Raw genomic sequence first — 275000 nt, 5'->3', positions numbered from 1 at the left:
GAGGAACAACGAGGCAGAGGTGGAAAGAGCGCGAGCAGGAGGCCATACGCTGTTTCAGTGTTCAGAATGCAAGAAGGTGTTTGCTCGCTCCTGTTGGCTGACCTTTCACCTGAAGTCACACGAGCGTGAGCGCGTCTTAGCCCGCAAAGAGAGAAAGCAAAGGCAGGTTCCAGGTAGCAGGATGCAGAGAAGTGTCCCACAGGGCTCGCCTGAGGTATGGACCCTGCTCTAACGCCTGTTGGCCAGGCCAGAGCTTACTGTCCCAACTGTTCATTTTCAGATTAATTAAATGGCATTTTCACAGTTGGACGACTAAAGCATGATTTATGCCTTTAGGTATTGTTACACTGTGTTCTCTGAATAAACATAAATACCATTTTTCATTTCATTTGTGTCGGTATATCAAATATAAGTCTTCAGAAACTGAATTTTCATTGTAAGATTAATTTTGTAATATTGATTTTTTGTTCCCTGTAGCCGACGAAAGAGATTACAAAGGAGGCAACTGCTGAAAACAGCAAAGTTCACGTACTAAAGAAAATCTTTGCCTGCCCATATTGCGATAAGGTTTTTGCTCGTGAAGGGTGGCTGGGCCCACATATTCGGAGTCATACTTCTAAGACACCACAAAAGAGTGGGATTTTTCCTGATAACATCATACCTGGTTCTACTCAGAGAAGGACCCGCCGTACCATCGTTTCCCAGGTTGGTTTCATGTGCTTTATTCCAGGCAATATACACCCTCCATGCATAGGTAGTCTGCACCACACAGACAACAAAATATAGTAGCCGGTACTTAGATATTGTATACATGTGATTTGTTCCCCTTACACTCTAAAAATGACTTTTTACAAGTGGTACAAGTTAGGTTTTTAGATTGGGTTCAATTATGTATTTCATGTTGTATTAATGGGTAATTAAGATTTATACTATAGCTTGCTGTTTTGAATATTATTAGAACAGTTAAGTCAGACGTTCCAGGGGCAAGTCATTATGATTCCATTGTAATTGTCTCTGATATTTTATTCAGTCCTTTCAACAGTTGGAAGAAGACACCACTGAGGTAAAGAGTGTCACGGAAGATTCAAAAAGAAAAAATGAAAATTCAGAAAAAATCAAAGAGCAACCAAAAGCAAAAAATGTTGAGCTCAACAAAAATTACACCGAATCAGAAAGAAACTCGGAAACCAAAAGAATTGGTAATGAATCTGAAAGAACCATTGACAAAACAAATAAAATCCCAGATGAATCAAAAACAATCTCCAAAGAGCCATCTGGAGGAATGGGCGGCATCAGATCAAAGAAAAGTTATCCTTGCCGACAGTGTGGCAAAGTTTATTTGCTTGCTGGTTGCCTAAAAACCCACAAGAAGATGCACAGAAGGGAGAGGATTCTGAGGTTGATGGAGGAGCAAAGGCAAATAGAGAGGAGTGCGGAGGGGCAGAGTCTCGAGGAGGAGGAGGAGGAGGAGGAGGAGGAGGAGGAGAATATTGGGGAAAGGAAACCGAAGAGGAGTAAGAGGGTTCTGGAGATTCAGCAAAAGCTGGGTAAAAGGAGGTCTACGAAGAAACAGCATTTAGACAAATCAGTATGTTTTGTTTTTTTGTTTTTTTGTTCAGATCTGAATACATTAACAGTTGAATGCTTTATTTTTCTTTTCATAAATGCTGAGTACTATAGCGCTAGAGCTGTAGTTAATAGGCTTCCATACATTTTACACCGGTCAGTTGTAAGATGTAACTTGGAGATCTCACTGTAGAGAATGTCATCTTGTTACTTCATAAATGATTATTAATGTACACTCACCACCTAATTTATTTTTTATTTTTTTAGAAACAGTTAAAAAAAATACCTTATGAGCATGTAGTTTCACTTGATTGTGTATTTGTTGTGAGTCATGTACAGTTTTGTTGTCTGTTCCCCACTCTTCATAGGTGATCAGTTTATGACCACACGACCACTCTTATCTAGAAATGTTTAGGTGGAAGGCCATTCTCAGGCAAGCAGTGACAGTGACGTGTAAAATGTGTTACTCTGCTTTGCCGGATACTCTCATACCATAGCAATACCCACCTCCATGCCGCTATCATGTCATTCTCACTGTCGTGTTGAGAATGGTCTTCTCTGGACAGTCTATTTATAAATCTTTAGAACACAACTGTACTTAGTACATTGAGTTTAGTCAACAGGTATAGGTGCTTCTATTAAAGTAGGTGTTGAGCTATGTCAAATTTTAGTATGAGTGATGTAAATGGTAAAAAGGTTTTGATTGGAAGATATGTAAGGGGGATGCTGACAGACCTGGGACTAAATCAAATGATGCACAAACCCTGAACCCCTTTACTGGGTCTAACCTAAGACAGAATGTTGACATGTTAGTCTGTTGTCTGCACTTAAAGCAGCAGTAATCATATTTGAAGTTCTTGTTGCCTTCTGCCAGACTTGCCCACCAAAGCCCCTATTACCCTTCAATCCCTTCATTACTCTTCATTGCCCATTCAAGCCTTATTCCAAAACCCCTCTATCCAGAGTATCAATACTTAGCCTACACTTCAAAGTGTGGTGGTTGCATTCCACAGTATTGATAGGCAAGGGCAACTTGTAGAGAAGATTTCTAATTTGTCAGTACAGCTGGATTATGTTGGATTTTTTTTGAATTACTCATTACAGAGCCTAAGAAAAAACACATTTTTCTTCGCTCAGAGCATCTATGTGAGTGATGGCAATCGGGATGTGAAAACAGCTTAGACTAGTAATATAATAATAATTTAAAAAAAACTTGCATCATCTTTAATGAAAAACGTTTCTAGCAAGTGCTGAGTCATACTTGGTTTAGTCCCATTGAAGTGACCCCTGGTTTCTGCATTATTAGATTAGAGGTACTGATTCATGGGATTTTTTCCTCTTCCACACTCTAAGCCACAGAAGAATGAGGACAAGCCTTCTGATGACCAGCCAGCAGAAGCCAAGAGCATAGAGGCTGCTACCAAAGCCCCTGGCCGTTGCGTTTGCAAGCACTGTGGGAAAGTCTATGCTAGGAGAAACTGGCTGAATCTGCACATCCTGGGGCACAGGAAGCAAATGCTGGCCCTGCAGCAAGACAGTGATGAGATGCAGAAAAACGACGACGAGCAGGTATTCATCACTGCAGTTACGTTGGAAGTTTCCTTCAATTTACCGGAGTTAAAATTTTTTATATTTTTGGGGGGAATCCGTTTCAGACATCACAGGGAAGTTCGTCCACTGAGGATTCTGCGGTTCAGAAAGGAAAAGATGGAGGTAAAGCGTCATTTCCCTGTCCCTTTTGTGAAAAAGCCTTCCCACGAGCGATGCGACTGATGGTGCACATGCAGATCCACTCAGGCGAGAAACCGTACCCCTACCGGCAACGTAAAGAACAATTTTACGGTGACCTGACAAGGCCCAGAGGCCCGAGTTCCGACAGCCAGGAGGTAGGAGAATTTATGATGAAACCCATGATGCCTACAAAAGACTGCATGTCAAACAGTCATGTGTGAAAAATGTTTTTTGGTTGTTTTGGGGTTTTTTTTTTTCAAAATTTGAATAAATAATTGTGGATTTGTTCAACATAAGACTGGTTATGTAAGAACACTGGTTATGTAATAGCCTCTGGTTCTTACTCAGTTATTGCTTTTAAATGTTAGGAAAAGCGCTAGTGTCTTTGTACAGAGGGGACACACGTTTTGATTTTAATTACATTTTACTGCAGTTTTATTACATAATTTAAAAATCTTCCCACAATTTGAAGCACACATTCTGTTAGAATTAATTTTAAAGAGTGTTCATGCATTTACCCTAATATGATTATCAACACACATTAACACTGAAGGTCAGTGAGCCATAACACAGATCATTTTGCCATTTTTGCTTCCTCAATAAAGGGTTGTTTTTACATGCAAATTGAGTGCCTTGACATCTCTATTTGTTCCTTTTTTACATTTTGTTTGTTTGTTTACTTAAGTCAGTTGCATGGCTTACTGTTTGTTTGTTTTTCCTACATTGTTTGTGGCCAGTAGTCTTCTCTTGTAAAGAATTACTAACTTCCAATTTTCCTTCCTGCAGCCTGCAATAGAAAACACTGATGAAAGGGAGGAGGATGAAGGAATCACAGTCACTAGGAATCAGACCTCTGCAGTGTCTCAAGACCACACAAGCACTACAGAGCCTATGGAAACCATTCAACCTCAATCAGTTTGCACTGGCAGAAAATTGAGCCTACTACCTCCACAGTCAGCTGGTGCTGCTACTACCAGCCACAGCACAACTCATTCACGAACTGATTCTAAATCAGTCAGCAATGCTATAAGCCACTTCAGTTTGCAGCCTAGAATTGTTCTAGAACCAATTACTGCTGAGCCCAAGCATTGGACTGCATCTGGAGAGGATGATTTTAGTGTAGTTAGTGCTGGAACTAGTGATGTTGAACAGCACCAAAATGTTGATGTAGCTGATGCTGCTAAAACAAATGCTATAGACTACCAAGTCAATCCTCCTCAAATTCCACTTGAAAACCTTAACACTTATGACTACCTTGACAGCCAAAATCCATTGTCTAGCATAAGCTATACTGTTCTGTCAGAGACAGATGATCCGGATATTGTTTGTGTTAAATTAGGTTCGTTTTGTAAGTCTCTTGAAAATGCATCCTTCCCTCCTACCCTGGTGAAAGGTGAGGTAGAATCGGCAGAAATAGAAGTAGAGCCAGAACTTTCAGGAACCCAAATTAACAGCCCAAGTGTGAAATCAGGTTTTACTGGGACAGTTTACTCTGTTGCCAAAAATGGCCCCCCATTCTCTGAACCTGAGAAAGGTAGCAATGATCGAGCACTGATTTCTGATAGTAATTCTACTGATATAATACTAACAACAGTTCCTGAATTTCTCTTGGCAGAGTCCAGTTCCAGTGCTATGCACCAAGAAGCTGACACAGAGCCAGTTTATATGGTCGTCTCAGATGTTGATGAGGATAATAATGATGATCGTGATGATGACTGGTTAAATGTGTCCAATGTCCTGCATGAAAAGAAAAAAAGGAAAATGTCAACAGGGAGCCAAATGCAGATTGAACAGTCAGGTCTTAAAGGTACCACCATCAGTCAGTCTTTCCAGAACCCTTCTAGCATAGAACAAGTAAATGGCCCTTTATGTAAAGACCCCCTAAACCCAGCCCTGGATAAGACTGCATTTGTGTTGGCTGGTGCAGGTGCAGGTGCAGTTGACAAGACCCCTGTCAGCTCCTCAGAAAAAGCAACTGAATCTGTAGTGTTTATACCAAATGAGACAGATGAACAGAGTGACCATTGTGGCTTACTCGCTAACAAGGATAAGTTGGTGCCCACCTCCATTCAGCAAACAGAAGAAAGCTGTACAGACCCGAAGGGGTGGTTTACTTGTGTGCCATGTGGTTTAAAACTTGACAGTGAAGGATCCCTGGCTCTGCACAAGAAGATTCACTCTCTCCCTGGACACACAGATAAGTCGTCAGTCTTCAAAAAGCTAAAGAAGAACTTCAAGAACAATGAAACAAAGATTAAGCAGCCAGTTGGTCATATGCAGGTATGCAACTTTGTCAAAGGAGAGAGTGCTATAAAGGTGGACATAGTTTTAAAATTGTACAATATCTGGCCAGGGAGAAATAGAATGTCAAGCTACTTTAGCTACTTATAAGGAATATTTCATGATCTTAATACAAGGCTTAATTAAAAATAATATTGATGCATAACTTTTTTGTATTCTTTTAAATCTTCCCCATTTGAAGACATCAGAAGTAGGTAGAGATGATTCAACAGACAACCCTGAAATCTCAGGAGAGAGAGACTCTGCAATGTTGGTAAAAGTGAGTGCAGACAAGCCGTCTGAGGGCTGCCCAGACACCGACACCAGCCAAAGCCCCAGGGTAGCCTCAAAAGCTCTGGCTGTTGGCAAAGAGCCGAAGAAGGAAAAGAAACCCTTGTACTGTCGGTTCTGTGGGAAAGCTTGTCGAAAAATAGAATTGCACCTCAAGTATGATCACTCAAGGGAGCCCGAGGTGATGGAAGCTTTGCGTTTTAGCAGAACTCCAGAAGAGAGGAAGAAGCTGTTAAGCCATCTTTGCAGTAAGGAAAAAACTGAATGTGATAACACTGATGTTGTCAGAAGTGGTAAGGCTGAAGACCTTGTTCATTGTATCTTCTGTAAAGGGTCTTACATGAGGAATCAGTTTTGGAAACATGCACTGATATGTGAAGAGAAAAAAACAAAGGAGTTAATTTTAAATGAAAATAACAGCAGTGTGTTTCAACCTAAGCCCAGATTGACACAGAAAACCTTTGAACCAGAATCTGAGAAACTCATTCAAGACAACATCTGCAACACCGTACAGCAGACCCTTCCAGAGTCATTGAATGTTCTCTTGCCTGAAACTTATCCCAGCACTACACAAAATTCCCTTACATCAAATTCTCCTGTTGCAGAAACTGCCAGTACTGTCATAAACCCAACCCCTGGTCCAGTAATGGAGGACCCACCCATTTCATATATTGGTGACAGCACAGTAAAGATGAGTATTGATTCAGAGACTTCAGACCCACCCATTCTAGATTCATTCCCCAGTGCACATATGAAGGTTTCTATTCCAGACACTGGAATCAGTATAGCAAAGAATATTAACGTGGAGCTATTGGGTCCTCCTGTTTTAGACTCTTGCCATGCTGCACCAGAAATCACTCAATTAGAATTAGAGAATCCACTACCTCTAAACATGGGTGATGGACAAGAACAGAAAAGCCCTGATTCTCAGTGTCCTCCCATTTTGGAGTCTTGCCACAGTACACCACAGGAAGTCCTTGATGGTGAATGCACATGTCCCCTCATTGACACAGGTGGGATACTAGATATAAAACAATGCACTGCAGAATTGACAAGTCTGCCTCAATTTGATGCTAGGTTCGATACTGCTGAGCAACCGCTTACTTCAGATTTTAAAAGTCCTTCCCTTCTAGACCCTAGCAACTGTGACATACATCATAATGTTGGACAACATTGTCAGAATCCCGCCTCACAAAATTTAGACTGTGTTAGAAAATGTATTTCTTCTCCAGAATCAATGGACCATCCAGACATTACCAGCAGCATTTCGGCTGCTAATAAAAAAATAGACAGGGATGCTGTACCAACTACTGACAGTGGTGATTTGCAGCAAACCTTTGACTCTGAAGCAGATGCAGAGAGGACTGCCATGCCAAAACTTGGCTGCACTGATTCTCATCTAACCCCAGATCAGGAATTGGAGATGATTGCCAGACCTGACACAGACAAAGGTCACCTTGATTTAGAATCAACAAATACTCTAGTTCCAGACTGTGTTGGCTATGAAACTGGAGACTCCATTCAAGTCTTTGAATCCAGAGAGAACATGGCTTCTGCCACAGAAACTGACAGTCCTCCAGTTTTGGATCACATTCCCAAAGAAACGCACGAAACACCTGGTCCAGAAACGGACAGAACATACAATCCTACAAAGCAAATGTTTGATTCTCAAGGTCACGTCAGAGCCAGCGTGGATGAGTTTGGTGAAGTTGCAATCCAGGACTGTGATTTTAAAATATCTCTTGATTCAGATACCACTACAACAGTAAAGAGGAAATGGGACAATCAAAGCAATGCGGTCAAGGAAGACCCAAAGAGAAGTCGTCTAAGTAACCCCTTACAGGTACACACCATAACATCATCATTGGATCTGTATTAGTAATGACTGTAGATAAGATGTGGTGTTATTGCGTGGTGCTTAACTGCTGAAGAAAATTGTGATGGCTAATAGATCACTGAACACAATCTGATGAAATATAGAGCCCTGTTAACATTTCAACATATTTGTACTTTACAGGTGGTAAATATTTTAAAGTTTTTAAACCTGGTTCAATAGCAGTACCCTGCTTCTTTAAAGTGACCAGACAGCTTTACTAAGACTGTTTTACACATCAGTTACCTAAATATCTTTCACTATATTATTGGGATTGCTGTTCTTTAGACCTCTGTGTCACAGCTGAGTCAAGTGCTGCAGTTGTTGTACAGTGCTGATCATAGAGTGGATCCTAAAATAGAAACATAAAATGGGTTTCATCTCGTTTTTTGTTTTCTAAACTTTCACAATGCTTATATTTGCTAAATAATGTAACCTTTCTCCATAGAAGACATCAGAAGAGTGTGTAGCATCGACAAGCACTGAAACTTCAGAGCAGACTGGACCACAAACATACACCTCAAATTTGACAAGTTTGGAAGACAGTGAAGGAAATGCAAAGTTATATAAAACACATTACTGCTTCTATTGCAGAAAACCTTGTGTCCGAATGACTCAACATCTCCAGTCAATGCATCCTAAAGAGCCAGATGTAGCAAAAGCCCTTAGTTACGAAAAGAACTCCAAAGAAAGAAAACAATTGCTGGATCTTCTCCGAAGCAAAGGCGATTTCTTACACAATACAGATGTGGTTAGGAGTGGAGAGGGCAGTTTGGTGCCATCTAGACAGCTTGCCACAGCTACCTCAAATGAGGATTATGTGCTTTGCATATACTGTCTTGAGTTATTCAGTAGGAGGTCTGTTGCTAATCATGTACAAAGATGCAAGCAGAAATATCCAGACAGAGCTGCAACCAGCTGCAGTGAGCTGCTTCCTATCACTGTTTCCAGATCACCAATTCCAACATCCAACACAGGCTGTACTTCAGAGAACCTGAAAAGTGCTCCAGAATCTATAAATTCCCCACTGCCAGATACCTCCTTAAGTGAAGAACTACTAAAGGCTAATCCACAGTCAGCAAATGCTCCTAATGCTGGCAGTTCATGTATAGCAGGAGATGAGGAGAATCCTCATGAAGAGTATGATGGGTCCCTGGAGGGAGACCAGTCAATCGGGTCCCTGGAGGGAGACCAGTCAGTCGGGTCCCTTTCAGAGACCGGTCACTGTGGAGCACAGCTTGATGCTAATATAGAATGTACACATTCTTCCCCTAAATATTTGGGCACAAGTGCTGAGCAAGTTGATCTAGAAAGAGGATGTGACATCACTTCAGACACCAGCCTCGTCACTGGCCAAACAGGAAGCGATGACACTCCAGATGCCAGTCAAACAGGAAGTGACTATGTACACAAGTGGTCACTGTGCAATCACACTGACACTAATATGAGTGAAGAACAGAAGACCGAAGTAGAGCAGAGCAGCCAGAGAGTATTAGAAAGGAGGAGGAGAAGCTCCCGTCCTCATATTCAGGTGAACCAGGTATTCTCAGCTATTCTCTAATGAGACGTAAAGTATTTGACTTAATAGACGCATCCATCTTCAGACATCACCTTAAGACAAGTTCATCAAATGTTGGAGTTCTTGACTATGATTGTATAGACGGGAGAAGATATCAGGTGTTGCTAGAATCGATGATTGCTTAGGGATATGAATAAAACTAAATATTGTTTGCTGTGATTATATAGACAGGCAGATGTAGATGAGTGCAAACAAGGGGGGAGCTGCATTTGCCTTGAGGGTTATTTTTTGTTGTTGTTGTTTTGTCATTTTGATCTGTTTCTGTTTCCACATGAAGCCGATGAGACTGGATGATGACTCTGATGAGGAGAGCGTGTCACACAGCACGAAAGTGCATGTGTGTGAACACTGCAACGCTACCTTCTGCAGCCCTTATCACCTGCGCAGACATGTATACACACACACAGGTCTGTACATACATTTGCAGAGTTGTAATATCTCCACACTGAAACACACAAGAAATCCTTGATACACAGTGCTTGGTATCACTTGTAGGTGAAAGACCTTACTGGTGCAGCCAGTGCAATATGGGCTTCATTCAGAAATATCGTTTTCGAAACCATAGAATGATGCACCATGGTGAGTGAGTGTAAGCCATAACTGAAGAAATGTCATTTTTCTTTGTTTGGTGTTTGTGGTGGTTTTTCTGTGCTCTGTCCCACAGTGGTAGTTCATCTAATTTCTGATTCTTAAATTAATTTCCAGGAGAGACGCAGTTAAGCCTGGACCAGGAACTAGCAAGAAGTCGCAAGAAACGATCTCTCAGTGGAGAAAAGCCAGCAAACAACGAGCTCCACCAACAGGTGTTGTATTAAGTGCTACTTTAGTTTTCTATTGAAATGTAATATGAAATCTCTTTTTCAACTGTGGAGATAGAGCTCAAAAGCAAAAAATATGCAATTGTTTCTCCTGTGTGAACCCATTCCGGATGCAGCCTTTGGATGAGCATGCTGCGATGTCACCAGAGCTGCACAATCCAGACATGGAAAGAGCTGCCTCCACAGACGGAGGTAAAAGCAGTGTTGGGTGCAGCCTGAAAAAGCAGCTCTGCGTGCTATCCAAAGATTAGGGGTTTATTTGAGGGGCAAAAAGCAGCACTCAATGATGTTTATGATGGTGAGCCCGACTGGATGTAGTCTTTTAGAGCTAGGAGCTCCACTGAGAGGAAGAAATTATTATGTATCACTTCTCAAACAGAGGCAGCTTGATCCACAGCCTCAAACTCATGAGAACTAAGACAGGGACCATCAAGTCAAACTGTATATCCAAAAGGGTGCAGCATAAGGATTATGTACACCATGTGTTATGACAAAGATTTATTTTAAAAAGACCATGAAATGTAAGAATCAAAGCCTGACTCTAAACATCACAAGTGTGAGAGCAGGACATCTACACCTCTGTCTTCTCCCAGTGAGAGATTCCCGATTGAGTAGGTTTCTGGCAAGTAGATTAGAAATGATATGGACAGAAAAATATCCATTCAATAATATAGACTCAAAATATAAAGCTGTGGTTTAACAAAGAAGGTGACACCTTTGACCTATATTTGTCTTAAGGGGTTGGTCTTTGCTAGAATTCAAATCACTGTTATTGACCCAGTCAGCCAACGCATTTGCAGTGTTTACAGTGATTTATGTTTGTGTTCTATTTCAGACCCAGAGGAACCTTCACAAAGTTACACTTGAAGTGAAGAACTAGAGTTAAAGCCCTTTATCAGTTTAATTTTCTCTGAACTGTTGCCTCAGTGAGCATTTGCAACATAGAATGGTATCAAAGGAATATTGACTATTTTTTATAAATATAGACAAATTCTTTGCTTGTTTTATTTCTTTGTAAATATTTTTTTTTACATCCAATTTTATATATTGCTTAATCTGATATTTTGATCAGAGGAACATGTTACTGAACACTGAGAAAAGGTACTTTAATTTTACTGTATTATCTAGATTATCTGACTTTCTTGCATAAGTGCAGGCTGAAAATAAAAACAAAAGTCTTATTTCAAATGTGTTTTTGTAGTGTCAGTCATTTCCTCAGCTTGTGTGAGATGAATAGTTGGAGATGTTTTAAGAAAACAATTTATTTTAATGTATAATTGAAAGGCACAACAGCACTAGATGCTGGACTGCAGTCTTAAATTTGACAATTGCACGATGTCTAAGAAATCTGTGAATTTGGTGTCAATGTACTGTGGAAATCACTGCGATGCTGCATTGTGTCCATTCAAGGCTAGTTTTAGGCACAAAGGTAATCTACACCAGACCAGTAGGGGGCAGTAGAAAGCGATTATGTACAGTTCTGTTCCGCTCTTTTATTTATATTAGTACGCAGGTGCAAATCTTTTCAGGTGGTGAAGTAATTTCACATTTTGTTTAAAGGCGAGAAAAAAATGAATAAAATCGATCGATTTAGCTCACTATTGTCAGAGCGTCTGTCGGTCGTCGTGAGAGAGATTATTGGAATGGTCGAAGATATTGTGTCTGAGTACCGAGAGGAAACTACGCGCACGAAGAAAGAGAACGAAATCCTAAAACGTCAGCTGCGGGACTTCTTTCTAATAGATGACGATACAGACGCCTTCGGTAAATCATTATACTAATGAATAACGACTGAGGTGTATGGAAAGGTCGCACAAAATATACAAAAAATGTAAAAATATGTAGCGTAACCTGCCTTGATATACCGTACTAACCTACTATCCAAAGGTTGTGTGTGTGTGTGTGTGCGCGCGCGCGCGCGTGTATATATATATATATATATATATATATATATATATATATATATATATATATATATAATATACGCGCGCACACACACTCTCTCTCTTGAACTTTCACATTCCCATATGTGTGTGTACACTGTCTCTCTTGTGCTCTTACTCTCTGTTTTAGAGGAGGGTACTACAACTCAGCAGAAGGAGGGCAGTTTGGGACAGCAGGAGCCTCTGATCAATATTACCCTGCAGAACCTGTGTCAAAAGCTGCCCGAGAGCAGAGTGCCTGCCTCGGACCATAGAGCCAAGCCCAGCAGAGAGCCTGATGATCCCTTGAGCCACAGCTCAACACAGCCCGGGAAGGAGTTGGGAAAGAGAAGACGGTCTGTGATTTGGAGGCCAGCACAGAGCAATTCTTCAGGCTCTTCTCACAGCGGTGCTGCCAGCGACCTCTCTGAGCAGGAGGACTCAGCTGAGAGTGGTGACACATGCACACCCACAGACACGGGAGCAGGAGGAAAAGGACAAAAGAGGAAGCCAGCAGAGAAGGCCAGTACGTGTGCTGGGGGTCCCCTAAAGGCCAGCACTCGTGCTGGGGGTCCCCATAAGTGCTCCAAATGTGACAAGTCCTTTACCGAACTGAAGTACCTCAAGTCCCATCATCGACTGGCCCACAGCAAGGTAATGGGCTGCAATATCTGTGGCAAGGCCTTTGCCCAGACTGTGGATCTGCAGCGGCACCTTCTCACGCACTCGGGCGAGAGGCCGCACCAGTGCGACCGCTGCCCCCGCAGCTTCGCCCAGCTGGGCAACCTCAGGAAGCATCAGCAGACCCATGAGAGCAAACAGCAGCACAAATGCCCCCACTGCAACATGGGCTTCAATGACCCGGATGCCCTGGGCCAGCATGACTGTGGCAGGGACAAGCCATTTTGCTGCAACATCTGTCGGCAGTGCTTCTCTTCTGCCAAGAGCCTGCAGGCCCACCTGCGCAAAACCCACCCCAAAGCACAAACACTAGGCAGCAAAGGCAAGAGATGAAAGAGAGGATAGGCCAATTTTTCTAATTTCAGATTAGATGTGTGCATGTTATTTTTGGATCTTTATCCAACTGATACAAATTCCTCTGAAACAAAGGACAAAATGAATGAAAACTCTACTGACAATGTTCCTCCTTAACCGTACTGGGCACCATGAAGTCAGTTTAAGGACTTTATTTTAAATACATTTGCATGTTCTTTGTAAAGGCTCTACACCTCTTTCATATTTAATTTTGAGTAAGTATTGTTTGAACTCATGCTAATATAACTACCGTAAACCCCATATGATATATCAGTTCATCAATTAAAGACAAACACTCAAGATTTCTAGTGGTCAGTGGGTGTATATTTAAGAATAATGTTTTAGACATATTCTGATTCCACAGACTGCGAATTGATGGATCCATTTGCCGACCGTAGATGTAATTTCTCCTATCCAGAGGGAGGCGGTAGAGCTCTTTTTGTTTTGTATCTATTGGTTGACCTATGTTTCACATGCACGTAACCAAACATCTTCGGCGTGGCAGAAAGTATATGCTCTGTCCGAAAACCTGGCTACCTGCAATCTAGAATATTTCTAGAGTCAAGTGTCTTTTTTGAAGAACAGTAAAATGACCAAACTAGATCGTTTAAATTCATTCCTGTCTGAACGACTATCGGCAGCAGTAAATGAGATAATATACACGGTAAGCATGACGATACAGGAATACGAGGAAGAAACGGCACGGATACGTAAAGAAAACGATTATCTGAAGGAAATGTTAAAGGTTACAGGATGCAGTATTGCAGAAATGAATCCTGGTAAGATGTATGATCTCAACGGTTAATTAAACGTTACAAGTATGCATCTCCTTTTTAGGGACATGGCTAGCTGGCTAACCCCCTTTGAGATCCGTCATAGTTGGCTAGCTAGCTAGCTAGCTAACCTATCTGGTAATTTCACGGAGACAAATGTCTGAATAATACTTGACCTGCTTTTGTTTTTTAAGGTCATAATTACTGTAATTCGATTATATTAAAGTCTCCTTTGGTAACCTAAACGTGAGGCAAGTTGCTTTCTTAAACATGTAGGCTATTCTATGCCTTACAGGTGTGGTCTCCTCCCTGTCCAGCGGACAAGATTGCAGCTCAAGCTTGGAGCAGGAGTCGGAGCTCCAGCAGGCCCACAATACGCACCTAAAAGTAGAGAAGTCTTGTATTAAAACAGAGCAGCTCTGTCACCCTACAGATTCTGACTCGGAGTCAGAAACTAGGCAGACAGGCGCATCACAGACAGACAGCACTATGGAACCTCCCCAGTCTGTCCACTGTACCACCTTGTTAAACACGCCTGCAGTTGACGGCGAGGTTATAGACTATAATTTCCCTGCAAAGATCAAAGTAGAGTCAATAAACACAGACTCACATTCACTTGACGTCACGGACAGTGTAGATGCCAGCATCCAAAGCTGGTCCCCACAAACCTGGGATCGGATTGCCGAAAACACTGACCAGAGTAGGGCCCAACAAGTCAGTCAGAGGCCATGCGGCATTGAGGTTGCACATTCTGTACCAACAGCCTCTCTGAACAGGCCAGTGGAATTTCGCGCTGCATTCAGCTATTCAAACCGAATCATATGCACCAACAGGTTACACTGTACCAGCAGACACTGTGAAATGCAGAAAAGAACCATAGCCAAATCAAGCCCTGTATGGAAGTATTTCTCACTGAAGGAGGGTGACTGTAGTAAGGCAGTTTGTCTCATGTGCAAGGCAGTAATCTCTCGGGGTGTTAAAGAGTACACCACATCGGCTCTGTTAAAACACCTCCGTATGAAACATGGCAAATGTTGATGTTCAGACTGTTCTTTTTTTTTTGTACTTGTGAATCAGTCTTTAATTTGACACCAGTATTACAAAGGCAATATCTGGAGATCTAAATATAGACAACATGCTCAATCTAGACTGCTCAAAAAAATGAAGGGAACACCATCACAGTATAACACGTGTGATTATTTAAACTTCAAGAATATCAATCTGTCCAATTAGGAAGAATAAGAGATTGTGAATTAATTTGGTTCAAATGAAAGTGACAAGTTCACTGCAGTGGCAGCAACAAGACATCCCCCAAAAGGAATGGTTTTGCAGGTGTTCGCCAACAATTACTCCCAACTTATCGTTCCTGACTGATTCTTATCTGCAGTACTGTAGTTTTGCATGAGGATGGCATGAGGGCCCAACGTCTTCTAGTAGGACCTCGCAGCCCATTGCCACACAGTCCGATTAGCATTCGCCAGAGAACATCAGAATTGGCAGGTCCACCATTGGTGCCCCATTCTCTTCACAGATTAGAACAGGTTCATGCTGAGCATGTGACCGAGTCTGGTGAAGCCATGGTTAGTCTGCCTGCAACATCATACAACATGACCTGTTTGGTGGTGGGTCTGGGGAGGCATATCCTTGCAAGCATCCACCTGATTGCCACCGGTACCCTGACTGCTGTTAGGTACTGGGATGACATCCTCAGAGCCATTGTCAGACAGTACGCTGGTACAGGACAATGCACAGCCTCATGTGGCCAGAGTATGTAGGCAGTTCCTGGATGTTGAAGGCATTGTAGCCATTGGCTGGCCCTCATGTTCCCCAGACCTGAATGTAATTGTCTGGAACATCATGTATCTGACACTGCCAAGTAGCACTACAGACTGTCCAGAAGCTCACTGATGCCCTGATCCAGGTCTGGGAGGAGATCCCCAAGGACACCGTCCGCAGTCTCTTCAGGAGCATGCCCTGGCATTGTCAGGAGTGCCGACAGGCACGTGGGGGCCATACACACTACTGAGTCACTCGAGTTGCCATGAGGAAATTCCTGCTGTTTGGATCAGTCTGTGATTTCAATATTTCACTTTTCAGTGCGAGTTTGAATCCAGCCCTCAATGGGTTGATGATTTTGGATTCCATTGATTGTCATTTTGTTCTCAACAAAGTACACAATTTATTTATTAGTAAAGGTTTTCAACTTGAATCTTTTGTTCATTGAGATCCAATGGGTGATTTGAGTGTTCCCTTAATTTTTTGAGCAGTGTAGTTTAAATTGATTAAAAACTACAATAAATCAAATGATGTGCGTGGAACCCTCTTTACCACATTCAGTTCGTTCTGGGACAATGGCACCAAACCTGCAGTCCTCGGATGGCTAAACAAATGTTCATAAAAAAGTGTAGGAATTGTGAAGTGCTGATTACTGTAAATGGGTCACTTACTCAGAAATTAGAAACAAAAAAAAATCAGCAATAGACAATACAACTAAGAAAACAGATCTCAGATAAGTTTATACTTTAAGTATTGTGGTGAAATATGGTATGGATCAGAGCTAGACAATTACAGCTCCTAAAACACTTAATGCATATGGTGCCAGAATGAGATTATTAAATGTTATGGATTAAAGATGCACTGTATTCTATGAAAAAATGTAAGCAATTTGTTTATTTTCTGCCAAATACTATTTAGCAAAGGTTTTTAAACTAAATGATTAGACTTGAACATCAATCAGTTAAATGTGATTTTAAGGTGTGTTTTGTTTTCATGGTATGAGTCTGATAAGATTTTCTTTGCCATATATTGACTGGTGTAATTAAACAAATTTCAGATATGTCTTAAGTATGCACAAAAGTTTAATAAAGTTCAGGATGTTCCTCTGTTCTTTTACCTTTCAGTTTTACTGTACTTTGGTAAGGGTAGAACATGGCAGGATTTGCTAGATCATATAAATTTACAGCTAGGTCTAGTTATGCCTAAAGGTTACCACATACTGCTCCTGGGACTGTAAAATTAATTGTTCTCCCAATTTCAGAATGGCCTTGCTGTCCTCTTTGTTACCAATACTGATTCACTTTCACCTCACTCACCAGAATACACAAACATCTGCTAGTGACTTTAGGATTACACAGACTAACCATTCATTACTTGGCTACAACTATGAGTGACGTTTGGACACATTGGAATTCAAGGATAACTTCTTATGTGAATGTCAATGAACAAATGAACCTTGGCACTGCTAACTTTTTTCCTTGTTTACTGAAATTGCACAGTGAATTCAGGTATGATTCAATATATTTTAAGATAAAATCTTCCTCATATTTGTCCCAATTTTGTTTTCAACATCTTTGAAGGTAGGGTCTCTCCGCTGTCACCAATGTAGATCTGTAGACCTGCATGCTTTTCTTTTGATAAATATTGAAACTGGTACTTCCTCTTTATAACTAGCTTGCAGATGACCGTTCTACAATACAACAATTCAGATGCCCTATATGCAGTTGTGGCATAACGTGACAGCAAATGCAGATGGACAGTGCTGTGCTCTCCTCTAAATATTGTAATAGTTATTTATTCAGGGAACTTTGACCATGGATAATGTATAGGCCAACTCAACTTGAACCTGTATTTCAGCTGTATGATTCATTTCTGTAATACTATACAGTACTTTGACCAGGTGCACATCACTTCATCACACTATACTGTGCAAATATGATAGTACTACTATAAATAACATGCATTTTAATCTTGATTTTTCATCTTAATTTACTTTCTTTTATAACAGTAAGAATAAGCTTGTATCTTGTTGCACGTTGCTACTGCTTCATTTAAGCTGCCTTTGTCATCCACTGCACCTTTGACTAATCTATTACTTGCTACTGTACTGCTGTAATAGATGTTACTTATTTCACTCCTTAATATTCTGTGATACATTGTTTTCCCTTGTATGTAGATTGTAAGATTTTAGCTGTTCTTAACAGTAGTTATAGTTTGGTTTTTTTCTACTGACATGCAACACTGAGTGACAAAACAAATTTTACTTTACCTGTATAATAACAATAAAGCTACTCTGTTCCAATTTATCTATGGAGACAGTAGGCCTGTAAAGAAGAATGCTACTACAGTGTAAGCAATGAATCTTGGTCATTGCGCAGAAAAATAAATTTGTTCTTACTATTTCTGATTAAATCAGGAAACAGGGAAAAATATTTAGTTTTCCATATGAGGCTCCCTTAGCCCTAGAAGAACGGTGCAACTGCTTTCACCTGCGGGATTCTTCCAAACCACATACTATATTCTACACATTACGTTTAATTTTATGAGTTTTTGCATTCATACATCCCGGTGAGGGGTGTAGTTCGGTTAAATTGCGTAAGTTGGCCCAAAATCTGAATTTAGTGTTATTTTTATAGATACTAGTCAATGTGTTATGCGGTTTTGGATGCAGGTGTTGCGTCAATTTTACACTGCCAGACTTTGGACGCCTACTATTGAAGAACCGCTTGACTGCACTATTGTGCACTATGAGCACGCAGCCATGTTTGTCCACGCGGAAGAGTTGTGTCACATGATCAGAAAAAAAGACTCGCGTGCGTTTCAGTAAAAAGCGGAAATGTTTAGTTTATTAGCTTAGCTATGGTGGTAGCTATCTTACTGTGTGCACCGTAAAATCTGACTGAAGCTGTGTGTTCCAGCCGCTTTTATTTTTATTAGATAGCGTTAACGTAGCTAGAGATTACCAAGAACAAAACAGACACGCCAAGTGCTATTCTGTTTAAGAAATCTAACGAAATGACAAGGCTACAAACTTTAAACCTTTTCTTGACCGAGCGTTTCATGGCGGCGCTGAATGAAATCATGGAGAAGGTTGGAGTAACTTTTCTGGAATACGAAGAAGAGATGGAGCGGACACAAAGAGAGAACGAATTTCTAAAAGGGCGCTTACAGGAGCTTGAGATGGTCCTTGCTTCAGCGGGTATATACCTGTGCTTGCTAGCTAGCTAGCTAGCTGGCTATGTTTGTATTTTAACCTACTGAACACAGAATTGTTACAAATAGCTAACGGCGCTTAATAGGGCCAGTCATTAAATATCCAAACAAATGAAACCCAATAATAATTTCAGGCAGTACTGATAAATGCTGCCCTAGTATACATTAAAACATATGCTTGCTATTTTCTTCGTTACTTTTTTTTCAATTGCAAACGTGTTTGCCTTATTTTTATGTCTACAATAAGTTTCAGTAGGTCTGGTAATTAAGATTTCTCATCTGTCTAGGTTCGGGAGTTTTGTTTTCTCCAAATTTTCCGGAACCAGGTTCACCTCCAGCACAGCAGGAAAGGAGATCCCTCCAGGAGCAACCCGAGTCCAGAGAGCTCGAATTGAACCAGAACCAGTTACTTAGAGGGCAGCATGTTAGCATAAAGACAGAAGCATCTTCACACCCTTCTCATGTACAGTCTTTCTTGGAAAGCGCACCTGAGCCTTTGGATACCAGTCAGTGCCTCGCCCAAACAGACCACGATGATGAACTTGATTTAGCCATTGTGGACGAAACGAGTAATATGAAAAGGGAGCCCACCGAAAGTACTGTACCGCAGATCTCCTCCGATGGAACGGTCCACAGCCCAGTGCTTCAGATCGTAGATTTGGAGTCGGTCAGCACTGCTGCCTGTAGCATATCTAACCCACCTATGCTAAATGATGAAATTGTGTACAGTATACCACATGAAGAAAGTGATCTGGAATTAAGTAACTCTCCAAAGGGCGATTCTAGCACATTGCAAGAATCTGTGAAGACGACAACCACCAGCTGTAATGTATTTCCAACTGCAGATCACAAAATGATCAGAGCTAATACTAGCTGCAATATGTCGGCTCTGCACACTGGGCCACAGTCAATGAAGACCATGAGCCACGCTGCCACAGGTGCCAGGGACCCGCCAAGTGCCTCGGGTAAAGCTTCAATCTCTGTTCTACATAGCCAAGCCCTTAACCAGGGGGCAGGAGTCGGAGTCGGAGCCTTGCAAGGCCGTGCCACCCTTACGTGCCCAGAGTGCGGCCGGCCGTTCCTGCACCGCTCGCAGCTAAAGGTGCACATGTACATCCACACGGGCGAGAAGCCGTACGTGTGCAAGCAGTGCGGCAAGCGCTTTAACAACGGCGGCACGCTCAGCAATCACAGCAGCGTGCACCGGCAGGTGCGCATGTATAGCTGCCCTGTGTGTCACCGCCGCTTCAAGGACACGTACACCTGCCGCAAGCACATGCGTGTGCACGCCAAAGTAGCGCACGCTGCCGTCCAGCAGGATCTTAACAGTGGAGGTTCAAGAGAAACTCTGGCAAAGCATTATTAATTTCTGTAGAACTTGGGGGGGTGTCTTTGTTGTTCTTGTTCTTTTTTTGGTGTTCGTTTTGTTTGTTTGTTTTTGTTTTTAGATAGGTCAAAATGATTTGTTGCATGAATGCTGGTAGCTCAGTAAAATCCATGGACTCATCATGTATGGTAAGAAAAATATATTGTGTGATGTAGTAAATATGATTAATATAAATGTTTGTCGTTTGTTTTTTTTGTTTTGTTGTTTTTTTGTTTTTTTGTTTTTTTGAAAAACGGGTGGTGCTGTAAAATTATAAATCAAAAGTATGCCAATTAATTTTTTACTTTTATATGCGGGCATTTACACACACTAGGGGGCAGTGTTGTACAATGTTTGCAGAAGCCCAAGCGGGGGGACTCCCAAAAATGCCTGGGTGTGTTACTGTAAATCATGCAATAGTTGCCTGCTTCTCTCTGAGATGGTAGGCAGCAGGCACAAAGGCTCGAGTTAAATCAAAATTTTGTATTACTGTAGGGTTCAGTTTTTGTTCTACTCTCCATTTTCCACTTGTTTAGACTAAAGCTGGAATCACAGAAACAGCATGTGACTTGCTGAAATAACAGTGCTGAATAACAGTATAAATGTTCTTATTAAAACAATTGTGCTAACACTATGTGACTGCAATTAAGAAGCTCACCTGCATCTAAGGGTAAAAAATACATTTGGCTTTTTGCCTACACAAAGACTTGTAGGCACCTATACTTTCTCCTCTCTGATCTTAAAGATGAAGGCTAATAGATGGGGTAGTTTGGCTAGCACAGATCATTCTGCCATGTCAATGGAAATAGAAAAAGGGTAATAATATTGATTTCCTTAAATTTTCTTTAAGGAAAGCTGTACACCTGAGGTCAATATTCCTGTTGTGATCTGAAGAACAGATTTGGAGAAAAGACACAAAGGCCTGGACCAGTGCATTCCAGATGTATTTCCAAATTGTACATAAACACTTCATATAAATGTAGTAATCACAAATCCCCAATAATACAACACTCAATAAATACCAAGAGAACACAGTGATATAAACACACTCGCACCATTGGGCATGCACATTTAAACAAATCATTCCAAATCAATCCTTTATAAATCAACATGTTAATATCACAGCATATCCATAAAACCCATAAAAATAATGGTAGCAAATGGAAATTCAAAACAGTAAGATTAGAAGCCCCAGAAAACACTGTTAGGGCTAAAAATGCTGTAAACATTGCATCATGCTACAAAACAAATGATCGGTCTTCTTCAACAGGAGAGCCAGTATTTATGAAGAGTCTCTTAAAGGCCATAAAGGAGCCTCCTATGTTGTCATGGCAATACTGTATAGTACACTGCATGGGTGACTTTGCTGCAGGCACTGGGCATGTTTTCCTCTGGGCTGTTAATGTACTGTATGTTATTGAAGCTTTGAAAGGCATAAATGCATTTTCTACTGCAGTAGGTCAAAAGGTTGAGCTACATGGCATCTAGGAAGATTAGAGGTCAATGAGATGTTACCAAAATGTGTGTAAAGCATGCAGCAATGAGAGAGAGGAGGTGGGAGGAATGTTCCATCAAGTCACCTAAAATAAAAGGCAATTGGTTACCGAGCCCTCCACTCATCCTCTAATAGCATGAGCAGGATGCATTCACGTGATGCAGACCTTATGCAGGTTTGCTGATCTTCAAATCATCCCCCCCCCCCCCAAAAAAAAATCACTGGATGTGAATACAGCATGTGGTGCACAAAGTCTGAATCTGCACAAAGTCTGAATGTGCTCGCAGTGTAATCTCCAGCATCATTGCCCTTTGCCCTATATGGCATTAAGATACCCTCCAACAAGCATATTGGGTATGTATATGCCTATCTTTTAAGTCATCAGTCTGTGTCACTTCAGCAAACCATTGTTCATTCCTGGCCAGTGCTCTGAGGGAGTTCATTGGTCAGAACATGCCAACGCTCCACCTTCTGCCCCTTGTTTCTCAGGCAGTCCATCCAATGGCGTAGAGCATCTCCTTGTGACTGACAGCTCAGGCACACACCTCCTGCCAAGCAGATTAATAGGTACGTTTTAGTCTGAATTCAGGGTTTTAACTGCTGTTCTCATTGTGTCAGTGTTATTTGCAATAACAGAGGCAAATGCTCTTCTAATCTGTTAAAATATAGCATCAATCACTTCAAAGTTGGCAATTGTTCTCAAATACTCAGCACAGCAGTGTGTCTAACAGATCAATATTGCATGCACCTGAGAGGCTTTGTCCTCACCTATAAAATCATTGGACCGGCCCAGGTCATAGTCCCATACTGTGACCTCCAGCGTCTTCCTGACCAGTTCTGAGAGAGAGATCTCATAAAAGAACTCCTGGGGGTTGGGAGTGGGGGTGAAGGAAGTACAGAGAGGAAGTAATGAAACTGAAAATTGTAAATCCACAGGTAAATGACACAGCTGGAACCTGCAGCAACATGCTGTGGAATCACTATCTCCCCGAGGAATTGATCAGATGTGACACATGCATCACTGAGTGCGCTTAGCTAGGCCTGAGGCCTCTGCGTTCCTTAGCGACTCAGAGGAGGTACTCCACAGGAATAAACCAGAGCAGCACAAGTAGCCCATGATGGTGAGGAGCATTAGCAAGAATGGAAAAGAGACGTTCAGGCTGACTGACGAAGCATAGCACCCACACAATTGTCAGAGAGACAGACAGGGAGGAGGAGAGAGCGCGAGAACATGCATGAGAAAGAGTTGGGGTGTGTGGATAGACAGAACTAGACATCTCAAGTCCACTTACTAAGGCTTTCATTTTTGTAAGAGGTTATGGCTATAAGAGGCATATCACACATGCGTACACACAAAGATTTAGCAGTGGGTTTCTCTAAGTATGGCTAGATTCATCATAAGGTCCATACCTCGTTGAATTCTGGGTTGAGGGTCTTTTTAATCACAGCTGTTTTATGTTTTGATTTCTTCTGAACATCTGGCTTCAGATATCTACAGGGGGGAGAGTGGTAGAGAGTGAGTAGGATGGAAAACAGAATATAGGAGAGTGAGAAACAAACACACAGACAACTAAAGAGATAAATAGAGGCATTATGCCACCCCACTACCACACAAACCCGCATCGATTGAAACACACAAAGCTATTGGCTTTTCGGTCTGTGTCCCCCTGGCTTCCATACAGTTTTGATTTGCATTATGTATTGCTGTTAGCTCTCACTCCCCTTCCCCAGACACACAGACACATACACACACTCTCATGATCAAAGACAAGATACTAACTGTGTAGCCTGTCTGTGTGTGTGTAAGGTAGACAGAGGGAGAATGGTATGAATGTGTGTGGGTGGGGGATCTGTGGATTCTCTTGCCATTTTGCCTGAGGAAGGAATATTTATTTCAACGCATGAGGTGGGTGAGAAGTGAAGCCATTAGAAATATGTTGCCCAAAGAAAAAAAACAAGAGGATGGCAGTGTGGTGTAGACTCCGTTTCACTAGATTACTAGCTCTTTTTCTCTCATTATCTTTCTCTCTCTTCCCTAGATATCATTGATTATGTTTCCCCGATGTTCCAGTCCCCATCTCATATGCTTTTGACAGCTTTAATAAGTACCCAATCATAAAACATATTCTTGCTTTTTCTCAATGACTAAAACAAAATACAGCAATAAGGCTTAAATACCCACGCCAAATAACTGTGCATTGCCCCACTACAGAGACATGGTGCACTCACGTTTTGACGTAGGGGTCGGAGAAGCCATTGACGTCCATCGCAGCCAGGTGTGCACAGCGCTGCACCCCAACGTACAGACCCCCGTGCCGGCCCTCTTTGTCTCCCTCTGTGGGCGGAGGCAGGAACAGGAGCGAGAGCAGAAGACGGCCGCGCTCCTCCAGACATTGCAGCTGCTCGTTCTCCCACTGCAGGGATGGGAAGAGGAAGGAAAATGATGGGAGGTAACACATGAAGGAAGAAATAGTAGGAGCGGAGAGCGGAATTATTCAGAGTGGAGAGACAGCCAAGGGGGCTCCAACTCAATCAATCACCAACATCAATAGTGACTGACCAGGTGGCCAAGATTCATCAACTATTAAAAAATCCTGACACAGAAAAGGTTCCCATTGAACAAATTAATATAGTTTATTTTATTTTATTAGACTGTAGTGACTTCTTGTTTTACTTGCTGTGTCACAACAAGGCCTCTCACATATGTGACTTCAAATCTTTAATGATTGATTTTTATTGATTTTTTTTCTTTACCTAGAATATCATCTCACAAAAAGAAACAATCTATATGCTAATAGACTGAGTATACACTTATTGCAAATGTTTCATAATGTATACAGTGCATAGTTTATAGCATGTAGTAGTGAAGTAATACTATATCATGAATGCAGTATTGTCTCCTTCACCACTTTCAGTGAAATATGGACTGTGCAGTAGGAAAGTAATGAGGAAGCTATGAGACAATCAGTCATAGTATCAGAGGTCACACCTCTAGATCAGAACTGATGGAGAAAGCGACATGCCTAAACTGTTCAGAGTCAATAGCATATTAAAGATGTGCCAGCAATTTAACTTAACACTAGGTGCTAGTGGGCCTGTAAGAAACTGAATAAGTCTGTGTGCTAGATTTGTATTCAGTACAAGCAGAGGCCTGCAGTTCTTGTTTCCAAGATACAAGATAATCAGACTTTTAAGATATGTGTGGCTCCAATCTGTTAGGAAGATCATAGGCTAAACCTTTGTGTACTAACTAACAACCTTGGGGTTTAGATTTACTGGATGGAGAGGAGGAGAGGAGATCCTGAAGTTTGTACTACTGAGGCTGGTGACTTAGGCAAGGAAGCCGGATGCATTTGAACCGTCTTTTATTCAAATCCATATCTGGGGAAGGGGAAAACAGCAAAAAGAAAGAAATACCAAAAGGAATACCAGACTACCAGAAGAAGGCTAGAAAAAACAACCCAAAAAAAACACCCCAAAAAAGCCTTCTGCTGTGTTCCTTTCTGCCCTAGCCGAGGCTTTAGTCTGATAGTATTCTTACCATTGACCTTATCTTGAATCTGTTCTCAACCTGTCTATTCTTAACACTTACCCATCTATCTTTTGTCACATGAGGATATGTATTTGATAGAGACTACAAAGCACTTTTAAGTCACTCTGGATAAGAGCATCTGCCAAATACTGTAAATGTAAAGGTAAGCATACGAGAGACCATGCAGTAGGAAAGGACACAACAAGACCTAAACCCTAACATATGGAAAGTACTAGAAAACCAGATCAGAGCAGAACAAGACAAAACATAGCTAAGAATACTACAGACGGTTGGTACAATCGTCCAAATGGGAAACATGGGAGTATATATAGAAGTCAGGGAAACAAGGAATAGCTAAATGATCTTGGGGGGTGGAACTCAGGCGAGGAAAGAAAAATGTCACAGGTGAGGCATAGTACAAATGGGTGGGTGGGGGGCGTATGGAAACCAAAACCAAAACAAGAGCACATGGTTAAGATGACAGACTAGACAGGAGAGGAGAGACAGTCTGGGAAAATCATGAAAGAAACCACCACCACCCCTTCCCCTCCAATGTGTAGCTCCTGAGGTACAAAGGTAGGCCTTGTCAAGGCTGCGTCAGGAGCCTGGGCAAAAGAGGGGCCAGGAACACAAACATAATTAGGGTTTTGGGAGCGATCACTTGAGAACAGGCGACAAACAAACAACAAACAAAACTAGACAGGATGTAGAGGAATGGGTACAATCACATGACAGGCTGAGCAGGGGACTAGACAGAAGACTGAACAATAACACCGAGGCCGATACTGAGAGGGTGAGACTGACACTAACGGGTACAGGAATATATGTGATGATCGGGATAGAAAACAAACTTAGGACAGATCAGACACAGGAGGATGAAAAATCTGGTGGTTAAGCAGGGGTTAAAACTGGGAAGTCAAGGTTGATATGACAGGGAATTGAAAGGGCAAGCAGGTAGGGAACCGAGGAACAGACTGGGAATGAACTGAGGAGATGAGCAGAGCAAGAAAAGGAATGAGGAGTGGGAAATGAGAAAGCCGGTTAGTCATGCAATAGTGCCGAATGGGACAGGTCAAATAATAGAAGTAAATGGTACTTTGCAAAATGAAACCCTCGATTGAGCCTTACCCAGTATAGTCACTCAGGGTGTTTAACATGGAGGGCAGAAAAAAAGGTTTACCAATTCAAACGGCAGAGAGTGGGTCTTCAAGAAAAGAAGACTTGCTTTTTGACAAGAGAGTTCTGTATTACTGCAATGAGCCAGCATTCTGTAACATCAAGGTTGGCGACTTATGCGAGCAAGCAGGATGCATTTGCAACAGTCTTTTATTAAAATGCATTTCTGGGGAAAGTAGAGCAGCAAAAATAAGTACAAAAGGAATGCAAAACTAAGAGTATAAGGCTATAAACAAACAATAGGTTGCAAACGATGGAAAATACACTAGGAAAGAAAAAAAAAAAGAATTAAACCCTGACATATAAAAAGTACCGGAAAAGCAGAACAGAGCAGAACAAGACAAAACATAACTAAGAACACTACAGAGTGTTGATACAATGCTGGCTAGAGACAACTGTGAAACAATAACAGCTAAATGAGCTCAAATGAGGTGGGGGGGGTGTTAACAGAACAAGTAACAGGTGAGGGGCAGTACAAATGGACTGGATAAATAAGATAGATAGTTTTCTTCAGATGGTCTGCTCTGCACACATTAGTGGTTCATATACAGGCTGTAATATTTATAAACTGAATTGAGTTGGAGGAAATTCAAGTGTTTCTTCACACACACACACACACCTACACACACATACTCGCACGTACATGGTGTGTATGTATGTTTGGGTCCCTAATATGCAAGCACTCACAAAGATGCCTCATTAAATCTCAACTAAACTGTACTCATGATGCCAATCTGCACAAACAGAGTTTAAAACATGCATGTTATTCGTAATTAGTCCCATGTCTGAGCGGGACAAGTGGAGTCAGGGAGCTGGGGCAGGAAGCGTCTGTGACCCCTGATAGCAGGATTTTTTTCTCTCACACACATTCACCACTGTTCTTTCTCTCTGAAGTGACTTTAGCTCTAGAGGTTTCTGATGAAATAAATGCTGCTGGCCAACCGATACTCTTGTTGTGCAGCCAAAGCTACCGGGATGACTTTATCCCACATCTACCTTTCTCACCCTCTTCCTGTCTTGTGATCCCTGCCTCTCTCTGTCCACATCTGGCATTCCCCCTGGCACACAGAAGGAGAGAGGATCAGTGGATAATCCTAAAACCCTCCCCTATCTCTCTCTGACCTGTTTGTTTCACCCTTTGAGTGATTTTGCCAAACAGACCTCATTGCTCCTGTGTAGGTGGCAGGTCTTAGCAGCGATCTAGTTGATACTGACTTCACCCATCTGTCATTCAGTCCAGTTCTCGTTGTCCTATGCTTTAAAATCCCTCTGTTTACTGTGTACTGTATAATGGGTACAGAGAAATTGCATAGGTGGGTGAGTGAGTGTGTGTGTGTGTTGAGGGGGTTGTATTCGTGTATGCACATGTGTATTTGTGTGTGAGAGAGAATGACTAGGCAATGGTCTAATGCCAGAGCTGTTTGGTGAGCAGTGTGAAGCTTCATTAATGGTACAGAGTAGAGGCAGACAAGAATAGGCAGCAGACTAAGGAGAGACAGAGACAGCCAGCACCTGTCATGTAAACAAAGAACACACACACTCACACACACAGCCCAGTGCCAGGACAGCAGTGCAAATCACTCTGTTGCACTCTGTAAAGAAAATTACTTTAGTTTATTTCATATAATAGATCATCAGTGTACATATCTTAAATACATATGAGTCCAATTATTCCACTTAAACAACATCTGATACAGTTGCAACAGTTCAGTTTATAATGAGTAATTAAAAGTGTCAGTTATCTTACATGCCTATTATAATTATATTTCATAATCTCACTGGAATATTGTCATTCATACATTTTTGTAGACATAACTACATATGCTATTTAAATATTGTTGCACTTAGGTTGTTCTAGGGGTGATTGCACACTTTACCTACATTATTAAATATCTTGTTAAACATCTTTCTGCTTATTAAATGTCTCAAAACAATTTTGACTTTTTGCTGCTGCATTCAACAGCGATAGATTAACGACCTTCAAATCACTAATGATAATGAGGAGGTGTAACAAGCAGGTGAATACACACAGAGAAAAAAGAGCGAAACAGACACCGAGAGGAACGTTTCATATTCAGATTTATGTGATTAGCAGACAGATGGCACAGAATCAGTCATCAGTCTCTATTAAATTGTGTGTGTGCCAGAGTCCAAATCAAGATTTTTAAATAAACAGCACTGTAGCTTTGCCTTAACCCTCTCCTGTGAATGGGTGGAATATTCTCTATTGATCCTTTGAGATCCTTACAGTCTCCCAAGTGTATATCTCTTCTTTTCCACCCACAACCTCTCTAACTCGATACCTCTAATCACTTAAATTTGTCCTTCTCTGGCTCCATCTTACACCTTCTCTGCATTAATGTGACTGTCTTTCTCTTCCTCTTTCTCTCTCTCTCTCTCTTACTTTTATGGTAGTCTGTTATTTTTGTTTTTGAACCTTCCACTATTTTACATCTCACTTGCTCACTCACGCAACCGTTTCTCTCTCTTGCTCTCCCTCTCACTTTTATCCCTCATAGCGAAGTAACAAAGCAACTTTCTGTCACTTCGATTTCTCTTCCTTTTGCGAGAGTTGCCCATCACATCATCTTTTCACATTCATCTTCCCACATTCACATCCTGTTTTCACTTCTGCCTTCACACAACCACCACCCTTTATCCATTCCTAACCCTATGCACACTCTCTCTCCCTCTCCTCCCACTGCATCTCTCTCTCTCTCTCTCTCTCTCTCTCTCCTGCTCCCCCCTTTTCCTACTTATTTTGACCAATTAATTATTTTTAGTCTTTGATGTTGCTTTTCATTCTATTCCCCTACTCTGAAAATTAAGACCTTAGAGCAAGGTTGCAAGGTGCTTCAGAAGCCTTTAGTCAGTTGATTACAGTGGAGAAGAAAGAAGAGAAAGCCACGTTAGGACTTCCTCTCTCTGTCATGGCCGGTTCTTCATCAGCTACAAACCCGACACCCCCCCTTTTCTTTTGCTTTGTTTTTCCCTCAGCCCACTCTGCCACAGGATCAATCCAGTGCTATTATTTGGCATCTCTTTACAAGGGCACCACCAGGGATTTTTGGCCCCTTGAAAAAAAATTCACATCAGGGCCCAGCACCTAATAATCTAATCATTTTTAGGGCCCCTATCAATCATAGCAATAATCACAGCTTTTCTGTCCCATACAGCACCCCTGCTTCATTATTGTGATATTTCTCTTTGCGGCATATCTGATTATCGGACCACTTTAGAGAAGGGCAATGGCAAAGGAATTTTATTCTTCATCTCAATTATTACAATACAAAATCTGCTCTTATTGAAATGCTAATTCATATAGATCCTAATGTGAACACTCTTAACAGGTATGTTAAATGCATTAGACAGCATGCAATTATTGGGTTCAAATATTTAAGCTCCATATGTATGCAAACTTTGAAATGTCAGTGCTGTCTTAATTGTGTCCTTGTCTGGGAACAGATGGATTTAATGACATATGCAGTGAAGGAGAAAAGTGAGTGAGTGAGAGAGAAAGAGAGAAAAAAGATTTGTGTAGAGTACCTCTCTAAGGTAACATGAGATCCCTCGCAATGCTGCTCCCATGGCTGTTGGAGAAGGCAACTGAGAATCCAAGAGAGAGTGGAAGATAGAGCATAAGAGATATAAAGCCTGCACAGCTCCTTGAAATGTTTATCACATTTTTTACAGGCGCAGACTCAAAGTAACTGTGTATGTATTTGTGTGTGTGTGCGTGTGTGTGTGTGTGCGTGTGCGTGTGTGTGTGTGTGTGTGTGTGTGTGTGTGCGTGTGTGTGCGTGTGTGCGTGTGTGGGGGTCTTACTGGGGGTGGATGCTCCAAGCAGGTGTAGAAACGTTTTGTCTGGTCTGGTTTTACACGCTTCAGAGCTACCCGAGACTCGCCAATAAACTCATTATGAGTCAGCTTGTCCTCATCACACACTGATAACCTGAGAGAGACAGAAAGAAAGAGAAGAGAGAGAGAATGAGGGCTTAAAAGACTAACAGAAAGGAAAGAGGGGAGGCATATGATTAGAATAAGAAGTTTGAAACAGACAGAAAAGGCGAGAGATTAGGAGAACCAAATAGCTAAAAATATGGTCCTCTTTGTGGACGTGATGAAACTGGTCCTGACAGCAATGTATATTTATGAATGGGATTAGAATATTTGCAGCACTGACAGCTATTTTTTTTAGCCTTCACCCATGCCTCATGTTCAAACGGCCGTGTGTATTTGTGGAGCTTGCACTCACACGCAGTTCTTCCCCCTCAGAGATTAATGGCTAAATGGCTTTCTCTCCTTCCTTTTCCTACCCTCCAATCTCCCACCTTGAAAAAAAATAAGCAAAAACATAAACAGAATTCTTGCTAACCCATTGCAGGCTCACAATCTTGTCATCGTGAAAGGGTTTGTGTACATCACCCCTGAACCTCAACAGGGAAATCTTATTAGTCTTCTGTGCAAATCATGAAAGGACAAAAATCGTCAATGATCAATGATCGAATATGTAATTGTATCAGATGACTTAAGGCCTTACGAGAAGGGCAGAATCCAGCTCATCACTGTTTGTTGGTGAGGTGGATTCGTTAAAAGGCGTTTTGACTGAATACTCCACCAGGAGGATCTGGAGGATCCTCTGGAGGATCTCTCAGTGAGAAATGATTTCAACTTCCACCTTCGACAGGATTTATACCATGTGCTGAGGGATGAAGGCGACATTACTGTAGGTTGGAATGAACCAAGTTTAAATCCACAACTGTAGAGGCAGTGGAAAGAGGCTGTGGCCAGAAGGCTGTTGCTGCCTGTCATGGCAGCAATTTTAGAACTTGTTTTTGGGCACCATTGGTGAGGGAAGCTGTTAAGTTGAAAAGGGAGGCACTTTCTACATAATGCTCTTGCAGAGATCTCCAGGTTCAAATGAGAAGCCAGGAGAACTGCAGTGAAGGTAGTTGCTGAGGTGAAAGCTGTCTTGGGAGTAGTTTGGAAAATGGAGAAAGACGTTTGGGTGGCCCCAAACTGGTTGATGCCTCGGGGGAAGCCTCGACATCACCCAAGCTGGTCTTAGTAAGGGTGGGAAAGTGTTGATCTCTTCTGTGGATATTATCAAGCAATGAAAGGAACACTGTGAGGAACTCCTCAACCCAGTAGACATGCCCTTATATCAAGAAGGAGTGCCTTTAAATTGCATTAGTAGAGAAAGTTACCATATGGTAGTGGAAAAGCTGTGTAGTGGCAAGGTAGCAGGAGTGAATACAATGGAGATGATAAGGCACCAGACATGGTTGAGTTGTCTAGTTAACACACCTCTTCAATGGTGCATAAAAAATGGGCACAGTACCCTCCGACTGGAAAACTGTAGTGGTGGTCGCTATATTTTAAAAAAGGGGACCAGGGAGTGTGCTCCAATTATAGTGGAAACACACTTCTCAGCCTCCCAGCAAAAGTTTTCACCAGGGGGAACTGGAGAGGAGAATCTGCTTGGTCAATGAACCAGGATACTGTAGGAAAAATGCAGTTTCTGCCAAGATCATGGCAAGTGGACCAGCTATTTTCTCTGGCACAGCTTTGTGAGGGATAATGGGAGTATGCCAACTCAGTCTGGACAAGGCATAATATTGTGTACCTTGGTGTAAATTGAGGGAAGTGATGCAGGATTATGGAGTTTTGGCAGAGTCTGCATTTTTGATATTAAGTCAGAGTCCTTCACTGTGGGTGTTGAACTCTACAGAGGGTGAGTTTGCCTTCACTCCTGTTTTTTTGTTTTCATGGACAGAATATCAAGATGGACCTCTGACACTCATTTGAGTGCTTCACAGCCAAACGTTAAGCACCTGGGGTGAAAACCAGTACCGTCAGTCTAAGGTCATTTGTCTCCCAGAAATTAGTTCAATGTCCCCTTCAGAGGAAAAAGGAAAGCTCTTTGTGGAGAAGTTAAATATCTCAGCATATTGTTCGCAAGTGAATAAAAAAGGGAGAGTGAGATTGACAAGTGGATTGGATCAGTGACAGCTGTGTTGCTGTCTCTGTATCTGTAGCTGTCTCTGGTGGTGAAGCAGGTGTTTAGTTTTAGGATGAAGCCCTTTGTTTACTGCTCAATCTCACTTATGATCACAGGGTTTTCCACAGGGTTACTGGACTGTCAGTCTCTGATATGTGCAGAGTCCTGTAATCTGGGAAGGCCTCAGAGTAGAGCCGCTGCTCTGGATGATTGAGAGGAGCCAACGTGCTGGTTTGAGGTGGATTGGACATCTCATAAAGATGCCACCTGGTTGGCTCAAACTACAGCTGTTCCACTTGAGGGAGGCCAAGAGGCAGACCCAGGACATGCTGGAGGAATTATATCTCACAGCTGGCCAGGGAGCATCTGGATATCACAGGAAGAGCTGGAATCTGTCACAGGGAATAGAAAGGTTTGGACCAATCTCCTCCGCCTGCAACCAACAGGAAAAGCAGAGAACGAAAGGTGATGATCATAATGATGATGATGAGGATGAAGATGAAAATGATAATGAAGCAGAAGAAGAAGAAGATGATGTTTTTATTGATGATGATGATGATGATGATGATGATGATGATGATGGTTTAATGCTATGTGGCGTGTTATCAAGGACACCACTTCCTGCTGAGCTGTACATGACACACACAAAAACACACACAAGTACACATTTACACATGTACATGAACCACTCTAACCTCACCAAGAAAACCAAAAAGAGAAAGATGATGATGATGATGATGCTAAAAACATGGTGAGTTATCAAGGACATCACTTCCTGCTGAGCTTTACATTTCAGACACACAAATAAACACATGCACACATATACATGTGTACACAAACACACACCCACACAAAACAACACACAGCACTCACCTATTTCACACACAAACACACACACGCACACACAAAAAGGCAGAAACATTGCCACAAACATACCCATGGAAAGTTGTGAGGGCTGCTTGTATGTGGATATTCATAGAAGGAAAGACAGTGCCTGAGACATTTTTAGCATATACTTTTGAAAGTTTCTGAAGTCACTCACATGCATGAATACAAACACACATACACACACACACACACACACACACACACACACAGACACACATTCACACCCACATTCACACACACACAGTACCTCAGAGTCTTTCTGTGCATGTCTTCTTCTGTGATTCCGATGTATGTTAGTGTTTCATTCCAAACTGGATTTAGAGAATTCCGCACAGTTTTGGTTTTTAACTTATTAGCCTGATGAGAGGCAGACAAGAAGCTCATTTATTATGTCAGCAATACAATCTGGAACAACATGGTAGGGAAGGAAAAATATATAAAGAATTTAAATTAGCAAGTAATGAATGCCATGGATCAATGGTGTGGTTTAAATTCACCCACCTTACATGCACCAGGGAGAAGATGAAGCTTGACATATGGATCTGCCAAGCCATTGAAATCCATTGGCTTCAGACCCTAAAACAAGAGAGAGGCTATTACACATTCTAATAGCTATGGATTTATAAAATAGTTATGGGATGTATTTTAATAGACAACGTCGTTTGTTCTGTATGATGTTGGGTGCATTGATAAGAAATTTTGTTGTCAGGGAAAATGTTACACACTCATTGTACATATTTAAATATTTGTATTACAACATGACAAGATGACAATGGCCGGACATTTAGATTAAGACCAATCTCTGTTTGAATCTATAAAATGACACAGTCTGATGAGTATTCTCCATTTAGAATATCATGCAGAGTACAGCAGCAGGCATTATATGTGATGCTGGAAACAAACATAGAGCCATTGCATGGCTGTGGAGAACTCTGTACCTTAGCTCTGAGGATGGTGCAGTGAAGTGAGCTAGTGGCTCTTTCATAATGCAGCTCAAACTCCAACGTCCCCAGAGCCGCTGCGTCGTGATGGAAAAATGATATCATCAAAGACATTGGCACTTCACAAATGGACTGAACTCTGAGCAAGACCTTCCAGTGTTAGAATGTCTGTTACTATTCAGAGATATAGAGGCAAAGCAACCAGAAAACATTTGACCCCTACTCCACAATCCCTTGCAAAAGTATTCCACCTCCTTAAAAGTAACACTGTGATTGCCAACAGCACAATTACAGATTAATCTAGTCAGCATTTATATTGCAAATCCATATTCTCTTAAAGTACATTTTCAAAGTTAAAATTCATAATTTGTCAGAACAGAACTTGAAAATATATATATTAAAAACTGAAAAATGCTTATCCTGTGGGAAATATTGTAGATTGAACTGGAATATGCATTTTGACATGATCATTGTATAACCTTCACCTTTTTGATGATCAATCTCTCTTGTGTTGCTTGTGCTTGGGATCATTGTTCTATTGCTGGTTTTCTGTAAAGCTGCTGTAAACAACACTATGCAAATACATTTGAATTTCCTGAATAGTGAAGTGTGTCCCAAGCTTTAGGGTTTTTAAGCAGACTGGAGCAAGTTGTCTTGCAGTATCTTTGTGTGTTTTGTACCATTTGTCCTTCAGTTTTAATAGGATGCCCAGTCCCTGCTGAGGAAACCCCACATCCACACAACATGGTGCTTCCACCTCTGGACTTCACAGGATGGTGTTTGTTATGGAATGGGCAATGGTATATTTATGTCACACAGTCTTTTGAATTTTGACAAAAGCTTCTATTATTGTCTCTTTGGAGCACAAAACCTTAAATTACATTTTAGGTGTGCCACTCTGATGTATTTTGGCAAACTCCAGATGTGCTTTGATGTGGTTTTTCTTCAGTAATAGCTTCTTTTTAGACCCCCACCCATACAAGCCTGTATGCAGAGCTTTTGATATCGTTGACTGGCACATCTTCACTCCAGGGTCAGTCACTGAACTCTAGCAACTGATCGTTGGCCTCTCTGGCTTCCTTCACAGGTTCCCATCTTGCTCTGATGTTGAATTTTGATAGATGTCTTTCTCTAGGCAGTGTCTGGGTGGTATGACGCAGCTTCCAGTTCTTCACAACTGATCCAACAGTGCTCACTGGGATATCCAAACACTTGCAGATTATTTTGTTGCTTTTTTCTTGTGCGTGACTACAAGTTTATTTCTAATTTCCTTAGAATTAATTAATTAATTCACTTTTATTCTGAAAAGTTGAACCTTATTATTTATTTACATTACAGGAAGAGTCCTCATCTTTCTTCTGTGTAAATTTTGAAGCTTCCACAGCAGTGGGTTTGAATACTATGCAAACTGAATTTTTCAGTTAGTCATTTGGGTCACAAAGTATTTTGTATCATAAAACCAACATCACTTTAATTCATTTTGAAGGTCAATCTTTTAAAGTAAAATATGACACAACACAAAATATCAATGTGTCATTTGTAATCCAGATGAACTTAATGACTTTTAAGGGGTTGAATACTTTTGCAAGGCACCATATGCAGTGAAATGAATGAATGTGGAAAAATGTGCATACATTTATATTACATATTACACATGCAGAATTAATGTGTACAATTGTAAATATGAATGTGCTGAGCTTTAATGCAATCACATTAAAGCCAATCCAAAACATGTTACAGGTTTTGAAAAATAATAATAATAATAATAATGATAATAATAATACTTGTCTACTAATCCCATAAACAAAAATAACACCTGTGTCATAATAAACCTTGAATTATATTTATATATATATATATATATATATATATATATATATATATATACACACACACACACACACACACACATACATCTTGGTTTGCTGTCTCAAATGATTCATCATACATAACCACCCACAGAACACAATGGTTTGTAATAACACACTTCGTCATGACCTAGGCTTCAGGCATTAAACTATTTTTGAAATGTCACATGGTCAAATGAGCCATGCCTGATTTTCCCTTCTACATGAATGTTAGCCACTTTGGTTTCACTTTTTATTGTCCAGCACATTTTTATTTACAATTACAATCTAAAAGATTAATGTTTTTCAAGGTTCTTCTGAGGTGTGGAAGGTCTGCCCCTGCAATTCTCTGACCATTTGGCCATGCAGTATAGCAAAGTGTGTCAACGCAGTCGGAGGAGAACATTATCAACTGAGTTCAGCACTATGTGGACACCTGAATCAATATGTCATTCCAGCCCAACATATCATCCCTCTCTGGAAATGACTATGGTAAGATTTCAGTTCATTTCACCATACAGTATCCATCCACTTTATTAGAAACACCTATAGAGAGTTACATCTGAGGGCCCCTCTGTCATCATGCCCAATTTGTTCCAGCCATCCTTTACCATTGGTCAATCCACTGAATATTTGTGGGTGGTAGACCACTCTCAACCAAGCAGAAATATTGATATGTATAAAAGCCCCACAGCAACACTGCTGTGGCTGAGGTTTTTAACCTTCTCAATGCCCACAACCTTGATGTTGAGATTTCACAAGCATGACATTGCATTATTATATTAAAATATCTGGTCAGCATTAGGCCTGTGGTCAGAAACTGACCAGTAGAATAAAGTAGAGGGTGTCAATAGATGGTTTACAATCTGTAACTGTGCACTCAAAATGTACTTGTAAGTACCTATAAAATTAACATTATGTTTACCTAATAAATGCACAGCATGTAGGTAAAGAGTGGCTAATAAGTGTACATTTCATGCTTTCTAGTATACTAATTAAGACTGTCAAAATAAGGCCAGGTTTCAGAAAAGCTACACACTGCATCTTTAAGCTTTGCTATGTCAGTGATTTGTATTACTCTCCAGTTTATTGATATTTATATAGTAAGTAAAAACCTTATATGTATAGCATAGAACCTTTGTTTTTAATAGTTGGTCACGGTACGAGAGCTGGACTTACTACAGTCGTCACTGTCCGAACTCTGGATGTCCACTGACGTATCCACACTACTTGATAATGACAAAGTCCCACCCCCTCCCCTTGCCCCTGACTGCAGCGGGGAGAGTAGTCCACTACTCCCCACTCCAGAAGCCCCACCCCCAGGGCTGTGGGCTGATAGAGAGGCAGCAGGGTTTGGCGAGATGGGTTCACCAGTTGGGGAGAGGCGGGGAAAATAGGCAGAGATCTGTCTGATTGGTCGAATAGGGCCTGGGCAGACGTCTATGGCCATGTGTTCCTGAATGGAAATGGTGAGCTTCTTTCCTTTACGCACCGTCATAGAGCTGAACAGGAGAAAGAGAGAAAGAATGACAGAAGAAGAAGCTAGACAGAGGTCTCCTATCTTGTAGCTTCTATTAGCTTATGTGTATGTCAAATGTAAATATGAAAAACCTCTGAGAGGTTAAACCACAACTTTTAATTGTGTGAATTTTTGTGATAGGTGGGCTAAACATTTCCAGGTTCAAAAGTTTTATTCATCTTATTCTTTCTGGTAAATATTTTTGTATTATCAACAGTAAAAACATCAAAAGACATGGTGTCAGTTTTCTAGACACACCTTGTCTTTGGCTAAAACAGTGCACTCTGCTGAAAATGTCGTCAAACAGGGTGATACCTTATCGAGCCGAGAAAGACGTATGAGGGTGCCTAATTGTCTTGCAACATCCTGATTTGCAGTTCTATTGATCAACTGACTGATTTATTGAATCCTTTTTGTGCTTAGTTATTTGGTATTGCACTTATAATATGCTCATTTTGAAATTCTTTCTAGGCCTCTGCATTGACTCCTGTATCTAGCATTATCTTAGTTCAGTGGTATCTTCTACTGGCTAGGACACATTATATGAGGAGTTAGCAAAGCACTTTTGTAAGATGCTTTGGATACAAGCCTCTGCTAAATGTTATAAATGTAAATGTTGCTATGATACACTGAAATAGGAAGGTAGGTGGGCCTAAGCCAGAATCTAGTTCTTTTTAGGAGTACATTAGCATTTGTTTGGAATCTATAGCGCATATAGGCTTTGGCTTTAATCTGAATTTCAGTCTAATCCACTCTAAGACTATAAGATTTTTAAGCCTTTCTTGATAGAAATTGGTGGGAATATATAATTGCATTTGTGTTGTAAATGTGCTTGTTAGTGGTGGTGTTATTGATGTCCAGAGTTTGGTCCCATATACCCATTTTCTTTAAGAATTGCCTCATTATTTTTATTGAGTTGGGGCACATGTTTAGATTGTGTTCCATATGCAAGGATCTGCCTGATCCAAAATCCCATAACACCCATTTGAGTTGAAAACCTGTTCCACAAAATATGACATGAGCTGCATACTGAAGCAGGAGCCCTCCACCGCTGCAATTAAGACTCACCAGCTTCAGTTAATCTTTTTGTTTTGCACTGTTTCTAAAACCAGAGAAAATGGATCAACAATTAATTTATAGAGGGTTATTGCTTTTTGGAGTTATAATAAATGAGGGCTGGATAAGGGGAGAAAGGTATGCCAAGACAGACTGAGAGAGAAAGATTTTGACTTCATCCTTGGATCAACAAGTTTCACTGCCAGATAAATCTTCCAAGAGAAACCCACTCTCTTTCTGGTTCCCCGAAGGGCTTATCTGGACATTTAAGACATAATTCAACCAATAAATAAATAAATCTGTCTGCATGTTTTAACTGTCACAGCTCATAGGATTTGCTGCAAAGTTTGAAAGGTAAAGCGAATGAGCGAGGACATGCGAAAAATGGAGAAGATGGTGAGGGGGTAGAGAAAATGAAAAGCGACAGCAGGACAGGAGGTGACACAGGATGGGCACTCACAGCCGCACTGTAAGCCCAATTAGTACTAAGGAGCCTTGAGCAGCACACACGTATACACGCGCGCGCACGGTCTGTCAATCCCGTATCGTCAGTTTGACAGGCTTCAGATATGCCGCCATGGCAGTGACTGGCAGCTCGTTATTATAACAGGAGCGGCACAGTTAATGAGATCATGACACGGGGATGCTAACGAAATTAGCGATTAGCGCACCGCGCAGGTAGTCCTATATTATGTTTTTTAAGGTCGGGTTTCAAATCTTGTCCTGCAGCTCTCTGCATAGGCAATAATGGTCACAGTACACGCAGGGGGGGGGGGGGGGGGGATAAACAACAAAACAAATCACAGTCTCAAATATAAACTTTGTATAAAACTTGCACAGTATTCAAGGAACATAATGCCGAACCAATATACACGAGTGTTTTAATGCGGAAACTACTCAGGAAAAAAGATGGATTTGAACAAAAACTATTAGTTTGATTATTCTAATCAATCATAATTAGCATAAACTCTCATAATCCTTTTTTATTGTTATATGGACCAAATGTAATCTTTTGAGTGGTTTTGACAGCAGTAACTTGTAACCGGCAATTACATACACCATTATTACAGTTTCTTACTCCGACTACCTCCAACATTAAAAAATTATAGAATTGTTCCACGAAGAACTAAAACGGATCCAGACGACTGAGATCTCCGAAAAATAGGCAACGCACCTTTAAATCACTTTTTTTTTAAATCTACGATATGTTGTTCTTTGCCTCCATGTTCAACAATTACTCTAGTATAAATCAATGTCCACTAAAAGAAAACAGCTAAAATCTTAGGAAACTGGTCGAACAGTCATTGTATTTTTATTCATAAACGCCTGTCCTCCAAAGCCTTACACACAGTCTAGCTGCCGTAGTGCAGCGCTTATGTCCTTCACAGCTGCAACAGTCGAAGTTAAGCCGCATCTACTGCAGGCAGCGGTACCAGCGTGCTTAGCCTGCCTGCTCCAACATGTCTGCTGACTGGGCTTGGAGGTGTCGACCTTGCTCTCTGGCTGCAGTAACCAGCTCCAAGCGTGCATCTGCGCGGCAGCTAATTGAATGAGTGTCAGTACAGCTGAGAGTGGATCACAGTGAAAGCTGAAGTGGATTTTGAAGGGGCATAGCTGTGGGGGAAAGAGAGAGGAGAGAGAGAGAGAGAGAGAGAGAAAGAGAGAGAGAGAGAGAGAGAGAGAGAGAGAGAGAGAGCGAGAGAGAGAGAGAGAGAGAGAGAGAAAGAGATTGGTGATGACAGTAGGCGGTCAGCAGTGTTCATTAGGGTTCTTGGCACTACATTGGAGTCTGCAGCCAGAATGCCTGTGTAGCTCAGGCAGCAGGCAGCAGAACCTCCAGCCACAACAGCAGTGGGAATGAAAGTGCAAATCATTTTCAGGTAGCCGCCTTATCTAGACTGACAATAGCAGCACAGAGTTTGGTCAACCAATCAATCATTCTTATTTAAATAGGAATTACTTATTCTGTGTGCTTTAATGCTGTCTTTCACTTGGGTACATCTTATCCAATCACACTTTGCCTCTCTTTAACTATAAAAAAAGATGTAAAATTATAGAAAATCATTGCATGGGCCCCAGATTATATCTGTCTTTAATCCATCTTGTTTTTCAATGACTACAGGATCAGTATTACTAAAATTAATCAAAGTTTGTTTTTCTTTTTTGTTTTGTTTTTTTTTAAGGAGAAAAAAGTGAAAGGACATATCAGAAGTGGCTAATAAACATCAAAAAACATTCTGCCAGCCACTTCTGAAGTAATTATGTTAAAATCCGGCTTTGGCCCGGTGGGGTTGGGTCATCCTGTCAGCACAGTTCTCGTTCTTGCGCTTCACTTAGCCTCCTCTTCTCTCTGTACCTCTCGCTCTTTGTCATCGTGCTTCTTTAACCCCTCTTGCCTGTGTCTCAGTCACACTCTACATACTCTCCCTCTCTGATGTGCCTGAATCCGTTCAGCTTTGCTTAAATACGTTTTATTGGCTTGGCGCTTCGAAAACATGTGGCTTAGTTGCTCTCTCTCTCTCTCTCTCACACACACACACACACACACACACACACACACACACACACACACACACACACACACACACACACACACACACACACACCAGTCCCCCCAGCCTCCCAGCTGAACTCCACACACCATCCCTCTCATCTTTCTTACTGTCTCTTTCACTTGGTTTTTCTGTATCTAGCATAAACAACTGAGTCTGATGAAAAGCTGATCCACATCTCACAGTCAGTGAGCTACTCAGCTAGAGAGAGAGAAAGAGAAAGAGAGAGCTGTAACTCTGCTGGCTATTTGACCTCTTACAGACAAATCCAGTTAATGAACGGTTAACATTCCAGACATTAAATGCCTCTAATTAACAAAAGCTCCATGTTTAAGAGAGCGTGGGGGGAGAGAAAGAGAGATAGCACAGTGTGATAAAATAAATGAAAGAAGAGCACAAAATTAGAGAAAAGAGCAGAGGGATAATGACAGCGCATATACTTCCTTAAGAGGCAAGCACAGGAAGTTCTCAAGAGAGCAACTAATTAGAAAAATTCCTTCACTTACCTCTGATTGTGTGTGTGTGAGAGTCCCTCATAAAACAGCAGAGTCCACAGCTCTTCGTCTGCACTAACAGGTGGTGTGAGAGAACGAGGGAGAGAAGGAGAGAAGGAGACAGCAGAGGAGGAGGGGAAAAAACAAAGCGGTAGATAGTGTGAAGGAGAGGCACGATTATTAGATAGGTAGTGAGCAGAGGGGACGGGAGGTAAGGAGAGGCTGGGAGGGAAGACTGATGCAGAAAAGCGCAGGAAGCGCCAGGAGACACTGAGAACTTCAAATGCGCAATAGCAGAGGAAGTGGTGACTGAGCGCTGCTCCACAGAGGCGGGGGGGGGGGATTTGACTTCACTGATACCTTCTCTTCTTGTCTTCTGCTTTTCTTCTCCTCCCTCCATGCTCTCCTTCTCTCCTTTCTGAGCAATTGAATTTGCTTGCAACGTCCTAATCTTTAATGTACATTAATCTTCCGTGTCAACACTAATGAACATGATTGCTTCATTGGTGTTATGTGGAATTTCTTTTTCTTAACATGTTTTGCAGCTTCTCCTGTCTGTGCTCATAGATGTGTTATAAGGTTCTTACATGTGTGTATTCATGTGTGTGTGTTTTATCTCCGCTCCAGGCAGTGTACCTCAGCAGGGTGGTGTGTAAGCACTGGGGTCTACTGTGCCACTGTTACATGTGCCAGTAGCAGCATCTGTCTTTCTCTCTATATAATTTGCTCTAATGACGCCTAATGATACATGTGTGAAGACACACAACTAGATACACACAGACACACATATATAGTTCACACACACAAAACAACAGTCCTGTGTTGTCAAGAAGGCTGTAACCACAGCTTCACCCTATACTGACCCCTGGCCTATCTATCTATCTATCTATCTATCTATCTATCTATCTATCTATCTATCTATCTATCTATCTATCTATCTATCTATCTATCTATCTATCTATCTATCTATCTATCTATCTATCTATCTATCTATCTATCTATCTATCTATCTATCTATCTATCTATCTATCTATCTCCACAATCAGTGAGCTGGTGATAGGGTGTGGGAAGTTTTATATTTCCCCTTGTAAAGAAATCTTGTCACCTCTGATTCAAGAGTCTCCTTTCTCTTTATATTTTTTCAGCAACATTCAACACACACAAATACACACACACACACACACACACACACACACACATGCAGCCAACTCCCTCTTCTTCAGTTTTCCTCCCTCTTCCTCAGTTTTCTTCCCTCTGTCTATCCTTGGCTGAGAGATTTTTTATCTCTGCCCCCTTGTTTAACAGACTTGGCATGTATGTGAATGTGAATATTTGTGTGTGTGTGTGTGTGTGTGTGTGTGTGTGTGTGTGTGTGTGTGTGCCTGTCTGTTGACTTGTCAGTGTCAATGTGTAGCATATTCTCTCTCTTTCATCTTCATGCCTCTCCTGTTCTCCCAGGTCCATAACATATTGGCTATTTATTAAAACATGGCTGTGTTGTTTCAACCTTCCATGAACCTTCTTTCACACTGCTATCATGCCAATCAAAGGGGCTCGTTGCACAGACGTAATAAAAGTGGAATAGCAGGTGCGTGGCCAATCATGTTAGATATAACCTCACTGGTCGAAGGCTGAAGAAACCCACAGCATCCTGATGGACAGCCACGTGATATGGATCAGGTTCCCTCTCCACCCGCCTCCCACAGAGAGCGCGTTATCAATCAGCTCGCGAGTTAAGCGTGTCGACTTAATTAGCATTTGTTCATTTAGCACGCCACGGGCGTGTGTCAAAAAGGTCATGCTCATCCTCAGACACTTGAGATACTGAGGCGCTTGATTGAAGAGACACGGGCTGTGCGTATTCTCTAGAATTGGCAACTTTTAGAAGGGTTGCCCTTTTTGCGTTTTTTACATTAGATAACCTGCGGGTATTACAGAGATCAGAATGAAATATCTAATTTGGTAGATTACATGAACAGAATTAAAAACAAAACAAATTGTTGCATTAACACAAATTATTCTATTCAAATTATACTCCGATAAACACCATATAAGACTGTTGGAATATAAAGCGTTTCACAGTTGGTCTTAAATGTGTTAGTTCCTCCTGGAGCTTTTCTGCTAATTTTATCTGGGTGCGTGCAAGTGGAGTTTATTCTGTTATTAAGGCCAACTTTGTGCAAACAATTTCAATCTGCCAGACTTCCTCGGTGCTGCCAGAAACCTCATCAAGTGGGTAGCACCTGTTTTCATTTCAGCTTTAAGTGGCAAAACTAAGCTAGCAGTTCAGAGATACATTATAACAAATTTGAAAGAAAGAAAGATTGTTGTGTCATCCATTCAAATTCAAGTAATTTTACTGGATTTCAGGAGCAATTCATATGGAATACATCCCCCTTGATTTTGGTTCACTGTGGCAGCAATGAAAGACATTACAATTCAATTCAAATACCAAAATTTCTCAAATACCCTAACTCACCATCCCATTATAAGGAAGGGAGTAGTCTCATAAAATAACATATATTTGGGGGGGTTTCTACTTGTTCATCCATGCCACATCTGAACAGAACATAATCTGGATATAAAATGAATAGATGAGTCAAGGATAGAGAATATAAGATAATAATGTCATATAGAAAATAACAGAAAGAGGGGTATGACCGTGACATTGAAAAAAACACACACATCAAAGACATGATGTACTGTCCCCTAAACTCTGACCAGACTGTCACCATGAAAATGACAGAGGTCATGAAAGATGGTGGCATTCTTCACTGTTTTGGAGTTTTCTGTGTGTGTTTTCTTTTAAGAAAAGCAACTTTTCAAAAGCTACATTGTCTCTCTGTGCCTGTCAGAGAGGGGAAAATAATAAGAGGAAAACGGAGGCCTGAGAGAAAGAGGATTGAAGAAGAAAAAGTGCGAGAAGATGAGTAGTGCAAAGGTCAGGGCAAAATGAACATTTAATCTGAACAAAACTAGACCTGGATTGTTATCATTTCAATTAATTAAGGCACATATGGCATAATAAGGCTGAGGCTTATTATTACAACTCCAGCAGTCCCAGGCAGTTTGCTAATTGTCAGCGGGGAGAACAAGATTTTTTGAATGAAAACAGAGATGAGATAAGCAGGCGGCGGGAAGAAGGAAACAGGCAGATGGACAGAAGCAAGTAGAGACAGCGGGTGAGAAAGAGGCTTTGAAATGAGATGGCCTGGTATGGAGAGAGTGGGCCAATGAGCCAGAGAAAAGGGGACTTGTAAACAGGGAAGAGGAGTGGATGATAAAGGAGGAGTGACACATTGAAAAGCATTGAAAGCACTGACACGTCAGTGTTGTATAGTACAGATCATCAAGGGCCCAAAAGCATCTTCAGGTTTTTTGTTCCAACTCTGTACAGCATTAGCTGACTTCACTAATTAATTTCCCCTCTTTGGCAAGGTGGTGTGCTTGATGGTGAATTCAAGTGCTGGTGCAAAGAGTTGGCACGTGTGTTGACACCATGGATTTAGAAAGCCAAGCTGATTAACCCTGGTATGCAAACACTGACTGTGGGTTGGTTTCCACAGTGTGAATATCAGGATTTTAATGGAGATCCAACATTCTAATGGCTTCAGATACTGCCCTGTTATAATTCAGATGAATCTGTTTCCAAATTTCATAGACATTTCCTTGAGGTATGAATTGTTAATATTAGATCTTTGGGCATGTTAAGCAGACATGTATTTGAGACCTAATTGTTATGGATGACAATGGAATCATGCCCAGTTAGTAAGACTTCTTCAGATGATCCATTTGATCCCGTTAATCCTGAAGATTTACATCAGTATGAGGGTTTGGCTTGTACTTCAGTTTGTACACACACATATACTGACTGTTAACTGCTGCATTGATTGACACAGCTCCAGCACAGTCTCACTGCAGCACCATGCATGCCAGCACGTTTTTGGGGTATCTTTTCTCCCATGTAAGTGCTCTTTTTGGCTCTATTTCCCATGGATGCACACCTGCACACCTGCATGACCCTGTCATAGTGTACCATCTCACCGACATCTTACACACACACACCTTGGGTTCACACACATGCACACACTCAAAGAATTGCCTGTGCTATCCATGGGCTCTTTAGGAATTTCCAAAGGCTAGTTGCTAGGCAACAGGAGGAGTTTCTCAAACCACCAGTAGAGAGAAAGGGACTTAGAGAGCAATGAAAGCCAAAGGAGGGGTGTGGGGCGAGACTTGGTCAAACCTGTGGAACTGAACAGCACAGGGGCACATACATGATTTTGTTTAGCTCGTTTTTATCATAAATTATGTCTATACACCTGATGACTGCACTTAATTGCATGCAAGTGATCTGTCAGATAGACCTATCACTTCAACAGTTAAATTTAATATAGTAGACTACTTTGGACAGTCTCACACACAGTGAAATATTCTATTATGACCTACTGGGTAATTAAGAAAAGAGGGAATTTGGATAATTACTAAGCAAAATTTAATAGGTCAGGCAAGCATAATTCCAGAAAATATAATTCAAAAGGAATCAGATGAATCAGACTAGAAGGACACTTCAAGTGGCACTTGAAACACAAGTTCATATTTTCCACAGCAACCACATGAGACTGTCTGCGAAATCAGATATTTTACGAGCACAAATGTATATGTGTGTTTGTGTGTGTGTGTAGAAGGGGGAATTTGTGTATGTGAGTTCTTGGGTGAACACATGAAACTAAGGGAAAGAAAGCACTAAAACATTAGAAGATGAGGGGGTGTGTAAAATTACATAAATGGATTATGCAGTGTTACGATACAAGTGGAATGTTAAACTAGGAGGAAAAATGTGTGATGTGACTCTTCTAGTATCTGTGTGTGGTGGTGGAGGGACTTGGCTATCGTCGTATAGAGTGGGATCAACTTGTGAAGTTGCTTTTTCCTTTTGGAAATTGATTATAGACAATTAGTGATGGGATATAATTGTTTTTACTTTTGCTGCGATCAAATATTTGCACATTGCAGAAGAATTGTCATATATGCTAATATTATTTATAAATAATGTAAATAAATGGTTTCACTGCAATGTAAAGAACCATATTACTATTTATATTCAATCCAAATACTATTTCTTCATTCTTTAAATTATTCACTACTTTTGGGAGCCCTTAACAAGTGGTATTCTCTTACTCTCTTGTGTATTTTTGCACCTTTTACACATTTACAGTATTTTTTAAATGTGAATATTTTCTTCCCATTTTTTGCATATCACCATATTTTATTAATTATGAGGTGCTATTTACATGCTAATGAAATGCTGCTGGTTGTTTTCACAGTTGTGTTTCACTGATCGGTGCTTCATAAACAAACAAGACCTTAATTGGTCTGAATTCATGGGTTTTTCAAATCTGAATACTTTGCCCCTGGGCTTTTTATATGACAGGCAAGAGCAAATTTCTCAGGTTGCTTTTAAATGACAACACACAAAGAGATGAAGAACTGAACACAGAAAGGAAGAGAGAAAGGGCATATCAATGTCTTGCAGTTTCATTTAATATTTGACCACCGTGGGTCTCTAACAAAAGTCTGATTTTATTGCAATAATCTAAGGACACTTACTTCCTCAAGTAAGCCCTTGTGCTCCAACACCTGCTCTGGTCTGATACTGACATTACAGGAGCCCTTGTGGTTGTACTTGGAGTATTGTGTCTGCTTTATTAACGATGTCTCTGCTGTTTACCAAGCCTGTCTCAATGGCCATTTCACACTAAAACATTATGCTGCTAACGTCCTTGCAAAAAGTGGACCTGTGTGTCTACTTGTGAGTCTTGGTGAGTCTTTTCAAGTATTGCTTTTGTGTGCAGTAATTCTCTCTGTTCAATTCATATTCATGGTTCTACAGTTTTCACCTTTGAAACAAAAGTACCTGGTGTCATGCTGAGAAGATTAGATGACTCATGAACGGTATACAGTCCATCCTAACTGTTTTGTACTTGTGTCACATTTTTGTATTTCTTTTGGATGAAAAGATGTTCTACATGCTTTAAATGAAATGCACAAGTTTGGGATAATACTCGAAGGCATTTGCACATTGTGGTTCACTCCTTGAGTTCATGATTCAACATTCCAAATCTAAAGTACTGCCATCTCTTCGTCACTGTAGAAACACCAGCTCTGATAGGATTCATGGGAGACACACAGTCGTTTTTCAATGATAAGTGTCATAACATTATCAGCCTGGGAAGGAGCCTGATCTTGCTAATAATGAAGCAAACTGAATCATACCGTTAACATTTTAACACCATTTTTTCAGTGACCTCTCAGACAAAAAAAAAACAAACAAGAGCTGCGGTATAAATGAGATTCAAACTGGTGTAATATTTTAACATCAGTTTATAATCAGTGTTAATGTTTCAAAGAGAGAAGGACACTGATCAGCGTGCATGTAGCCACCGTTTATGAATAAGAGAGACCCGCAATATGACTTGGGCTCCATGTAGTTACTGACTTAACAACATTTAAGCATCCTATTCCATTTGAATTCCACCAAGTACATGCATGTAACAAATTAGTAAAGTAAAGCAAGTGTAAAAATATTAAATACAACCAGTGACTACAGACAGTGTGCATCCTTGTTCATTTAATCTGAACATGACCTTGTTTGGGGGGGGGGCGCTAAGACTTGCATATTACAAAACATACTTGTCTTTTTCTTGATGCTCTTTGGAGTTACAAATAATTAAAATATATCCTGTTATTTAAAAACACAAAGACAGTTAGACAAAGCATAAAAGTACCGTTGACAGCACGTGCACCTCAGTTTCTCCAGGGTTCACCTGAACAGGTGCGCAACTCTGCATGGCACAGCAGACCGCACGTGCCTGTGAAAATCCCCTCAAGCGCATACAAAACACTGGCTACGGAGAGTTGTCCCCATGACCCCATAGGCCAGCAGTCTTCTTCATAACTGGAGGGAACATCGGAAAACCCCTCCTGTCTTCTGCCCTTTGAAACCTGTCGTCAAGGCGCCCTAGGTCGGTTGCCAGTTTAAGCCGTCCGAATTATTCTAAAAGTAGAGGCAAATGTTCTGGAAGTGAAATACAGCCTTTAGGTAAAATTCACGCGATTCATACAGCTTGTATAGACCATACACACGAAACGGATTTACCTCTGTCATTTTTACTCTTTGTTCTTCTTTTCAGAATTCTGAAGTTTCTCGACGATTTTGCGCTCATGCCCTGCAGGGTTGTGTTTGTTGGTGTTGCAGCGAGCCTCCTTCTTTGTCCTGCCCTTGCGGCTAGCGCACTCTATCGTTCACACAAAACAACGCGCGAAAATTGCGCAGATCAAACAGGGTACTTGCAAATTTACGTAAGGACAACAGGCCGGTTTGGTAACTTACCAGCATAACGGTCTGTCAGGTTGTAATATTCATATTGGTCATAGTAGCAATCCTCAAATGTAGTAGGTTTAAGGTTTTTCACATCGACGTGACTCATTTTTGTGGTTTTAAAGAATTGCACAAAATTCAAACAAGTGACAAATTGTAATATAGAATGCTAAATACTACGTGACAGGTCAAACAAAACAATGCCCAGAAGATTTTTGCTCCGACTAGTAAAAACAAAGACGATGCTAGTGAAGACCTTGGTCTTAGTTTGCTGTTTCTTCCACTCTACGTTGTTTACATTCGTTTTTCTCAGCTCTTTTTAAAGAAGAGTTGCTCCGCCTCCAGTCCCTTTCTTTCCTGCCCTTGCTGCCTCATAATATTGCGTCAGATTTGAGTTAATGTTTGACGGCCTTGCCAACAACAATCACATATCGTGTCAAAGGGACTCGTTTAACTCTGTTCATCTTTATTTGAGAGCGACTGTTTATACTGCGAGGCAAAGCTACAGCTCTGTCAAATTCTGAAAACAGTGTTTCTATTCTATTCTATTCTATTCAGTTCTTGGAACCAAATTGTTGCCTCTCTGAGCATAGCCATAACAGATTACAGTTGTTAAATGTTTCTGGTGACCACACCTGTCTGCACACTCATACTTCCCACGTCCTGCAGCAGTATGTGTCTCATTAATCTATCCCTTTTACTCAGCGTGTAAAACGTCTCACATTTATTCACCGGATATCATTTTATAATTGTCCCATGCATAAAATGTAATATTTTGAACTTATATTTCAATATATGTTTATATTGCCGAGTATATTTACAACATATTGGAATTAATTACATTTTCATGTAGATTTCTACATGTGGATATATATATTTAAAATACTTCTTTTCATTGTAACTAAACTAAAACATGTTCTTTTCTTTACTATGTAATCTTGGCCAACCCCTCCCCCAATGATTCAAAGTTGTTGCTATAGCATATGTTAGTCATTTTGTCCTAAGGCTACATGGAGTATGTGCACAGAAGGGAAAATGTGACACACTGAGAAAAATTTAATTTTCAAGAAAAAAACGTTTTAGTTTGTTTGTTTTTTTTACATGGTAGGCAATAAGCAAAATCTAGTTCGTAGTTCTTTGTTGTGTCTGGATATACTTAGGGTGCTGACGTGGCTTCCCGTAAGTTTTTCGTCTGGCTACGGCAGTGGTGTGGATGACTGAGTTTTATGGCTGTGGTTTGGAATATTCCACAGCATACAACTTAAGTACATTACCTCAGTATTTATGGGTACAGTAAATGTGTTCGGTACATTTGAGGCATACACAGAAACTCCTTGGCACATTTCCCATATTTCATTCATAATCAACATTGGAGACGTCCATGAGAAGAACAAACTGTGCTGCGTGTCAACACCCCTCCCGCTCTCTTGCGCTCTAGCGCACGTACACACACCACCAGCTCGTACATCTTTATATGCTTTGGAATCTATTTTTTTCTCTCTCCTCTCCTTTTTCATAATTAGTCTTAAAACATCTAGCAAGAATTTCAATCAGACATAATTAATTTCTGTTCAAAACCAACACATCTTTGTATACATTTATTCTGTATATTACTTTCTCTAATGCACTCTGGGTTCATTTTTCGTTTTATCTTTTTCTTCATTGTTTCCTCATGAACTGCTTTTTTTTTCTAACTGGTGTGATGGTAAGTAGAGCATTTGGTACAGTAAATATTTGGATTATCAGATGAGCCAAACGATCCTTCATTACATTTTAGTTATTAAAATCTCTCTCTTTCTCTCTCTCTCTCTCTCTCTCTCTCTCTCTCTCTCTTATTCTCTCGCTCTCTCGCTTTCTGTCTTCATTTCTTGCTCTTTCTTCTCTCGCATTACTTGCTCAAGCATTTACTCAGACTGAGGTTAGAACAACCTTGTGTTGAGGTGACCCAGTTGAAAATTAACTTTACGTTACTTGCATTATCAAACGATTTGCAGACATTGGACTCTCACAGTGTCAGATATTAGAGAAAATAACAATCTACACAATCCGTGCAAATGTAAGTGTGTGTACCCTTGTCTTCTTTGTTAAGCAAAAATAAAACTCATGTTAATTTTTCCTTAGATTCTTTTTGGACATTTTGAATGTATGCTTTACAAAACAGTGAATAACACAACCTCTTTCAAAGATTCTTCTAGAGCATTTCTGAAATAGAATACATTGCCATATTAAGGATTTGATATAGAAAATCCTGGCCCAGTGCAGGGCAGTGCAATGCCCATTTGTTACAAGTGGGCCTGTAACAGCATTATTACTCAAGGAGAAGTGAAATTAAACATATCTTACTCTAAGCTGTAAATAAGACCTTGTGTGGAAGCATAAATAAGCATGAATCATACTGAGGAAACCAAGGTGTCTACACTTAGTCTAAAATGTACCTTCAGATGAGTATAAAATAAAGAAATCTGTAGATCAAGAAAAAAAATTCTTTTTATTTGTTTACTTATAAGGTAATATATTTCGATTTTTCTCATTGTACGTTGCATCTATTTTATAATTAAATATAAATTTTATTTACCTAGTCCATTTTATTTACCTACAAATATTTTTATATTATAGTAGCTATCGAATTCACACTCCATCATCAAGCAACTATATATAATCAAATTATAAATTATAATTAAGAAATCTATGGGACGCGTTTTCAAAACATGTTGTCGGATTTAATGTCCCAACAAGGCCCCTGTACAAGGCCAAGCTAGCTAGTCAGTCAACCTACTCCAGACGAAAACAAACCTAAAATAGAGGTAAGTCTGTTTAAATATGTTAAATGGATGATGTTACTTTGTGCAAAAGAAACTTACTGAATAAGCATTTGAGCATAAAAATTTTGGCAGAGTAAGTTTAACTGTGCTTTACTCGTAAACAGCACGCGTACGGGTGCTGCTAAAGCTAACGTTAGCCCACCCATTGATGTGCTGGAGGGTGCTTGCTAGCTAATTCTCATCTAGCCTCTATGAAAATGCTTGTAGCTAGTTGTATTAAAAATAACGCAGGCGTGTCGGCACTGTAATGTGTATCATTATAGCTACCGCGCATGTAGCTACAAAATCTACACAAAATCTAAATATAAATCCTGCTGATCGGCGTGGTGGATGCCGGAAGATCTCAAATTCGAAATGTTTATTGTCTGTTCTGCCTGCAGTTGCTAGAATGTATTGGCTGGTGTAGGTTTATACACTTATGTCCGCTTTGTGCAGTTACTCAGTGCAGATAAAACAATATAAAACAATGCCCACTGTTTGTAATTTGCCCACTGAAAATATAAAATATTTTGGGGATATGTTAGTCTTGAGATTAGTTGGTTTAACTTAACCACAGCTGTGTTGTTTGTGTGATAAAGCAGACTGAGCTGTGGGTTATAAATCTAAATGAAGGTATATATTTGTAATCTGTGTTCCTTTTCAGGTGTAATGGCTTTGGTTTCTGCAGATACCAGAATTGCTGAGCTCTTGACTGAGCTTCATCAGCTGATAAAGCAAACTCAGGTATGAGCTCTTTATTCTGTCCCAGCTAAGATGGGGAGTTGTTGTCATGTCTTACATGGAACTGGTTCTCCAGTGGTTCTCTTGTTCTATTCTCTTTCTGTCCCGTGTTGATATAAAGGAGGAACGCTCACGCAGTGAACACAACCTGCTCAACATACAGAAGACACATGAAAGGATGCAGACAGAAAACAAGAGTCAGTCAATGACTTGTATTAGTATCTATAAAGTAGATTTTTAATTTAGACTACAGCCAACCACAGTCAGTGCTAACCCACAAAGCACAGTAAGGTCTGAGCTGCTTCTCTTTCTAGCCTCTCCATACTATCGGACAAAGCTCCGGGGACTGTACACGACAGCGAAGGCAGATGCGGAAGCTGAGTGCAGGTAACCAGCTGAGTGTTGTGCATTGCCTTTCCTCAGTGATGCATCATGCAAATTATGACTTCACTAAAGTATAATACATAAACAAGATATATTGAAAGTATTTCTAAGAAGGATAGAGTATTTATAAGAGTACAGACATATATATTCACAAACATACTGATACTAATGTCAAAACCAATATTGTCATGCATCATATATATATATATATATATATATATATATATATATATATATATCTATCTATATATATATATCTATATCTATCTCCAGTGTACACATTGTCTTGTTTTGAAAAGTATTTCATAGATCTGCAATGATAGAGTTCCATCTCATGGTATTAAGTTGAAAAGTTGGTTCTTTTGATTAATCTCTGTATATGCAGATGTTGCTTCCTTAGATTATATAGCAAATGAGTGATACTTTATGTATGTTTCTTCCACAGCATACTACGACATGCACTTGACAAGATTGCAGAAATTAAATCTTTACTAGAGGAGAGACGTATTGGTGAGTGTGAGTGTGTGTGAGTGTCTGCACGGGAATGTGAGAGAGAGAGGCTGACTCCCACATGGCCTTTATCTGTCTCAGCTGCGAGGATGGCAGGGGTGTATAATGACAGTGATCCACCCAGAAAGACCATGCGGAGAGGTGTACTGATGACCCTGCTTCAGCAGTCTGCCATGACGCTTCCCCTTTGGATTGGCAAGCCAGGTGAAAGGTAGGTCTTGCTCTCTCACTTTTCCATCAGCATCTCCTCATTTCCATTGTCGATCCTCGACCCCCACTGAGCTGGATCTGTGTTTCTAATATGGGCTCTTGTTGCTGTGCCGCAGTCCACCTCCTCTGTGTGGAGCAATACCCGCAAGCAGTGACTATGTGGCCAAGCAGGGGGATAAAGTGGCAGCTCGGGTGAAGGCTGTAGATGGAGATGAGCAGTGGATCCTGGCCGAGGTGGTCAGCTACAGCCACTCCACCAACAAGTAACTGCCTCCCAGTTAAATAGTGTGTTACTGTCCACCATTTATAGCAACGTGAACCATAAGAATGCATTAAGCAACTAGGAGGTAGCTGTACGACTGAGAGAAATGGTTAAGGCTTGGGAATGTGACTGTTTACGAACTAGCTGCAGCAAGAGTAAGCTCTGGATCTGAATTCATTTCTGTTTGCCTTTTCTCAGGTATGAAGTAGATGACATTGACGAGGAAGGAAAAGAGTAAGTGCAGATCTCATCTGGACTCTTCATTTTTGTGTTCATTTAGCATTTACAGTTTAGCAATTTTACATTTTTAAACAGGATTTTTTTCCTGTTTTTTTTTTTGTTGTTGTTTTTGTTCTATCTGGCACTTTCATTTCTGTCATATTCATGGTTTCTCTCATCCTCTCATCTCCTCCTGACTGGCTCTCCTCCTGTCCTTTGTCTTTGGTTTTGACCTCTTCACTTGCTTCAGGAGGCACACGCTGAGTCGCAGAAGGATCATCCCACTGCCGCAGTGGAAGGCCAACCCTGAGACGGACCCGGAGGCCCTGTTCAGCAAAGACCAGCTGGTGTTGGCCCTCTACCCACAGACCACCTGCTTCTACAGAGCCCTGATTCATACCCCCCCACCACGGGTGAGAGAGGAAGGGAGAGGGAGAGAAATACAGAAGGATTGGAGGGGGGGGTAGTATTGTTACTAAGAGGTAGTCAGACTCTTGTCCCTTGTTTATGTGTGTGTGTGTATGTATGTATGTTACAGCATGAAAACTGTTAATTCTTCTGTTAAATAGTAAAGGTGCAAGTACCTGTTGACAGCATTAACGCAATCTTACATTAGAGATATAGACAGATTCAAGATTTCCAGGATTAATATGCCATACAGTGTTTTTAAGCAGCACATTTTTAATTGCAGCCCCAGGACGACTATTCAGTGCTGTTTGAAGACACCTCTTATGCAGATGGTTACTCGCCGCCTCTCAACGTAGCCCAGAGATACGTCGTGGCCTGCAAAGAGAACAAGAAGAAATAAGCAGGTGGAACAAGTGAACAAAGGCCTTGTATCCCTAACTGTTCTCTGAGTATGAATGTTGATCTAGCATCAGACCGTTAATGGACTTACCTGTCATGGGCTTGTTCACAGTGTACTCTTCATTTATATTTACAAAAGACTTTTGTATGAGGATTTTAATGTCAATAGTAAATTACCCCCTTTTTGTGTTAAATCAGGACTTCATTCATCATTATACATCGCCTTGATAGCAGGTTTACTCTGCAGTGTCAGGTCATGCACATCTTTTTTGCATGATGTTCCCGTGTGGGTGAATTGTTTAAAATGTGAAAATAAACACATTCCAGGACTTAGGTATGTTTTCTCTCTCTAGGGAGAAGGCACTTAATCTGAAGGAGAATGCTTTTATAAAAGTCATGACAATATTATTATAGTATTTAGGAAAACTAATCAGCATCTTAAGATATTGTTCTTTGAGGCAATACACACACATTTGAGGATGACCGAATTTGTAACCGTACTTCAATAATTAATATTAGGAGGGTTTTATTGTAGTTTTTTTAATGATTTGGGGAGAGTCTCTATTGCATGCTATTTGTTAATATTAACTAGTTTTTGAGCATGAAGTACTACTGAAATTGTAAAACATAAGTATACTCAAAAATCCAGGATGTATACTTAGAATTGGTCGGGGTTTTTTTAGTATGATTTGAATGGACACTGTTGTCCCATAATGCAATGGAAACGGAGCAGCTATTCGCGTCTGGAAAATTTAGGGAAGAAAATGTAAAAACGGACGACGTAGTCGTTTCATAGGCGACAGTTGCAGGCGAACGCGTGTATAAATGTGAGCACATACTGTTAAGATGAGTAGTTAAGGTCTCAACTTTTAAGCAGCCTTGTTTCCGTGTACGTCATATCCCACGTTAAGGCACCGATTGGTGGAGAATGAAGTTAGGTTCATAGACTTTACATGGTAAGCAGCGGACACGAACCATGATTGAAGTAAGTTTGCTAGTTAAACGTCTTGATCTTACTTCATAGCACATTACTAACTATATTTTATTAGCCAAGTGTCACGTTGATCTTTTTTTGCTTAATCTTAAAATGACAACCAGTTTGCTAGGTTAGATAGCAGCATAATAACATAGCTAACGCTGGCTAGTACACTCTGGACTAGCACTCTTTGGTAACCTAGTTAGCGGTAGCTAACGTATCGCTCACAAAATGGAAGTTATTCCAAACGGCGCAGAGAGAACGTTATTTTTATCTACACATTAAATTAGTTTGCGAGCTTGTCTTAAGCCTCTTAAATGCTTAGATGTCTAGCTAACAGAGCAAGTTAGGTTAGCTCACCAGCTGTATATGCGTCAATTGTATGGTCGCTTTCTGTTCGAGGTAGCTAGCTAGCTAGCTAACTTAGCTAGATAGGTTAGTAATAATTATGCTGGTTGATGCTGCACCTATGAATTTTTCAGAAGCAGCTAAGCTACATATTGAGACTTACTGTTATGAATTAGTTTAGCTAGTTAGATGTTATGAGGATTCGTGTTAGTTACAGAGTGAACGTTTTTATTTTGCCTTGTCCAACCAGATATCTGACAGCGACAGTGATGGGGAGACAAGGACGAAACGGTCAAACCCACCTCCGAAACGACGACGTATTACTGACCCTTCATCCATCTCAGCCGTTCCCGTTTACTCCAATAAGGTATTTTACTGTGGCTATACGCTGGCACCAAATAACGTCCATCCTCCAACACTTTGATATATTAGCACAGCTCACTGGATTTCCCTTACTGCGATTCTTGCGATTGGGGGACCTTTCTGCTGGGGTATTGTGGGATTGCTTGCTTGGTCTATATTAAGTGGCTTTTTAGTGGTACGCTGAATAAGTTAATATTGCCTGGAGAGGTTTTTATGTGAGAAAGTAGCTTTGGTCTCTAGCCTGACGAAAAGTATTAAGCAATCGCATTATTTATGTTTAGAACTTTTAATGGCCATTGCCATTTTATTTTAGGTAAACAGCTGTCTAAAACTGAAGCCACATGTCTTCACACAAGTCGACTTCACAGGTAGACTACAGCAGGCTAAACAATACTTACTTCATTTGAACATTTCACACTTCATGTAATACACTTTAACAGAAAAGAATATTCCATAGAAGTTTGGACATTTCATACTACATTACACTTTACATGTAACTTAGGTTATATATTTTTTTCTTTTTCGAAATAATTGTGCATGCATGAATAACCCTGTCCTTTTGTGTATGTTTTTTTTTATATATATATACATAAGGGGATGACGAAGAAGCCCCTCTGTGGTCACCATCTCCACCCAGAAGTAAGACCAAGCCAATGAGTATTACTGTGAGTGACTCAGAAGAGGAGCCAGAGCAAAATGAACCTCAGTGAGTTTCAGTAAAAATAAGTGATGTAACCAATCTACTAATAAAAGTAGGAAAGTAATAAAGAGGTATATAACTGAAGGAAAGGTTCCTACTTAGCACTACCTTGAATATGCTCCTGTGTTAATGATATGAAAATGTATTAGGATATCAAGAGTTATCTGTTCTACAAGAAAAGTTAAAATATGAGTGTAATAATATTTAGATGAGAAAATTAATGCCAAATGAGGCTAAACGCACAGATCTTTTTCTCACATTTTTCCCCCACTTTACCTTAGAGGGCACATCAAATCCCCCTCTCCACCCCCACCCCCCTGTAATCCATTGTTCACCCAAACTCGCCGGACAAAGAAAAAAATAAGGTAAGTGAAACACTGATTAATCTGAATGTAGTAATTTAACTTAAAAGGTAGAACAACATTAATTATATAGCTGTAATTTAATGCTGAAATCCTGAATATAGCAGAGGAGGAAAAATAAAAAATGGCTTCTAAAATTTAAGATACTTTTTTAACTTGTCAGCCAAAAACAACTTACAGAATCTTGTGTACTACATAAGCAAAACAAATAACTGCTTGCAGTCTAATACAGTCTAAATTAGTTTACCAGTACAGAAACTGGCCTCCACAGAACTCTGCCAAACAGAAACAGTCCCTTTAGAATTCATTTGGATCTAGATTGTTTGGCCTTTGAAGGAAAGGTAATTGAATTCTATATTTTTCTTTCTCTTCTACCAGAGAGATCAATAAGAAGCTGGATGCAATTGGTTCTCTCATGTGTCCATCACCTGAAAGACCAGAGGATATTCCTCAATATAGTGATTGTCCCTCCCCCATAAGCAACTGTGATGAATCTGATGACATCATAATCATTTCCTCTGAAGATAAACAGAAAAGGCTTCTGCGCAAACCTGAGTACAGAGAAAATGTCCGAAAGATTTCATTGAAATTTCGCTGGCGAACAGATGTGTACAAAATCCCAGTGCTTTCGGTAAGGTAGACATTCTTGGTATGTTCAGACTGTAAATCCAGTAACTCTGGGTAATACCTGGCGTAATCTCACGGGAGATGTGGATGGGCTCAATTTTCATATCTCAGTATTGTCATCATATAAAATCAGTATTATTCTAGATTGTGTTTTTAGGTAAATTTTATAGTGTACATCAACTAGAGTTGATGAATAGATAGAAATAGAAATCGGTGTTTAAAAGATGTCTGTGTTAAATTCAGAAGGACAAATGTAATTAAGTTGTAACACTTTAAAATGTCTATTAATGGCTTTGTTTTAATAAAATGTGTGTGTGTGTGTGTGTGTGTGTGTGTGTGTGTGTGTGTGTGTGTGTGTGTGTGTTTTATATTGGCAGACAGATCCTTTGAGTAAGGCTGTGGATCAGTTATCTGTCAAACTTAAAGTCCAACCCTCTCAAATACTGTTACTCAGGAAAGACACTGAGCTTCCCATACACTCCACAGCAACTGAGTTAAATCTTGGCATTGCGGACATCATAGGTGAGTGAAGGAGAATTCCTAGTTGATTTGTTTTGCGTAATTGTTTTTGAGATTGGCATTTGTCATTTAATATTATGGCTGGTTCTTGAATACAGTGGAGTCCTGTAGTCCATTATCTTTTGGAATGTTTTCCCGTTTCTCTCCTTATTGTTTGTATTGTATATTCTGTAACTAGACTGTGTTGTAATAATGGAGGACAAGGAAGAGGAAAGCAACAGCCGTGATGTCATCACTGTGCGACTCCAGGGCAAAGAGAAAGGATCTGCACAAGAATATGCCTTACATAAGGTTTGCATTTCTACAGGTTTTTATAGTACAAGATTCTAGGGCACTTCCAGATGTAATTTTAGTGTAATGTTACTGTGATGTAACTGCATTTGTACAACAATCTTTGTATTTATTGATACTTGGTCAAATACACTCTTTTTTTTTCACAGCATGCTCCTCTGGGTTCAGTCCTGTCACAATATATGGCTACTCTCCCTGTCACTGCTAAGCAAAACGTTATATTCCACTTTGATGGCTCAAAGGTCACACATAATCAGACCCCTTCAGAACTGGATATGGAAGATGGTGATGTCATTGAGGTCTGGGTCTGACATCTGTAAAAATGGTTATTTTTGTATAATTTGATACCCAAAAATAGAAATTGGGGGTTTTACATGTTTTAAAAAACATTGATATATTTCTCCAGTGTAGTTTTTTTTTTTTATTTGTTTGAATAAGAATAAATAAATAAATAAAAATACTTTTTTAATTTGGTTATTTATGTTCATGTATATGTGTGTGCATAGGGATATTTGCGGTAGATTACTTTTTGTATGAATTTTATTATTTAGTACAACTGGACATACATTAGCATAGACTGTAGCGCTACCTTGCTAAAGACATTAGTGGTTGTAACCAAACTGATCAACTCGCAGCTGACCAGCGCATGATGGTGTTTTGTCCTTAGCTCGCTGCTATCAGGGATGTTGCGATTTCTATCCTTTTGTCATATACTTATTACAATATAATCTTAAACTGAGATTCACCTTCATTTTAGCTTTATTATATTCCAGTTTCCCATACCTAGATTAAGCCTAACCCTAGACAAAAAGGATTCATCACTGGCACTGCAGTTTAGTCCACGACTAGTCTTAAATGCATATTCGAGGAAGTTTGAGGACCGACAGCTAGCGACGTTTTCATATCGGCTGTTGCGTCGTTGTACCTTCCCTTACATCATGGTCTACTGCATCATGTTTGTGCAGCTTGTTGGTGTTACCGACGTCATGACGGCCTTCACGTGGTGGTCATGCTGCCTTAGCTATTAAAGGTTAGGCCTCAGGGGCTGTGGTCACGTGAAACAGGAACGGAAAATCAACATGGCGCTACTTAATGAGGTTTAAGACCAATTGACGAGAGACTGGAAATTTTGAAAGCAGCTACTGTCTTATTTCAAAATGTTCACACGTCGGTTAGGCTAACATTTGAAGCGTTAACATAAATAGCAATAGTCGGCTCGGTTTAGTGAACTGTGAGAACGCATCAACAATCTTCGCTGTTGCCTTCACCCCGCAACTACAGGTAAACAAAAGTATTCAGCTGCCGTCAATCCTTCATCACAGCTTAATGCTCATTTAATTAGATGCTTTTTCAGCTAACCCGGAGTCAACTGTTAAGACGGTTTCTGCTGAGTAACCGCCTTAAGAATCCGTTCCTGTTTGATATTAATGGCTTGTTTTGCTGGCAAGGAGCTCAATCTAATACCGCTGTTCGGCGCTAGCTAAAATAGCTTAACTAAGCTAGGTAGGTTATAGTATTTAGGGTCTAGATTGGAGCGAGACGTAGTGTTGTCCATGTGTGGTTCAACATAATTCAAACATGTTTTAACAAAGTATTGATTTTATTCGTTAGCAGCGTGCACCTTACACACTGGAAAAGCTGTTCAAATATTTTTTTTTTTCAAAGTCTTAAGTTTTTGTTGTCTTAATCATTTGAATGTCAAATGTTTGCGGTGTTGGTGCAATACTTTACCCCCCTTTCACGGCTGTTGGTCAAAGCTGAGGATATGAACCAGGCCCCGTCAGCAGAAATAAACACAACTCTTCAGCATTTGATCTTACGAGGGTATCTAACCTCTAACAACGGAACCCTATAATTACTCTGTGATATACACTGCCTATGAAGCTCAAACGTTTATCCTGTGCTCTCTTTTTTTATTATTAACAGTTCATTATTTGTCGGTCAAGATCTGTGCACAAACATGCATGTACCATCAAATCAAATAGCTTTACTTGTGAAATATTTACTAGTACATGATCATACCATTATTTATATTAGTTACATAAACTCTGTGGGCACTACAAACATTTTCATTCAGTTCTCAAAAATATTGACACATGTAACATAATATAATATGTAACATTATAATTTTTGTGTCCTTATTTGCTTTTGTACAAGTGTATATATGAATGTCACCACTGAATGAATTAATTACATACTTCTATTGAAGTCTTCTTAGACACTTCTCTAGCAATAGACTACAACCCATTTTAGCCTTGGTGCTTTTACCTGCATGTCCTGATATCTGAAACACACACACACACACACACACTTCATATTCAAACCCAACGCTGTAAAGGAAACTTGTATTGAATCACACATACCAAATAGAAACTGACAGCAAGACACTTCTAACTGTTATTAGCTTGTAAATGTCATTTTGACTGGTTTGTTCTTATGAAGTGTGCCAAATTTTCCTTTTATACATTTTGCTTGCACCCCTTTAGGTACTGAAGTTGTTCATATCTTCTTATATATTGATGTTCTGCTGTATTTCAATCTCTGCTATTTTTTTTCCCAAAGCAGCAGCAGTGATGTCACTTGTAGATCCCACCTCTGACACCACACCCTTCTTCTCTGATGACAATGAGGGGGAAGGGTCAGCAAAAAAAAGAGATGGACCTTTACATCATCAGGAGGAGGATTCAGCCAGCGGAGTGTCCAATAAGAGAGCACTGCTCACTGTGGTAGTCCTCTGCTACATCAACTTACTTAACTACATGGACAGATTCACCGTAGCAGGTAACAAGCATTGTACATGGAAGTAGTCCATTTTGAAGTCAGTATTATGCATATTAAATTTAGAATATATGGATATTCATTTGAGTAAAATAAGAGCAAACTTTGTGTGATTTTATAATGTTGAGATAAATGAAAACAAGTACAAAGCACTATGGATTTATTTGGATGCACAAATTACATTTTGTTGTTACAATTGTTTAATTCAGTGATTCCCAAACATTTTCTGCAGCAACCCCTTTTATACATGAGAATATCTTCCCCCCCCCCCCCAAACACATGTACATATCTTGTGCTTAATTTACCTTGCTGCACCATACAACATATTAGCAATTTAAGCTTCTGTGTTCTTTGTTTAGCAATTAAGAGAAGTTCAATAATTAGACAGCAAGAACATCTAGACCATGTATAATTTCAATTTGAGATGACATGAATCCATTGGTTACATTCACCACAAATGACAGCATTAATTCCAGTCCTGTGATGCAGCATGTCAAGGTTTCATGCCTCTTGGTTTCTGCAGAAATGTGTGAATATGGTGCTAGTTCTGCTGCAGACTTGTGTGATTTAAGAATTGGATTTGCATAAGCTACAGAATGGAAAAAAGAGGTGTAAGTGGTGGGAGTAAAAGCGACATGTCCTTCATATCTAGACCTTTGCCAGGAAACCTATGGGCATTCGGTGTTACTGTGGGTAATCAGACATGGACCTGTCTCTTATGCATAACCCACGACCAGTCATATTGATTCTTCAAGTGCATGGATCCCAGTCATTCAGCTGGCATGGCTGTGATCCACACGTCATTTTTAAATGAACAGTGACTATAGTCATCCAGATACCTGAAGCCCTACATTACCCATATCGCATACTGAAGTGGCACTGTAAAGCCCCTTTGGCCTAAGTTGGATTCCAAACACCCCTTCGTTCAGGTAGGTCTCATAAGTTCTCTACAAGATGACAGTGCACATATGAATGTAAACTAGCCTCTGGCTGTGTTCTTCTGCAGGCGTGCTTCCTGACATTGAGCATTTTTTCCTCATCAGTGATGGAAAATCTGGGCTTCTTCAGACAGGTGAGACACATGCCTCTGATTATTTATGAACCATACATGTTCCATTGTTTTTTAAATTCTGGAAAATGTTAGTTCAATAGTTTGAAATGAAAAGCAAGACTATGTGTAACTGTCCTTCACACCTTTTCAAAACGAACACACCCTTGTCTTCCAGTCTTTATTTGTAGCTATATGTTCCTGGCTCCTGTCTTTGGTTACCTGGGAGACAGGTACAATAGGAAGATGATCATGTGTGTGGGCATTGGCTTCTGGTCAGTGGTGACACTAGCAAGTTCCTTCATTGCTAAAGATGTGAGTAGCACATTGAAACCTATCCAATGAACAGTCCTTTTCTTCCTTTTGACATACTGAAGTAAAGTATTTTTAGATCTTTTTTTTTTTTTTTTTTTTTTTTTTTTTACAAATAAAAATTTTATCCTGAGCAAAAATATTTTGTGTTATTGGTTTAATTCTAATACGTTTGGATGCATAAAGTGTCACCGCAGTGTTTATACCCCTCTCGCTCTTCCCCCTTTCTCCCTCTTTCCTTGATTCCCTCTCTCTCTGTTTTCCTCCTCTGCTCCCTCCCACCCTCCTGCTTCCCTCTTCAGTATTTCTGGGCATTACTGTTAACACGGGGGCTGGTGGGTGTGGGCGAGGCCAGCTATTCTACCATTGCTCCCACCATTATTGCTGATCTCTTCATCAAGGAGAAGAGGACCACCATGCTCTCTGTCTTCTATTTTGCCATCCCTGTTGGCAGGTGAGAGAGCACACAGGTGCGGGCAGACCTGCATTACTAAGGCTTTCAGGCATGTCTGCTTGAAACTGTAAAGCTGCAGAATATCAGACCAGCCAAGTACACAAAGTCGCTTGCACCTTTCTTACTGAGTTCTGAATTAAACAACCGGCTGATATTGACGGGGCCCTAGTTAAAAGCTGTACATTTTCATGCAGTGTAATCAGTGGGCATATCACATTAATGGCTGTTTACATAAAATTTAAACTCCTTAAAATAATTCTCAAACTATTTTTCTTATCTTCTCATGTCTTAGCAGATCTTCAAAATTACTTTACCATATGGTAGTTTACATTAATCCGTTTTTCTGTCTGTTTATGTGCACATGTCAGTGGTCTAGGCTATATAGTGGGATCCACAGTGGACTACAGGGCTAAGGACTGGCACTGGTCTCTGCGGGTAGGTCTGCATCTGCTCTTGTTGCAGCTTGCAGCACTGGCATCTTCTTACACTTTATGATGCCTAAACTAGCCAGTTTCAGTTTCACACATGTCTCTCCTTTTTATTCTCTCTCTCTCTCTCTGCCCTTCCCTCGGTCTCCCAGGTGACCCCTGTGCTGGGGCTCTTGGCTGTGCTCCTGCTGGTGTTTGTGGTGAAGGAGCCCAAGCGGGGGGCTGTGGAGGCCCGACCTGAGCACGCACTGCAAAGGACCAGCTGGTTTACTGACATGAAGGCCCTCTGTAGGAAGTGAGTGGTATCTGGCAGTTGACGGATTGCACATTTCTTTCCTTGATACTCTGTGACTTTGTCCGCTGCCAAGTTTGACGTAGATATTAGCTGGTTATAATATAGTTTGCATTGATAAGCTGGTAGACTTCAGAGAAGTTAATTTTGTATCGTACTTATTTGATACCCTCTCTTTCTACGCCTTCCCCCGTCTCCTGCTCACTCTCCCCTTCTCTCTTTGTTTCAGTAAAAGTTTTGTTCTGTCCACGTTCGGCTTCACAGCCGTAGCCTTCGTCACAGGCTCTCTGGCTCTATGGGCTCCTGCATTCCTTTTCAGAGCTGCAGTCTTCACTGGGGAGAAGCAGCCCTGTGTCCAGGAGCCCTGCGACACCTCGGACAGGTAAAACGCACGCACACACTCACGCTTTGCCTCATAGCATTAGCAGCTCACTACTATGCAGCTCATGCACTATGGCTACAGCTGCTGTGCACCATCACCCCTCCAGCCTGTACTTCGGCGTCATCACGTGTGTGACGGGAGTGTTGGGTGTGGCGACGGGTGTGGCTGTGAGCCGGTGGCTGAGGACAAGGACGCCCCGCGCTGACCCGCTGGTGTGTGCTGCTGGCCTCCTGCTGGCTGCCCCTTTCCTCTACCTCTCCATTGTATTTGCCCAGGCCAGCACCATAGCAACCTATGTGAGTCTGTCTTACACTACCCCATACACACACACACACACACACACACACACACACTCGCCTACAGGTTTCGCAGAGACCAGCACTGTAGCAACCAGTGAGTCTACCTTAAACTATCACACACAGTCAGCACTATAGCGACATGAGTGTACAAGCCATTACCACACACCCACAATGTCATCCAGTTTTTCATTTTCCTTTTTTCTCACATGCTCATCTTTCACACTATCTTGCACACACTTCATTCTCTTCCTTTAATTAATCCTTATCATCATTCTTTTTTTTGCACTGATGTCATTCCTTATTTTCCTTCAGATGAAGGTACTGTATTTAAGTACAGAGACTGTTAAGACAAGCGGTGTGTGCATGCGTGCACGCACGTGTTTTGTCCCAGTTTAAATGCTGAGCACAGCACTATCAGCTGCACTCTTGCCTTGTTCAGTATGGTGGTTCAGGGTGAGCTCATGACCTTTTATGTGTGCTGCTTGTTTGCATCAGTTCTTCATCTTTTTTGGTGAGACATTCCTCTCAATGAACTGGGCCATTGTGGCTGACATCCTGCTGGTGAGTTTCCTCCTTCTCACTAAACATTGACAGGATGGCAGGCAAACATTTACCAGTCTGTCTGGCTGGCCTTCTATCGTCTTCTCCCTTTCCTTAATCCTCTCTCTCCCACCCTCTCTCCTCATGCTCGCTCGCTTGCTCGCTCTCTCTCTCTCTCTCTCTCTCTCTCTCTCTCTCTCTCTCTCTCTCTCTCTCTCTCAGTATGTTGTGGTCCCCACAAGGCGCTCCACTGCTGAGGCATTCCAGATTGTACTCTCACACCTGCTGGGAGATGCGGGAAGTCCCTATCTCATAGGAGTGGTATGTGACGGACGCATGTAAACGTATGTACAAGCAATCACCAGAGAGAACAGCCTATTACTAAGTAAGTGTGTGTGTGTGTCAGGTGTCAGACTTCCTAAAGCAGGTAGATTCCTACATGTGGCAGTTCCGCTCTCTGCAGCTCTCACTCCTGCTCTGCTCCTTTGTGGCTGTGGGGGGTGGCGCATTTTTCCTGACTACAGCCCTCTTCATTGAAAAAGATCGACACCTTGCAGAGAACTATGTTCCCTCAGGTGAGCATAATATGGCTTAGAACGCAACAAATTGTTTATGCTTCTGTTGGAATGTGCCCCTACTCGGAATCACTGATTGTACTTATCCATCATCACCATCACTACTGAGAAACTCTTTAAGCAAGTAAAGTTATCCAACATCGCTCTTTTACTAGAAAATGAACTGCACTTTCCCTATGTTTAGTCTCAAAAGTAATGTCTGTCTCTCCTAGATGATGCACCGATCATTGTCCCCAAGAGAGGAAGGTCCACCAAGGTGCCAGTGTCGAGTGTTTTAATTTGAGGAGAATGAGAGGTTCTCAGTTTAGGGAATACCAACCTCATTGGCTGAAGCAGATGGACATTGTTTATCTTAAAGCCAGCTGTGGAGTAGTGTACTGACTGGACTGACTCCCCTTCAGGGATTTCTATTATTTATTATGCTTGTAATCTTTACGTTTTACTAACAGGAAGATTGAAGTGGCACTTTGACTTGCTGTTCCAGGCATACTTTAGATTGTTCAGCAGCCTGCTGAGAGGAATCCAGGTTCCTGCCTAGGGTTAGCTGAAGGCTATAGGCTTGTGGAGAAATGTATGCAGATGTGAGCATCTGAAAAGCTGTGTAACCAAACATTTTTTTTAAAGAGATTTTTTTCTGATTTGACTAGCACATTTAGTGCTTTAAATGCTAAGCCACGAGAAAATGATTTTAATTTATCAATATGTTGAATATAAAGCTTTGGGATGTGGGTTAAATTTAAACTCGGCTAGTCACATTTGACTATGCTCACTGAAACATCAATAGAGAACCGTACCCGACATTTTTGTGAAAAGCTATGTGAAGCAGTTATGCTTTTAGCTCTGAATAATTACGTGCTCAGCCCTCTTCACAAAGTACCTTCATGTACACTGTGGTATTACACTCATATGCTACTTCAGTTCAAGTCACTTGGGTAATTTGACTAAAGACATTTAAGATAGTAAAGTGCACAGAAAGCAAACACTAGCTGCTACATTTTAATATACTGCTTATTAAAGCTAGTGCTGCAGTCGTAATAGGAAATATTTAGTAGAATCGGTTAACAATTAACACACTACTTTTTGATCTTTATATTGTGCCTCTGAAAAAATTCATTCCTGTTTGTTTTTTTATGAAGAGATTTTGGGATCAATTAAAATTTGAAAAAAGACTGGTCATTAACCTTTTTCTATACATTAAACAAGTTTTGGATCATGCGTGTACTTGGTCTTTTCTGGTTCAACTGGATTCTCAGAGCAGTTGTCTTGGTTAAGACTGCAACTCAGCTACTGATGTATTTTCCTTTAATGAACAAATACTGTATGATTATTAAAATTCTTGGCTTTACAGTCTTATACTGATTGATTTATCATCCCAATTTTTCCTCTGTCCTTGACTGCCATCACCTCACCCTAGTTTTTTTTTCCCCATGTACCCCCCCCCCCCCTTTAATCTCTCAATCTAATAGGGAGAGTGATGTGATGTGATGTCTTCAGTTGCTGTGGTTTCCTGTTTGTAGGTGGGAGCCTTAGGTTTAGTATGTTTCTCACTGCATTGCAAATTAATCTTGCAAATGCCAGAAAACTCAACCGTTCCAAACTAGTGGTGTAGGGCAGGTGATTTGGGCAACTGCTTCTTTGCAAGTGTGAGAAGTGCATGTATGCAAGTAAATGGCATGAGTGGGTGGAGAGATCAAAGTTTATGACTAAACATTAACAGCAGTATTGTGAACGTCGCAGGGCCTGCCTGTTTAGAAATGCTTATTAGTTATTTTTAGTTTGTTGAGGATGTAATTCATATTTTTTTTCCCTATTCCTCCCCATCTTCCAGTAGAACTGACTGGTTTCTGGCAGAGTGAACCATTCTGTGATTTTCTATTCCACAGGACTTGGTTACTTGTCCCAGGGAATCCAAATTGAATCAAAATCAAAGTACTGATGATTAAAGAGAGAACAAATAATGAGATCGTGTGATTCTTCAGACGCAAATATACATAACTATTGGTATTAAGAGCTTTTATGTTGTCCCACCTTCACCTAGATAAAAGTTTGATCTTAATTCTTTCTTAGCTTCAGATGCATCAGAAAGTGTGTGTATTGCTGTATGTTGTAAATACTTAATGTTGGATTGTCCCATTGTCCAAAGATTGACAAATTAGAAAATTTAAAGGGCTTGTATAAGTAATGATTGCCTCTGTGAAGGAGAGATGCAAGATACAAGGGAGAAAAGAGAGTAAGAAAAAGAACTCCACAGGAACGGGGCAGATCAGATGGAAAAGGCAGAAACTAACTGAGATGTGCTCAGAGACTGAAGGGGAAGGATAAAATGACATTTAGAATGAACCTATGAGGGGAGAGAGCGAAAGAGGGTGCAGACACAGGAAAGATAAAAAATACTCTAGGCTTTAGTACACTCGTGCTGAAGCACTGAGCTAAGCGCTTAGCTTTTGCTCTCATAGAATTTAACAGTTTGAGTGGCCTATTGTGATTGAAGGTCTGAGTGAGCCAGCATAGAAGGCTACCTAGTCTACAGCGAAGACGAGGGACAAGTTGTGTCAGTAAGCCAATATGACGAAATCTGGGGTGTGAACCAGCGGTGAATTTTGTCCAGTAACGTGTATGTGTGTGGACTGGTCTCCAGTTTGGTTCAGGATCCCTGCAATAGGTGCTACTGTGCAGGTAAGCCTTATTGATTTACATTGTATTCAAGTGCCACTGTGTAGCGTTTCACTGAGATCCACCTACTAGAAGTATATTTTGCTTAGTTGTTCAGTGTCATGGATAAAACATTAACATTGCATTACTGTGTGGCATTAAAGTTGTGGCTAGATCAGCTTATTAGTTGTCTCCTGATCTCAGGCTTTCTATACTCTAGTGCACCACCATCTACCTCATTCCCCATCTCAGCCTCCCCCATGCTTATTTCATCGACCTTCCTCAGTCTCCAACTTACCATAATCATCCTTATTTCAGCTGTTGTGGCAGGTCCAGGTTTTGTTTTGTTTTGTTTTTTTTCAGGTCCAGGTCTCTTGAAAATTAAGTGGTCAAGTGCTCAGAACTGTAAACCACATTGGTCTATGAAGGAAACTACTAGTCTGTTAAGGAAACGTCATATTTTTACTTGACTGCTTTCTTATCTTCCTTTGCCCCTAATTAGAATTGTGTTACTCTCCAGTGTCTAATGCAGGTCACGTTTTATCATGTATTTTTATTCTATTCTATGGTTTCACTACTGAAACGTAAATTGTCTATGTTAAATCAGCCTGGGTTTTCCATATTGATGGCCCCTCTGGCATTTCAAACACACAGGCAGACTCACACTGCATTGGCACAAAATGGTTGTACTAGGGGTCCTGCATTTGGAGCCTGGAAGTGTTGAAAGGCTCTGCACCTGTAGGTGTGAGGGGAGGCTTAGCTCATACTCTCATAATGTGCCTCTTTTCTCCCCTTCTAATCTAACTGCAAAATACAGGAAATCCGTTTCCTGGCACTAAATGCAACCACACACAAACACAGCACGAGACAGTATGAGTACAGGTTGAGGTTTTATGAAACACTGCCGAAGCCAAATTAAATAAATCAAATTGAGTGTGCATTAAAGTGTCATTTAAACCATCTGCCTTTCAAAGACACCTTAAATAATATAGAATACAATTTGAAATTAGTTACATTTTAGCATTTCATTTCATTTCCATTCTTACACTGACTGACAGTAATTGTCTTAGTATTTGTGACTTGGGGTGTAATAAAAAGATTTTACATTCAACTTCAAAATGCATTATAAATGCATTAGGCACAAATAGCCCAGCTGATCTAACATACTAAAACAAACATGATAGAAATAAAATATACACGCACACACACAATAGGCTAGGAAATTGTATTAAAAGTAAAACTATCCCTAAACTTTAACTAAAAACAAAAGCAAATATTGCCTATTTGTGCAATATATATACTTTTCTTATATATATTCAGTACATTCTGAAAGTAATGGTTATTACCTGTAGAACTACTGCAAAGGTGTCCCCTTTGTTAGTTAACAATGGTGCAGTGAGAGTGTGGAGTGATACATTTCCATAAACAACTGAACACATACTGTGTTCAGTCAGTTAAAGTCTGCAATGCTGATAAGCATTTACACAGGATTTTTTTCTCAGCCATGTCAGGAGTCAAAATGATATAGTAAAAATAACTTTTTATTCCATTTGAAACCTAACTTATTCCAAACTTGATGTCCCAAACTTCTCAGGTATGGATTCTACTACAGTATGCACGGTGGTGGGTGGTCTACTGGTTCTGTCAGTGATCATCCTCACAAGTCTGTGTCTATACTGCAAAGGAAACAGCCAACAAAGTAAGATGAAGAATGTGGTCTAAACTGACCCGTCACTTATGGACACAGTATGCTTGGCTCTTTCATTACTGTAATCCACTGTGTAATGATGGAACCCCCCCCCCTCCTTCTTTTGAAATTTTCCTTTAGAGAAAATAACACAGCCCTACAATCCACACCCTAATCAAATGTAAGTCATGATTTATACAAATTTACCTTTCCTGTAATGCTTCTGCTTTTGCTGAGCCTACTTATATATCTAGCTGCGTATAACTTTATTAGAAACACACACCTTGCACCTGATCGCTTAGCTTTATAGTTGTACAGTTATACATAATCTATCCATTGCCATGAGTACTTTGGATGCGGTCTTCAGTGGTCAGTTTCTGGCACTCTTGATGGAGGACCATTGTCAACACGTTTCTCATAAACTGCACGTGTTTGCTCTCTTATGCTAAGGTTAATATAATATTCAGCTTCTATCACTGCTTACACAAATAATTCCAAATGACTTTGGATAATTTATATATTTATCTACATAAACCTCTTTGGATTATTGACTATGAAGTTGATTTTCCCCTCAGTTTACTGTACTTCATAACACCGCTTGGCGTGTACTCGTCTGTGTGCATATGTGCTGAAATGTCATTGTTGGTTCAGATTCTCAGAATCTCTATCTCTGATCTTACAGGAACCATGGAACAACGTTCACAGTAATTCGCCCATGTAAACACAACATTTATTCAATAAAAAAAAAAAGGCTCACCCATTTTTTTCATGCTTGTCTGCATAAATATTTCAGTTTTTTTAATAACTAGGACAAGCTGGTACAACGGCATTTTAGGGCCACTATTAAAGTCATAATGTTTCGAAAATAAAGTCATAATATTTCGAGATTTTAATCGTAAAATTACAAGACCAAAGTCAATATTTGTAGTGAAGGCTGAAAAGGAGCATCTTAGTTCCCACCCATGAACTGCCACGGTCTTATTCTCAATTAGCCTACCTTTATTTTTGCCTTGAAATTTAGCATAAAATTTATTTTGTGTACGTAATGCTTGTGTCTAGCCCTTCCCTTGCCTTCCCTTGTTTATTTTGTCAGGTCTCGAATGCATTTAATTACAGGCATGTTGCTTATTTTACTTTAATTTTGGAAGTGACCTCAGCTCTGAGCACCAACTGGCCTGTATTTCCAGGCACTCCTGCTTCAGCTCATTAGCTAAATGTGAATCTCTCCATGAGCTGGAATGTGTGTTGGGATAGGAAATGGTTAACCCTACAGGACAGTGGATAGGACAGGACAGTCTTGACTTGGCTTTGGTCTAATCTGATGGAAGTTTCATGTTCTTATACCTTCCTGGTTTATTACGAATTTATTCTCGAAATCTAATATTTTGAATTTTCTAACAGTGGCCCTAAAATGCCATTCCCCCCCCCCCCCCCCCCATGATGGTAATCATTCTTGTAGTAGCTATTATTTAACTTTCTCCATCTCTTCCATAGTTACAGATAATGCATGTTCCAATACCTTATCTCCAGTGGATCAACCTCACTTTATCACGTGAGTATTGATTAGTGCACACAAACACAAACACGCTTTTATGTAATGGGACCTAATCCTCTTATGCCCCCTGTCCTTTCAGTTCCCCATCAGTGCATGGCTCAAATCGTCGCTCTCCCTGTCCTTCCCCTGATGGTGAGGTACCTGCTGTCATTACTGCTTCACAATGCACGGCTTCTGGACATTTCACACATTTATTCAACACCTTTATTCCCCCATGGTGGAAATAAAGGGTGGTTTTATTTCCGCAGTTCTCAGTTAAACAGGAAGCTTAGCCATGGACTACAGAGTGGTGACGTAGTCATAATTTGGGCAGAGCTCAAACCTAGCACAAAACCCTTGAGATAAAGGCACAAATTCTGAATTAAAGGGCTCATAGGGTGAAAGAGTAAACTAAGACAAATAAAGCACCTGTGTGCCCATTGAAATGATTTCTTCTGAGCAAATCTTTTAGTATACTACTACAAAACTTTATTATATAACTTTTATTTTGGATTTTAATATTTAGATAATCTGATGCCTTTTGTTGTTGTTGTTTTTTTCAAACCAGGAAGTCAGAGTGATTATGTCAATGAAGGTGAGCAAAAATAAATAAATAATAGAAATATATACATATATAAATTTGCTCATTGCTGCTTTGCTTTAAGACAAGAGTAGCATGGTTTAAGCAACACTGTGTAAAATATGAATGTCTTGTATCTGGTTTACTTTAAAAGTATGCAGTCATATAATGATCTGTATGTTTGTGTGGATGTGAGTGTGGTACTGGTTGTAGAGACTGATCATTTGTTTTGTTGTGTCTTTAGAAGATGGAAATGGCTATGAGCTGCCCCCAGATAGTGATAAGAATAACGACTACCTGTAAGAACACATCTCTCTCTCCCCTCTCTCTCTCTCTCTCTCTCTCTGATCCAGGACTCTCAAACTGAAAAACTGATTCTCAATTTGATCATTCTCCTGTACCTTAAATAAAGTATTAAAATAGTATGCAGTCATAGGTTTCTATTCATAATATGTCCCTCATATGAATAGTCTTCTGAGTTATTTGTGTTATTTTAATTCCTGAATGCTACTGTTATTATAACTGATCTGTTAGATGATCTTGTCGTTGATTAGGCACACTTCTTTCTGTTACTGTGTTTTAGAGATGTGCTACCCGATGAAACACGCGTGTCCCAGCCTAGTCTGGCATCTTCTACCAATTCAGGTGGGCAAGAGAGGAGTCCCAAGGACTGTATTGCTGAGCATAGCTGTACCTCCATATGTTTTACTAGTTTGTGCTGATTCAAGAAAAAAAAAGTATAGTTCTGTAGCAAATCATTTCTGAGAAAAAGTAAGGTTTTCAAAAAGGAGTAGAGCTCTCCAGTGCTTTCTGCTGTTCATTATGTGTTTTCTGTACTCATTTTCTAGGGCAAAATTATGAGAATGTCCGGCCTGAAGAAAAATCAATTAGTGATGATGATGATTCAGGTAGGATATAGACTGACAGTAAAACAGTTCAGTGACACATCTTGTCAAGTCTAATCTGGTGATCTCATGCATGTGTTTACAGACAGCCAACAATATATGAATGTCAAAGATAACAAAGAAATCATCAGCCAAACCCCAAGTAAGTCAAAGAATGGCTTCTCCTCACCACCATCATAGTTCAATTATAATCTTTAAGGCTGTAGACAGATATACTGAAGGTTGTGCATTCATCCAATCTGTTAGTTAGTTTAGAGGGATTTTTTTTAACATTCTGAATAGTAGATGCAAGGGTTCCAGCAGGTTCAGATCCATCTGAAATGTTTGCCCAATACCTCAAAAATGTCTTCTTCTGCATATAAACCTTTCTTCTGCTGATATCTAATTCTGAAGCTATCACATGGCCTGCAGTGTACAGTTAACTTAATATATGGTTTAAATAACCTGTGGAATAAAATGAACTTTACTGATGATACAAAAGAATACATAGAAGATCAATATGCTTCTTCTACCTCCAACAGGGATATTGTTTGAAGTTATAATTAAGAGTCCACAATGGAAACATAAGATAGTGATGAACTGCTGGGAATGTTTGCAAGCTTAACTGTACTATGATCAGCTCTGGATGGAAAACATGCTTTATGATTTGGTGATGTTTATGTATTATGTATGTATAGTTATGTTTTAATTCACTTATGCTATGTTTATGTTTTGCTTTAAGCCTAAAATGCATCCTTTATTTGAAAGAAGAGCCAAAACGATGGAAATACGAAATAAAAATTGTAATACCAGTGTGTGTTTCCAGTTGGATCGTTTGGGAGTTGCAGCAGTGATGGTCAGGACAGCTCTGACTATGTGAACGCCCCACAACAAGGTAGAACCAATTGATTAATTGCTGTTGCTTAGTATTTCTTTAGTCAAAAAAAGCAGTCTGTATTTTCTCTATTAGACCTATGGATTTGCATATCATATAAAACGTGCAGAGCCACTGGACTTTGTTAAAGGGAAGCTCACATATTCATATAGTAATAGCCATAATGGATTAGAAATGCTGCGTATTATTAGTATTGCTCTTTCTGTTTCCCCATTCTCTCTATATATCCGATCCATCACCACCCATCCTCTTCCAGTTACCATCCATCTAGGCTGATTCAAACGAACAGGAGTCAAGATGAAGCTTGAATCACATCCGTGAAGATCGTATTGAGGATTGTTTTTTAAAGCATACTATACAATCAACTTGACAGAGTTGATATTTTGTATTTAGTATACTTTTTAAAAAAATGCTCTCATGCAGTATGGACATTTGTGATAAGTCCTATAAAGAATTGTTTTGTTAGTTTACTGTACTTCAAAGTCCTGTTGATAGGATATGCTGACAATTCCTGAGAATATTCCTTTTAAATCACTTATTGTTTCTGACTTTGGCTATATTATATCATATAAAATATTTGACTTTTTATTCCATAATTACAATGAAACCAGCTATTTTTCATTGGTTGTTGTATATGAAACAATATAATCCTTTCTTACACTGCACCCGTTTGTTTTGAATATTGAATATGCAGCGACCTTCTTCTGCAGTGTGCTCTCAAGAATTGGGTGCATGTGAGGTCATTACTACTGTATATTCAAGACTAGGAAGAGTGATATACATACAGACATATATAATCAGGTAGCACCTGTTATGCTTGTTTGTTTTTTATGTATTACATTGTTAAAATTGTATCAGATTTAGTTTTGTCCATCTTGCTGTTCAAAGGCAATTAGCATAGCTAAAGGGTCCTGTGGGCAAAATGTTGATAGAGATTTGCTAGATGCTATATGATTTATAACTGGTATATAAACACTTCTTTAATCTAAATAACATTTTAAGACTAGATACAGTCAAGATGAAGACACACAAAACACCAGCTTGGAGAGTTTGAAATTTTATTTATTTTTTTGTCCATTTTTTATTATTTAATAATTAAGGGTTTGAGGAAGAAGGGAGAAATCATACTATCTATCTTTATAAAAGGTCTCAATCTTTCGGCTCGTGCTTTGTTTCACTTTGTCACATTCACTCTCTCTCACTCATTCCCTCTGTTTTAGACACACACTGTGACCCATCCACTTCAACAAAAAAAAAAGGTCTTTCCAACAGATAAGAATAAAACCAAAACAGAAAATCTGTTTCTGGAGTAAAAGGAGACGATGGGTCTTTGAAGTGTAAGTGGCGCTGTGTGTGTGTGGTGTGTAATTTTTATATATATATATATATATATATATATATATATATATATATATATATATATATATATATATATATATATATATATATATATATATATATATATATATATGCGCGCTTGCACGCTAGGTTGAGAGGAACTCTCCCTCCCTGGGCATGCATATACGCATATACGCATATATATATACGCATATATATATATATATATATATATATATATATATATATATATATATATATATATATATGCGCATATATGCGTGCGCTAGGTTGAGAGGAACTCTCCCTCCCTGGGCATGCATATACGCATATATACGCATATATATATATATATATATATATATATATATATATATATATATATATATAGGTTGAGAGGAACTCTCCCTCCCTGGGCAGCTGAAGCCAGAACTGTGACCGTCTCACTTCCCTCAGTTTCCAGGAGGATGGAAGGGTATCTGCTGAGAAGGGTGGGGCTGCACCTGCATAGCTGGGAAGTTTGCCAAAATAATCTTTCATTATTTTTCAAATCTGTAATTCTATCCATCTAACACATGACTCCACATTACATGTTTTACTTCCGTTTGAAGTTTTTACTGTAGTACTACATGCATATACTAGGTAGTCGAGGCCTTAGCACGCACTTTGCCTGTAATAGATATGCATGTATGTCTGAGTTATCTTTGTAATTACTATATTATTATATTGTATGTAAAGATACTTTAAACCAAAAAGCCAGATAGCAGCTGCTAGAATGGGGAATAAGGCAGGACATCATGCAGACAGCTCACCCTGGTGGTGCCCGATGAAGGTGTAATGTTGATGCGCTCCTGGCTGGGGTGGTGGTCCATGAGAGGGGTGCTGGGGTCCAGGCCCAGAACCAGGGCCCTGCTGTGGGGGAGGTGGAGGCGGGGCATGAAGCAGCATCATCGGTGGAGGGCCATGACCTCCAGAGGGGTGAGGACCCGAGAGAGCTCCTGAAACATGAGCCTGGGCAGAATGGGGGTTGAGAGCGAAGAAAGACAATGAAAGAGTGTTACAGAGCATGAGCAGGTGCAAGAGTGTTGGCAAAGAAAAGTCGCTAGATGTACTACACCAGAGCCACATTAAGTGACATGGGCAGTTGTAGCTCAATGGTTAAAGGTACTTGACTAGTAAACAGAAGATTGCCAGGTCAAGCCACTCTGCCAAGTTGCCACTGTTGCGTCACTGAGCAAGGCCCTTAATTTTTCCAAGTTGTATTCACTCATAATTGTAAGTTGCTTTGGATAAAACCGTCAGCTAAATGCCATAAAGGTAAATGACTACATGTCTCAGTGATAACTGTTGTTGGTGTGCTGAATTACTCTGCACTGAATGAAGCTGAGTGAGATGTGAAGAATGAAACAGAGAAGTTAAAAGTACCCAACCACCCCCACTCTCTGATTCTGTGGGTGTAATACGCTGCTGCACGCTAATGCACACATTGTCCTCTGCTTCCTCTGCAGTGGAATGGTTTGTGCATATAGGCAAAAGGTTTACAAAATGTCCATTACACACTCTTGGTAGTGAAATGTGCATTTTGCCTACCTGAATGGCCTCCACAGAGGGTGCTGCCACGGTGGCGTACCTGTGTGAGCTGCCCAATGGAGGAATAGGGGTGAGGCAACGGCTGGTGGCCTGGCAGGCTGTAGCTCTGGAGAGAGTAGGAGGCCTGGGGCGAGCTGTGGCCTGGCGGCAGGTTAGGGGGCGTTGGGGCTGACAGTGGACCTGAATGGTACAGCGCCTGAGGCTGTGGACCTGACTGAGCAGACTAGGGAGGGAAGGCGGAGGAGGGGGAGGGAGAGAGGGAGAGGGAGAATCTTTCAGACTAAACAACCACTTATACAAGATGCTGTGATCTGAGTGATGACATGTGGCTGTACCTGTCCCGGGCTGGGGGCAGGGTGCTGTGGAGGTGGTTGGCTCCCAGTGGGGGTGCTGGAGGGTTGTGGTGGATGCATGGAGCCCGAGGGATGAGAGAATGTCTGTGGGGCTAGAAAAACAAGATCCACGTATTAGTGTCAGCCACTTTGCAAAGAGCTGTCCAATAAAAAGCACAAGCCTAGATGTAGTTTTGTGCATTATGTATGCACATTCTGTAGGTAGTTACTCAAGTTTCTCTCTCTCTCTCTCTCTCTCTAAAAATATATATATATATATATATAAATAAAACCACAAGCCTAGATGTAGTTTTTGTGCTTTTTATGGGACAGCTCTTTGCAAAATGGCTGCTAATATCACCAACAAACAAAAACATAAATCAATGGCCAGAACAAAAAGTGTTTGTTGGTGATATTAGCAGTCATTCAAGAGTAACTGAAGTTCACGTCAATAGATGGCAATCTGTGTGGGACATTGAGACATACTGTACATGCCCTGCTGGGCTCCTGGAGGTCCATCGCTCTGGCCTGGGTACTGAGGGCCAGGGGGCCCCAGTGTCTGAGGGTGTCCTCCTGAACTCAGCATCCGCGCTCCACCCTGCAGCATGGAGTACACTGGCTAGAAGGGAGGGAGGTAAAGAACAGGGAGACAGGAATGTGTTCATGAATTTATGACACAACTGGATTTGGACACAGTTACGCATTACACCATGCAGTGTATGTGTGTATGTGTATGTTTATGTGTATATATTATATTACACACATTATTATACACATATATTACACACACACACTATATGTGTGTGTGTATGTGTGTGTGTGTGTGTGTGTGTGTGTGTGTGTGTGTGTGTGTGTGTGTGTGTGTGTGTGTGTGTGTGTGTGTGTGTGTGTGCACGCGACAAAGACATGAGGGTACCTGTCCGGGGTAGTGAGGCATGGCAGGAATGACCTGGCTGTACTGCAGGTAGGACTGTGTGTAAGGGGAAGCCACAAGAGGAGGACCTGCTGCAGATGCCGCTGTTTGAATCATAGGGGGTGCTGTTGAGCTGTGGTCTGGACGAGGGCCCACCACTGAGCCTGAGAGAGAGAAGGAGCCGGTAAATGGGGTGCGATGTCCCCCTGTGCATGTGGAGTTCAGATTTCATTCTTTCATGCATCTGCAACAAATTCCTTGTCTACCGAGTGACAAACATTCTCTTTAAAACTTATGAACAAGCAGCAAACCTGAGATCTATAACAGGATTCATAACAAAATGATCTGAGTAAGCCTTCCAATATAAATAAATGTAGTGATTGTCAACTGTATTAACGTAGTGAAACTGGGTTTATAATAGGATCAAAATATATTGTGGCTTGTACCACTTACATCAGTACTGCAACACAGCCCAGGATTATAAAAAAAAGCTTTTCCACATTCTGTCAGAAACACTTATTAATAAATATACTAACAAATGAGAACTGGTAACTATATTAGCTAGCTGGATAATGAAAACATACTGGGTGATTACACAGGAATAATCTTTTTTTGATGCAGCTCAGAGGAGTTAAGGAGTTAACAGACTCACACTGTGCCAATATTTTAGTCAATAATTGCAAGACGAACTGCCCAATCTCACTGACTGAATGTAAGACTGTTGTACTAAGATGTTCACGTTCATCATCCCCAGCAGGTATTTGCTGGAGAAGATATTTGGGTTTTTAGAAGGGAGAAAAATACCCCAAACAATATTTCTACATGGCAATTTAACACCTTAGAGAGAAATGCGACTGGTGCCAAGGCAATCATTAGAACACTGTCAGAGTTGGACACTATGTGCTGCCTAGTTCTGGTTGCTTAGCACTAGGTGGTGGACTATGTGGCTTGTATAGATATTGCAGTACTGCAGTGAAATGGGTGTGGAGGTGTTTACCTTTAGCTCTGGGGTATTTGCCCTGGCTGACAGTTGACACTGTGTACTGGTACATCTGAGGGGCCTGAAGGAGGCAGACGGAAATCCCACGTGTACAGAGCGCCATGATTTGCACATACAAACCCGGTGATACACTATAATCAAGAAAAACATTGTAATTCTAAAACTCTACAGTATGCGCATTACTGTACCTGTACGGCTACGTAGCTCAGGTACTGGTGGCCATATATGGCTCCCTGGCCAGCAGGAGGCTGGAGTACCACAGAGGGGCTTGGAGGTGTGGGTCGAGGTGTGGGGGTCGCCGAAGGCTTCACCTGAACCCCAAACAAAATGTCAAGAGGCATGCACGTATCCCTCAACAGCTCGGTTTTATATATATATATAAAAAACTGTGTCTACATGAATGACTGGAGAAGATCTGTAGTGCAATACACTCACCATGGTTAGTGGGGCCTTGATGGGATTAAATTCTTTGGCGTTGGGATTTAGTGTGGACTTCTTCACTTGACTGCAGAAAAAAAAGGGGAAACGGTTCAATACACAAGCAGTAACCCTGAACTGAAGTAATGGAAGAGAAAGTACTAAAATGTACTAGTCAAAGGAATCACACCCACAATCCACCCACACCTGGTGGACGGCGAGTGCTCATTTCAAGCAGAGTAAGTCCTTCACATCACATGTACAGACTGATAGACGGGTTAGGCTGCATCAGAGCCCCATTTTAAAATCACACAAACTTTTCAACCATAGAGCACAGTCCTGGCTAAATTGTTAGAATTTCCCCTACTCACTCGGCCACACCCTCATCTCGATCCCCAGCCTCGGCTCTGCTGTCTTCCCTGCCCGGGGTCCGGGCAGGCTGGGGGGGAACCGCTGCCACTTGGCCGTCTGAAACAGAGGGTTGTGGGGCACCACCAGGTGTAGGTGCAGGTGTAGCAGTGGGGGTGACTGGTGTCGGGGTGGGTGGAGCAGGACCCTCGGTGCTCGCCTCTCTGCTTGCTTCATTTGACAGAGGCTCCTGAGTGGGGGTTGTGGGCGAGGCAGTTTTGAGTTCTGTGGAAGAGCTGGGGTCTGCTTGTGTGCTGTGGGCAGGGCTTGGCTGGGGAGGGTCACTGGGGGTGGCTGCTGCGCTGGGGCTGGAGGGGGAGGAGGCAGACTGAAGCTGTGAAACAACAAGGGTGTCATTTAGTTTGAATTTTAACAATTTTAATGGCATCCTGAATCAACAAAGCTTAGCATAGAACTTATTTAATATCATGTAAAAGCAGAGAAAAACCAAAAAACATCAAGCCCTTTCTTTCTGTTTTTTGAGACATGTAATTTGAATTTCAACGTACTCACCCTGAACTCCTTCCCAAATTTACGAAGCTCTTCTATCTGTGATCTCTGCTGAACTGAGGGAGCTGGCAACCAAAAAAGTGATTCATTACATTCAAAGTAAAAATATTTTAAGGGGGAGATGCAAGTGGAGGTGTGCAACTGTGAAGAAAGATCTACCTTTATTGCTTTTGCCCTCCTGAGGACTGGCAGGGCTGTCTGTCCTCTCCTTAGACAAAATCTCATTTACTGTGACAAATTGTATAGGAAGATTAAAGGCAAGAAAAATCAAGGTTTACCACGGATTATATTAATGGAAGAATCATCATCCTCATCAGCCTAACTACTGCTGCTTACCATCTACAGGGAAGAGAGGGGTAGGGCCAGAGGGCTTTGGGGTCACCATGGTAACTGCAGAGGTGTCCAGGTAGGTATGAGTTGACTGAGGAAGGGAGTCTTGGGTGTGTGCGTCAGGTTTTGGGGAATGAGAGACTGGAGAGATGGAGAGAGAATGGGAAAAATGAAACAGTATTTGATAAAAAAGAGGGTTAATTTTGTAAATTAATGCAAGTGCTTGTGTTCACGGGTGTGTGTGTGTGTGTGTGTGTGTATACACATTTATTCACCTGTAGGTGAAGAGTGGGAGTTGGATGAGCGCAAACTTCTGGTTTGTGCAGGCCTCTGAGATTTTGGGGATGTTCTGGACGATACTATATTACAAAAGATCAATTTGACAATATCAAACATGGACTGTGTAACCCGCACATGAATGCCTCCAAATATACATACGACTTACCTCCATTAACAGGTCGTGTGGAGTCAGAGAGAGACTGTGGGTGTGAGAGGGAGTGAGGGATCATGTGTGGGGCAGGTGGGCTGGTGTGGCCAGGCTCCATTGTCCGGGGATGGGCAGGTGGGCTACACTGTGACTGGTGAGGAGAGTATCCCCCTCTGATAGACAGTGGACCGTTTCTGTCAGAGGGTGGGGCAGGCTGACTGCTGCCAGAAGGAAGAGAAGGCCTGGGAGAGGAACTCGAGGGGGTTGGTCTGTTTGTTCGATTAGGAAGAGAGGAGGAGCCTCCTCTTTCTCTATCACCCCTGGACACACCCATTTCTCTCTCTCTCGCCCTCTGGGGTAAGGGAATATACTTGCCCTCCCTAAGAGAAAAAGTGGAAAGAAAGAAGGAAATCTAAATTTCATACAGTGCAAAAGGCTCCGAGTGAAAGCCCACAATTAAGGGCAGTAGCATGGCAGACTGACCTGCTCCCAGAGCTGGGGAACCCAGGGCTGTCTCTCCCTCTCTCCCGCTCCCCTCCGTCCCGCACTACAGCGCTGTATTTTTCCTCTTCACTCCTGCCTTCATCGTTCTCCAGCGCCACTCGGTGGCGGTACTGTGAGCTGGACTCAATTTCACTGGCCAGCCGGGCTGCTCGTGCCTCTCGCTGCCGGTAGCCTTCTGAAGTACCCCGCTCCAGAGGAACCCTGAGGGTGTTTCAACCATTTCTCAAGATTTCACAATTACATATAATCATCTTTTGTTAATTGTACCATCTGATGCAACCTGTACAGGGCTGATTTCCCACCCACCCATTCAGTCCAGGCATGCCTTAAACTGCCATGCTAATGGGATGCCCATGTACAAAATCTACAAATCAAACCATCATGCCTAATCTGATTCATACAAAGACAATAATTATTCATGTTTCATCTGTGTATGTGAGACAAACTCACGTGTACATTGAGAGGCTGGCGTCATAGGTGGACTTCACCCCATACGTTTCTTCATTGAAGCGGAACATCTCAGTGGCATCCCAACCATTAGACTGACAGGCAGAGAGACAGATGGAAGAGAGTGAGAGAACAAACATTCACATGACTGGGATAAAGATTAAAGGACATCATCTGAGCCTCATCAACATTATTTCACCTAGATTCTGTCCAATACTAGCGTTTTAGCCTTTAATAAAACAATTTGCTTGAAGTAAATATGTCCGTGTGTTCATGTTTGAGCATGTGCATGCACGGGAGGTTAAGCTCACTGTGTCTGTATCTAGGTCATAGTTCTCTCCATTGCTGTCTCCTCCATCCCACCTCTGCAACACCTTCTCTCTGTGGTCACCGTTTACTCTGGATGAGCTGATTGTTGCATCTGTGAAGGTGTCTACACAGACACACACAAACATAAAATCACAACCAACCCCTTAGCATCCAGGATCATCACGATTTCTATGGACATAGCTACAGGGCTCTCTCATACACACACAAACGTACACACACACACACCTCGGGTAGCATAGTTGAGGTCCACATCTCTGCAGGTCATGGTGATTAGGTCACTGGGGCTAAAGATCATGGTGTCTGTGATCTCCTCTCTCCTGGGGTGTGTGGACGTTCCACCTCCACAACCTTCGCCATCCTCAACCCTAATCTTATGCACAGCATCTACTGCCAGCTCACACTACCCATACACACACACAACACTTTGAAGGTAAATTTCTCCACTGACATGCCTGTCTCATCAGCATAGTTATTGTCACCTACTCCATAGGAGATTTATAGATACATAATACATATAGATTAATAGACACCCATTTTCTGGTCAACTGCAAAGCTTCAGTCACTAAGACACTGCAATTTCACTGCATACCTTTTTCAACTGCTCAATTGCATATATGTATACTGGAAACGCTTGCTGTAAAACTCAATGTAAATACACAAGATTTATATTTTTATATGATATACATGTATCTCTCAATGTAAACTGCACTACTATATACACTACACATATACTCTTACATTTTCTATTGCATTTTTGCATTCACATTCGGCCCTTAATTTATCCTGAGTTTCACTACTAGGCATTTCAATGTATGATGTCTCTGACACACTGTCTACATGTAAAAATAAAAGACTTTGGCTGTCAATTACTAATTCTTAGCTCAGGAATATGTGACATGGAGGTAAGCAAAAAAACATGTTTAAACCATGTGTGTCATTCACTACTTACCCTTGAGCTTAAAGTCTTAAATATGCCCTCATAAACAGTGCCATTCTTCACCCTCACGTCACACCTGCAGCCCTGGGAGATAGGAATCAGAGATACAAAGGGATGGATAGACAAAGGTATGAACAGAAGGCAGAAATTTAAAAGAGCTGTTTAATGTTTAGGGAAAAAAAAGTCCATGATGACAGGTAGCTTGTAAACAGGGAGTAATTTGAAAATGGGAGACAGAAACAACAGTCTTGTTTCCCTCTGTTGAGGTCCAACAGCCCAGTACTGATCAACCTTGTTCTACAACTCCCCTGAGGAGTGCCTGGTGAAGGGCGAAGAAACTCACCACCACCGCTGTGAGAAAATGGAGCATCCGTGAGTTATTGTAGATGCCCTCAAACACCTAAGAATGAATTAAACATAGATAACTCATGAACATTAAAAATATCCATTAATTATTACATTTGCTTATAATATTTGTGCAAATTATGGTATAACTAAATGGATAAGATATGCTAATATGTAAGTGCATAAGAGAGTAACTATCAATAACAAAGCACTGAGCAAACAGACACAGGTATAATATGGATTAATAATAATGGATTATTAATAATAAATTATTAATGGACTAGTTATATTACATACAGGGGAAGACTGAGAGGGAGGCTTCACGGAGTTTCTGTTCCTGAAAATAACAACAACTAATTTAAATATGTACAAATTTCAACATTTGTACACAGAACAAATAAGACGAATGTTAAAATATTTAACGTATTATGCTCAAGTAATTTTGTGTGTATGTTTGTGTGTGTGTTTGTGTGTGTGTGTGTGTGTGTGTGTGTGTGTGTGTGTGTGTGTGTGTTCTGCGGTTTATTAAGGGGAATTACAATCAAGAAACTTAATTCGCCCAAATGTGATTCTTCGATCAGAGCACTAAGAATTTGACAGAACACTTTCCTCACAGACCCTTTTCAGCCTTTTCACAGCAACCCGTTTGTGGACTGACTCCTGAAGCATCGACACAATGGTTACTGGAGGCTAACTCGCACCTTCAGCCACAAAACACAGCCGAGTAAACATCTAACAGTCACGCTATTCCTACATTGGTATTGTGTGTTCTGACTAGCAAACCATTAACGATAGCCAGCGAACAAACTAAGGAACTATATTCTGGATATTTTGGGCGCAATTAATCTAGTTACTAACAACAAGGTGTCACTATTAAAGAAAATTAGATACAGTGCTAAGTGAGATTTAACCTACTGAGTAGCGTTAAAGCCAAGGCGTCGGTTATGCTAGCTAGGTAGCTTTAGCGAAGATGCGCAAATGATACCGTAACAATACAAGACAAACAGATTGACGTAAGTAGTTAGCTTCCTAGCTATTTAAAAACGCCTACTGTACGACAAAAAATGTTACAAAATGGTAGATTTAATACTTTTTTGTCACGTTCATTCCGGGCTTTAAACGATGAAGTCGGCCTGAAATGCTCGATTTGAGACGCAAACACTATTCTGTATCATATGGTTTAGAAAAACAACAACAAACACTGCTGCTCTATCGCCTCTGCCCTCCCAAAGAGAATGATTGGTCGATTGTAGCGTCAATCAATTATCTTTTTGCCATGTATATGTTCAGACTACTTACGGAGGCGGGATTTTTGGACTACGAACCCCATCGATTCATTGGTCAAAATGAATGCCAATCACTACTGCTCAGTTCTAATTGGCCTCCGTAACCGTTAACTCAATAAGATATTGTCCAATTGGTCTTTTCTGCCAATACTTAATGCTTTATTTACATAAAACACACGCCCCTTTTAACCGGTAGGCCTCTTGATGAATGCCAATCCCTGGATTTTCTGTGAAGAGTAGCCGGGTTCAGATTACCTTCCAGGGGTAGATCTGGTAGTGTTACTCCCAGGAACTGTGGATGACATGCTGGCCGATCCAGAAGTTCCATTAGAGGTTTTGCGGCCACCTGGTCCAGACTGTTGCTGAAAAACACATTCGTTCGTTATATTTCCACATAATGATGGTATAAACGTAACTAATATTACACGTTTGAGTCCGCGTAAAATAACCGGGCTAACTGTTACTTAGAAGTACAACTGGCTAGCTAGCTAGCTAAGTAGCTAGTTAACATAGCTAATGTTTGTTAACAAGCATATAGCTAATACAATTTAACCAATATTTGTCTGAATAGTCTATATATTGTTATATATAATAGCTAAGCAAAACATATTGCTTAAGCTATTTATCATGTGTACAAAATATAAAATATATACTCACATTCTGGCGGCGGAAAGACATAGCTAACCTAGCCTGATTGCTAGCGTTAACTAAGCTGGTCACCTATCTGAAGTCCCCTAACGTTACTTCTGAGCAGCGAGGGGCTTCTCTGTGTTCTTCGGTGTAGGATAGCTATCTTAGCTAGCCAGTAACCTAACTATCTTAATCTTCGAATATGTCAGAAATGTTTTGTAATCCTTGATGATTTTCTTCCCAGTAACCCCGAATCTTCTTCTTTACTTCGAAAACATGTCATAAGCACTCTTGGGGAAGTGTCAAACAATATTTCTTATTTTAAAAAAGCCGGTACCACGTCTTAGGATTTGCCTTAAACGTAATGGCAACCCGTTGTCAACAATCTCTCTTTTGATTGGTCCGTCCCCTAGTGAAACTACATTAATGACGCATCGACGTATTCATTCAGCGCGTCTAGCTAGGTTTGTCACCAAAGTGAGGTTAGGAAGGTAATCCTCCGAACATCGTAATGGTTTTACATTACAACGATACAAAGTATAACATAACTACCCAATATTTCCTGAGGGTGTTTTAGTATAATTCGTTATTAAGTTTACATCCTCTTTGCTGAAACATTGCGATAGATAAGGAAAAATGATCTGAATCTGGCAACCCTACGCACCACCACGTTACCAGGCACATTCCTTAGTTGTAAAACAAAAGACCTTCGGCGAGGTAAAAAACCTCTATTCCAACCGAATATTTCACACATTCAGTATAATGTTACCACAAACAGCATTCGTCTTTTTTGTTGACTTTGTTTATAAAAGGCAGATGAAATAAATACTACTACAACAACAACAACAACAACTACTACTACTACTACTACTACTACTACTACTACTACTAATAATAATAATAATAAATAATAATAATAATAATAATAACTTTTTAAAAACAGGATTACAGCATACTTTATATTATAAGGATAAATACAAAATATAAAATAAATGAAAAAGAGAGAAAATGAATAAAATATCCATAAGAAAACACATAAAACACATTAAAAAGTGATTTATACTAAAATATGAATTCCTAACTGAATGCAATACTGAATAAGTCCATTTCTACATTTATGAAGGCACCAGTGCTGTAAATCACAAACTTTCAGGAGGACAATTCCAGATCCTAAAGCCATAATGCTTAAAAGTAGAAACACCCCCACACCCTCTTCAGCAGGGTTTCTGGTATGACTAGTATTAGACTAATAAAATCTCAGAGGCTGAGCAGGAGCTTTTTGAAGCATCATATAATGCACTAAAGTAGAAGGGGCACAAGACCCTGAGGGCAAATAATGACTAATACCACAATATTAAAATCAGCCCTGAAAGATATGGGTAGCCAGTGGCGATATTTGTCAGTGGGTGTAAAGTTATCCCTCATTCCTTCATTAGTATGAGTGAGCATCCTAGCTGCTGCCTTCTGAACTAGATGCAGATTAATGGAACTCTTGGGTAGGCCAGATTAGAGAGCATCTACTCTAAATGTAACAACGGCATTTTTGAGTTTCTCACTGAAAGCAAAAGAGAAATTGTCATGGATTTTAGAAATATTATGGAGGTGATAATATGCTCTTTTACAGACCTCACTAATGTGGTTATTGAAAGTGTCACTGTGAAAACTAGATTTCAGATATTTTCTTGTCTTCACTGACAATGAGTGACATAAACAAACAGTAAACAATGAAGTAAACAACCTTCTCTGATCTTCATTTTCAATTACCAGAATCTTATCTGAGACCATTCGTTGATGTCATCTGTGCAGTCTTGCAAGGGTTCTATATGTAGTTATGAGGTTCTAATGAAATATATGGGTGTCATCTGCATAGCAATGGAAGCAAATGTTATATTTATTGATTATATCAACTAGGGGAAGCATATATAGATTAAATAATTTAGGGCCCAGAATCAACACTTGCACTTAGTTGTGTGAGTACCCAGTGCAATCACAACCCCTTAAGTAGGATTTGAATAAGTCTAATACTGCACTGTTAACTCTCAAATTATCAAGTGCTCCCTGTGTGCAATGCATGACCTGAAAATCTGGAAACAAGTTTAAATTTCATTAACATTATCTGACCTCAACAGAATGGAAAAATACATTCTGTATATCTTTACCAAGAAAGGGAATGCCAGAGATTGGTGTATAGTTATTAATCACTAATGAGGGAAGATTAATTTTCTTCAGGTCTGACAAAAGCTGTATTAAGAGAATGTGGTTAAATGCAATGTTAGAAAGATAGATTGACAACATTCAGGACATCAGCTAGTAATGAGCTAAAAAGTGAATATAGTGATTTTTACCTTCTGTCATGATAAAATAATAATAGAGTAATGAAAGCATGATGGAGATTACTTTCAGTGTTTTATCTCAGCTCACTCCCTAATAAAACTTGTTGCTTTATACAGATAGTATCTTAAAGCCATCAAGCCAAAGGTGAAATGCAGTGACCTCTTACATGAGCTTATGTGAGGACCCGTGCATCTCTATGCAAAAATCTACATGTATAGCCACAACAAACCTACAGCAAAAGAAGAGGCCTATGGGAATGGTGACCACAATGCATACAATAGGGCCAAGTATGTACTCAACAAGACTGTTAGGACAGCCAAACACAAATATACAGAAAAACTGGAACAGCTGTTCCATTCAAATGACCACTCCTCCATTTGATGAGGCTTGCACAAAGAAATTACCAATTACAAGCCAAAAAACAAAGGGCACTGCAACCTCCCTGCCTCTAAAGCAGTTAAATAACGTCTACCCAATATTTGAAACACAAAGGCGGTCTACCGCCCCCCTTCCTCCCAGTCTAACTACAGTCATCCCGCAACACTGCCTGTAAACTGGTCAAGCTTGACTTGTGCTCATTCTCACCTCCTTAGCATCAACATACTTTTCTCCATCCTCATTACCATCACCAAACATCAGGTTGTCCAGGTTCTCAGAAAGCAGCAGGCACAGATAGTACCTTCTATATTCAAGCACTACACTGAATTCCCTTTTCACATGCTTACTGATCTCTTCAGGCAGTTCCTGGCACAGTGACTTGTGCCTGCTTGTTTCAAGACCTCCGTCATCATACCATTTCCCATAAATCAGAACATCTTCTACCTGAATGACTACAGACCAGATGCCTTAACCTCTGTAGACATGAAGTGCTTTGAGAGACTACAGCACCTCAAAACCATGACTGACAGCTTGCAGGACCCTCTGCAGTTCACATGCAGATCTAATAGGGCTGTAGCTGATGCTATCAATGTGTCTACACTACATCCTGAAACAACTGGATGGCCCCGACACCTATGCCAGTGTATTCATTGTAGATTTTTGCTATGCCTTTAATACAGTCATCAGTCATATTATGATAAACTTAGGCAGCTCAGTGTTCCTCCTCATGTCTGCTCCTGGATCCATTTCCTGTCCAACAGGAATATGTCAGAGTGGATAATTATGTTTTGAGCACACTGTGCCTTAGCACCGGTGCTTTATAGGACTGTGCTCTCTCCTTTTCTCTACTCTCTTTACACCAATGACTGTACTTCTATCAGTGACTTTGTTAAACTGATTAAGTTTGCAGATAACACTACTCTGGTTGGACTTGGCTCTAACAATGAGTGCACGTACTGGAAGGAATGCAAGGGCCTTCACAGTATCAAGAGTCAGTAGCAACTGAGTGCCTCAAAACAGGTCTTTTATCATTCTTTGTTTGAGTACCTATTGGAATTTCAAAGAAGCGACAGTAGTTATCAGAAATTATAGATCAGATCAGTGAGGCCATGACATCTGTTTCGTGAGATGCGCATGTCTAGTGTATGGTAATTACATGTGAAGGCTGATATGTGCAGCATAAATTCACTGTTCAGCAGATTAATTAAATGTTTAGTTAATAATTTGGGCATGATACAGTGAATATAAACATCTCCTGTTATTAGGAAATAGTCAAGATCCAAGAGAGCAGCATGGCTTCGATGCTTCCATCCTGTTAACTTTGATCACTAGCAGGGAGCTCTATGTGCAGTGGAGAAGAGAGACTCCTAGATCCTGGATGTACTGCTTGCAGAGTGTGGACAAGAGCACATTTTTTTCCATCTTATTTCTAACTGTGTGGTTGATTGCAGTAAAGAGCCAACTGAGGAGTTCTTTTTTGTCTGTGTCATTGCTAGTGGAAACTGGTGTGTGACAGATGCTGTAAAGCTGGGTCCAGTGCCCAAGGGCCTTTGACTGCCAGGGGCCTCCAAAGCTGAGTAGCCTCAAATGACCAAAGAGCTGAAGACCAGTCCCCGTAATTCATATGTTGAAAGTATATCACTAGGGCACCCAGACCCCTAGACTAGTACAGTGAAACTGACACTAAGTCTGCCAATTATTTCTGCAAATACAGCATGGGATGACAGACGGGCTCCTGGAGCATTGGTACATATAGAATGAGGTGACCACTAGGGACCTCTCAGTGCATATAGTTCAAACCTAAAACAAAGGCCCTTCAGAGACTATGTATAGAATTTGCAAGCTAGTCATGATTGGGAAAACCCTTTCTCTCAACTTCTCAAATGGCACACTAGTGGCAAAGTCATGGCTTTTAACTGCTATGCTTTACATCAAATGTTCGAACGCTGTTAGTTGCACATGTATTGTTTAACACTATGGTCACTGTCCCCTCTTTGCTACCCTCCTTATTAGCAAGATATGATATGCTTTAATTAAATATTCTCCAAGTCACCTTGTTCTGCATGAGCTGCGTTTAACAATGCATCTAAGTAAATTACTTCAAGCTTGTTACCTTGTGTTCCACATTTTTATTATTTAGAAGTAAACAGCAAAAGTATTATCTCCCCTTAACGTAGCTTTATTGTAACTTTTTCTTTTTTGTAGCTTGGTGATGGCTCAACTACTTTTAATTATGTGTAGCTAAACCATGAAAAGATACTCTTTGTGAATAGCTTCCCCAGTTCTGGCTCCTAGCTACATGTGATCACATTAACTAGCCAACTATTTGACTGGCTAGCTTGCTAATTCCTAGCATTATTGTATCAATGTAACAGTTATCATGTTTGCACCTTTTTTATGAATTCATCAAAAAATAATGAGTAGAGAATAGTAGCAGAAAACAAGCTCCCAGCCATAATTAATCTTGAAATGCATTTTTTAATGTTTATTTTTTTCCCCTGGAAGAATAGGTTGTGAAATACTGTCATGCAGATCAGAATTCTTTGGAAAGATAACAATAACTGTGGGCAGTGGGATAGGTTAGCAAAATCTGCAGAAGTCTCTTCTTCGCTTATCCCAGTCATCCAAGTTTCTTTTTTTTTTTTTTGGTGAATGCACAATATTCAAAACTAGGAGCTCATCTGATGGGTCATTAGAACAAGACATAAAGAAGGTAGTAAAATCAAGCTCGTCAATGATCTGGATTACTAAAATAAAATTATTCAGCCTGCATTTGACAAATGGACAGAATAGTAATAAAGCATCTTACACATTTCACTTGATGAACTGACACTTTAAAGGATAGGGTTGAATTATGCAAGTTAATTTAAGCACAAAATGACTTTATAATATATATAACCTGTTCTTGAAGAGCCTCTGCACTGTGCTGCAATGAGCTATAATCCCTGTACCGCACAGCATTTCACTGTTTTCTTCTCTATAACACCCCTATTAAGAGCTGATCAATAGCTGTTTAATTGGTATTATCAAACGATTATCAAGAGCTGTTTAATTAGTGTTATGTTGATATATATTAGATTGTGAATATTTTTTATACAATAGCTTGTTGATTAAACTATAGAAGTCACATTTTAACAACCTAAAATAAACAGTCACACACACAAGTCCAAAATGTTGTTTCAGTATATTTATACCATATCACCATCATCATCATCAGCATTATTATTAATATTATCATCATCACCATCATCATCATCATCAATATTCAATTTAATGTAGTACCTGAAACTAATTACACAGGGTGGACAACACTGTCCACATCAACACACGGTCCCAGCACAGAGAGAGAATGAATGACAGAGAGAGAATGAATGAGAGAGAGAGAGAGAGAGAGAGAGAGAGAGAGAGAGAGAGAGAGAGAGAGAGAGAAGGCACAAATAGAATTTAAAAATAGAGGATGAGAAGTAGGGAACAAGGAAAGAAAACAGTGAGTGGCAGGGCAATACAAAGACCTAAAACCTGGACAAGAGGACAGAAGAAATGCCTTGAGAGTAGCAGGCAGTAAGGGCAGGCACTAAACCGGGTGTCAGAGGCCCGAAACCAAGAGCGACTGGCACGAAATGAAGGAGAAAGAGAGAATAACACAGAAAGGCACAGGGAGATAAGGACATTTTTTCATCTTTCTTTTTTTTTTTTTCTTTTTAAACATTTTCTTAAAATGTGAGGAAACTGTAACAAGAGAAAGGAGAAATTGGTGTAGGACAGGCTGAAGGAGATCACAAGCAATATAAAAAGGCACAAAAATCTGAAACTCAAAACAGAAGCTCGAGAACAAATATGTGTACATAGAGTAAACAACATACAACACAGGCATTTTAGAACAAATGAAAAATAAAATTAATACTATTATTTAAAGAATTATTACTATCAATTATTACCACGGTTATTTTATCCTCATCATCATAATCAATAAGAAACAATTTCTCTTGGAAGTGAAGGTCATTCTCTCTCCCTCCTCTGGACTACAACCACTGTATCAAACTTGGGGGGGGGGGGGGACAAAAAACAAACAAACAAACAAAAAACAACAGTGGGTGTTGCTGTGTATAAGAAACAGTTGAGAAAGTAAGAAGATGGAGAGAGATTGAGAGAAATGTTACAAAAAGATGCATATGGTCAGTCAAGATGAATGCAGTGCAGGTACTGAATATAGACTAAGAGAAGGAAGGATACAGGGGAGAGAGAGAGAAAAGAGGGGGTCCTTACATAAGACAGGTTCAGTATTTCTGAACCAAATTGCTTTTCACATCTGTTGCATACTGCAGGTTGAGTGCAGTTTGCTCTCATTGCTAAGAATCTCACAGTGCACACAACATACCCTTGTACAGTCCTACAGTACAAGTGTGTATCAGAGCCACCATCCACACTCTGGATGCATGCCATGACAATACTTAATACTTGTGAATTCTGAATACAATTTATGTTAATTTTAGTCATTTACAGAAGTTTCTGTATTATCTAGCTTTTGGGTCCATTTCAAAGTCTACAACATTAATTAATGCCTAAACATGTGTGACAAACTTTAAAGGTTGAGAATCACTTATCTAATGCTGATGTACAGAGATTTTCTGTACCATGTCCATCAACCCACATAACAATAGATACCCCTGCCCCCAAGCAGGAAATGAATGACCGGAACGAGTAACAAAAGTCTACAGATGTGATGTACAATGATTTTGTTTAGAAATACTGATCCTACTTATCAATTTGGTGCACCCTCTAGCAGGGAGCACCAGCTGAGAGATCAGGGCTAATACACCTCTCTTTAATAAAGCTGCTGATCTGAGATCTGCTCCTACTCACGGCAGTATGCCCCACATTAGCTTTCAAAGAACAAAAAGGCATCCCAGATCAGCCGTCTCATCCTGAGAAGTCTCACCCAAGTATAGCCCCAGGGCTCTGAGGTAACAACGTCCATGGAGATGTTCAGTATCTGCTTCATCGTGCGGAACTGACTCACAGAGGAGTTTGGGTTATTTTGGCAGGCAAACAGCCGTTGCTAAACCCTAAAGCATGGTACCGACCTAGCAAGCTAGCGAGACAAACAAACTGTGACGCGCGTGGTTCAGCGGCAGCAGCAATTGTTCTGAAAAGCATCAAACATAAAAACGGCGGCAAAGAAAACGTACCGAGAAAAAGACGCAAGAGTACTGCTGGGTGAGAGAAATCGTTTTGTGTGTGAATGATAGCACCACGTGGCGGTAGAGTACCATCCAGTGTGATTGCACGAGGTGAAGGACAGTACCACGGTGGCTGCGGCTGCCTCCTTATGCAACAAAGTCACGCGAGGGACCTTTAATACTGCAACACACCGAGAAAAAGAAAAGTAGTGTAACATTGACCATCGTTTTAGCCAAGCTCCAGTTAGTGTACCGTTACTTAGTGTTATATGCTGCCCTTTCAGTGGTGTGTGTGTGTGTGTGTGTGTGTGTGTGTGTAAGCATCTCCCTCCATCTTTCTCTTACTCTTTGAAAGCGTTTTTTATTTGTTTTTAATAGTGTCAGTAACTCTGTTCCTCACCCCCCCCCCCCCCCCCATGTTCTTCCTATGAAGTGACAAATACTGATTGTGACTGGCTCTCCTCCTGCTCCTCAGAAGAAGGAGTACTGGTTGTCGATAGCCCTCGCCCGGCCTCCCTCCCTCTCCTCGCCCTCCACGCCTCCTTCCAGCTGTCGTAGGGGCGTGTCCCTCTCGCGCTCCTCACACTCTTCCGGCCCGCTGCCCCCTCCGCCTGCGAGCTCTGCGTCGCTGCCTCGCTCCTGCGGAGGTGTGGGTGGAGGCGGGCGTCCGGGAGGGAGTGGTGGTGGTGGGGGCTGAGGGGGGCTACGGGGTCTGCTGGTCAAGTCTGGGTAGAGGACAGAGACAAAGAGGGAGAAACGGAAGGAGAGACAGACAGACAGACAGACAGACAGAAAGAAAGAAAGAAAAAGAAAGAGAGGAAAACAGGAAAGAGAAGAAAAATAGCAGCAAGAGGCATAAAAGACGGAAAGAAATTGGGATTGAGAGGTGAAAATAAGGTGCGGTGCATGAAGATGGGAAGTTCCAGAGAAATTGAAGGAAGAGAGGAAAAAGGACAAAGAGAAAAAGAGAAGAAGAGTAGCGAAATGAGTCCAAGAAAAAAAGACATGCATGTCTCCTAGTAATGGAATCAGTCAATACAGACACACAGACTCCCTGCACCCTGTCTCCACAAAGCACAAATAAGTACATCATAAGTACATTAAAAATGCGTGTCAAAAAAATAACAGACAATAAAAGAGAAAAATCCCTGAAAATCGGGTTCTTGTGGAGAAAGAGCTTGTGGTCTGTCAAACATGCAAAACTAGATTTGCTTAAACATGGAAAGCTGTATTGACTGTATTCCCTTGATACACAAGCTATAGTGAGCAATGTTCAATGTTATCTGGTGACGACAGGTCCAGGATGGATCTATGCAACTGAAATCCAGCCGTGAATGAGACGTTAGGCAGACAGATGTGCTCTGAGGTGAACAGATGAGCTGCTGCACCCTCACCCAGCGCTCACTCCCCTGGGCTCAGCCTCCACCCTTCCCGCGCTTCTCTTTACTTGGCCAACTTTGCACTGTCTCTCCCGTTCTCCCTCAGCGCTGTTGTTCACTTTGGACTAAACCACATTCTTTCCTGAGCTTTTCCATGCACATATTTAAAGATTTTTCAGTTTTCAGGTGGGCAGAGATTTGTAATGACCTTTCAATCTCCTTACTCTGTGCTACCGCACTCCGTCCCATTTCCGTCTCACTGCTAATCCTTACCTGCTACCAGTGCTGTGAAGCTACCTGCTGTCATTCTCTTCTCCTCGCACCCTTTAATTATTTATTTGTTTGTTTGTTTCTCATTCCCTCTGCCTCTCTGTCTTTCTATTAAATCTGGTCTCACTTACACACAGTCAGAGATGGGGGTTGATGGAGAGTCAGGGTGGCGCGTGGTGATGACATCACAGACTGTGGGCCGGCTGCCTGCCCTGTCCCGGCCTGCGAAGATGACCCAACGACAAAACAACAACAGAGACAGCCAATCAGAGCTTTGGTCCGCACTGGCAGGGGAGTAGGGGGGAGGCCAGAGACGAGGGATGGGGCATGGTGTAAACACGGTGATAAAGATGCAGAATCGTGATCATGAGAACAAGGAGAAGGAGAGAGAAATGGGTGCGAGAAGTAGACGAAATAATGCAGAGATGAACGACAGTAGTGCAGTCAGCATGACACAGGCATAGCTGAGAGATGGAGGAGAGGCTGCAAAGAGGATGACACGATTAAGACAGTGGAGGAGGAAATGAAAATGAGAGGAAAAAAGTAGAGGGAAGGAGAGATGAAGCAAGTGAGCTGTTCTAGAGTTGAAGGTTTGAGGAGGATGGAGTGGGGAGCTTCGTGCGTAGCTGTGAGACTACAGGGACGGGAGCGGTGGTGAGGTCAGGCCATGCACGCTGACAAACTAAACCACAAAGGAAAAATCATCACAAAGAAACAAAGCCATGCACACTCAGCATAACTGTGATTACATGGGTGTGTGTGCACGTGCGTTTTAGAGAGAGACAATCACACACTGTGTCAAAAAGCATGCCACGGTCGGCGAGGAAAAGTGAGCCCTTATATGGCTGTTTGCCTGCCATATATGGGCAAAATCCCATAGAGCCATACTTGTGTCAACTACACTGTAACAGTGTGCTCACACAATCACAGTGGAATATACACACATGGCAGAAAGCATTCTGACATCACTAAATACACTGAACGGCTTCCAAGAGCACAAGAAAGCCTCTTAAAATGCTCCTCCAGCCTAACGCAGTCTTAGGCCTGTCAGCATGGTCTGACCCTCTGGTCGTCCACACCAGCCCCAGGGTGTCGGTACCTGGCTGCCGGACAGCCGTGGCCCCCACAAAGCTGATGAGGGTGACGTCAGATGCGCCCCCGGACTCCAGCGGGATGGGGTGCACGCGGAAGTGCTCCAGCATGTCAAAGATGGACTGGAACCAAAGATGCTGCACGCGACACTGGCCATCCTCGTTCAGGGAGAGACGCAAGTGCTGAAGGGGTGGGGGGGGGGGGGAAAGAGCTATTGAGAATACGACAAAGTATTTATACTGAAGTGATGAGTGCAAGGGCAGGAAGGCACCCATGTTTGAGAAGGTATGCAAAAAGGATGTGTGATCATGTGATTATTTAAAAAACTACAGTTTTTTGTCTACACTTTATGATTTTTCATTATTGCCCCCTTGACAGATTTTGGAACTTTGTATTTGACCATAAACATGTATGTAAAAGACCAATATAAATATATTTCTAATATTAAGTACCTTGCAGGTTAAGCTACTGCTATATTCTTACATTTTACAAGGAAGCACACTTGCATCACCTATTTAAGCAGTGCATATGGCAAATGTGTGTACAAACAGATTTAGATAAGAGAAATAGGAAAAACAGAGACAGCCTGCTTCTCATGATGGTATGAATGGCCCTAAAGTGCTAGGTAAAGGTCACCCCAGCTCACCTTTGCTTTGCCCTGGAAGTTGAAGGTGAGGACATACTCTCCGCGCCGTGTCTCGCTCTGCCGCACCAGGAAGACTCCATGGCTGGCCATGCCTCCCGCCAGCACCAGCTGGGCGGCCTTCAGGCGTGAGAGAGTGCCGTGGAACCACTGGCATTCGCTCAGGGGGTGCTCTGCCGGCTCAGCTGCTGAGCCCTCCGAGAACAGGAAGGAACCTGGGGGAGAGCAGCAGGGCGCACACGACATCACGGAGTGACGAGCAGAATCAGACTGCAAAGCCTACAGGTTCGACTCCTCAAAGTGGATTCTCCTTTAAACTTCTGCGATCATTTATCATGATGATGATGATGATGATGATGATTATCATCATCATCACCATTATCTTTGTGCTTGCCAGTCCAGGGTAATGGTGTGAGGATACCTGTAGCATCAGGGGTCTCTGCAAATGGTGTGCCAAGACTGGCTCCACCCCCACCGAGCACACGACTGTCGGATTCGTCGAGAGGAGCACGGGGCGGCAATTCAGGAGGCAGAGGTTCCAGCAGTGGAGAACCACCCATCCCTCCATAACACACTGCAGAAATCAGACACACTGTTTAAGTAACAAACGGTCTACAATACATCACTGCCCAGCCAAATTCTGTGTTAATGTTTGAACTCAAACTACACAAAGGCAAACTACACACACACACACACACACACACACACACACACACACACACACACACACAATTCTACAGACACATTAAAACTATTTAAAGCTACAAACAGAAATTGTTTTAACTGACAGGTTATATCAGTCCTAGCAAATCCAGTGTAGCATAATGCTGTTTTCCACTTGTGGCTGGGGGTTTAACATACGTTTCACAAGGTGATGTATGAGCTGCACATGAAGCTCCCTATTCATGGCACTGCGTGGTTACACATGCTGACCTTGAGAGAGACGGTCGCTGAACTCCGGCGTTCCGCTGAGGTCGGTCTGCACACCGCCACACACTCCCTCAACCTCTTCTTGCTCACTACATACAGTCAAGGATGAGAGGGTGTTTCAAGAACTATGACTTTAGCACTTTAATGACCACCATGGGCTGGTTAACTCTGATGTACTTTACAACGGCATGTTTCAGGAGTGACTGGCCATGAACAACTGTTCAGGCGTCCTTAGGCTGAATGAATTTTACCTCAGGCAGATGCCGTTCCTGATGTCACTCAGCCAGGCTCTCATCTGAACTGCATCTCTGGTCTCGACCACATACTGGACCTGCCCGTCCAGCTGATATTCAGAGTCAGACAGAGGTGGCCCGAGAGAGAGAATAGCAAGACAATAAGAAAACGAGAGGAGTGGTGATTACGCTCAAACAAGTTCCAAGAGAAGGGGGAACACAGAGCAGCTCATAGGAAAGAGTGGGGGGGGGAGACGCACCTGCAGCAGGAAGGTGTTCTCCTTGTCAGGCACCTCGAGAGCAGTGGTGCTCCTCACATCCACGATGGAGCAGCACAGCACAGTTAGTCTGGCCTTAGAAGACTACAGAGGAAGAAAAGTGCAAAAGAAAGGCTACATTTAGGCAACCTCAACTCCCTTCCAATTCAGTTGCCTGGATTCCTGGTGTCACCAAATAGGCATACAATTTCACCTGCAAAATCAAATTATCTAAGCAGAGAAAGAGGAAACCAGATCAGATTGTTTTCTGAAGCACAACAAAGTAGTACTAGGTACACGCCTATGTGGCATGACTAATGTCTGGAATCAATCATCTTCCTAAAAACTCAATAGCATTGCTTTTAGTATTTCTCACATGTCCATTTAAAAAACAGACCACCAGTCACCATCTTGAGATGGTGCTACATTGACTTTTCTGGACAAAGACACTGTCTAGTCTTAACAGTGCAATTTAATTTACAACTTAGCTTTAGCTGTGCATGGAAAACTTCAATATAAAAAACTCACTCTCTCAGCCAAACATTGTTAGTTTGTGTTTCTTGAAAAGCAAATGATTAGGGTCCGATATGTCAACCAGTGTTAGGCATTCAACGTCAAGATGCAACCCTGGAATTCTTGGGTACACTGCCATGATTTTCTACTGAATGATTATGTTTCCTTTACCTTGGGAGGGATGTAGAACTCCAAGAAATATTCCTCCCCTCTCTCTCCTTCTTTGTCTCGCTCCTTTAGAACCAGACGACACTTGTGCCAGCGAGTGCCACGTCCACCTATGGCTCCCCCTGTGGTCGGAGGCTGCACAGCACTTAGCTGTCCGACGGTGGATCCCGAGGTTGCGTTGTTGTTGTCTGTGCTGTGGTGGAGCAGTCCGAAGGAAAAGCCTGAAAAGCTGTGAGAGGTGGGAAAGTCATCTGAGGAAGAACAGACGGTGACTCCGCCCTCGCGGACGAGCCTGCCTGTCTTCCTGGAGACCCCCGCACTGCTCGGGGGCAGGGCTGAGGGCAGCGGGGCGGAGGAGGGCCCCACAGAGATGGGATGTGTGGGGGGCGGCGAGCGGGACAGCCGCAGCTTCTCCAGCCGGTGGCTCCATTTCTCCTTCTCCCCTTCCCCGTTGCTTCTCCTGCGGTCGCGCGCTTCAGAGAGCGAGAGGGATGTGGCGCTGCTGGACGAGGAGGGGGGCAGGGAGGAGGAGGACGAGTGGGGGAGAGAGAGGGGTAGGGAAAGGGAAACGGGGAGGGAGGCCGGGATGACCTGTGAGGCTGAGCTCCTCTTGCCGTCCTGAAGGCCTGTAGTGTAGCTGTAGCTGGAGGGCAGCTGCGCCGGCCCGGCGGGGCTGCAGCTCTGTGGGGACTCGCTGGAGGAACTGCGCCAGTGCAGGATGCCCCGCACGCTGCCCCGCACGCTACGGCCCACGCTGCGCAGGGAGAAGCGCTTCTTCAGCTTTGTTTTGGAGGGGCCCCCTGCCACCACACTGCTCACGCCCTTAGAGCCACAGTGCAGCTGTATACCGGAGGGGCTTGTGGGAGTCTGGCTGCCGTCAGCTCCGTCTGTGAGAGCCCCACTCTCCACCTCTCCATCTCTTCCTGCCAGCTCATCTGACTCCGCCTCCTCTCCCGTCACAGGCCCCACCCAGCCGTCCTCTTCTTCTTCCATGTCTCCGTTGCCGGGCAAGATGTTGGGATACTGCTTAACCGTCAACGCCCTCTCTTCCCTCCGCCCATTGTTCCCACCCATCGAGGATGAGCAAGACGATGAAGAAGAAGGGGGCAGAATTTGCGTGTGAGTGTACGAGTCCTGAAAAACTGCAGGGTTCTGTAACCTCTCGCCACCTTGGCCATCCAATCCCTTTCTAGCTGGCAAGGGTTTGGGCGGAGCCCGTACATGAGTGGGTAGGCAGGGGCCAGCAGCCTCAGACGGCATTAGGGGCGGAGACGTTGCCTCCTCTTCCAATGACGTACCATCTGATTGGGCGACCCAGCTCCCAGTGCCCTCCCTCCCTGTGCCGCTTCCCTCAAGTTCGCTCTCAAAGTGTTGAACGAATCGGTCCGTGAAGCGGCGGCAGAACGCAGCAGCAGAATCAGAGGAGTAATGCGGGTTCTCCAGCAGAAAAGCACGGAAGTGACGGGCAAAATCGCCAGCCGCTACCCGGGCATGGAGCTCACAGAACTCGGTCCAGCTAAGGCAGGGAGAGGGCGAGGGGGTGGGGGTGTCTGATAGAGAAGACAGCGGCTGGCCAGCAGAGGTCGGAGGGGGCAACGGTGGAGGTCGTGGAGAAAGGGGCAACAGTGAAGGAGAGGGAGGGGAGGGGGAGGGGGAGGGGGAGGGTGGAAGAGGGGAGGAGCTCGCTGCAGCCCGTGGGCTGGGTGGGGTTAACAAGGAGCCGTTCATATTTGGCTAAATGAGCAAATGAGTCACAGTGATGTGAAAACTAATCACTGAAGCCTTCCAATCAAGGATCAAGCGATTGTAGAGGTGGCCGCTAGGTCTGTTCATCAGGTAAAGTTTTATACAGCTAGTAAGTCTGGGAAAAGTAATGGACCAAACAATGTGTAACGATAGTCTCCCCCCATTTAAAGATAAAAAAGACTGAACTCTTAGATAACAAAGGTGCTCTAGAATAGTTGGTGCACTCTGCATGAAGCAGCACTTGATGATTTAAATACAGACATCTGCATGCCGAGCAACTTCAAAATATATCAAAAGAATGATGGAGCGGTAGTGTTGAATGAGGAGTGAAGCTGATGAGAAGTGTATTCGTTCTTTGGTAGTCTCGTTTCTTCAAGGCCCTACAAGCAACCAGAAGAGTGGATCCATGGCCTGTAATAACATAAGTCTGTAAGTTATGTAAACGTTGTCACCTATAAATAATTATTACATATATTCCTGATACAATAACAATATATGCACAAGAACAACAATCAGCCACAAATTCAACAATCAAATTACTGTGGACATATGCATGATGCACTGTCCTAGAACGTTCCTGAGTTTGAAAATAACTACAGCATTGTACCACTGTTAAAGTATAGAGATTCTGTCAAAGAAAATATTATTTTAATCATTACTACAGTATTATAACTGCTACTGCTACTACTACTACTAGTTATTATTATAACTGCAATTTATATGGCAGACCAACAATCTCTTTTTAACATCTTGTATTTTGTCTTCCTCAGCCCCTACTGACTGATGGATCAAAGGTCTGCCTTTGTTACAGCATTGTCAATTATAAATATTTAAATCAACATTTATTTAAAGCAATCCAAGAATGTCTTACAAACCCTAACGCTACATTTTCAGAACCCTGTCAATTCCTCATTGTTTTAAGGGTGTACTTACACCCTTAAAATACCAAAAAAGAAAAACTGAACGATTAAGGAAATTTTGTGAAATTACATGCCTCTGTTAAATATTAAGTACAGCAGCTACACGATATAAAGGTATTACTAATATGAATTTAAAAACTACAGAAAACTGACGCGAACCAGATATTTTTTGATCAACTCCTAATTTACCTGATATTGTATTGTTTTCTTTCTCACATATTCTCTTGTATTCTACTTTAACATATTTTTGACATAGCATAACCATCAGAAACTGTTAATCAACGACACAATGCAAGGCAATTGTAGCGAGATGGTTTACCTGAGAATAAGGATTAGTTGATGATTTGACAGACTACGTGAAATCTGGGACGCGACGACATCTACACAGCTAATCAACCCAGCTAGCTAGCCCCTAATTGTGATATTTCTTCAATTAGCGTGTTAGCAAGATGTACAAAAGAGACAAGTGAACAACTTAAAACTGTTACCTGTAAAACATTTTTTAACTGAATCCTTCCGATTATTTTACAGCTGCATTAAACCCACGAAAGCAAACGTGATGAGACAAAACAATTTAACCTGTTCATATCAGTAGTTGGTACCAAAACATTAAAAACGTGCCGGCGTTCACTCACCATTTTCGGGTCCGTGTGTAACTCGAGATCGGTGCCTTTCTTGTTTTCTGGGATGGCTAACGTTAGACGGCGAGGAAAACAACAGATCAACCTCACACACAGGCCTAGCTGCGATAACATATATATAATGTCAAATCACTAACTAGGTAGTGTGCAAAACTAAGCTATAGCTAACGATACAGTGTTGAGTCATGAGTGGTCATACTACGAAGTAAAATCGTTACACTTAAATAACTAGCTATCTTAGCCAGCTAACAAAGTCAATATTTTCAGCTAAGTAGCCTCGCAGCTAACTAGCTTGTATCAAGCTAGCAGTGCGACTTGTGCTAAACGTATTAGCCAGTTTGCCATCTTGATACATTTTGGTTCCAAAACATTAAGTGTAGTTTCGTTTGGATTATAAAGAAATGGCGCTACCTTAACCTACCTTCTTGCTCAAAATAGTCGGCATTTGAAATCGAAAGAGAACCTGCGCAAATAAACTGATCGAGCCACGGAACCTAGTTCATATAGCTTGCTTGCTAGCTAGCTAACCTAGCGCTACTATACGTCAATTGCTTCGCTATATTGTAAATATAGGTAGCTAGGTAGCTACATAGCTAGCCGTATAGCTAAGAAGCCAGTATTCCCTTGAATATCAGTTCTTATCCCACTGTTTTACTTCATCTTACGTTTTAGATCACATAACCGTGAAGGTGTTACTTAATCTTGTGGTAGCTATTACATTGGTTTATGACGACTGTATACTGCTCTCTTGTTGTTATAAGATTATGAATAATTCTCTGCCTCCTGTTCCAGTCAGTCTCTCGCGATATAGTGGGAGAGAGTAGATTGGGGGGCCAGGGAAAGCGAAGCGAAGGGGATTTGAATGGGAAAATAATGCACTGACGATTAAGATATTCAGAGAAGACGTCACAGATTTCTGGAAATCATGATTAAGCATATACCGATTTAACGTTAGGGGAAACCTGAAAAATATGTGAGTAGCAGACCCAGAACAAAAAAAAAACATGCCTCCCTAAAAGTATTCTTCAGTCTATTATTAGACTCATAATGTTTCAACACCACTGGGATTTCTAATTGCAAAGTATATCTGCTGTGGTCATTTCTTATTTCTGTGTCATCTTTAGCCAGTGTATATTTTTATGACTCTCTTTACTGCACAAGGTATTATAAAACGTAATTTAACTGAATCCTAAATAGATAGGTCGATACATTAAATGAATAAATAAATAAGCAGCAGCTCTATGCAAAAACTTAATAGGCCTATCACAAGTTGCATACAAAATTCCACCACCTTCTTAGGTTCTCTCTGATAAGTGATTGTCTTCATAAATGAGGTCACATTTGTGTTCATCTTACTGTAAGCAGTCAGTTTTGAGCCTTTACTTTGTTTTGTCAGTTTTAGAAGTATACAGCATATTGTATTTGTCATCCTAAACAAGTCCCTTTAAAAATGAATAGTAAATGCAGTTCATTGTGTATTTTACATACCACAGAGTACTGTATCTTCACAACCCTTCAAGGTATATTAATGGTTCCAGTACTGCAAAGGTCCAGTGCAGTAATCAGTGTGTTCGGACTTTTATCCCAAGAGTGTACCAGCTCCCTCATATAATTCCTACAATAGAAAGCATGTAAAGTGAATGTGTTTCTGTTTACCTATGGAAAATTCACAAGGAAATGTCATTGTCATCTCATTTTGATCTTATTTACACCACAGAACTAAGGAATTTGGACACATACACGCTAAAAAACATAAACAAACACTCATTTGATCTTCGTGTCCTCTCTGTCTCTGTTTCCTCTCAGTTACCCTTTTTTCCAGTTACCCTGTTTCCCATAACACAGAATGTTGTGATATCATTAAAGAAAATCCTTCAGACACAAAACAGAAGACACATTTGTAATTTTTTTATAATTATTCTGCCCCCAAATTGCACTATTTAACTAAAATTGATGGTGCTTCTTTTCAGTTCTTTCAGTTTCCACTCTAACAGAATTTGTACTGTGATTCTAGTACAATAATAATTGTGGGAAATTACATTCATTGGCAGTTAAGCAACTTCCTACAGCCTTTTCAGGCAACATGGACAACTTTTTCAGACAGAGACACATAGATAACAACTGAATACATAAGTGATCAGTGAGTAGCCATGACCTGCCTATATATAATACTGATTCAGAGAGCTGTTGTGATACAGTTAACCAGTCTAATGCAAAGCACAAATTGGATTCTATTTGATTTCAAGATTCTACAATTTCTACAATTTCAGACAAAATAAAATAAATGACAGAGGATAATTACAGATAAACTATGAAATTTGAAGATTTCTTCATAGTCCTTGATCACAGTCTTATTCTATATACTGGCCACATGCAATTTTTTGAACTTCAGATATAGAAATGGTGCTGGGATGATTGTCCTAAAAATAATCAATATTTATATAATCCTAGAGGTTGCCACTATTATTGCCTGTGGTCTTCACATAAAAAAATGGTCAAAGTCCTTTGATCAGTGGTCACCTTTTTAATGCATCCTGACCAAGCTAGTTCTAAGGGGTATACCACAAAGAGGGATGCTGGTGTTAGTAGGCTAACTTTGGGTGTTGCACTAGTAGCATTGTTGGTTGTAACTGTTTGTTTTTCATGCTTTTTGTACACTGTCATTGCTGGTTTGAAAATGGTCTGACACACAATATCCAGCCACAGTCCTGTTATCAGTGATGAGTTGGATGATGGCTAACTAATACAAATTGCACAAATAAATAGATGAGCTATAGTCACCTACGATAAATCTTTCTGTTGAAGTAGGTGGTAAATGCCAACTGCACTGTATTTAAACATGTGGCCACTTCAAAGACTCTGGGTTTTATCCATCCCTTAACACAGTGTAACCTACCAGGACAATTAAACCTACGTGAAATGCTGAATTAGTGAATTGAACCAAATAAAAGGCAGTGACTTTGTGGAGGAACTCACAAGGAAAAGCGGGAGCATAATAAGTACAGAGCTGAATGAGACTGACAAGGCCATGCACAACTTGAGAGGCTGAGATGTGCAGGGCACTGACAGTCTAACACTAGCATCCATCCTGCTTTGAGAAGAGTTCTGATATCTTCAGAGCAACCTAAGTCCTGGGGGTACTGTCAATCTTTTCTATATTTCTATATTCTTTCTATATTCTTCTCACTCACCTCTTTCAGCACGTCAAAGAATAATCAAGGCCATTTTGAGCTCAGTCAGATGTGTCAAACCAGGAGAAAAACAAAAATGTGCAGTGCAGGACTGGGATTGGGTAACCGTGAAATAGAAAAAACAAGGTCACGAGCTACTCAAGTTTCAAGTTTTTAAATCAAAATCAGACTTTCTGTAGTCATGAAGATTTTTTAACACCTTGTCTGTCTTAAACCCAGACCTGTTGCTGGACCCCCTGCAGTTTCTGTGCATAGCCAACATGTCAGTCAATGACATAGTCGACCTAGTGCTGCATTGCATGCTAAAACATCGAGACAGTTTGAGTATCTATGCAGGATGTCTGTTAATGAACTTCAGCTTGGCTTTTAACACCATTGTTCAAGACTTTCTGCAGGTCAGAATCATCCAGCTGTCTGTGCCAGATCTCACTTATCAGTGGATCACCTTAACCTGTGTACTGGTGTACCTCAAGGCTGTGTGCTACTGCCCCTTCTCTCAATTATTTAGACCAACAGCTGCATCTCTAAAGATCCAATAGTTTGTAGATGAACCCTCTATGGTCAGCATCATAAAACTTTCTTTAATCTCAGGTTTGTTTATTAGGTTTTGAGTTATCATGGTTTACAAAATAATCAATGGCTTACTTACAAATGATTGTAATGTAAACTCAAATACACAATAAAAATATTTAGATATAAGTTAACAAGATATTTAGACCCACCTCCGTATTTTAGACACACACACATACACACACACACACACACACACACACACACACACACACACACACACACACACACACACACACACATACACGCACCCTCCCCTTCAACATCAATAGCTCTGTGGTTTCAGCTGTAGACTCACCCAAGTTCATAGGCACCACTACTGGGACCTGAAGTGGGAGGGGAACATATAATCTATCACCAGGAGGGCAAAGTGAAGTATGCACTTTCTAAGAAGACTGAAGTTATTCAGCATGACACAAGCTCTGATGATCTAATTATATACTGCAATTTTTGAGTTCACCCTCATTTTCTCCATAACCAGTACCATGTAATCTGGCAACATTTCAGGATATATACAACAGTATAGTAATTCTGACAAGGTAATAAAAGAGTCCTCTCATTCTGGAATGTGTGTTTTCCAACCCTTCTCTTCAGGCAGAGCACTCGACCATACAGATTCTTTCCCCTAAATCTGTGGGTCTCATTGAGCAAAGTATGGACACCTTGCACTTTAGCCTACATTGTAGCACATGAATCCTTCTATGCTTTGTATAAAATGTATAATCTGTACCATAATGCCCCTACTAGAGTTGATCATAAGTCAGCACCAAATGAATGATTTTTTTTCTCAACAATACATTGTCATAGGTCCACTGTCTGAACAGGTGAAACATGAGCAAAGGAATCATCAGGTGTGTGAGTGTGTAAAAAAGAGATGTTTGTAAAGCGACCTTGAGTTTGGGAAAGGCGCTGTATAAATGCAACTAATCATCATCATCATCATCATCATCATCATCATCATCATCATCATCATCTATCACTTCCTTAGAAAACCCACAGTTTTGAAAATATTCACACATTTCATTTTTCATTCTCACTGTAAATGTGTTTAAGACCCAGAAGCTGGGAATAAGGGATGGAGTTTTTGCAGGTCTTGGAATATATTTCAAATAGGAAGGAGAGTCTAAAGGTTTCTAATAGATGGTGGTATTCAAGAATTTCCGAACATCACTGAAACATCCAAAAAGGTTATCCTGCTGCCAGGATGTGCTATTTTCCATGTGTGACCCCCCAAAGCCTCATCTTATTGTAGCGCTTTCTCTCTGTTTTGGTTTCTTGCCACGCCCCCCTCAGATAGTGTGCGTTATGCCTAATTCACCACACTAGCCAGGGGTTATGTTAATGTTTGTTCTTTTAAAAGCCATTTCTGTTCGTGTGATTGTTTACCTGTCATTGATCTTACTGTTACGTAGGCTTCTTTAGTTCTTGTTAATGCACTTTTATGTTCAGTTTTGTTTTTGTTCATTTCATCAAACTCTTCAGATGGAGACTTGTGTTTATGTCCTCCTTTTTACCTGCTTGTTCTAAGCCTGTGACACCATGTACATTCCAGAGCTTGGTGGATCTTGGAGAATACTCTCAGAGATGCTAGGTATATTGTTCAAAAATATTTCTCAAAGAATCCAACAAAAAAGTTAGCATAGGATCGTCCCATTTTAGTACTCATACTGACTTATTTTATTTGTGAGTAGTATTTGGAGTCAAAGGTAAAGCAGTTCAGAGTTAACACAAGTTCAGACAGTTTTAAGAGAATATCTGTGGGAGGGTTCTTCTCAGGTCTTGCATCAAGAAAATGTTGTAAAGCTTTCAAACCATCTTCATTGGGGATGATTGTGGATTTGCGGAAAGTGTGAAGAGTGTGAAGAGTCTTTAACGTATGTAGGTAAGTAGTGAACAATTCATTGAAAAAGGTCATCCAGAAACTGGGATATTATTTCTGCACAAGCAGAAACAACAGTACGTCTAGAATTGTTTTCCTTATGAATTTTAGTGAGAAGATAGATATAGCTACAGCAAGATGTCCTGCTGAAATGTCATGATTTATAGTGGATTGAATGGAAGACTGTAACTGTGGTGTGATGTCAGAGCTGTTCTGCCTATATAAACTAGTATCAGAAAGCTGCTTGATTGCTTCCTTCTTGTAAAGGTCTTTTCTCCAAACAACAGCTCCACACTTATCAGCTGGCTTAATAACAACTTACAATTATGACTGAATACAACTTGAGCAATTGAGGAGTTATGGGCCTTGCTCAGGGGCCCAACAGTGGCAACCTTGTGGTGGTGGGCCTTGAACTGGCAACCTTCTGATTACTAGTCGAGTAACCACTAACCTTTGATATATTAAGTTTTTTAGCAGGCTTGCTGATCACATGTTTTAATATAAAAATCTAGTGCTTTAATTCCCCTGTAGGAGGCATCCAGGAAGACTCAGTTGTTAAGGTTTCCACTAGCATCATGACGTGTGTATAAATAAGCATGTAGTCTTAAATGTTAGACCTACTAAAATATAAGACTACATACTTATACCTTTTGATAGGACAGATCTTTCCAGAGAAGTTAATTTCAAATCACTGGGTAAAGTGACAACGTTCTTGCGGTTTAAACAGGCAGGAGGAGCAATCGGTCCGTTAGTATTATTGTTTTTATCCGTCTTCTTAATGAAAGTCAATTTATTATTTTTAAGTACAAGCCATGAATTGAACATCAAAATTCTGCTGTTGGATTAAACCCTGACATTTGTGTATCATGTGATTTTTCAGACTCTGCTCACATTCACATTTCAAATCTGTTCTATTATACTTGTTTTATACTTATTTATGTAAATACTCCTGTGTGTCTAGTCATTACGTTTAGTATGCTATATGTGCATTAACCAAAACAAATTCGTCCTACCTGAAAAAAACCCCAAACAGATTCCGATATTAAATCTGTGATATGATATTACTTTATAAACGTTAAGATATATAGCCATGATTGGATTGCATAGCACAATGCTTTTGTGTGATGCCATGGAATTACTGTAAATTGACGCTACGTGTCTGTGCTTGAAGGGAATGAGTACCTTCCCAAAATGGCTACTCTCTTAGACCGCTTACCAAGTCCCTCACTTCCCTGATGACGCATCAAACGCGCTAGTCCAATTTCCGCCGACCGAAATCTGTTGTTGAATGTACCGTTCTGTGCAGGTTCGGGATGGTACTCATCAAAGAATAGTGAGTAACCATTATTGTATAACGGTTTTGTGGTCATATAAACCGATTGGCTTTGATAGAGGTAGATTCTGTTTTTCATTTACAGTCCCTCACTGCCATTCAGTGATTGAAGTCGGTGAGTGAAGTAGCGTACATATCTGTCCTGCGCTAGCATTAGCTGGCTAAAGTTAGCGAGTTAGCGAGTCGTCTGTGTTTGATTTAGCTAGCGACGTATCGTCCGCCGGTAAACATATGTCGAAAAGGCCAGTTTATTATTTTTTTTCTAAACTATACGTCGCATATTACGCTTCTAATTGCCAGTGAAACGAATAGCTTGGTAAGCAAACTAACGGAATGGATTGCTGGTTCACGCCCGTTATGGAGTGAGGCGTTGGAGTGTCCGGTGTTAGCTAGCTAGGTTAGCTAAGCAGTGATGTCTATAGCTAACGTTACGTCAATTATCCACGTAACATAATGTTTACGTTGCGCATGATGTTTCTTCTCACGTCTTTTTCAGCCAAGTGGTATTACCATGTTCAGTAGAAGAGGTAAGTTCAATTCGGAAATGTAATACCGATTAAGCTAAACCCTTTAGTCCTTTTGTGACAGTCAGCGCGCAAATTACGTTAGTTATCCTAACCAGTTCTGTGTTGTTTAGTAGTGTACTGGTATAACAGCCTAATTTTCGCATGCATTGTTCCATCGTGGAATATTTAATACACAATACATCAAATATTTGACTCCTATGTGTGTTAGTTGATAGTTGCTTCTAGTTACTTACGTAGTTCATCCCTCTTCCCCAGTACCAGGTTGGCCAACTGTACTCAGTTGCAGAGGCCAGTAAGAACAACACTGGAGGGGGAGAAGGGATCGAAGTCCTTCGAAACGAACCATACGAGAAAGAAGGGGAAAAGGGCCAGTACACCCACAAAATCTACCACATACACAGGTACATGGGCTTTTTCGCCCATCTCCTGGCTGGATTTGAACTGCCACTGGATATGGTAATTGATAAACATAAGATGTATTGCAACTGAAGCCCTTTTAGTCCTAGTTAGGAAGTTAGTCCCTTGATGTACGTTTCACATGGTGGTAGCAGCATGCTTCTTGGCTAAAGAATGCAGTATATTGTACCGTGTTCTCACATGAATTTAGATGATCCTACCTGCTGTCATTTGCATCACCGGTCACATGCACTACTTCATCAGATATGTTATCTGCAAAGTGACTGATTATGCAGTTGTCTTCTCCTTTGTAGCAAGGTGCCCAGCTTCATTCAGATGTTTGCCCCAGAAGGAGCTCTGGTCTTTCATGAGAAAGCATGGAATGCCTATCCCTACTGCCGCACCAGTCAGTACCTTAAAATGACCAATATTTTAATATATGTATATGTATGTATATATGCATTAAAAGCTTCTGTCTGAATATTAGTAAGGATATTTGTTGACAATACAATTGTATGGTACAAACTTGGAATATGGATAACAAATTAATCACACCAGAGTAAAGCAACTCTGAAACACAGACTCTCCCATTACACTGAGTTATGTTTAGTTGTTAGTCAGAGGTACACATGAAAATATTGTTAGTGTTATTACTGCCTCTATTTGGGGCCTATTTTTTCCTAACCTATTAGAGAGTTTTAATCCATAAGGGAGTTTTGAGTGTAAACCATACAGGAACAATTACTTCCAGTTCTTGGGGAAGAAACATGGGTTTTATATTCATTCCAGCTCTGAGGATCAAACATTCTGTATACATGTCAGTAAGTTTTTATTTTTTTCCTTCTGAAACTAGTGTCATTTCCAACTGCGTCTTCTCTCTTCTTTCCTCATTTGCTCCTCCATTGGATTCATATGGTAATGCTGCAGTTGTTACAGTGAGTGTGATTTATTTATTTTTGTTCTTTTTAGCATTGAAACATTTATCACGTGTGCATATTAGTGGCACATCAATGTGTTAGTAATAGGATAACTACTACATGTTTCCACCAGTTATTAAAATCAAATTCAAAATGTCACAAGTTGTAATGCAGTTTATCCTTTTTCCCCAGAATGAGTACATGAAAGATGACTTTTTCATTAAGATTGAGACATGGCACAAACCAGACATGGGAACAAGTGATAATGTAAGTCAGCGCTGGCAGATACTTTTTAAGGGCTTAGTATTTGGCAAAATCATATTTAGGTTTGTTCTGTATATATTTCTTTGCATTACAGCCCCACAGTCTGCCCTCTGAGGAGTGGGAGGAGACTGAGGTAGTGCCCATTGATATCGCAGATCGCTCTCAGGTGGATGATGTGGTAAGTGATGAGACATCACGTGGGCGGTCTTACAAAGTACAAACTGACAATGTCATTTACTAGAAAAGTTTCTTAAGATACATCTTATTGTTATGTTCTAGGTCAGAAAGTGAGTCAATTTGCAATAGTGGAAGGGGATGTTTTACTGGTTACAAGTCACAAAATGTCACTACAGACAAGGAGTGAAGGACAGAAGTGAGAATGTAAGAAGTGAGGGTGTCAGAACGGTAGATGAACATATAGCCTAAATCTTTACCGAAAACATTTGATTGTTTCTTTGTTTGCAAATTGACTGATTTGATCCTAAATCATGTGATTGTCAGTAGTTAAATGAAATGTCATATTGATTCTTATTGTTCTTACATTAATATGACCCATTGTAAGTATACCAAGCCTACACAAAAAAATCTATGAACAGTTAAGGTAATGGTTCAGGACTGTAGAAATGTCAGGACTTTAGAAATCTAAGAACAATTAAGGTAATGGTTCAGAATTTGTCTTTCAGGACTATAAACCAGAAGAGGACCCTGCCCTCTTCCACTCTGAGAAAACTGGTAGGGGACCATTGGGACCAGGATGGAAGGTACATCTTCACACCAACTCCTCATTCATTACAGATGTGCGCGCACACACACACACCCTAAATATTGTCAGGATTACCATGCCAGTCAAAGTTCATGCACTGCCTTCTTTTTTTTGGTTTCATTTTCTCACTCACTGTCCCTCCCTCTGTACCTGTATAGAAGGAGCTTCACAACAGTAATTGTCCCTATATGACTGCATACAAGCTAGTGACGGTGCACTTCCGCTGGTGGGGTCTGCAGGGGCGTGTGGAGAACTTTATTCACAAGGTAAGCACCATGATAGGCCATCTTTTGCTTTCTCATATCCTCTCTTTGTCACTCCGGCTGTTATACTTACTCATGTCTGGTTGTTTTTTAATTTTGACTTGTGACATCCAGCTCATGCAAGACTGATTGATTCTAAGATAAATGCAATATCTCCCTTTTAGAGCACAGTTGTGATTTGGTCTCTCTCTCGCTCTCTTTATCTTTCTCTTTCTCCCTGTCTCTCTATCTGTATGAACAGCAAGAGAAGAGGCTCTTCACTAATTTCCATCGGCAGCTCTTTTGCTGGCTGGACCGCTGGGTGGACCTGACCATGGACGATATCCGCAAGATGGAGGAGGAGACGCAGCGGGAACTAGACCAGGTGTGTCACCCCCTGGACTCTGTAAAGCACATGCCAGATGCATCACAGCCTTTAGTACACCCTAATAAGTGCACAGGTCTGCCTTCAGTATTGCAATGATAAGTGGAAAATAATGATTGTAAATAATTTAAACAATTAGATCAACGAAATTCAATTCAACATTTCACTTTCATATCAAGGGTTCACTAGTTTGTTTTTAATATATTGCATAGCACACCGAAGTCACCATAGATAGTGTTTACTCATTGGGTTTCTATTCAAATGCATATTTATTATTTGATTTATTTGTATTTATTTTATTATTGATATATTTCTGAAAACAAACAGATTAAGAATATAAATGTAGTTGTGTTTCCATTTATCATTATGTAAAAAGTTTCAAGATGACTTACTTTGTTTAGGTGTAACCTGTGTAGCCTAGCAGTCTTTGTTTTGTGCAAAGTAGCTTCAGTTGTTTTATTTTTCTTGATATATAGGGCCTTTTTACATTAAATGTTTTTTGCACATTTTCTAAATTTTGCATAAAAAGGATGGATGGAAAATACGTATGAGTATGAAAAATGTCTCCTTTGCAGATGCGCAATGAGGGATCAGTGAGAGGAATGAAGGCAGGAGATGACTAGATCAGGAATGAGCAAGGAATGCAAAGAAAAACCGGGGCTACCTTTTTGTTTTACCTCCTGCAGTCCTCACATGGCCAATCGCAATGTGCCACCTCACCAAGCCCTTCCAACAGGAAACTGTCATTTCTTACCCAGGAAGTGTCCATTATCATGTGCGAAAGAGTGTGCATTTGTGTATGTGTGCACACGTTTGTATGTGTGTGTATAGAAAATGTGCGCGTGTATTGGTATTAATGCAGTTTGGATCGGAACCTCATCATTTGCTGCCAAATCTTTGGAGATTTTACTTAAAGCGTGTTAAGTAATGTCAGCATTTTTTTTTATAATTAAGTATTATAACTTTTTCTCTTTTTTTTAAGTTTTTGGTTCATTTTGCAACCATCAGCTTTTTACTGAGTGTGCCAGTGGAGTCCTAAAGACAGCTAAGTTTTACAAATGGTTTGGGGACGCATTTCACTAAACATGAATTTCAACCATGAATACATAACTAAGTCATTTACTTGTTACTACACTTAAAATTGATTGAGAAATTCTCAGCGAAAACCTACTGTACGCTACAAGAGAAGGACATGTATAATAAAGAATGCACAAATCATTGAAAAAAAATTCTAAAGAATGCCTGTTATCCTCATGAAACTCAAAGCACGATGGACGGAGCTTCTTTTTGGCTCTACACTGATGGCTTCATACAGTGTGAGTGCCCTCTGTGCTGGGAGTTGTGTGGATGAGACTGTTTTTAACTTGACTGCAAGACCCGTGAAGCCTCTCCTACTTTTGACTGACACATGGCAGGCCACGCCTCCCCACTGGGCTTAGACAGCCCAGAACTTTTGGAGCCAAGTTCGATTTACAATAATGTAACAACAAAATAAAAAAAAAAACATATGATTATCATGAGCTGCCTGTGTCATTGATTCCTGTATGATGTGTGTGTGTGTGTTTGTATGTATGTATGTGTATATATATATATATATATATATATATACATACACAGATTTGTCAAGTAATATTTAATCTTGCTGAATTGAAGGTGATTGATTGATTTGATTGTTTTTCACATAACATTGGTGGCTTGACTAATGGTATGGAGTTTTTGTACATTTTAAAACATTTCAGGATAACCTCTTTACTATAATTTTAAGGAATTTTAAGATTTTAAAGGCAAGTGCCTTACATTTCACAAGCCTACTTAATTGTCTCATATTAAAATTATATTGTAATAGAAGAGAATCATGCTGTGAATTCACTCCTACCTTAAATTAGGGTACATTGTTTTATATCTTAAACAGATAACCACATACTATGTAGCCACCAACCCACAGGAGTAAGTAAAGGATATAATCATCACTGACTGAATGTCAGTTATCACTTGCACAGAGATTTGTTTGGATCAAAGTGATTTGATGGCTGTTATTATTGGCTTGGTAGTTAGGAAACATCTTTCATCAATAATTACAATAGGTTAGTATACCACATCAATACATTTAATTGCATTTCATAAAATACATTTTACATTTTTTAGCAGTAATGAAAATAATGGGACAGAACAGTGAGATGATTTTCATTGTGGGTAGTTTTTCAATCTAGCCTTTTTCTCATTTGCCTCTGTCTCACTGGTAAATTGGCATACACGTGCATGTACCAACACATTCACTTTCTCCACATGAGGATTTGTGGAATTGGGTAAAAAAAATTTTTTTGAATTTGCTCTGTTATATTTCCAGATTAAATGAAATACTGATTTGGCTCACTTTTGGTGATGTGCACAGTATAGTCTACAGATTAAAGGCAGATGGTTTTAATTTAGGTCAATTTCCTGTCTATCTCTCCAAGCAGAACAACTGGCCACACCAGTGTGTCTCTCTGGGTGAGCTCCGGCAGGCATAGCACTGATGTCAGCAGACAGTGTGGCTCTGCATTTAGCAGACACAGCAGAATCAGATTTTCTTTTTTTTTCTTCCTTCTTTCCCTCCCTCCCTCCTTCCCTCCCTCCCTTTTCACGTTCCTATTTTTATGAGCCTTTGCTTGAAATGTTCAGCCTTCATATGTCATTTGTGTACAATTATCAACTTCACTACAGAGAAGGATTATTTTGGCCACACAAGCACTCACCTTACAAGTAATGAAATGGACACCTGTATGCTTAAGGAGTATAATTTCCAAACAAATATATACAGAACGTTTTTCACTAACGAGAACAGAAACCGCATCCCTCACACAGTGAAAGATTTCAAGCCAGGTGTGGCTTGAACCACTGGTGGGTCGTCATGATGCTACAGTTGCATCCGTCGGTTAATGATCAAGTGGCAGTGACACCATCGGTAATAACATATTGAAGAAACAGAAATTAAGATGAATCCTTGCTCAAGTTCGAGCATATTGCACATGTTCAAGTGGCCTGCTACCATGAGGTAATATCTGTCAATGTCCTTGAAGTATTTCAGAAACATGGTCTCATAAATGAGAAGCCTGTGGTAACAAATAGCCACTGCTGATACTGTGGACTATGCGGTTAATTTCCACAGAGCACAGAAGAATAATAGGGTACCAGCTAAGCAAAATGCATACAAATGTTTTTAAAATGTTGCTTATTAGAATGGTGCTTATTGGTTTTTATCAGGCACAAAGTTGAGATTTTTATTAACTCTGTATATAGATGAGTTTGAGGTTTGTAATCCTCTAGGAACTTCAAGAAGAAAGCAAACTTTTTGCAGTGCATGGGGTTCTGGGTAACTTTTTCCTGCAGGGTCACATTCACTGGTGTTTTCTATTTACTTGGCAATCTTGTGTAAGAGTGAGGATGTGAAGAGAAATGATTATCTCTGTGTCTTAGATGCTCTTGTTCAGCATTTAAAAGCTCTTGAGCAATATAATGTTTTTGCTTCATTTCTTGGTAGATTTCAGAAGGGCACAATTCAACCAGTGATGGTGGATAACCTTGCTGCTTGGTGTTTGGCGGGTTTTACTGAGAGCTTTTCAGGCAAGTACATTTGCAGTATCAAGATCAGACATCCAAAGGAGATTGAGTCGGGTGCCTTCAGTGTTAGGACACGGGATTAACATGACTTGGGAAAGCTCAGAGTGATGAAAACTGCTCTGGAGTGAAACTGATTGCATTCTCACAAAAGTGTCTTCAATATAATTACAGGCTATCTCCAGACATTACACAGGTCATAGTACCGGTAGAGTTAGTCTATTGTTGGACATTGCTGATTTCCAAGAAATTGTTCAGTCTTGAATAACACAATGAAGCAATCCTCGTTTTCCTTTATTAGTCAGTAGACAAGACAAATAAACCACATCTAATCCCGTGCACATTTTCTATTAAGGACACAATAGGTGGGAACACCTGTGAAAATTGTTATTTGAATGCTATTGCTGTTCAAAATTGTGCTCCTGAGGGAGAAATGGCATGGCAGATCATACTTGAATTAAAAGACATTGCTGAGGTTAAGGTTACTCTGACATACAGTGACAGAAGACAAAACTACAATATCAAGAACTCATCCCTGGTGTGAACCTGCTGCTGAAACATATATAGCCCCAAAGGACTGGAGGGTTTGCCCTCTTGTTGTATGGACTATGCATTTTGAGGCTGATTGAATGTGATAACCAGACTGTGCAACACACCACTTCCTTTAAAAATGTGCCCCTGTCACTAGCAAGCCAAGATCAGGTCAAGATTTCATGCCACTTACATCATCTAGATTTCATCTGAATTTTCCTTAGATTTTACAAATGTCTTAACTGTGCCTGTTCATGTTCTGAAAGAAGAGATAGTTCAGTCTCTTGCTGAGAGATTTCCTGGTACATCTGAAGGTCATCCTGCCAAATCTGTGTCCAGCAGTGAATTTCAAAGAGGCTATGACAGTTGCCCAAAGATCAACAAGTAGACTTCCTGACTTTGAGCAAATTGTTATAATTTGTGTAGTACAATATATACTGTATTTCTTTTCGAAAATAAATTGTTGCCATTGTTTCCATGCCTTTGAACTGAGTGTGTGTCCAGCTAGAGAGACTGGACAATATTTTAATTGAGCAGAGTGATTTGACAGATGACTACCCCTTAACAGACTATTAAATTAGACCTCTATGAATGGTAATGTTAAAAAAACAAAAAAAAAAACAAAAAAAAAACAACAACATTTAAATTGTGAATTAAAATTAAAATACAATTAAATTTACATTTCGTGACATTGAAATGTTTTGGCCCCGTTTCCTAATATTAAACTGTAGACTCAATGTTGCTGAAGCCTTCAATCCCTTTTCAGTAATTCTGCTAAGCACAGCTCATTCAGTTTGGCTAGATACAGTCCTTCCATCATGTGTTATGGAATGATATAGCACCTATCATGAGGCTGCTTCTGTTCCCATTGTCTTCACACACTGTCTGAAAGAGCATTGGATTTAGAGCTCTTACGGCCTTATCCTAATTCGTAAAAATTATGCAGGGCTGCACAGTTGTCATCTGGCGATATGCGTTTAGCCATGGCAACCATGGAAGTAATTTAGGAAAATATTGGACATCACCATGATTAGCTTACCAGCTCTTTCAATGTAGATTTTCCAGAACAGAAACAGAAAGTGTTGGGCAGTTCGAGCTTCTTTTGCGTTGAGAATGGCCCCCTAGCTTCAGCACACATTCACTCTGTTTTATCTGCGTATGCATGGTTTTATTTCATCTCTCCGTTCTACCTCTTTGGACTCCCTGACCCCATGCTAAGAAGCCCACCAATCGGCCTTCTGTGATAAAGCTGTTGTGGCTTGCTGTCTGTGTGTGTAGGGGCGAGGGGGCAATCAAAAAGCTGTGCTACAAACTGCTCAAAAGAAAGACAGAAAGCCACAGGCATCTGTACTGCAGTATGTTCAGTACACCCAGCCTGCAGCAAGAATGACACACTGTGTGGAAAATGTCAACCTGCTCGAGAGTTCACTACAGGTTTGCATTAAAGCTTATTCTATTTTGTTAAGAGAACACAGTTGTTAAGAGATAAATGATCTGCTTCTGTACATGACAGTGTGCTAATACAATAAACTAATAATGCAGTGGACACTGTACGCAAGAAAAAGGGGACCAGGCTCTGGACTTATGCACAAGCTCCCAAACAAGTTGGTATTACTGACAAATTGGTATTAACTTGTAAAATGTTTCTCGTACCTGTGAAGTACGTTCTGGTCCAAACGATATGTGATAAAAACTAAATATAAACAGAGAAAACTTTGTTGTTGTTTTTTTCTTTGTTTCCACATTCCATTTCACCAGTCCTCTTCAAAGCCTTTTCTTCTTCGTTAATCCTATGACATCATTTTGAGAAATTCTGAAGAGAGAGAGAAAGCCATTAATATGAGAAACTGAAACGTTCTACAGACACCATAGGCTTAATTTATGCTGGGGATACAGGGGATGTGTCCCCATTACTTCCTGAAATAGCTGATTGTGTCCAAGCAATCTGTGAAAATGACACTAAGAACATGACTAAAAGTGTGCTTGGTCACTGCATGTGCGCTCTGTGCAAAAGCCCAGAATAGCTGCTGAAAGTCTTAGGACATTTCTGGCAAATTAACAAATTACTGAATCAAAACAACTAGAAAACAACTGTACTACAGATGTATTTTAACCCATAATGCTGATACTTCTTGTATTGTTCAATGTCTACAGGCTTGTCGAACGTGGCCATAAAACCTTTCATTAGCCTCTGCCTTTCAGCCCCAGCACTGATTTCTGTTCACCGAACCCGGGTGCATGAGGACTTGATTTCTTAAAGGGGATGCGAATTTGAGAAGCAGCTGAAGTGAATGCAACACCTGGTCTGCATGTTTGTACCCAACACTTTTTTAAGTTATGCCCATGATGAAAACAATAGCCTCTCTTACGAGTTCGTACGGAATGCAAAGGTACAGTCTTGTGTCTTATCATTCCATTAATTCAGAGAACGGTAACAGAGCTGGTAATGTCATTGGTCAGCTGTTCTGCAGTTTAAAGCATCCATATAACTTTATTCCCCTTATAAAATGTGTTTATTAAATGATCTTTTTTTTTTATCATTTAACAGTGCGGTACACTTTTAAGAAGCAGAACCAAGAATGTTTCTAAAAAAAAAAAAAAGTTTGGTATTCAGTTAAACACAATAAATGTTTGAAGTCAGAGTAATTATATTAGAGCTACATTCTCGAATCAACACAAATGTTCGTGTATTCAGTGTATTCAGAGGTGACAGATGATCTCTATTCGGTTCAGTAAATCCCATGATTATTTTCTTTAAGTTTATATATGTAGTAGATATTTATGGTTGACTACAGTAGCAAAGAAGTACTTTCCAGATGATCAGGCACCACCAAGTCCAGCTGCACACTGATGCAGCTTGCAGGTGCAAAACAGTGGAGTGGACAGTGGGGGTGCCCTAGGGAGATGCTTCAAAGGTCAAAGCCCAAATTCTAAGTGCAAACCTGCAGTTTCCTGCAGGCTAGGAGACAGTGACAGGACGAACACTGCTACAGGGAGATGGCTCAACAGGCCAGGTTACCACTGCACTCAGCAGGCCAGGTTACCACTGCACTCAACAGGCCAGGTTACCACTGCACTCAGCAGGCCAGGTTACCACTGCATTCAACAGGCCAGGTTACCACTGCACTCAGCAGGCCAGGTTACCACTGCACTCAGCAGACCAGAATACCACTGCACTCAGCAGGCCAGGTTACCACTGCACTCAGCAGGCCAGGTTACCACTGCACTCAGCAGGCCAGGTTACCACTGCACTCAGCAGACCAGGTTACCACTGCATTCAACAGGCCAGGTTACCACTGCACTCAGCAGGCCAGGTTACCACTGCACTCAGCAGACCAGGTTACCACTGCACTCAGCAGGCCAGGTTACCACTGCACTCAGCAGGCCAGGTTACCACTGCACTCAGCAGACCAGGTTACCACTGCACTCAGCAGGCCAGGTTACTACTTTTTTGAAACTAAAAGGAAAAATAATTTATTTTTGGACAATAGGGTTAAATATTAGGATTCCTTTCAGGATAATATTATTACATATACTATAATTACATATTATTCATATAAAATACATAAAATATGTATTAACACGATGCCCCAAAGATATTTAGCTATATATGACAACAAAGCCTTTGCTTGAGGTCAAACAAAGCTTTAAAACTGAGTTTTAGGCACATCAACTCACACAAGTATAAAACATGCCAGAACATATGCAAGTAAAATAAGCTGAGAGAAAGCGAGAGAGAGAGAGAGAGATAGATAGATAGATAGATAGAGAGAGAGAGAGAGAGAGAGAGAGAGAGAGAGAGAGGGGATATTCTTACGGTTTATGGCGATGTTCTGACTTAGCTCAATCAGCTCCATCTCAGTAGGCATGTAGCCCATGGTTCTCATCAGGTTGCCCAGGTTTTTACAGCTAATGAGCCCAGCCTTATCTTAATCGAACTCCATAAAGGCCTCCCGCAACTCTGGAGCACACACATGCATTCATGCACGTATTTTAAGAGGAGTGTGCTTAATTAATGCCCCAGGTCAGAACATTTATACAAGCAAAGAGACAATGTCCCAGGTGAATGTGAGTGTAAGGCAAGCACTACCTTCTATCTCATCAGCTACCAGTTTCTGCTCCGCAAAACAGTTCACAGTCAGCACTGCATTGATGCCAAGATGCGCATGAACAGAAAGAAATGCAACTGGCAGGCAGCAGAATCCATTATGTAGAAGCTATGTAGACCCATATCTAGATGGTCTGTGGGTGTGATTGATGCATCATATTCCCTTTACCCCGCTATATTCTCAGCCAATTCACTACCCCGAACAAGAGAGACTAGACACGGAGGAGAGACGGCCAGGCTGTTCCTGGTCTTCAAATGAATATCCTGTTAAGAGAGCAGCTTGGAAAACTGTGCCTAAACACAGTACCAGAAAAGCAGTCAAATGCTCACTGGCCAATCACTGCATTACTAGATTAAAATAATCAGACATTGAAAAGGTGACAGTAGACCATATTACAGTACTACTTGGTACACTGGACAGAAAGAGAGAGACATCATTTTTAAAGGCTATTTATCCAAAATTCTGATTAAAGCCTGACAGATAGAATGTTCTAATGCAATCTTACAATGTTCTTCCCTCTCAGGAAGACGCAGGCTGGGCCGAGACACACAGATGCGCTGCGGTGTTTGGCGTGTGAACATGTAGGTGTGTCTTTGCGTTTGGCTGTCTTGCTTTCATAGACGGAAAGCAATCTCCTATGTATAGAATACAGCGGAAAGAACAGTTACGGGAAGTCTGTGCATGTTGTAGGTTTTAGTGGTAAGTCCATGCAGAATTGTGTATTACACAGTTGCTTTCAATAATTAATTAATGGTGGCTTAAGGTAATAACCAAAGCTGAACTGGTTATAAAAAGTCCTGGGGAGGAGTCTGTACGCCTCTGCCTTCCTAAACATCAGTTCATGTTCATAATACAGAGAATAACCCACAAAATATACTGATAAATCTTATTTGTCACATTTTGCATTACACCATTAATTAATTTATTTAAAAATACAGTTATATAAAGTAAAACATTTATTTACAATTTAAATGTTATTAAATTTAACATTATTTATTTATTTTAAAATTATGCCCAAACGCAATAAAATTTGTTGATGGTAAGTTTATAGCAAACAACTGGAAGGTTTCATATTTGTTTATACGGTGTACAGTCACAATGTTGGTAAGTATCATTTTAATAATATATGTATTAGTATACTAACATTTTAGCAATGTGTTCAAAATAATGTCAGATGTAATACAGATGTATTCTTGAAAATGCATAAAGGCTGGAAAATATACGCTGTGCAAGACATCAGCTTGTAAAGTTGGAGTCTAAAAGTTCCAAACTGAAACTCCACTCAACTCCACGCACCTGTTTGTTGATGTCTCCTCACCTGTCTTCTCCTCATGTGTCCTCCTGCTGGTCCTCCTTAATGTCCTTTACTTAATGTCCTTCACTCGTGGACAAACAGCAAAAGGTCAGACTTCCTTATCTGGTAGTGAGGTAGCAATGACTCACCAAACCAGAGAGTGAACGAGAGAAAATCAGACCAAGGGAGGAGAAAGAGACAGAGAGAGGGAGAGAGAGGGATCAGATTAGAACACAGATGGAGCAGGGTTTTGTGATAGTGATGGAAATTAACTGACATACATCAGAAGTTGATGTGTCACCGTTCCAACGGCTAGAAGCGCAATCCAGTCCGGAATTCTTTCTTTCCTCCCTCTTTTACAATCGTCCAAACACTTCACTACTTTGCTACACTGCTTCATACAGACATACAAGCATACATACGGACTCTGTCTTACATAACTGATGGTGTGCCACCAGGCTCTTGGGACTGTGGAGTTTGCGGAAGAGGAGGCAGTAATCCCAGACCCCTTAATGCTGAACTAATGCTGGAGCAGATGTGCCTCCTCAGTCCTTTCAGCCTGACCACAATAATGCCCAATTACCAGCAGTGAGGAGGGCTGGGGCAGAAAGTGAGGGAAAGCACATTGTTTTAGTTCTGAAACGTTTCCTAGCACTGTGACATTTTTAAGCATCCACTGCAGTACATTTTCCTCAGCAACTGATGAAAAAAGAAAGAAAGTTAGAGGGAGTGATGGGAAAAAAGAGTAGTGGAGACCAGGATGAAAGCAGAGCAAACGAAGGCCAACGTACCTTCAGGAAGGAAGGATGTCACAGAAAGCAAAGGCGAAGGTGATAACCAAAGCACATCCACCACCGGCTGCATAAGACAGGAATGGAAGCACAAGGATGAGGGCTCGTCATATCAGAGGAGGTTAGAAGCAGAAGTGCGAAAGAATCTTCTCAACAGTAGAATTACATTACTCATGAACAGCAGTGTGGGTAACTAAAAGGCATAAATATAGTTCTAGTTTTAAGCTTGCGGCTCTTTGCCATATGAAGGCACTGAGAATGTGTTACTACAAATGACTCAGTAAAAGCATGGCTGAGGGTACATTTTTAAAAATGGGGAAACAGGACACTAGGAGCACTCCTTCCATATAAAGCAGTTGTATTAGATTGCTTCTGTGTTTCTATGTACATGCATGTTCGTGTGTGTGTGTGTGTGTGTGTGTGTGAGAGAGAGAGAGAGAGAGAGAGAGAGAGAGTCAGAAGCTCAGTATCAGAGTGAGACAGATTGCCTGAGCTAGATTACAGTACCAGAGGAGGGAAGCTGACCAATTTGCCATATGTACTGTGATTGAAATGATTCGACAATCTGCTGACACATACATTAATAAGACAGAAACACTCCCTGAGGGCCTGCATGTGCTGGTCTGGGGGACACGTGGGTCATTGTTTTTGATGCGTCTTTATTTTCCCATACCTGAATTTGAACTTGTACTCTGACCCCCAACACATGCTATGAATTCCTTTATTTGATATTACCCTCTTTCTCTTTCCTTCTATAGGCTCTATCCTGGTTTGGACACATCAGGGTTGCCAGTACTGTAGATCTAGTTTAGGCTTTATCTGACTCCTCACTCACTCCTCACGCGCGTGTGTGTGTGTGTGTGTGTGTGTGTGTGTGTGTGTGTGTGTGTGTGTGTGTGTGTGTGTGTGTGTGTGTGTGTGTGTGAAAGAGAGAGAGAGAGTGTGTGTGTGTGTGTGTGTGTGTGTGAAAGAGAGAGAGAGCGAGAGAGAGAGAGAGAGAGAGAGAGAGAGAGAGAGAGAGAGAGAGAGTGTGTGTGTGTGTGTGTGTGTGTGTGTGTGTGTGTGTGTGTGAAAGAGAGAGAGAGCGAGAGAGAGAGAGAGAGAGAGAGAGAGAGAGAGTGTGTGTGTGTGTGTGTGTGTGTGTGTGTGTGTGTGTGTGTGTGAAAGAGAGAGAGAGCGAGAGAGAGAGAGAGAGAGAGAGAGAGAGAGAGAGTGTGTGTGTGTGTGTGTGTGTGTGTGTGTGTGTGTGTGTGTGTGCACCCACAGTATGAAACAGTTATTTTTATCCACCTGAAAAAAGCATTCAAATGCAGGCTACACCCACGTTTGCATCTGATGTGTCCTCTGGGCTTATGATGAAGTGCTTTAGCATTAACAAAAATCTTTATTTAGAGAATACACCTTTAGCTGATTACATATTTTCTTTGCAAGGGAAACAGTTCAGATGCATCATATTAGCTGCAGAGTCAGGCTTCACAACACACACATGCAGTCTGATTAAACACACCTTTGCTTAGCTGTGTGCTTCACAGAATGGGTCTAAAAACAAAACACCTGAAAACCAACCTCCGCATCCTCACGGATGTATGTGCAATATACATACAGTATTGACGGAATAGCTTGAGTCACAGTATATATTAGTATAGGAGTCACAATTGAGTGAAGAAATCAGGCACAAAAAGATAGAAGAGATCGGCGTTATCAACACAGGCACAAATCAAAAAGAGTCATGAAGATATTTAGAGCTTGTGTACAGTGTTCACAGTATTTGGTTGTGCATGTCAGATTTAGATCTCTGTGGGGGTGGGGGTCAGGGAAAGGACTTCTCACCATTGAAGAAACACTTTGTAAAATACTATCAGATACAAAGTGGAAACACACAAATAAATATGTGGTCACATGGTGGAATGATAATTTAGTCTTGTTTTTATGCTTTTTTTTGTTTTTTTTGGTAGATTAGAAAGCTGACCCATTCAGCTGTGTGAGAAGCTTCTAGGCTTTCTGTCAGACACCATCTTATCCCGTGTTGGTGAACTGGCTGAACTCTGAGATGTGTAGGTGATTACTGCTCAGGAGCAAAGATGTAGTCCAGAGCTTGTCGCTCTGCTGCTGCAACATTTGGGTGCCAGAGATCCACACTAAAAATCACCCTTGGCCCGACTTCAGCCCCACCTAGAGGACCAAAAAAAGAATGAGCCTAGCTGTGAAATGCTATAGGTGGTAGGCTAGAATAGTAGTCTTTAATTAACGACTGCCTGGAGGGCATTCCATTGTGGTTAGGATTTGACAGTTGTATCAGCAAATACAGTCAGATATCAAAATATCAAAATATTACGCCTACACATTTGATTGATTTTTAATAGAATTTTCTCAAACACTGGGAAGCTTGGCTTGCTCAGATAGAGCTTTTCTTAAGAAAGCAACTCATTCCTACCATTATGCGAGATGGTGTGTAGAAAGGAATCATCCACTAAGAGACAGTGTCCCTCAGACCAGCACTGAGGCTCACCACCGACCACCAGCTCACACTGTGCAGGGGTCTGCAGCCCTAGAAAAGAGAGATTCTAGAGAGGTTTACAATCCATAGTCACTCAGGTAAAAACACAATAACAATACCACCCTCCCCCAAAGAAGCCTGGGAAATTGTGTTTAAATGTGGAGCAAATGAGACCTACAGAGACCTACATTTCAACAGAGAACAACAAAGAAGAGAATGGCTATGAGCCAAAGATGAGCAAAGTAACAAAAGAAGGGGATGTATACCTCCTGTAGCATGAGCTGAGACACTTAAGGAAGCAAAAGATAGAGGAAATACTGCCTCCAGTCACTTTATAGGAAATGCTTGTTCTTACGCACGCCCGGTGACATCTACCTTATAGGTGCATGTAATTAGTGTTCAATTACAACCTGTAGCTCATTTGTTGCCCTGGACAACTGACTGGCCACTGTCTGTCCCCTTCATCACTGGTCAATTTCTGACCAAAGGATCAGTGCTGACAAGATGGCAGACATACAAGCTCATGAAGTGGTGTTGCTGGCATGTGCAATATCCCCAATGTCAGTACCCTAATTTTTAAAATTTTCATACAAAGTTTATGAGTTTTTGTATAAGTGTATTCTGATTTTTAAAACTTTGCATTCCTACAAAGCTCCATGCAATAAAGAGAATACCATGCATTATTATATATATATATATTCATAGTTTTACATAGCTTTCTCATAGTGAGTATATATATATATATATATATATATATATATATATATATATATATATATATATATATATATATATATATATATATATATAAATTGTTAGTAAATACTGTAATATGAACACCGAACACTGTTCCATTGTTAATTTTCTTTTTCTGTATATTGTTAGTCTGGTATACCTGTTAAATATGTAAACCCAAGGAATACAAGTTTTAATTAATGACTATTCATATTCATATTCAATCCCATGATGGCTGCTGAATACATGAATATATATTTGCTCAGATGCCATGACCAAGGCATCAGTAGAGAATGTTGCCTTGAGCTGACCTGAGAGCAGGTTCACCATTTCTTTTGCAAAGCTAAAGGTTAACAGGTTGGGTGGGGGAAATGGCCCAGGGGGAAAGGGCACGGGGGGCATTGCATCCCCTGAGCCAGGACTCACCCAGATGGCAGCGTAGCCGTGTGTTGGTGGGGCCATAAGCTCCAGTCAGTGAGGCTCCGGGGCCCAGGAGCCAGAAGCCCGCTGCCCCAAGGGAGTTGCTGCTGATGAAGGTCCTGAGGGAGAGCAGGGTTCGGTATGTACATGGACATGCACGACAGTTACCTACCACGCACACACCGGCGTTATAGAGTGGGAACACTGCCTGTCCCTGCAAGAGTAACACACACACATACACAGTTAGATTGTATGGATTTAAATTTTTTTTTTTTTTAAATATGAACATTGTGGTGTTTTTACTCTATCAGTGCATTTTTCTACGACTTTATAGCTTTGTGAACAAGCGAGATAAGAGACCTCTCACAGTGGTGCAGTGCAGATATTGATTTGAGAGTGAAAGAGGGAAAGAGAGAGAGAGAGAGATGCTACTTAATAAATATTCAAGGAATATTCACTATGACTAATATTTCTCTGTTCAAATCACATTTATTTCTTAATCTCAGAACTCATAATTCTCGCAGTAAACTAACCATGTCTCAAAATTTGTGTTTCATTTTTCATAGCTTTCACACGTTCTCGTAGCATTTTTAACTTTCACTCACAGCAGGTATAAGAAGGTATAAGCAGGTATAAGAGTGTATTGTGAGGTATAAGGTATAAGCAGGTATAAGCAGGTATAAGAGTGTATTGTGAGGTATAAGGTATAAGCAGGTATAAGGTATAAGCAGGTATAAGAGTGTATTGTGAGGTATAAGCAGGTATAAGCAGGTATAAGAGTGTATTGTGAGGTATAAGGTATAAGCAGGTATAAGGTATAAGCAGGTATAAGCAGGTATAAGCAGGTATAAGAGTGTATTGTGGGGTATAAGGTATAAGCAGGTATAAGCAGGTATAAGAGTGTATTGTGGGGTATAAGGTATAAGCAGGTATAAGCAGGTATAAGAGTGTATTGTGAGGTATAAGGTATAAGCAGGTATAAGCAGGTATAAGAGTGTATTGTGGGGTATAAGGTATAAGCAGATATAAGCAGGTATAAGAGTGTATTGTGAGGTATAAGGTATAAGCAGGTATAAGCAGGTATAAGAGTGTATTGTGGGGTATAAGGTATAAGCAGGTATAAGCAGGTATAAGAGTGTATTGTGGGGTATAAGGTATAAGCAGGTATAAGCAGGTATAAGCAGGTATAAGAGTGTATTGTGAGGTATTCTTTTTTTATCACCTTAGGCCCTTGGTATATCCACCCCAACTTTGTGTCTATGCCTCTCTGGTAGACTGCCTGGAATTCAGCAAGGATTATGGGATAGCTGGCCTCCAGGACCTCAATGTCATGGCGATGAGCATCGCGAGGGTAGAAGGGGATGCTGGGTACATCAGGGAGGTAGAAGAGATGAGGCTTCTGAATGGAGGAACGATCATTCATCCTGGCCTGAAGACCCATAGACATAGAGAAATAAACAAATAGAGCTGAAATATTAACTGAGTAATGTCAAAAGAAAGGGCACTGAGTTTAGGTCATTCCTAAAGACTTAGGCTTTAACGCATAAAGCTCTGACCATAACCTAATAACTTTACATTGTTTCATTAAATATAATTGTCCCTTAAATATAATGCTACATTCTGGTCTTGAGACTTCTGGGTTCACTGTGTGTTTTCTCAAACTTCAGACCTGACTGTATGTCAGACCTGGATGCGCAGACCCTTGTGGATGCGGCCCATGCCGGCCCAGCTGTACCGCTTGGCGTACTCCTGCAGTGCCACATACAACTTCCTGCTTCCTGCTGCGGCCTGGGACGGGAAAGGGGCGTGGCTTAGCACAGGTGTGAGGTAGCTCTCTGCTCCTTCTTCCTCGCATGTTTCCATGGCGATGGCTGGGGACGCTTTAGGGGCGGAGCATCTGGGGTCGACGGGGCAGCGGCTGGAGGAGCAGGACAGAGCTGACCGGGCGGAGCTGGATTTGAGCCCCCCGACATGGTTTCGGCAAGACGGAGGATCTGAACCGACCCGGTAGCAGTACCAGAGGAACAGAATCAGCAGGGTCCAGAGTAGACTGCTTAGGGGAGGCCCACCCAGTTCCACGCAGGGAGGCAGAGGGCGCAGGAGGTTCAGAGACCAGGACATCCTGCTGAGAAGCAGAGATACTGGTGGGGGGTTGGGGGACATTAGAGGATAGATGGATGGAGAAAGGAAGACAGGACATGGAGGTATACAGAACCCAAGAACCAGCAGGTATTGAGGGAATCCATTGAGGGAAATGAAAGAGGAGCATTATTACAACAAATGAATGGCATATGATTAAAAAAGGGTCATTCAAAGTATGAGGAGGCATGTGAACAGAGAATCATGAGTGGAGTAATTTAAAGATAGAGATTAGGAGCAGAGTGAAATGAAGAGAGTAAGAAGGATAGAACACATGACAGAAGGAGAGAAACAGGAAACAAGAGAACTTTGAGTTTCTGATTATTGTATCATAGATCACAGTACTTCCTACAAACAGCTATTGCTCTTGAGGCTTTAACACATCATTGTGAGTTTTTGTCAGCCATGGTGAGGTGTTTTACATATAAAACGGCATGCGTATGTGTTAACATTGTATTAAACGGACGGTAATAAAAACTATAAAAGCTGTACGTGAGGGATCACGTTTCCACGTTAGCCTTGCACGTTTAACATTTAGGCATTACTTCACTCTAAGTCTCCTTCTGTTATTGCATAATGACAGCTCCTACCTTTGCTTGCGTGTTTGTGTGGTTGTGCTTCCGCGTTCACGTTGATGAAACACGTTCATATGTCCAACGGGAGTGACTCCACAATGCTCCAATCATTTCAACTAATTAATGCATAAATTAAGCTCTATGTGCAGAGCGCATAGCGCATCAAGAGCTGCTTCTTTTTTCAGGAAAGATAGGAATTGTTGTTTTCATTTCGCTATGGTTGATTCCAATGTGTTGACTTACCACGTCTCCACTCCACACTCGGTATCTCCTTACCGCTCGGTCTTACTACCTCCCTCTGTATGTCTTCTCCCCGGTTATATGCTACTGCAACCGCCGAACTTACAGTGCGCTACGTTCCGCATTAAATCCGAAAATCTCCGAGATACTGCCCCTCCTCCTCTCACGAAAAATACCGACGGAATCGTAAACTAGCATGCCCTATTGTGAAACCAATCCATATAATTCAAGTATAATTTCCTTTTGCTTTTATGATGTGTGCGGCCTCATGGTGCCTCAAAAGATGCAGCGCAAATGACGAGTCCAGGCAGTTTTCAGCACCTCGTCCCTGGACAGCTCCGTGGCCTACGGCTTGTACTACTATATTTTGACCACTAGGTGGTGCAGTACCTACACTTCACTCCTAAGCAGATACCCCCACACACATCAACGCATCAAGTATACGGGTAAGACCTGTCACCTACCCACCTAAACACCAGCCACCTAAGACTGGTCTATGGACTTTAAACGGATGAAAAAAACAGAGCGCAAAGAAAGGACGAGCCTATTGTTTTCATGCTAAGGGGGCCAAGTAAGCCGATCATTTAAAACCCGTTTGACGCGCAGAGAGAGTTCTGGTATTTTGCTGAGGGAGAGACAGAGGAACGCATTCGTAACAGTCGCAAAGGAGAAGGAAAAAAACCCAGTAATTGTTTAGCACGTTATCTGGAAAGGGGATTGCTGGCGAGCAACGAGGTTGTGAAGGTACGTATGTTTTCTGGTTTTCTCGAGATATATATATATATATATATATATATATATATATATATATATATATATATATATATATATATATATATATATATATATATATATATATATATATATACATACACGTACAGTCTGGGTGTTTTCGATCTCGTCACCTTGTTATGGGCAATAGAAAGCATAACATTTATTACTGCATCCGCTGTGTATCTCCACATAGACCTCGGAGAGCGTTATTGTAGATAAGCCGCGCAAGCGGTTTGGCTGCGTTTAGATGGTGCGTCTCGCGTTGAGGCAATGAAGACGCTGATCATTTTTTTTATCGGGCGGTGGGATGAAACAACGGGTGCGGATGAGGGGAGAAAGCGTCTGAACGAAGAGAGATTTGAGGCTTCTGGCCGCAGTGTCAGCGCCAGCTCCTATCTGTGCGGGTCCTACATGGATACACAATGAATATGTCTGCATCATAAACCGCTGATAGTAACTCGTTTTTTAAACAGGTAACGCTAGTTTCCCGCTCGTTGTAATTCGTGTTAATATGAGGCCCTGTGTTATCCTTAAAAAAAAAAAAAAAGATTTATCATGGTGGCCCACACAATCCAAGGCCGTTTTCATAACACAAAGCCTACATGAATTCTCTGACAACACCTAGAAGAAAATGTCATTGAGAAAACGAAATCATTTTTGATTCATTTAGATTTTTGGAAGACTTGGCAAGTGTTTGTTTAAGGCTAGCCAGCACTCGGTTATTCTAGTGATCGCTGAAGGTAGGTGACATCACTTATCAGATCACAGAACGTGTAGGCATGGCGGAGGCCATATGTCATCCATCCCGCCGGTCCGAGGCCGGAGGCTAAGATATACCACCGACGCCCCCGAAGGGGGGCTGGCGCACTGTCCAAGATTGTGGCAAATTTTGAGGCAAAATATATTTTTCTGCACTTGTGCTACATTATAAATACAACAGGAAAAAAGGCCAAATAAACTGATCTACTAATATGTTTATTGACAGACTTTAAAAACATCTTTTTATTTTTATTTATCTCATTATTTATTAAACAAGCTGGAAAAACACCCCTCTTCTATGTAATTTTTAAATCTCATTTTTTCTTATTTTAGCAATAACACATCCTTCCTCTTTTTGGTTGTGGCTCTATTTTTAATGCCCCTCTTTTCTGTCCTTTCTTTGCAGAAAGCTTTCTTTCACACCTCGCCATGGTGTTCAAAGTTTTTGCTGTGACATTATGTGTCACATTCCTGCACGTGACTACAGGTGAGGATATTTATATATGAGTCGGTTGGGGTGTCTGTCTCTCAGTCTGTGTCTTTTTGTGTATATTAACATGCTTTAAAGATAGTAGACAATCATTTTTTTCCTCTTGATTATCGTTAAGGATGCAATAGCCAATAGAAGGCATTTTATGAATTCCATCATAACATAAACTCCTTACCCTCTCAGGTGCAGCCTTTGTGACCCCTGAACCTGAGGCTCCCACTATGACTTCTAATGTCCGGCCCCTGGGTGAGTTGATCCATGCAGTGCTGCTGAGTAAGGAGTATCTTGGCCAATCCTCTGGCAGCTTAGGTGAGACCTGAACTTAAAAGAGATAGAAACAGACCCTCTTTCTTATTTCCGCAAAACAGCACTAAAGTGAATGATGCTTTTTGCCAAAAATAATATATTTTAAAGGAGTGATTAATGGGAAAATCCCCTTGCCTGAAATGTAGTTGATCTGACAAGTTATGAAATAACTTGTGAAAATTTGGAATCTTTCATTTTTGCTGCTACCATGCTTACATATCTAGCGATATTAATTTGAGCTTATGACCATAATGAAAAAGCCACTCCTTTAGAAGAAGATGCACTTCCACATTGTCTACCTCTGTATGAGGGTTCCTCAACATTATTACATCATATATTGAAAAAACCCACTTTTTTCAAAAGACCATCAAAGGTTTAGCTCTATTCGGTATGCTCAAAGCACACGTTGTGAGCGCTACAGTTAGGACTGTTGTGTGGTATCATAAATTAACTGTAGATATCCAAATTGGCAAATGCAAAAACTGATTAGAGGGCCGGTGGGGCTAGGCAGCCTTAGTGCGAGGATTAGATATACATTGTGGGCAAGTTTGGAAATGTTAGTGTTAGGCTAGGGTTTGTGTGCGCGTGTATGTTTGCATGTGTTTGTGTGTATGTATGTGTGTGTGTGTGTGTGTGTGTGTGTGTGTGTGTGTGTGTGTGTGTGTGTGTGTGTGTGTACCTGCACCTTTTCCCGAGTCTTCTTCCTGAACTCTGCCTCCCAGGCACAACCACCAATCCAACCCAGGCTGTCCCATCCATCCATCCTACCTCCACAGTGACGTCACCAGGTGTTCTCACCACTGCTGTGACCTCATCAACTGCCCCCCAGGTTAGCCATTTGAGAGGAAGGGGCAGTGTTACATCACCACCAGCTGAGGAGGAGACCACAACAACACTCATCACCACTACAACAATAACTACAGTCCACACACCAGGTATTCAAAACAACAGTCTTCATTTCTGTAACTATAGGAGTCAAGTATTTGTATTTTGTTTGATTGTCCAGCATAAATATGTGGTGGGAACAGCAGAACCTGTTACAAATTTAGTAACAGCAGAATTGGTTACAAATTTAACAGAAATCAGCAGTAACATCAGTTTACTTTTCTTGTAACTTTGGCACCTTTCACATTACAGAAGGAAATTATGCATAGTTCTTGTGGAACATACACTATGATTTAAGGTCAAGTTCTACACCAGTTCATTTTCATTTCAGAGTTGAAACGCTCCAAGTCTCCAAGTTTATGGACTTAACTGTAAAAAGAGCTGAAAAGCAGAAAGAACAAGCAACTATTCAAAATGATCTTTTAATGATTAAACTTTATAGCATAGCAAAACGTATCAAAACTTGGCATGTTGCATAATAATAATTTAGTAAACAATAACAAAAAGAATATAAGTTATTTAAGACAGACAGGAAGGCTGTAGGGTATGAAAGAGTGTCCAGTACTCTGCCCTTGAGCATGTCCCTGAAAATACTTTGGGTTCAAATGTGATTTTGGTAGCAGCTGTGCCTTAAGGAGTTTTAGGTACCACACAGAGTTTTGAATTTATGAAGCTGTCAACTGTGAAATATGTATATGTATATAATAGCCATTTGCTTTTCTCTAATCATTTCTCTCCCATTTCCCCCTCTCTCTGCTCTTAGTGCAGTGTAATGCTAGTCTGTCTGGGATGGAGGGGATAGTGGAATCTCCAGACCCACTGTCTTCATCAACCCCATTTTCACCACTGGAGTGTACCTACAGCATCACTGTGTACCCTGGATACGGAGTGGAAATACAGGTACAATGCTTTTAACATATTTACTATTGTTACCTAAAGGTTGGATGGTGTAGCTACTACTGGTTTTCACAGGCATTTTACAGGCATTTTTACAAAGGCGACATGACTAAAATTCAGTTTAATGTGAGGACTTTGATAAGGTACTGGCAAATGTTATCTTCACTGTTGTCATGGTAACATGATATGTCTCAGGTGAAGAAGGTGAACTTGTCCAAGGAGGAGTCTCTCGCCATCTTAGGGCTGGGAGGACCAGTGCCCGAACTCTTAGCCAATGAGACAATGATGAGCGAAGGTCAGGTGATTCGAAGCTCAACCAATCAGGTGCAGATTAACTACCGGAGCTTGAAGCAGACCAATCATGGGATTTTCAGCCTTCACTATCAAGGTACCTCTTTCAGAGTAGCCTATTTTTGCTATACTGTCTAATTATTCACTCACATTTGGAGGAATGCACTGTTTTATGCTCAGCTGCTTGTTTTTCTTACCTTTTCTCAGCATTCCTCCTTTCCTGCTCATTCCCTCTTTCTCCTGAGGGGGGTGGAGTGACTGTTACAGACATTCATCCGGGTGGGCAGGCTCACTTCCACTGCGACCCTGGCTTCCAGGTCAGAGGCCATGAGGTTGCCACTTGTCTGAACTCCACCCGACCTCGATGGAGTACACCTGAGCCTCGGTGTGTGGGTAAGACACCAATTCTACATTTTATCTTAAAGGAGATAAAGGAGTCTCCTTTAAAGCGTTTCTTCCTGCATTATGTTTTGGGCCTGTATGACATTAAATAAGACACAGCGTCTCATTCAGCTGTAGATAACAAGCATAATGATTATATCACATACACACACACACACACACACACACATATGCACACGCACACAAAGGCAAGCACGCACACGCACACACACACACACACACACACACACACACGCCCGCGCGCACGCATAATTATTTCCAACAATGTTCTTTTAGTGTTACTGTACGGATGTGGGCATCTGTTTATGCATTGATGGATGACCAGTTACTAGCCAATTCATTTTTAAAGGAAAAACTGTTGTTATGTATTTTAAAGTGTTGGACGTAAATGTGTGTGTGTGTTTGTGTGTGTGTGTGTGTGTGTGTGTGTTTGTGTGTGTGTGTGTGTGTGTGTGTGTGTGTGTGTGTGTGTGTGTGTGTGTGTGTGTGTGTGTGTTTGTGTGTGTGTGTGTGTGTGTGTGTGTGTGTGTGTGTTTGCATGCACCTGCACAGCTGTATCCTGTGGCGGATGGATCAGAAATGCGACTGTGGGTCGTATCCTTTCCCCCACTGTCCCCTCCACCAGTAACCTGAGCAGTGGCAGTAACCTGAGCTGCCATTGGCTACTGGAAGCCAAGGACGGCCACAGACTCCACCTCCACTTTGAGAGAGTGGCTCTCGATGAAGACAACGATAAGTAAATCAATCATATGCCCTACCCAAAAAATCAATCTGGGAACAGCGGTACATTTGTGAAGCGTGAATATTTTACAGTTGTGTACCTGCTGAGTCTGCAGTGCGCTGTGTAATGAAGCAGAGTCAGCAAAGGGAAAGAATTCCTGTTCTTTTCTAAGCAGAAGGACCAGAAGGACACAGGTCAGAACGACTGGTCCTAGCAACCTGCTGTGCAATACAGATGCAGTACATATTCCTTCATAAATGCAAATTTTTGTATGCATCTTGGACTATTGATATGTATTATGTACTAACATTATATATATATATATATATATATATATATATATATATATATATATATATATATATATATATATATATATATATATATATATATAAATTTGAAATCACTTAGTACTTTCTCAGATTGTTTTATTTGAATTTTGTTATTTTATAACTATAGTCTATAACATCCTATCACATCATTTCACATTTTCAGACTGATTGTCCGCAGTGGGAATAACTCCAATGCTCCCCTTCTCTTTGACTCGGATCTGGATGATGTACCGGAGCGTGGGATCGTGAGTGAGGGATCATCACTCTATCTGGAGCTAACAGCCGACTCCTCCTCCATCCCGCTACTGCTTGCACTTCGCTATGAGGGTGAGAGAGACAGAGTCAGAGAAAGAGAGAGAGAGAGAGATAGATAGATAGATAGATAGATAGATAGATAGATAGATAGATAGATAGATAGATAGATAGATAGATAGATAGATAGATAGATAGATAGATAGATAGATAGATAGATAGATAGATAGATAGATCCCTCACCTTTTTGGCAGTTCTTTTTTGAACTTTAATAGAACATAGGGAACAGTATTAAAGCTGTGCGGTTATGTGTAATCAGAGGTGTTTCTGTGTTTCTTCCCTCACGCTGCTGCTGTCCTGGCATCCCCTCAGCTTTCGATGGCGAGCACTGTTATGAACCCTACGTGCCTCATGGGAATTTCAGCAGCAGTGACATCGCCTTTCCTCTCGGCACAACAGTAACTTTCTCCTGCTCTCCTGGCTTTGTTATGGAGCAGGGGTCAGGGGTCATGGAGTGTGTTGACCCCAGTGACCCCCACTGGAATGAGAGTGAGCCTGTGTGCAGAGGTAAAAAACCAAAAAAGCCTTTTGCCATATTTAAACTATCCAGATGTAGAACAGAAAATTCTATATGTAGAAGATAACAGAGATAACACTTTATTGATCCCGAAGGAATGATTTCTATTTTCCTGTGGCTAAAGTTACTTGTTACTTGTGACTCCGCCTTTTGCCCCACCCCCTTGTTCTGTCTCATTCCTCATTTCACCCTCTCCCTGCTATTTATCCTCTCACACACTCCTTGATGCCTATTCAGCTCTATGTGGGGGGGAGTTGACCGACGCAACCGGAACAGTGCTGTCACCTGATTGGCCAGGGAGCTACTCCAAGGGGCAGGACTGTGTGTGGCAGATCCATGTCAGTGAGGACAAGCGCATAGAGCTAGATGTGCAGATGTAAGTGATGTGCACTTCTAACATTTCAGGTTAACAAAACAGTGGATGGAAAAAAATTATATAAACAAATATAATTATTTTAGGACTTATTTCTATCTGAAAGTGGAAGTAATCCAAACTGCTGATTAGTGTGGCTGCAGGGACTCACTGCGGTGTATGTGCCTATGTGTTCTTTCTGCTGATATTATGAAGGGCTCCATAATGTTCATTTATTAGCAAATTGACAGGAAACCTGACCAGTGAAATGTATTATTTTCACTATAGGGGCAGGCTTATAGTACCCTGGCCTTTCTCAGCATTCTGAAGAAGGGGCTACAGCATTATTAGTATAACTTTACTGTCTATGTATATAGCCAGCTAAGTTTGAATGGTAACTGCAAATGAGATAAGCATTTTGGTTTATCTAATCAAAATGTCTTTTTCAAGGCTAACCAATGAAAATCTCTAAATAATTCAGCAAAGTCAGCCAACTCCATCTATAAATCTTATCCAGAAAAGAAAACGTTTCTGTACGATGAACAGGTTTTCCTGGCTAACAACTATCCTGCACCATATCCACCACTTTTGTTTTGACAGTTGTATTTGTATATGTACTACATTTTGAGGACAGCTGAGCTTTATTTGGGAAATGACCAAATAATTTATGTATGGAATGTATAATTTAAATATATATTTGCATTCTGACCCATTGACACGCTAGTTTGATAATAAAATAATGATGATTTTAATGAATAAATAGAGTCAACAGAATCAATAGGGCAGCAGAGACAGAAAGGTGAAGTGCATGGATCCACCAGGACTGAGAACCACTGATGTACCATGACTACTGTCTGCTTCTTTGTCTCCTTCACTTCTAAAGTTTGAACATCCGTCATAACGACATTCTCACTATATTTGATGGGCATGATCTCACGTCCCATGTGATTGGCCAGTATCTGGGGTCACGGGAAAGGTTTCGGGTCGTGTCTGGTGGTTCTGAGGTCACTATTCAGTTTCAGAGTGATCCTGATGACTCCACCTTCATTATGAGTCAAGGCTTCCTGATACATTATCGAGGTAAAGTCATTAACACCTTTGTGCTGTTATCTCATATTTTCTTTCCTGTCTTCACAGTAGTCGTTTGTGATGCCAGACCATTTTTATCTTCTCCAGAGGTGGAGCCTAATGACACATGCACTGCACTCCCACCAATCGAATTTGGCTGGAGTAGCTCTTCTCATCCCTCTCTTGTGAGGGGCAGTGTGCTAACCTATCAGTGTCAACCTGGCTATGACATTGTGGGTTCAGACATCATCACCTGCCAGTGGGATCTGTCTTGGAGCAACAACCCACCTATTTGTGTGAAAAGTGAGCTAAACTGACTAAATTTGGAGATTGTGTTAAGGCACTTATGTGACTCAAATGCTAGAAAGGTCATTTTGCAAAGCTTGGACGAACAGGGGCATGTGAAATCTAGACCAATACTGCAAGCAAAGGCTAATCTAGTCAATTTTTAAGACTCTTTGATTTTCAGGATAATTTACAGATCTATACAGTATGACTGTTTTTCTTCTTCCTGGCTTTGACCGTCCTACAGTACAGCAGTGTCCTGATCCAGGAGAGGTAGTGAACGGAGCACGTTCAGTTCACCCAGAGCTCAGCTTCACCGTTGGAACAGTGGTGCACTTCACCTGTAATCAAGGCTACCAGCTAGAAGGCCCCAGTCAAATCTCCTGCTATGGCAGAGACACTGGCATGCCTAAATGGAGCGACCGCAGTCCTAAATGTGTCTGTGAGTGGAAGTCTGTGTGTGTGTGTTTAGATGTTTATAGTATAACATTGTTATTTAGACATTGACATTTCTCTCTCTCTCTCTCTCTCTCTCTCTCTCTCTCTCTCTCTTGCTATCATTCTCCCTGCCTGTCTCTCATGCGCAGTGAAGTATGATCCATGCCCAAATCCTGGTGTGCCAGACAATGGTTACCAGACTCTTTATAAACACAGTTACCAAGCAGGGGAGACGCTGCGCTTTTTCTGTTACGAGGGCTATGAGCTCGTTGGAGAGGTTATCATCAACTGTGTCCCAGGGCACCCCTCCCAGTGGAATAGCCCACCACCTTTCTGCAAAGGTATGAAAAATAGATGAGCTCAGCACACAAAATGAGCCGGTGTTCTGACTACCATTACATATGCTCAGCGTTTCCACTTTCTACAGTGGCCTATGAGGAGCTGCTGGAAGACCATAGACTGGAAGGTAATAATGCAGCACCATGGCCCCCATTATAACTATGATATTCACAACAAATAAGGCTATTTTTGTTGCTTAGGTAATCTTAAAGTTTTCATGATGTTATTTGATTATTTATTGATTTATTAATTATTTTTGCTATTCAGTCTCCCAGTCATTAGAGGCCTCCCACCAAATGCTGAGTGAGAACATTGCATTGGCCATCATCTTGCCAATCATTCTGGTGATTCTTCTGATTGGTGGAATCTACATGTACTACACTAAGTAAGTTGTGAAAGGTAACCTCTCCGTTCCTCCCACCATAATCCCTTTTTACCTGTCTTACTTGGTTTGCTTTCTTTCTCTTCTTTTCTCTCTCTTTTCTCCCTCTGTCTCTTTCACTCCATCTTTCTTAGTGTGTGTAGGTTGCAGTGGAAGCCCTTGTTTTGGAAATCCCTTTCACACACTCACTCCTACAGTCCTATTACAGTGGAGTCGGACTTCAACAATCCTCTGTATGAAGCAGGGGTAAGACACTTCCACACACCCGTGCAGAACCAAATAACCTGTTTATTAGAAATACTAAATGCAACATTCAGTCTAAACATTCAAATATACACTCACCCTTTACATTTTTTTTTTTTTTTTTTTTTACAAATATTTATTTGGTAGAAACACATTGTAAGCGCACAATTAAAGGCCACATCTGTTGCCATTCACGGTTTTGCATTAGTCCTCACCCAGCTCTTCATCTGTGCTTCATGTCTGACCACAGCACTGCTACAGGGTGGTATTTTTGGTGGAAGACCACTCTCAAGCCAGCAGTGTTACTGACACATAAAAACATAATCATCACACTTCTGTGTCACCCTTCTGTGCCTGATACACTCAGCCCACTGGTCATCACATTGCCACTATCATATCAGAGTCACTGCTGTGCTGGGAGGGGTCCTTCCCTCAAATAATATACAGTCAGCAGTAGATCCACAGTCAGAGATTAACTGGTGATTTAGGATTTGTTTGGGCAAACTGTGCATGGTAACACATAAGGTAGATTCTGTGACCATACCTGCAAATGCACCTATACATTATAAACTACATTGAATAATGCACATATTGCATTTACAGTTGTATACCTAATAAAGTGACCAGTCAGTATCAGTGAATGATAGGGTGGTCATGTTCATGTCCAACTAAGAATAATCCCAGTACGTAATGGGAAATTGCACTTGCATGACCCCTTAGTCCAAAGAGCAAATTCAACTCTTTATCTTTTTCAGTACAAGTGTAAACCCACTTGAAAGGGAATCCTGTAATCAATATATAATTATGATCAAAACAGCACTTTTGTCCCATTGATACATAGGAACACTATGAACGTCCTTTTTGAAAGTTCTTTTTGAAACATCGAACAGTGAAAATGGTGACAAGATTTGTCAAATATCAGATCTTTCAGAGTAAGATTGCTGATCCAGGGTGAGGGTTTTCAGTCCTTTGAGCGCTTAGCAAATCTGTTTCTATCAGGCTGAGATGGACATTTGTCTTATTATGACTGTTTGGTTTCACTGTAGGACACAAGGGAGTATGAGGTGTCCATCTGAAGCCGATGTCGTGTGATGAAAGATTCTAAATCAAAGACGGAACGAAGGAAAACAAACAAAGGGATGATATTATTTCTCTCCACAAGTCAACTTTATTTCTCTGACCTTTCTCTTTCAGTCTCTTTTCAATCTCAGTGCTCTTTGCTGACTCATTTACCAGTGAATGTGTGTGTGTGTGCGTGTGTGTGTGTGTGTGTGTGTGTGCGTGCGTGTGTGTGCGTGTGTGTGTGTGTGTGTGTGCGCGCGTGTGTGTGTGTGTGCGCGCGTGCCTGTGTGCTTGTGTGTTACTATGTGTGTGTAAAGAAGAGAGAGAAATTAAGAACAAGTCTTATCCACAAGCCTATGGTTTCTCACTATAAGATATGTTTTCTAACATTTGGTTTGGTGCCTTAGGTCAAGGGAGACATATACAAAAGTCAAAAGGGTGAGACAGCAAGGTGAGAAAGAGAGAGTGAGAGAGACAGGGAAACCACGGGAGAGACTGTAGGAGAGAGAGTCAAAATTTGACTCCATTCTCACATGGGCAGTGAGTTGTACAAGGAGAGGAGCACACACAAACACACACAAACACAAGGACATGTAAACAGTTGAAGAAACATATGAACACACCTATACTTTCCCTTCTCTGTATAAACATACATGCACACATATACAAAATCACAGAATATATTGAATGTAAATATTTTGATTGAATATTGAAGCTTATGTATACAAAACTAATTCAGTGCCAAAATAGAACATCCCATAATGTGACATCACTTCATGTTTCGCAGGTTGCCATAGTCTTTCCTACGTTTATGATGTAATAATGACCAATAATGCCACAGCGTCTCATAATGTTATTTGCTGTTTCTTAAGAATCTCTTTCTGCTTAATGTTGAATGACGGTGGATTGAGGGTGGAATGTCTTCACGCTTAGGGCACGCAATGATTGTATATTCTACTGCTTCAGCTTAGGATCCATTAACAGTTCTACGTACTGTAATTGTTTATCAGAGTTGATGTTGTTGCATATGCACTATGTTGACAAAAAATGTACTGCAAAAAAACAAAAAAAAAAAAAACATCAGCTGCTTGCTGTGATGCAGTATCAAACTGAAATGCTTTTTATAATGTTATTTTTCAAATTGAATCATGGTTTGTTGTTAATGCAGTGAGTTTTGTCTCTTCCACTGTGCCATACCTGGAGTCTAGCTGTGGAGGATTCATTGTTGCATTAAGGTATTACTCAATTGTTCATATTGTTTATTAATCAGCATAATATACTGTCATGAAGGCATTATTTATTTGCTAAGATTTAAGAATAAATAAAAGTCGCTGTTGGATGGTAAAAACTTGCCTTACTTCTTCCATCAGGAATACTGACTTATGTTTTTGTTAAGACCTATAATTCCTGTAATGCAGTGCTTTTAACTACAAAGAATAAAATGACAAATAAAATAAAGAAATATAACCATACAATAAATGAATTAATTAATGTGTACCATAAAAGCAAAAATAAATAAATGAAGGAATATAAGTTATAAAATGGAAAATAAATTTTGAACATTTTAAAAATGTATTTATACATTTATGTATTTATTTAAGCATTTACTTATTTATACATTTCGTTTTCCACTATGCTAGTGAAGTAAACTAAACTAAGAAGTTCATTCTGTCATCCTACTGTTTAGGTGTGTCTGGGCTGCATGGCAGTTTACCACTTGTTCACCTTTGACCCATATGTTGTTAGAACTGCATTAGTGTTGCCCACCTCATTAACATGAACTGGAGAAAGAAATCCAAAAATAAACACATCTAGAAATATATAAAAGCATAAATAAATAAAATACTAATTTATTTATTTCAGTATATATAGGTATATCCATTTATTTATGCTTTTAATTTCACATTTACTATAATTTTATGACACTTGTTTATTTATTTGTTTATTTTTTTAAATCTACATTTATGTTTACTTTATGTACCATATTTATTTATTCATTCATTCATTTTTGTTTTTATGTTGCACAATTATTGAATTCATTTATTTACAGATTTATATATTTATTTATTTTTATTTCTCTTTTGATTTCACCCCTTTCATCCTCCATGACATATCTTATAATCCTGATAAAGCTCATATTATCATGTTTGTGCAATATTTACATACTGTAGCATCTGCCACTGCACTAGGGAAGGGGGCCAGTTAGGAAATCAGAGAGAAGAATGGCGAGGAGTATTCCCAGAATGCCACGCTCTTCTCTGCAGACTTTATTTATTTACATTTAACATTTACGTCGGTTGTTAAATAGTTGTATTTGGTGAGTTGGTGTTTAGGTGTTTGATTTAGTCTCACTGTGTACTTTGATAGTTTAATTATGTCTACCATCTATCGAGCATGTCCTCTACCTACTTTCCCCCATTTACCGCTGTTGGGACATCCTTTTCCTTCTTGTTGTTGCTCTTGTTAAATAAAACAACACTTCCATTGGAAGAAATAGTGTTTCATGGTCCTTCTTCACCGCCAATGTTACACTGGTGTCAGAAGTGAGAGGCTGCCACTGAGACTGAAGAAATCGAGCATCACATCAACTAACACGAAAGCGAGTGGTGAAAAAGAAGTAGCCTGCAGGAAGAGAGTACAAAGAATTACTGGCCCACGCTGGACAGGTCCAGCCGGCTGAGAGCGAAATGACTGGGGAAAATGACAAGGAAGGCAGCAGAGCCAGGCTGGTGCTGGAAGATAGGAGAGCCAGAGCTGAGACATGTATCCTCCTTCCATGCTACAATGGCGAGGTTGCATGTGAACTCTGCTCTGCAAAGCTTCAAGTGGCTGCCCTGGACCATGACTGGACCGGAGGTCGTGACCGCAATACAACCATGCATAGACCTGGAAGGAAAAGCACTGCTAAACGCACTGCTGCCGGACCAGCTGAGGTGACACATGCAGTTCGCCCCTCCGGCCTGCCTCCAAGAGTACAAAATTCATCCTCGATGCAATAATAGTTGAACAACATTCTAGATCCTTATTAATTGTGAGAAACATTAATGAGGTTTTTTGTAGGCTACTACTAAATATATGTTTGAATATACATTAAGTATAGCATGTGCTTGCATGAAAATTATTTTTGGATGTTTCAGTTAAGTCTGTAAATACTGATTTAAACACCGCTATCTATTAAAAACATATGGTATCTCATTCTTATTTGCAGTACAACCCTTCACATTCCAAGACTTGCAAAAACGTCTTGCCTTACTTATATCTGTTAACACTTAAGCACATTTGCAGTGATAATTAAGACTTTCTAGTTTGAGCACAATTTATGCACAGCTGTAGGGATTATCTGTAGTTTTATTCACATTAACGATTAAAACTACTATGTTCAAATGCAAATGTCCATGCACTCGCAAACCTGTGATGACTTGCATTGTTATTACTTTGATAAGCCAGTGTGGGGGAACAGGTTTTCTGCTTTCTAGTGAGAGCAATTATATGACACAAAATTGTATCTTAGCACTGTTCACTGTCACGGATCACCAACAGTGATTTTTTAAATTTTATTTTAAAATTGTCGACGATGTTTCCAGTTCCGGTGTGAAATAAAGACGGCTCAGGGTCGGGAAAAGAAGGAAGAGTATCAGAAAGCCGGCAAAAACAGAGCCGGAGAGAAGAAAGAAAAACTAAGCAAGTTAAGCACTATCCCTCACTAACCAGCATATAGGTCCGCATGAAAAAGCGAGTTTATCGTTAGACTAGGTTTTAAGGTGGACTGGAAAATTTTAATCATAACCTGGAGAATAAGCCCCGTCCACAGATTCTTTTTGTGGGAAATCTTGTAATCAATAGATTACATTTCTTTTGGTTTTAAGCAGAGCTCGAGTGAGAGAGACTCTTAGGACAGTACCCCCACCCCCCCCCCCCCCACCCCCCGACTGCTTCTGCTCGCAGAAGAATTATAAGGTCAATGTAAAGTTGGTGTGGAATTGCATTTGCATTCAGTAAAAAAAATGCAGACGAACTGTCGTGTACATTTCAGGAGTCGGTGAATGAGGCAACCGTACAGAGGAGAGAGAGAGAGAGAGAGAGAGAGAGAGAGAGAGAGAGAGAGAGAGAGAGAGAGAGAGAGAGAGACTGACTGTGTGCTGGGAACCAAGCATGTGATAACCAAGGCAATAAGATATGACTTCATTGAGAGATGCTGTATGGCACTGGAAGGAAAAAAATGCTTTGGTTTTATATAAAATGTACTTTTATTAACGACTTAAATGACATTTCTGTTTGCACTGACAGTTGTTGCTCTGGCAGCAGTGAACATAAAGTGGTTTAATCTCCTAGGGCTTCAGAAGTACTTTGCCTGCACAACTGATGAAAGACCTCCGTTCAAAATGTCCTGTTTCTCGTTCATTACATTAGACTGCCTTGTTTATTATAGGCTTAATCACATCACAATCGATACGCTGAGTGTTTTGGAGTTAAACAAAACCATGACCTATTTAAATGGATTGCCACAACGGTTAAATTAAATTCTGGTACCATGCAAAGGCGGTACTAAAACACATGACGGATGTGCATTTTGACAAATCACTTTGACTCCACAAGGGGAAGTGCTCAAGAGGAAGCTAGGAACTAGTGGATGAACGCTGGAGATAAAACCACAGAACGGGAAATGATTTGTTGAAAGCTATATGTATATATAGCTATATGTTTTCTATATTCACTTTCGAATATAGTTCACATAAACTGTCGTCTACTGTTTACACTGTATTGTGCACCTTGATTTCAGGAAAGCCAGCCTGCTAAACAGATTGGTGAGAAAACGATTAAGCTAGCTCTCCTGTAATACCATTAATAGAGAATATTAGCCAAAGTGTGAAAGCTAGCCATAAGTTTGTTTTCTAGGGTTGTATCTAGTTGGCTAGCCAGCTATGTAGTCACCAAAAGTGTAGCTATCTGGCGCTTCTTGTGCTGATGTGTTCTTTCGCAATGTTTAACGAGTCTGTGATTGACCTGTTATAGTTAGCTAGCTAGCTAGCTAGTTAGCTATCAGGCGAGAAGCTGACCTAGCTAACGCTAGCCAGCCCCAAATTGAAAGTGTCAAGTTTGTTTCCAACTGTGGTAGTAGCAGGTTAATTAGATAGATGGTTAACCTAGCTTACCAAAAGTGTAGCTGGCTTGTGTTGTGCTGGCGTTTACTTTTGGGATGTCTTCATCAGTAGCGTTAATTGACCTGTTATTTTTTGCTGGTTGGCTATGCTATCAAAAAACAACGGTGGGGATAAGATAATGTAGGTTAGATATCCTATAGCAGATGAAATCTGTCACGTCTTGTCCTCTGCACTGACCTAATTCCTCTAGAATGGGGAGTTGCTCTAATTTTAAATGAAAGTATAGCTAACGCTAACACCAAATAACGAGCCATTAGCTAGCGAAATAGTTTCTTTATATGCGAGGTTACTGATTTGAGCTCTGTATTCCCGAACTTCCATATTGATGTACCATCTAGGAATAGCGCGAGGCTATACATTTGTATTCCTTCTTTCACTGACTTTGAAGTTCTCTGTGGGTATTGTGAATCCTCGTCGTTTATTTATTTATTTTATTGCTTTATGTTTGCCTCAGAATGTTGCTATTGGCTGAGTTCATGCTTAAAGCTGATGAATTCACCACAGACTTCCGGAGTCAGGTATAACGCAGCAGGCACATTACACGACTTCTGCTGACAGATGTACTTTGTGTGCATTTAAATCTCCAGGTAGTGCATTAGAGGATTTAGGCATCTTTTTTTCCTGATGTCTGCTGAAGCCTCCAGTGAAAGTGTGGTGTTGGGGCCCGATCCTGCCCCTTCGGCACCTAGTCATGGAATAGAGGAGAAGGCTGGGAGAGGTCTGGCTGGCAGTAAGTACGTAAAGTTGAATGTGGGTGGCTCCATCCACTACACCACAGTCCAGACACTCAGCAAAGAGGACAGTCTGCTCAAGAGTATGTGTGATGGAAGCGTGGATGTCACCATAGACTCAGAAGGTGAGCATGCATGTGTGCTGGCATTCTAGTGTGTTTGAGACAGTTAATGAACTTGAGAATGTAAATTTTGGAGTAACAACAAAACTTGAATGATAGTACTGCTTTAGAGTTGGTAAAGGTGAAGAAATGTATTTTATAAGTCCAACAATAGCTAAAAAACTGCTTTACAATCACTTGATCCAACCACGCTAAATCAACAAATTTCCCAAACCTTTTCATGCAAGCAGATATGCACCATCTAAACTCTTAAGAATCATGCCCCGAATTAATTATATTTATTGAGATTTGTTGAGTGACGGATGTTTATTATCCTTGGGTAATTGATAATCACCAGTGGAAAATCACCCCCCCCCCCCCCACACACACACACAGGCTGGGTGGTGCTGGACAGGTGTGGGCGCCACTTCCCCCTGGTGCTGAACTTCCTGCGGGATGGGACAGTGCCACTCCCTGAGAGCCAGAGGGAGCTGGAGGAGGTGCTGAAGGAGGCACAGTACTACAGACTGCAGGGGCTAGTCCAGCACTGCCTCACCACCTTACAGGTAACCCCCACTATGTATACAGTGTGTTAGATGAGAGAGTGTTTGTTTTATTTTTATTATTTATTTGTTTGTTTGTTTAATCAAAGCTGGCTTTGTGATTTGCAAACAACCTGTGTTGATATGCATATATGCATTACATGTATGGTATGTATATGTTGTTGATGTAGGATCAGCCATTTTGTATGCACTCCCTCACTGATGAGAAACTCAGGCTGTAATAAACAGTTCAGAGATGGATCTCAGTTAGGATAAACATTTGGAATTGTAGAAATCTATTTATCTTAAATCTGTTTGTGGTGGTGTTTGAAGACCATGTTCATAACCTTTTGCTGAAAGCCAAAATATGCTGTTAGGGCTCCAGTGCCATTTCCATTTTGATTCTTGATTGCTCATGTTTTCAGTGTTTTAGAGAATGTCAAAAATTGTTCAATTTACCATCGATGCAAGCAATGTTATTCTGAAATAATAATAGGTTGAAGTGATGTTTTGATAGTTTAAAGATTCTAGGAATATATGATTTTTTTTGTCTTTTCAAATGGGTGATTACTGATGCTGTAGACTTTTTTCCCCCACTTGTCCCATGCCACTGCATTTGATCAGCACGTTCTAGAATGTTTCTGTCTATGTAAATCTGTTTCTTTTGTGTAATGCAGAAACGCAGTGAGTTCTATGAGGGAGGCTGCCGCATCCCCATGATCACATCTGCTAAAGAGGAGCAGAGGATGATTGCCACCTGCAGGAAGGTGAGAGAAATGGTTTGGTTTGTGTTGTTGTCGTGTTTATGCATTCACACTCATAAAGTGTGGTCATAAAGTAGCATCAATCCATGACTACTTCATGATAATAGAGGGTCAGGTTAATAAGGGAATGGTTTCTAAAACTTGTTTTAATCTATTTCAGCCTGTGGTGAAATTGCAGAATAACAGAGCGAACAATAAGTATTCATACACCAGGTACTTTCAGCACATACATGCACTTTCTAACATGCAGTTTAAAAATGCCTCCAGCTATGAACATGTAACTAAACTAGAGAGAAGAGGCATTTTGTCAGATGTTTTTTAATATCTTATATCACTACAAATGAGTGCAGAAATCTTATATCGTGGCAAGATGGTAAAAGTGGATCTCTTTGTTAAGTTGGTGTTTTGTGTCTGCTGTTGTGTTTGCTACGTTCTCTTTTTTTTCTTTTTCTTTTCTTTTACTCCCAGTAACTCTGATGACAACTTACTGAGGAACATTGAGCTGTTTGATAAGCTAGGCCTGCGCTTTAATGGCAGAGTGCTCTTCATTAAAGACGTGCTTGGGGATGAAATCTGCTGCTGGTCTTTCTATGGTGAAGGGCGCAAGATTGCAGAAGTATGCTGTACCTCCATCGTCTATGCCACCGAAAAGAAACAGACAAAAGTGAGACTGCACACCTGCATGCATTTGGGCAGTTATCTTTAGGTTAATTTATTTCCCTGCTCTTGTTTAAATTTGTCTCTTTTTTTTTTTTCCCTTCTACTTTTTCCTCTGCTGTTATTCATCTTTCACTCCTAGGTTGAGTTTCCAGAAGCTCGCATCTTTGAAGAAACTCTGAATATTTTAATTTATGAGAATGGGCGGGTTTCTGGTTCCGGAAGCATGGCTCTATGGGATTCAAGTGGTGTCTCGTCTCCTAGTGTGGGCCAGTCGGAGGAGAGCGGGGCTGGTGTTGGGGGTGGAGACAGAAGGGTGAGGAGGATCCATGTACGGAGACATATTATGCATGATGAGAGGGGCCATGGACAGCAGACTGTGTATAAGGACTGAAAGTGAGGGATGGCCTAAAGGTACTAGCTATGACTGGAAATTTGTGAATAAATAACATAGTGGGACTTAAAACAAAGCTGGATGGATGAATGGAGTGGAGGTGGGAGTCAGTCTTTGGTATTTCAACACTGCACTGTAGGGTGAGGTGGGAACTTGTACATGCTTAGAAATGATCCCTAAAGAGCCACAGTGTGGTTCTGTTTATTTTGTCTGTTTGTCTGCTTTTATTGTTTTTTTTTTTAATTTATTATCTCTTAATTTATCTTCCAGAATGTTTCATTTTTAAGAATATGGAATATGCTATTGCTATCTATCTTTGTGGCATGGCTGGTGGTCTTTTTGAACAAGATCTTTTGATGCCTAATGGTTAACTGTGATGTTCTTGTATGCAGGTGTGTGTTGAGTGATCCCTGCAGAGAGGTACTTAGAAGCGACTTATATTTGACTGATATGTGTATTCTAGACTCTATGCCATCCTGAACCTGTTTTCCCGAAAGTATACACAGCACAAGTGATCATAAGGTGACTGAGAAATTATTCAAACTGATAGCTGTTCTACACTCGGTAAACATCATTCAGTTAATTAGATCATCTTTCTAAAGATGTGGTACGAATTCACTGGTCATCAAGTAAGGTTTCTGTAAATGCTATTGAGGTTCTTATTTTGGGCCTGTCTGTGGTTCCAACCACCAGCCAGGTATTGCAGATTATTCCAACCAGCTTCTTTTTTCTTTTTTTTTTTAAACATACATGCCGATAGGGTATAAATATCAGCCAGACACCAAGCACACGCCCAGTCAATAACATGAACATGTTTCCTTGTTTGGTAAATGCTGACAAACATAATTATTCAGAGAAGCATCCAGAATATTTTCTCACCAAAGCTGTAGGAAACCGAAAATGGTACTTTCTTTTGTCATTCATGCAGAGGTCTATAAATTCAGGGATAAAAGATGGCATGCAAAATTGCAGATGCTGTTGAGTATCTTCAATAAGAAATTGCCATTTACTTTTTCCAAAGTGGGTATATGAGGGTACTTTTTAATCAATTCTATAGATGTTTACTTTTGTTAATATACAGACATTTACTCTGTTGTACTTTGGTGATAATTCAGAAACTGTTTGTGTCTTAAAAGCTAAAAGGAACATCTGCTATGGAGTCAACATGCACATCAAGTAACAAGGGTTTTGTGACCACAGTCGTATTGACAGGACTGTAGGCAAACAAGTTAATTTATGTGTATATGACATTGACTATTACTGATAACATGGATGGCCAACTGTTAGTCTGCTAATCTGTCACACTGCTATAATTAGGATTTATAATAACTGTTGCACTTGATCACTGTCATTTCGTTAGTCTTATAAAAATCGTTTTTACTGACCAATAAAACACCAATGTAATTCTCAAAGGTTCAAAATACATTATTAATCTGCAGTATTATCAAATATTTTACACCACTTTTAAGGTATGTTGGAAGTTAATATTTCTGGTATTAAGATGTCCAAAATATATATTGCTTAAACATGTTCATTAATAAAATGCTTTTTACTAATTTCTCTTTGTGAACCTTGGTTTTATGCTGCTTGTCTGATAGAATCTATTGGTGGAAGTAGGCTTCCATATAAGCAAACCCGTACTGGGGGAAGACTCTTAATGGGGTTTTTCATAAATGGGGTCATAAAAAAGAAAAATTGATTTCCGACATGTACGTGATGACGCAATACGACGTACACGGGACCGACAGAGCGCGCCAAACAAGTGTACACGGACAACGACGTTTTACTTAACTGCAAGGGCAACTGAAAACGTTGACTATGGTTTCAGAAAAGGCGGATATTCGCAAGTTCGTATTCAGAGAACTTCACCATTGTTCGGATCTCAGGTAAACAGCTGTTTGTGCTGTTAGAAAGTTGCTTGCAAGTGTTTGCTAGCTAGCTAACCAAGTAGCCAGTTGCCTAGCTGTCCTAGGTTAGCTGTCTAGCTAAAACAGCTCGTCGTTTTAAACTGGTGATGCTTTTATATCCTAGCTATACAATTTGCTTTGAAATCTAATGGTGAGACTGCACATAACTCGATTTGTTGTTATCTTTAGTACGTTAACGCTAGGTATACTACGAAGAAGATATCTGGAGCATGTTGGCAGGGAAACCCTCAGCGTGGAACACAAACAGTTACTCAAGCAAATTGTAGAAGAGGAACTTTTGAAAATGCAGGTGCAGTGCAGCGGCATGCTGTTGCAGTTAGATCTGTTCCGTTGAATAATTTGTTTAATAAAGTAATTGTTTAATCATTTGCGTTTTGTCCAGGAAAACAGCGGCGATGAATCTTTGGTCATGAGGGCAAACCCATCACAGAAACAGAACAAACGGAAGAGACAGGAGGATAACGATGAAGGGGAAAAAGATGGGCAAAGTGAAGACGACGTGGTGGACAGAAAAAAGAAATCACGTTTTGAGTTAGTTCCTCCAGGTGACAGGACCATGCTATTAATTTGCTGTTACTTTTTTGTTGTTTTGTTTCCATATAGGTATCTGAAATCTCTGAGCTAGCTTGGAGCTCAATACCTCCAACATGCCCATTCCTTCAACAAAGTGTGCTGCAAAAATAATGCTCAGCACTCCACCTTGGATTTTTCAACATATGTGTAATATCACTGTCTGTGTATCAGATTCCCCTGATTCAGGAATAGAGAAAGCTGCACATGAGGAACCACTGAAAGAAGAAGACGACGACGAGGATGATGATGATGATGATGATGATGATGATGATGAAGAAATGGACATGATGGAGAGAGTGACAAAGAACAGACAGAAAAGGTGGAAATGAAGACGAAAGCACAGCATACTGTGAGGGGGAACAGGAAGGGCAGAATGAGCTCAGAAAGTGAGGAGGACAAGAAACCAAGGCAGAGCAGGAAGGTCATGGACAGGGAAGAAGAGGAGCTCGACAGCCTTGAAGATTCGGGTGAAGAGGAAAAAAAACAGCAGGAAGCAAAATCCAGAGACCAAAGGAGAAAGAAAAGGGTGAGCTCAGGCAGCGAGGGAAAGGCATACGGCAAGCAGACAGGAAAGATAAAGGCTCAGAAGGGCAAAAGAGAAGAGAATGTAAAAGAGCCAAATTCCCCTGAGAGTGAGGCTGTGCGAAAGGTGCAGAAGGAAGTTTTTGGGAGTAGTTCAGAAAGTGAGGAAGAACATGAGGGAACGAAAGCAAAGGGGAAAGAGAGCAATGATGGAGAGAGCGATGAAGAAATGATCAACAAGAAAGACAGTGATAATGTGTCCTCTGATGAAGAACTGAAAGGTAAGGAAATGTCTTTCCAACTTGAAAGCAGTTGTGTGGTGTTAGTGTCATCCCTCCTGTGTTGTACCTCCATATCTGTTCCCACTTGAAGGAAAAGTGAGGGATGAAGACAAGGACTCCCAGTCAGACTCCTCATCTCTGCCCTCGCTGGAGGAGGAAGAAGAGCTGAATAAGAAGCCTAAACAGGAAGAGAAGAAGAAGAAGCGTGGATCAGAGAGAAAGAATACTGACGAGAGTGAGAGCAGCGCCAAAGGAGGGAAGGTGAGATTACTGCAGCTGCCGGCTCCCTTTCAGCTGTCAGAAACGGGCCATGTATCACCAGAGAAGCAGCTTCTGTCTTAAGTCCATGATTGGATAAGTTGTCTGGGGTAGACCAAAGGGGACATGAACCTGATATTTTCAGTCCTAAAACCAAAATTACATGTTATACATTGTGAAATAATAATTTAAAAAAAACAACAATTGTATAGCACTTTAGAAAGCTGCAAATATATTTTTTTTAAATTCCTTTTGAAATGGCTGCTTGTTGGAACGCCTCAGGTTTTCAGAGAATTCCAGAGCTAGAGGCCATATTAACTGAAGGTCCTCTGCTTTTCGCCTGTTTCTTAGTGCAGTGAAACCTACCCGTGTTCAAATGAGAGTGGCTCTCTTGTGGAGAATCTTCATAGTAACCAAGCTGACCTGCTGCTGGGTTTTGGCATGACCAGCAAATTGCTGTTTGAAGTATAAATATCTCGGTGGTAAATGAGAAAAGGTCGATTGTACGAGTCATTTCCTCCTCATTGGTAAAGTGTACATAAACGCAGAATGCAAGGAAATCCATGTTTTCTATTTATTTTTAATCTGTGTCTTAGAGTTTTAGATGCAATGGAAAAAGCAGATAAAATTTCAGACCTATACTTCAGAATATTTTGTAAGATAGCAGGACCTTGGAAACCGGTATTTATTTTAGCAGGGAGCCACAGATCAGGCAAACTACCCTCAAGAGATTTATAGCTGTTTTCGATGCTGTTGCGTTAACAACAGACTTGGTTAGATACAGAATACATTCGTTTTTCTTTGAAACGCATGCATACATACCTAGTGAGCAAAACCATTTGGCAGTATTTATGGATTATAAAGTCAGTTTGCATATTTAACATGTTAACCACCACACCAGCTGGGTGAGGAGAACAAAGCTGTGTCGAGGCTTAAGCATTACATCGCCCTCTGTGGTGTACGACGGAACTACAAGAAGCTATTGGAAGGCTGCCGCTCGGTGAAGGCCAAGGTGGCCGTGCTGAAGAAGGAACTGGAAGAGCTGGGAGTGGAAGGTCAGTGGTGTGTGGAGGGAGTTTCACAAGAGTGGCTATTTAGCTTATTACTCCAATGACGTTGGCTGGCTACGTCTGAAGGGAATAAGGTGTGGTAACGGGAAGACTAGTGTAATATGATATTATCACCAGTGTCTTGTCCTTCTGTTTTCACTTGCTCTCCTCAGTTTAGCCACCCATTTTTCTTTGTCTGCATTACTCATTTAAACACAAACCCAACAGCTGCCTAAAGCAGGGGTCTTATCGCTTTTCCCGTAATCTTTCATCAAAATTAAATTCTCTTTTGCCGACTACATTTTCTGTTTTTGTTTATGTCTAAGGCTGAGCAGACATGGAAAAATGTTTACCAATATTGTCTTGTTTTCACAAGCCACCTTATTTCTGGCTTTTTTTCCAGTAAATCTTGCACAGGAAAAACTTGCATGCAGTATGGTAGGGCCAGTTTGATGATTGAACGAAACCGTGCAAACACAGTACCCTCATTATAGCCAAGTATGAGACTCGTTGGCTACAGAGACTTTTCAGGTGACTACGCAGAATTGGGATCTTAACTCGGCTAGCTGTGTGCATGCGTTAGAGAACATGGCTTATAAACCTGTTATGCGTTACAGAAGGAAAGTGCGTTTCTATTTCACAAGGCTAATGTTCACTTGCTAAACACCTATGCGGTACCTGGGCAGAATGACATTTTTTAAATAAAGCACCATGTCCAGCATGTCTTTTCTACTATAACCGGGTCCTATACTGATTTTGTTCCTATATCGTTGCATAATACACACACACACACACACACACACACACACACAACACACACACAGCCTTCCACAGGTCAGCTAAATCTGATGAGTAGCCAGCCACCGCCCTCTAGGCTAACCCAACCCCTGCATTCCCCCAACCTTCAATCTTCAAACGTAGCTGGCTGATTGCTTTAAAACAAGTGTATGTTTCTGTACCTTTGTCCTGCAGGTCAGCCATCCATAGAGAAGTGTAAGAAAGCAAGACTGAAGAGAGAAGAAGCTCAGGAGCTAGCAGAGCTGGATGTTGGCAACATTATCACCACTCAGGGTATTGTCGTGAATATGTCTCCTCAATCCAGCCCAAGACACACAACACTTGCAATTTTAATATATTTTATAGTATGTTTTTAATTGGACTTTGGAAACCTTTTTCATGGACTAACATTAAGATATGTCTAGAAGTCCATTACTAATCAGACAGTTAGCTGTACTGTACATATAGTATGGAAGCAAAGATTGGTGTGGGAAGGGCCTCATGACAGTTTCATTCACCCTGATCCTAATGTTCACCTGGTAATCACTAAAGATGGTTGATTCTGTGTCTAAACTGGCAGACTCTCTCTTTAATCAGTCCCCCTCATTCCCTCCAGGCCGTCCCAAGCGCAGAGCCGCAGCGTCGTGGCTGCTCCCTGGGGGCAGTTCTCCTCCACCTTCAGCCTTCAAACGTGCGGTGAACTCTGACTCTGACAGTGAAAACGGCTCTACAGGCAGGGTGCGCAAGAGGACAACAGACTGGAGCAACCTGAAGGGTGTAATCAGTGACGATGCAGACAGCGACTAAGCAACAGGAGCCTATGTGATGTGTGTACAAAGTGTTTATAATTTTTGTGTTTCATACAAGTTGTTTTCCTTTGTTGGTGTTTTTCATATTTCATGTTTTCATACATTTTTAGATTTATTTGCTGTGCAACCTACCATGGTCCTCTCTGTAGGTAAAGTGTAATAATAAATCATTTTGTATTTTCCTCTCCCTTTTATTTATTATAAGATATACATTACACATTCAATTCCCAACAATCAGTAAAAGTTGCAGTGAAGAGTTTAGTTCCACGTTAAACTAGTCATTTTTCATCTGTATTTTCTTTACATTGTATGTTTATTTAAGGGACAGGGTTCTATTGCTTTGGTTTAGGTGAGCAAACACAAGGTCCAGTAAGCAAATAAAAAGTAATGGCTCACTTATATGAGCAGGGGGTGCATGCCATTTAAGATATTGCACTGTTGATCCCAGCTGAGTGCATTTCTCCAATGTTTGAGTGTAGGTGCATATCGTCTTCTGTTCCTGCTAACTCCTGCTGAAAGATTGTTCCAAACTGAACCGGTCTTGCTTCTTGCTAATGTAACTAATGTAGCCCCACAGGCTTAATGTGCCCTTGTATGTTCTTAGGTTTCCATATTTGTCTAATTAAAAATAATCTCTTCATAAGTCACCATCCAACTACTCCCACAGTGGATTATTATTATTTTTTTTTTTATTATGGTGCAGGAACAGGTCAAAAAAAAGTAATGTGTTAAGGAGGAATTTATAATTGTAATAATCACCGTCCGTGTAACAAAGTACTACAACACAAATTGGCATTTAAAAATATAGAATCTGAGGTAACAACAAAACGGAAGGAAAAACAAAGTCCTTATAAAAGCATAAACATGTAGGCTCAATATCTACAACTGATGACCCTAAACTATAAAAGTTTTTGGTCTTTCATCAAGACTTACACAAAGTAAAATGCATATATATGTGTGTGTCGGGTTCAGGTAGAGAAGAATAAAATGAAAGTCATGGCCAAGACCGAAAGGGCCAGAGACAAAGAGAAAAGACTGGCAGAGCCAGTGCTGTTGCTTGATGAGAATACAATGAATCCGGTTTGGTTGCTGCTGATCTGAGAGTCGATCCAGCTTTGGTACTGAGACACCCTGGTGTACACTCCAGGGAAGTTAGGCCAAGCACAGCCATAGCCAAAGCTCACAATGCCACCCTGAATCCAGAAAGAGCCCTGTTTGACAACCAGCGGACCTCCAGAGTCACCCTGCATGGACAAAAAGATGTCAGCTTTTGGCCACAGCACAGTGCAGCATGACCTGAAGGTGATGGGTGGACGATCTACCTGGCATGCATCCTTTCCTCCCTGAGCAAGCCCAGCACACATCATATTACTTGTGATGCTGTAAGAATTTGCGCAGTCACTGTTGCTGACTACTGGCACCTCCACCTGCTGTAAGGTCTGGGGGTATGTCAGGCTTACTGTGGAGAGCCATGGTTGACGATTACAGAGACATTTCCACATGAAAGTACCAGTTATGCTAATCACATTTCATAAAACCCAACAGCAAATGAAACATTTGCCAATATTTTAAGTGCTCCTCCCCTACCCCTCTAAATCAACATGCCATGCTGAGATGAACAAGCAAACAAAACATGAAGTCCCCTGGTTGTGGTGCACTCACCTTCTGAAGCAGTATTTCCCCAACCAGTGACCCAGACATAAGTGCCAGCGGGAAAAGAGCTGCCAGCTGCTGCCAGGCACACAGGCATGATGTAGTCACTAAACGTCACTGAGGAGGAGAGCTGGAGAAGTGCGATGTCATTGTCGTTGGTGTTGGAGTTGTAGTCTGGGTGGGTGATGATTCTGCTAACTTGAAAGGCCTGCATATTTGGGTTTGTGTCCTGCAGACTTTGCATTCCCAGATATACTGTGACATATACAATGCTAAAAAAAAAAAAAAAATGAAAGTAGGAACAATCAGGTCAAAGTAAATATCACTAATATTACTTTAACCGGCTATCCACCACCCAACATCACGTAATGCTGTACAGTATGTAATAAAATACATCAGTCTCACATTACTGAAGTTAAGTTTGGTTTATTTGTCACATACATAGTCATACACAGTATAACTCGCAGTGAAATGGTTGAAGTAGAGTTCATTCAGATTTTTGTTTGGCTTTAATTGGTTTATTTATACCCCTACGTTTGGAAACAGTGGGAAGCTGTCAAAATCCAATTCTGATTGATGAGGCTCCCGCCGCAGAAATGATTCCCATTGGTCTGGAGGCTGGCCTGCCAAGGCCAGGAGCCAGGATCAGAATTATTCCCTCCCACGATCCTGGTGTTGAGGGGAGCTTCACCACACACTGACAAAAAAAAGGTCACAGAAGCCATTTGCTGACTGAACAGTGTCAAAGAAACCAGATCTTATGTGAAATAGACTATTTCCAATTCTGACTTATCAGTAAGGAGCTTTTTTTATACACAATAGCAACAACATTGATGCAGTGAATAAATTAATGCTTAATGATTAAACCATGGCATATGTGCATGTGCAAGTGTATGAAACCATTTATGTGCAGCTGCTTGTTGTTTGCATAAGTGTGGTCTGGCTGGGACAGACTCATCCTAGACTATTGCTATGATTGTTTGCATATTATTATTATTATTATCATCATCATCAACAACACATTTTACAGAGGTGGACAGTGTTTCTACACAGAGTCATTGAGAAGGCTTTATTATTATTATTATTATTATTATTATTATTATTATATAATAATAATAATAATAATAATAATAATAATAATAAATAATGGTTAGTTTCCTAAGCAATTGTTTGAGAACACCTTGGCAACATCAGGGAGACATCAACACTTCTTACTATCTGCCAGTGTGATGGGGCTGTGTTTTGTCTGCCGATCAGCCAGACAGCACACACACACAGCTAGCAGAGTAATTAGCTTAGAGAATCTATCTAGAAGATGGATGGTCTCTTGTAGAATGAGTAAGTAATTTGTGAAATTAATCCTTTAGTACCAATTGTAACTATAGGAGAGGTGAACTAACCAGGAATAAAAAGTTCATGATTCTCTAAAACCAAATTTTGGGCCAATGGAAAATTGTATCAAAAGCCTTATCTGCATGAAATGAGTTTATAACATTGGGAAACTGAGTAACACCATTTGAATAGTCTGCATGTATATGTGAAACCAGTTTGATCAGGAAGAATTGTAGGATGGTCATTATGATGGCTATTGATATTTTGCTGACACTTTTCCAAAGCAACCGACAATTATGACTTAATACAACTTGAACAATTTAGAGTTAACGGCACAGGGGTCCAACAATGACAACTTGGTGGTGGTGGGGCTTGAACTGACAACCTTCTGATTACTCATCAAGTACCTTAACCACTGAGCTTCCACTTTTATAGTTATAATTGTTATGATAGCAAATGTCTTGGACAACTTTCCATGTTAAGCAGATGGTAAGATAGGACTAAATTCTGAACTTGAAATGCTGGTATTAATGGTATTCCAATAGTACAGAATGTATTGTAGAACTCAGTAACTATGCCATCAAGTAAAATTCTTCTGGCATCATTATCCCTTGGTACATTTACCTGATCTTTATTTAAACAGGTATTTTCTAAACACGGATCATGTTCTCATGTTCATGGAGAAAAAAAACAATTCTTTAAAGGTTGGTATTCATTTCCAGTGTGGTGTTTGGGCTCCCCTACCAAATCCTTAATACATTTACATTATTTAGCTGACACTTTTATCCAAAGTGACTTACAATTATGACTGAGTACAACTTCAACAATTGAGAAGTTAAGGGCCTTGATCAGGGGACCAACAGTGGCAACTTGGCAGTGGTGGGGATTGATCCCACAACCTTCCAATTACAAGTCAAGTACCACTGAGCTACCACTACCACTTTTACTTAATAGCAGGGAAGTGGTGTTTATTTAATTTCCTTGGCTATAATGATCAGGTTCCACTGGTCCTTCATGAAACTGTTTTTTCTTGTTTGAAGCATGCAACACTGACTACTCTATACCAGAAAATTATAATGTTTATCACATCTGTACTCTTTCTAAACATATCCTGTGTCTGAGACATTGCTTGAAAGATGCATTTTATAAAACACACAAAATCAATTCAAAAGCAGCATAGGTAATTGAGCTTGTTGCATCAGAAACTTTACTGCAAAATTGACTCAAATAATTAACAACTTTTACTTCAAGCTAAAACCGATCTAAAAAAGGGTTACTCTTAAACCAGTTCAAGGTCACATTAAATTGAACTAGCGCAGAAATCTATGAATCTGCTTATAGCAGATTCATGTCACTATGTGACATTTGTGTGTCTGTATTTGTGCCTGAGGGTTGACAACTTACCATCTAACTGGGAGAGTGAGCCTATGAAGGAATGGAAAATCAATTATTCAATTATTCAAAATCAATTAAAAAAAATAAAATAAAATAAAAATTATTCAGTGCTTTCTAAAATGGTAACATTAAAAAAAATGCAGCAGAGAGAAAACAACTTGAAGACCATGCATGTCATCTTGCACAGAAACCTAACTGCACATGTAAATACTGATTCCATCAATTTATGATTTAAAGCAGATTTATGAAGGCTCTCTCACCAGCATACCATCTGAACACCAAGAATGGCATTGTTTCAGTGAAGATATTTGGTGAAAATATGAATGGTTATGATAAATCAGCATAATATTTGGCTAAGTTATATACTATGACACATACAGTAGCCTAGGTTGAGAAATCTGTTTGTGTGTTTTAGACTCTGAAATGAATCAAATAATTCTTAAGACAAAACTAAGGCTTTGACTTGAACTGTGAAGGAGAGTCAGAAAACTATCAACACTGAAAAAATTAAGTAAGGTCAAATTAAAATTCTAAAAAGGTACTCATAAAACCATTTAAATGGAAATAAACTCAAGTTGAACTTATTGCGGGGAAGAAGTAGTTTTGTAATAAGCTCAAGTTACTTAAATTTATGTATGAAAGAATGAAAATATACTGCATTTTATAATGTTTAATCTACAACTAATAGTATTAGTTTAAAGACACTGCTCTTTGAATGTTTGTAAATACTAGTAACACCTTCTCTAAGCACAGGTAACATGCTCTTTGTTTCAATTTGACAACACATACAGAACAGATAAAATATGGGTAAATATGAACAGAAACAAGCTGCTACAATTATTTTATAATTATATTTTTGAACAATTGAAAAGATATTAGATCTCATATCAAAAGAAAAATTGAAGAAGAAATACTCGGATATTTAAGGGACAAGCAAAATATTTAAAAAAAACAGGAGGCCATGAGTCCTGTTTCCATGAAGGGAACTGATGCATCTACAACACAGCATGAGATCACAAGGGCATGTCTAAAGACATTCAGCATTTTATGTTGCACCAAAGAAGCGTCACAGCAAAGAAGAAGTACTTGTGCATAATGTGCAAGCATAATATTTCTTAAATAACCCAAATGGTAGTGTTTCTCAGTCCAGTCCTTGGGTCCCATCAGATTGTCTATTTATTTATTTATTTATTTTGCTTTATTACAGTTCCCAACACACAAAAAAATCAAACTACTAAGAACAATGAATATCTAGTGTGCTGAGAGCTAGGCTAAACAAAGGTGTCTCTCATGGATTGTGAGGACAAGGTTGAGAAACAATGGAAATATTTACTCAAGTGTTTGTTGAAAGATGTGTGATATTACCCAAATTTTACATCTAGCAATAAAGAACAATTTATTTCAGCTTAGTTGTATTTTAAGACAATTTTTTAAAATCATAGTATTTTACCAAACATGTTCCAAGTAGTTCAGCTGGATCAGAAACCATTATTCTAGGATTGTTATTTTGTGGTGTCAATGTCAGTTATCTTAAGACAATCACGCAAAACCGATTTTTAAATTTTACTTTGAGAAGTTGCATCACTGTGGCAAATTTATCAGTAAATGTTTCAGAAAATATTCTGAATGTAAAACGATATAACGTTCTCATATACACAAGACACTTTCTTTTGAGCATACGGACACTAATATTTTTTGCTGCTAATGACTACGCTACTACAGTCTACACTATTACACAATACAAAATAATTGTTAGCTAGTTTGTTCAGTTGCATCAGTTACAGTGCCCGAAATAATTGTTACCATTGATTTTTGCTTAGGGTGTTGTATATCCAAGTATATGTCTATTTGTAAATTTATTCTTTTGTCCACTGCTTTACTATGTTAAATTGTTCTAGAGAAACCATTTGTTCTTCAGCAATCACAACACCGAAAAGACAAAAAAGCCGGACTTAACTGGACACATTGGATAGCAAAGCTTATTGTATTTGTACCTCAGTCGTCTGCCATCGACCAATCATAGCTGTTTCTGGTGTTACGTCAACATCAGAAACAACTGTGATTGGTCGAGTAAGTTTCTGCCCCCTGCGAAAATTCGCAAAAATTGAACAGAGAACGAAAAATAATACCGCATTTTCGCCGTCCGGAAAATCGTGTTTGGAGTGCAAAAAGCCACCTGTTAAGCGGATCAAATCGCGTTCAGTGTTTAACGGTCTTTATTCTGTAACTTCACGGACTATCTAACAATATATTAATTAGCCAACTCCGCAACGCCTCTGACACACTGAGCAGCACGGAAAACCATTAAATTGAGGTTATTGATTTTGGAAAATATTGTGAAAATTCAGTTTTCATGGCTGAAGACACCCTAAAAGGGTACAGAACCGCCTCATGAGTTAAATTTTTTATTATAGTAATGCAGCCAACAAACATCCAACTAACGTTTGTTAGCTCACTCCCTGTGGATCTTGGGGTCTTGGGGTCTTTTAAGCAGACTTTACAGTTTCTAGCCCTGAAACGGCAGGTAATGTTGTGGGACTAATATAAACTGTTAGGGGAAATTTCGCATGGGAATGATTTAAAAACAAAAGCTTAAAGCTGATGCTTGGCAAAACTAGGAAAGAAACGAAAGCACCTGCGCTCTATTTGAACGTGTCCCGAGGGCTTTATTTCAAATAACACACAGGGACTTAATTTCGAAAATAATCAGCAATATATTCGTCCGGACGAAGACATTCCTCACATCGCGTTCTAAACCGTTTGCCTTGGTGACTCAAACTTTCCCTTGGACCTACCTTTGACATTCAGGAGCAGAGCAAATGCGACACACAGTACTTTCCATGAATTAATCTGCATGCTCTCGTCTCTTCACCGTCTTGCTTCGAGTCCCCTTCAGCTGCAGATTAAAACACCAGCTGGAGGAGGTTAATGGTTGTTATTTCACTAACCTAGATCTCTTTTTGTTGACGTTTCTTCATTTCAGTTTGGTTACATGTACTCTATCTCCTCCTCCTCTCTATGCTTTATCTTCTCACGCTGACAGGGGCCTTTGACAATGGTCGACTGACAATCATAGGGGAAGGTGATATTGTTTGTCATGTCAGCATGAAAAGTCTTAAACTGAATGAATCTTCCATAAGATCAGTGTAAGACAAGAAGTTTGCTTTAAAAAAAAAGTGTGTTATTTTAAATTAATTAAATGAGTCAATTTATTGTGAATAAGAAAAAATGCTTGGAATACCATTTCTGAGGCAACATATCAATAATACAATAGCATTGAAATAGGCAACATGCCTCAAATAACCTTCTTATTTAGAACCATATTAGGTTTTTATTTTCCTCTGGGCTGCTGATCAAAGTTCATAGCTTGTTGTGATGTGGATTCTTGTATTGTGTGAGTATATATATATATATATATATATATATATATATATATATATATATATATATATATATAATGTAAGCATATGTAAAGGTGCCCTTGAAATGTAAATAACAATAACAAGGATGAGTGCTTGATGTCATTGTAATGTTGACTAGCCCTTGTTTTTAGTCTCTACTGGCAAAACCAGCATTTTAAGTAAACATTTCTTTGGGTGTGTCTCGTCCTAAACCATACGAGGAAGGACTCATCTGCACTTCCATCTCTGCTGCTTTCATTTGCTGATTCAATCTTCAGTTTTGATATAATAAATGGGGAAGATTATTTACTTTGTGAATCTCATTACAATTACTTTACAATTACATTACAATTTGTGGAGTGATGGAACCTTCTACTCGCTGCATCTGACATCTTTATTTGAATATTCAAGATATCTTAGCATGTTTTCAACAGAAACAGCCCTCATAGCAGTGACAGAGAAATTTCATGCTGCAAAAGCTGCCAAACTATCCTCTGTCTTGATTCTTCTGTACCTTTCAGCAGCCTCTGACACAGTAAACTACAACATTCTCTTTTCTGTACTCTCCAGCCTTGGTGTGACTGGCCCTGCATGGAAATGGTTTCAGTCCTATCTGGAAGGATGGTCCTCCCAGGTAACATGGAGAGGATCCACATCCAAACCATGTAGACTCTCCGTCAGTGTTCCACAAGGCTCAGTATTAGGCCCTCTTCTCTTCTCTTTGTGTACTCTTTCTCTTGGTGATGTAATATCTTCTCATGGTTTCTCCTATCACTGCTATTCTGATGACATGGAATTCATTCTCTTCCCCACCCTCCGACACGCAGGTTTCCAGACATATCTCAGCATGCTTGAGTGACATTACGTCATGGATGACAGCCCACCACTTAAGCTAAATCCCAGTAAAACCAGGCTTCTGTACATCCCAGGAACTCCCAGCCCTTACCATGACTTCACAGTTTTCTACAAGAACTCCATGGTACCAACATCTGAAGCTGTTTGTAGCCTGGGCATAACTTCGGACAATCAGTTGTCATTCTCAACTCATGTTTCAAATCTGACCCAGTTTTGCACATTTCTCCTTTGTAACATATTAAGTATTTGGCCCTTTCTATTGCAGGAAGCTGCCTAGGTACTTGTGCAGTCTCTTGTAATTCCAAAGCTACACTACTGCAACTCGCTACTTGCTGGCCATCTGACCGCTACAACTTCTCCAGAATGCAGCAGCACGACTGGTCTTCAATCTTCCGAAGTTCACCCGTGTCACTCCACTGCTGCGCTACCCTTCATTGGCTTCCAGTAGCTGCCTGCATCAGATTTAAAACCTTGAGGTTGTCTACAAAGCCAAAAATAGACCTCCATACATGATGTCAATGGTCAAAACCTGATCCATACCTCAAGTACTTTGAACCTCAATTACAGCTCGACTTGAAATACCATGCTTCATTTCTCATGGAAAACAAGAATTGAGACTATTCTCTGTTCTGTCTCCCAGATAGTGGAACAAACTTCCACTGGTTGTCCAGACAGCAGAGTCCCTTGTAGTCTTCAAACGCAGTCTGAATATTTATCTGTTTGTGTAATATTAAGAATGACCATTGATCCTGCACCTGTTGAGTAACAGAAACTCTAGCATGTGTAGTTTGATATTGTTTATCACACTTATTGCCTAAAACAGAGTTTTTATGTGTTTTATATTTCTAGGTATCAGCATTGATCCCTGTATTTCAGCAGCATTCTAATTCAATGGTATCTTGGACTCTAACCTACTGTGCTGGCTAGGATGCATTTTATGAGTAAATGACAAAGCCAAAATGCTGTAAATGTAAATGGTCTTTGTGTGTGTGTGTGTGTGTGTGTGTGTGTGTGTGTGTTTGTAAGACTGCTTCCCTTTTGTGATTTGTGATTTCTAAATGGATTTGTAAATTGTACTGAGATTTGTGATTTTTATTGTGATTTGTAAATTGTGATTTCTAAATCAACAGAACACAAACATGTATTGAAGAAAAGTACATTCAGTTAAATAAATAAAGAATTTCTGCAGCATAAAGGTTTCAAGCAAGCAGAACAATGCCACAATGACGTTTTCAGTAATCAGGTAGAGTAAAGGCTAAATCAATAAATAATGTAGGCCTATAGCCTGTTACTGATACAGAGATTTTCAAATTTGCTTATTTCACATGTCTTTACATAGTTTAAATTTCCTTTCATTTAGATTAAGAAAATTAAAGTCCAGTTAACTTTTGTCGTGAAGGGAAGATGAGGTGACGTCAAGTGAGTGGGAGTGGGAAAGAAAGGAGTGGGAACTGGAAAGGCATGTTGTAGCTCGCGCGCATTTTAGGAAGTTAGAGCAGTATTTTCTTTCACTCCAACATCACAAGGTATCGACTCGTAATACAACTACAAGGTTGCACTCGATTAACAGTTGTTAAACAATCTACTAACGTGCAGTCAGTAAAAAACAAGGTTGAAATTTGCTGAAAATGTTCGGAAAGACAAAGTTTATTATGGAGCGCACAATGTTGGACAAGCTAATTCAACCTGTTCTACAACAAACATAACTGCAAGCACTGAGTACCCTCTAGTGGCATATTGACCTTTTCCCAACGTCCTCAATGTCTTGTCTATCAAAATAATATATTATGTCCTATATTATGTTTAATTAAGATTATTGAATAGAGATACTTACATTTACTTACTGTGATTCACAGTGGATATCATAGTGTTCAACAAATGGTTGCTGGGCCTATGTCTGAATTGTCATGTTCCTCTGGAAACCTTCACTGCAATTTTGACTATATCTAAATATATATACTTTTATAAAGTACACTACAGTTACTCACCTCAGATAGAGACATAGAGAGATTCAAAATTCTAGTGAAGTACACAACATTTCCAGACAAACAGGTTTAGATGTGAGAGAAACAGACTACACTAAAATAATTGGCACAAAAGGATCAGTTGTAATCACTCATTCCACCCCATGCATTACTCTATTGTATTTACTGCAAGAGATCTTTACATGGGAGAAATCAAGAGGTGGCTTTTGTGGAAACAAACAAACAAACATATATGGAAGGGTGAAAAAGGATTAATTTTATTTATTTTTAAAATTTTGATATCAGAATATTTTTGAACTTTATAAGAGGATGTGGTCCTGAAATTTAAAAAAGAATTAAGTATTTCACTTAGAGTAACAAACTATGATTACATTAGACCTATTAAGTGGGCCTAAAATAGGTTATATGCATATCCATTACTTAGTAAGATTTATACAGAGCGTAATATAGGCGTAATTTTGTTATTTCCACAAACTGTGCTAAATAGCAATGCGGTCACAAAACCCCTCTAAGTTAACCATTATTTCGTCTTCTGGTCAATTACTACTACGACTACTGTCGTGTAGGCTATTATGACGACCGCGAGTTTCCCCACAACATTTGCCCTCATAAAAATGGCGATTTTAATACAGCGTGAGACCTCACAGGAAACAAACATTTTAAGAGCGTGACCTCCTACCTTTCTTCCGTTTGCCTCCCGCCCCACGTAGCCATCTTGCGTTTCCTGAACAAAAAGGGGTGCGATAGAAAGACAATCAGATTGAGAAGTCAATCCAACTGAAAACAATACAAAGTATATACGAATTTAAATGTAACTGTTACAGTATGATAGGAGCGGGAGTCGGAGAAGAGGAATATCACCCGCGCCCCTTACTGAGACTGGAAACAGTTAGCTAGCTGTCTAGGCAAGGCTGCTAGCTAGCTAAGGAACAGGTAGCTAGTAAAGGAAGGATCGATAGCTAACGCTACCTAGCTTGTTTGGATTAGCATTGCGGGACTCGGGGAGCTAACCAACCAACCAACCAACCCAGCCAGCCAAGAATTCAACTGTCGTAGAAGGGAACTCGTTACGCGTCAGGAAAAAGAAAATAAACGGCCGTTAGCTAATTAATATGGGTAATGTTTTAAACTGAATCTTTACAGTGGCCAGACGCACGCCCAACTAGAAAACGTTAGCTCCGGATATTTTTGAGGAGATCCGGAGAAGGTTTTATTCGTTGCAAGGAGGGACCATTGTAAGACGCGGTAAGTAGCTACGCTGTTCTCTGGTGCTGTTTTGCTCTCCGTGGTTTTAACGTTTAGCGATAGCTACTCTTTGTCGGAGAGACTGCAACAGTTGGTCTTGGCAATAGTAGCTGGATGGCTAGCTGTTAGCAAGTGTCTCCACAGTGTGGGAGTACGTGAAGTAACCCAGCTAGGTTAACCCCGGTTAGGTAAGAGAGCGTTAACTGTCCTATGAAAGCTGACGTTAGTCATCTGTCCTAGGTTAGCAAGTAACACGAACAAGCTAGTTAGCAAACCGAGAGTTTAACAAAAGTACGCCAACTTGTGGGATTCCACAATTGTTAGCTAACTTATAACAGCAGTTACACCTTAGCCACGTGCTTTTTATTAATCACCAAAGAGTTTGATTAGTTATCCGTTGTATTGAAGCTGGCTACAGTCCGTACTTTTTTTCCGGTTTTGGATTGGTCTGTTGTTTAGGATGGGTTTGACCGATGTAGTTAGTGAAATGTGTTACAGATCAGTGTTTATGGTATCCACAAAGGACTGTCTTGAGGTAGAGGAAGATGCGAAATCGCTGCTTGCATGTCACTACTGGTCATTCCATGTCAATTTTGGACAGCTTCAGTAATGTATTATTTAGTGTTTTCTCTCTTCCAATACATATGATTCATATACAAAACTAATCAATGAGCTGGATCCAGAAAACACATACCCAGGTTTTAATTACTCTGGTGTCATAAGATGCACTAGATGCAATCATGTGTTGTGGCTTGAGTATAGTCCCCAATAAATACAGTTTTTTTGTAATTAGGCTCTCAAGCCTTGTGAGTGTTTGATTCAAACGTAAAATGGGCAAATGAACAAGTAATGGCTGTAATCAGTTACTGTTTCTTATCGGAGTTCCTATCTTCATCTCTGTACCACACAGACATGCCTGATCATTGACCCTTGTGAAAAGGACCAATTGTCTTAACACTTTGTTCATCGAGAAACAGAACCCTTGTTGGAAGAGGGTAATGCTAGGTCAGAGCACAGTCTAAATGTTGACAGTAATTCATTACATTTGATTCTCTGACCTCTTAGAGAAGCCAGCGGCTCTGTCTAGTCAAGTCTAAATTCAGATTTTATTTTATAAAACAGAGTTTTAAGGTGGGGCTCATTAATGCTGTGTATAAATTAAGTCAAAGTGTAATAAGTCAATATAACTTGATCAGAAGGAGTTTGGTTTTTTAGTATTGCACTCTAGATGTATCACTGTTATGCTTAATCTGCAGTATGGAACACAAAATGCTTGAGGCAGGTGCACACATACACATGTAGAGGAAACTATAGTGTATAGTGTATAGTGGAGTAGTTATTAGATATTATTAGATATTAGATATTCAAATGACCTTTTTTGTATTAGTGGACAAATGACTTGTAAAGTGCCGAGAGCAACTGTCATGGCCTTAATAGATTTTAACAATCAGGTTTGTTAGGTCTTGTTAGATCTTGAGCTATTGACAGCTGAGCAGGTTCGGTAGGAGGGTGTCAAAAATAAATGGATTGTTATGGAGCTTAATGAGTGATGGAAAATTACAAGCCACTGAATGACTGGGTGATCAAGTGTGAAAGTAAATAGAAAAATGAAATGATTGACTGTTGGACTGGATATATAAAGCGCAGTGGTGGCTTAGTGGTTAAGATACTTGACTTGTAATCGGAAGGTTGCTGCTTCAAGCCCCACCATTGCCAAGTTGCCACTGTTGGGACCCTGCACAAGGCCCTTAACCCTCAATTGCTCAAATTGTACTCGGGTCATTATTCTAAGTCACTTTGGATCAAAGTGTCAGCTAAATGCCATTAATGTAAATATAAGTCTACTTGTGCATGCATGTCAGATTTCATGATTTATTTTTATGTCTGTTCAACTGTGTAGCTAATGATTTATTTATCTTCATTAAGTACAAATGTGTATAATTACACCTAGCATGACTGCCACCTAAACTTATTAAAACCATGGTCAGGATTTTAAATGTTATTTGCATTTCCATTTATCTCACAGCAGTGGCTGTTTTAAATTTAACTTCCTAATGAGGTAATATAGCTGCTCGATCAGAATAACACAGAATAGCTATCTCGTGTCAGAGTCTCCCACCCTATAGAGAGACAGTCTTTAGTTGTATGGATGTAATGTACATGTTGTAAATTTGGGCGGTGTTTATAATGTAGAGATTGACCGTAAAGAGTTTGCATTTCCTCTCTGTGTCTCTCAGGTGGTGGTCATGCCTGCAGGTGTGCGTGTGGGGAATGTGAAGGACCCTGAGCTAGCAGACCTCTTCTACAAAGATGACCCAGAGAAACTCTTCACAGACCTCCGAGAGATCGGCCATGGAAGCTTTGGAGCTGTCTACTTTGTAAGAGTTGAAAATATGGATTAGGGGAGGGTGCGCATGAGTGTGTATTTGTGTGTGTGTAGTTCATTTGTCTTAGGATCCACAGGGAATGAGTGTGTGGGAATGTGCTTTAGCAGTGTTCGTGTGTGTATCTGCAGTGTGGGGTTCAGTTAACTGCTACCTCTTCTACTAGGCACGAGATGTTCGCTCCAATGAGGTGGTGGCCATCAAAAAGATGTCTTATAGTGGCAAACAGTCGAATGAGGTACGTGGCCATGTTGGGTGTTTTCCCTGCTGTCCCCTGTAAGTAAGCCACTGCTTAATACAAAATCATACACACACACTTGACATAGATTTTGGGTTTGGAAGATCACCAGAGCATATCTGACTACACCGTGGCTCTATATTTTGGTTTGAAGCAGAAAAATCATGTATTTTTTTTCCCCCCAAAGACTATTAATGGCTGCAGCCTTGAACAGGCATGAGCATGATTCAGAAGGCCTGTTGCTAAACCCTTCCACTGTGGTTCACCATCTACCCCCACTCTGCAATGTCACCTTTGTCCCTGCTGTTCTCTCATACTTTACTGCTGTGTCTACCTGTGTGCAGAAATGGCAGGACATCATTAAAGAGGTCAAGTTCCTTCAGAAGCTTCGGCACCCCAACACCATCGAGTACAAAGGCTGCTACCTGAGGGAACACACTGCATGGGTAAGCATGCGGCTTTGTGGGTGGGGGTGTGTGCAGGTTTTTCAGTGTAGTGATTTAGTGTCTGAGGGTCTGAATGTTTCTCTCCCACTCTCTCGTCTCCCACGTAGCTGGTGATGGAGTACTGTTTGGGCTCTGCCTCTGATCTTTTAGAGGGTGAGTAGAGATTATTTGCTTCTGTTTTCAATGTTGTTCTTTTCTCTCATCTTTCTGCATCAACTAATACCGTTCTCTGACCTCTTCCTCCCCGCAATTTCTTTGTTTTTTTTTTCTCTCTTATGCTATCCCTCTTTCTCTGTTGCAGTTTCTTTGCACCTCATATTTAAATACTTAGCTATTCTGCAGTGGTGTCATGTTTTCTTCCCCCATGTTTGCATATAAAACAAAACCGCCAACCCACATGGCTCCATGCTTTCTCTCAACACTTTTGATGAAGTGCATGTCATTGAGAGTTTTAGTAAGACAGAGTTTGTCATTTTGCTGGATGAAAGCTGATTACTGCATCCACCTGTGTTTTATCCCTGCAGTTCATAAGAAGCCCCTACAGGAAGTGGAAATTGCTGCTATTACCCATGGTGCACTGCAGGGTCTGGCCTACCTTCACTCCCACAATATGATCCATAGGTGAGTACTTATTGCTATTTATTGCTCAAGGTATGTTTACTGTTTATTTCTCATTGCTTGCTCCTCTCTGACGCTTATATAACACAGATGATACAAGTTCTTTTATCTAATGGGCATGAATGAATTTTGGCAGAGGTGTCTTTATTAACAAAACTGTGGTTTCTCTTGATGTTCTTATGAAACTGATCATTTTAACATGTTGTGACATGAAATTATGGTGTTTTCTCTGTTTCTCTCTTCCAGGGACGTAAAGGCAGGTAATATTTTGCTGACTGAGCCAGGTCAGGTGAAGCTTGGGGATTTTGGCTCCGCCTCCATCGTTGCCCCTGCCAACTCTTTTGTGGGCACACCCTACTGGTAAATCACTTTCAGCCATACGTTACATAAGAAGAAAGGGTTATTGAGTTGACGGTTGATCTTAGATGAAAACCAACAAGCCTCATTTTGGAAACCAAGAGTATGTCAGCCAAGTGTCTGGTTCTGCTCTGTGAGTAGTGTGAGACAGAACATCAGTCATTCATTTAGAAAAATTCAGCTCTCCACCTCATGAATATGAACACATGACAGCAAGCTAATGATAACCCTTCCAGAATGGACCAAATCATTCTAAATGCTTCAGTGTTTTAGTACGTATAATAATCATCAAAAGGTTTAGTTTAATAAATCCAGAAGATACATTATAAATAATTGAATTAAAAAAAGCAAAGAACAGTGTAATTGCTTTTCTACAACCTGTACACAGTTGAAGCACAATTAATAGCTGCGCTCTCCCCCACACTGTAACAGCAGGCTTGTGTGGTATCTGAGAGAAATCTGTAAACAATAAACGTTCACTTACTGCCAGCCATTTTGCCTCAGGGTCGTCTTCTGTGAACATGCACAGATAGATGGTGCTCCTTTGAGTGATAATAGTGCGTGTGGATTGTCACACAAAGATAGTGCCTTTATAACAATGTCATCACCCTTGTTACATAAACTTCATGATCCAGCCTTCTTATATAAGGCCTACTTCTATTGTTATCACAAGTCATTCTGTGACTCCTACAATGTTTTTGACATTTGCCTTTTGACCTCTGATGTGTAGGATGGCCCCAGAAGTAATCTTGGCAATGGATGAGGGTCAGTACGATGGCAAGGTGGATGTCTGGTCTCTCGGGATCACCTGCATAGAGCTGGGTGAGTGCTAGCTACCATGACAACGAGCAGTGGACCTCTGATCTTCAGCCCCTGATGCAGTGTTTTTAGGCCGTAGTAGACAGGTGGTTTAGTGTGGTTCTGTGTGGTATTTGTCTGAGGAGCTTAAGTTTATAAGCTGCTGTCATTGCAAACCAATGTGCCCCCCCTTTCTCTCTTCCTTCATCTCTTTCTCTCACTTACAAATCATTCTGATTTGTTTTTGTTCATGTTTATTAATTCTGCCTCTGTGTCTGTAGCGGAGCGAAAGCCTCCCTTGTTCAATATGAACGCTATGAGTGCCTTATATCACATTGCGCAGAACGAGAGCCCCGTCCTGGCGTCCAATCACTGGTGAGCACCTCCACTCCCGTCTCTGTGCTACTGCTCGCTTGGATTACCCATGGCTTCAAAAGTTCCTCTTTGAACATTTCAAGTCTTCAAGTACCTTTGAGGACTATTAAGATCCATGAATAGCTGATACAGACCCCTGTCACAATCCAACCCATACTGGTTGTTTAATGTCTTGTGTTGCTTGTTGCTTCTCTACTGATATAATTCTAAAACTGCCTGTTATATTTGTATTCCAACTGTGCAAACACTGAATGTGACATTATTTCTTAGGTGTCATGATGCAGGGGTTGAAGATGTGAAACATCATTACTTAAATTATTTAAGCATATCCTGTGGAAGATTATGTTCTGTCTGTGTTTGTGTCTCTATATTGATTTAAAATAGAAGATCAGTATCATCGTGACTCATGCAGATTTTAACCTGAAGACTAATACAGAAACTGTATTTTATGAAAAATATACCCAGATGCTGCCCTTCCTTTCTCAGACTCTTTGGGAACTTGATGCTTCCCTTCGTTTTCAGGTCTGATTATTTCCGTAACTTTGTGGACTCCTGTCTACAGAAGATTCCACAGGACAGGCCTACCTCTGACGTACTGCTCAATGTAAGGAGGACACACACGGACCAGTAATACCCATATTAACATTCTGGCAATGGTATTGATTTTAAAGAGCTGCAAATCCTACTAACCCACCCCACGTAGTGACTTACGTCAGTGGAACCTAAGATGAGCTTTCTGGCACACCATTTATTTCACACTTTTGCATTCACCATCATTTAACGTGCCTGATTCAGTTCTTCAGGTAATTATCAAGCCCTTCTTAAGCTGAGTCTGTTAGCGTGTTGAAGTAACACTAAACTGCAGTGTGTGGGGTCACTAGGGTTTGAGAGCCTCTGCTCTAAATATCTGCATCCAAATGTTTGCATCCATATATGCTTTTGTTTCCGATACTGCACTTTATGTATGGACCAATGTTGGCTTATCAAGACACATTAGCTTGTCAAGCTCGTATATTAGCTTTCCGGTGTGCTATATAAACAACTTCTTGTAAAGCGTATCTGGTAAATGCACACCTGCTGCTTGGCTCAAGATTCACCTAACGCCCCACTCATCGGGCCAAGACCTGCTCTTCTTTTCTATGCAAGTTTGGAATGTGGATGGCCCATTTCCTCACGAGCTTTCCCCTGTGCCGTCTGCCCACAGCATCGGTTCCTGTGTCGAGAGCGCCCCCCATCCGTGGTGATGGATCTGATTGCTCGCACTAAAGACGCTGTGAGGGAGCTGGACAACCTGCAGTACAGGAAGATGAAAAAGATCCTGTTCCAGGAGACGCACAACGGCCCCACGCAGGACGGCGGCGAGGAAGAGGAGGCACGGCTCACGCGTTTTTTTTGGGGTTTTTTTTAATGTAGCCTGTCTCTTTCTCTCTCTCTCTCTCTGTCGCTCTTGGTTTGTCTCATGCTTGGTTTGGCTGCGTGTGTGTAGGATGTGGAGCAGTACCTGTTGCAGACAGGCACAGTGAACAGCATGGAGAGCTCGCACTCAGTTCCCTCCATGTCCATCAGTGCCAGCTCACAGAGCTCCTCCGTCAACAGCCTGGCCGATGGCTCTGATGACAGCAACGAGATGGCCATGATGGGGGAGGGCGAGCACACCGTCACCTCCAACAGCTCCATCAAACACCGACCGTCTGTGAGTGTGTGTGCGTGCCACCACTTTTGGGGGTGTGGCGTGTTTGAGAAAAAGACCCAGCCGAAAGACTAGTTACTACTTAATATATAGCTACAGTTTCCATCTAAGCATTGTAACTTGTTTGTATGTTTTCCTGTGTGGGTGTTGTGTGTTTATTTGGAGGGTGGGTGGTGGTGTATTAGAGAGACAGACGGTGCCGAATTGTTCTTGGGGGTCGGGGGCGGGACAGCCACAAGCAGTTTTCCGATAAGTAATACAAGCTTTCCTGTGTGGAACTGTGTCGGTGTCCATGCGGGGGGCTTGTGTGTTTAGGGTCCTGATAATATCTATGATGACCCGTACCAGCCAGAGATGGAGCAGCAGCAGCAAACTTCTGCCGGGGCACGTAGGAGAGCACACTACCGCAACCGCGACCATTTCGCCACCATCCGCACAGCCTCCGTGGTAAAGACCCCAGCACCCTCGCCTCACTCCATCAGTAGAGCACTCAGCCCTCACTCCACACACACACACACACACACACACACACACACACACACATACACACACACACACACACACACACACACACACACACACACACACACACACACACACACACACATAAAGGCCATGTGGTGCTATGGCTGGTATGATGGTGATAAAAGAGCAGACTTTAACCTTTTTCTCCATCTTTGAGAGTGTAGTAACAGTCCTCCAATCCCCTGTGTTCCTTCAGCTGATCACTTTGAGATACACAGCCTTTTTTTTTGACGTTGAAACATTCATGCAAAAAGCGAATTGTGCACCTACATGTGTGCACGCGCGTGCCTGTCCCGTGCAGGTCACGCGGCAGATCCAGGAGCACGAACAGGGCTCAGCACTGCGCGAGCAGATGAGCGGCTACAAGCGCATGCGGCGGCAGCACCAGAAACAGCTGCTGGCCCTGGAGAACAAGCTTAAGGCGGAGATGGACGAGCACCAGCTGCGTCTGGACAAGGAGCTGGAGACCCAGAGGAACAACTTCAGCAGTGAGGCTGACAAGCTCAGCAAGAAGCACCAGGCCATCCTGGAGAAGGAGGTGGGCGGGGGGCGCTGCACTGGGGCGGGCTGGGGGTGTGTAGCACGCAGAGGATGCACAGCGTGGTGGCAGTGTTGTCAGAAACGGCATGTAATCTTCCACAGTTTAGCACTGTTAGGCAAGAACATTAATAACGAAAGATGGGGAGTTTCTGTTGAAGTAAGCATGAAACCTGGATGATGAGCAGGGGCAAAATATGTTTTCCAGCATTTCGGAAAACACTGCAGTGTGTTGATGTGTAATTATTGTGTTGATGGCCAGACTAAAGCAGCACTGGCTGAGGAGAAGAAATTTCAGCAGCACATATTGGGCCAGCAGAAGAAGGAGCTCACCAGCCTGCTGGATTCCCAGAAACGCCAGTACAGACAGCGCAAGGAGCAGCTCAAAGAAGTACGTGCGTGCACACACACACAAGCACAGACATGCACAGGATGAGAGTACTACAGCAGTGTCAGAAATAATTTTGTTTATTGTGATCAGGAAAACTTTACTTCTCAATATTATTTTAGCTCAAGTGCTGAAGTCCCACAGCACTGCTAGCTTACCTAAATACTTGATTACCTCGTAATTAACAGTAAAGCTTTATTTCACTTTTTAAACTTTATCTTTAGCTTACTTGCTACTTAGTTTGACAGGTTGCAGACCAGTTAGGATCTGATTAACCACAGCGAGAATGCCCGAGTGAGCTGGTATTATGTGATTGGACCAGATTACTTAACTATGTATTTTGCAAAAATCAACTACAATGATACCAGTCTTTTATCTGTCTATGCATTTAATTAAATCATAGACAAGTCAAGACCGAAGTAAAATCTCACCTTAAGGAGCACAAATAGTGGTAGATGATGTCCTAGGTCCAATATAATTTTCCACAAGGATTTTTATGTCTGACACTAATGGGCATTTTAGTTACTTTACTAAAAGAACTGTAGTATTCTGCAATCTAGGAAAACATTCTTCTTTGTCTGAAAAACCTGAAGAGTATTGCATGTATATCTTGTTTAAGCTTTTGTGCAGGATATTTTTAGGATATAGCATGTACAATATATATAATATATAATTATGCAAAATAAGAGTGGTTGTGCCAGAACACCGAAGACCTGTTCCCATCACATACAGCCTTTAGTGGCTTTGGGCTTTATCGCTGCTGCCGTGGACTGTGTGCAGGAGCTGAGTGAGAACCAGTCCACACCCAAGCGGGAGAAGCAGGAATGGCTTGTGCGGCAGAAGGAGTGTCTGCAGCAGATCCAGGCGGAGGAGGAGGCGGGACTCTTGCGCCGCCAGAGGCAGTACTACGAGCTGCAGTGCCGCCAGTACAAGAGGAAGATGCTGCTGGCCCGACACAACCTGGAGCAGGACCTGCTCAGAGAGGTGAGGCTCCCCCTTGGATCATTACGTTTAAAAAGGGGGCCGGGGCTCACAAAATTGTCCGAGCTGTGCCGTCGTGTTCTTCCTTCACCCGTGCGCCGTGCTCCGCCCCTGGTGGCCGTGCAGGAGCTGAACAAGCGTCAGACGCAGAAGGACCTGGAGTGTGCCATGCTCCTGCGCCACCATGAGTCCACGCAGGAGCTGGAGTTCCGGCAGCTGGGCCTGGTGCAGCGCACGCGAGCCGACCTGATCCGCACGCAGCACCAGAGCGAGCTCGCCAACCAGATGGACTACAACAAGCGGCGGGAGCAGGAGCTGCGGCAGAAACACAGTGTGGAGGCCCGCCAGCAGCCCAAGAGCCTGAAGGTACCCAGGAGGGTGGGGGTGTGCGCACGCGCGTCTGTCCGCCCTCACATGGTGTCATCCATGCATATTAATTGTCTATTACATTACCTAGTGTTTTGTTTTTAGACTGTGATGAGCTTTCATTTTAGTGGACATTGTGACTGTGACATTGTATATAAATACTCCATTACTATATTACCATATTGCAGTTTGGTGCTTTCCCATTTTTTTCCCCACTTTTATCTCATTTTTCTGCCTCCCGCCCTTTACAGACAAAGGAGCTGCAGATCAAGCGTCAGTTCCAGGACACGTGTAAGATCCAGACGCGGCAGTACAAGGCCCTGCGTAACCACCTGCTGGAGAGCACGCCCAAGGCGGACCACAAGGCCGTGCTGAAGAGGCTGAAGGAGGAGCAGACGCGCAAGCTGGCCATCCTGGCCGAGCAGTACGACCACTCCATCAACGACATGCTGTCCACACAGGCTGTGAGTAAGGCAAGGAGATACCGCCTTCTTACACACACGCGCACACACACGCGCGCACGTAAACACAAACACAAAGCAGGCTGCTGTGCTGTCATTTCAAGAGCAGGCTTGGCTGACTGCCTCATTAGGAGCTTACCAGATGGGTATTCCAGAAAGCAGGTTGAACAAACCTCAGCTGTAACCTTGAACTCTGTGCTGACCTAACCTGACCCACCACTCTCAGAATGGCATGATGGAGCTCCATTGTGGACTAAGTGATGTTTTGATATAAGTTTATATCAGTGTCAGTAGATTGTTTATTTGTTACAGATACACTAGTTAAACATTAAGTCACTCCTACCCTGGAGGGACCCATTAAGTATTGTATCAGTATTTCACTGTGAAACATTATGTACACTGAAATGCTATGTAGGCAGATGTCTTAAATTTCATCACGTTATACTACCACTGTACAGCACATTTTGCAGCAATAATTACCTCCCATTAGGTAATTACTATAATTCCCACATCTCCCAAATTCTCCAAATCCGTCCTGTTGTGACTGGCTGTTCCTCTGCTGACATGTGGCCTGTGTGTTCCTCTTGGCAGCTGCGCTTGGATGAGACGCAGGAGGCGGAGTACCAGGTGCTGCGGATGCAGCTGCAACAGGAGCTGGAGCTGCTGAACGCCTACCAGAGCAAGATCAAGATGCACACAGACTCTCAGCATGAGCGAGAGGTGAAAGACCTGGAGCAGAGAGTGTCTATCCGCAGAGCGCTGCTCGAACAGAGGGTGAGAGACGCACGTATGCACGCACACAGACTGTGAAGTGCTGCTTTTTTGGAAAGAAAGCTGAAATGTGTTTTTTATTGCTGCCTAAATGGTTTTCGTCCCCCTCCACTACAGATTGAGGAGGAGATGCTGTCTCTGCAGAACGAGCGTTCAGAGCGCATCAGGACCCTGCTGGAGCGGCAGGCACGAGAGATCGAGGCATTCGACTCGGAGAGTATGCGCCTGGGCTTCAGCAACATGGCCCTGACGGGCATCCCCGCCGAGGCCTACAGCCAGGGCTACCCCAACCCGCCGTCCTCGGGCCCGGGTGGCTGGCCCTCCCGCCCCGTGCCCCGCTCGGGCAGCCACTGGAGCCACGGCATCCAGAACTCCGCGGCACCCCCAGCCTGGCGCAGCCAGACCAGCTCGGCCGGGTTCAGCCGAGGCGAGTCTGTCTCCATCCGGGAGCGGGACAGCGAGAGGGACTTGGACGGCCTGGTGCAGCGAGGCCTTCCGGGCTCCCTGTCGTCGGCCTCGTCGTCGTCCTCCTCGTCCTCCTCGTCGCACCACCGACTCCACTACGTACCGCAGCAGTACCATCACCAGAGCACGCCGCTCCTGTACCGCGAGAGCCGCGAGCGAGAGAGGGAGCGAGAGAGAGAGTGGGGGGGTGGTGGCAGCAGCTTGGGAGGCCTCCAGCACCACCACCACCACCACCACCACCACCACTCTTCCTCCTCCTCCTCGGCCTACTCCCACGGTCACATGCACCACCTCTCCACCCACACCTCCGCACAATCGCTCGCTCTCCTCCCTCCACCACCGCCACCTCCCCCCATCTCTCTCTCCTCCTCTCCCCCATCCTCCTCCTCCTCTTCCTCCTCTCAGGGTGGGTACGGTGGGAGGGGTGAAGGCCTGGTGGTGAGGGGCCCCAGTCTGATGGCCCTTAGGAGCAGCCCGGGGCCCCTGAGAAGGACAGCGTCAGGAGGTGGGCCTGGGGGCTCAGCCGGAGACCCTGGCCTGAGCCGCAGCACGTCCGTCACCTCTCACATCTCCAATGGCTCCCACCTCTCCTACTCCTAAACTGCAGGCAAAAAACAAACAAACCGTTAAACGTTTCATGGAAAACAGGGGAGGTGCTGAGGTTGGGTCTTCAGTGTTTAGAGGGTTCATTAGTCCTTTGCTTAGTATTTAGTGGATTGACTCCACCCCTTTAACAATAATTCAGGTGGAATTTGCCATATCTGAGGCATTGGCTCTTTCTCTGATCAGTATTTGGATAGCGCACAGCAGTTGTCACGTTTCCTTGTACGACAGATTGATCTCAGGGCTACTGTTGGGGGGGGGAGGGGGAGGCTGGTGGTAGGAGTAATAGATGGAGTAATGGACAGAGATGTCACATATGAGAGGGAAAGTATGTGCTTGAGAATGGGAGGAGGAAATGGGAAGTGAGTAATGTCAGTACTGTAGGACAGGATGGTCATCTCCCCCCCCCCCCCCTGTTCTGTTGGGGACTGTTTTGCAGTCGTGGGGAACAAAAACATCTGTCTTTAGAGCATAAAATTTCAACAGGCTACCTCGGGCTTTTGCTCTTCCTAGAAAGGGCAGTGCTTGAATTGCTTGCTGCGGAGAACCCGCACACCCTCATAACCAACACTACATTTCTGGCAAACGGTCAAGATCCATAGTATGGTCATCAGTAATGTCTACCAAACTGACTTTTTTCTTCCCTGCAGCTACAGCAGAAAATACTGCTAGGCCCCATCAGTAATTAAATTCCAGCCAATAATCACCACACTTGCCAGGGCAGCTTTAGGTACAGCAACTTACACTGACACTTTCAAACAACGACAACATTATTAGACCACCAAACACACTAAAGAACCCTTTCTGGTGCTGACGTGGAACCTTTCTGGTAGTTCCTCATTGGAGCTTTAAGGACCCAGAAATGATTGTTGAACTGCTAATATGAGCTTTATTACTAAGGGAGATCAGAATAGAGAGGCAATCACAACGTGCATCATGGTTAATAGCAAGTTGTTCAAAAAATTGTCTTAAAGATATTTCTCTAAATATAAAATAGGGTGCTTAAAAAGATTGCCATGTGGTTATGTATATAATACTAAAACCATACTAAACAAAATAGAACGCACATTTGTATTAGGGACAAGGAGATTTCTTTTACATTTTGTTGAAATTTTTTTGTATTCAACACTCATTCCGCACACTGCCATCTAGAGACTCGACCTAAACCCCATCCTCCCTCCTCACATGGGTATGCTGCAAATCAGCGTTAGTTCTGGCAGAGCAATAATTGTCAGTTCCTCTCTGTGGTGTTCTACTTAAGATAACAGTAATAGATAATAGCAACGGCCTCTTCTTCCTACCTGGCATATCGGGGAAAGCCATTCAAAGGGCAGTACAATGGTGATAAATGTATCTTCTTGTCCCTGTTTACAAAGGCATATGTATATATGATGTACATGTCCATAAGCGAGCTGATTACAGTTCAGTGCATCAAACCCTAATGTACAGAGGCCATTTGTATACGTACACACTGCACATTTATATATGACTGAGTATATATGTGTATTATAACTGTCAGAGGTTTGATGGCAAGGTTTAAGATATTCACTGATAAACACTTTTGATCAATATTGTACTTATATAATGTGTGTACATAAAAGCACTAACTCAATTCTTGTATAGGATAATAGTTTTGTTATGGGAACTACAGCAATTGAAAAGTAAGAGCTTGAAGAATATCATTATCAACTACTGTAGGTTTAATATTTGTTTTATCTAATTCTAAACTAATTCTTTTTTTCATTTTTATTTTCCTCCTTTTTTAAGATGATTATTTTGCCAATGCTGACCACTAGGTGGAGAATGCAAGCGATGTTACTGTGATGGAGAACTTAAGACAGGTCTCATTTTATGGGGTGGGGAGAGACTGTCCCACCCAGCATTCCTTATTAAGTCTCAGGGTAGGAGTCTGTTGAGCAGTGCATTGTAGGGATTGTAGCATTTTAGAGCCAGTATTAAACTTGTACAGAACATTTTAAGAGGATTTTAGCTATATAGAAAGGTTCTAGATAATTGTAAATTGATAAAGCCCCCTCTGATCCAGCATGTTTTGCCATGACATTTTTTTCTAATGTTTTTTGTTTGTAGTTTACACTAACAACCAAAATGTGTCTGTAATCATCCTGATAAGAATACAGATCTTGTATAACTTGCAGGTATTTCCACATTGAACAGTCTGTACCATCATACTGCCAGCTCTTCACAAGAACCAGCATTCCAATTAATATTCTCTCTCCCATCCTCTCGCCAGAGCCACCTGCAGTACCTCACTTGTGGGTTTTTTAATTACTTTACCTGTTTTATCTTTTTCACTCTCAGCCTCCCCAGTATCATTTTCTTACTAGTTGTGTTCAACTTTTTTTTTTTTTTTTTTTTACAAAAAAACCTGTTTTGTATCAAATGTGTTAATGTGTTTACCTTTGCAGATGGCGCATGGGGGCACTCTAAAACTCTAAACCTCAGCCAATTCATATGTTTACAGCAAAACATGCTGGATTTGTTTTTGGGGAGGGTTCTGGATGGGTTGTTTTAAGTTGGGGTCTGAGATGTGGGATTGGTAGAGAAATGTAACATCACCATGCCCATTCTGCTGTATTAGAGGAACGTGGATCTCTAAAGCCAAGCACTGGGTACCTTGTGTATACATGTACACATGCTGAAGTGTCGGGGGATGTATGTGTAAGTACAAGTGGGCTAGAGAGAGAGAAAAGGTTGTGCAGAAAAGTGCTTAAGATAAAAACGCCAAACTGTTCAAGTTTTTAAAAAAGCTGAACTCAAGAAATGGAATATAGAAAATGTACAGAAACTATTAACAAGTCATTAAAAAGTACAAAAATTAAATATTCGAGTTTTGTTGCATATCTGTGTTGTGTACTATTTGTAGTTGCTCTTATTTAAAACCTCGTGTCACCCAAAGGGTGTACCAACTTTTAAAATGGTCACATTTTAAAATGGTAACAATGGTTACCTGTCGGGTCAGGTAAAGTATCCCGATTCATAACGCAAGGGTGATATGCTGGCACATGCTTTCATTTTGCTCCATGGCTCACAATTGGGACCTTTAAACTCCCCACCCCCGCCCCCCCCAAATTCACCCTGCCTTCATTAAAAGCTGTATCTCTGTCATACTTTGAAAACCTTTAATAGTTGCATCAGAAAACGGCAAATTCTAGAGCTTTGGCTCAGTCCTTACCAAACGTGCTACCCCGGTGTGTCACCTAGTCATCACGCTAGTTATCTCGGTTAACGGTATTTTGGGGATTATTTGCGCTGGCTAAACACACTTTTATAAATAGACGACGTTCTGGAAAAGGGCTTACCCTTTGATCCATTGGATGCACCCTTAGGTGGTGCTGCAGTGTGAAAGTAACTTTCAAAACACTTTAACATGCATGCACATTTGTCTCGTCCTCTCCAAACTCACCACTCTTAAGTGGTAGTCACTCAACAATCCTGTATAAAAATCATAATTAGGAGGCCAACTGAAAGCGACATACCAGTTTGGCTGCCGTCTCAACGTAGTTTTCGCTCGTCCCACGTGTCGGCGGCGCTGGCCCTTATCCACTATGGCGTCATAGAGCCCGGAAATCTGACGTCACGTATCACGCTCCCACTACAATGGCAAAAGAGGTGGAAGAGGGAGAACTAGCTAACTAGCAACGCAAGTTGATTCTTAAGGGTATCTCCGTTCTAATCAAATGTTACGGCCATGACAATGGCCAAAGAAAATATCTTTCTATTCGTCCCGAATCTGATTGGTAAGTTACGCGTTCTTTGCAGGTAGCCTAGCTAAACACAAGTTATTGCTGTAGCTACGTTAGACCATAGCGTTAGTAACATTGCTAGTCGTTAGCCAGTGCTGTGTGAGAAATTAGCAAAATATTGTATGAGTGATGGGCATTTGTTTTTTCTTACACATAGATTTTGAACAGTAATTTAATAACTGATGCCGTTTAACGACGAAATTCTCTCTCTTGAGCCTGACCGCATGACAACCATGGCTTACAGGATGCGAGTCGACTACATATACTAGCTAGCTAGCATACACTAGGTGGCCAAAAGTATGTGGGCCCCCCTCCTAATTATTCTAGTATTTCAGACACATCCAGTTGCTAACGGGTGTATAAAATCAAGCTCATAGGCATGCGATCTGCGTAAACAAATAGGTCGTGCTGGAGCACTCAGTAAATTTATACGTAGTAACAGGATGCTAGAAGTAAGTTTTGTGACATTTCTGCCCTGCTAAATCTACCCCGTTCATCTGTAAGTGTGATTATTGTGAAATAGAAGCATCCATTGGATTAATGTGAAATGGGGAAATGGAGCGACAATAGCTCAGCCACTTTGCAGTACACCACAGAAACTCAGAATTGGCCACGAGTGCTGAAGCTTGTAGCTCATAAAAATCCCCTGTTGTCTGCATCCAACACTACAGAATTCCAGCCTGGTCCAGGAATCACTATCAGCACCCAAACTGCATCGAAAGCTTTATAAAACAAGTATCCATGGTCAAGCAGCAACATACAAGCCTAAGATGCGCAATGCCATGTGTCAGCCGGATTGGTGTAAAGTAGGCTGCCACTGGTCTCTGCAGCAATAGAAACTTGTTTTCTGGAGTGATAAGTGCTAGTCTGGCAGTCTGGTGTAGGATAGAAGACCCCCTTTTTTTTTTTTTACCACAGTGCACAGTACCAGCAATAAAGTTGGGGGAATCTGAGTAATGCTCTGGGGCTATTTTTTCAGGGTTTTGGCTAGGCCCATTAGTTCCATTGAAGGATAATGTTACTGCTAGACCATAAACAGACATTTTAGATCATACGCTTCCAACTTGGTGGCAACCATTTGGGCACGGCAGCATGACTGTGCCTGTGTGCAGAAAATGAGAGCCATAAATACATTGTGATGGGTTTGGTGTGGAGCATGTCCAGAGGCATGCACAGAGCCCTGAGGTCATCCTCACTGCACAGCTTTGGGATTCAGCCAGGCCTTTGTGTTCACAAATGCTCTTTTGACTAATGGGCTGACATTCCCACTGACACTCCAAAATCCTTGTGGAAAGCCTCCCATATAAGACTGGAGGCTGATCTAGCTGAAGGTAGTAGTGGGATGAAGGCAACGAACTATTAATACCCGGGGACTTGGGACCCATGGATCATACTTTTGGCCATATAGCATATGGCTTTGTTCATGGAAAAAACTGCAGTCTTGGAGCAGCTAGCTGGTGCCCTTTGACTGCCCCCCCCCCTCCCCTTCAACAGGCAGTATTAATGATACGTCTCTCCCCCCCCCCCATCTTGCATCTCCACTCCTCTTTCCTTTTTTGCACAGGCTATGCCCGAATTATTCTGGCTCTGCTGGCCTTCTATTTAATGCCATGCTGTCCTGCACCAGCAGTGTTCTGTTACTTACTAAGTGCACTGTTAGATGCGTTTGATGGACATGCGGCTAGAGCCCTCAATCAAGGCAAGTACGTTCACGCGTCTCTGTTTTCTAGTGATGTTATTGTGATGTCTGCTCTTAAGTAACATTGTCTCTCGCCCACACCTGCAGGCACTAAATTTGGTGCAATGCTGGACATGTTGACTGACCGCTGTGCAACCATGTGTCTGCTGGTGAACCTGGCTCTTCTCTACCCTTCCTATACCTTCCTCTTCCAGCTGAGCATGAGCCTGGATGTGGCCAGCCACTGGCTACACCTGCATAGGTCAGTCACACAGCTTTCAAAATGAATGGCCGTTTTGTCTAATGATGAGGTTGCTTGTAGTAACACATTACATGCCAAAGGCTTTCTACCTAGCAGTTCAGGAAATCGGACTCAATAAGGTTTCAGTTACTAAGCAAATTGCATGTTCAAATTGTTATTGCAAATATCTAATATTACAGAGGTATAGAGGTGTTCCTCTGTTTTACTTTATTGGTTGAAAAACTAACATGGTTCATTTTCGTGTTTTAGGTGGTGGTTTGGTAGCAGTTTATTAGTCAGGAGTCCTGGCTTGGTAGCAATTTATTAGTCAGGGGTCCTGGCTTGGTAACACCTGTAACAAGAAGATACTATTTGAATTTACCAGTTTGTAAAATCAGCTGGTGGTAGAAAATAGATTTTTCACCATTCTTCAGTGATGACCCAAAAACTTTGTTTTCTATTCTCTCTGTCTCCCTCTGTTTGTCTCAGTTCTATGATGAAAGGAGCAACCAGTCACAAGACCATCGACCTTTCTGCCAACCCTATCCTCCGGATCTATTACACCTCCAGGGTAATGGTCACACATGTATACCTATAGTCATATGTCTGAGTGGTCGGTATTCTGGCACAGAAACAAATGTTAAATGTTATTCGGTAATGTGCTCTACACATGCACACATGCTTTCTTCCTTGGCCCCTCTTAACTGCTGTGTTTTCCCATAGCCGGTGCTTTTTTGCATGTGTATGGGGAATGAGCTATTTTACTGCCTGCTCTATGTGATGTACTACATTGAGGAACCACAGGGTGAGTGTCAGCAGTAGTTATTATATTCTCTTTCTGCCTAGATACACACATTTATACCTGGTTCTGTTGGGTTGTATCTCCTTAGAACCCATCAAAGACATGTAAGTGTAAACTGTGTGTGTGTGTGTGTAGTGTGGCTACAGTGGCTACTGGCAGCGTGTGGCGTGGTGTGTTTACTGAAGTCGGGCATCAGCGTCCTACACCTCATCACAGCTTCCTGCAACATGGCTGCTATCGATGAGGCTGAACGTGAAAGGGGGCGGAGCAAGGCCCAGTGAGGAAGGAGCAAGGGGGCAGGGCTGACAAATGCGGGGTGAACAGGTGCGATGGCTGACTCCAGATTGCTTTTGATAATCGCAGGAGGACCATGATGGATGAGAGTTGTGATGATCTAAAGTCACCCTGGTGATCGTTTATTTATTCATAGATTGCTAGTAATAATGTAATGGAGAAGTATCAGAATTATTATTATTTTTAATCTAAATACCTCTATTTTTCATTTTTGCCACATTTGTTAAATTAGGTTTTATTTTGTTGCTCACCTCATCCCCTTTGCAGAGTTATAGAAGGCTGTGCATTTGGTATTTTCCTTGTGTGGGGAAAAATGAATTGTATAGAAATTGAGTATTTGTTTCATTGTTATTAATAGTAGTACTGTTTATTGCTGTTTCTGTCTTTTAGCGCTTATATGACTTTTTAGCTCTGTGCTGGTATGAATGAGTGCCATTTTCTCAATTGTTTTAAAACTGAGTGTACTTGTGACCTCATAACCCAGAAAAAAAAAAAAGAAAAAAAAAAAAAAAAGAAATCCTGTCATCCATAATATAACTGTACAGTATTAGTGGATCCGGGTAGAGGGACGCTATAAGTATTGTGTTCCTCGCTGTAAACGTACTCTGTACTGTAACTGGTTATATGGAAATAAAAATATCTTTATACAGTGGAAAGAGTATTGAATAGTCTGTTTACAGTATTTATATATTCCCATGCTCTCTTCCTGTGCTTGTTGGTTTAAATGACGGTGGTTTAAGTTTATCGGTGTACAGAATCCTAACCTGCCCTGTGTTCTATGTTGCGTCTGCGTGTGTTTTGCGTCAGTCGTTACCTTTAAGGACCTGCGACATTTTTTCACAGCCAGTTCTTTTTTTCATCCGAACGTCCAGCTGTCAACCACCGAGGATCTGTTGTGTGCTGGGCGAACGGTTTTCTGATTTTAGGAAATAGTATACGGTGTTTTGTGTATGTTTATTGTGATTTACTTTGCCATTTTGCGTCGGCCAAATCCGTGCGTTGGAGGGGGCGAGAGGACGACACTGCTCGAAAACATCGGATGGAGGAGGGGACGAGGACAGAGAGGGGGTGTTCACTCAAAATCCCATCCCTTTAAAACAAGGGGGACACGGCGGTGGGGGAGATAGCGGGGCAGAGAAGACGGGATAAAAAAAGAAAAGGAAGAAAGAGCGAGGGTGGGAGGGAGAGTGTTACAGAAAAAAAAGAAAGATGTCATCCTCTCGATTGAAATGCCGAGGCGGAGCCATGGACTACGACCGATGAACCGCTCGCCAGACAGGAATAAGATTTAACGCAACACCGAGGCTTGCTCACATACCGCTCAGGCCCAGAAGCGGAATCTTACAATAAACTAGGTTGCTTTTCCCACGCCATACGTGCCGAGCGACCGCTGAGTACACAGACAACATCAAAATCTCATTTTTGAACATTGTGTTATTTTTGCATGATTTTTTCACACAGCTGTCTCATTTATAAGCCACCATTCCAGCAAAACTACATGTGATGTATTATTTAAAGCATGATAAATATGACTGTTAAATTTTAATTTGCGAATGTGGCGATATATTCGCTTAGAAAATTAAGACTTTGTGAAGCCTGTTAATATCATAAGAGTTTTAAAATTTGTTTTTAATTTATCGTGTTTTAATACTAGTTGAATAGTAAGTTAATTTACGGCATTGGAGCGTGTTTTCATATCTTAAACATTTTTAATACTATATCATCGTTCATGTTATTAGTCTCCTTTCGTAACGGACAAATCAGGTAAAACATTTTAGATAATTGACGTAAAGGGAGATCTTATCCGCGTACTGTGTCTCAGACGTAATTGCTTTAAATTATCATAACCACGTCAGTTCATCATCGCCCCTCAAGATGGATGCAGCTTGGAGCAATTTCCTTTTTCAGGTAAGATGCGTGTGTGAACAGTGCTGAAAGTTAAATGGAGAATTTGTCTTGAAATAATTATGTTGTGAACTAGAGTACCATTCTCCCACGAGGTTTTCAACAAAAAGGCAAACTATTTTCAAATTTGTGGTTTTGCACTTTCCAACTACAGACTCCTCCTTCGCAATCCCAAACGGACACTACCCTCCAATCAGATCTGCTGCCAGAGCTCACTGACGCTCACCCGGACCCTCCCACAGAGCACATAGCCCCACCTCCGTCCACAGTGGACACAGCAGCGCTCAATGAGGAGCCAGAGCCAGGTGAGGGAGGGGCCAGAAGGAGAAACAGAGGTCAAGGTTTTCTGCTCTCTTTCATAGTTGTCTGAACTTATTAGATAGTTGTTTAAATAAATCAGCACTCTAGTGATGAAGTTCTGGTCAGTCTGGTGATGAGGTGATCTTATTCAGAGATCATCGCAGTAGTTATTTATTGGAGTTTCAGGGCAGTCAAAATGGAAGCGCAGATAAATGAGTAGTTGGATGTGCATTGGTTTTACTTTCATTCGTACGCCACTCAGTGATATCCTGTCTCTGGCTCCTTCTTGACCTCATTTATTCCCCTCTTTCTTTTTCAGTTAAACCTGTCCCTCGGCCTGCCCGGCCTGCTCATATCTGCTCCATATGTAATAAGCAGTTTAAGAACAGTTACAACCTGCGACGTCACCAGTCTGTTCACACTGGTGTGAAAATGAAGGACAGAGCAGCCAGAGAGAAAGTGGATGGAGGAAAGACAGGTGCACGTGTGGAGAGGCAGACTATTCCTCTCTCTCTCCTCCATCTGTCTATTCCTGCTTCAATTCCAACGGCTACGGACCCCATGACCCACCGTCCCTCGATCAGCAACCAACAGGTGGAGACGGTGGCTGTATCTATTACTCCAGCAACTGTTGCCATGACAGTGGCCCAGCCACTCCCAGCTGCTGTAGTGGTTACTGGGACAATGGTACAGGTTGGTCCTTTGTTTGTTTGTGTGGTTTTTTTTTGGTTTTTTTTGCTGTGCCTTCCCCTTCTAAAGATCTGCTTTAGTCTTTTCATTCTGCCCCCTTGTTTATCTCTGTCTTTATTTTATATCTACATCTCCTCTTCAGTGCTCAGCAAAATCACCATCAAACTAGAAGAGATGAGTCAATTTCAAAAGGCCTGTAACCTCCCACAATCAGGGCACTGTGTTAGTGATTGTGTAACAAGTGATGTGTACCTTTACTAACTCCATAGATTCAATATTGGTAGTCAGTGATATCTGATGAAATACTTAAAATAAAAAGGTTGTTTTATTTATGTATTTATTTATTTATTTATTGAATTGATTGTGGGTGTTGTCCTTTTAAATTGTGCACAGCATCATAACAAAATCTCATACTGATCCCTTAATCTCTACGGAATCTTTTGCAGACTGCACCAACCTCCAATGCTACAGAGCACCCAAGCGTTACCAGCCCAATCCAAATCTCAATCCCAATCTCAAATCCTCACCCTAATCCTAGTCCTAACCCCAACCCAAACCCTAATCCGGTAAGGAAGAATCACGCGTGTGAGGCATGTGGGAAGGCTTTCCGTGATGTGTACCATCTGAATCGGCACCGGCTCTCCCACTCGGATGAGAAGCCATACTCCTGTCCCATCTGTCAGCAGCGCTTTAAGAGGAAGGACCGGATGAGCTACCACGTCAGATCCCACCAGGGAGGAGTTGAGAAACCTTACGTGTGTCCCCACTGCGCCAAGGGTTTCTCGCGGTAAGAGACAACATATACACAAACACAGCCCTCCAATCTAGAGGCAAAAAACACTGAGGTACATATGTGTATGTTGCTGACACCTAAACATACTTCAATGAATGTATGTAAGCATTCATACAGAAAATCCTCTCACAAGAGAGAACACTTATTTTTAACTTTTTTTTAAATATATGCTCTATAATCATAAACGCACACAAGTTAGTGATCAGTGTACAGTTCACATTGTCAATGAGTCCTCTCCTGTTCACTTTTGCTTGCAGTAGAGATTAAATGGCTGTCATTATACTGAAAGCTGGTGAGAGACGCCCTGATTACTAATTTGAGACAGAAAGTGGGTCAATGAGACAAGGGAAAGATGACCTCTTGCTGTATTTATCCCCATCCATAACTCACCGACACAGTTCCACCATGTCTATACACATATATACATTGACCTACACTAACATTTAGAAAATTTAGAAAATTTGATTTAGAAAAAATTGGTTTGCTCCTCTCTTATGTTTGTGACAAGACTACCTCCTTAGCCCTTGGTTGTTTAGGTTTATTTGAGTACTCTATTGAGATGCATCATTTGTTGAAGCCCTCTCTGTCGCTTCCAGGCCTGACCATCTCAACAGTCACGTGCGGCAGGTGCACTCCACGGAGAGACCCTTCAAGTGTCCGGTAATGTCAGTGTCGGCCACCCTCGCCCTTCACCTCTGTCACGCGCTCTCTCTCTCTCTCTTTTGGCTCTCTGTCTTTACTTCTTTCTTTCTTTTTTAAAAACTTTTTTCCATCAAAGTCCCACCTTCTACCTGCTTTAAAAAAAAAACAACAAAAAAAAAACTTTCTCAGACTACCAACATTTTCTTGAGCACAGGCTTATTTATTGATTATTCAGAACATGATTTCGCAGTGCAGTGTATTAGCCAAAGGGACTCATTCGGTTCAGGCTAAACTCATTAGGAGTACTGATACTCTGACCTTTCTGTGTATTTATGTCCTCAAGCCTGTTTGTTTACCCTTTATATGTAGGAATGTGCAGAGATCAAAGGAATTGGTCATATGTAATGCGTCTGCATTTTAAGTGTGAATAAGAGAGATCAAGAAGAAGTCTTTGTGTGTATTATATGTATTGTATGCGTCTGTGTTATCACACACCCTTATCCTGTTTGCAGACATGTGAGTCAGCATTTGCTACAAAGGATCGGCTACGTGCTCATATGATCAGACACGAGGACAAAGTCCCCTGCCACATTTGTGGCAAGCTGCTCTCTCCTGCATACATCACAGATCACATGAGGGTCCACAACCAGTCCCAGCATCATGTCTGCCACCTGTGCAACCGCAGTGAGTTTTGATAGTGCTTTAATGTTTTGATTATGAATTATTTTGGCGCTTGCATCTTTTGGCAGCTTATCCACACTGTTCTCTCCCCACCTACTCTAATTAAATATAACCTGAATTGTTCAATATCTTCCTGAGTAATATTGTTCCTACATCAAGCGAAGTGTCCACCTCTTCTTTCTGTCCAGGCTTTACTACACTGACCTACCTGCGCGTCCATGCCCAGAAGCACCATGGGCAGGAGTGGAAAGAGAGCAGCGTGGGCCGAGGCTCAGGCCCTGGCGGTGTGCTGTTGTGCCAGCTATGTGGAGTTCACTGTAAGACCCCCACCCAGCTCCAGGGTCACATGGCCACACACGCCACCCAGGCAGATCCCACCGCTCCCAGCGCCATCGGCAGCAGCAGTTCTGGGGCCACGGTGGCCACTGCCACCCCAGTCTCCAGCCCTCCAGGCACTGTGGGCCTGCTGGTGACTGACTGCTCCAGCATCGCTCCCCAGAGCCACAGCTAGCCCCAGGCTGCCGGGGCAGGAATGCGGAGGGGGCCAGGGTTTAGGACTTTTAAAGAAAGGGAGAACGGTTGAAAGGGAACAGGTAAAGGCCACAGGTGTGATGAACTGTCTGCTATAGATGTTTATATGCAAGAACATCCATTTTTACGTTACTTGAAGGTTCACAAATGAGGAGAGCAAAAATCAAATGTGTACATATACCCTTAACAATACTCTTAAAATATCTGCTTGTTTAATCTTTCTCTCTCCTAGGCTGTAATTGAGAATCCAAACAAAGAAGTCCCCCGCCCTCCCTCCGCAGTCCATGACACCTCATAGCTCACAAACATTCAGAAAGAGCTAACAAGATTTTTTAACATCAAGTTGGAGATTTTAGAGCAAGAGGTTATCCAGTCTTTTCAACTACTCAGAGACTTTCAGTTAGACATGTTGGAGCTGTTTAGTCCGATCTGCTTTGGTAGGACTGCTTGCTGTTCTATGAGGATCCATTTGACTGCTGGGTTGCGTTGAAATGTTACATCAATCACATCCCAATAGAGATCCCAGTCAAATGAAGGCTGTTAAGTGTTGTCCCAGTTTATTATAACATGCCTCTAGTGATAATAAATTTAGAATCTTAAAACTAATTATGAGCTATAAATATCCATGTTTTCCAATCTTAACTGCCTTTGGTATTCAAGCAAAATGACTATAATGAATATTACATTGTCTGTATTGTCCATATTACAGCACATCTAGGCTGCCTTCTTGGAGGAGATTTGCAGCTGTATGATAGGGGATCAAATAAAGTACCATTTCCTGTCATAAATTCCAGGAACCTGTAAAAGGTTCATTCAGAATTAAATGTCCAACAAGTAACTATTTGTATTGTTTCTCATGTGTGGATATAAAGGACTATTGTTAAGTGTTTTTTAAGATTCCTCACTGTTGTTGATTTATCTTAAAGTTTTGACCAAGGATGTAAACATCGTTTGATGTTGCTTAACATGCTGCATAATGCTTTATCCTTGACCATGTTTGTGTTGAAGCTTGTTGAACGCCAATATTTGTTGCTGTCACTGTATCAATATCTAATTAATCAATGTACAAACAACGAACATACACCTAATTACAACAACTTTAACTAACAGGAGTATGTTTTCCGTCCTTTGCTTAATTGAATGTGGAGAGAACAACCCATTGTTAGTTTAGACCATGAATTATGTTGGATCAAAACCGTATTCGTTGCAGTGCATCATATACGCATGCTCTTTGCTGTTTGTTGTAACACGGCTTTGTTCCATGTATGATTTATTCCATGTATGTAAATGTATATTGATGGAGAAGGGTAGCGAATGGTTACATTTCGCCTCTTGCGTTGTTTACACCGGTGGTCTTTACCCTCCCCCATTCTCTAATTTTCACTTCGTATCCATCCACCCCCCACCCCCCAACCCCAACTCCTCCTTCTTTCTCATCCTCATTCTGCCACTGTTTCAAACAGCTGATTTTAGAAAAGGAGAGGCTGGATTCGGGAAACTGAACCGAGGGAATAGCGGCAGAGAGATGGAGTACATCGACACATATCCAAACACAATGCCTATTGGTGTGCACTAATCTCGGACTGCTGCAGTGCTAGCTAGTAGCTGGGTTGCTTAGTAGCGAATTCGCTCAACCTCGCTAACTTTATAAACATCTGTAGGGGTCTATCCTAGCTAGCTAGCTAGCTGCTTAGCCAGACAGACACTTTCGTTCTTTGTAGCCATCATTTGATCCCATTTTTATATTCACGGTTTAAAATATATCTAGCTGTAGATTTTCAGAAACGTGGCTTGTGTTATACATTCCTTACGGGGATATTTATGCACAAAATATATAGATCACATAACGCTAGCAGTTTCATTAGTCGGCTAACCTAGCTAGCTACCTAGCTAGCTATCAGCTGAGCTAACGTTAACTAGCTAGCTAGCTAGCTAGCAAACAAAGATGACCAAAACGGACTGTATTAGCTAGCTAGGCTAGCTAGCTAGCTCTCTGACTTGCCAAGCAAGTAGATCCCAGACTATGACCGGTCTCCTTATTCGCAGACAAACCAGATAAGTATCCACTTGCGCTCATATCTGCATGACCTAGCGAGTTATATTGTTCAAATCGTCTGATTGTCATGTGTTTGTTGAAAGTAAACTGCTGTGCTGCAGTGTCACACAGTAAACCGATTAGCTAGCTAGTTGAATACCTTCGCTGGCTAGCTAATATAACTGCTCTTAAAGTCTGTCGGGATACCAGTGCCTCAAATTATTTTGCTCTGTGGCTTGCTGCAGAAGATAAGATAAATGCGTTGTCTGTAATACTTTAGTTACCTAGCAAGGTAGTTTACTCGGCATCCAAGCAAAACTTACTCAATCGTAGCTACCTCATCAATCCTTTTAGCTAGCTAAGATAATCAAGTTGTGTGTGGCCAAGATAGTTTCAGCAAGTTGATTTGCGAGTTTACTATCAAGGCGTTGACGTGTACGTATTTTAATAACTTAGATACTATTATATGTTTGCCTTTTAATGGGATTAATAAGTGCGTCTAGTGTGATATATTACCAAACCATTTCTTCAGCTGGCTTGTTTAAATAGAATGGCATTCCATGGATCCGCTCGGCCGACAGTATGTGGTAACTTGTTTTCTGGATCAGAGTTAGACCACAAGTATTTCTGTGTAAACACCACAACGGGCGCTACCTCCAGTGCCCTAAGCCCGTCACAGAACCCAGCTGGGCCCAACCAGCCAGCCAAAACCCCACGGCACCCTTCATCTCTCGGGGGTAGCACAGGCGGAGGAGCTGCGATACCGCAGCCTCACAGCAACCCGGCAAGTGAGGTTCCAAGTTCTGCTGAAATGGAGCCCGATAGACCTATTGGTTATGGGGCCTTTGGCGTTGTTTGGTGAGTACAATGATCTCAAAAAATACTTTAGACAAATATTAAAATGCCTGACCAAAGTAGCATTTAATGTCACATACCCTGCTCTGCAGTAAAGCATTTTTTCTTCAGGTCAGTGACAGACCCTCGGGATGGAAGGAAAGTCGCCCTGAAAAAGATGCCGAACGTCTTCCAGAATTTGGTCTCTTGCAAGCGCGTCTTCAGGGAGCTCAGAATGCTGTGCTTCTTCAAACATGACAACGTGAGTTTTTGGATGAGAGCTGCAAGGAAAGGGCCAGTAGATTTGATTTTGTTCTCCTTTGTCACCAAGCTCTGGAACTGAATATATTAACATTACATTGGGGCACAGTCTTATCTAGGGCATATTTTTTAGTATAACGATGTGTACTCCATGGGAATTGAACCTAGGACATAGGTGTTGGTTGTACCTTGCTCTACCAAGTGAGGTAGAGGAGTATCCTTACAATATTGGGAATATCCTGAGACTGTCTAGAGCAACAATGCAAGACTATAATAAAAGAAGAGACTGAGATGTGCCATTTACCAACTGCATACTGTGCATGGTTGAATGTTGATGTTTTGGTTTCCTGATGGAAGAGTTTGTGTTTTCAGGTGTTATCCGCGTTGGACATTCTGCAGCCTCCGCAGATCGACTGCTTTGAAGAGATGTATCCTTTACATTCTCGACATGAGTAACCTGCTAATTTAATGATGGATGTTTATTCACTGTCTCGGCCATTAGAGCGACGCTCTCTGTGCTGCTGACTGTTGTCAGTGGTGATGGTACTTGACTTGTAATTGGAAGATTGTGGGTTCAAGCCCTACCACTGCCAAGTTGTTGGGCCCCTGAGCAAGGCCTTTAACCCTCAATTGCTTGTTGTACTCAGTCATAATTGTAAGTCGCTTTGGATAAAAGCGTAAAAGCATCAGCTAAATTCTGTAAATGTAAATAAGAAGGGTGAATGGATTGTGTGAATAATTTAACATAAGATCTTGACTCTGCATTGTGCTGTAGATATGTGATCACGGAGCTGATGCAAAGCGACTTGCACAAAGTCATTGTGTCGCCCCAGCCTCTTACCACTGACCACATCAAAGTGTTCCTCTACCAGATACTCAGGGGTGAGTGCCTGTTTTGATGGGCCTGGCTGTGTGCGTGCACCCTGCACCATATACATGCATTTCTGTCAAGTGAAGGTGACCGTTCTAGGCAGTCTTTGTGTTCTGCCTTTATTCTTTATGACTTTGATAGACTGGATTTTACAGCACATTCATGCAGATGTTTGAAGCTGCAAAAAACACGAATGTGTAAATTAAGATGACGTGAGGTGTGAATTTTTTATTTTTATTTTTTCCCATTGTGACTTAGGCCTGAAATACCTGCACTCTGCTGGTATTCTGCACAGAGACATCAAACCAGGGAACCTGCTGGTCAACAGCAACTGCCTGCTCAAGGTACCTATAATGCTGTGTCCCATATTATACATAGTCTAGCTGATATGCTCTTTTTCTCTCCCTTCACTGCTTCTGTTTTTTTTTTTTTTTTTAAATTGGAGCAGATCTGTGATTTTGGGCTAGCCCGAGTGGAGGAACCTGACCCTTCCCGCCATATGACGCAGGAAGTGGTGACGCAGTACTACAGGGCCCCTGAGGTGCTGATGGGCTCACGGCACTATGGGCCTGCCATCGACATTTGGTCGGTGGGCTGCATCTTTGCTGAGCTGCTGGGTCGCCGCATCCTCTTCCAGGCCCAGAGCCCCATCCAGCAGGTCCTGCCCTGCAGCCGTGCCGCACACTAGGGCTGTTGATTCTTCACATTGTAAAAGCATGTACCTGTAATGCACATAATGGAGCAGGGCTTGGCCACTAGGGAATGCTGCTTGTAGCAGTGAATAAGGTCTGTGTTTGAGTGCTGCTGGACAGTACCTTTGGGATGGAGCTACCTTTAAGTAGGATATGGTTACAAATGAAGCATGGCATTTAGTTCGTAATGTATGATCATTATTATCTAAACGTCGTTTTATTTTTAATCACGTTGTCTTTTATCCATTATGTATTCATTAGTTTCACTGTTTTCCATTCTAATTTTAGTAAAGACCTAAACACGCATTAAGCCCCATGTTGCACAAACACGCATTAAGCCCCATGTTCTTAAACTCATTCATAGCTACTAATGTGCAACATGTGCAACATGAGCTGAGAGGAAGTTGATTTAGGTTTAAGGAACAAGGTCCATGATTTTAAGTGTTCTAATTTTAAAACAGCATGGTGGCCTGGAGAGCCCTTCTGTATGAGTGTTACATTTATTGGTTTAATTAATGTCTCATATTAGCAAAGTGGGAAAGATTCATTAGACAATGGGACAGGCAAACTGAAAATATAGATGGCAGTGTTGAGTTTGCATAAATGTTTGACATGTTTTTATATTGTTCTTTTTGAGGTTTTGAGTTTGTTCTTCACTGGTCCCCTTCTCCTCCTGTGTGTAGTTGGATCTGATAACTGATCTCCTGGGTACTCCGCCACTGTCTGCCATGGCGTCAGCCTGCGAAGGCGCTCGAGCACACATCCTGAGAGGACCTCACAAACCGGTAATGCGCTGCCACTGCTCTGAATTGGCACGATTCTCCAGTCTCTTGGCCTCTGAAGGAGTCAGCCGAAGCTGCTCTTGTGAGGTTTACCTCACTTACTGTCAGAGAATCCTGAACTAGCATAATTATAAAAGCAGTAGAGCCCAGAATTAAAGAGGAAAAATAAAAATCCTTAAAGGATTTGAGGAGGAACACTGAGGTTGACCAGACACTGCTGAAAAAATGGAAAATTGGAATTTATTTTGGTGAACATTTAATTCAGGAAACTCGTATGGTATAAAGGAAGTGGAATCAAGTTTGAGAGTTAGACAGACCGATCCAAATGTAGGTACTGAATTCTGCATCACAATACCAGCCACTGGGATGCAGTATATTAACTTCTCCAGGGAAATGCATATAAGAAAAAAATCCTACTTGCAACTTAAATACAGTAATGTGAAGAATTTTTAAACCCTCTGTAATGATCTAAATTGCTGCATGCATGCATTTTAGTTGGGTTGATGTGTGAATGGTGATCTGATCTTTATTTCTGTCATAAATAACATGACTGCCTTCATTATTATTTTTTAAAAAACATTTTACAGTACTATATGTTTATTAAACAAATGGTTGAAATCGTGGTGATTCATGGTAATACTATCTCTGATTCTTTTATTGGCAGTAAAACCCTCCACCCAACCTTTTTCTGCAGCTGCTTTGTAGCCTGTGCAGCAGTCAGGAGGCATTTGGTCCTTTCCTCGTGCAGAATCAGCTCAGCATATGTATATATATATTTTTTTAGGATGGCCTGCTTGACTGGCCTGCTTGGATCACACCACAGCATTTGAGCATTTGACTCTGACTTGGCCATTTTAAAATGTGAGGTTCTACTATTTGAGTCATTCTGCGGTTGATTCACTCCAGCGTATTGGATCATTGAAATGCTTCATGATCCAATCTCTTTAGATCAACAACAGATGTAGCATTTCCTGTCTCAACTGCAAATTCACTGGTTGCTCAGTGATGCCGTGCCTTCCCAGCCCTGAAGCAGCCCAAGGCCATTGTACTCCCTCCACCATGCTTCACAGTTGGGATGAAGTTTTGCTATTGCCGTGCAGTGTTCTGCCACACACATTTATCACATACGCTTAGCGTGTTTATGGTGGGCTCATGAACGCAGACATTATCAAGTGTAAGAGATGCCCACAGGTCCTTAGCTGGTCACCTGGGTGAGGATTAAATTGTATGCTCTTGTGCTAATTTTTGTAGTAAAGATGCTAAATACTTTAATTTCTAAATAGTCTGCCTGACTGGACTGATGGAGCTCTATAACCTTTTCTTATCTTGTGAGCTTCAACAACGTTTCTTCTGTATTTTTGTTAAGATTTGTGTTTCAAGAGAATTGTACTGTGGACTAAAGATTTAAGGCAAAATTCTGTTGCTTTATGTCAAAGGGCAGGTCAAACCCACACTTAAATTGATTGGGAGACCTGACTGCACTGGTCCCCTTTTTAACAGTTGTGCAATGGCATGACCTCCATTGCTCAAAGCATTTTTTTTCTAGAAAGATGAAGTTGAGTATTTCATTAAGTAGCATTTAAGAGTGTTGTGGTGAGGATGACCAGATCCCATGTTAAGAGCCCTGCATGCTGCCATGGCTGAGGGATCCCGCTGGACTGCACCAACCTCTGCTGCAGGCACCTTTGCTCCAGAAAACATTTTTGATCGAGCTCAACAGAAGCGAGCAGCTCAAGAACTTCACATGCCCTGTCTTACTGAGAACTGCTCAGAGACTCACAGGTTGTTGATGACATTCCATTTCTCTCTCTCTCTGTCAGCCTTCACTCTCTGTCCTGTACATGCTGTCAGACGGTGCGACCCACGAGGCTGTTCATCTTCTGTGCCGTATGCTTGTCTTTGATCCAGTGAGTATACACACATACACACACACACACACACACACACACACACACACACACACACACACCCCCCTACTCGCCCCTATTACCGGTAGTTTCAGTTCTGATGACCTCCTTCATGTTTGTGAGTGATGGGTTGTAATGCACATTCTGATGACCTTGAAATCAATACCATTGCAACTAAAAATAAAAAAAGTTTATTAAATAAGGTCAGTAGTCTAAATCGCATAAATCACATCTGACTTACTATGAAGTGTTGAGCAATGTGCATCGTAACAGTTTTCAATGCCCATGTTTACCTACATAATAATAAAGTGCTGAATATGAATTTCTGTAAAGGCTTCCAATGTGTGTTTGTGTGTGCTTGTGTTAGTCCAAGCGGATCTCGGGCAGCGACGCGCTCTCTCACCCATACCTGGACGAGGGACGTCTGAGGTACCATACGTGCATGTGCCAGTGCTGCTACTCCGTGCCCAGCGGCAGGGTGTACACGCGTGACTTTGAGCCCGCTGCTGAGCGTCTCTTCAGCCACAGCTATGAGGAGAGCATGCACTCCGTCTGGCAAGGCAAAGGTGACTTGCCCTCTTGCTTTCCTAAGGCTTCCTCTGTTTAGGTGTGACGGACGGTGTGGAACTAGCCCGTGCCTTTCTCACTCACTCACTCATTCACTCAGCAGGATGAGGATTGTCCACAAGGGGGAGGTGTTGGCACACGAGTAGCTTTTGAGTGCATTGTTGAAATTGATGAAACCCGTGGTTCTTTTAGTTTTTTATGTACCGAAAGAAATCTGATGTAAATCTTGGAATGCTACTATTCTGCACTACGATTTTAGCTTAACCTCATTTTGGGCAGTGGAACATTATCAGAGGAAAAGGTACTAGTTAAGTGTTTAGTTTTTAAAAAGTCCTATTACATGACTTGCAGTGACTTGGCTACACTATAAGAATTTGAAGGGATCTACACAGGGCTGGTGATGCCTTAATGAATGTACATGTCTGCTTTCCTTACTGGGCTGGGACTGTGTTTTATTTATTGTTATTAACATTCCTCGTTTTCTCTGTGAAAATCTCAGAGTTCATCCATCGGTTCATCACAGAGCACCAGCAGGGCAAGCGAGTGCCTTTGTGCATCAATCCCCAGAGTGCGGCTTTCAAAACCTTCATCAGGTGAGGAAGGTTACAGGGAAAGCCTTTATTACAGCTGTTTTATTACATTCTCAAAAGTGCATGTTTAGCATGCCAGTCTAATCATCTTCCTTTCCTCTCTCAGGTCCACTGCTTGGCATTCGTCGAAAGTATCAAGGAAAGAAGAGAGATGAGATGATGCTGGTTAAAATAGAAGGAATCATGGGAAATGTAGTTTGCTATAGGAGCATGCTTGTGCTTGATGATTGGTTGCATTTGGTTCTTACTGAATTATATGGCTCTGAATCACTGGGGTTGATGGTCAGCTGACATTGACACAGGAAGAACATCCTAACATTGTTAAAAAAAAAAAAAAAAAAAATACTGTACCCAGTCCTGAAGACAATATTTCTAATAGTGATGATTGAAATATGCTGCTGAGAAGATTTTTATGACTGAGATTGAGGATTAAATATTTGCAAAGGAAAATCTCTTCATGAATTACAGAAAGAGCTCTGATGACAATGCCCCACATGTGAAGTCCCTTAATGTTGTGCAATACCTATAGTGTACGTGTGTGTTTGAGGGGTTGGTGGGCTTCACCTGCCATTCAGAAACTATACTAATACTTTCTTCATTCATGCTGTCAAAATGTTTGCTTTGTTACTGAGTTTCAAGTAGAAGTTCGTAAGTAGCTCATGTGCTGGCCAACCCTGTTTTTTGGAAGCTCTCTGCTTGGTCCCTTGGATCAACTCCCGATCTTTCCAGCAGTGTCTGGTTGGCCTCAGTGTTACTCCTCACTTCCTTTTAGGATTTTTTCATTTTTTCTCTTTAGTCTTGTTGGGCTCTACTGCACTGCAGTTGCTTTTATAATAATTTAGGATGCTCTGAGAGTAAGTGAGGTGAATGGTTGAAACAACACACCTGTTTGTGTGGGTGTTTTTGTGGGTGCATGGTTGTGCCCCCCCCCCCCCCCCCCCCCCAAAAAAAAAAACAAAACAAAACAACAACCATTATTTGTGCAAAGAACTGCATACTTTAGTATATTGGACTAGAGTGTGAGAAATTCATTTTTTTTTTATTTTCTTTTTTTGTCTGAAGTAGGATAGTCATACATTTGATTGTTTTTGTTTTTTTTTCCCCTTTCTTTTTGCATTTTGAGTCAGACTTGGTGTGAATTTCTGTGTAGCTGCGTTTCACAGAAGAAACCAGTTTACTACGATGAAGCACATGAGCATACTCAAACATTGTGTGGAGTGTGTACGCTTGCATTGCCTACTAGTATGTGTTTAGGGGACATGCAGTGTTGTGTTATGCTGCCGACATTCTCATTACCTCAGTAATCCCACCGTCCACTGGCTGTGTATTTAGGCTAAACCCATCTGTTAACCATGTACTGTACAGGGATCTGTGCTAATATCCAAATGTACAGAGGCATACCACTGAACCACAACCCTTACAGCTCTCATTTATCTGTGTCTGTTTCACGTTCTCTCGTAGGGAGGAGTGGGTAATAACTTTTGTTGCTTTTGGAGGAAAATGCTGCTGTCCGTTTGACTGTTTTCACTTCAGCTAGAAACATAAATGGTTTTGAGCTCAGGTTTCATATCATAGACTATACTGTAAACACACAGGGACCCTGGTCTGTGGTGGCCAGGCCATTGTGGCTGATTCTTGGTGCTGTTTGTGAAAAGCCTCAGAAGGACTCGATAAGACTCATTGTGCTCTAAAAGCTCGAGACTGTAGTGCATATTTTCCACCACTAGGTGGTGATAAGCACACAGCACACTACTGGACGTTTACAAGCTGTTGCTTAAGAATGACCACTCAAATGGATCCGCATGTGTATGGTCATAAGGCGTTGCTTTGGGATTTACAGTTGCAGTACTTCAGGAGTTCAGTAACCTTTCAAACTATAATGTTATTTAATTTTATCATAGGAAAATATTTTCTTTTTCAAAGTATTGTGACCAATTTTAGTGTGTTTGTTTTTTTATCTTTAATTTCTCAAGTTTTTGTTGTTTGACCACTTTGAAGTTGTGTTAGTAGAAGAATTAGCAATGTAGTGATACAGAGTTATGTTGGGCTGGTGTTCTTAAACTGGCTGCCAACTACACAGAGGAAGTTTCAATTAATGGTGAGCTTTGCATTAGTGCTGAGATCATAGGACTTAGACATTTTATAATGAAACAGAATTTGTGATCTTTGTGTTAATGACTATTATGGCTAAGGTAACATGGAACCCTTGTTTTTTAAAAGATGGTTATTTGTTTTTATTTTATTTATTTTTGTCATTGCATTTAAATGGAATGTTTTTGGGAATTTTTTTTGTCTTTTTTTTTTTTTGTCTTGTGTTCACAACAAATACTTGAAATTTTTAAGAAAAAAGATGGCTTAGAATGAAATAGTCAATAAAGCGATAGACACTGGAGACTGTGTGTCTTGTCAGATAAACTGTTAGGTATCAGTGTGCTTTGTTTTCAGAAACATCTTGAGAAAAAGGATTATTTGTGATTAGAGGATTCAGATAAGAGTCTAGTCAAACCCTTTAAACCTTGAAACCTATTACAAAAGCTTTGTCAGCAAAACTGCTCAATATCAGACATGCAGCAATAGAAACCTATTGAAACCCACTGGTGCATCACATGAGCATGAAGTTGTAACACGTAACGATTTAGTCTTATTTTTGCTCATGTTTAGGTTAGGGGTGAAGATCATGTTCTGAGTGAGAAGTGCTGCCCTACTGCCAAATTGGAGACCATGAAGGTAAGCAATGCTCATAGATATCCCATTAGCATCAGACTTGTCAACTGCATGTGAGCACTCAATTTACAAATGTATCCCAGATAATCAAATCAAAGCAATGTTCATATTTCCTGAGAAATAACTGACTTTAGAGTGAGTAATTTTACATCACATTAAGCAACTATTGCATAGACTTGTACTGATCTCTGCTGAAAGTGCAAAAAACACTGCTCAAAATGTAATAATTAACATTTAAGAGAAATAAATTTTGACTAAATAGGTTGTGATTCTGCAATGTCTTTCTTTATAGACATATAGCAAAACATACTGTGATGAAATATTTTGAGTCAAAGATCAAGGCAGACAAAGCATGTATTTTAACTGGTGATAATCATGGAAATATTTGAGCATTGCTGTCCTCATACTAATATGTAATGGTGGAAAACGTCCCGCAGTAACATGCCACTACAGGTCTATTATGTCTTAAATGCATGAATAAAAAGTCATCAAGCAACCGCATCCGCTCTGAGTAGTGCACAAAATGTGATTTCTGACTAAAATCATTAAAAATATATATATACATTATATCAACTACATCCGTTATGTCTCATCATTGATAATACCGACTGATGTAGCTACTTTTCTTTGATCAACTATTTTTACATTCATGCAATGTTAAAATGTTAAAATTATTGTTCGATCAAGATGCAATAGTTAATAAACGCGTACTATCAGGTCACTTTTTCACTTTTTATTGGCTGGGAATGCTGTCAGTCAAATCAAATATACCAATGCATAAAATGTAAGAATGCAAAGCTTGTACCTCTCAGCCTATCGTATGTAGTCTACCTGCAATCGCGGCGCAGATTTAAAAGTAAAATTCAGCTCGACAACACATTTGGGTTAGACACTATGCTTGTCTTATGTAGTTAGTTATCTTAGCTAGTTCCCTAAATGAGATATGCATTCCAGAGGCATGATCCATGCACAGTAAGGTAAGACTGAACGGTTTTTCGGTATCAAGCATAAATTGCTGCCTCTTTTAATCATTTGGCTAGGCAGCTTGCTAGATGACTAACTAACGTAAAATAATCAAAATCGTTAATCTCTAATTTATTAGCGCGGTTTCGATGGTTCGTATGATAATTTTATTAATATAAGTTAGCAAACGAGCTGAATTACCACGTTAGCTTGCGTGCGAATTTAGATACGCATCTAGCTAGTTAACACTTAGTTCATAATTTTAAATAGCTAACAGCTAGCTAACCTACTGTTGCAAGATTGAGTTTTTCCAGCTACTATAATGACTAACTCGCTAATTATGTTTGACCTATCTAACCTATCTTACAAATTCTGCACATCCAATTTCCTTTAACTGCGACACTCTAATTAGCTTGCTTAGCTATTTTACTGCAATTACAATTTGCTTAAAGCTTATCTTGCATTGCAAATGTCGAGACTTGCCAGCTAGTAACTCTGTCAGCTAATTTATGAAGAGAAATTGCTTGCTGACCAGCTATTTGAATCTGTATTTGCACAAGTTTTACAGTCAAATTTAGCTCAGTGGTCGTGCTTACCGGAGGTTCGTGGTATTGTTTGGGTATTTCAGCCCCTGTAGCTACGTTGCCGAAATATAATTAAACAGCAGACAGCAATGACAGAAAAAAACACTGGCTAACCTAGCTAGGCAAGGTAGTTTATTATATTAAAACTAGATTCAAGCGTTTACCTGTTTCGGGCACATATTTAATTGACTTTCAAAACTGAGCTATTGGCATCCACTTGCTTTGTGTCTAGTTAGTTAGCTAACCTACCTTATTTATTAGCAAATCTCGCGCAACTCTTAAAATACTATTAATTTAAAAGCTGGTTGTTTGAATAACCCGAATCTTTCGCTCGCAAATTATTCGTTGTATGGCCTTATTAGTAGCTTGTTATTCGAACTAGTAATATATGTGCGTTAACTCTGCCTTCTTGATTGGTAGGTTACTAGATTAACTAGATTTAGTTTAATAGTTTCTTATCATACCGTGGAAGAGACTTGGTTGTTAGATATTGCTACAGAGTTAACTAGATTTATCTGCGTGTTTTAACATGCTGTTGCAGAGACCTGGTTGTTAGATAATGCTACTAGATTTGTTTTAGTATTTAACATGCTGTGGCAGAGACTTGGCTGGAAGCGCTGTGCCCGATGCCAGTACTGTGCGTGATAGGGCGTGTTAATCGTCAGGTAGTTGACAGTCACGAATTGTTAATGTTTAAATGGACTGCTTTAATTAGAAACTGTGTGAATAAAAATGCTAGTCATTAAGTGTAACCAAAGCTAGGTTAGCTAGTTCGCTTTTTTTGTTGGAAGGTGTGTGGAGGCGGTAGCTTGAGGATGCTAGTTACACAGCTAGCTGGCTAACTAGCTGCATATCCAGCTATGCTTCTGACAGACAGTGAGTGTCACGTTGTCTCATCTCTGATTCCTGTCTTTTTAACTTGGAAATTTTAATTTATCAGTCTCCCATTTAAGCTTTCTGGAATTCGGGACCTGATATATCCTCCGAAAAAACATGTGGACGGTGTCGCGGATACCTCCCGGACCTTGCAATCCGCTTTCTGCACGGCTGTGACAGGATTCACGGGCCCCGAAAGGACGCCGCGCAACTCCGATGTAAACGTCTACTTTGGTTTTTTCGCATGCGAGTCCCATCCTTTGCACTAACGTTACAGCAAATATGACCATACTCTCGGTCCTACCTAGCATAGCCAGCTACATTTGGTGTCTTTTTCTAACATAAACATTGATTTAAGCAGTGCTGTTTACAGCGGTCTAACGGAATCGTGTAGTAAAAATTAACCTACATTGCTTGTTAAGCATTTGCATGTACGAGGCCTTAATTTATGAAGACGATAGTTCAATTTCGATGTCTGGTTTGGCTTGTTCTTTGCATTTAATTGGCTTTGTTGTTGGTAGGGGAAACAATAACGGATCTGTTACTAAGGCTGATTAGTGTCTTGCAAAATGCATAACGTGCCTATGTCATCTGCAACCTGTTCGCTATCGCTAGCTCGCGCTCTTGAAAAAATCACTTTGCACCACGCGCTGCTGGACTGATGTGCCTTGGTAACAATGGAACGGATTGCGCGAGCCTGGTAGCTAGCTAGCCATAAACAGTAGCTGGCTTTGTAGCGTCACAAATAAATACTAACGGATCAACTTGTAAAAGTCAATATCTGTCGGTATGTCCGCAGCATCTAATAGTACCTCTTCTATTCCCATTTTTGATTTTTTTTTGTTTTGCCAGTGATCCAATAAACGATAAGTAGCGCACTGTGACCGATATGACGTAGCTAGCTAACGGACTTCTTTCAAAATATCCCAGTAGCTACGTTCTCGTAAACTATAAATGCTTTCGCTTGACGTTATTTTAACGTATATGAATAAACGATAGTGCCAGTTTGACTGTGTTGACATGTTTGCGTGATGAATTTGACTGTAACCTCTTGAAGTTCTCGTCCGTCTTATTTGGTTAGCAATATGTACTGAATGAAACATCTACGGCATCTGCGGCGGTTATACACGATTAGTTGTTGATTGCGTGTTTAATCCATCAGCGCATTTTGTGTTATCGCAAATCATTTCAGGACATTTGCACCACTACTACCCCGTACGATCACTTCATGTTTTGCTTTGAAATTCATTAGACGGTTTTATCCGAGTGTTATCGGTTTTATTTACCATTTTTTGTTTATTGCTGTTTGTTCACGAGTGTGTGTTGATCTTATGTCGTGCTGTTATTTGCAGGCTCTAGCCTCCATGTGTCTATGGTACTAATGTAGTTAATGAGGGGAAAACACTGGCATTTCCTCAACAATACCCAGCCTTCTTAAGATACTGGATGCCACCCCACCCCATCAGTCTCTCCCCATCTCTCCCATCTCCCTCTCAATACCTGCAGTAATCTTCTTAAATCTCCATCTTGCTATTACTTTCTGAATCTATTTTGGTATAATTTTGTCATAATTGCAGAATCAAAATAACTTTTTTTGCCACTTGTATTTAGAGTGCACCTTAATCATTTTTGACCACTTACCTCAACTATGAAATAGTAATTTAATCGAAGTCTAATGATATCTTTCTGTTGTGTGAGTTCCCAAATTTCTCATTATTGGCACATTACGCAGCTCGAAAATCTGTGTGTTTCCTGGTTCTCTAATTTTTGATTTTTGCAGTTTTTTGCCCATGCAGTGCAATGCTCAGATAGAAATCATGAAAGAAATTCTTGCATTACAAATAGAAAAGCAAACAAATGCAAACCATTACTTCAAAAAGAAAGCACAAAGAAAATGATAATGCAAAATGTAACTTTGAGGTGCATCATTTAAATATTTTATTTATGGTTTGTATAATAGTAGTATAATATAATCCTACCCTGTTAAATGGAGCATTTGTGGACTTGCAACTAGCAGTTTGGAGGTCATTTAACTTCAGAAGTTAAATAAGTGTGCTTGTAATTACAAATTTATTACAGTATTTAATTTTTTTTTTTTTTACCAAGTAGTTATGTGCAAAAACTAATTAGGATGAACTTCAGTATTCTGATAGTTGATGATTAGTCATTCTTTCTTAAAATTGAGCTCTGTTAAGCACTGCCTGTGGTAATGTTTCCCCTACATGTTTTCTAAGATGTGAGTCTTAATTGCAGAGATAGGCAGAGAAGACAGGCAGCATCGTGGGAGATCATGCTCCGCATCCTAGCCGTCGGCTCCGTCTTCTTCCCAGGGCTTTTCCTGCTCTCCAAGAGATGCCTGAAACGTACGCCGGGCCTAAAGTGGAGCGAGGCCGATGCCGTCATCGTCTCTGCCAGGTACCGTTCAGTCTGGGCCACTCGTGTGAAAGACACACATTTTTGTTTATAACACTCTCCACAAGATGTTTGGATGTGATGTAGCCTTCGTCTTAACCAGACAATAGTCTCAAGCTTCTCATTAAGCATTCAAAACACACAGACCGCGTATAGTCATTGCTTTGTTATTGTTCAGGAAAAAACGAATCGGGGGTAATTATTGTATCATGAAAATGCACATTATATAAAGTAGTATGTCCTTTTTTATTAAGCAATACAAACAATTTTGAATATAAATACAATATAATAATCCATTATATATTTATATTGTAATTATATGTTCGTAAATCATTATTCTAGAATAATAATGCAGTAATATTGAGGAGTCTCCCTTCCAGTGGATTTTCTGTGTGTTTGGTTGTTGCTGATGTTGCTTTTCCACCGTCACTCCTTGCAGACTGGTGTCCTCTATTCAAGCCATCATGGCCTCCTCAGCAGGATACATCATTGCATCATCATGTGAAGAAATCATTGAGGATCAGTAAGTGTTAGAGTAACATTGTTTCCTCTGGCTGCGTGGAACTAGTAGCAAGATATTGCTTCAGATATTTATGCAGAGGTATATTGAATTACTAATTGATTGTCAGAATATTTTCAGTACAATAGTGTCATTGAGTGTACACCTGGAGGCAAGGGCACAGGTAATAACAGTGAAAATATGCTTTTCTATTAGAATAGGTTTGGTTATTTGTGCCCTTGCATTCAGATATTTATGCAGAGTTATATCAAATTACTTATCGATTATGTCAGGATATTTTCAGTACATATATGTTGACATTGACATTGACTGTCCATCTGAAGGCAAGGTCACAGAAAAAATGCTTTTCCACTGCAGTAGAGTTAGATATTTGTGCCTCATTTTTTAAAGTTCATTTTGTATCTTATTACCCACAAGAGTAGATTTGCAGTTCTCAGTACTGAAATCTGTGATGTACAGGGGCATATGATCAGTACTGTAAAGTTGTGTATATGTGTAAGCTTATCTAAGAATGTGCCTTTCCCTCATCATTCGCGTCATGTCTCTGTAATGTAATTAGTCTCTCAACCTAATTAGTTTTCCTCTGTGAATCCACTGCGGTGTGCTAATGGCTGTGTAGCAGTGTGGTGCAGTGCAGACGCCTGAGCCATGGCCACGTTGGCAGTGTGTTGTGTGGCTGCTGTAGTCAGGGCCTTGATTCATGACTCAGCTGTAATGCTTGCCGGTGTCAGGTACATGCTGAAGGAAGAAAAGTAGGAACGGGGCTAGAGAGAGAGAGAGAGTTTCTCAGTCTAAATCTCCAGAGGGGTTTAATACCTGATCCCATCCTATAGGCTGTTGCCCGCCAAAGGGCAGATTACAGAATAAGTTAGTGTCATTATCAGTGGACCAATTGTTGACAAAGCTCAGAAGAAGCTATAATAAAAAAAAGTTACAATTCAACATATCATTTGTCCATATGTAACATATGCCAATTAAAGAAAAATATGCAATCAAAATAATTTGTGTTTTGTGGATGTTTGCATCCATTACTGCAGCCTGCATCTCACCCGAATTCTCTGGAATTACCCCCATTATAGTCTAGACAAATGATGTAATTACACCAGCCTTCGGTCTAGTGGACTTTCTCAGGAATGTGCACGTTAAGTCCTTTAGTCTGCAAGTACAGAGAAGTCCAGCAATTTAGACTGGGCAAGTGGGAGAAAGAAAATGCAGAGCAGGAGTGAAGAACATTCTGCATGTGAATTTGCTTTCCAAAGTGTAGGAAAAGTGGGGTCAGGGGTTAATTTGAATAGTGCTGTGTGCTTGCCCTCTCCTGGGCTGCTGGGTGCCAGAATCTCTGCCCCTCCTGGGCTGCTGGCTGCTGGGTGCTGGTGGTGGTTGGACAACTGTTAAATCCTGCAGGAGTAGCTACACTGCAGCACTTGGTGGTATTTTAAGCTGCCGGAGCTTTGAGTTAATGAGGAGGGAGCATTACCCAAACCTCAACAGTACAATCAACTGCGTATTCTTCTGTCTCTTTCCATCTCTTCTAATCCCCTCTCTCTTGCTTGCTCATGCTCTCCCCCCCCCCCCCCCCAGGCACTGGCTCACCACCACCTACATCCTGTTTGCAGTCCCTTACTTCATCTACGACATCTATGCTATGTTTATGTGCTACTGGTACAAGGTCCAGGTCAAGGGTCATGAGGAGGAGGGCAGGGCTAAGCCCATGGGTGAGGTCATAAGGAGCTACCTATGGCGAGAATTCCTCATGGTGCTACACCATGTCGTCATGGTTACTGTCTGCTTTCCCGTCTCTGTGGTAAGTTGAAAAAAGGGTCTCAGGTGTTGCTTTGGTTTGTAGTGTAATCTTAAGCAGTACAGCACACAGCAGGCCATGAGCTTCACTTTTGCTCTCTGGCCCTTCTCAACGTGTTTTACATTAGAAATGTTCTGTACAAAAATTTGTTGCATTCTACGAAGTGTTTCTGTCTTCCTAGGTACTCTGTAATATATTCAGTAGTTCTCCAGTTCTCTGGCATATTCAGTAGTTTCAGAGGTAGCAGCGCTGTTATGAGGGGCTGTGTTTTTCAGCACAGCTTTGGCATGGTGTTTAAGGGCCTCCATTCCTGGAACCTTACTTTAGGTTTCTTGGAATTTTTGACCAGTGGATGGTTTGCATGCTATGTCCCTAAAAGGCCTCTGTATTATTACCCTGTCGTTACACTTTCTTCTCACTTTCTATCTGGAACCATGGAGACAGTTGCTGTTAGTGGCATGGTAACTAGCCATTAGGCACACTTAGAAGGGTGAGCGTGTTTGGAGCAGATAAGACAGGAGGAGTCCTAACCATAGAGCCATGCCAGCAACAGACATTTTGTTCATATGTTGAAAGTATGAAAATAAATTATTTTCTTTCTTCCCCAATAACCCCTCCCCCCCAGTTCTGGAGGCAGGGAAAGGGGGACTATTTCCAGGGTGTGATGTTCATGGCTGAACTCAGCACTCCTTCTGTTTGTCTGGGAAAAATACTCATTCAGGTAGGTACACTTCAATCTCCAACACCCATTTACCTCCCCAACACCATCTACTCAGTCACCCTTTCACCAAATGTAAAAATATTGATTATGTTGATACTAAATATTTTGAAACTGTACAATGATAATGTCCCATAGTATCAATACTATTTATATCAAATGTGCTTTCCTGTTTGCACTTTTTCCCCACCTAGCCTTCCATGATGCTTTGATAGCACCAAGGTCTCCCTAAGTGCAGTTTATGATAAATTGGCAGCTTTATCAAGTTCACAGTCTTTGAAACCAGTCTTAGTGTGTGGACATACTTTAGCAAATAAAGATGGCGGCGCGGTTACTGTGTCTGGTGTATTCACACGAAAAGTCTTGCTTTTTAATTGGTGATCCAGTTAACAGGTTAGCGCTTTCACACAGGCTGCGTACGTGGAGCGGCAGAGCTTCCCAGCGTTTCTCTGCTGCGGCGCATATTTAAAGAAAAGGAACAACGCCAGTTTTTCCCACGTATCACATGCACCATGAAGCCAAATGCACTTGAAAACTACTGAACTATATAAAAAATTAGTAAAAACAATTAAATACGAATTATGTATCATTATCATTATCACACTCCTGCTGCATGCATATTTTCCATAGGCTTGAAAGAATTTGGCTAATCGCAAGTCAGCCAAATATTAAACTATTTGATTTTAATGTGAGCTACTTTGCCAAAAAGGTTGCCACCATCCAGGTTTGAAATATATTAATATATAATTTTATTATAAAAGTTAGTTTTTGTTAGCCTATATTCTATTCACTTGCTAGTTTTTTTTAATGTCACGAGTAAGCCTGTAGCCAGCCACGAGGACATTGACTTCCAGGCCCTGATAATTTTTTATTTTTCATTTATTAATTTTTCTATAGAGCTAAAAATAATACAACTGGATAAAAGAGATCAGTGCTTAAGAATTCATCTGAAGGGAGTGCTTGCTTAATTCAGTTTAGACAAGGGCGCGAGATTGCAGCCCCATGTGTCTTCAGCACTTCCACTGACAACTGACAACAGTTGTAATTTGCACACGTTGGTAGCATCACTGTAACAGGTCGCTTGTGTGTGAACTGGTAGGCAGCAAACCATTCAGTAAGACTAAACAATGATTCGTTATGCCATTATCTGAAAGAAGCGTTCAATACCGTAACCTGTTGCTGAAGTAAAGACAACAGTATAATATGCTTACTCTGGCCATAATGAAAAGTAGGCTATTTCTTTCATTTTAGTAGGTTATATAATGTTTCACACATCAGTGATTCAAAACAGCTTGTGTAGGTGACAGTATAAATAATAGTAAGCCTACGAAACATTGATTTAAATTTACTTTTGGATTATTCTATAGTCATAGAATTTATTAAACATGCACTTAGCGGGGCTTAATTTAAATCGGATGATGCAGGAAACGCTTTGTCCAAGCCCACATGCGGCCATCTGAAGAGGTGGCCTTCACATGTGTCGTCACACCAGATTAATGTAAATTCAGCTTTGGTCCCTCTGTATGTGTGACTGGCCAACGCATATTAGCAGTATCAGTCACTCTGCCACGTTGCACACACCATGCGGAGGTAGCATGTGTGAGTCATGCGTCAGGTATTAAATGGTCCTGCTAAATGTTGTTTTTATCTCTTCCTAGGCTAAGAGTCTTAAGTGGTAGTGACAGGTAAACTTACTTGAAGTTATCTTAAAGTATCCGATAATGGCCTCAGCATTTATTTGTGTCAACAATGCATATTCCCAGTGTTTGTTAAAAATGAAAAATGTAGTTAAGTTGGTTACACAACCTTTTTTTTCTGTATGTCTCTCCTGCTGCTCTATCTGCACTGTTTGTGTGAACTGAGAATTCATGTTGATCTCTTCAAAGCTGTTGGGGTTTAATTTTGTAAGGTGATTTATTCTGTTTACTGATTCTAGTCACACTACCTTTTTGTTGCTTTGACTTTTGACTTTTCTTTAACCAAAATGGAGAAATCTCAATTTTATTTGGACATGTTTACCTTCACAAAGACATAAAGACCCTCAATTTTTTCTGCCTTTGTTATCAGAAATGGTATCTGCTATCAGTATATTTCAAAGTAATGTATCACAGTTTCAGTAGTGTGACACTACTTTTACCTACCCAATACTCTCACCTTCTCAACCCCACCTGTCCCATCACCCATTCATCTTAGTACTGGCTGCTCTCTCTTTTTGAAGTCTTTCTTCCTTTGTGTTTCTTTGTCTTTCTCCCTCTCTTAAGTGCATTTGTTGTAATCACTTCAGGGAGTCTCTGAAACCCCACCCCCACCCCTCCCCCTTGCCTTGCGTCTCCAGTGTTCTGTGGTGAGCTGTGACAGTGGCTGTTATGCTGCACTTACTTTAATCACCATCAGCGCTTCTTATCTGACTTAATGCTGATTAAAAGGGCTGTGTGTGCCTCTCTAACCTTCTGTCTGTCACCCAGACGCACGTCGTGCTCTATCTGGACTGACCCCTCTCCCACCCGCTGAGTGGCGGAGTGACCCTGAACCACTGGCTACCGAGCACATAGTTGGGACGCAGAGCTGGGCCTGACTATGGTTTTCTCCTTTCTGTAGCTTACTAACCTCTTTTTTTCTCTCTCTCTCCCTCTCTCTCTTGCGCTCATTTGCTTTCTCACCTCCATGCTATAGTACAAGCAGCAACACACTCTCCTTCATAAAGTCAATGGGGCTCTCATGCTGGTCACTTTCTTCGTTTGTCGAGTTCTTCTCTTCCCCTACCTCTACTACGCCTACGGCAGGTACGTTCACACACGCGCTCTCTCTCTCTCTCTCTCACACTCACACACGCGTGCGCACTCACCCTTTCTGTCATTGATGATTGGGCTCATATCTGGGGCATGTGCTCTGTTCATGTATAAGCATAAAGCAGTATACTCCATTCAAATCTGTGAGTTTTTAGACTTTTATGCAGGCCACTTCTTTCTGTTCTTCTGCTGTCGTCTTATAAGAGGGTCCAGCAGGGTCCGTATGGTCACTCCACTGTTGCTTTGCTTTAACTTCCTAGCAGACTTTCTAGAAAGTTGAAATCTTCCCCACTATAACTGTGAAATGCCTCCTAAAATCTTCAGTAGGTCCTGAGCCCTGTATGTGATTATGTTTATTTATTACAAATTTACCTTATGTTATCATTGTTTTGGTTTTAGGCTATAGATTTTGACCCACTGTTGGCTAACGTGTGTTTGTGTGTTTGTGTGTCTGTGTATGTGTGTGTGTGTGTGTGTGTGTGTGCATGCACTCTGCAGGTATGCGTCCATCCCCTTCTACATGGTGCCACTTTCCATTCCCTGGCAGTATAACGCGGGTGCTGCCTTGCTCATGGCCCCGCAGGTGTACTGGTTCTGTCTGATCTGTCGGGGGGCCTTCCGCCTCTTCACTGGGGCCTCACGTCATCAGCGCCCGCCCCTCAGCAGCACAGACTCTGAACCCAGAAGCCCACTACCACCTCCCGTCAATGGCTACGGTCCGCAGGATATGGAGAGAGAGCCCAGCACGCACTGAGAGAGTGAGAGGAGAGAGAGAGAGAGTGTGAGGGCTGCCTAGAGGCTGGAAAAGAGGGTTGGGAGTTTTTTGTTTGTGTTTTTGTTTGTTTGTTTTTAAAGAAGCCTCAATCATATTGGGGTAACTGAAGGCTCAGTACATGTTCCAAGTAGTGAGTGTTCCACTGCTGCTGCGTGGGGTGAATAGGACAGGACAGGACAGAGGTGGAGCTGATGGGAGGAGTGTAAGATGTGCCTACCTCTGTCCCCTCTCTTCCTCTGAGGAGCATGTTCCTCAAACCTCTGTCGCACTCAGTCACTGCGAAAGACCGGAGAGAGAGAGAAGAACACAGATTGTATTCTTTACACTGTTTCCCACATTCCGTGACTGACTTTCCTACACCTGTTGGGAGGGGAGGGTAGTGTACTGTAGAGCAGGGCTAGCTGTCATTTGTACATGACCATTGCAATGTGCACGGCTGGAAAAAAGGTGGAGAGAGGTTAATACTGCAGCAAGTATGGGTGGGGGGGGGGGGGGTCTCTCGTAGATCCACACACTGGTTTGCTGTTGTCATTTGGAAATGGGGGAGGAGAATTAATTGATGAATGAGGGGTAAAATGGAAGGGTTGAGGTAGGGATCAGTCTCTTCATTTAAAGAATGGAAGGGTTGAGGGATGGATCAGTCTCTTAATTTAAAGAATGGAAGGGTTGAGGGATGGATCAGTCTCTTAATTTAAAGAATGGACGGGTTGAGGAATGGGTCAGTCTCTTCGGCCTCTCCAGCCCAACTACTCTCCCAGTCTCTGTCCCTTCGCTCATGAGATCATTTCAAAAGTTTAAATGGGGAGCGAGTACATAGCAAATTTTAATGGTTGTCAATTATTTATTATTTATGTAGATTCTGATTTTAATTATTTATTCCACACCCTTTATTTATTTGATTTTATTCTTTAGCACTGTTTGTTTTACGTTTTAAGCTACTTGTCCCCCCTCTGATTTATTATAAGAGGAGGGGAAATGGAGAATGTTGTTAAGGTGCCAGGACGTTAATGGATTTGTGTTGGCGATAAACACAGACTCTCCTCTCTAATGGCCCTTGTGTGCAGCACCCAATGGAATGTTGGAGATTTTCTAAGGCCTAAGCCCTGTCCAGGCATTTATGTCTTCAGCCTGGCAGGCAGTGACCAGATATGGGGTGTCTGGCTGTATTCCTGGTCATCTACCACCCACCACAGTTCAGTAGTAATGAACTGTAAAATCCAAACGAAGGACTTCATTAAGTGGATCAGGTGTTGTAGGGTTGGGGCTGGAACGAAACCCTGCAGGGCCGTGAGTCTCTGGGAACGGAACTGCCCCGCTGATCCAGTGTGTGCCACTAACCCTGCCCATCCTGAGCCCTCGCCTTTCATAAGGCATGCTGCTGAGTGAATCAATGTTCTATGGAGCTTCTGGTGGTGTTTGCAATGCCTGTGGCCTGACAGTGTAATTAGAAATGGCATGAGTGGGTGGTGAAGCCCATGGGCAGTGTAAAGATGGAACTGGCTTTGGCGTTGGAGTTTGGAAAACTGGTGACATTCTATTTGACTTCCACAGTCCATGTTTTCAGTTTGCACACAGACTGATGTCAGTCAGTACCATAAACAGTATTATATGGGGGAAGGGAGGTACGTTGCGTTCCATTTGTGTATGCACATTTCATAAATGGTGGTTAAACTGCCTCTTCACTTGGGTGGGTGCTGTACTGGGTCTCCACATCACTGAGCTGGGCAATGCACTGAAAAGGTGGAGAGGGTTTTACACACCTTTTGGATCAAAGCCCCATGGTCCTTCACCATTGCTGTAGATTTTGAATGAGTAAGTAGTTTAGTTTTCATTATTTATTAGAACATTTTTGAAATATATTCCAGTTTTATTTATTCCATTTAAAGAATAAACGTTCTCAAAGGCATCTATGTAGCTACAACAGCCTACAAACATTTTTCTTGTTTGCGGTACTGTGAGTGGGTAGCTGGCCACTGGAGCGTCAACCACACTGAATCCTAAGGGATTCAAACCCCAGGAGTGTCACAGGAGCAGGGTCGGTATCTGGGGCCTCGCTCTGTAGGGACCAACTGCAGGCATGTTTCTACAATAGTGCAGCTGTGCTCCAGTGGAGCTTCATCCAGCTGCTAGTCTGTCAGTCTGAATTTTGTCAATCTGTCTGAGGTTTTCCTGTTGCAGGGTCCTGCTGAACATGCCCGTGAGTGTTGACTTTAGACTAGTGGCACTGATCTTTGCAAACAAAGGTACTTTTACCTGCATGGGAGATGGGACACTATTAATTTTTTGATGTTCTGTTATAATTGTTATTGATTAATTTTAGTAATTTATGTATTTATTCGGGGAGGTCTGACTGTACATATGAGTACATCTACCAGTGTTCTGCTGAATGGCCATCTGCCTGCCTGAAGTCTCTACTGTGTCTTGTTCTCTCAGCTAAAATATACTGTAATGTCTCCTTCTGTACTCAAACACTGCGTGTGTGTGTGTGTGTGTGTGTGTGTGTGTGTGTCTCTGTCTCTGTGTGTGAGAGATTCAGAGAAAGAACCAGGAATGTTAACACCAGTAAATAAAAAACTGTCCACCCCAAGTAACGGCTAAATTGTGAAGGATGCCATCAGTGCTGGAAATGGTGAATGGGGCGTGCGTGCGTGCATGTGTGTGTGCGTGCGCGCTCTCTCGCTCGATCTCTCAGTGGATCAAATACAAACATACGGCACAGAAGATGAACAGCCTCGTGGATAGCTCTGTCTGACAGCATGTACAGAACAGAGAGAGAAATGGAATGTCATCAACAACCTGTGAGACTCTGAGCAGTTCTCAGTAAGACAGGGCATGTGAAGTTATTGAGCTGCTCGGTTCTGTTGAGCTTGTTCAAAAAAAATTTCTAGAACAAAGGTGCCTGCAGCAGAGGTCTGTGCAGTCTAGCAGGATCCCTCAGCCAGGGCAGCCCTGTTGAATTAACTTTGGGTGACAAAATTTGAACTGAACTTTGTTTTTGCTTCTCAAACTAAAATAGATAGACTTTATAGTATTGTTTATGCTGAATTCAAATCTTTTTCGAATGTTTCTATCATGCTTGGTTTTTAAGTTTCAGAGCAGTTATGCTTTACGTTATGTTTATATTACTTATTCAAAAATAAGGTTGTTATTATTATACTTAAAATGCACAAACTCACTTCTAAAGGGTACAGTGTGTGTGATTTCTGCCTATATTTGGCCTTGGGAACATTCTTCAGTGTCCACAGTTGGCTGTCAGCATTGAGGGGATCCATTCTCCTTGGTACCACTTTACCATACTATACATGATGACAAGCGAGTATACTGGAACTATGGGTGATAGAGAAATTCTGAAAACTTTTGTATTCAGTATGCATAAATACACAATAAACATAGTCGACAGTGTTGACCAGTGCAGGGCTCTTAACATGAGATCTGGTTATCCTCAACACAACAACAGTGTTAAATGTTACTGAAATACTCAACAGTTCCTTATGTTTCTGGAGGAAATGCTTTGAGCAGATGAGGTCATAAATGGAAAAGGCATGTGGACAACAAGGACAACAAATTCTTTAAAAAGTTAATTTGAGTCAGGTCCTTGCTGTGCTGAAGGAAAGAAATGGGAGGAAGGACACAATCTTTGGCTGGTCCATTATAATTGTTATTGATTAATTTGAGTTATTTATGCATTATTTATTGTCAGAAGTCTGAATGTTCATATAGACTGTTCATATAGAGTGCATCTACCAGTGTTCTGCTGAATGGCCACCTGGCTGCCTGCCTGAAGTCTCTAATGTATCTTGTAATCTCAGCTAAAATATACTGTACTGTCTCCTTCTGTACTCTGTATGTGTAGGTGTATAAGAGGGAGAGTGAGAGCATAAAAAATGAAGTGCCATTTAAAATGAGCCTAACTGCCTATCTGTACCAATCTACAGAACTACTGGTGTTGGAGCATTGTTTAAGCATACCCCTAATATTGAGCAACCAAGATGAAGTTTCTTCAGAAAACTGCATAGAGGGGGAAACTTATGTGCCACATAATATCTGCTATATTCCATTATAATGGAAATAATGCAGACATTTCATTGTGAGCGTGTTAAAGGAATTGTGAAATTGTGCCAATTGGGATGGAATGGGAGTAAGATAAGAACTATGGCTCATTTAAAACCCATTATGGTTTTGGTGTGTGTGTCTGTCTGCATTCAGTGTGCTGGTGGATCACAGCCACTATGCAGTCCTCAATATGGAGGGTCTCACTCCGGAGGTCTGAGCAACCCGTGCCGTCTTCAGCCTATTGTATCGAGTCAAACGAGGAACGTGGTGATTCCACAGGAAAGGAGTTGCATCACAGATGTCATTAGTGGGAATGTCCACATGAGGCCGCTAAACAAAGCAAAATATGTGAAATGCTGCCCCTTTGTGGTTAGAATGAGCCATTTCCATCACAACGTGATCCCGAGAAACGCTTTTTATTTGAAAGTTCTTCAGTAAATCTTAACCAGTTACAATATTTTGTAATGGGTACAGTGTAACTTAAATGACTTAAAAATAGCATATAGTTTCTGTAGCATCTGCAGGTGGAAAATCTTATGATTATTAGCTTCCAATGCATCTGCAGTTAAAGTTACCCTGAACTTCAAAATATATGCTATAAGGGTCTGCATTGTGGCCATTCAGTGCGCTTCATAAACACCTAGCTTGAGAAATTTATGTAAAGTAAAAAGTTGTTGGGTTTAAAAAAAACATTAAACTTACTGTTATGATTTGGAAATGAATATCTTATGTCTTGGAGATAAGGTAACAGAAAACATGTAAATCCCGAAAAATTAACACCACTGGAACTGAGAAACCGGTCCTATTAACACCGCTTAAAAGTGTCCAACCCCATAAATCATAAATCACTAACAATGTTGTGTTAAATATAACACTACATGAAGCAAACATTCATATTCGCAAATACAGAAATATTATTATTATATGCAGAAACAAATATCTATAAAGAGGAATAAGGACATTTCTGGAACAATTTTATTATCTTTATCAAGTGCACTTTGCTATGCAACAGCAACCCAGTCGACTCATGGCATGCAAAGGATGCGTGAAAAAAACCAAACACATTTAGTACTCTAATGCGTTTTCCATTAGTTCCAAAATGTGTGAAGTCCACTGAACAGAAAGAGTGGAGTGAAAAGTTCCATTTTATTTATACTTTTATGCTACAATGTTTTGTAAACAATGGTCATAATTCATTTTTACATTTACCATTTCAGTTTCTCTTACTGCGCCTTTAAATCGGATACAAGTTAAAACTCTGTTTTGATTGCCTGCCCTGTATTGCGTCTCATTTAAAAAGCATTTAATGCTTTAACACACCTAAGAACTTCAATGTAAATTGGGCTTGGCGAGTGAATAGGTGTAGATATGTAAATTAGACTATGGACTGGGGGAGTGAATGTGTTTTGAAACTAACAATATACACATTTTACTTTAAAATCCTTTATTTTAATAAAGTGAGGGAAATTCAGTTTTGTTCACTTTTTAAAAGATCGTACACATGTGGTTGGAAGTATAGTGTATTTGTATTATAGTGTATTGAATAAGGTTCGCCTTTGTGTATTTATACATCTTTTTTGACAGAGTGAGCATTAAAAAAAAAACTGGGATTAAAGCTCACTGTCTTTATGAAGGACACTGTATAATATCCAAGATACATGCTATCATTGCAGACTCATTAATGATATGAGAATGCACCAATTAGTCTACTCTTTCTGAATACTAATAACTCTTCAATGATCAAGTCCCCTTATCAAGAACATTGTCTTGATAGCCATATTACAGTCTGCATTCTTTAAGCAAACATATTCTTTAATTTTCTTACTCTTCCATTCCAGTTATTGTACTGTATGCACAACGCTGCTTTAAAAACTGCCTGGTTCGATGTTGGGTGTTCTCAATTCTTACTCCTGAAGGACAATATTTAAAGGCCATTTCCAACACTGTGTGGCCCAATGGAAGATTCAGGTTTACAACTCGTAAGTACGTGTTAATATTTGTAGATTTGTAACGTCTTATGTTGGCTGTAGCCAAGTCCTAGATCCAGTGCTCAGCTGTATGCTTCTCGGATAACGAGGCTATCTTGACAGCTAATCGTGTTATAATGGTTTTGCTAATCAGCTGCAGCTCCACTTTTACCTACAACTGTGTAGAGATAATGGCGATGTTTTTTTCTATCACTAGTTGTCGAACAGCGTTCGAGTGTTGAGGTGGAAATATAAATTTTGTAGACGAGGGTTAAAAAAAAGAGAGGCACAGTATGAGAAACATAATGTGTCTTTGGAACACGGAAGCATGTTAATCTGTTCTGGTTGACCCCCTAAATAAAATTCTGAGCTTCAAAAATAAGCATAATAGGGTCTCTTTAATATTCTGTCCGCTGCAGTTGGCTAAACCTGCCGCTGCGTCCTTCCCGAGGAGCGCGGGGCGTGTCTCGGAGACGCGAGGGCGGGGTTTGCGGCACAGCCTCCCTCTAATGGAGACAGGTTGTTTCCAGACCGCGATGGCTATGGGTCTAACGTCGAAAAAATCGTCTTCTAGGAACGTCGGGGTGGAGCGCAAGAACCTCATCACTGTGTGCAGGTAGTATTTTAAAATCTACATCGAGCGAATGTGGGCAGGTCTGTGCATTGCCAAAGCGCACAATTCGAGCCACGGTTCAATTTGTGCTGCGACAGTGCTTCACGCGTGCGCTCATTAGGCTGGTACATTGTCACTCGCCGTTTCGTCTTGAATCCAAGAAAGACGTAGACTGTTAAAAAAAAGTTAAATGTTACTGGTTATTTATTGATAATGTCAGCGCAACACTACCATTTACGAGATACGAAATGGCTAGGCCAAAGCGAGTTTCACTGAAGTTAAAATGTTACCAGGCTTCATTCCACCCTACCTGAGCTTTGAGGTAAGTTGCCGAGACAGTTAACGCTATAAACTGTGCACAAGCATTACATCGCTGAACCACCGCTTTTGAGCATCTGCTCTCCACAGCTAAAACTGACACGATTGTAAAAATAAGCACATATGAGCAGTTCACCTTCAGGTGATCTCCGGTTGTGCATCGTTAAAAGGGCAGACGGACTGTTATTGATACAGCCTGTGTCGTCAGACCAGGGCCCGGTATCGGAAATGGTCGGCTTTTATATCACCAGGAGATGAATGCTCTGTCTAAAGCACATTATGATAAAGACAATAGGATTGTGATGCTTTAGGGCAAACTCGTCCTGGTGCGACACGATGCAGGTTTATCATCAGTAAGGTCACTGAGAATTTCAGTGGCATTTTCTTACTGTTTAACAACAAACAAAATCAAACCTACCTGTCTACGAAAGTACTATCACTTCAGTAGTGTATCCGAGCGAGAGAGATGGCAGTGGGAACGGAAGTAACGTACCGTGGTCTCATTATGTCAGCGTGTCCGCCGCAGTCCATTTCTCTATACTAAAAGAAAAGATGGACTCAGAATGATGAAGCCCCCCCTGAGACGACAGTCATGCGGTTAAACCCCAGTATAAAGTCAGTATCTCTCTCTCCATTTATTTTTGGTGTAAGCACGAGTGGCTTAGATTTATTTATTATTTTGTATTAATGTGTTCAATTAAGAGAACAGGGAATTATACCATTTTAACACATTTGTTGGTAGTTACTCATTTCCTTTTCCTTACACCATGCATTAGCATTAATAGCAAATAAAGTGGGAGAGAAGCAGTTAACTTTTTCCCATTCTGTCTCTCATTGATATGCACATGAGGTTTGTAGTTAAATGTCTTCTGAAAACTACAGTCTAAATAAGTTTAATAATGACAAGCAATATGATTAAAGTCAAATTTATTTGTATAGTATTTTCACAAAGCAGTTTTACAAATGTTTGCATCCAAATGGGTGGATTTGGCGTTTATGAAGCCCCAAGCAAAGTTATGTCTGGGGCCTCTAATCAAAGAATCTATCTATCTATCTGTCTATCTGTCTATCTGTCTGTCTATCTATCTATCTATCTATCTATCTATCTATCTATCTATCTATCTATCTATCTATCTATCTATCTATCTATCTACAATCTGCCTGTCTTCCTGTTGCATTCAGAACTGAACTATCCTGGTTCTTTTCCTTAATTTTTTTTTTTTGGTGCCGCTTTGGTAAGAGCATTTCATGGATGCGTTCAAGAGTTCTGATGAGCTGTCTAGCGTTTTATGTCATCTGTTTGATGTCAAACAATGAATGAATGTGTGTAGTCATTTTTCAGCCATCCATTTATGGCCCACAGGGGCCTCAGCTCTTTGCATGGCTTGCGTAGTGGTAAAAACTGCCAGCGAGAAAGCAGTGGCAACAGTGGTAAGTAAAAGTCACTGGGCAGAATTAAGGAAGGACCAAGATCCAAGAAAAACTATTGTCCTTGGGTGGACCAGCTAATAAAGTCCATGCTTTATTGCAATGTATAAAGGCCCCAGACTGCTGGGGGTGGAAAACTGTATCTGACCTAATCTTGTCTTCAAGTAGGCTATACCATCAACATTTATTTAAATTAAATCTTTGACTGTTGAAAAACTTGGGTGCATTTTGTGATGAACAGTTTGAGACTCCTAAATGTTACTGTACTTACAGCAGATGGTCACATTTGTGGCCTTGGGTAAGCCATGCACTAATTAAGGAATGTGGAAACATGTGAAGTACAGCTGTCTTCAGCAGGGAGTGGAGATGCTTACTCATCTCATGTATAAAACACCAGCTTCTGTTGGAGCGGAGGGTCTTTTATTTTAAGGTCAACATTCCACAGAAATGGAGGCTTGGGACTTGGCCCTGTCGATGAGCTGAAAGACCCGCCAAGTCTGTATCCATCTACTTGTACCACTTGACTACTGTTTACTGATCTCACTTGCAGGTGTGTGCGTGCAGGCAAATTCGTGCTTCCGCTCCATGCCTGGTGCGTGTGTACGTGGGTTACGGCGCCCTGCCCAGTGTGTTGGACTAACATTAGCGCCAGTGAGTCATGGCTGAATCACTCCATTTCACTGCCACTGTACCAATCACTCTGCAGGAGTGTGGGACAGTATGGAGCCTGTTAAAGCCATAGCTTGGTGTTTTTGCTGTCTGCTGAGTGGGCATTGAATGTTTCATAGGCACACTAGTGTGTATGTGTGTGTAGGTGGGAAGCGCTGTAGGGCCAGAGACACTGACCCTGTGTAGCTGCTGGGTGGACAGAGAACACCGTCGCCCACATACGAACTGTGCTCCCATTGTGCTGGATTCATGGAACGTCAAGGAGATGATTGTTCCATGTGAGATAAACGATTATGAGGTCATCCCTGCTACAGCTCAGTACAGTAAAAAGGTTCTGTATGCGTCTGGGGTGTCTAAGTGACCTGGACACCCTGGCTCTTTTCAGACAATTGTGTAGGTTTGTTCTTTGGTAAAACTTTGGTGAAACTGCCCATGGAACATACAGATATGTAGGAGGTTTGGCTGGGAGTGTAAATGTGAAGTAAAAAAAAAAGGGTAAGAATATCAGGTCAGCAAACAAAGTCAGCAACTGTTTATTAAACATGAACCACAGTCTGAACTTCACTTTCCAGAGCTCTAGTGTGCATGTGGCTGTAGAACACTAGTTAAATGCAGAACACACTAACTTAGCAAGAGAAAATCAAGAACTTCAAAAATGGGCTTCAGTAAGCACAAAGACACTGACACGAATGGTGGTCATTGTTTTTCCACCAGTCGCCTTACTTGACCACATCAGGACTAATGTAATCTTGGACGCTGAAAGGCAAGCTACGTAAGACAAAGACATAAAAGAATAAAAGGTTAAAACCTGAAAATTCATTAATAGTTAAACTAGCTAAGACATTTCAAACAATGGCTCAACATTACATTTTAGGGAAATCATAAATTAGCTCAGTTTACATCTACTACCTAGTGTAATCGAAACCTTCTGTCTTGGCACTGTGAAGGTGTGAATGTGTAACGTAAATCTTGTTTTCTTTTTTGTTTCTCTCAATCTGGTCCTTGTTGGTTTTCGAATCATCGAGTGTTTTACTTCACTCCTGATTCCCACACTGTTTTCTCCATCGACTCTTCCACTGCACTGAGATCTGCTGATAAAATTGTGGTCAGCTTTGCTTTCATGTAGCTAATAAAGTCAGCTGCAGTCCTCTGAAGCCATGGACTGAAGTCTTTCATGGTGATGTTGAAGAGGACAAGAATCGGTTATATTGTGTTTCTAGCTTAATAGCATTTTCTCTGGAGGCCACAGACTGTAGCTGCTGTTCTTGGGCAAATGAAAGTGAAAATTCTTGAGTTTTCTTGTCCAGCACCGATGGAGAAAAAACAACAACAAAAAAACAAAACCCCAAAGCCTTTCATTGCCTGCCAGGCCTCCAGAGGGCAGTGTGGTGCTGTTCACTGTTTCTTGGTGAACTAAATTAAATCGAAAACTGCTTTTTCTGCAGAACACGCTGTCACTGCCCAGTCTAATTCAAATTACTGTTCTCGCTTCCTAGTGTGTGTTTGAGTGAGTTTCTAAGCATCTAAGTAAGGTTATTGAAGAGGATTCTAGGCTATGTGGAGAACTGCGGCATTAGTTACACTGCAGTTTGTCTTACTTCTCCTCTAAACCACACACATGCACACACAAAACATTCTGTTTCACAGAAATAATAGAACAATGCGGAATCACACAGTACAGGCACATTTTCTAAATAAAATGAGTGTGGGAGGGACAGTGTAATTTTGTTTATGTTTTAGGGTATTTCAATTAATTCTCACTAACACATTCCAAAGGTGTACATATGTCTGAAGCCATAGGTTTAGAAATTCAAAGAACATGTGCTGTCTGGGATCAGTTTTTTGCTTACATATCCCAATATATGGATAGTGAGTTGATCCTGCGTCAACACGGGACAACAAAGTGCCCATATGACATGCAGAATAATGACATGAGATAGTGTAAGTACAGTAACATCAGTGTAAAACAATTCCATCATCAGAGGGTCGATCTGGAGCGGCTGCGTGTGTCATAAAGGCGAATGGGGCATGATTACTTCCATTCCGAGTAGAGAGGTTCGAGTTCCAGCAGTTCTGAAGAGTCTGTTTGGCTAAGTCTCTGTGTGTTCCAGAGAGTTCTAGATGACACAACTTCACTATGAAAGTCTAGAGCGTCGTGATCACAAAATGAGCATCTTCTGTTGAATTCAGTTATTTGGGGTTTTGCCTGTGATGTAGATTATGGAGCTATTTTGTCTATTGCTCTTGAGGTTTTTTTTTTTTGGGGGGGGGGAGGTTTTAGGATTGCTAAGGCTCTGCCTGGAGACTTTAGGTAGAAGTGCAGGCTGTTAAAACAAAGGGATTTGTCTTGTATTGAGAGCTAATTCATATGGCGGATGCTGAGGGGAAACTGGTGGAGACGGCTTGTTCAACCTAAGGAAAATAAAATGTGTGCATTAATATTGTAAGCACGATATGCTTTCAGGATCTTAATACGTTTCCAGCTTTTCCACTTTTTTCTCTCCCTTTTATGATTCAGTAATGGGGGACAAAGAGACGGTAAATGTTAGCAAGGCAAAATGACATCCGGGAAGGGCTGGGAGTTAGTGGGAGAGATGGAAGGTTTGGGATATTTCTGTGGTGCTAGAGGTGACGGGCTCTGCTCACATGTGGCCTGTCCTGGACAGTGACGGCACTACATGGGCACTACTGAGAAGAAAACGAGATCCTCGTTGACAAGGGCTTTCATCAGAAGAGGAGAAAGTTCACAACAGCTTCACATATCTCCTGCATCTGTTTTCATGCATTCACAATAAGGCAGTTGTTGGCACTCACCGGGACACGTGTTACGATCCCAATTCCCATTTTGCCTCAATGACGGCTGAATCTAATTAGCGTTTGATGATGCAAGAACATGAGTACCTTGAGACTAATTTAATTTAAGTGAAAAAGAAAAGATGGCAAGGTGGTGTGGGCATCGTTTCTGGTAGAACAATTCATTACTGCTCTCTTTTAATCTCTGCCTTTCTATCACACTGAAATGCACATTTCAGTCTCCTTATGAATTGCCCCAATGTGCACCCTTCATTATTCCCCCTGTGTGAAATCTACCTTTGCCACGTCACCTTTAGTCTACAAGTAAAGTCCAGATATCCAGATGTTACCCGAGTTGTACATCAATGTAAAAACTCCCACTGGTGCAACATTCTCAATGTCCCTTAACTTGGCCAACGCCATCCCTCAGAATCACATGCTTTTGCCATTTACTCTACACGTACAATAGCTATTTAATAACACCCTTCTCGTCAAAACCTGAATCTGGGAGGTTGTGGGATACATTGCCACTTGTATAGTACAGTCCCTGAGGAAGGTCAACAGAATTCTCCATCTGCTGTGAGCGCAGGTGTTATGTTGTGCTTGACAGTGCTGTATTATCTGCAGTTGCTGGTCTGGGGAGTCATGGTTTGTGGCATGTAATGAGAGGTTGTTTACTCTGGTCCTAGATCTGCTGCTGAGCTTGAAGAGGGCAGACATCCTCTAAGGGAGGGTAGGGGTTGAGGGAGAGAGAGGGATAAGGGAGGAGAAAGAAGAGTGTCAGAAATATATTGACTAAGAAGGTCTAAGAGGGATATACAGGAATGGGATGGGTACACGTGAAACGGTGGATCCGAACAGGCTGGGTAATGAAGGCGGAAAGCTAGGAGGTAAAGAAAGGGAGAATGTGGGTGCGGAGATACGGACCGCATGGCTTGACTGAGAATCAGCGTTTATGTGCTATTAGAGGCAAAAACAACCAAACTAATGGCATATGGAGGTCCTCTGGGCCAGTAAAGGAAGGTGGATGGGCCTGCATCAGAGTGCATTAAATTCCAATAACCCACCCATATGGTGGAGTGATCCAGAAGGGAACGTCACGGCTTTCCCTTGGCACGCTGCCAGAAAGGGCGAGTGCAAGGGCACAAAAGCTGTTTGTTCAGTGGCCATACATTTGTTTTTCAGTGTCGAATTGTACCAAGACTATCTTGCTGCCACATTCACCAATTAGCATTTTAGGCATACCAGCTCTTTCTTCCAGTAGCCATGCTGTGTGCTTAACCTGTGCACCCTCCCACATTAGCCTGGAACCCCCTGTTTGGTCTCTTCCATCGGTTACAAGCGTTTGACTCGGGGAATGAAGGGCTCCTTGCTTTGAAGAACCCTCTGTTGTTACAGTGCAAGAGTCCAGTTTATGCCAGTACACTCTTGTAAAGCCATCTAAATGATGTCATCAGAGGACCACAAAGAGCCTCTGGTTTTGTGAAGGTTTGATTTGAGTAATTTGACTAATCTGTTCCTTTATCTGCAGCTCCAAGAATGTGCAGTGATGTGACAGATTGACGGTCAAATATTTAGATTGGTCAATATTGGGGAAAAAAGATATTGTGTTGATTTGGATTTGTAGGTCAAGACACAAATTAGATCTCATGATTCCAACATTGGTACATTTATCAAATCTTCATTATCAAAAAAGAACCAAGAGAACCTAAACAAATAAGTTATTATGATGAAACAACCTATTTCAAATGTGTTATGTCTTACTGTGTGCTAATCAGATCTCATGGCTCACCCCAAAATGAAATATTTACAGGGAAAGAGGAAACCTCACCTGTTGGATTAGGCACAAGCAGGACTCTTTGATTCACTAATCTGCATCCTTGACATAATCCAGAACAATTAATGGAACAGAAAGACAACCTTGACATCAAATTCAATCCACCAGTTTTTGGATACTGAAAAAATACTATACAAATAAAATTTGCTTCGTTGCCCAAAACAATGCCCTCAGAATTCCACAGGAATGGTGCCGTTGCCGTCTTTTGATGTTCATCCTAGTTGACATACTGGAGCAAACCCTCCCTCCCCTACCACCTCACGTTCCCTGGCACCTCACTCCCTCCCCACACACCCTTGCATGGACGATTTGGCCTCACTCCTTGTTAAAGAGTCTTCCTCTTGGGCATCAGGGCCTTTCGGAAGGACGTGGTCTTGGTGCCTCTGCTGTAGGTGGCACCGCCCAGGGAGATCTTGGTCTTGCCGCTGGTGATGGTGGAGGAGCCTAGCGATGTGGTGCTCTTGCCACGGGAGATGGAGGAGTTGCCCATCATGATCTTGGTCTTGCCCCTCTTGATGGAGGTGCTCCCCAGATTGAGGGCTGTCCTGCCCTCCGTAATGCTCGTGTTACCCATGCCGGAGGAGAGCCGAGCCGAGAAGGAGGAGAGGCAGGGGTTGCTCTCCCACAGCCAGTCCTGACAACGCTGAACACCTCGGGCTTAAAAATCCTTCCTGTCCTCCCTTTTTTTTTTTTTTTTTTTTTTTTCTTTTTTCTTTTCCTTTAACCCCCCCCCCACTTTGTAATCCTGGTCTCACAGGATGAGGGTCCAGTGGCTCATCGCATGCTCAGACAGCAGTGGCGGGATCTGCAGCGCCCTGGTGTGCACGGCCGCTGCCTGGCTGGGTGTGACAGGTCGGCGCGGCGAGTGCTGAGATGGGACCAGAATGCTAAGCGTGCCTGCTGCCGCCGCCATAGCCCCAGCCCCCGTGCCCAGCATAAAGCCTTCGTTGAACGGGGCGACGTGGGCCCCGGTGGGGCCACATACCTCCCCTGTCCACCGTGAATGGACAGAGGCAGCCGTAGGAGTCCGCAGACCTCGCTGGGGGCCGCTGGGGACAGTGGGTCTCATTGTCCCCCTGCTGAGGCGAGGCAGGGAAATGCACTGAAGGACACATTGTTGAAGGGTACAATCAGTGGTGACATCACTACGTTCCTTGGCACTGTTTCTCAGAACTGGTGTATTGGATAGTTACTGTACATGGGTACTAGTAGAAGTGTAGTGCTGTACATAAAAACAAAGTTTAACTGCATTCAACACTGGCTTTTTGCTGTACTGTGGTTGAGCATATATTTGCATGTCAAGAAATGTCAGAAAGCAAATGAAATTTGTGTTTTTTCTTTTTTTTGAAAGACCACGACCTGCTAGTATGCGTAAATTCTCAAGTGGTGAAAATGGATGTGTTTTTTCTATATAGAGAAAAATGAAAGAAAGAAACTTATTGCACAGTTTTTAGCTATTTTGAGGTACAATTTATTATTCTTGTTGTCTTGGGTGAAATTATGATATTAGTCAGTTTGTTACATTAAGCTCATGTTTAGACAGAAAAAATATTACACTATATGTGTTTTAATCATTCCACATGGTATTTGTGTTGATCATATCATATATAAGTTATCTGCACTGTTGCCTTTTAGAACAAGATTGTGCCTAAAAAACAGAATACTACAGAACACTTGTGATTGGCCACATGCCCTCTTGGGTGTATTCACATTACTTCATACCAGCTGTTCCATACTGAAACCCTGCCCAGTCACAACAGCCAAGCTCTTGCTTCAAACCCACATTGAATCAGACATTCGAATCCATGGTCAGCTAACCTCTCACTAGTGGACCTGGTGTCTTTTTAAATCAGCTTTTGACTTTTCAGTCATGTTCCAATTCAGGAACAAGAATTTCATACCAGATTCCAAGCTGAATTAACATGCAGTAACTTTTCAGACAGGCCAAACACTTGCGTCTAACACAGCAACTAACCTGCATGAACGTTCTTTATCCCCAAGTCTCTTTGTGTGTGGGTGTATGTATTTGAATGCGTTTGTGTGCTTCAGTCAAAGATGAAAATCCCAGTAGAGGTTCCACTGAGTGTCTTTGCCTCTTTTGAGGAGTGTTTTCACTACAGTTACAGACCTCTTCCCTTGAGTTAATGTGGCTTTGCTTAAGGAGCTAGTGGTCTCGCCATGTGTAATCGTGGTGGTACCCACCGCAAAGGCAGTCTGTCCCCGCCTCAGCTTGGTCTTGCTCCTCGACACGGCTGTGCTTCCCAGCGAGATGGTGTTTTTGAACCTCAGCAACTTGACTTTCCCTTTGGTGAAGATGGTCTTTCTCATGAAAAGGGAAGCCTTGCTGGCCGCCTGCCGTGGCTCCCTCCCCGCTCCCTTGTGTCTCGCGTCGCTCGCCCCACTGTCTTCGCTCGCGCTCGGCATCTTGCTCCTCGTGCTGCCGCTCGCGCTGCTCCTGCCCCCTTAAGTGGTCCTGCGCTTGGGCAGAAGGGCCTTGCGGAAGGAGGTGGTGGTCGTGCCCCTGCTGAAACTGGCTCTGCCCAGTGAGATGGTGGTCTTGCCCCTGGTGATGGTGGAATCGCCCATGGAGGTGGTGGTGACCCCACGGGTGATGGACGACTTGCCCATGGTAATGGAGGTCCTGCCACGGGCTATAGAGGAGCCGCCCACGGAGAGGGCCGTCTTGCCTTCGGTGATGCTGGTGTTCCCCATGAAGGCATGAAGGAGCCGGAAACCCTTTCAGCCAGCGCTTGCTCAGCCTGTTTTTCGTGGTCTGCCAGTGAGTGTGAGGGCTAGAGCAGGTCGTACATGTCGGAAACCTGCAGGTTGACCCGGGCAGGAAAGCCTTGCAGGACTGGGGAGATCCACAACGACAAATCTGAACCAATTCTGAGAGCAGCCCTAAATAGATCAGGCCACTGCTAGTTGAGTGAGTGGGTGGAGAGAGAGTGTGAGAGAATGTGTGGGTGTTTGTGTTTAGGGTATTCTGTCATTTTCTGCCCATGAAGCTGATCTTTAAAAAAAAAAAAAAAAAAAAAAAAAAAAAGTACAGGGTATGGAATGGAAGCCAAGCAAATGGACAAGGGTCGTCACGTCGCTGACAGATGCATTGCCTGATTGGATTGGGCCACAAGGATTGTGCTTGTTGTCATGGTAATGGGGGGCAGGGCATCTGAAGAGGCGCATTGTATAGCACACAGAACAATTGAGGCTGACCTCAGTGGCCTGCCATGGCACCAATCCCAAATGCTGCCAGTCCTTCAGTTAGAGAACAGAACTTGAGCCTGTGTGTGTGTGTGTGAGCGAGAGATGGAATTATTTTTAATTAATGTGGTATAGCATTTCTGTTTACAAATAAATCTATTCAAATGTATTAATTGTGCAATTCTCAAGTATTTTTCTATTCCAGTATTTCTAACAGTCCTGCTTCTATATTTCAGGTTTTCGGTCAAGACCCTACTGGAGAAGTACACAGCCGAGCCCATTGATGACTCATCAGAGGAGTTTATTAATTTTGCAGCCATTTTGGAGCACATACTCAGTCACCGCTTCAAAGGTAAAATGGTGGAAACCTTCACCTCCAAATACAGCTCGACACACGAGCAGGTTTAGATGTCACGAGTCATCAAAAACGTTTTCAGGTCCGGGGGGCTGGTTCAGCTCGGATGGCCAGAGGAGCTTCTGGGATTATGTGCGTGTGGCCTGCAGCAAAGTTCACAACAACTGCATCAGCAGCATTGAGAACATTGAGAACATCAGCACGTCCCGGGCCAAGGCAAGCATCTCTGCTCCTCCTCTCCTCCCACTTGTCTTTTACAAGTACTTTCACTTAGAGATTTTTGAAGCAACACACAACAGACCTCCCACCCAATGAAATGGGACTATGGATGTACAAGAACAGCAAGGGTCAAACATTCAAACATACGCCCAAACCAAAACATCCCCAGTCTAATAACGGAGGCATTCGGGTATTAAGTTCAACCATGATACCAATATTTGGTACCGACCAGTGGGGAGATATGGCAGGGTGTCAAGATGTTAAATGAAAGGTTTTGAATTCATGGAAAAATGGTAAAGTAAATTTTAAAGTAAATGGTAAATGTAAATTTTGCAAGCTTTAAAAAAGCTGCCAGTCAGCGGTGATGGCAGTTAATTAACATTTGGTTATTTTGGATAGTGCTTTAAAAACAAAATTCCAAAGGGTTGGAGTTTGTGGCATGCCCAAAACATGTGAGATCACATGGGAAGCCATTACATCAGTTACAACGGCTCCATTTGTGGGTAAATGTTTGCAAGTTTGGCTTTATACAAATGGTCTGTGTATTGTATATTTAATAGAATGAGATGTGCACAAGAGACTGAGGTCTGAACACCACCTAGCACCTAACTTCCCACCATTCATTACTTAATCTGATATTTAACTCTGCTTCCCATCTGAGTCTTTGTTTCTGAGCATTATCGCTGTCTAAAGATAAACTCTGTCTGTGTAAATAAGACCTACCACTCCTAAACACTGGCTCACCTACCACTCCTAAACACTGGCTCTTCCTCTGTCGCTGAGGGGCTATCACGGTTCCCCTTTCTGACTCTGGTTTACCTTCCGGCTTGGTGTCACGTCTTTTCTTCTCGTTGTCTCATTTGTGCCCTCTTCTGGTAGGGCCGGGCATGGATCCGTATGGCTCTCATGGAGAAGCGCTTGTCTGAGTACATCGCCACCGCGTTACGGGACACGCGGACGACAAGGTTGGTATCCACGTGGCCTCAGCATGTCTGTAAAAGACACTGTAGCACAAAGAGACTGCAGGAGTATCGCTCTGTCACTCCCTAAAAGGATAAAGCCCTGGGACATTTCCCAAATAAGATGAAGACTTTTCTTGAGAGGGAACGAATGAAGAAGGTCCTATTCGTTTGTGAAGTTTGTTCACTGAGTGCTAGCCATGGTGTGTGGGTGGACGTTTGTGTTCTGCAGGAGGTTTTATGATGATGGGGCTATCATGCTTCGCGAGGAAGCTACAGTGCTGACAGGAATGCTGATTGGACTCAGTGCCATTGACTTCAGGTGAGAGCAGACACACCTGCACCACAGGTAATGTGTTCATTACCCCCTCACCCGCTCCTGTACACATCGTTTTCTGCACATGACTTCACACTTTATGCCACTGAGTCATAATCGGAAACCATCACTGATACTCTGATCTCGAACATCTTGTGCTCTCTCTCTCTCTCTGTCTGTCTGTCTGTCTCTGTCTGTCTGTCTGTCTGTCTGTGTCTCTCTCTCTCTCTCTCTCTCTCTCTCTCTCCCTTCCCCTTTTAGTTTCTGTTTGAAGGGAGAGGTACTGGATGGGAAGACACCTGCTGTGATTGATTACACACCATACCTGAAGTTTACCCAGAGGTGAGGGATGCTAATGCTAAACTTGACTCCTGCCGTGTTAATCTTAAATACACCAGTGGATTCTTTCTCTGTAATAGTCTAACAAACTCACAAATGCTGATGTGCTCATAGTTGCTGTCTGTGCTGTTCATTACATTAGTTGACATCCTCAGTATAACACTCTTCAACAAAAATGTATCACTTTGATTTACAAGTATTCAGAAAGACTAAAATTAAGTGGAACTATTTTAAAATGTTTTCTGTGTACTATAAAACCAACATATTAGACAGTGTTTCCTGTCACTGAGATTATAACTTTGTTGACTGGTTAAGAACAGCAATACTTAAAAATGCCTCTATCTGAAGTGTGAGGATTTTCCTGAAGCTACTTCAGTCAGTGCTGTTGCAATGCATCTGTATCTACAGAGAGATTACTTATTTGCTTTCTCAATACTATGACTATCTAAATGTGATGCTGCTTCTTTCTGTGGCTGTAACTATCTGAGTAATGCCAGTTCTCTCTGTAGCTCTGACCACCTGAGTGATGCTGGTTCTCTCTGTAGCTATGACTACCTGAGTGATGCTGGTTCTCTCTGTAGCTATGACTACCTGAGTTGAGTGGTGCTGGTTCTCTCTGTAGCTATGACTACCTGAGTTGAGTGGTGCTGGGCTTCTCTGTAGTTATGACTACCTGAGTGATTCTGGGTCTGTACCTATGCCTGCCTGAGTGGTGCTGGTTCTCTCTGTAGCTATGACTACCTGAGTGATGCTGGTTCTCTCTGTAGCTATGACTACCTGAGTTGAGTGGTGCTGGTTCTCTCTGTAGCTATGACTACCTGAGTTGAGTGGTGCTGGGCTTCTCTGTAGTTATGACTACCTGAGTGATTCTGGGTCTGTACCTATGCCTGCCTGAGTGGTGCTGGTTCTCTCTGTAGCTATGACTACCTGAGTGATGCTGGTTCTCTCTGTAGCTATGACTACCTGAGTGGCGCTGGTTCTCTCTGTAGCTATGACTACCTGAGTGGCGCTGGTTCTCTCTGTAGCTATGACTACCTGAGTGGCGCTGGTTCTCTCTGTAGCTATGACTGCCTGAGTGGCGCTGGTTCTCTCTGTAGCTATGACTGCCTGAGTGATGCTGGTTCTCTCTGTAGCTATGACTGCCTGAGTGATGCTGGTTCTCTCTGTAGCTATGACTACCTGAGTGATGAGGAGGAGCGGCGCAGCGTGGACAGCAGTGCAAGTGAGGATAGCATGACTGAGCATCCTTACCTTCCACTGCTCACTGACGAGGAGAGCTGGAGCACCAAGTGTCGCAAGATGGAGCAAAGGTTCAAGATCGTCTACGCACAGAAGGTGAAGGTGCAAGAATACACTTGCACAAAGACATGCACATAAGCTTAGATGAATGCAAAAACTGCATTTGGTAAAATAAATATGTATGTAGTAGGATATATAGGATCTATAGTTCATTTATTTTTTCTAAATAATTTGGGGTAGTAGCAAAACTTTTGTTAGATTTGCTATTAGGCTATATACATTAATGTTGTATAAGCTGTGTATAAAGTGTATTCCATCTGTTTTCATCTCCAGGGTTATCTGGAGGAGTTGGTCCGGTTGCGAGAGTCCCAGCTGAAGAATGTGGAAACAGAAAATAAGCGACTTAATGTCAAACTGGAGGATTTGCAGGTCCAAAACCAACAGGAGAAGAAAGAGCTGGAAGCTATTATACTGGAGCTCCAGGCACAACTGTACATAGACAGACACATGACACACCTGCTTATGACCACACATAGGGTAGATGCACATATGCACATGCGTTCACAGATATGAATGCACGCCTTCACAGAAATGCATGCAGTGCTCACAAATGCAGAATAGCACTACGGAATGGAATCTTCTGCATACCAACTTCTGCCCCCACATTCATATGACCTGCTCGTTCTTTCTTTTTTTTTCCTTTGTCTGGTCCATTGGCTTCCTGTGTCGTGTAGGACTGGTGTTATTCCATGTGAACCAGCCCATTTGCCAAAAGATCTGTCAGTCTCGTTAGTCAGCCAGTGGCCATCCACACAGGCTCCTGGCAAGCAAGGGGGTGTGCAGCTTTTCCGCCGGTAGGTGTGCCTGTGTGTCAGCTCAGTGTAAATACATAAGATGAACTGGTATGAAACTGTAGGTCAGGTTTTGTGCTTTCAAATTGTTGTCATGTTTGTTCAGGAGAAGTTTTCACAGTTTGAACTTCTCCAGCGAGGCCAGTCTGAGCTCAAAAGATTCCCTCAAAAGAGGTGAGAAGCAAAATGGAGACACCGTCTGGTGTTCAGCAGGTATGCACATAAACACCCATTTACATTTACTTACACACACACACACACACACACACACACACTGTGTGTGGGACAGTCTGTGGGACAGGAACCCTGCATCCAGCATGTGAATAAACTTGTTTTCTTTTTCCTAGCTAAAGACACCACTCCATCTATGCTGGGCCTGTGTGGTTCTCTTGCGTCTTCGCCCAGCTGTAAGTCCCTGGCCAGTCTCAAGTCCAGCGAGTGTTTGGTCAACATCAGCACTGAGCCTAGCCCTGCCCTCTCCCCCAGCTAGGAGGCGCCAGATCTTAGCTTGGCTAATGATGAGAAACATCACCCCACATCCTCATTCAATCTCATTTACTCAGATCATAACAAAGCCGTTACAGGAGGAATAAGGCATAGTTAAGAAAGAATCTGGCTGTTCTGGAGATGGATCCCTTTCTCAGTTTGTTTGTTTTTTCCCCATTCAATGAGAGAGTGTTGAGTTTTGATGTGAATGGTCATGGAACACCATCCCAATGTCTACGGAATGTAATCTAATTCCATATAATGAATTCCACATAAAGTCTAGACATCTTTTTCCATCTCCTCCGCTTGGATTGATCATATGGCGAGTGAGAATGTCTGAAAAATGAATTTGTGCTTGTCTGCATGAAACCTGATCCCCATCCAGAATGATGGTAAATGTCCTCAATGACCCGATGTGCTTGTGCCAACAACAGTTATGCCTGGTGTTGTGTGTATGTGAGTTTGGGCAGCTGAAACCTACACCTCCTATAGATCTTTTGTTTGTAAAGCTTTGATTGGCCTGAAGAGTTGTGCTGCTTTGTTTATACATTTGGTTCTGTTTTGTCAGTGCTTTTTGTCCTCTTTGGCAATAAAATGGACCTCCTTTGGATTATATTACTTTCCATATTTTGACTGTCTATATCGCTTAAATATATTTTGCTCCTTTTGAAACATTAACGCAAGACTTCCAAGGATATATGTTTTTGTTTATGCCCCCCCCCCCCCCCCCCCAAAAAAAAAAAAGATGGCTCACATTCTGAATGGTGAAACTTGTGAATGGCTAGGTTCAGGATGGATTTTGAAGAATAAAAGTTATGGATGTATACAAAACTGAGCGAGTTACATTTGTGTACAATATAACCCAGATATGTAATCTGAGACAGGTTAACCCCTCCTTCCCCCAAGTAAAATACTCTGTTGCCAAATTGTCAATATTATTAGCCAGCTAAAAAGTTTGAAATCTAGAAGATGGATCCTACAGTATACATTGCGCAGGGTACTTCTTCTTTGAGGCAGGAGACCTCTAGTGGACGATACTTCTTACTGTAATTCAGTAGGATCTTACAAATTAGATCTACAGAAAGAAAAATAAATGTGGAGAGAATGAAATTGGCTGAGTTATGTGTAATCCTGTGCTCTACAGATTCAACAGTCCTTACGCTTTAAATGATACAAAAGCAAGATGAGTAACAGCATTTTACAGTGGTAGAGAGTCCGCTAAGAATATGTTGGTTTTACTGTCATTTATAGGTGTAGGATTGTTAGTGTTTGTCGATGTGTGATGTATGTAAGGTATGAGTGTTTGCATGTATAAGTTTCCACTTGTAAGGAATGTCAAGTCGGTGTTATTGTTTGTCTTAGTGCACACCAACACATAAATCAGGAAAACACATTGAAACGGGGTAAGTTTAGTCTGTATTAGTTCTAGTTTAGCAAAATACGAAGAATGCACACAAATTTCGTAGCAGACCATATCGCAACGGTCTTCCTATTTAAAGACGTCCTCTAATTTACTTTTCCATTTAGTTTGTAAATAAATCATATTGAAAGTCGGAAACATAATAAAAGAATGACTATTTCCATCTATATCCTGGATGTATTATTTTACTAAGCCTTGCCTAGTACAACATACTTCTTGCCGTGAATTTTAATAATGTAGGTGGGAGTATGAGCAATTTTAACGTCCACCATGCATGATCGATACTTATAGCGACCAATAGGATAGAAGTAGTATTTTGCAGCGACCAATTACATTGCGAACATGTGTTTGGACACACCCTCTCCGAAATGAGTATGTAGGTTGGCTGTTGTCAGATAGTGGACTGAAGAAGTTGGCAGTGAACCAACAATGTAGACGACTCTACAAAATGTAAAAATTTCAAGTCAGGCTACGTGTATCTTTACAAATCAGTCGAAGCGTTCCAGTTGAGTTTAATACAGGTAGCTAGACATTTCGTAAAAGATAGTAGGTACCATATGTGGTTACATTTTTAATAGTTTAAGAAGTTTTGGAGAATCATTAACATCACAAAAGAAATTAGCTGGTTGCTAGCAAGTAAGCTATCGTTCATATAAAAATATCGCTATCAGAACATCTCTTTACATGGACTTGCCGAAAAAACTCAATACCTGAAGCAATACCTAAGATATACAGGCTACTGTAACATTATTGAACTTTGTGAAAGAGGAACTGTTCTCGTGTACTTGTGATGTCGTGTCGAAGTGGAATGGCACGGGGGTGCAACCAGGGTCTGCAGCCCCTTCGAGCTACTGTTCAGTTTCAGCTCCACAGTAAGATACCGCCACGCTGCAAAGATGCCAAAACAGGTATGGATACATGTGCTAACCCTTTCAAGATGTGTATTTTTTTTAAATATACGAGTTTACATATCCTCAGCCTCTGTCCTCTCATACCCTGCAGAGCATTGGTGTAACGCTGGAGTAAACAGATTGTCATGGATTTGTATAGAAACTGATGTGACTGAGTGTATGTGCAATATAAATAGAGACAAGTGCTGGTATATCTGTTTGAGGTTTCCAGAAAACCTGAGGGGTAATTGCCCCTCTAGAAATAACTGTGCTTTAAGTTTGTCTTAAAAAACAAGACACGCGCGCACACACACAAAACTGTCAAAAACTGAATTACTTGGGTTTCCTTAGAATGTTGTCAACATAGTATGTTGTTGACACATTTTGGGCAAGTGACATGCAAGGTTTCCACTGATGCCAGTGGATTCAGGCCTGGTGTCATGTATGTTTTGGCTATGCCTACAAGAGCAGCACTGGGCAGTTTCTTGGCCATAAGCAACTGCTCCTCTGGTATAGGTGGAGAAGAGAGGATTGTTCTGGGGTTCATAGGTAAAGTAGAGAGAGAGATTCTGTAGTGCAGTGCCTTCACAGGGATCTTGGCTAATTAAAGACCAGGCATCAATGAGACATGCAGGCAAAAAAGCAGAGATGTTTTTCCACTTCCCTTTATCCAGGCAATGCATGTTGACCTCCTTAACCCTCACAGAAGTTGTTTTGGTTTGTTCGTTTTGTGTTTAGTTTAAGAAACCTGGCTACCAGCAGCATAATGTTTGATTTCATCCACAAAGTGTGTAGGCCCTGGCATAAGGAATCATGTGGGTGGGGCTTCTGTGCCTTTGTGTGTTTGTCAGGCTATTAAGACTGAAAACAACTTTTCCGTTCCTTTCTTCTGCGTCACGGCTGTAACCACGACAATTTTAGTGAGGTCCACACTGCAGAAATGTGACTTATTTCACATAAAGTAATAAATCACATTGCTGGATATATGTAGGCCTGGTCCTACATGTTCCAGTCACCTTTAGGTTTTGTTAAACTTTATTTTTCCTTTATTTTCACCATAATATACTTTTAGTTCTTCAAGCCACTCTTGCTCCCTCAGCCTTTCAACATAGAATATTATGCATTACGTAGGAAATTATCTAGGACTACCAGTTTTTTTGTTAACATTTATTTTAACAATTTAAATTATTTTACTTTAGTTTACTAAATAATTAGTTATTTAACTTTAAATTTTGTTAATTTATTTGTCAATATTTTCATCTGAAGATAGACATTTAAACATACACTTAAAATATAGCTTTGAATTGGTTTTGCTGTTAATTTTCTTAATTTAGTTTATGCCGCTGTTGTTTTGCCTACCTCTCTGAGTCTCTCGGTCTCTCTTTCTATGCATATTATTTAGAAAGTGGTTATATTTAACAAACCCTAATTAAAAAACTTAAGCTGTTGTTAGAGCTTTTTCATTAATAGGAGTAACAACACAGACCATACATAACGTTAGCTGCGTGCCTTACAGTACAGTGCCTGACTGAATAGGCTATTTTGAGGAGAAAATATTGTATACCATTAGGCTACTTTTAGTTGAGGAGTTATACCAGTGGCTCTGAGGTCAGTTGAGAGCCAGTCTTGTTGCTGATGACTGAGTAATATTATGATGCAAGATTTTACACATTGTAGGCTGCACTCTGCCATTATATTATCAGAACATTGCTGTTTTAACAGTCAATTTAATAGTTAAAGATAAGTGGCGGGGCTTCTAAAATTACCACGGTCCAGAACTCAGAGTCATCATAGCTGGTTACGTCCATGTTTTGCATATGAGAGCTCATAAAGTCTCAGAGCTGATGTTGGAACACTTCTCTTCACAAATTTCTCACTACACAGACACTCCAGCACCAAACTCTCTGCTAAATGAACATTTTAGATTCGGGTTAGGCACAAAGCCTGAGATGCTAACTGTAGCATGCTGTAGTGTCCCTCTTGTAACTGCTAAACAGTGACTTTCAGACATTGGCATTGTGTTTATTGATCGGATTTTAGCAGCGTGATCACTGGTCTAGCAGGGTTGTTCTTTCATCTGCTGAGAGACCATGTGAAAACAACAACAACAAGAAAAAGCCATGTTGTCAGGCTTGGCTGTTATGTTCCTGCTTGGCTCAGGGCTGAGCCTTATGTGTAACTCAAGTCCATGTGCCAGTGCATGTTTATTTTAGTAGCCAGCTCCGCGTGCTTGCTGGAAACAGAACAGAACAGGCCAGGAGGGGGACTAGATGAGGGAGGAGAAGGCAGTAAGAGAAGCTCAGCAGAAGTGCACGGGGGGTTTGTGTAGTTTTGCAACCTTCTCAACACCCCACACACACACACGCCTCGCTTGAGGATTAACATCTGGCAGCAACGACTCCGCAGTGTGGAAGCAGGACCAAGGAGGAGGCCTTGGGGGAGGGGACACCTGGGGGGGTTGGGGGGTGCAGAGGAGACGACTCCTTCCATGACAAATTCCTAGGGCTTAAACCACACCTGTAACACACTGGAGCCACAGGGTGCTTGAAAGTGACACAAAATGTGCTTATAATTGCTTGCTTGAATCAGTAATAAACCTGGTTTTGTAATGGCCAACAGGGCAGGCTGTAAATTAAGGTGGCTGGGAATCTGTACCATAGTAATCAGACCTGTGTTCAAAACTTTAATTTGTGCTTTCAGCTTAATTCCAAGATGCCCAGTAACATTTTCATACAAAGGCTGCTACCAAATCTGTGTTACGTTCTGTAACTATCTTCAGGTAATTAGATAATGAATTAACTATAATAGCAATACATGTACAGGGGACAGGTCTATCCAGAACAGTACATCTGTAACATTTCAGGCTACCATGCCCTACAAAGTGGCATTAAAGACCTGCTTTTAGTCTTTGTATTGTTTGCTGAAATCAGTAATAAACCTGGATTTGTAATGGCCAACAGGGTAGGTGGTTGAGGGAAACTAAGGTAGTTATTCATTCATTTTTTGATAGCTGTGCATACTCTTGCACAGTTGATAAAGCACCTCTCTCTGAAACTGTTTCTCCAGAAACATCTATCTATCTATTGTTATTGATATGTCATTATACCTAACAATTAATTTCATTTGCTTTTAGCATTGTTCAGGCACAACTTTTAGCATTGTTCAGTTTTCTTTGCCTCTGCAGTACATTTCTGTGATATGTTATATGAGGTATATCTATATCTTCATGCGCATCTTCATGTGCATTTTTCTATAAGCTGTCGTCACCAACATCCCCCCCCCCCCCCCGGTTCCTGCAGGCGAATCAAAGACAAAGGCCCGTCCTCCGAAGCCAACCCTGCGGCGGACACTCTCTCTGGACACGCTGGTGGGGCCTTACCTGCAGGGACATTGGCCCAAGCAGCCCGAGAGTCAGGCCTGCGACAGCGTTACCTGCGGCAATGACAAAGCCACACAGGTGAGCCGGAGACTCCGTTCTGCGTGCGCCCCCTCACACGCACTCACACGGGGTGTGCACAAACACATTCCAGTCCTCTGCTGCCTTCGTGGTAAAGGTGTTGAGGTGAAGTGTCACTCTGAACTCTCGCTGTATGCCAGCAGTGCGTTCAGTGCAGGCGATGCTGTCCAAGACGAGGGACCCGGGCTGTGGCTGTGGAAACGCTTGAATCATTTGTCATGGCACAGAAATTACTGTGGAAAATGTGCCAACAAGGCTTTGATAAGTCTGGGCCTCGGAGGCACTCTATCAGAACGCAGCACAGGCAGTTGTAAAAGGAACGTGCCCAGCATGGACAGACAGGCTGTGTGATTTCTGAAGCAAGCAGACTGGCTGTAGGAAAGAGCCAATGCGGTGCTCCGAGCTGAGCGTGGAGGCGTTTCTAGAACTCTCAGTGAGCTGCCGTGTTGTTCTTACTAAATGGGTTCCACATGGGCTTGGAAAGCTGCAGACTAATGACTGCTGGATTACTGCTCTGTGATGCTGATGGACGGGGCTACAGACACCCCGACCCTCGACCCCACCCCCGCTAGGCCATCCGGGATGGTGGTTGCTGGTATTTGTGGTGTTTTAGTAATATTATCCAGTAATATTAGCGATATTCCTTTGAGGCTTTTTAAGAGAAAGAGTAAAATGCTCTGGCAGACGTGCTTTGCTGTCTCCGTGGAAGACCTTCAGCTGCCTGGGGACGTGGGCAAGATGAAACCCTGGCAGAGCCTCTGCCCTTCCGTCATTTTGCACGTGCCTGTTAGCTGTGGGCTCTAGTGTTGCTGTGCGGCTGGGGAAACGTGTTTGCCTGTGTTCACAGGGGCATGTTCACAGCAGCTACCGTCACACTGATGGCCAGCCAAGCAGAAAGAGGTTTTGTTTGTCATGGCTTCCAATGGTCTTTGCTTAACCCTGAAGCGTATGCACACACACACATTCAGTCCACTCTTTACATCTCTGATGAATGAACTGAAATCACCTTCTTCCACCCAGAACACATGCGCATGCACGCACGCACGCACACTCGCACACACACATACACACACACGCGCGCGCGCGCATACACACACACGCACACTTGCACACACATTCACAGATGGCGCAACAAACAAACTATTTTGACAGAGGAGACTCTCCCTGGTTGTCCTTTTGTTTTGTCTGCCCTCCCATACCCCCACACCCCTCTCTCTTCTGGTTGGGCCTCCGAAACTTTGCTGCAGTAATCTAGATGTTTGCATCAGAACCTGGATACTGCTGGGCCATTTATAGACCTGATCCTGTGATCCTTGTTTCCTCCTTTCATGGTGGGCTGGGCCGACATAGGGGGGAGTTTGTAATTTAACCAAGAGTCACACCGGCATGGCAGACCCCGCCTCTCTACTGAGCTCGGCCTATGGGGAGAGGCGGCAGCCGTGCTCTTGCATGGTGTCAGGCGTGTGACTCCCTTTCTCATACTTCACATTTATAGCTCACCGAAGACCATGTGTCATGACCTCATCACGAATCGGCGCGAGGCATTCCTGCTATGAGACAGGACCATATTGGAGAGAGAGAGAGCAGGAGAGAGTGAGAGAGACAGAGGGAGGGAAAGAGAGAGAGAGGGAATTCATGCTGTGTTTTATAGTGAGGAAGACTCCTGCAGAGAGGGACCCACAGAGAAGAAACAGTGACCAGAAAACTGGCCATCCAGAGCAGAGACGTCAGGAGACGACAGCTCCTCAGTAGGGGAAAAGCACATGTTGGGACATATGGAGGCCATGAAGGAAAATACAGCTACCATCTTCATCTTCCTCACCTGCTGATACACACACCCACACACACACACACACACATACACACAAACAGAGAGAGAGGAAGTGCAGTGCAGCTGTTGTGCTCATGTTGGTGCAGCCTAACAGTCGTTGCACCAAAGCCTCTGTGTTTATCTGCAAGACCCTTGGCCTTCCTCTTCCTCCCAGCGTGTGCCCTGGGGCTGCGGTTGCCATGACGGTACGTGTGTGCATGTGTGGATATGCGTGCGGGCACGCTCAGGTCTGGCGTTTCTACTGCCTGCTGCCTTAACCTCGTGCCTTAGATTCTGCAGGCGTAGAGCTCGGTGGTGCCTCGGTTCACATGTTCTGAGCAGAACTGGGACATGGGTTCAGCTGAGTGCACATACAGTGTTTTCCCTTCATGCTACACTTAGCACAGCTGTGCAATGTGTGGAGCAGGTGTGCATAGCAGGTGTGTCCCTTGTTCTGTGTAATACAGTTAAATGTAGCCACTTGAGTGGGGAAACCCGTTTGTTTTATCCAGAACTGGTAGAAAAAAAAGTGGTCAGAGACCTCAGTCAAAGAGACATGTCGGTCTTGGTGCGAAACCTGCAGCTCTACATTACATTACATTACAGATGATGAGCAGTACTAGCAGGTTTGTGCATGTTGTGGACAGCAACTGGAGAGCCACCCAGACAAACATGTTAACATATATGTAACTGAAAACCATGCTGCAATAAGACACCCAAAAATCAAAAAATCAAAAGCAGGAGCAAGAAGCATGAATTGACCTAAAGACAGCCGTTAAATGAGATTATAGCCATTAAATGAGATTATAGCCATTAAAAGAGATTACTGAGTGGTTTGGCTGGCCTTCCCAGTGTTTTTATTTTTATATATATATATATATATATATATATATATATATATATATATATAAATAAAAAATATATTTTTTCTCCTTCACTGGAGTGCAGATGTTCTAAACTACTGCTCAGAAATAGCTGTGCAGATCTTTAAAACTCTAATAATTTAGATAATGTTATTATATTACATTAGATTTGCTTATTTTATTTATATTTATTTCAATAATATTTATAATACATACATACATACGTGTGTGTGTTTTGTTTCTTCATCTCTGTCGGTCTATTCCCCCTAGACCCCCAGTTCCTGGATGGAGGAGACGCGAGGGCGGAGAGGTGGAGTAGGGCACAAACGCTCGGCATCGTGGGGCAGTGCTGAGCATCTCAGAGAGGTCAGTGCTCCTCTGTTGTATCTCAGAGAGGTCAGTGCTCCTCTGTTGTATCTCAGAGAGGTCAGTGCTCCTCTGTTGTATCTCAGAGAGGTCAGTGCTCCTCTGTTGTATCTCAGAGAGGTCAGTGCTCCTCTGTTGTATCTCAGAGAGGTCAGTGCTCCTCTGTTGTATCTCAGAGAGGTCAGTGCTCCTCTGTTGTATCTCAGAGAGGTCAGTGCTCCTCTGTTGTATCTCAGAGAGGTCAGGGCCCCTCTGTTGTATCTCAGAGAGGTCAGGGCCCCTCTGTTGTATCTCAGAGAGGTCAGGGCCCCTCTGTTGTATCTCAGAGAGGTCAGGGCCCCTCTGTTGTATCTCAGAGAGGTCAGGGCCCCTCTGTTGTATCTCAGAGAGGTCAGGGCCCCTCTGTTGTATCTCAGAGAGGTCAGGGCCCCTCTGTTGTATCTCAGAGAGGTCAGGGCCCCTCTGTTGTATCTCAGAGAGGTCAGGGCCCCTCTGTTGTATCTCAGAGAGGTCAGGGCCCCTCTGTTGTATCTCAGAGAGGACATTCCTCCTCCATCATATCTTCTCAAACACCATCAAACTAGACACTTGTAAAAACAATTCAAAATTGCTAGTTTTCTTCTTGCTTTTTTCATAGCTGTTTGGGGACTTTTGAGTATGAATAGTTGCCTGGAAGGTTTGTTTTTTTCCACTTGAAACGTCATGACTGATATCATAAATGATATTTCTCCTATCTCGTAATTGTGTCAGGTTGCTAAGATAAGGCACTCGCTACAGAAGCGCTCCAGACATGTGGCTCCCAGTGCTGGCTATGGGTGCCCTCACCAGCCCATGCCTACTGTCCCTACACACACACCTGGAGCCACGCAGGTACACAACCTTTAAGACACACACGCACACACCATCCTATTATACAAACCCTTTAACGTGTGTGTGTGTGTGTGTCTGTGTGTGTGTGTATATAAGATGAAGTGCATGTGTAAGTGTGTGTGCATTCACGTACGCCATTGTGCATTGGTGTAAGTTTACAGAGCATGATGTGTTGGTAGGAAAAATGGGGGGGGTGTTGGGGGTGAGGGAATCTACCTTGTGCTGTGATATATAGTTCAGAAAAGTAACAGTTCTATATTCATATAGCAACAGAGATTTAAATAGAGTTTGGTCTATCTTAGGAAATGACATCACTCAGCCACAGTGACTGATATTGTGCGTACACAGGCGCACACACCCTGACATTCATGCACACACATGCACATCGACTCTCACACACACTCTGACACAGACATGCATGTGTGACAAATTAGTGACAAATTAACACACACAAGTGTTCCATTCCCATAGTTTTATTATACGACTGCTTGTTTCTCCTTCTCCACTTCTTACACACACCTCTCTCCCTTACTCACACACTTACTTAAGTTTACTAGCTCTGTTTAGTATTCACAGTTGTGTGTTACCCTCTTTGTGTGTGTAGACCATGCCTCTGCTGCCCCTGAGTCGATTGGCCCCCAGATTGCGCCGCAGTGTTGAGGGTCTTAACCTGGAGTTAGAGGGAGTCTTTGTGTCTGAAAAACCAGAGGAACAACACAAGGTGAGCATGTGTGCATGTGTGCATGAGTGAGGGTGTGCATGTGTATGTGTGAGTTGTCACGATTAGACAGCGATCATCTTTAACAGTCACATTTAAAGATGTTTAGAAACTAAGAACTATGTTTCCCTTAGAGTCTGTTTAGAGCACCCAAATTAATGTTAACTGTGGAATGAAAGGGCTTCTCACTCAGTGTCTGGTTTCTTGAGTAGAAGTACCAAAACTGAGTTTTTCATTGGTCCTCTTGAAACGAAAAAAAGGAACAGAATGCATGAACTGACAGCCCTGTGTGTTTGTGCGTGTGTGCGTTAGATTCTGGATGTGCCGGACGGTCATAGAGCACCAGTTCCAGCCCAGAGGTGCAGCAGTGGCTCTCACGGCGACCCCTCCCCTGGCCTCCTGTCCCCCTCACAGTCTCCCTGTCTGATGGCAGACTCAGGTAAGTCACTCCTGGTGATTTAGTGTTTTATAACGATTTTAATGGACTTTCCTTTTCCCGTGCTGTGTAGAAAGGTTCTGACGCTTCAATGTGCAGAACATGTTCCTGTAAAGATTTTGGAAACTATTGAATATTAACTATGGCCTTTATGCTAACAGAAACATTCTCACTCTCACTGCACAGTAGATATAGTTGTGCACAGGCCCCTCGACCCCTCCCCCTCTCCGCCTCTGTATGTGGCCGACGCCCCCTCCTCCTCACCTCGCCCCAATAAGACCTACGCCTTCCAGAGAGAACCGCCAGAGGGTTGTGAGAGAGTGCGCGTGTGGGAGGAGGCCTGGTGAGTGAATAGTGTTGTGTCTCTGTCTCTTTCACTCCCCCTCTCCTTCTTTCTGCCATATACACTGTTATATAAAAGACATAAATCATACATGTTCATAAAGTGTTCATAACTACAAAGAAAGCAAAAATACATTGTAATTACATTGTTGGATATTGCAGTGTTTACATATGTTGGTTCATTGGAATGCTTTGATTCAAAACGCCCCCAGTATATTCATGTAGAATGTGTGAGATTGGTCAAGATGCTCACAGTGTACTTTAAAAATGCTGTGATTTGTCAGAGGGCTCGTTTGCATATTACAACTTATTGTGACATCAAAGTTGCAATTGCCAGTGTTGTGATAATGATTAACAAACAGTATATTGTGCAGACTTATGGCTGCTTTATACTTCTGCAAAGATCTGCATCTGTGTATCTGCAAAGGTGTGGGCAGCACATGCTAATGTTGGTATAGATGTCATATTTCAGTGTAATGTGAACATATACAAAGAACCTCATTTTGTTTTCAGGCTAGTTTGGGTCAAGTAGTGTTTGCGTCTCGAAACCAGTGACCAACACTACCGGATAGCCAATCAACGTTTACATGGTGCATAGCTCCGCACAGTGTGTAGTTGAGATTTTGGAGGTGTGCACACCTCTAGGGTGTGAAACTCTGGAGATGTGCACGTCAAAGCATGAGATTGTGTAAGTGTGTGTCAGCCTGTGTGATTGTGGAGGCGTGCACTTCAGGGTGTGTGATTGAAGAGGTGTGCACGTCAGGGCATGTGATTGTGGAGGTGTACACGTCATGGTATCTGTGAGCTGCTGCATGCTATGCTTACCCATAAACCCTTTCTCAGCACATTAGAGGTGTTTACATGGATCTTTGCAGAAGTATAAACCAGCCTTTACTACATAAAAAATCAATATTGTATAAAAACAACATACTATACTAAATATTTACTTATATATATATATATATATATATATATATATATATATATATATATATATATATATATATATATATATATATAGAGAGAGAGAGAGAGAGAGAGAGAGAGAGAGAGAGAGAGAGAGAGAGAGAGAGAGAGAGAGAGAGAGAGAGAGAGAGAGAGAGAGAGACCTTTCTGAAAGATGTTCACACATTGACGTTCTTCCAATAACATTCTCAAAACCTTCACTTTCTTGAATTCCCTCTTTCTAGTTCTCCCTGCCATGGCGATCCATCTGTTCAGCTGTCTAGCCCTGACCCTAATAAAGTCAACTTCACTCCTTATGGAGGCTCTGCCTTCTGCCCTGTCAGTTTGCTCAAGCCCCTCCTCCCATCCATGGATTTACTGTTTCGTGGCCTGTCTGTGTCCCCTGTCACTGGCTGCTCAGGGCAAAACCCCACCCCCTGTCAGGCAACTGCACATACAGTGGGTGGATACCTGAGTGGGCCCCTCCCAGACACTGCAGCGTCCTCCATTTAAAAAAAGTGGGATAAATGAGATACCAAAGGGGAAACTGACAAGCAAACAAGTTAAAGACTGAGGGTTTTTTTTCCATTTGGGCCACCTCCTCAAAGAACTGACAGAACTGAACGTGTTGGTACGTTGTGGCACTAAGTGTATACTTCTGGACATATCAAGAGGAAAAGTACAAGAAGGACAATCTTCGACCAGAGAAGCACAGGAAGACACCTGACCCTCTCAGGACAAATACGCAACATGTTTCTTTTTTTTTGTGATCTGGAATAGTTTGACTCTTAAACACTCATACCCTGTGAGATCTCAGTATTTAAATGGACAAGGATAGTTGAACCTTTTTTTGTGTGTGAGAATTGAAGAACATGCAAAAGTTGTTTCGGTTTTGACATGGGAATGTGCCAGATGTATATAGTAGTGAATGGTGTGCCAAATGTATGGTGGCTTTGAGCTGTGGGGTTTTTAAATCACCTTATAGGATTTTAAAGCTACATTTGGGCAGCACAGAGAGAGAGAAATTACTGTTGATGTGTGACATGACTAGGTGCTTCAGACCAAAGCTCTCATGCACTCGAAAGGCTGTAATGGTCACCAGGACAACACTGTTTGTGTGCTCAGTTTAAAAGAAGTGGCATATTGCAAAACATACTGATTTCTTTAACATACAAGTTCTTGGGCATTTTGTTAAACTCAGTGAAATGCAGAAAAGTGAATAACCCCCCACAAGATAGTCATTCATACACTAAATTGGTTTTACGTGCAGTGCAATTTTTAGGTTCCCTTCCATAGAACTGACAATTAAAAAAAAAAAAAAAATTTAATTTAATTTAAATTTATTTTCATGTAATTCAAAATGGCTTTTGACTACAACAGTTCCACTGTTATCAATTTCGGTGCAATACAATGTGTGTTTCTCTTTGTGGATAACTGGTCAAATGGAAGACCTTGAGGTGACCAAGTTTATATTGACAGTTTTCCTGACAGTTATACTGACATTTTTAATTGACTATTCACATTACCTTTGGGTGATTTTTAGAGACACACACATTCTTGATTTTAAGTGGGACAACTGTCTTTGCAAAAGCTTCACAGTGTGAATACTATATGTTTTCACACAGAAAGGTTTCTTTGTAAAATTCACATGGTAAAAGCTAAATATTTTCATTCAGAGTTAAATGTTGTGGTCATAAAAAAGCACTGATTTCTATTTGCAAATTTTATACATGTGCCCACAGAGGTCTATTTTGCTCCATTTATTTTTGATATTTGGAGAGATTATATATTGCTTTTGTGTCTATTGCCTAGATACGAAAAAGCAATTACTGAATTTCCAAAAAGGCAGTGTCCGTGCATTTGTTAAGATGAATATCTGAGAGTGTAGATGTAGAACTATGTGTAGCGGATAGTAAATACGGGCAGGTAACATTCAGAGGGGTGTTTATTATTTAGCACGTTGATGCTGTTATTTTGACTGGGTTGATTTTTCTTTTTCACTCGCAGGTTCATATCCCTCGTGTGACTTTGAAAGCTTCTCGTTGATCTACAAAAAGCTGTGGAGAGTAAAAAACGCAGCATTTGTTGCTAATATTTTAATGGCATAATTTTGTTTCATTGCATTTAGTTCAGTGCCATCACTCAGCAACAAATAAAGGCCATGTGTGAAGATGCAGTGCCGCCTTTACACTCGTTAGACATCACAGGAAAGTGGTAGGATGTTTTAAGCTTGGGTGCCATCTTGTGCCCAAAACACATTAAACAAAACTGCATCAGCATCCCAGAGTCTCAGGACAGTTGAGTTAGGGAACTTTGGATAGATCGAATTATAGTAGAGCATATTTGCTAGTTGAATTCCATACCCTGTTTGAAGGAACTTTAAATGAATGGTTATCTGAGTATTTTGTTCATAGTTTTGAATCGTGTTTCTTTGTGTTTTTATGTTTCTTGTTCACAGAAAAATGTTCTTTGCAAAGTCACCTTGTGGTATTTTTCAGATTTTCCTTTACAATTGTTACTGTGTTATTGATGAGCAGTAAATGTGCATTGTTCACTTCTCTCCCCACACTGCACTGCTGAACATTGTTAATATGTTTGTACTCAATATATGGTTTTTGGATTTTATAAAAGAGTAAAAAGCAAAGAACGGTCGATCACTTGTTAAAATAATTAGAATGATTTGGGTGCAATTATCTAGCTGATGAAGCGTTTTTATAGATTTAGACTGTAGCCTGTGTATTTATAACTAGTTATTCAGCATACCCGGTATAACCACGTATTTGAAAGGGTGCAGAGCGTACCTGACACGTGTAGTTTTGCTTTGGGACTGGAAGACACGCCTTCCCAGCGGGTACTGTCCTTCTCATTGGTCAGAGTCAGGGCTCCTGTTGCCTTATTTGGACCAATCAGAATTCTCCACATACCAAGACGTAAACAGCCAAAGCGCGTTTTGTTATGAAAGGCCCGCTACATATTTAGATGGTTGTCTTGATCAAACGCCCAATTGAAACTGCAATTAAAGTAAAATCCACACGCTTTTCTTTGAAAAGAAAAAGAAACGAAAATGCTCTGTTGTAGACTTATTTAAGACGACCTGCGGAAGAATGAAATAACTCTTACAGTGTTACTCAGGGGGCTGAAATATTTCCCGCCTCACACGAGTCGTGCATTCATCAAATTATTAACCAGTACCAAAACGTATTCGGGTGAATAACACAATGGCTGTGGAGTAGAAATAATTCCAGACTCCAGCATAATTATATGTTTGGATAAGTATAGGTTTTGGTTTGCTGGGCAGTCTCACACAGTTACAGAGGAGCGGGCATAATCGACAGACTCTCTGGACTGGATTTGGTCCTGCATTCCACTTATCTGACGCGTTAGGATCAAAACATCCCTGTCCGTACTCCTTTTCCTACTCCTTTCCCCCCCCCATCAATTTAATCTCTAGATGCCAGGGGCAGTTCGTAAATTTCGGGTTGTGAAGTTTCCGGTGTTTAAGTGTTTTGTACTCATTAATTGTTAATTTGCATTTCGTTTGTTCGTTTGTCTATGGCACCAGCAACTTTTTATCCAAGATGCTCTGAAATTCGTTATCGCCGCACGCTAACATAGCCTGAGCTCGTTAGCAAACCGGCGATTTATTTTACATGTCAGCGGCAAACCCGACAAGAACATAGACGGACCGCGAAGGCTTAGAGGGGCATCCCCGCTCTCAGACGTCCGAACAATTGCCCTGTTGGGGCGTTTTACCGCGTCACCATTTCCGGGCTCGTGACCGCCGGTGGTGTGGAGCGAGACGTGGGCTTGCGAGGTCCGGTCAGCGGAGCGGTGACGGTGTCCGTACCTGCAGTACCGGACAGCAGCATGGGGGCGGCGAACGCGTCGCTCTGGCAGAGCGAAAGACTGCGCTTTCTCACCTGTTTCATCGGAGTCTTCGTGTGCTACTTTTATTACGGGATACTGCAGGAGACCATGTAAGTAGAGGCTAACTCGAGCTAGCCACCTCCGCTGCATTGTTAGCGTAGCTGCTTGAACCGTGGCGCTCGTACCAGGAAGCCTGCGAAGAATAAGACTAAGCGTCTTTCAGTGTAAGAACTGGATGGTAACTTTACTGGACTATAATTCCGAGTAGGTTATTCTCTAGCCATCTAATTCTGTAAGGTAGTTCATTAGGTTGAATATAGTGTAGTATGTAAGTAGTATATAGGTGCTGTTTCTAAGTTGTTCTCGGCAGTGGTGGCTCAGTGGTTAAGGTGCTCGGCTAGTAATCTGTAGGTGGGAAGTTCAAACCCCACCACCGTTGTGTCCCTGAGCAAGGGCCTCAATTGCTCCAGTTGTGTTCATAATTGTAAATCGCTTTGGGTAAATGTACATCTTTCTTTATCGCACAGCTGTTTCGGTTACTTTAGAGACTGTAGTTTGTCCATTGTATCGACCTTCTGATGAACGAGGTCGCTACCCGTTTGGTATTCTCGATTACTTCCCTTGAGGGACATCAAGTATCTTATTTCAAAAGCTTAACAAGCTCCTGAACAAGTTGGCCTTATAGCCCATGCTCTGGCGTTGGAACTATAACTTATTTTGCCTATGGTCTGTCGCTCTCACCATACACTGGATGGAGGGAAAAAACCTTGGCTAGGATTGTGTTTTTTTCCCTCTGTCACAGTTTTTTGTGATGTCTGTGCAGTTCTTCAATTTTCCCTTAATATGTGCTTTTCATTTATTTGCTTATTTGCACCCAGGTGTTGGAATGAACTTCCACTGCCTGTCCTTGCAATGACACCTAAAAGGCACTTGGGTGAACACTGATCCCTCCCTTAGTAGTCTTAATATAGTTTGAAACAACAAATTGTTTCTTGTGTGTATTTTTGTGCACCGATTAATTGACAAAGCTCCAGCGTGGTATCTTTAGACTCTGGCCTAGGTGTACTGGCATATGGATAGCTTTCACTTCCACCATCTCAAAGCACATGCTGTAAATGTAAATGCACTTTCTGTAAAAAGATCACAATACCAATTTTTCTGTACTGAGCCGATATATACACATTATATAAATTTTTTTTAAAACTCGAAAACCAGTTTAAAAAAACTGTTTCAATCATGCACAGTTGTTTAAGGCAGGTGTCTTGGGTGGATGTATCATATATGCATTGTTTACAGATATCATGCAGGGATATCACAGATAAATATAAATAAAATGTTAAAAACCAAAAGATTTACAAGACTCAGTTTTAGTTAATTTGTATGTCTCTGTTTATTCACTCCTAAAATTTACACTATAGTTAGTCTGCGTTTTTTCCTCATTACTGAATGCAACTAATATTCCATAACAACTCAATATTGACCATATAGTCTTATATAACTGAATTTCAGTAGTAAATCAGTGTCCTACCCCCTACACACTAAAGACGCAGCAGTGAGCAAACACAGAGAGGGAGCACCTGTACTACAAGCCTCTCTTCAATCAACCTCTGCTTAAAGCTAATTGAAATGTAATCATTTACAAGATGGTTATACATTACTAGCCAAAAAATATGGACAGTTATGCTGTTTTGTATAGTTTAAATGCTTTCACTAGAAGGCAGATAACCTGTTGCCCCACACTTTTTAAAAATTGTTTTAAATTGTTAAAACTCTACAGTGGTGTATAACTGTGCTCACAGTAGCCTGGCTGTTATGATGTGACCTGCTCAAACTAACCTGTCTATAATCACTTATGGGGAACTGCTGCAAAGCACTGCTGTGCTATTTTCAGGCTGGAATTTGGATTGGTTTCCTTTTAAAAAATTGTTTGCTGATATCCGACCCAGCGTTTCTGCTGATATCGACCAGATTCTAACTTTAAGACCAGCTCATCCAGCCTTTTACTTATATGAGGTTAAAGATGGGAAGATGGGTGGAGATCACCCTTACTAGTGGCTCCTCAGCCAGTGTTGGTTCCTTTTTGTTTGTTCTGGTTTTTTTTTTTTTTTAAGGTTTTGTTATGGACAGTAAACACGTTCTATAAACATACAAAACACACCTTTTTACTCATAAGTACTAAGGTGTTATGCTAACCCGCTTCCCACAATGCCTTTGTTGTGTCTTAGCACACGCGGTGACTACAGCCATGGGGAACAGAAGGAGAGGTTTCGCTATGCTACTACTCTTGTCTTCATCCAGTGCATCATCAACGCAGCCTTTGCCCGTATCTGTGAGTTTGTTTCCCCTGTCCCCATTCACACCTGGAAACACTACACTCCTGGACTCATTCTCATGTTCCCTTTTCTTGTTCTGCAGTGATCCAGTTTTTCGAGGGCTCCAGGCCGGACCACACCCGGAACTGGCTCTATGCAGCATGTGCTCTGTCCTACCTGGGTGCCATGGTATCCAGCAACTCTGCCCTGCAGTACGTTAACTACCCCACACAGGTATAATCTCTTTAACTACTACCCCACACAGGTATAATCTCTTTCTCTCTCCCTCTTACCACCTTCCTTCCACCCCATTATAGTGGTCGACCTTTGTTAACTTATTTCTTTTGCTGTAGTTAGATGTCTAGTAGCAGTAACTATGCTTTCTGATGTGAAATGTCAATTTGTAATTTTATTCTTTTTAGGTATTAGGGAAGTCATGTAAACCCATTCCAGGTAAGAATGTAGTTCTGCAACCTTTTGTACATATAAATACATGCACATACACAGGTCTCATGTTTCATGTCAGCTATGATTTTATTTTAAGCCAATAAACTGTACAGCTCCCACAAAACCCTTCCTGTGCTTCACATTTCTGTCACCTCATTTGGGTGCACACATCTAAAATACTTGACTAATTTCATCTGTACATTCAGGGCAGTAGGCTATCTGCATTTGTTTGGCCATTTATATGGAGCTTTTCTCACTTGTTGGAAAAGCAGCCATGTCTCCTTGAGTTCAGGCTTAATGTGTAGAGCTGATTTACCCAGAAGCACTTTTCAACAGTACTGTTCACCAAGCACTGTTCAGTAATGTCACATTACTGTATCCTCTTTCCTACTCCACTGCATGTGTTTTCACTTCCATGTGACCTTGGTTCCACAGTGATGATCCTGGGAGTGACCATACTGAGGAAGAAGTACCCCATAGCGAAGTATCTGTGCGTGCTCCTTATTGTCACTGGCGTGGCACTCTTCCTCTACAAACCTGACAAAGGCTCTGCTTCCCCTGATGATCATGTTTTCGGCTTTGGCGAGATGCTGCTGGTTAGTTTAGCACACTTTGCTCTCTTTGCTCTCAGCTTTTCATTTGGCCCTGAAAAATAAGACCATGACTGCTCAAGGGTTCAGAAGTCAGAAGAGTAGATGACTAATTGAAAAGCCTTTTTAAAGTATTTTTAAAAATGACTGGAAACCTGTTCTAGACTGAGGCAATGCAAGCTTCAGGAAACATCTGGCCGCTGCTTCTGTTTCTGAGACTCCGTGATCCTTTTGAGGTGGTGCGTGATGTGTTCTGTTGTTTGGGTGCAGCTGGTATCTCTGACCCTGGATGGTCTGACGGGTGTGGCTCAGGATCACATGAGGGGGCGTTATCAGACAGGAGCCAACCACATGATGCTGAATGTGAACCTGTGGTCCACGTTGATGCTGGGTCTGGGTAAGTCCCTGCCATAAGGCACGACCCCGCACCACAGCGGGGCACGCGGCGTGTAGGACTCTAGCACCTCTGCACAAGGTGCATTACTAGCAGAGGCTTCTAAGCCTGCCAAGCACATTGTTCATCCTGTGTAATGTACCCTGCTGGTTTGCCTCCTCCAGTTTTTGTATAGTTTCCAGCAGGTTTTGTTAGGCTACACTGGGATTAAAGACTGCATTCTGCATTCAACAATGTTTGTTTTAAAATTTAAAATGTGAGGCTTAAAAAGTATACAAAGGGAAAAACAGAAAAAAACAGTCATGCAGATGTTTGGCAGGCAAGAGGCCTGCCATTACTAGTGTTCCACAAAAGGGGGCGCCATTTCTCCAGTGTCACGCTAGCTGTGGTATGTGTTAATTTGAATGCAGCTGGTCAGACAGCCTCGGCTGGGTCTGAGGCATCTGTTCAGCCACCCTCTCCCTTTTAATCTTTGGACTTAGCACACTTTAATTTCATCACACACTCCTGGGGAAACGAGAGATGGAAATCTCACTGTGACTGTCCCTGTTTAATAAAGTTATTTAAAAAAGACTTCCCACACAGCCAGAGGAGGAAGGAATGTTGAGTAATACAGGTGAAGGAAGAGGCTTATTTAAATTGTCCAGGAGCAGGAGGATAAAGGCATGCTTCTGTCAGAAATGTAGTCTGTACAGCCTTGGACCCTTAAATAGTCTTGCCTATGTGTGTCAACCCCTCTCCCTCCCAGCTGTGCTGTGGACAGGTGAGGTGTGGGAGTTCTTGAGCTTTGCTGAACGGTACCCCAGGGTTATCTACAACATTCTTCTCTTCGGTTTCACCAGTGCTCTGGGACAGGTGAGCTGGATTGCTTTGGCCTTCTCGTGCCATCATTTCTATCTTTTTCCCTCTCTCACTCTTCTCATTTCTCCTTAATACAGAGAAGCAAACAAAATTAAATTTAAAAAATGTATTATGGCATATTACCAATTCATATTCAACAAATGTATCAAAAGAAATGACTGGGTACTTAAGTGAAATGTATTTAATATGTGTTATTTGTAATTCAATTATAGCATAAGAGATTGAAAATTTCGAAAAGACTGAATAATTAATTGAAACAGTTTGGAAAACAATCAGCTTCTGTACACTAACCAATACAGCAGGCAGCCGCACTGACAACGACCCTGTGGGGCCCCAAGGAGACTTTAAACAAATGAATATATCATCACAACTGTGAAACCTTAGTGTAATTCTGTTCAATCACACACAGCAGGCAAGTCATTCCAATAAAGAACTGAAAATCAAGCTAAACTTCAGGAAGCTAGTTTACTTATGATGGTAAGATGAACAAGTACACATTCTGCTGACATTGTTCAAAGGAAGACCTCTTAAGCGGTCTAAAGTCATGGTGTAATGGAAACGTAGCTATCTAACTATAGCTAAATGTAGCTAATTGCAAGACCTATACGCTGTTTAACAAAAATATATTCTAAGTAGGCTTAGTTATTTTAGTAGACTTAATTATTTTAAATACAAAAATATTGTTCAAAAAGGTATCTTGATTAAAAATTACATTTATTTTTTCCTGCAATAAATACTCAGTGTATTTAAATATATATTTATAATGCATTAATATTTTCAAATACTGCTCATGTACACACTCCCCTTTCCTGTATTAGTTGCTCAGTTTCTCCAGCATGGAGCATGGTGTATCTGACACAACAGAACTGCATACAACATTCAAGCGTGCTCATATAAAATATAATTGTAGTCGTCGTCATCTTTAGTATTTTGGCCGTTTATAGTAACGGCACCCACTTCTCCGTTTACCGACAGACCTTCATCTTTATGACGGTTGTGTATTTCGGGCCTCTCACCTGCTCTATCGTCACCACAACGCGAAAGTTCTTCACCATTCTGGGCTCGGTCCTGCTGTTTGGAAACGTCATCAGTCCAGTGCAGTGGCTGGGAACCATCCTCGTCTTCCTGGGTGAGTGTGGCCTTGCCCTGTTTCTTCTCTTCCTTCTCCCGCACTCTCTCCCCTTTTTCTTTTTCCTGCTTCCTTCTCCCGCGCATCACTGACTGAGGAATGCATGTCTTCTTGGGCAGGCCTGCGTTGGGCTCTCCTCCAGTCCTTTACGTCCATCTTCCCTTTTGTCTTTCAGTGTTTTTTTTTTAAATTAGGCCCTGCTTGGGTCTTTGTTTATTACACGGTCATGAGCTGTCTCAGACCCTCATTCTCCTTTGTATGCCGTTTGCTTCCACTGTTGTCTAAGCTCAAGCTTAGATTCAATTATAATCCTAATACTATGTGGAGGTGTATAGGGTGCATGTATTACCAAACAAGCATTATTCAAAGGATTGTATTAATATGTTCTTCCACCCCCCCACCCCCCCAATTAATTTGTATTCAGTATTAAACAGTATTACATTAACAATGTATTTCCAAAGACACCTTTTCTTTTCCAGCTGTGCCTATACAGCCTTCTTATTGAATTTTATATATAAAATGACCACAAAGGAGATCCATTCCAAAGTAAAGTAAAGAAACCTGAGTAAAATGGAAAAAGAATATTAAGAAAAAATCCTTACTGTACTATTAAATCCAATGTGGGGTTCCTTTTTGAGTAGTAACGGTATAGGTTCTTCTGTTGGATGGTAATACACTCCAGGGCTGCTGTCAATAGTATTCCTAGGAGATATTTCTTAGACCTCACCTCCAGACCATCAGGTATTACTTCTGTTAAGAGTCAGTAGAGGATCTTGTGGGATATTCTGTTGGAACACTACTTTAAGTGCATCAAATACCTTTCCAAAAGACCTTAAACTTGGGGCTTAATCAAAACTATTTCTCCAGCATGGTGTTGTGTATGCTGGAGCCACTCTGACACAATCTCTGGTGCTGAGAAATATCTAGTGATAACTTTCCATTTGAATTCCCTCCATATGTTGGAATTTGTCACTAGGTTTGCTTCTGTGCGTGTTTCCTTCCAGCTATCCTGTGTTGGGTCCATGTTTATTTCTGATTCCCATCTCTGCTCTATATTTAAGGAGCTATCTAAATTAATGGATAAAAAGATTGATATAGTTTACAAATTATTCTCATCTCTCCATGTCCCATTTGTAATTCAGTGATATAATGTTCTATTGGAGCAGGTCCCCCCCCCCCCCCAATAAATAAATAAATAAATAAATAAAATTCCTGGTGTGTAGTCAGAAAATGTCTTGGTTGCAAATATTTCAAGAGGCTCTATGGAGAACTAATTCCTCTTTTTAACTGTTTAAATGACTTCTGACTGGCCTTGTTTGATATGATGCAGTTTAGTTAGCCATGTTCTCCCCATTTAAGGATCCCAGGTAAGCAGTCTGAAATACAGGCGCTTATGTGCAGATGCTGACGATGGATGGGTGTCACAGCATCTGGCCTCTCTGTTTTGCAGGTCTGGGGCTGGATGCTAAGTTTGGAAAGATGGTGAAGAAGACGACACACTAAAGCGTAAAGAGAATGAGTGTGTATGTGCACATGTGTGTGTGAGTGTGTGTTGAACTCATAAACTGAAGAAACATCTATTTTTGTCAGTGCCCTACTCCCATCAGCAGCTAATTTACCATTCTGTTGGTAATGAACACTGAATCATGGATTTATCTGTCTGTTATTCCTGTGATCTGCTGCGATGGAGTCGGGTGGGGGTACGGTTACGGCCAGGCGTACATCTACTCATGAATCACTGACATGGTGGCCACTTCTTAATTTAAAGCAAAAATATTTAGGGTTTTGTAGTGAATATACTGTAAATACTCTGGCAGGTTTTACTGCTCTGAACTACAGTACCCAGAGAGATCAGAGCCAGAGGAAACTGAGCATAGAATGCACTGCACATTTAACAAATGCATGTGAGTTAGTTAGTGATGGCCAGTCATTTAAAATTAAACTGACAGTTCCCTGTCTTATTCTTAATTTTGCTCTGGGTCCTGTTATCAATACCTCATTTGTGGTACCAGTCAGGTGTCCTCATTTAGTGTCTGGGAAAGCCTCTGATCTCATCTCTAAAACACACATTTGTGAGTGTGAGTGTGCGTGTGCGTGTGCGTAAGTCGGTATGTGAGTTTATATGCTCCGAGACCTACAACTGAGTCTTTCCCTGTCCACTGTGCATGAGTTCATGTATATGTGCATGACATTTCTGATTAGATCATTTGAGCGTGCACCATAAACATTTCATGTAAGACATGACACCATTTTTTCATATATTTGTATTCATGTTGAGTGACTTGTATACTGTCTGAGAAAATGTGTCCTTGCATAATTTTTAGAGACAACTGTTTTGAAATAATTAGTTTTGGTATGTATAATTTTTTTTTAAATACCAACTCCAGTGAGAGCTGTAATGGATGTTACACTGAAAGGGAAACTCAGCCATACTGGTGGGGGTTTTTGTTAATCAGATGTTGTACGTAAACATTGTGTTCAGCTCTGCCCAGAGACAGCAACACCAACCACATGAAATTAAAGTTAGAGCTTAGATGGGAAAACAAATTCAGTATACGCTTCTTTTCTCCACACCTATACGGCATTACATAAAATTTAGCAGACCCCAGTGTGATCTTTTAAGTATGCAGGCAGAAAATATTAAATGTTTTCTTAAATCCAATAAGCACAGGTGCCTTTTGCAGATTTCTCGATTTGATATGAATTTATTGAAAAACAGGATGAGTTAAACCGGGTCAGGTGTCCCTTGTGGGATCGTTCTTCTCCGCTTTTGTATTCGTGACACAACTCGGCAGTATCATCGTTTGCCTCTGTTTGCTTAACCAGGACTCTCTACAAAGAAAGGTTAATGTTCAATTCACAGCAGAAAATGAAATTGCACGGAAACAAACACGAGTGGGTGTCAGGGAAGACAATCTGATTAAAAGAGGGAGCAGAGGAAAACTGGCGGAGCAGCAAAACCACATTTCCAAACTCACCGTTTAAACAACCTGCCCTAAGGGTCTTGGCGGAGATGCTTCTCGCTCTCGCCGTGTAGCTGTTATATTTTAGTTTCTTAGGTGCAGTCATAATTTTAACCCTTTCATGTATGAATTATTAATATAGTAATAGTATCTTTCTAACTGATTTTTAATTAAGTATTAAGGTAATTAAGTATCACAGATCAGTTTACACCATATAAGGACCATTATCGTGTGTGCAGAGTGGAAAGGCTGCCTGACCTATATTGCCCTTAACCAGACCATTCACTACTGATGGAATTCACTAGATGTAAATTACAACGCCCATTTCATAGAGAGTAATTATAGGAATACAATTTCCCATGCAAATTGTATGCAAACACTTAACAACAAATATCCCTCAAGTTCAACCTGGATCAGCATCTAGGGAAATGGGAGATGGTTTTGTTTGGGCGTCCAGGGTTTGCCCTTGGAAAATAACCTAAATAAATTATGTCAAAACATAAAATTTAACTTTTAATACAGTCCTTTTCAGATTGAGAAAATATTAATGTAATGTAAAGTACACATGCCAATAGCTGCAGAAGAGTCGGGACAGGCACACCATGAAGTACCTCTGAGTTTGTCGCCTTCATGTTGCGACGTTGCCTCTCGCCCGGTAGAATTACGTGTACCTTGCCCAGGCCGTCGCTAATCCGGTTAGCTGCTCAGCACTTCTACAAATTTTGGGAGGTTAAAATTTCGGTTTGCAAGGATGCTGGCTACTATTGGTCGACAACTTAAAAGCCACCCCAGTGTAAGTATTAAAGGTATTCAGAACATTGTACCTAGTGACTGTTTGTTGCGGCTGAGTTTTACTAATAATATTAGGTCGTTAGCACGATAGCTAACGCTACCGTGTTAGCTGAATCTAGCTAGTTATCTAGTTAGCTAAGTGCAAGATGGCTGGCTACTCTTTTGTCTTCATTTTTTTGTACTGGCAAACATTTTTTGGTTGTTTAAATGTCCCACGCACAGAACTCCGTATTTACAAAAATTTAAATATTATTTGAAAAGCTCGATGGCTAGGCAGCTAACAATTTTCACGTGTTTCGTAGCGACCACGACCCAAAGAGTTGTACTTGTGATTCGTTTTTAGACGCGACCCCTAAGTGCTAGCAGTGACAGATTGCTAACTTGGTTAAATAAAGCTGTTAAGTGTATGATTCGATAACACCTTTACGTTTTTGATTGCATTTATGGGGTTATAGGCGTTAACATGCGCTACATTACGTTACATCAGTTAGTTATGTGTGTGTGTGTATATATACATTAAAAATACTAATGAATTGGAAAGCGTTTGCTATGACACCCAAAGCAAGGCCTCAAGGGCGAGACCTGTAGCGTGGACAGGCTAGGGTATTACTAGAAACAGCTGTCTGGGTATAGTTGTCTTGTGTCTGTCGCACATTTTGTTGGCTGGAAAGATATATAATTTAATGTGTATTATGAATTGTCAATAAAAGACGCATTACAAGAACTTCAAGTGTATTTGCAATGAGTTGCAAATGCGCATCCAGGAGCGTATATTTGAGAGTGTCCTTTTTCATTTTTAAAAAATGCTATTTAAAATATCCACTTGGCTGTTGAATGCGTGGTCCGCTGACTGGTCAAGGTCAGATTAACGAGACACTTTTTTTTTTTTTTTTTGGCAGAAGATTTGTGGAAGGCAGATAAATTCCCTGTTGTCATGTAAATTTCTCCACTGTCTTCCTCTGCTTAGTTGATCCCCCTTTTCATCTTCATTGGGGGAGGCTGTACTATGTCCCTTTCGTACCTGGCTCGCTTGGGCCTCCGTAACCCCGATGTCTGGTAAGATTCAGTAGCACTATTATTACAGATCAACACAGTGTATCCAGCTTTGATTTGTGGATGCATTCAAATAGCGATGCCTGTTGCATCAAAGAAAGACTGCTAAATGTGCTCAAATGACGAGACTTTGTCCAGTATAAGTAAAAAGGCTTACTGGTGGGTTCAAAATGCACTCTTAAGTTTTGACCTTTTTGGACCAGTGCTGTATGATCATGGCTGATTTATAGTTTGATAAATGTGCAAAACAATAAGACATCGTATGCATGAGCTAGAGTAAATGTTTACACATTAGAATGTAGATGGACAGTCATTTTTGTATGTTTACAGTAATTTATTGAGATGGGTATGTTGGGTTGCTTTAGCTTTTCCTTGAGGCTGAAGGCACAGTGATGCTCTGTTTTGTGCTGTTAGTTCAAGCATGCCTTAATTTTTCATTCACAGCTGGGACAAAAAAAACAACCCTGAGCCCTGGAACAAACTTGGGCCCAATGATCAGTACAAGGTAGGAAGACTAAACACTTCAGAGTCCAATGCAGCATCCAGAAGAGTGGTGTTTATTTATGGATATATATATATATATATATATATATATATATATAAATATAAATAAATAAAATTATTTTTACTACATATTAAACCTGTTTGGCAAATTATGCATTAATAATTATGACCTTAATACATATTTTAACACCCAAAAAGAGTATAATGAATAAACAGACTTTTAGGGTCATTAAGAAATATTCATTGAACAGTAGATACACAAACATTTTAAAATATGTCCATTAAAGAACTGCTCACGTCTCAGGATTTTGCTGTTAAGTGTTTGTAACTGAAAGCTAAGGATTTCATTAGTTTTGAAAACTGGTGTGTGACGGCAAAGATGAGGGGAAATTATGCAGGGTATTCCCAGCTTTACCCAGAAGCAGCCGAGTGTTGGGACTTGTCTAAGCTTTGCACTGTTGCCATGTTGCCTAAGGGGATCAAATTAAGAGTTCTGGCAAGAGCGAATGACCGTATCAGAACCTAATCTCCAATCTTAATGAGTTTAATTCATTAAGCCCCACATAAGCTCATTTTATGCAAACTCCATTACTAGTCACAAATCTAATCGAGCAGTCTCCTTAATGTGAATTTGATACAGAGTTAAGTTACACACTTAAACACGGTTCGAACTTATTGAATTTTCCAAAGAGCTTGTTAAGGTGGCTGGTTGTCATTAAATTCAGAATTTTGCATTTCTCCTCCCTCACTTCATGACCGTTTTTCTAAGTCAGTGATCAACTGTTATGGTGAGGGTGTCCTTTTTTGTGCTCAGTTCTTTGCAGTGAACATGGACTACAGCAAACTGAAGAAAGACCGTCCCGACTTCTAAAGCCACTTGTCAGCCTTCTGGACACTAAGGTACCCAAGGGCAAGCTGAAGACCAGCCGCACATTTCTTCCCCACAGTGTCCTTTTCTCCAACCAAGCTCAAGTAGAGAGGCTAAACCGCACAATTTTGTCTCTACGTGTTTGCCAAATTCCCTTTTTTTTTCCCTTAAATACAGTTGGACTATAACCTCAGTGCTTCTGTTTCCTTGTTCTTTATGGTTATGTACAGTAGTACAATAAAGGACACTTATCTACCTTGTACAGAGAAAATTGTGGTAATTCTCATTTGTTTGTGTGATTGTCTGTGAAAGAAGGAAATGTGCGGAAGAAACTGCTGAATTTCCTTGGGTTTGGGGAGGGTTTGGTAGTTGGGGTTGGCTGGGGGGGGTGGGTGTCCTGGCGCACTGGAGAGTACTGTTAGGCCGGTCCCTGAAAGCAAGAGTCAGAAAAGTCATAGTTCTAAACTAATTAGCTCTAGCACTGTCATCCTCCATAGCTCCCACAAGCGTAACCTTTCAAAGAGAGCCAAGCGTGGTGCAATAATGGCTGTCTTCCAAGAGACCAGTACAGAAATGCCTGGAGTCCCTGTTGAAGGTACTGTAGTATTCTTAGCTCATAGTGAGTGAGTGAATGAGGGGCGGACTTTCTATTCCTCCACACATCCCATCTGTCCTGCTGTGCTCCTGGACTCTGACAGGTCCTGGCTGATGGCCAATACTGTAGTTTAAAAACTTTTAACGCTCTGGTAGGGATGGTCCGTGCTGGTCAAAGAATGCTTCAATGTTTTTCTTTTCTTATAAAGGGTTGGTGGGGTTACTTTTGAAAAATATACCCTTAGAGCAGATGGATTACATGTTTAGAATTGTAAGTGATTTTCAAGTACATTCCATGCAGAGGTCAAACATTCACTTTAGCAAGCCATCTGTGTGTGCTGTTCTGGTTTTCTTTTGTGTACACTTTCTTTGTGCATGAAAGAATCAGGTTCCAGAAGCGTTAAAATGCATGCTGTACTGATGCCTGCCCTCCTTTCGTAAACCGAGCAGTAATTCCATATGGCTGAAGTCATATAACCTCATTTTGCAAGAAGAATACTGTAGCTTTATCAGCAAATCAAAGTTTTTTGTTTTTTTTTAAGTGTAGTTCCTGTAGGAGTTGAGCAGATCAAACGAGCTCTTCCTAACAGAACACCCTCTGCTTCTACTGCTGCTTTAGGAATGTCATTTTGCTGTGCCTGATGGCTTTGGTAAATGTCACGAGGCCACCCTTCGCTTCTCTCAGACAAGAGAAAGTGCGACAGTGGATGAGAAGCTTGTGCAGTGCTGTGAAATGTCAAGGAGACCTTCGCATTCGAGTAGCAATTCATGTTTTAAAGCTTCACCCAGCTTTCCAAAGGTTATTACTTATTTTTGCCTCTAATGAAACACTAGGTAGTTACTTTGTCTTTAGAGAGTGGCGGTAGCTTTTGCCTAATGGCTTTAAAGAATGGTGAATATTAAAAAGAAAATGAAAGTCTCTAAATTGAGGTGAAAAAAAAACTAAAACCTTGTCTAATTTGAGAAAATTGGCTTTACCTTGTCTCATTAGGAGTCAACATTTCAGAAAATATGAAATGCATGGTTTCAATATGTGCGGTGCCCTAAATTTGTATGTAAATGTGCCTCAACATTCTAAACTTAAAATAGTTCAGTTTTAATAAAAATGATTCTACTCCATTTTTGAGTGGTGGTCACTTGTTTAGTTTAGGCATCTCACAATCCCGCGTTAGACTGACACCCCGGAGGTTTGGGAAACCTGAGCACAGTGTGGATCCTGGCTGTCTTGCAACTCAGGGGACGGTGGAGTGAGAGTCCATGGCTGGCCTCAATGACCTCTCGACCCCCCCCTCCCCCGAAGATGGAGGGTTTCGTGTCGCTGTGGAGACCACTCTGACGAGGGAAATAACGAGTGTGTAAGTGGCCGGGGTGGCAGGAGTGCTAATAAAATCCCTGTGGCAGGTGGCAGGAGGATCGATGTGCTGAGAAATGCGCACACGCCCACACGCGCGCTTGCATAGCCGCATGAGGGACTGGAGAAAGCCAATTGTGGTGGGATCGATTGTATGCCCTACAGAATGAATTGGTCTTTTAGTAATGGCAATGAAATACATACACCATACTGACGAAGTAAGGCGTGTGTTGCCGCTACAGAAAAATTCATTCACAGCCTGGGTCCTTCACCAATAAAGGCTTTGTTTTCTCTCTGTCTCCTTCCCTCTTCGCTCCTGGCTGCCAGTTCTTCTTTGAATAACTAGCACAACGTGTGTAAAACTGCTGTTTAACTGTAAGGGAAACGGCCGTTAACAGGGATCCTGCCGTCATACGCAGTGCGTCGTGAGCGAGCCTATTATCCAGAAGCCTATTATCCCCGATCTGTCGCGGAGGTTCTGGAGTCCGAAGGCGCCGGACGTGATGTGGAGATGGGAATAAAAAAGCAGAGCAGCAGGACGTGAGCGCGGACACGTGCTGCGGCTGAAGCACGTGGCGGGGACGGCCCGCTCCACTCCGTTCGGCGGCCGTGCGCACGCTGGGCGTTCTGTGTGCATCCTTTCAATCCATGCACTATATAGTTCCTTCCATAAGTATCGACGCAGTAAAGTCAAAATTGTTATTTCTGCTGACAACGCGCAATGTAGATACAAAGCGATCTATAAGTAATTGGAAAGAGGTGTGGATTTTATTGTTATGGCTTTGTACTCCAGGGCATTCCTTCATTCATTCATCTTCTAAACTGCTTAATCCAGTTCAGGGTAGCCGGAGCCTGGCCCAGACGTGGGGGTGGGGGGCGAGGCAGGAGCCCCTGCTGGGGCTCTACTCCAGGGCAGTGTGTGTTTGAAACGACTGAGGTTAAAGCACAATGCCTGTTTCCTTTCGAGTGAATATTCATCTGTTCTGAGTACAGTGTAGAGAGCTACTCAGATCCAACTAAACTGAGTAGATGGATGACTTTGCAGCTGGACACTGACCTAACGCTGTTCATGTCAACTATGGGGTTGTTTGGGGCCAAGTGGAGGTTTCCTGACTGGCCAAAGCAATTGCCCAACCCGAGTCTGACTGAGTTGGCATTTTACTCACTGAAAACAAGACGAAAGAGGAAATAAAGTTGAAGGGCCCCGTTTTCAGGCATAGAACCATCAAGGCATCTGGTGATGTAATGGGCTGCAAATATTAAATGTGACAATTTTATTTACATTGGTTTGTTTGTTCAATTACTTCGATCCCCCGATAATGTGGAAAACATATGTATGAAAGACTGTGGTTCCTCCGTGATTCACGCAGTATTGAATATTGAATTAAAAACAACACTCTGCACTTTGCCCATCTGCTATTGTTTCATTTCACCTCCACTGTTTCATTTCCAGAGTTAGAGTACAGAAACAAAGTGCCAACCAAAAAGTGTCACTGTCTAATTACTGCACCGCATGTTCACTTACCTTCTAACATGCTGGCAGTACCCAGGTATGTATTTACCTCCCTATTATTTAAACACCAGCCCCACGGCCCCTCTAGAGAAATCATGTTATCAATATGTCCCTGTATCCTTCTCGTAAAGCGTGGTAGATGTCCTTTCCAGTTTACAGCTATGCTTTGGTGTCTTTAAAGCCGTTCACACAAGGAAACTTCTGGAGGAGGGTATTAATCTAATTTGCCTGTACTTATTAGTTTCAGCACTGTGTGTTCTCTGGGTTTTAAAGCCCCAATGTTGGCTTTGGATTATGCCATCTCTTGAAATATATATATATATATATATATATATATATATATATATATATATATATATATATATATATATATATATATATATATATAGAGAGAGAGAGAGAGAGAGAGAGAGAGAGAGAGAGAGAGAGCAGCCGCCTCCTCCTGTCTGAGGAGAAGGGCAAATATTGACTTCCTGGAATGTTTTCAGACTTCCTGAAGTCACGAATAGTTGGCATTTAAATTTTTTTCTCTTCAATTTTTATAACTTCAAGGTCAATATTATTAAACTACATACTGCAACTCATTATCACCAGAACTCAGAAGTCCCATGTCAGACTTGAAGAAAAAGGCCAAAGGATTTCATCTTACTTTCTCTGCCAATAGTTATAATTCACACCAGTGTATGCAACACGACCCCGTAACCCTTGTTGCTTCAGTCCAATATGTGATTTGGATATGTTTTTGGTTGGCATAATTTAGTTACATGATAAACAGTGACAGAAAAGCATTTGAACAGAGTGAAAATGGTATATTTTTAAAATTAATTTCTGAAGGACATCTCTCTTTTTTTTTACAGATCTTTTTTATTTACTTCTTCTTTAAAACACTCTTTTTTTTTATTTTACCTTTATTTTATCATGAGAAGTCTTGCTTATATTTAAAATCTCTTTTACGGGACCCTGGCCAAGAAGGGCAGCAGCACAGGTAAGCTATTCTCACAAAGACAAACACTGCACATTACAAACAAGAATAGCGAAACATGCTCAAACACTCCATAGCTCATTTCAAACATAGATGAACAGCTTGGTCTGCTTCTACTGTTCGAAGAAGGTTTTTAAAGCAATTCAGTGATACAAGTTCTATTCATTTTAGATCTACTCAGATGACAAAGCAAAACAGAAAGCTTGTTCATATAGTTCACCACCAACTTCAGGGATTTGCTAAATCTATAAAATAATTTGTAAAAAAATATTTCAAATATAGATCTATGGATTCAAATATACCAGTAAGGTTGCTGATGTGTAGCGGGTGAGGACCAAGTTGCTCTTGGGTAAAGAACACATTGGTGGATGAGCAGCTAACAATTGGTAATAAATCATAGGGAACTGTAATAATAGCAATACAAAGGCAAAGGCATATAAATGACATCACCATAATCTACTGCGGTTAAAAAGGCAGTCAAAACAAGTTTCTTTTAAGTTTCAAGAGATAAACTATATGAATACTTGCAGATAATTGAGTATTTTTGTTATTATGTAACTGGAATCTGTTCTCCAGCATGAAGGTTCAAAGAAGAGGAAAATAATTATAATGTTTAGAATATTTCTGAGAGGCAGTATGTCCACTCTAGAGGTGTTCATGAACAGAACTTTATTGATGTCCAGTAGTAATGTTCTTTATTGATGTGACCTGAGATTGATGTGACCTCTAGGCCAACGTCTTGCTTGGCACGAGCTCAGTGGTGCGGACAGGTGGAGTTGAATGTAGTCTGGGATTCCTTATTTCTGATTGGATTATGAGTAGTGCATGCTTGCAAGTGATTGGGTTATTCACCAGGCAGTGCTTACAGATGATTGGGTTAGAGTGATGGATGAGCTTAAGTGTTGACAGCTGCTATTCCTGCTGTACTTGCTCTGCCTCACTCTCTCTATATAGCTCTCTCTCTCTCTCTCTCTCTCTCTCTCTCTCTCTCTCTCTCTCACTGTGCCATCCTCTGTGTCTCTCTCTCTCTTTGTGTATCGCTCTAATACATGCTCAGAGAAAGGTCAGCTCTGTCCTGATAGTTTGGTTGTGAAATATTGTGCAGTGTGTGCTCTCGGTACCAACTCAATATTAATAGCTGTTAGGAGAAGCAGTCCAACCTCCCAGAGAGAGAGTAGGGAGATTCCTGTTGTAGCCCTGTTTATGGCTTTCCAAAGGAGAGAGCGCACTCACTCATGAGCTGTTCAGGTGCTTATTTTGCATGTCCTGGATTGTGTGTTTCGTGGCTATTTGCATGTGAGGCATTAGAATGCGTTCAAGTGCAGAACTGTGTTTGGGCGTCAGTCAGGAAGCACGCGGCTGCCGCTGGCTCTCCGGTTCTCGCTTGGGCAGACAGACTGGGGGAGTTAAACACGGTTAAATCTCCCTTTGCTCTCTTGACCTTTCCTCAGACAGACAGAACAGTCAACTGAGAACACCACAATACACCCCCCCCCCCACCAAACCTTCTTATTTACTCTAGCATCTGTGCTGCTGGTGATTGAGATCCCTCCATCTCTCCTCCTCCCTTCTGTTCTTCATGCACGGTGGCATGCGAAAAGCAGGTCAAAATTTAAATAGCTGGAAATAGAACATCTGGCAGGGGCCCGTCTCTCCGCAGCGTGTAATGAAATATGGAAATGGATGGTGGTGGGGGGGGTGTGTTCTTCAAAGAGCGCCGGAGCCCCTGCGTGCCTCTGGCCCCCCGTGTGGCCGGTCCGCCGGCCCGCCTCCCCATGTGCGCCGTGCCCTGTTCTGCATGCCCGACATCCAGGTGCCCCGCTCCTCCAATGCCGCCAGCTCGTTAGTGCCCAGAGGCTGGCAACTGCAGCAGCTGGCATCGTTAGGCTTCAAACCTAACGCTGGCGACCGGGGTTGCCACGGCACCAGGCGGAGACCACACCACTTGCCCTGCACGTCCAGCAGCTTATTAATGGCATGATAACTGAACGGCCCCTCCCCCGACTTGCACACAATTGCCACCTTAACCCCCCCCCCATCCCCAAAACAAAGTTCTTCGGTCTGTGAACTTACCTGAATGGAGAGCTGGCTGAAGAAGGAGACAGGGGTGAATGCACTTCAATGGAGTCTCTTTCTCTGCCTCAAACCGCATATTCCTCGTGCATTAACCCTTTCAGCTTTGCCCGTATCTAAAAACTACATCAGATGTTTGCCCTATCTTTTCCCCCTTTTTTCCTCGTAGCTGACTGGCTCGCTCTGGCCGCGTCTGTGGAGCGACTCCCTGTGTGTGTAATTAAGTCGTGAGTGATAACGGTTCAATTATTTGCCCAAACGCATCTCCATGGATTCATTCCACACACAGTGGTGATGGAGAGTCCCCAGACATGTCACGCAGTGGGGAGAGGGAGGTGGCAGACAGGAAAACACAGTGTCTTTGTGCACTTCCTCTCTGTCTCTGAGTGGGGGGAGAGAGACCTGCCTATGGGCGTTTGGTGTTAGAAGGTTGTAAAGAGGAAAGCTGACAGCCCCTGTGACTGTAGCCCACATGCTTCTGTTAATAGAGGATTCTTCTGCGCTACATCGCATAGTTTTCCTCATTATTCCACATATGTGCTTTTTATTTTATGAAATACTGTCAAATATCCCACCATGAGTTACTTTTTGGAGTTGGATATCTTGTGCTTTGAGTTGCTTTGAGTTCCGAGTTTTGAATTGAGTTTTTGTAGCAGATATGACTTAGAATGAAGCTTTCATCTTGATCTTTTATGCTCCCCTTCAAATTCCATAAGATAAAATCATTCAGGCTTTCTTGCTGGGAAAATATTTGTGAGCTTAGAGAAACAGAGTGAACTCGTCCTCCAAGATAGACGCAGCACATAACTCAGATTCAGTGGATTCACCTCAGTCCTCTAGAACTTCTGTGGCCAATCCATAGCTGTCTCCCAGCACGCCCAGGAGAAAGGTGGTCACTGGCCTCCCAGCATGCCTTACACTGTCTTGGAGTGTTGTCATGGAGATTTAGACCTACTGCTGAGGCTGGTGGTCACCCTGACTCTTTCCGGCTGTCATTCCAAACAGTGAAAGCCTCTGGCTGGTAGAGTCAGAAACTGCAGATCCATTTGAGCCAAAATCACAGACTCGCTCTCTTTTTATCATCAGTAAAGTGTTTTGTGGGAAACTGGAGTATTTGGTTGCAAACTACCAATGCTTATAGAGGAATAAAAGATGCAGTGGCAGGAGTAGTTGCGGTCACGGCTGTATTATTAGTTTCATGGGACAGCAGCGGCTCGGGTAATGTGCCATTATGAGTCCAGAGGGAGCACTAGTGGCAGACATAAGGAGGAAAGATGGACTTTTGTTGCTGTTGCAGGAGAAAATGGTCTTTGACCTAATGCAGACTTGATGGTAATGAGCGTGCACACACAATAAGGCTAGAATGGCAATTACTTTAGATCTTCAGTGACAGGAGACAAATATAGAAACACCCAAGAGTTGTTTGCTTGTTTACCTATTACCTCCTCCTTACACCAGCTTCCGTTTTATTCTAACAGGGGACACGATCAATGATAGCCTGAGTGCTGATGAATGTCCTTTTTTAAGCATTTCTCATTAGTTTACATGACAGTGACAGAAAGGATGTGGCGATGGCATCAGTTAATTCTAAGTGCAATAAATCAACACATACACTATCATTAGACTGCCCAAAAGAAGAATCGCATGGCTCTTGCCCCCACTAACCTTTGAAACATGGGTCACCTACGACAGGAACTGGCCAATCAGTTTCTCGAGAGCATGCCTTGGCCTTTTGGTATTGGCATCCCCATTCTGATATGGGCTAGTCTCAAGACACTACAACATGCAATTAGCTCACTTTTTCATTCCGTTAAAGTGGACTTCAGTTCATTCAAGGGTGCACCACTTATTTTGATGTATCATTTTCAGGCAGTGAGAACCCAAAAGGTCATGCAACACCCACATCCATCTTTTCTGACTTTTATGACATTTTTAGTTATTTATCAAATACATTTTAGTTTCTTTAAAAAAACAACAACCATACAAACAAACAAACAAAAAACAATCTACTGTTTTGACCAATTTCTTTGAATAGGAACTTGGTCAGGTGGATACTACCAAGTGGTACGTATGCAATGGTACATAAAAACCACATATCTGCAGTTCCAATAATGATCACTTGGGGGCACTAATGTTTGCGCCTGTTGGTCTGTTATGGGCTGCCACTATAAACCCGATCTGTAAGCAGTTGACCTGTGCTGCTGTGGAGATCCTGGGTGAGCGGAATGGTCTTGACCTGTGTGTTCCCCAGGCATGAGGCCTCTTTACTGGGCATGCCTCGGGGACTTGGGGTGGGGGTGGAGGGGGTAGTGAGGACGGATCCGAATCTTCGGACTCCATCTGTCATAGCAGAGGTGCCAGGGAAGCGAGGGAGCTCTGGGGTGGGGAGTATGGAGCAGGTGTTGCCACCTCCACCAGCTGCCATTATTCCATTTGTGTCACCGCAGTGGGCAGAGCTGTCTTCTTCTTCTACTTTTTCCTCCTTCTGCTGTCTTTTTCTGTCTTTTCTCCGCTCTTGATCTGCTGTTGAGTAATATTTTTCAAAGGATAAAAGTCTGCCTGCTTCGCCTTGGCTAGACTTCGATATTTTACTCAAATAGGAGTGTATAAGCAATGGCATGATTGCCTAAATGAACTAGCTACACGTGCCGTTGGTGACGCTTTCTCGCGTTTCTGCAGAAGTCGTAGAAAAGTGAACCGACCGCGCCCATAGAGGGAGCTATCACACCGGCCGCTAGAGCGCGCGCGGAGGGCGCGCGGATAGTTGGCGTCCGTGATTAGCATTCTCGACCGCTCCGCGCGGAAATCAAAACCGCCAGGTCTTCACACATCAGCCGCCTCCGCAGTCACAACACTGGCACCAGCTCCGAACCCATGACTACTGACTGGCGACATGCGTGTGAGCATGCGAGAAAGACACGGAAAGAAAACGAACACGAAATATAATGTTTCCATTTAGTTACAAACTGATTCCAAGGCCAGAATGGATGTTAAATTTGTGTCTAATGTCGCATGTGCAGACGATTATCAATTACAATCTTGCTTTATGTTGCATGCATTCTGTACGTAAGTTACGTACCACCACAGCATTTGTTCTATAAAATAGAAATGCAATAAAATTGTAGCTGCTATTGACTAATTGCATTAGAGAGTGTGTAATGATGAGTAGCCTTAGGGTAATTCTTTCAGTTTAGCAACTCTGGAAGCCGACTGTAATGAGTATGCGCACTGTTCGTGGGTTTGTTCAAAAGGCATAATTAAATGAAATCTTATCAAAAGAGCGACCGACTCCTCAGGCTAGAGTCCCGAGGCATAGTAATAATGGCAAGTGGATTAAATTTCATCTGCCATATCGTGTCCATACATTAAAATACTGTTCTATTTGTTTTTCTGTCACTTAGCAGGGGATAGGCGTTGAGTAGCAAATATCTGATGGATAGCATAACATTTATGCATCTCAATTAGATGGTTTTGGGAATAACAGACCGCTGTGCTGGCAGAACCCAAATTTCATTTTCCGGACGCGCGTTGAGGAACGCGCCGCGGGGGACATGCAATCGGAGGGCTTTCCGCTTGTGCAACTTCAGGCACAAAACAGACAATCCAAACAACAGGACAACAGTGTCTCCACGCAACCCCGAAATGTAGCCTACAGATCCCAGATCCCTTAAGGGCGCCGCTTTCACGGGCTGGTATGAAACAGCGCCCTGCTAATACCCGCCTTGAATGCCTCTCTGAAGGAATTCTGGCCTAGGTGCTACAGCGCGTTACACGCATGAGTGGCTGCATTAACATGGAAGGATAATGCCGCGGCACTCCCAGCTCTCCGCTCTGCAAGCGGGCTGGAAAGTGCTCGGAATTTCCTTAATACGTTTGTAGTTGTAGACTAATAGCTGAACATCGCTGCTGAAAGGACCCTGCACTAATTCCAGTCCAATTTAAGGCAACTGAACGAGGATAGGTTTCATTGCCGCTAGATGAGGCTGTTATATTAACATTCTATCACGCTGACTAATATTTATTTTAAAGAGAAGGTCAAGGAATAGCACATGTCAGTTGGTTGTCTATAAGATGAAGCTCCACCGAACTCGAGACGGCTGATTGTGTCTTTTCTTCTTCTTCTTCTTCTTCTTTTTTTTTTTTTTTTTTTTTTTTTACTGCTGGTAGGATGTGGAACAAATGCTCTAAATCTTCCATATCCGCGATTTTATACGAAGGCTAATTCCATTCCGAGATATTGCTTTCATTTGTCTCCAGTATTG

The 275000-nt window shown here is 41.5% G+C and overlaps 26 protein-coding genes and 3 long non-coding RNA genes across 59 annotated transcripts in view; 19 read left to right on the top strand and 10 right to left on the bottom strand.

Moving 5' to 3' along the window:
- The window catches only part of LOC113569824 (uncharacterized), a 15823-nt gene extending 4497 nt beyond the window's left edge, over positions 1–11326 (top strand). Inside the window, exons 4-17 of one of the 6 annotated variants that reach the window (XM_026997882.3) lie at positions 1–214; positions 478–705; positions 1031–1588; positions 2920–3135; positions 3222–3452; positions 4084–5104; positions 5225–5577; positions 5780–7711; positions 8190–9281; positions 9598–9727; positions 9816–9899; positions 10026–10123; positions 10255–10330; positions 10974–11326. The exon at positions 1–214 is cut by the window's left edge and continues 11 nt beyond it. In XM_026997882.3, the coding sequence (XP_026853683.3) occupies positions 1–214; positions 478–705; positions 1031–1588; positions 2920–3135; positions 3222–3452; positions 4084–5104; positions 5225–5577; positions 5780–7711; positions 8190–9281; positions 9598–9727; positions 9816–9899; positions 10026–10123; positions 10255–10330; positions 10974–11005 (6265 nt within the window). In that variant the 3' untranslated portion in view covers positions 11006–11326. Of the gene's footprint in view, positions 215–477; positions 706–1030; positions 1589–2919; positions 3136–3221; positions 3453–4083; positions 5578–5779; positions 7712–8189; positions 9282–9597; positions 9728–9815; positions 9900–10025; positions 10124–10254; positions 10331–10973 lie in introns of all 6 variants that reach the window. The other 5 variants (XM_026997879.3, XM_026997880.3, XM_026997878.3 and 2 more) reach the window with 5 other exon arrangements.
- Positions 11327–11629: 303 nt separating this feature from the next.
- On the top strand, positions 11630–20854 carry LOC113569834 (uncharacterized). The gene is made up of 7 exons (XM_081708400.1): positions 11630–11902; positions 12212–13072; positions 14164–14644; positions 15400–15602; positions 15749–15867; positions 18597–18843; positions 19145–20854. Exons 1-7 carry the CDS (start codon positions 11710–11712, stop codon positions 20221–20223), a joined length of 3183 nt encoding a protein of 1060 aa, XP_081564526.1. The 5' UTR covers positions 11630–11709; the 3' UTR covers positions 20224–20854.
- A 295-nt stretch (positions 20855–21149) lies between these two features.
- doc2a (double C2-like domains, alpha) lies at positions 21150–41987 on the bottom strand. The gene is made up of 11 exons (XM_026997893.3): positions 41737–41987; positions 37283–37605; positions 34254–34333; positions 33817–33891; positions 33563–33672; positions 30252–30378; positions 29973–30032; positions 23948–24132; positions 23129–23210; positions 22487–22583; positions 21150–22266 (listed from the first exon to the last, which is right to left on the bottom strand). The coding sequence occupies exons 2-11, from the start codon at positions 37599–37601 to the stop codon at positions 22130–22132; spliced, it is 1272 nt and encodes a 423-aa protein (XP_026853694.1). The 5' UTR covers positions 37602–37605; positions 41737–41987; the 3' UTR covers positions 21150–22129.
- A 6103-nt stretch (positions 41988–48090) lies between these two features.
- On the bottom strand, positions 48091–49461 carry nupr1b (nuclear protein 1b). 2 transcript variants are annotated; one of them, XM_026997914.3, is made up of 3 exons: positions 49118–49461; positions 48884–49022; positions 48091–48802 (listed from the first exon to the last, which is right to left on the bottom strand). In XM_026997914.3, exons 1-2 carry the CDS (start codon positions 49212–49214, stop codon positions 48895–48897), a joined length of 225 nt encoding a protein of 74 aa, XP_026853715.1. In that variant the 5' UTR covers positions 49215–49461; the 3' UTR covers positions 48091–48802; positions 48884–48894. The 2 variants fall into 2 exon arrangements, with proteins under 2 accessions (XP_026853715.1, XP_026853714.1); XM_026997913.3 differs by having other exon boundaries at positions 48091–48781; positions 49118–49436.
- Positions 49462–50546: 1085 nt separating this feature from the next.
- sgf29 (SAGA complex associated factor 29) lies at positions 50547–55233 on the top strand. Of its 5 annotated transcripts, none has more exons than XM_026997904.3 (10): positions 50547–50810; positions 52571–52650; positions 52769–52844; positions 52962–53034; positions 53477–53541; positions 53623–53752; positions 53868–54014; positions 54212–54247; positions 54483–54645; positions 54924–55233. In XM_026997904.3, exons 2-10 carry the CDS (start codon positions 52576–52578, stop codon positions 55038–55040), a joined length of 882 nt encoding a protein of 293 aa, XP_026853705.1. In that variant the 5' UTR covers positions 50547–50810; positions 52571–52575; the 3' UTR covers positions 55041–55233. The 5 variants fall into 5 exon arrangements, with proteins under 5 accessions (XP_026853705.1, XP_026853707.1, XP_035387950.1 ...); XM_026997906.3 differs by lacking the exon at positions 50547–50810 and adding an exon at positions 50873–51161; XM_035532057.2 differs by lacking the exon at positions 50547–50810 and adding an exon at positions 51760–51909 and having other exon boundaries at positions 54483–54714.
- On the bottom strand, positions 54894–56806 carry LOC113569843 (uncharacterized). Its single transcript, XR_003409841.3, has 2 exons — positions 56666–56806; positions 54894–55015 (listed from the first exon to the last, which is right to left on the bottom strand). It is a non-coding gene; the product is annotated as an uncharacterized LOC113569843 (long non-coding RNA).
- Positions 55763–59694, top strand: nfatc2ip (nuclear factor of activated T cells 2 interacting protein). The gene is made up of 9 exons (XM_026997898.3): positions 55763–56024; positions 56614–56730; positions 57040–57094; positions 57321–57432; positions 57708–57791; positions 58167–58419; positions 58793–58937; positions 59113–59225; positions 59375–59694. Exons 1-9 carry the CDS (start codon positions 56016–56018, stop codon positions 59534–59536), a joined length of 1050 nt encoding a protein of 349 aa, XP_026853699.2. The 5' UTR covers positions 55763–56015; the 3' UTR covers positions 59537–59694.
- Positions 59695–60255: 561 nt separating this feature from the next.
- Positions 60256–67548, top strand: spns1 (SPNS lysolipid transporter 1, lysophospholipid). Of its 2 annotated transcripts, none has more exons than XM_026997892.3 (13): positions 60256–60506; positions 61791–62006; positions 63010–63075; positions 63230–63366; positions 63666–63817; positions 64186–64252; positions 64398–64540; positions 64767–64919; positions 65026–65215; positions 65714–65779; positions 65981–66079; positions 66165–66333; positions 66546–67548. In XM_026997892.3, the coding sequence occupies exons 2-13, from the start codon at positions 61799–61801 to the stop codon at positions 66614–66616; spliced, it is 1521 nt and encodes a 506-aa protein (XP_026853693.1). In that variant the 5' UTR covers positions 60256–60506; positions 61791–61798; the 3' UTR covers positions 66617–67548. The 2 variants fall into 2 exon arrangements, with proteins under 2 accessions (XP_026853693.1, XP_026853692.1); XM_026997891.3 differs by having other exon boundaries at positions 60257–60506; positions 61788–62006.
- Positions 67549–67699: 151 nt separating this feature from the next.
- Positions 67700–75997, top strand: lat (linker for activation of T cells). The gene is made up of 13 exons (XM_035528161.2): positions 67700–69009; positions 70580–70684; positions 70814–70853; positions 71355–71389; positions 72167–72224; positions 72307–72359; positions 72775–72801; positions 73031–73085; positions 73370–73431; positions 73635–73694; positions 73777–73833; positions 74497–74565; positions 74822–75997. The coding sequence occupies exons 2-13, from the start codon at positions 70582–70584 to the stop codon at positions 74839–74841; spliced, it is 639 nt and encodes a 212-aa protein (XP_035384054.1). The 5' UTR covers positions 67700–69009; positions 70580–70581; the 3' UTR covers positions 74842–75997.
- A 244-nt stretch (positions 75998–76241) lies between these two features.
- Positions 76242–86670, bottom strand: atxn2l (ataxin 2-like). Of its 6 annotated transcripts, none has more exons than XM_026997885.3 (24): positions 86337–86670; positions 85935–86041; positions 84691–84730; positions 84392–84448; positions 84061–84132; positions 83337–83511; positions 83093–83214; positions 82785–82876; positions 82314–82535; positions 81849–82210; positions 81679–81762; positions 81410–81544; positions 81233–81301; positions 81077–81138; positions 80527–80897; positions 80174–80243; positions 79927–80049; positions 79736–79799; positions 78742–78902; positions 78312–78444; positions 77829–77938; positions 77534–77716; positions 76716–76914; positions 76242–76414 (listed from the first exon to the last, which is right to left on the bottom strand). In XM_026997885.3, the coding sequence occupies exons 1-24, from the start codon at positions 86355–86357 to the stop codon at positions 76356–76358; spliced, it is 3093 nt and encodes a 1030-aa protein (XP_026853686.2). In that variant the 5' UTR covers positions 86358–86670; the 3' UTR covers positions 76242–76355. The 6 variants fall into 6 exon arrangements, with proteins under 6 accessions (XP_026853686.2, XP_026853688.2, XP_026853689.2 ...); XM_026997888.3 differs by lacking the exons at positions 85935–86041; positions 86337–86670 and adding exons at positions 85012–85094; positions 85484–85833 and having other exon boundaries at positions 76244–76414; XM_026997889.3 differs by lacking the exons at positions 85935–86041; positions 86337–86670 and adding exons at positions 85012–85053; positions 85484–85833 and having other exon boundaries at positions 76244–76414.
- Positions 86671–92193: 5523 nt separating this feature from the next.
- On the bottom strand, positions 92194–103817 carry sh2b1 (SH2B adaptor protein 1). Of its 3 annotated transcripts, XM_035527124.2 has the most exons (11): positions 103415–103815; positions 102988–103043; positions 99690–101843; positions 99009–99110; positions 98767–98858; positions 98519–98604; positions 98007–98159; positions 97589–97800; positions 96950–97124; positions 95982–96072; positions 94764–94926 (listed from the first exon to the last, which is right to left on the bottom strand). In XM_035527124.2, the coding sequence occupies exons 3-11, from the start codon at positions 101412–101414 to the stop codon at positions 94905–94907; spliced, it is 2658 nt and encodes an 885-aa protein (XP_035383017.1). In that variant the 5' UTR covers positions 101415–101843; positions 102988–103043; positions 103415–103815; the 3' UTR covers positions 94764–94904. The 3 variants fall into 3 exon arrangements, with proteins under 3 accessions (XP_035382997.1, XP_035383011.1, XP_035383017.1); XM_035527104.2 differs by lacking the exon at positions 95982–96072 and having other exon boundaries at positions 92194–94926; positions 103415–103817; XM_035527118.2 differs by lacking the exon at positions 95982–96072 and having other exon boundaries at positions 92194–94926; positions 103659–103817.
- Positions 103818–109875: 6058 nt separating this feature from the next.
- Positions 109876–114977, top strand: pitpnbl (phosphatidylinositol transfer protein, beta, like). The gene is made up of 11 exons (XM_026997907.3): positions 109876–109966; positions 110463–110493; positions 110749–110894; positions 111204–111295; positions 111817–111824; positions 111999–112073; positions 112165–112248; positions 112754–112831; positions 112992–113099; positions 113338–113460; positions 114036–114977. Exons 1-11 carry the CDS (start codon positions 109947–109949, stop codon positions 114081–114083), a joined length of 813 nt encoding a protein of 270 aa, XP_026853708.1. The 5' UTR covers positions 109876–109946; the 3' UTR covers positions 114084–114977.
- Positions 114978–125152: 10175 nt separating this feature from the next.
- On the bottom strand, positions 125153–130737 carry asphd1 (aspartate beta-hydroxylase domain containing 1). 2 transcript variants are annotated; one of them, XM_026997896.3, is made up of 6 exons: positions 130164–130737; positions 129121–129575; positions 128657–128863; positions 127441–127648; positions 126217–126330; positions 125153–125954 (listed from the first exon to the last, which is right to left on the bottom strand). In XM_026997896.3, exons 2-6 carry the CDS (start codon positions 129553–129555, stop codon positions 125845–125847), a joined length of 1074 nt encoding a protein of 357 aa, XP_026853697.2. In that variant the 5' UTR covers positions 129556–129575; positions 130164–130737; the 3' UTR covers positions 125153–125844. The 2 variants fall into 2 exon arrangements, with proteins under 2 accessions (XP_026853697.2, XP_026853698.2); XM_026997897.3 differs by having other exon boundaries at positions 130392–130737.
- Positions 130738–130831: 94 nt separating this feature from the next.
- sez6l2 (seizure related 6 homolog (mouse)-like 2) lies at positions 130832–142591 on the top strand. 2 transcript variants are annotated; one of them, XM_035531695.2, is made up of 19 exons: positions 130832–131132; positions 132328–132408; positions 132595–132720; positions 133440–133652; positions 134366–134502; positions 134695–134887; positions 134998–135183; positions 135745–135928; positions 136409–136572; positions 136870–137064; positions 137312–137450; positions 138310–138506; positions 138603–138797; positions 139027–139221; positions 139367–139558; positions 139645–139683; positions 139824–139941; positions 140073–140184; positions 141228–142591. In XM_035531695.2, exons 2-19 carry the CDS (start codon positions 132351–132353, stop codon positions 141255–141257), a joined length of 2673 nt encoding a protein of 890 aa, XP_035387588.1. In that variant the 5' UTR covers positions 130832–131132; positions 132328–132350; the 3' UTR covers positions 141258–142591. The 2 variants fall into 2 exon arrangements, with proteins under 2 accessions (XP_035387588.1, XP_081567389.1); XM_081711263.1 differs by having other exon boundaries at positions 130833–131132; positions 132595–132657.
- Positions 142592–145853: 3262 nt separating this feature from the next.
- kctd13 (potassium channel tetramerization domain containing 13) lies at positions 145854–151150 on the top strand. Its single transcript, XM_026997899.3, has 7 exons — positions 145854–146048; positions 146993–147261; positions 147634–147803; positions 148457–148546; positions 148704–148756; positions 149012–149207; positions 149343–151150. Exons 2-7 carry the CDS (start codon positions 147030–147032, stop codon positions 149592–149594), a joined length of 993 nt encoding a protein of 330 aa, XP_026853700.2. The 5' UTR covers positions 145854–146048; positions 146993–147029; the 3' UTR covers positions 149595–151150.
- Positions 151151–151331: 181 nt separating this feature from the next.
- hirip3 (HIRA interacting protein 3) lies at positions 151332–155973 on the top strand. Its single transcript, XM_081711262.1, has 9 exons — positions 151332–151480; positions 151691–151811; positions 151905–152067; positions 152267–152350; positions 152404–152898; positions 152990–153159; positions 154058–154211; positions 155178–155276; positions 155599–155973. Exons 1-9 carry the CDS (start codon positions 151413–151415, stop codon positions 155787–155789), a joined length of 1545 nt encoding a protein of 514 aa, XP_081567388.1. The 5' UTR covers positions 151332–151412; the 3' UTR covers positions 155790–155973.
- An 86-nt stretch (positions 155974–156059) lies between these two features.
- zgc:123295 (trypsin) lies at positions 156060–163522 on the bottom strand. 2 transcript variants are annotated; one of them, XM_026997901.3, is made up of 6 exons: positions 162967–163515; positions 160181–160201; positions 157979–158141; positions 157454–157716; positions 157114–157250; positions 156060–157035 (listed from the first exon to the last, which is right to left on the bottom strand). In XM_026997901.3, the coding sequence occupies exons 1-6, from the start codon at positions 163025–163027 to the stop codon at positions 156760–156762; spliced, it is 921 nt and encodes a 306-aa protein (XP_026853702.2). In that variant the 5' UTR covers positions 163028–163515; the 3' UTR covers positions 156060–156759. The 2 variants fall into 2 exon arrangements, with proteins under 2 accessions (XP_026853702.2, XP_081567387.1); XM_081711261.1 differs by lacking the exon at positions 160181–160201 and having other exon boundaries at positions 162967–163522.
- Positions 163523–167101: 3579 nt separating this feature from the next.
- Positions 167102–182515, top strand: taok2a (TAO kinase 2a). 2 transcript variants are annotated; one of them, XM_026997884.3, is made up of 20 exons: positions 167102–167657; positions 169895–170035; positions 170208–170279; positions 170624–170725; positions 170833–170878; positions 171250–171346; positions 171590–171703; positions 172431–172522; positions 172780–172873; positions 173396–173477; positions 174078–174245; positions 174360–174566; positions 174879–175010; positions 175390–175626; positions 175888–176016; positions 176794–176997; positions 177121–177360; positions 177612–177824; positions 178413–178595; positions 178710–182515. In XM_026997884.3, the coding sequence occupies exons 2-20, from the start codon at positions 169904–169906 to the stop codon at positions 179655–179657; spliced, it is 3492 nt and encodes a 1163-aa protein (XP_026853685.2). In that variant the 5' UTR covers positions 167102–167657; positions 169895–169903; the 3' UTR covers positions 179658–182515. The 2 variants fall into 2 exon arrangements, with proteins under 2 accessions (XP_026853685.2, XP_035383292.1); XM_035527399.2 differs by having other exon boundaries at positions 177612–177833.
- A 733-nt stretch (positions 182516–183248) lies between these two features.
- On the top strand, positions 183249–186956 carry cdipt (CDP-diacylglycerol--inositol 3-phosphatidyltransferase (phosphatidylinositol synthase)). Its single transcript, XM_026997908.3, has 6 exons — positions 183249–183418; positions 184989–185123; positions 185211–185364; positions 185833–185914; positions 186067–186148; positions 186281–186956. Exons 1-6 carry the CDS (start codon positions 183370–183372, stop codon positions 186424–186426), a joined length of 648 nt encoding a protein of 215 aa, XP_026853709.1. The 5' UTR covers positions 183249–183369; the 3' UTR covers positions 186427–186956.
- Positions 186957–187259: 303 nt separating this feature from the next.
- Positions 187260–193088, top strand: maza (MYC-associated zinc finger protein a (purine-binding transcription factor)). Its single transcript, XM_026997916.3, has 8 exons — positions 187260–188347; positions 188499–188649; positions 188964–189337; positions 189781–190121; positions 190724–190787; positions 191282–191453; positions 191639–192043; positions 192214–193088. Exons 1-7 carry the CDS (start codon positions 188315–188317, stop codon positions 191959–191961), a joined length of 1458 nt encoding a protein of 485 aa, XP_026853717.2. The 5' UTR covers positions 187260–188314; the 3' UTR covers positions 191962–192043; positions 192214–193088.
- A 325-nt stretch (positions 193089–193413) lies between these two features.
- On the top strand, positions 193414–202912 carry nlk1 (nemo-like kinase, type 1). The gene is made up of 11 exons (XM_026998022.3): positions 193414–194874; positions 194983–195112; positions 195484–195539; positions 195887–195993; positions 196241–196326; positions 196431–196640; positions 197358–197459; positions 199277–199363; positions 199731–199929; positions 200430–200523; positions 200627–202912. Exons 1-11 carry the CDS (start codon positions 194567–194569, stop codon positions 200673–200675), a joined length of 1428 nt encoding a protein of 475 aa, XP_026853823.1. The 5' UTR covers positions 193414–194566; the 3' UTR covers positions 200676–202912.
- Positions 202913–204068: 1156 nt separating this feature from the next.
- Positions 204069–218584, top strand: tlcd3ba (TLC domain containing 3Ba). Of its 6 annotated transcripts, none has more exons than XM_026997850.3 (8): positions 204069–204221; positions 205732–205885; positions 207921–208082; positions 208519–208602; positions 210181–210403; positions 211026–211121; positions 213792–213901; positions 214406–218584. In XM_026997850.3, exons 3-8 carry the CDS (start codon positions 207958–207960, stop codon positions 214659–214661), a joined length of 894 nt encoding a protein of 297 aa, XP_026853651.1. In that variant the 5' UTR covers positions 204069–204221; positions 205732–205885; positions 207921–207957; the 3' UTR covers positions 214662–218584. The 6 variants fall into 6 exon arrangements, with proteins under 6 accessions (XP_026853651.1, XP_081567384.1, XP_026853652.1 ...); XM_026997851.3 differs by lacking the exon at positions 204069–204221 and adding an exon at positions 204261–205456; XM_026997852.3 differs by lacking the exon at positions 204069–204221 and adding an exon at positions 204261–205667 and having other exon boundaries at positions 205745–205885.
- A 2011-nt stretch (positions 218585–220595) lies between these two features.
- Positions 220596–236943, top strand: rundc3aa (RUN domain containing 3Aa). 2 transcript variants are annotated; one of them, XM_081711255.1, is made up of 11 exons: positions 220596–221318; positions 231801–231916; positions 232002–232135; positions 233018–233103; positions 233330–233419; positions 233675–233755; positions 234922–235087; positions 235325–235482; positions 235726–235845; positions 235949–236055; positions 236190–236943. In XM_081711255.1, exons 1-11 carry the CDS (start codon positions 221212–221214, stop codon positions 236330–236332), a joined length of 1308 nt encoding a protein of 435 aa, XP_081567381.1. In that variant the 5' UTR covers positions 220596–221211; the 3' UTR covers positions 236333–236943. The 2 variants fall into 2 exon arrangements, with proteins under 2 accessions (XP_081567381.1, XP_081567382.1); XM_081711256.1 differs by lacking the exon at positions 220596–221318 and adding an exon at positions 231641–231693.
- Positions 221314–222234, bottom strand: LOC145657024 (uncharacterized). The gene is made up of 3 exons (XR_014122819.1): positions 222052–222234; positions 221770–221900; positions 221314–221487 (listed from the first exon to the last, which is right to left on the bottom strand). It is a non-coding gene; the product is annotated as an uncharacterized LOC145657024 (long non-coding RNA).
- On the bottom strand, positions 224240–229233 carry LOC113569813 (uncharacterized). Its single transcript, XR_003409838.3, has 2 exons — positions 228355–229233; positions 224240–227246 (listed from the first exon to the last, which is right to left on the bottom strand). It is a non-coding gene; the product is annotated as an uncharacterized LOC113569813 (long non-coding RNA).
- On the bottom strand, positions 224240–231413 carry zwi (zwilling). The gene is made up of 2 exons (XM_081711260.1): positions 230563–231413; positions 224240–227246 (listed from the first exon to the last, which is right to left on the bottom strand). The coding sequence occupies exon 1, from the start codon at positions 231070–231072 to the stop codon at positions 230824–230826; it is 249 nt and encodes an 82-aa protein (XP_081567386.1). The 5' UTR covers positions 231073–231413; the 3' UTR covers positions 224240–227246; positions 230563–230823.
- A 1197-nt stretch (positions 236944–238140) lies between the features above and the next one.
- Positions 238141–251097, top strand: fam117aa (family with sequence similarity 117 member Aa). Of its 3 annotated transcripts, none has more exons than XM_026997847.3 (8): positions 238141–238656; positions 241938–242095; positions 245039–245134; positions 245885–246004; positions 246609–246725; positions 247035–247161; positions 247348–247501; positions 248691–251097. In XM_026997847.3, exons 1-8 carry the CDS (start codon positions 238539–238541, stop codon positions 248956–248958), a joined length of 1158 nt encoding a protein of 385 aa, XP_026853648.2. In that variant the 5' UTR covers positions 238141–238538; the 3' UTR covers positions 248959–251097. The 3 variants fall into 3 exon arrangements, with proteins under 3 accessions (XP_026853648.2, XP_026853647.2, XP_026853649.2); XM_026997846.3 differs by having other exon boundaries at positions 238142–238656; positions 247345–247501; XM_026997848.3 differs by lacking the exons at positions 238141–238656; positions 241938–242095 and adding an exon at positions 242320–244111 and having other exon boundaries at positions 247345–247501.
- A 717-nt stretch (positions 251098–251814) lies between these two features.
- Positions 251815–260592, top strand: slc35b1 (solute carrier family 35 member B1). The gene is made up of 9 exons (XM_026998027.3): positions 251815–252422; positions 254538–254641; positions 254728–254858; positions 255047–255077; positions 255507–255667; positions 255932–256058; positions 256804–256910; positions 257892–258045; positions 259496–260592. The coding sequence occupies exons 1-9, from the start codon at positions 252313–252315 to the stop codon at positions 259546–259548; spliced, it is 978 nt and encodes a 325-aa protein (XP_026853828.1). The 5' UTR covers positions 251815–252312; the 3' UTR covers positions 259549–260592.
- A 1040-nt stretch (positions 260593–261632) lies between these two features.
- Positions 261633–264496, top strand: coxfa4a (cytochrome c oxidase associated subunit FA4 a). Its single transcript, XM_026997823.3, has 4 exons — positions 261633–261801; positions 262768–262856; positions 263298–263358; positions 264172–264496. Exons 1-4 carry the CDS (start codon positions 261760–261762, stop codon positions 264226–264228), a joined length of 249 nt encoding a protein of 82 aa, XP_026853624.2. The 5' UTR covers positions 261633–261759; the 3' UTR covers positions 264229–264496.
- The last annotated feature ends 10504 nt before the right edge of the window (positions 264497–275000 follow it).

This window comes from Electrophorus electricus, chromosome 3, assembly GCF_041902795.1.
Source record: "Electrophorus electricus isolate QZ-2024a chromosome 3, ASM4190279v1, whole genome shotgun sequence".
In the NCBI taxonomy this organism is placed as follows: domain Eukaryota; kingdom Metazoa; phylum Chordata; class Actinopteri; order Gymnotiformes; family Gymnotidae; genus Electrophorus; species Electrophorus electricus.
Note: the sequence above shows the minus strand (reverse complement) of the source record. Positions and strands in the feature narration are given on the sequence as shown.

Excerpts from the sequence above, each read along its gene's own strand:
- kctd13 (XM_026997899.3), top strand. The coding sequence starts at position 147,030 with ATGTCTGCTGAAGCCTCCAGTGAAAGTGTGGTGTTGGGGCCCGATCCT. Across the intron at positions 148,547-148,703 it reads TGATTGCCACCTGCAGGAAG|CCTGTGGTGAAATTGCAGAA; the intron begins GTGAGAGAAATG and ends AATCTATTTCAG. Across the intron at positions 148,757-149,011 it reads AATAAGTATTCATACACCAG|TAACTCTGATGACAACTTAC; the intron begins GTACTTTCAGCA and ends TTTTACTCCCAG.
- pitpnbl (XM_026997907.3), top strand. The coding sequence starts at position 109,947 with ATGGTACTCATCAAAGAATA. Across the intron at positions 113,100-113,337 it reads TGGAGAACTTTATTCACAAG|CAAGAGAAGAGGCTCTTCAC; the intron begins GTAAGCACCATG and ends CTGTATGAACAG. Across the intron at positions 113,461-114,035 it reads CGCAGCGGGAACTAGACCAG|ATGCGCAATGAGGGATCAGT; the intron begins GTGTGTCACCCC and ends TCTCCTTTGCAG.
- LOC113569834 (XM_081708400.1), top strand. The coding sequence starts at position 11,710 with ATGAATAAAATCGATCGATTTAGCTCACTATTGTCAGAGCGTCTGTCG. Across the intron at positions 13,073-14,163 it reads AGGCAGCAAAGGCAAGAGAT|GTGTGGTCTCCTCCCTGTCC; the intron begins GAAAGAGAGGAT and ends TATGCCTTACAG. Across the intron at positions 14,645-15,399 it reads CCAACAGCCTCTCTGAACAG|ATTAGAACAGGTTCATGCTG; the intron begins GCCAGTGGAATT and ends TTCTCTTCACAG.
- tlcd3ba (XM_081711258.1), top strand. The coding sequence starts at position 204,181 with ATGAGATATGCATTCCAGAGGCATGATCCATGCACAGTAAG. Across the intron at positions 208,603-210,180 it reads GAAGAAATCATTGAGGATCA|GCACTGGCTCACCACCACCT; the intron begins GTAAGTGTTAGA and ends CCCCCCCCCCAG. Across the intron at positions 210,404-211,025 it reads TCTGCTTTCCCGTCTCTGTG|TTCTGGAGGCAGGGAAAGGG; the intron begins GTAAGTTGAAAA and ends CCTCCCCCCCAG.
- fam117aa (XM_026997846.3), top strand. The coding sequence starts at position 238,539 with ATGTCGTGTCGAAGTGGAATGGCACGGGGGTGCAACCAGGGTCTGCAG. Across the intron at positions 238,657-241,937 it reads CTGCAAAGATGCCAAAACAG|GCGAATCAAAGACAAAGGCC; the intron begins GTATGGATACAT and ends CGGTTCCTGCAG. Across the intron at positions 246,005-246,608 it reads ACACACCTGGAGCCACGCAG|ACCATGCCTCTGCTGCCCCT; the intron begins GTACACAACCTT and ends TTGTGTGTGTAG.
- nfatc2ip (XM_026997898.3), top strand. Across the intron at positions 57,792-58,166 it reads CGGACAAAGAAAAAAATAAG|AGAGATCAATAAGAAGCTGG; the intron begins GTAAGTGAAACA and ends CTCTTCTACCAG. Across the intron at positions 58,938-59,112 it reads TGGCATTGCGGACATCATAG|ACTGTGTTGTAATAATGGAG; the intron begins GTGAGTGAAGGA and ends TTCTGTAACTAG.
- taok2a (XM_035527399.2), top strand. The coding sequence starts at position 169,904 with ATGCCTGCAGGTGTGCGTGTGGGGAATGTGAAGGACCCTGAGCTAGCA. Across the intron at positions 173,478-174,077 it reads CCTCTGACGTACTGCTCAAT|CATCGGTTCCTGTGTCGAGA; the intron begins GTAAGGAGGACA and ends GTCTGCCCACAG. Across the intron at positions 174,567-174,878 it reads CCATCAAACACCGACCGTCT|GGTCCTGATAATATCTATGA; the intron begins GTGAGTGTGTGT and ends TTGTGTGTTTAG.
- sh2b1 (XM_035527104.2), bottom strand. The coding sequence starts at position 101,414 with ATGAACGGCTCCTTGTTAACCCCACCCAGCCCACGGGCTGCAGCGAGC. Across the intron at positions 99,111-99,689 it reads AGTTCTACATCCCTCCCAAG|TCTTCTAAGGCCAGACTAAC; the intron begins GTAAAGGAAACA and ends CTTCCTCTGTAG. Across the intron at positions 97,801-98,006 it reads AGAGACCCCTGATGCTACAG|GTTCCTTCCTGTTCTCGGAG; the intron begins GTATCCTCACAC and ends GCTCTCCCCCAG.
- zgc:123295 (XM_026997901.3), bottom strand. The coding sequence starts at position 163,027 with ATGCAGATTAATTCATGGAAAGTACTGTGTGTCGCATTTGCTCTGCTC. Across the intron at positions 160,202-162,966 it reads TCTGCTCCTGAATGTCAAAG|GCTCACTCTCCCAGTTAGAT; the intron begins GTAGGTCCAAGG and ends ATTCCTTCATAG. Across the intron at positions 157,036-157,113 it reads GAGGAAAGGATGCATGCCAG|GGTGACTCTGGAGGTCCGCT; the intron begins GTAGATCGTCCA and ends TTGTCCATGCAG.
- nlk1 (XM_026998022.3), top strand. The coding sequence starts at position 194,567 with ATGGCATTCCATGGATCCGCTCGGCCGACAGTATGTGGTAACTTGTTT. Across the intron at positions 196,327-196,430 it reads ACAGCAACTGCCTGCTCAAG|ATCTGTGATTTTGGGCTAGC; the intron begins GTACCTATAATG and ends AAATTGGAGCAG. Across the intron at positions 196,641-197,357 it reads CCCAGAGCCCCATCCAGCAG|TTGGATCTGATAACTGATCT; the intron begins GTCCTGCCCTGC and ends TCCTGTGTGTAG.
- hirip3 (XM_081711262.1), top strand. The coding sequence starts at position 151,413 with ATGGTTTCAGAAAAGGCGGATATTCGCAAGTTCGTATTCAGAGAACTT. Across the intron at positions 151,812-151,904 it reads AGGAACTTTTGAAAATGCAG|GAAAACAGCGGCGATGAATC; the intron begins GTGCAGTGCAGC and ends CGTTTTGTCCAG. Across the intron at positions 153,160-154,057 it reads GCAGCGCCAAAGGAGGGAAG|CTGGGTGAGGAGAACAAAGC; the intron begins GTGAGATTACTG and ends CCACCACACCAG.
- sgf29 (XM_026997904.3), top strand. The coding sequence starts at position 52,576 with ATGGCTTTGGTTTCTGCAGATACCAGAATTGCTGAGCTCTTGACTGAG. Across the intron at positions 52,845-52,961 it reads GATGCAGACAGAAAACAAGA|CCTCTCCATACTATCGGACA; the intron begins GTCAGTCAATGA and ends TTCTCTTTCTAG. Across the intron at positions 53,753-53,867 it reads ATTGGCAAGCCAGGTGAAAG|TCCACCTCCTCTGTGTGGAG; the intron begins GTAGGTCTTGCT and ends GCTGTGCCGCAG.
- spns1 (XM_026997892.3), top strand. The coding sequence starts at position 61,799 with ATGTCACTTGTAGATCCCACCTCTGACACCACACCCTTCTTCTCTGAT. Across the intron at positions 64,253-64,397 it reads ACTGGCACTGGTCTCTGCGG|GTGACCCCTGTGCTGGGGCT; the intron begins GTAGGTCTGCAT and ends TCGGTCTCCCAG. Across the intron at positions 66,334-66,545 it reads AGAGAACTATGTTCCCTCAG|ATGATGCACCGATCATTGTC; the intron begins GTGAGCATAATA and ends TGTCTCTCCTAG.
- zwi (XM_081711260.1), bottom strand. The coding sequence starts at position 231,072 with ATGGGGAACACCAGCATCACCGAAGGCAAGACGGCCCTCTCCGTGGGC.
- asphd1 (XM_026997896.3), bottom strand. The coding sequence starts at position 129,555 with ATGTCCTGGTCTCTGAACCTCCTGCGCCCTCTGCCTCCCTGCGTGGAA. Across the intron at positions 128,864-129,120 it reads ACAAGGGTCTGCGCATCCAG|GCCAGGATGAATGATCGTTC; the intron begins GTCTGACATACA and ends ATGGGTCTTCAG. Across the intron at positions 125,955-126,216 it reads ACACACCATCTCGCATAATG|GTGGGGCTGAAGTCGGGCCA; the intron begins GTAGGAATGAGT and ends TTGGTCCTCTAG.
- coxfa4a (XM_026997823.3), top strand. The coding sequence starts at position 261,760 with ATGCTGGCTACTATTGGTCGACAACTTAAAAGCCACCCCAGT. Across the intron at positions 261,802-262,767 it reads AACTTAAAAGCCACCCCAGT|TTGATCCCCCTTTTCATCTT; the intron begins GTAAGTATTAAA and ends TCCTCTGCTTAG. Across the intron at positions 262,857-263,297 it reads CTCCGTAACCCCGATGTCTG|CTGGGACAAAAAAAACAACC; the intron begins GTAAGATTCAGT and ends TTTCATTCACAG.
- maza (XM_026997916.3), top strand. The coding sequence starts at position 188,315 with ATGGATGCAGCTTGGAGCAATTTCCTTTTTCAG. Across the intron at positions 189,338-189,780 it reads TTACTGGGACAATGGTACAG|ACTGCACCAACCTCCAATGC; the intron begins GTTGGTCCTTTG and ends AATCTTTTGCAG. Across the intron at positions 190,122-190,723 it reads TGCGCCAAGGGTTTCTCGCG|GCCTGACCATCTCAACAGTC; the intron begins GTAAGAGACAAC and ends TGTCGCTTCCAG.
- doc2a (XM_026997893.3), bottom strand. The coding sequence starts at position 37,601 with ATGACGGTGCGTAAAGGAAAGAAGCTCACCATTTCCATTCAGGAACAC. Across the intron at positions 24,133-29,972 it reads TCTCATGTTACCTTAGAGAG|TGGGAGAACGAGCAGCTGCA; the intron begins GTACTCTACACA and ends CCATCCCTGCAG. Across the intron at positions 22,267-22,486 it reads CCGGTCCAATGATTTTATAG|GAGGTGTGTGCCTGAGCTGT; the intron begins GTGAGGACAAAG and ends TCTGCTTGGCAG.
- atxn2l (XM_026997885.3), bottom strand. The coding sequence starts at position 86,357 with ATGTCTTTCCGCCGCCAGAAT. Across the intron at positions 81,302-81,409 it reads CCCTCTCTTCCCTGTAGATG|TAAATGAGATTTTGTCTAAG; the intron begins GTAAGCAGCAGT and ends AATTTGTCACAG. Across the intron at positions 78,445-78,741 it reads TGCCTCACTACCCCGGACAG|CCAGTGTACTCCATGCTGCA; the intron begins GTACCCTCATGT and ends CCTCCCTTCTAG.
- nupr1b (XM_026997914.3), bottom strand. The coding sequence starts at position 49,214 with ATGAGTCACGTCGATGTGAAAAACCTTAAACCTACTACATTTGAGGAT. Across the intron at positions 49,023-49,117 it reads CCTGACAGACCGTTATGCTG|AGTGCGCTAGCCGCAAGGGC; the intron begins GTAAGTTACCAA and ends TGTGAACGATAG.
- cdipt (XM_026997908.3), top strand. The coding sequence starts at position 183,370 with ATGACAATGGCCAAAGAAAATATCTTTCTATTCGTCCCGAATCTGATT. Across the intron at positions 183,419-184,988 it reads ATTCGTCCCGAATCTGATTG|GCTATGCCCGAATTATTCTG; the intron begins GTAAGTTACGCG and ends TTTTTTGCACAG. Across the intron at positions 185,915-186,066 it reads GGATCTATTACACCTCCAGG|CCGGTGCTTTTTTGCATGTG; the intron begins GTAATGGTCACA and ends GTTTTCCCATAG.
- rundc3aa (XM_081711255.1), top strand. The coding sequence starts at position 221,212 with ATGGAGACAGGTTGTTTCCAGACCGCGATGGCTATGGGTCTAACGTCG. Across the intron at positions 231,917-232,001 it reads ACTCAGTCACCGCTTCAAAG|GTCCGGGGGGCTGGTTCAGC; the intron begins GTAAAATGGTGG and ends AAACGTTTTCAG. Across the intron at positions 235,846-235,948 it reads GGTGTGCAGCTTTTCCGCCG|GAGAAGTTTTCACAGTTTGA; the intron begins GTAGGTGTGCCT and ends ATGTTTGTTCAG.
- lat (XM_035528161.2), top strand. The coding sequence starts at position 70,582 with ATGGATTCTACTACAGTATGCACGGTGGTGGGTGGTCTACTGGTTCTG. Across the intron at positions 71,390-72,166 it reads GTTCACAGTAATTCGCCCAT|TTACAGATAATGCATGTTCC; the intron begins GTAAACACAACA and ends TCTCTTCCATAG. Across the intron at positions 73,834-74,496 it reads AATCATCAGCCAAACCCCAA|TTGGATCGTTTGGGAGTTGC; the intron begins GTAAGTCAAAGA and ends GTGTGTTTCCAG.
- sez6l2 (XM_035531695.2), top strand. The coding sequence starts at position 132,351 with ATGGTGTTCAAAGTTTTTGCTGTGACATTATGTGTCACATTCCTGCAC. Across the intron at positions 135,929-136,408 it reads CTCGATGAAGACAACGATAA|ACTGATTGTCCGCAGTGGGA; the intron begins GTAAATCAATCA and ends TCACATTTTCAG. Across the intron at positions 140,185-141,227 it reads ATCCTCTGTATGAAGCAGGG|GACACAAGGGAGTATGAGGT; the intron begins GTAAGACACTTC and ends GTTTCACTGTAG.
- slc35b1 (XM_026998027.3), top strand. The coding sequence starts at position 252,313 with ATGGGGGCGGCGAACGCGTCGCTCTGGCAGAGCGAAAGACTGCGCTTT. Across the intron at positions 254,642-254,727 it reads CGCAGCCTTTGCCCGTATCT|TGATCCAGTTTTTCGAGGGC; the intron begins GTGAGTTTGTTT and ends CTTGTTCTGCAG. Across the intron at positions 254,859-255,046 it reads ACGTTAACTACCCCACACAG|GTATTAGGGAAGTCATGTAA; the intron begins GTATAATCTCTT and ends TATTCTTTTTAG.